The sequence below is a fragment of the Acinonyx jubatus genome, chromosome B4 (assembly GCF_027475565.1).
Source record: "Acinonyx jubatus isolate Ajub_Pintada_27869175 chromosome B4, VMU_Ajub_asm_v1.0, whole genome shotgun sequence".
Taxonomy (NCBI): Eukaryota; Metazoa; Chordata; class Mammalia; order Carnivora; family Felidae; genus Acinonyx; species Acinonyx jubatus.
In genome coordinates, this window is record NC_069387.1 from 66,407,096 (window position 1) to 66,637,018 (window position 229,923).

The 229,923-nt window shown below is 36.9% G+C and overlaps 1 protein-coding gene and 1 non-coding gene across 5 annotated transcripts; both read left to right on the plus strand.

Moving 5' to 3' along the window:
• Positions 1 to 12,018: 12,018 nt before the first annotated feature.
• LOC113597975 (U6 spliceosomal RNA) lies at positions 12,019 to 12,125 on the plus strand. The gene has a single exon (XR_003418668.1). It is a non-coding gene; the product is annotated as a U6 spliceosomal RNA (small nuclear RNA).
• Positions 12,126 to 87,668: 75,543 nt separating this feature from the next.
• LRRK2 (leucine rich repeat kinase 2) lies at positions 87,669 to 224,967 on the plus strand. 4 transcript variants are annotated; one of them, XM_027035906.2, is made up of 51 exons: positions 87,670 to 88,441; positions 88,697 to 88,782; positions 93,613 to 93,722; positions 95,975 to 96,063; positions 99,053 to 99,187; positions 101,736 to 101,870; positions 105,015 to 105,146; positions 106,901 to 107,020; positions 107,721 to 107,860; positions 107,954 to 108,033; positions 109,366 to 109,472; positions 113,697 to 113,826; positions 115,996 to 116,120; positions 122,136 to 122,248; positions 128,321 to 128,465; positions 129,032 to 129,171; positions 133,599 to 133,727; positions 133,799 to 133,969; positions 139,298 to 139,556; positions 143,012 to 143,200; positions 150,273 to 150,391; positions 150,863 to 150,932; positions 151,440 to 151,657; positions 154,182 to 154,432; positions 154,724 to 154,872; positions 157,816 to 157,909; positions 160,479 to 160,665; positions 161,985 to 162,166; positions 164,959 to 165,188; positions 165,562 to 165,689; positions 167,409 to 167,627; positions 170,980 to 171,181; positions 172,218 to 172,306; positions 177,287 to 177,474; positions 178,312 to 178,466; positions 179,576 to 179,722; positions 179,865 to 180,056; positions 181,519 to 181,665; positions 185,309 to 185,409; positions 188,194 to 188,384; positions 193,844 to 194,004; positions 204,351 to 204,521; positions 205,756 to 205,856; positions 211,078 to 211,272; positions 212,325 to 212,518; positions 214,045 to 214,117; positions 214,904 to 215,088; positions 218,634 to 218,786; positions 220,479 to 220,687; positions 222,773 to 222,844; positions 223,436 to 224,967. In XM_027035906.2, the coding sequence occupies exons 1-51, from the start codon at positions 88,288 to 88,290 to the stop codon at positions 223,555 to 223,557; spliced, it is 7,584 nt and encodes a 2,527-aa protein (XP_026891707.2). In that variant the 5' UTR covers positions 87,670 to 88,287; the 3' UTR covers positions 223,558 to 224,967. The 4 variants fall into 4 exon arrangements, with proteins under 4 accessions (XP_053082103.1, XP_026891707.2, XP_053082102.1 ...); XM_053226126.1 differs by lacking the exon at positions 88,697 to 88,782 and having other exon boundaries at positions 88,304 to 88,441; XM_053226127.1 differs by lacking the exons at positions 211,078 to 211,272; positions 212,325 to 212,518; positions 214,045 to 214,117; ... (3 more) ...; positions 222,773 to 222,844; positions 223,436 to 224,967 and adding an exon at positions 206,429 to 208,841.
• Positions 224,968 to 229,923: the final 4,956 nt, after the last annotated feature.

Consider the following 229,923-nt stretch of genomic DNA (forward strand, 5'->3'; position numbering starts at 1 on the left):
GCCTTATTCAATGTGGGGAGACACACAACAGTATGAATAGGGGGCAGGGATTATTGGAGACTGTCTTGGAAGCTGGCTGCCACATACAAAAAACAAATTATAGGTAGATTTGAGAATTCTATACTATTTTTATAAGACAATCTATGAGGGAGGAGCCAAGACGGCAGAACAGCAGGGAAGTTTGTTCCTGTGTCTCACGTCCTTGAAACATAGCCAGACCAACACTAAACCATCCTGCACACCTAGAAAACTGATTGGAGGATCAACACAACAATCTGTACAACCTGAACCACAGAATTCAGCAGGTACGCGGCACGGAGAGGTGAACTTGGGCAGCAAGAAGCCGTGGGAAGGGAGGTGCTTTTGCAGGCGGAGAGAGGACAGAGACGGGGTAGGTGGGAGAATATGGAAAAAGCACCCCTATCCAAAAGCAGCTGGAAAGAAAGTGGAAAATTGGAAACAGCCACAGGAACTAAACTAAAAAGGGAGAAAGGAGAAAGGAGAAAGGAGAGGGTTTAAACTCCATTAAGACTGTAAACAAGGGGAGCGCAAAGGCTGCAACTCCACAGCTCAATACCTGGCGGTGCTCCGGTGGGAAGGGCGAATCCCCAGGAGCAGAGTGGGGTCCGGGAGGTTCTCGGGCAACACAGGGAAAAGCGGTTCCTCTGCTGGAAGGACATTTGGTAGAGACTTGTGAAGCCACCTGGTCCCAGCAGACCCCAGAAAACGGCCACATTCGCTGGTGCTGGAACAAGGTCGTTAAAGGTGAAGCATGGTGCCAGATGTGTGTTGTGATTTTCCATAATCCCTGAAATGCAGCTGCTGCACTATCTCACAAAATTCTTCTGGGGCAGGCTGGCACCTGGCTGCAGTCTCAGGGCACCGGCAGCAGCAGGGTCCAGCAAGAGTTCTTGGGTGCAGCCAACATTCGGCCTTTGCTCATTTGGCCATCACTCAGTGAGAGCATCCTGCAGAGTGGTGGAACAGGTCAAAGCTGCCGTCCTTCAGAAGTAAGGGGCCGGGGAAAACAGCCACATCTGACACAAAACTCGGGAAAGAGGTAGTGCCTGGGGCCTGGTCACAGAGAGTGAAAAAGTGGGAAGTGGAAGAAAGCTGAAGACAGAGCACTGGTGCACGACTACTGATTGGGGAGAACAGAGTTCCGATACTAGAGACTGGGGAGCTGGGTGAGGCCATCTTCACTGCTCCCACACATGCACATACGCACCTATGAGCCCCACAACAATTCACCCCAGTAGGCTAGCAGCGCCATCTAGTGGAGAATGGAGCGGTTAAACTGACCCCCGCCCAACTGGGTCAACTTCTCTCTTCAAGAACACAAGTCCCACTGCCAGCTTAGTTTATGGACTATAAAGTGCCACATAGACTGACTTCTAGGGGAAAACGAAATAATTTCAGCCCTGCTTCAATCTGTTAGCAGGTCCATCTATTCAATTTTCTTTCTTTTTTTTCTCTTTTTCATTTCTTTTCTAGTTCTTGAATACAGAAAGAGAAAAATTCATTTTTATTTTCAATTTTTACTAAAAATATTTTTCTTTAAATTTTTTACTATATTTTTTATTTTCATGTAAAATTTTTCAAATTCTATTTTACTTTCATCATTTTATCTACTTCAGTGTATTCACTTTTTCAAATTTTCAAACGATTTCCTTTTTTCTTTTCCTTTTTTCTCTTGTTTCTTTTCTTTTTCTTGAATGCAGAAACTTAATTTTCACTTTAAATTTCTATTAGAAATATTTGTTTTTAATTTTTTTACTATACTTTTTGCTTTTATGTAAAATTTTTCAAATTCTATTTTACTTCCATTACTTTATTTTAGTCTACTTCAGAGTATTCACTTTTGCAAATTTTCAATTTCCTTTTTATCTCTTTTTTATATTTTTCATTACTTTTCTTTTTCTTGAATACAGAAAGAGAAAAAAGCTATTTTTATTTTTAATTTTTATGGAAAATATTTTTCTTTAATTTTTGTTCTACTGTATCTTTACTTTTGTGTAAATCTTTTCAAATTCTATTTTACTCCCATCACCTCATTTTAGTCTACTTCAGTGTACTCATTTTTCAAATTCTCAAACTATTTCTTTTTTTTTCTTTTTACTCCTCCCTTTGATTCTCTAATCTGTCAAACCACTTTCAACACCTAGACCAAAACTCACCAAGGATCTACCTTCATTTTTTCAATTTGTGTGTGTGTGTGTGTGTGTGTGTGTACTTAATTTTTTTATTTTAATTTTTTTATTTTAATTTTTTTAATTTTAATTTTTTACCTCATTAATTCCTTTTCTCCCTTCAAAATGACAAAATGAAGGAATTCACCCCAAAAGAAAGAGCACGAAGAAACAACAGCCAGGGACTTAACCAACACACATACAAGCAAGATGTCTGAAACAGAATTTAGAATCAGGATAATAAGAGCACCAGCTGGAGTCAAAAATAGATTAGAATCCCTTTCTGCAGAGATAAAATAAGTGAAAAATAGCCAGAATGAAATTAAAAATGTTATAACTGAGCTGCAATCCTGGATGGATGAAGTGGTGGCAAGGATAGACGAGGCAGAACAGAGAAAAAGAGATACAGAGGACAAACTTATGGAGATTAATGAAGCAGAAAAAAAGAGGGAGACTAAGGCAAAAGAGCATGATTTAAGAATTAGAGAAATCAGTGACTCATTAAAAAGGAACATGAGAAGCATAGGGGTCCCAGAAGAGGAAGAGAGAAAAAGGGGTAGAAGGTTTATGTGAGCATATCATAGCGGAAAACATTCCTAACCTGGGGAAAGACACAGACATCAAAATCCAGGAAGCACAGAGGACTCCCATTAGATTCAACAAAAACCAACCATCAGCAAGGCATATTATAGTCAAATTCACCAAATACTCAGGCAAGGAGAGAATCATGAAAGCAGCAAGGGAAAAAAAGCCCCTAATGTACAAGGGAAGACAGATCAGGTTTGCAGCAGACTATCCACAGAAACTTGGCAGGCCAGAAAGAAGTGACAGGATATATTTAATGTGCTGAATCAGAAAACCATACAGCCAAGAATTCTTTATCCAGCAAGGCTGTCATTCAAAATAGAAGGAGAGATTAAAAGTTTCCCAGACAAACAAAAATTAAAGGAGTTTGTGACCACTAAACCAGCCCTGCAATTTTAAGAGGCACTCTCTGAGGTGAGAAAAGACAAAAAAAAAAAAAGACCAAAAGCAACAAAGGACCAGAGAACACCACCAGAAACACCAACTCTACAAGAATCAAAATAGCAATAAATTCTTATCTTTCAGTACTTACTCTAAACGTAAATGGACTCAATGCTCAACAAAAAACATAGGGTAACAGAATGGATAAGAAAACAAGATCCATCTTTTTGCTGTTTACAAGAGACCCACTTTAGACCTAAAGTCACCTTCAGATTGAAAGTAAGGGGATGGAGAACCATTTATCATGCTAATGGTCAACGAAAGAAAGCCAGGGTAGCCATACTTATATCAGACAATCTAGACTTTAAAATAGAGATGGTATCAAGACATGCAGAAGGGCATTATATCATAATCAAGTGGTCTATCCCCCAAGAAGACCTAACAACTGTAAACATTTATGCGCCAAATGTGGAACACCCAAATATATAAAGCAATTAATAACAAACATAAAGAAACTCATTGATAATAATACCATAATAGTAGGAGACTTCAACACCCCACTCACAGCAATCAACAGATCATTTAATCAAAAAATCAACAAGGAAACAATGGCTTTGAATGACACACTGGACCAGATGGACTTAACAGATATATTCAGAACATTTCATCCTAAAACAGCAGAATATACATTCTTCTCCAGTGTACATGGAACGTTCTCCAGAATAGACCATATACTGGGACACAAATCAGCCCTAAGTAAGTACAAAAAGATTGAGAGCATACCGTGTATATTTTCAGACCACAACGCTATGAAACTCGAAATCAACCACAAGAAAAATTTGGAAAGGTAACAAATACTTGGAAACTGAAGAACATCCTACTAAAGAATGAATGGGCTAACCAAGCAGTTAAAGAGGAAATTAAAAAGTATATGGAAGTCAATGAAAATGATAACACCACAACCCAAAACTTCTGGGATGTAGCAAAGGCAGTCATAAGAGGAAAGTATATAGCAATCCAGGCCTTCCTAAAGAAGGAAGCAAGATCACAGATACACAGCCTAACCTTTAGTCTTAAGGAGCTGGAAAAAGAACAGCAAATAAAACACAAAACCAGCAGAAGACAGGAAATAACAAAGATTAGAGCAGAAATTAATGCTATTGAAACCAAAAAAAGACATTAGAACGGATCAATGAAACCAGAAGCTGGTTCTCTGAAAGAATTAACAAAATGAATAAACCAGTAGCCAGTTTGATCAAAAAGAAAAAGGAAAGGACCCAAATAAATAAAAGCAAGAATGAAAGAGGAGAGATCACAACCAACAGAGCAGAAATAAAAACAATAATAAGAAAATATTATGAGCAATTATATGCTAATAAATTGGGCAATCTGGAAGAAATGGACAAATTCCTAGAAACGTATACACTACCGAAACTGAAACAGGAGGAAATAGAAGATTTGAACAGACCCATAACCGGTAGGAAATCAAATTAGTAATTAAAAATCTTCCAAAAAACAAGATCCAGGGCCAGATGGCTTTCCAGAGTAATTCTACCAAACATTTAAGGAAGAGTTAACACCTATTGCGTTGAAACTGTTCCAAAAAATAGAAATGAAAGGAAAACTTCCAAACTCTTTCTATGAAGCCAGCATTACCTTGATTCCAAAACCAGACAGAGACCCCACTAAAACTATAGACCAATTTCCCTGATGAACATAGATGCAAAAATCCTCAACAAGATATTAGCCAACTGGATCCAACAATACATTAAACAAATTATTCACCATGTAACCCAGTGGGATTCATACATGGGATGCAGGGCTGGTTCAATATCCACAAAACAATCACATCAATAAAAGAAAGGACAAGAACCATATCATCCTCTCAATAGATGCAGAGAAAGCATTTGACAAAATATAGCATCCTTTCTTGATAAAAACCCTCAAGAAAGTAGGGATAGAAGGAGCATACCTCGAGATCATAAAAGCCATATATGAAAGACCCAATGCTAATATCATCCTCAATGGGGGAAAACGGAGAGCTATCCCCCTAAGGTCAGGAACGAGACAGGGATAGCCACTCTCGCCACTGTTATTCAACACAGTATTGGAAGTCTTAGCTTCTGCAATCAGACAACACAAAGAAATAAAAGGCATCCAAATCAGCGAGGAGAGGTCAAACTTTCACTCTTCGCAGATGACATGATTCTCTATGTGGAAAACCCAAAAGATTCCATGAAAAAACTGCTAGAACTTATTCATGAATTCAGCAAAGTTGCAGGATATAAAATCAGTGCAGAGAAATCAGTTGCATTCCTACACACCAACGATGAAGCGACAGAAGGAGAAATCAAGGAATCAATCCCATTTACAATTGCAGCAAACACAATAAAATACCTAGGAATAAATCTAACCAAAGGGGTGAAAAATCTATACACTGAAAACTATAGAAAGCTTATGAAAGAAATTGAAAAGGACACAAAAAAATGGAAAAAGATTCCATGCTCCTGGATAGGAAGAACAAATATTGTTAAAATGTCAATGATGCCCAAAGCAATCTACATATTCAATGAAATCCCTATCAAAATAACACCAGCATTCTTCACAGAGCTAGAACAAATAATCCTAAAATTTGTATGGAACTGGAAAAGACCCCAAATAGCCAAAGCAATCTTGAAAAAGAAAACCAAAGCAGGAAGCATCACAATCCCAGACTTGAAGCTACACTACAAAGCTATAATCATCATGACAGTGTGGTACTGGCACAAGAACAGACTCTCAGATCAAGGCAACATAACAGAGAACCCAGAAATGGACCCAGAAACATATGGCCAACTAATCTGATTAAAGCAGGGAAGAATATCCAATGGAATAAAGGCAGTCTCTTCAGCAAGTGGTGATGGGAAAACTAGACAGTGACATGCAGAAAAATGAACCTGGACCACTTTCTTACACCATACACAAAAATAAACTCAAAATGGATGAAAGACCTAAATGTAAGACAGGAAGCCATCAACATCCTCGAGAAGAAAGCAGACAAAAACCTCTTTGATCTTGGCCATAGCAACTTCTTACTCAACACATCTCTGGAGGCAAGGAAAACAAAAGCAAAAATGAACTACTGGGAACTCATCAAAATAAAAACTTCTGCACAGCGAAGGGAACAATCAGCAAAATTAAAAGGCAACTGACAGAATGGGATAAGATATTTGCAAATGACATTATCAGATAAAGGGTTAGTATCCAAAATCTATAAAGAACTTATCCAACTCAACACCCAAAAAACAAATAATCCAGTGAAGAAATGGGCAAAAGACATGAATAGACACTTCTCCCAAGAAGACATCTGGATGGCCAACCGACACATGAAAAAATGCTCAACGTCACTCATCATCAGGGAAATATAAATCAAAACCACAATGAGATATCACCTTACACCTGTCAGAATGGCTAACATTAACAACTGAGGCAACAACAGATGTTGGCGAGGATGCAGAGAAAGAGGAACTCTTTTGCATTGTTGGTGGGAATGCAAGCTGGTGCAGCCACTCTGGAAAACTCCATTTTATGGAGGTTCCTCAAAAAATTAAAAACAGAACTACCCTATGACTCAGCAATTGCACTAGTAGGCATTTATCCAAGGGATACAGGTGTGCTGTTTCAAAGGGGCACATGCACCCCAATGTTTATAACAGCACTATCAACAATAGGCCAAGTATGGAAAGAGCCCAAATGTCCATCGATGGATGAATGGGTAAAGAAGGATGTTGTATATATATATAGAATGGAGTATTACTTGGCAATGAAAAATAATGAAATCTTGCCATTTGCAACTACGTGGATGGAACTGGAGGGTGTTATGCTAAGTGAAATTAGTCAGTCAGAGAAAGACAAAAATCATATCAATTCACTCATATGAGGACTTTAAGAGACAAAACAGATGAATATAAGGGAAGGGAAGCAAAAATAATATAAAAACAGGGAGGGGAAAAAAACAAAAGAGACTCATAAATATGGACACCAAACTGAGGGTTACTGGAGGGATTATGGGAGAAGGGATGGGCTAAATGGGTAAGGGGCACTAAGGAATCTACTCCTGAAATCATTGTTGCACTATATGCTAACTAATTTGGATATAAATTTTAAAAAATAAAAAATAAAATTAAAAAAACTAAGACAATCTATGAAAATATATTTATGATCTCAAAGCAAAAATTTCTCAAACAAGAAAAAAAATACTTAAATAACAGAAGACAGGATTGATTAATTCAGTTACATTAAAAATAAGATTTCTAGGATCACGTGGATGGCTCAGTTGGTGAAGCATCCAACTCTTGATTTGGCTCAGGTCATGATCTCACAGTTCGTGAGATTGAACCTCACATCAAGATCTGTGCTGGCAGCATGGAGCCTGCTTGGGATTCTCTGTCTCTCTTCTCTCTCTGCCCCTCGCCCACTTGCACGCACTCCCTGTCTCTTAAAATAAATAAATAAACTTTAAAAAATACTTCTATTTATCAAAAGACAGCATATAGAAAGTGAAAACAACGACAAATAGAATATATCATAACAAATGTAATTAAAACATTAATATGTAGAATATATAAAGAACAGTAAACCAATACTAAGAAGATAAACAACCCAGGGGTGCCTGATTGGCTCAGTCCGTTAAGCATCTGACTCTTGATTTCAGCTCCGGTCATGATCTCATGGTTTGTGAGTTTGAATCCTGTGCTGACAGTGCGGATCCTGCTTGGGATTGTCTCTCCCTTTCTCTCTCTGCCCCCCCCCCCCAAGAATAACTAAATAAATTTAGGAAAAAAAGGTAAACAATCCAAAATAAAAATGAACAAAAATATTGAGCAAGCTCCTCACTGAAGAAAGAATGCTTTACGAACATAAAAATATGGTCAACTTCATCAATAAGAAAGATTGTGCAAATTATAGCCAAAGTGCGATGCAATCCATTTGATCGCACATCCATTTGATTTGCAAAAACTAAAAAATCTGACAAAATCAACTCACTATGATGTGGAGCTATGAAAACCCTTACACATGGCTAGCAGATGTTTAAAGGGCATGGCCGATTTGGATAACAATTTGACCTTATGTAGTATAACTGAGGATATGCATACTCAATGACTCAGCAATTCTTCTGCGGAAAATAGTATATATCCACCAAACAACATGTGCAGGTAGCTTTGTAGAATCACTGTGATAGCAAAAAACTGGAAACAACTCAAATGGCCAACAGTAGAGTGGATAAATAAATTATAGGATATTTATACTACTATACAGCTGTGGGAGGTTGTGTGTCAAGCTGAAGGTAGTTTAACAAAAAGAGAGACACTATATCATATTAAAATGCCCATCAGTAAGGAGGGGAAGGTTGATAGTAAAAAGAGACAAGTCGAACCTTCCATTTCTTCATTCATGATGAGGGAGGTAAGAATGGGTGTGTATTTATTTCGAAGATATTTATTGTGTACCTACTCTCTGCCAGGCCCTGTTGTTGATACAAGGGATGCAGGTAGATTTGAAAATCGGGTGATAGGAATTTGATGGATGTCTAGGTAAAGACTTCCATTTCTTTCTGAGGTGAGTGGTAAAGTCATCTCATCAGAGTCGGGGAAAAGCCTGGGGCTTGATGTGTGAGGAGAATGAAGAGTTCCAACTATGTGGTTAACAGGAAAGCAAGATAACAAAGGGAGCAGTCAGGTTAGGCAATGTTGAGAATCCAGTTAAGGTTATTGAATTTAAAGGCAGAATTTCTAGTTGTTTCATTTTCTGCAGTAATACTCGATGACAATACATTGTTCTAGGGTTTTTTACTGGCAGGTTGTGACAAAGATATACCAGGGTAGAAGAACTTACGACACTGGTAAGAGGTTACTGAAAATGACAGAGTATGGGTGCCAGTGAGTTTGGTTGTTAAGTAAAATTCTGAAGCAGAGTTTGCCATTTAAATGTATCCAGGAATCAAGTAATACTATTACACATGTATCTGATGAGGAATACTGGGATTTAAAACCACAAGTACCCCGAAGTTAACGCTCAGCTGGAAAGAAACTCATCAATGAGAGACAGGTGGTGGAAAGGGTCCTGCAGATAGATTCTGCCCCCTTCCATTCTCTGGCTGTTTGCAGATGCAAAAAGTCCATGTGACACTTAAGTTGTGTTTCCTTATAAAACTACAGCCAGGTCAGTAATGCACCGCCTCATCTTTTCCTTTCTTCATCTCCCCGCTTCATTTTCCTTTTTACCTTCTTCTTGTTCCCCTGGAATTTGACTTCTTGATAAAAAAGCATCGAAGTGTTCTTTATTGTTGCTCTGTTTTTAAGAGTACTCAGGGAAAGACAAAATGAAATTTTTTTTCTTCTGAATTTGGAGGTCTTTTTAGCAATTCAGGAAGGGGAAGGGGAGGGCAGGGAAGAGATGAGACAGAAATGAGAAGATGAGAAAGGAGCCAAACAGATAGTATGAGGCTGGGTTCTATTTGCAGTGAGGTAGCAGTGAAAAATCCCCGACAGTGGATGGGATGCCTGAAGGATTTTTTAATAACTAGGATGCCTATTATTAGATGTAAGATGCTGATCTTCCTTCAATGTGAAGTCTCCCCAACCCTCTCTTCCCCCCAAATTTAGTAAATTATATCACACACGGATATGTTTTATTAGTTTTCTTATTTTGTGGCACTATAACAAAAGACTGAGTTTCATATCTGGGTTAACACAACCTGTATCAAGCAATGTTGCCAGATGGAAAGGTTAGCCATCAGCTAAGCTAATTCAAAGGGCAAAAAGTTGGAAGCCAGAAGGACCAAGAAAATGCTAGACCTCGGTAATTTTTAGAAAACTGAAGAAAAGTTTTATACTGACATAGGCATGGAATGGGATGATGGAAGAAATCTGATTCAGACAGTAGGGGGACTGGGGATCCCACACATCACCTGGGCTGCATATAAAACTCGTACTTTGTCAAGCAGTGTTCCTTGTCAGAGGCTACTACTGCAATGATACTGATTTTTATTTTTTCAGATAAGCAAAAAACAAATGAATAAATGCAGAAGTCTTTTTTAGGAAAGAGGATACATTTATTTCTTTAATCAAGAAGGATTTACGAGGCTATATATTGATGTTAGAATTGAATTACTCTTGATGCCACTTCCAGATACGAGCTTTTGTTACTGTGACTGTCAATAGCTGGGAACTACCATTTGAGAGACAATTGATTCAGTTCCGTGCAGCTGTATTAAGCATGCCATAAGCTGTTTACAAAAATCTTTGTTTTCAAAAGTTTGTAGTTGGAGGTGTCTGTGCTAATCTATTATAGGTAGTGTGACTATTCTAAATAGGGCAAAAAAGTTACCATGTCTACTAAAAAGACTATACTGTAAATGTTGGAAGTTATTTCTTCTCGTTCTGGTACATATTTATACTTCCTAATTTATTAAACAAGTGATCCTTTTCTAGAATACAATCACATGCATTTGATATGTATAGAAAAAATGACAAAAATCTTGCTAAGATCTTTCGTAAGTCATGCATGTCAGTTAGTTCACACATACCTGACATTTCCTAAATCAAAGTGACAGTTGAAGCTGCCTGTATTTTTAGCATAATTCAAAATAACTCATATAAAAATGAATTATGAGCAAGGCAGTAGGACTACAGATATTGCTCTCACAAATAATTTGTGTGAAAGAAGTATATCTCATTTTTTTATCTTTGGATTGAGAAAATATTTCTTAGTGACACTGCAGTAACCTAAGGTCATAGACCCCTGCAAACCAAATGTCAGTTTAAGTTGCTATATTCATCTAGAAATGTATGTGATTTAGCAATGTGATTTACTTCTATCAGTAGGTAAAAAAAAAAACACAACATCTTTTCATTTTTCACTCAGAGTGTAATGGTAGCACTTCACTTTAAAAAACACCTTTTGTAAAGTGCTATCTGGTAAGATAGGAGCCCTATAATTTCCTTTAATGTTATTTAGCAAGGAAACAGTTTGGTGAGGTGGGAAGGGACATAGGACCTGGAATAAGATGCTCTTGGTTTTGAATACCATGCACTAACCTGATATGTGAGCTTATATTTCCATATGTGAGTTTCCTCATTTTTTAAATGCAAACACTAAGAGTAGCTACTGCAAAGTATTATTGTAGCAAGTCAATGTTATATTGATTAGCATTTTGGCTGGAACATAGAAGAACATATCTATTATTATTATCATTATTATCAACTGTCAAAGAATATTAAATATAGTGATCAAAAGTCATTATACTCCTAATATGATTTTTTCTTTTTTTTTTTTAACGTTTATTTAATTTTGAGACAGAGAGACAGAGCATGAACAGGGGAGGGGAAGAGAGAGGGAGACAGACACAGAATCTGAAACAGGCTCCAGGCTCTGAGCTGTCAGCACAGAGCCCAACGCGGGGCTCGAACTCACGGACCATGAGATCATGACCTGAGCCGAAGTCGGACGCTTAACCGACCAAGCCACCCAGCTGCCCCCTAATATGATTTTTTCAAACTGCGTATTCTCCCACCTTACAATCCCTGAATTCTTCCAATCCTTACCCTGTATCTTCTCCTCCTTTCCCAAAAATCTTTGGGCTGTATTATTAATATATTAAATCACATCCTGAAAATCAATTTTTTATGATATGAATATCTGAGGGCCCATACACAAGTCCCTTGTTTTTCTAAAACGTATGCCTTTATCCAGTATGTATACATGAAGCTTTGTTTAATCCTGAAACTTGCTGGCCCTGATGATAAAAAGAATGCCATTAAATTCTTTGTATATTAACCCTTGAAACTTAATATACTTTTCAACACCTAAATATGACACAACAGTGCTTGCTTTGGCAGCACATATACTAAGATTGGGGAGATACAGAGAAGATTAGCATGTCCCCTGTGCAAGGATGACACTTGGGTTCGTGAAGCGTTCCATATTTTTGATATTAGCCAACTGGATCCAACAATACATTAAACAAATTATTCACCATGTAACCCAGTGGGATTCATACATGGGATGCAGGGCTGGTTCAATATCCACAAAACAATCACATCAATAAAAGAAAGGACAAGAACCATATCATCCTCTCAATAGATGCAGAGAAAGCATTTGACAAAATATAGCATCCTTTCTTGATAAAAACCCTCAAGAAAGTAGGGATAGAAGGAGCATACCTCGAGATCATAAAAGCCATATATGAAAGACCCAATGCTAATATCATCCTCAATGGGGGAAAACGGAGAGCTATCCCCCTAAGGTCAGGAACGAGACAGGGATAGCCACTCTCGCCACTGTTATTCAACACAGTATTGGAAGTCTTAGCTTCTGCAATCAGACAACACAAAGAAATAAAAGGCATCCAAATCAGCGAGGAGAGGTCAAACTTTCACTCTTCGCAGATGACATGATTCTCTATGTGGAAAACCCAAAAGATTCCATGAAAAAACTGCTAGAACTTATTCATGAATTCAGCAAAGTTGCAGGATATAAAATCAATGCAGAGAAATCAGTTGCATTCCTATACACCAGCAATGAAGCAACAGAAAGAGAAACCAAGGAATTGATTCCATTTACATTTGCACCAAAACCCATAAAATACCTAGGAATAAATCTAACCAAAGAGGTGGAAAATCTATACACTGAAAACTACAGAAAGCTTATGAAAGAAATTGAAGAAGGCACAAAAAAGTGGAAATATGTTCCATGCTCCTGGATAGGAAGAACAAATATTGTTAAAATGTCAATAATGCCCAAAGCAATCTACATATTCAATGAAATCCCTATCAAAATAACACCAGCAATCTTCATAGAGCTAGAACAAACAATCCTAAAATTTTACAGAACCAGAAAAGACCCCGAATAGCCAAAGCAATCTTTAAAAAGAAAACCAAAGCAGGAGGCACCACAATCCCAGACTTCAAGCTGTATTACAAAAATGTAATCATTAAGACAGTATAGTACTGGCACAAAAACAGGCACTCAGATCAATGGAACAGAATAGAGAACTCCGAAATGGACCCACAAACGTATGGCCAACTAATCCTTGACAAAGCAGGAAAGAATATCGAGTACAATAAAGATAGTCTCTTCAGCACGTGGTGCTGGGAAAACTGGACAGCGACATGCAGAAGAATGAACTTGGACAACTTCCTTACACCATACACAAAAATAAACACAAAATGGATGAAAGACCTAAATGAAAGACGGGAAGCCATTGAAATCCTCGAGGAGAAAGCAGGCAAAAACATCTTTGATCTTGGCTGCAGCAACTTCTTACTCAACACATCTCTGGAGGCACAGGGAAACAAAAGCAAAAATGAACTACTGGGACCTCATCAAAATAAAATCTTCTGCACATTGAAAGAAGCAATCAGCAACCAAAAGGCAACCGATGGAATGGGAGAAGATATTTGCAAATGACATTATCAGATAAAGGGTTAGTATCCAAAATCTATAAAGAACTTATCCAACTCAACACCCAAAAAACAAATAATCCAGTGAAGAAATGGGCAAAAGACATGAATAGACACTTCTCCCAAGAAGACATCCGGATGGCCAACCGACACGTGAAAAAATGCTTGACGTCACTCATCATCAGACAAATACAAATCAAAACCACAATGAGATACCACCTTACACCTGTCAGAATGGCTAACATTAACAACTGAGGCAACAACAGATGTTGGCAAGGATGTGGAGAAAGAGATTCTCTTTTGCCTTGTTGGTGGGAATGCAAACTGATGCAGCCACTCTGGAAAACAGTTATGGAGGTTCCTCAAAAAATTAAAAACAGAAATACCTTACGACCCAGCAATTGCACTAGTAGGCATTTATCCAAGGGATACAGGTGTGCTGTTTTGATGGGGCACACGCACCCCAATGTTTATAACAGCACTATCAACAATAGGCCAAGTATGGAAAGAGCCCAAATGTCCATAGATGGATGAATGGATAAAGAAGATGTGGTATATATATACAATGGAGTATTTCTCGGCAATCAAAAGAATGAAATCTTGCCATTTGCAACTACGTGGATGGAACTAGAGGGTATCATGCTAAGTGAAATTAGTCAGTAAGAGAAGGAAAAATATCATATGACTTCACTCATATGAGGACTTTAAGATACAAAACAGATGGATATAAGGGAAGGGAAACAAAAATAATATAAAAACAGGGAGGGGGACAAAACATAAGACACTCTCAAATATAGAGAACAAACATAAGGTTACTAGAGGGATTATGGGAGGGGGCATGGGCTAAGTGGATAAGGGGCATTAAGGAATTTACTCCTAAAATCATTGTTGCACTATATGCTAACTAATTTGGATGTAAATTTAAAAATAAATCAATTATTAAAAAAAAAGACTGTGTTCAACCTCACATAACAGACTGCAGTAGCTGGCATAATATGAACTCACTTTCCCCAAGTAACAAGTCTGGAGGTAGTCAGTCTAAAGCTGGTGCAGGTGTCTGAGAACTCATGAGACCAACTCTTATCTTGTGGCTCTGCCATCTTTACTGTACAGCTTTTATCCTCTTGACCATAAGGTGGCTGCTCCATCTCCAGACGTCACGTGCATGTCTCAGATGAGAGGGAGAGAGTAGAATGAAGAACAAAGATGTGTTTTGTTGGGAAAACAACAGCTTTCCTGTGTGCTCCACCCAGGGAGCTTCCTCTTGTATATTATAAATATAAATTACATAGAGCAACTCCAGCTTAAAGACAGTCTGGAGAGGAGAATTTTTAAATTGGATATAGGGCTACCTCTAAAATTTGGGGAACAGAGAAGAGATGAATAGATATTAGGTAGGCAACCAGCACTGTCTGTACCTGGGTCAAAAAACTTTTACTCAACTTACACAGAATGATATGGCAACATGATTACGCCACCAAAGTACACTGGCAGTGGCTGAATAAGGGAATTTTATTGAGTAATATAAAACAAGTTACAAAAATTCAGTTAATAAGAGGAAATAAAATTCAAGAATAAAAAAAATTGTCACAGAAGGCTAGAACAAATCCTTTGGTACTGGATTGGTGTCAGAGACTTCAGTATGAATTCCTATCTATCTACCACCTACCTGCCTATCCATCCTTCCATCCATCCATCCATCCACCCAGGATCTATATACAGCTGGAGAGATACAGAGATAATTATAGATATATGTGTATGCATAGGTTAATATACATACATGTTTCCTAGCTGCATCTGCTAAGAGGGCCGAGAAGCAGTGACACCAATAGCAATGAGTGCACCAAGTGTGGAAATCTTGGTTTCTAAATACAATTTGCCAATAGCGATAGGAGCTCCTTGGAAAAATGGTGGATTTTAGGTCTAGTGCAAGGTAAATATTAGAGGAACCTGGAGCATTTTGCAATGTTAAAATGTAAGGAAGTGTTTAAGAAAACAAAAGAATGGGGGCATAGCAAAAAGTCACAGGAACGAATCTTGAAAGAGATCCCAATGGCGAAAGATGGAATGAGTTAGGCAGCAAAATAAAGTAGTATTGGATTATAATCCAAAGTATAAAACATACACAGGTCCATACTGATATAAAGAAACCATTGAATAAACAAATAGATGGGGGTGGAGGGAAGAGATACGTCTTCCTTATGGAAAATTCCAAATAATGTGTGCAGATACTCCCCCCTCCAGCAGGTGGAGCAAAATTCTCCACCACCAGCCCCCCCTCCACCTTTAGTGTGGGCTGGACATAGTGATCCCCTTCCAAAAAACAGTGAAAAGAAAAAATGGATAAAACAGCAACTTTACAGTGGAAAACTTGGCAAGCACTATTGTAACCTCGTGACTGAGGTCACCTTAGCAGTGGTATCATGTCTCTGATATGACGTGATGTGAAGGCTACTGTCATCTTTTTAGTATTCCACACAAAAACCTCCAGTCTAGTCATAAGAAAAATATCAGACAAAACCAGATTTGGAGACAATCTACAAAATGCATATTCCTCAAAACTGTCAAGGTCATGAGAAACAGGGAAAGTTTGAGAAACTGTCACAGACCGGAGGACTAAGGAGACATGACGACTAAATGCAATGTGATGTCCTGGATGGGAATCTGGAATAGAGAAAAAACATTAACAGGAAAAGAGAATAAAATTTGGAGTTCAGTTAATACTGACGTACCAATAGTAGTTTCTAAATATTGACACAGTTAACATGGTCGTGTCAGATGGTAGCATGAGGGAAAATTGCGTGAAGAGTATATGGGGATTCTCTATACCATCTTGGAATTTTCTGTTAATCTAAAATTATCCCCAAATAAGACGTTTTTAAAAATACCAACATAGTTACAATCGGATATGATACTAGCCCGTTAAAGAGAGATTATAATGACATCATGAACTTTTAATTAATGATCTCCAAAGAATCTCAGGATGCAGAACTACAAATAGCTTAAGCTACTTACAGTTATTTCATTAATACTAGATTAGGTCAGGTTCTAGATCCTAAGGAAAAATAAGCCCAAGGGTAGAAAGGGTGTCTAATGAGACTTCTGGAGAACTCTAACCTTTACAAGGTCAAGTGAAAGCTGCCAGCAGGTGCAATTAATCATTCTGCTGTCTTCTTCAACTTAAGATATTTGTAGTTAAGAACCTGTACTTACAAAATAATTTTGTATCAAATCCTATAAGTTATTTCCCCCTCAAAATCATAGAATTACCTTAAGAAATCTCAACTCAAAATTTCTTCCACTTAAGAATATGCATTTTTAGAGCAGCAGCATTGGCAATCAGCTAAGATTAGTGTACAGAATCAGTACATCAGGATTTTAATCTTGCTTTCCCACTCATTCTTTCAATGACCTTGAGAAATTTTATTTAACATGTTCCTCGGCCACCAAATGAGATTGATGAAATTCTCTAGGTTAAAAAAAGAAACAATTATGCAATCATCAAAAAAGCAAAAAATATCTATTGTGGAAGGGCATTATACCGTTTTGTGATGGTGAAAGAGAGATTTATTTTCTCCAGTTTCTTATTTATTAACAACAAAATTAGATGCCAATAACAGCAAAATCGTTCCTGCTGAGTAACAGAACCAAATACAGTAATGAATGAAATAAAGTTAATCTTCAAAAACATACCCCTCCAAAAAAACTCACTCCAAATATTTTTTTCTGCTGAAGAGGCTTCTTCCAGAAACCCAATATGAATTTAAATACCCTATGTTACAATTACCATGTAAATTGAGCTTCAACTTTTAGAACTTTTAAGAAATTTAATTGTCTTTTGACTGTCAACAAAAACAGTGAAAGAAAGAATCTCGGGGCGCCTGGGTGGCTGAGTCGGCTAAGCATCCAACTTCAGCTCAGGTCACGATCTCACAGTTTGTGGGTTCAAGCCCCGCGTCGGGCTCTGTGCGGACAGCTCAGAGCCTGGAGCCTGTTTCAGATTCTGTGGCTCCCTCTCTCTCTGACCCTCCCCCGTTCATGCTCTATCTCTCTCTGTCTCAAAAATAAATAAACATTAAAAAAAAAAAAATAAAAATAAAAAAAAGAAAGAATCTCTCCAAAATATATCAACATCCTTATTTTGGTCTCTGATTTTGAATTAACTTTGGGGAGGTGTTTGAGTTCTTCTGCCCTCAAGGAATGTAAGTGTGGGGGTTACGTGCAAGAACTGGAATGTATAATTCAAGAGACTTCAGAGGGACAACAGGGCTTATTCATTATGGATTTTGCCACCTTACAGAGGTCCACAAGGGGGCACTCTTTTGCTGAGATTTTTCTACACATTTTAAGGTTAAACCAGATTTTATAAGGAAATTTGGTAACTCACACACACACATATTTTGTTTTCCATGGCTATTTCAATTTTATCATTGTAATTAATCTTTTTCTTTGCTATCTTTCTCCCGTTATGGTTCTCAAGAAAATAAAGTGTACAATTCTGTAGCATTAAGTATATTCATATTGTACAACCATCATAACCATCCATCTCCAGAACTTTTTCATCTTCCCAGACTGAAACTTTGTACCCATTAAACAGCTTCATTTCCCCTTCTCGACAGCCTCTGGAATCCATCAGACATTGTGTCTCCATGACTTTGATTACTCTAGATACCTCACTTAGGTAGAATTAAACAGTATTTGTCTCTTTATGACTCATTTATTTCCCTTTGCATAATTCTTCAAAGTTCATTCATGTTGTTCTAGATGATTCTTAAGATGATCCTTCTCTAACCTTACTAAGGACCAAAGCTTTAGGAAACAAATGAAAGTAAATAAGGTTCATAGGAGCGCCTGGGTGGTACAGTCCGTTGAGCATCCGACTTCAGCTCAGGTCATGATCTCGCGGTTTGTGAGTTTGAGCCCGGCGTCCGGCTCTGTGCTGACAGCTTGGAGCCTGGAGCCTGCTTTGGATTCTGTGTCTCCTTCTCTCTCTGCCCTTCCCCCACTTGTGCTCTGTCTCTCTTCTATCAAAAATAAATAAATGTAAAAAAAATCTTTTTTAATAAGAAAATAAGGCTTATATTATTGGCACTTCTATATTTGTACCAGATCTTTTTTGACCTATTATCCATTTTTTTTTTCTCCATTTGTCCACATCCCTCAACTTCCTAACTCATCATTATTTGGTGAGTCAAATTCAAACCAGCTGCTTTACTAAGTTCATCACAGAAATTCATGCCTTACTACAGGTTTCAATTCTCATTTAAATGATTTATCATTCCACATTTGCAGTTGAACATAGTGGCAACTTTTTTTTTTTTTTTTTTACTGGCAAATTTTATATAAAGTGACAGCACCAAAAAGCAAACATAATTGCCTATAAAATTGCTTCCTGATTCAGTTCGAGTGAAGACAGCTGGGGGAGGAGGGCGGTGGCCTTGCCCAATTGATTAAGTTTTGCTTATCATCAATAAGCACAGCCAGGCCTAGAAGGAATACTCAAAATGATTTTTCTCTCTCACCTAATACTATATCCTTCTAAATAAAGAAACAAAAAAAATGTCAGTCTCCTCACACACCAAGAGAAGAAAGTATCAACTGGGAAAATTTTAACCAGCTTAATGAACTCTAACACTATAGGATCTTCATTATTATCATTTTCCTTTTCCGCATTCATGTTTCCAAATACAAAACACGCACACAAATAATCAAACAAAAAGACCTACAATGTCTTTCAGTGTCCACTGTACCATTAAGAAAATGAAACAAATATTTTTGGAGTAGCAGCCTATAATATTGTAATGAAGCTGGCCGGAGAATACCATAGCAACCTCCTTAAGGGAATCAGAGAAATTACTCCTGGAATAGGAAACATCTGAAAGTTCCATGTGGGTGCCCCAGTTGCTTGATCCCGCCATGTTGGAGGAGGTCATCAGAGGACATGGCTGCCGATTGACTTCTGAGCTGAACTCCAGCAATCAGAGGCTATGTATTAACCCTTCCCCTGTCTTGAAGTATATGTCTTGCCCATTCTTATCAAGTTCGGAGAAACTTGAAAAACACAGCTGTGAGAGAGCCAAGTGTTGTTGAGACCCGCTGTACTGTATGCACGTGACTGAGCCCAGGTAAGGCCTCTGTGTAAACTTTCACGGTTTTGGTGGAAGGATGCAGGGATCTGCTTGGTGAAGAAGACCAGCGTTATTTGCAAATTTCCTTGCTTATTAAAACTGCCACTTACCCATCTGGAGTTGCCTGCCTCTTTCTTCGGTCCCTTTCTCCCCTGTGTATGGGGCTTGTTTCAGATTTTCCCTGGGGGAACTTCCATAGTTGCAAGACAATAAGCCACTTCCAATGGCTTCTGTTTTTATGTATGTAGTAAAAGGACACTAGGAAATCATTTGAGAAAACATACCTGGTACCAGGGAGGTAAGCTAAATGACAGCTTGTGATTTCTTGAAACTGTATGCTCATATTTACTGATTTTTGAAGTTAAAGAAGGAATAGGCATGGCCAGGCCTAAGAGTAATACTCAAAATGATTTTTTTTAAAGAATCTACTTAAAGGAGTAACCTCTGTAAGTACCCTCACCTCACCCCTGTGTCTTTTGTTTGTTTTGTTTGTTGTTTGTTTGTTTGTTTGTTATTTGGGGGGAGGGGGGAAAACCCTGCCTTGTTCCTTTTTGAAAATCCTGATCTCTGATGAAATAGTTCCTGAAATCTTTTCATATTCCCAACCCCTGATTATTCTGGCTAAGATTAATAGGCTAACCAAAAATAAACTCTCCCAAATGTTATCTAGTTCATTGTTGATCTCCTAGAGAAAAAAAATATAATTAGTGATAATTAATCATGGAGGCTTTTCTTGAAAAGAATGTTTAAACCATGGCTCAAGGCTCAAATTAGGCAGAGTTCCTCATACTTTGTAAATGTTTGTTTGTTTTTTCCCTCTTCTATAAAAGAGCTAGAATCTGGTTTAAAGGCTCAAATAAGAGTTTTAGATGGAAATAAAAACCTTTATTTTTTAAGCTCTATATTATATGTGGTTACATTTCTGGGCCAGTTGCATTTGCTGAAATCTTTGGATAGTCATTCCAAAGATAAGGAAGAGAGAATTTTTAAAAGACTGAATAGTTGGTGATCTAGACCAACTATTTAACTTTAGCTTTAAATTTTGGAAATTGATTTGACTTCACAGTTCCTTGTAGGATGTCCTCTTCTTTTGAAGATATCAGTAGATAACTGATAGGTTTACATTTCCTGGGCCACTGAATAATAATAATAATTGCTAGCATGTACTTAATTTATGTACAATTACATAACAATTACATGTTGCAATTACATGACTATTATGTGAATTGTCACACGTACTCTTCAAAATGACCCTGTAAGATAGCATCAAGGAAACTGAAGTTGCTAAAGGTTACCTTGGTAGCTTATATATAATTGAAGAATTAAAATACAAGCCAAGAGAGTCTCAATCAATACCAGTACTCTGCTCATTACATACATCATGATGCCCCCCTGGGAGTATCTTTAATTTAACCAGAGAGATTTTTGCTCATACTGTTTTTGCAATGAAATAACTGCTTTATGACTTAGGCGAAGCACTTGACCTGAATTCTGATCTGTACAATGAGGGTCTTGGGTTAAATGATTTCTCAAGTCTCTTTTCCTTTCTTCTGGCAGGAGAGAGTCCTCCTGCTGACTGAGGTCATTTTTTTCTTTCAATGGCTGGAAGAGTGGCTTTGGCTCACCTGGAACTCACAGTTTAGCAGAGCCAGTAGACTAGGAAATCTGTTTCACTCCACCAGCCAAGAAAGAGCAGGTGGCTGGAGATTTCTCATGTTCTGGGGGAAGCTATTTGTCAGTGATCACCTAGATAACTTTGGATCGCAGCAACAACAGCTCTTGCTTGGCATGGGGTAGGTTTGGATGCTAATCGCTGCCTCATCTGTGAGCACTTCAGTTCTTGTTTCACACACAAGCCTGGTGAATATAAAAACAGAGGGAAATAACTTAAAAAAAACTGAATCAGCAACCTGGAATTTTACTTTCTCTCTTTCTGGTTAAAGACTACTAACCAAAAATGCTCCACTAGTTGTCTGGAGATAGAAGACAGAAGTGGAATGAGATGCTTGATAATGTGGTTACTGTGCAACCACTTTCTAATTATGTAGGTCCTTACCATAGTAGGGATATGACAGGGATGATAAAGTGGGCTCACACAGCGAGCGCATGGAAGATATATGCCATGTGACAGAGCCACAGTCTGAGATCTACAGTTGGAGAATATTTGTGTAAGAGCGAAATGACACAAATTACAAAGGTCTCCACTGAAAACAAGAATATGCGTCTTATATTACACAGTTCGATGGGCATACTCTTACCAGAAATGGCCTTAGCTTCAAGGAAGAGAGACACACATGTTGGGTCTTTGAAACAAGATTTGCTTTAACCAAATTTCAGGGAAAATGGAAAAAAATAAAAAGGAAACAAAGGTATAGTATGCTTTATGCTTATTTAATAAGCTTTGTCAAGTTTAATCTTTTTTTTTAGGTTTATTTATTTATTCTTTAAAAAAAATTTTTTTTTAACGTTTACTTATTTTTGAGACGGAGAGAGACAGAGCATGAACAGGGGAGGGGCAGAAAGAGAGGGAGACACAGAATCTGAAAGAGGCTCCAGGCTCTGAGCGGTCAGCACAGAGCCCGACGCGGGGCTCAAACTCACTGACTGCGAGATCATGACCTGAGCCGAAGTCGGACGCTTAACCGACCGAGCCACCCAGGAACCCCTATTTATTTATTCTTGACAGAGAGAGAGAGAAATTTCAGGGGAGGGGCAAAGGGGGGGAGAGATAATCCTAAGTAGGCTCCACGCTGTCAGCTCAGAGTCAGACTCTTAACCGACTGAACTAGCCAGGTGCCCCTCCCCAGCAATTTTGTAAGGTAGATGGTACTAATCTCATTGTGTGAGAAAATGGAGACTTAAGAAATTTCCAGTAACTTGCTCAAGATTTATAATTGGGAGTATATCTGGGATATGAGCACACAACTTGTGGTTCAAATCTAATGTTTTCCCCACTACATTGTGCTTGATAGGCAATCATGTTGAACTTGCAGATTGGAGATATGTGGGAAAATCTCTGTAACTTTTGATTCAGAATATGCAGTTAGATTTAGGAAGTGCCCATAGAAAGTAAAACCAAAGTACATTTAGGGAAAAACAGTAAAAAAAAAAAATCTATTTCCAAAATAGTACGTTTTTTTTTCCTTCTAACTAAAAAAAACCCACAGGTTCTATCATCACTTGGGCATAAAAATACATCTGCTTTAGCACCCATTTTCCCTCATTTTTACTTTAAAAATCTGTTGCTCAGTAGATATAATTGTCATGACATTTATAGTAGAATTGAGAATCCTATCTATTCTTAGTTTTACAGAAGTGAATTTTGATTTGAAAAATAATTTTAAGAAAACATAAAACCATCTCCAATATCATTTATTTATTCTCTTTTGAATGTTTGAAATTTTGTTAAGATAGAAAATCAGAAATGGGACAAGAAAATTATTTTCTCAAACAAGAGAAGTCAAGTTACAGCAATGCTGTCCCTGGTTGCCTTGAAAATTTTCCCGAAGATAAGTAGTAATTAATGTTCCTTGAATACAATCAATGTCTATTTACCTTCTAAAACCATTTAGATCTTTATAGTTAAATATGAAATAAGATATTGGACATAAAGTGCCCAGTGATAACATCAGTAGTGATTTATATTTTCTTTTTTAAAAAATGTTTTAAGTTTATTTATTTAGAGAGACAGTGAAAGCAGAGGAGGGGCAGAGAGAGAGAGAGAGAGAGAGAGAGAGAGAGAATCTCAGGCAAGAGGATCCATGCTGTCAGCTCAGAGCCCGATGTGGAGCTCCAACTCACGAACTGTGAGATCATGACCTGAGCCAAAACCAAGAGTTGGACGCTTAACCCACTGAGCCACCCAGGTGCCTCAATGATTTATATTTTCTAGACATTTTTTTCTAGACCTATTTTATCATCACTATAGAGAATTTAGACAATACCAGCAAGAAAGGATATAAATATTACCTGCAATCACATATTAGGAAGCAGGCCTTTATCCTTACAGTTTTTTCAATGAATATATTCACATATTTTATAGGAGCAGAATTATATGCTGTTTTGCAACTTTCCTTTTCTACTTTACAACATATTGTCAACATTTTTAATATTATTGGTTATATTTCTGCTATGTAACTTTACCTGTAGCATAGTTTCTGCTCTATGAGCATACCACCATTTTAAAACAGTTTATTATTGGACATTGGAGATTGTTTGCATTTTCCTCTATTACAAATGAATTTATGATAAATATAAATCTGTCTCATCTTCTTCCTTTTTTACCCCTTTGGTTATGTTAGTTGTATTTTTTTTTTTTTTTGGTTTTGTTTTGTTCTGTTTTGTTTTTCTTCAGTTTGGGGAAGAGGTACCAAAACGTTTCACTGAATTTTGCACATAAAATGGTAGTGCCTTTCTCTGAACTCTCAGTTCCCTCTGGACCTCAGCAACATTTCTTTCTATTGTACTTTTAATTATTCTGTTGTTGCATTTGTACTGATCTTTCTTTTAGACACATGAACATCGATGTGTTTCCTCAGTCATGTCTAGAACCTTCCGAACTTGTCAACAGCCACTGTGGTGTAGACCAGTGTGTTCAGACCAGCTGTGGTGGAGCTTGTTGGAGGTGTACAATCTCAGATCCCAGACCCACTTGATCAGAACCTCAGGTGACCCCCCATGTACACTGAAATGTGAGAAACACACTCTACACTGATTACATTTTCTTCAGTATACATCCTGCTGTTTCCAACCTTTAGTGCAGGTTTTAATTTAGTTATTGTATTTTGGGCTTCCTTCTAAATAGAAACATTCTAATCTCAGCATGTTAGTCTGCTCAAGCTTCCATAGTTAAAACGCCACAGACTGGTGGCTTAAACAACAGAAATTTGTTGTCTCACATTCTAGAGGCTAGAAGTCCAAGGTCAAGGACCCAGCATGGTCGGTTTCTGGTGAGTTCTCTATCTTTTGTCTGGTAGCCTTCTCACTGTCCTCACATGGCCTTTCTTCTGTACACAAACAGAGAGTGGGAGCTAGTTCTTCCATGTTTCTTCTTAGAAGGACATTAATTCTATTGGATTAGAGCCCCATGCTTATGACCTCAGTTAATATTAATTACTTTCTTAGAGGCCCTATCTCCAAAAGAGCCACACTGGATTTTTGACTCCAACATATGATTTTGGGGAGGTTACATTCATTCCATGATTCGGCATTTTTCCTTTCCATCTTAATGTGTTCATCCTTCCCTTTCTTCTCTTTCTATTACTTTTTCATCTCATAGTGTTGCTTTTTGGTTTCTCTATTATTTTTCTCTGATTCTCTTTTCATAGAAGCCATGAGTCCGTTATTGATAATACCAGCTTATTGAAATATTCTCTAGAATCTTATATTTTTAGAATTTTTTTCTCTAAACATTTTAGTTGTCACACATTCATTTTTTATTGACATATAATTGGCATATAACATTATGTTTTAGGTGTACAAGATAATGATTAGATATTAGATTAGATATGTATTATGTAATGATTAGATATGTATTGCAAAATACTCACCACAGTATGTCTAGTTAACAGTCATCACCATCCATATGTAGAAATTTGTTTTTCTTTCGATAAGGACTTTAAGATGTCTCTTAGCAACTTTCAAATACAAAATATAGTATTGTTAATCATAGTCACCATGCTGTATATTACGTATCCACAACTTATTTATTTTATAACTGGAAAGTTGTATCTTTTGACCAACTTCACCCATTTCCTCCACCCCTCACTTCTGCCTCTCGTAACCACCAGTCTGTTCTCTGTATCTATGAGAGTGGGTTTTTGTTTTTGTTTTTGTTTTAGATTCTACAAACAAGTGAGAGCATATGGCATTTGTCTTTCTTTGTCTGACTTATTTCTCGTAACATAATACCCTCAAGGTTTATGCATGTTGTTGAAATCACAGGATTTCCTTATCACTCTTTGTTCTACAGCAAAATTCATTCCCTTTTCTCCCAGAGGTCCTGTATTTTCTGTGTGTGTTTTGCTAATTCCTACAGAAAGAGATTCAGTCCTAAGTCAGTGTTTGTCAAAAGACCAGAGAATAAATGGTTAAGGTCCCACTCTTGGTAAACTTTCCAAATCTTTAGCTGAAATGCAGACGGATATACTTAGATATTAATTTCCAGTTTCTTGCTGGCTTTCAATAAATATTTCTATTGGTTTCTGAGGCAGTTTTCAAACCTAAACTCACCGTTTAGTTGATACTTTTCATTAATGGGGTATTTGAAGAATTTTTATACCATTATTTCCCCCTACCCGCCCCCCCCCCCCCACTATGTCTTTAAATCAAGGAGCTACCACAAGTCCCCCCTACCTGCTGGGAGATTCTGCTTTAGGGTACATATTGGAAACAAACAGGGAAGGAGATGGGGTTGACTCTTCTCTGTGGTGTCACAGAGCAGCAGTATGAAATAGAGTTTGGCTTCTGATCTTACACACTGAGGGGCAGATGTTAAGCACTTTCTAGATTCTGTTTTTTTTTTTTTTTTTAATTCCCACTCTCTGTCTCTCTTATTATTAAATAAAATAAAGCCTATCTATGAGGCAAAACTTGAATCATTTTCTACGAATCCTTTGGTACTAGATTTACCATTGGCAGATTTTGCTCCACAATTCCAGCATGTGGTGGTCCACATGATTAGATTGTAATATTGTGATTTTCATCTGCTTTTCTGTGTTGTCATTGGAGATTTAAGGGAAATGGAATCAGGCTCCTTTCAAGTTATTAATTAATTTATATTTCTAACCAGTCATTCCAGTGCTTTTACTTTACTTTGTGTTTCATCCAGGGAAAGGTCAGGGCTTTCTTAACAAAATTGAAAAATGTTGGTCCTGAGAGACAAAGAGATCAAGATCTTCATGAGAAACCCAACTTCCAGAGAAGATGGCAGAATAGGAAGAACCTAAGCTCACCTTGGACCATGAACACAGGTAGATAACACCCACATCAGCGTAACTAACCCAGAAAATCATGTGGAGTCTTGGCAGAACAGACTCTTCACAGTTCATCGTAGAGAAGAGGCCACATCGAAAATGGACAGAAGGGCAGAGATGTAGTCAACAATCAAACTAACCTGTGAGACCAACCACAAAAGGGAGGGATGCCATAAGTATGCGGAAGAGAGAGGAACAGACTCCACACCAGGCACCCAGACACAGGGGACCTGCAATGGGAAGATAAGTCCCCATATCTTTTGGTTTTGAAAACCAGAGGGACTTAACTTTGCAAGTTTTTGCAATTAGTAGGGCTTACCACAAGAAAGTTTAAACATCAATAAGCTCAGCTTTGGGAGAGCTGGAGGACAATAGGAAACAGTCTCTGCCCTTAAAAAGACTGGACAACAGGGATGCCTGGGTGGCTCAGTCATTTAAGCATCTGACTTGGTTTTGGCTCAAGTCATGATCTCACAGTTCATGATTTCAAGTCCTGCATCAGGCTCTGCACTGACAGCATGGAGCCTGCTTGGGATTCTCTCTCTCTTTCTCTCTCTGCCCCTCCCCTACTCACTCTCTCTGTCTCTCAACATAATTAAATAAACTTAAAAAAAAAAAAAAGACAGCACAACAAACAGCCCTGCCGAGTTAGAGCATAGAAACAGCATTTTGAAAGTGCTTGGGGTACACAAGAAGGGTATTTATTTACTAACCTCTTAATGTATGCTGGAGGGGCAGAGATCCTTAGGAGATTTCTCCAAGAACAAAAGAGCTGGTGGGTACCATTTCTCTCCCACACTTCCTAGCCTGGATATTAGAACACCTACAGGAACCAAGAATACTTGCAATCTAGCTTGCTAACACTGTATGTCCACCCTTGTGTTCTCCTGTGGATTGCGCTGTCCAATTTGCTTCACTAGTAGAAGTCCCTCCAATGTGGCTCCAGGTTCCATCCTGTAAGCAGACAAGTGCATACTTTGCTAACACTATGTGTCCTGCCCCCAACCCCCTGTTTCCCAGCAGATAGCCCCATTAAACCTGCCCAACTTAGCATTCAAAGCAGACCCAACAGTGGTCAGCACCACTCCAAAGATACTCTTCAGGACAAGGGAAGATAGCCACACAGACAAGTCCCATTGCAGTCCTAGAAGTTGGGCAGGGAGATGGGGCAGACATCTGATCTCACTGCTGACTTCACCTACCAACAAAAATATTACAAGGGGCAGGACAAAGAGGGATTCCCATAGTTCAGGGTCACTGCAACCCAAACAGATGAACTGGGGACAGACATCTTGTTGGGCTACAGGCCCTGACCACTTAAAAAAGCCTCTCAGGTGACAATACAGGGAGAGTTGCCTGCAGTTTGGAGCTGCCACAGTTCAGGCAAAAATCTGGTCTAACCCAACTCAAGCCCAGGACAGCCCAAACTGGCCTCTTAACAGCACAGGGACTGAAACCTGGCCACAACAAGCAAGGGGTACCATTGCAGATGACTGGACTGAAGGGAAATGTGGCACAACCACAAGAGTAGGGAGAGCAAAACACATAAGAGACACCCCTGAGGTGACAGTTTCTGGGAACAGGTGACATTGCACTACAGGGCACTACAAGACCCTCTTCATAAGTCCACTACTTTCAAGATTAGGAGATGTAACTGACTTTCCTAATGCATAAAAACAGACACAGAGATTTACATAAAGTAAGGAGACACAGGAATATGTCCCAAATGAAGGAGCAGGAAAAACCATAGCAAAAGATCTAAGTGAAATGGAGATGAGCAATATGCCTGAGAGAGAATCCAAAGTAATCATCGTAAAGTCATTCATGGGACTTGTGAGATCCTTCACTTAGTGAGAACTTCAACAAACAAATATAAAAAGGAATAAATGAGAGATGAAGTACTCAATACCTGAAAGTAAAAGCATAGTCAAGTGAATCAATAGCAGATTAGAGGAGACAGAAAAACAAATCAACAACTGGAACACAGAGTAATACAAAGCAACCAAGATGAATGGCAAAAAGAACACAGAATAATGAGCCTTGGGAATAGTTTAAGCGTACTCAGTAAATACTATCAAGTGTAATAACATTCACATGATAGGTACCCCAGAAGGAGAAGAAAGAGAGAAGGGGCAGAAAAATTTGATGAAATAATAGCTGAAAGTTTCCCAAATCTGAGAAAGGAAACAGAAATCCAGATACAGATATATACAGCAACCCCAGTACAGTCAACCCAAGGGGTACCACACCAAGACACATAATCATTAAAATAGCAAAAAGTAGTAACAAAGACAAAATTTTAAAGCAGCAAAAGAAAAGAAGATAGTTACCTACAACGGAAACCTCAGAAAGCCATCAGCAGAAACTTTGCAGGCCAGAAGGGAGTGGCGATGATATTTTCAAAGTGGTAAAAGAAAAACAAAAAACCCTGCAATTAAGTTTCTCAGGCAAACAAAAGTTAAAGAAATTCATTATCACTAAACCATCCTTACAAGGTATGTTAAAGGGAATTCTTTCAACAGACAGGAAAGGGCATAATCAGGAGTAAGAAAATTAGGAAAATTAACATGTAAATGGAAACATAATGAAAGTAGTAGGTTAATTGTTTATTTTACTTTTTAAAAATTTATTTATTTATTTATTTATTTATTTAGAGCATAAGCAGGGAAGGGGCAGAGAGAGAAGGGCAGAGAGAGAATCCTAAGCAGGCTCCACACGGTCAGCACACAGCCTGATGTGGGGCTCAAACCCACAAACCATGAGATCATGACCTGGGCTGAAACCAAGATTCAGACGCTTAACCAACTAAGCCACCCAGACACCCAGTAGGTTAATCATTTATAAAAACTGTATGGAAGTTAAGGAATTGAGGTAAATGATGACCATACCCACAAGAAGAGCAAAACAAAACTGTTGAGAGTGGTTGCCTTTGTGAAATGAACTAAGCCTGTACAAGACTGATCTTCGTTTTCTACCTTTTGAAACTTTGACTTAAAAAAAATAACTTTGAAAAGACATTATTTCTGTATTTTAAAAAAATTAGCTTTAAAGGAATCTGGAGAGTAGGGGAAGGTGTGGAGTATAGAAGAAGTCATTCACAAATAACTTCAAATCTACCTTTTTGTGTACAATTTTAGGATATAGTTAATTGTAAACTTGCTTAAATTTGTAAGAATTTAAATTATTTTATGCTACAGAGACAATAACGAATAAATTTCACCCCCTTTGACTTAAAAACTTACCAACTAATCTCACTTTTTCTTCTACTTTTCATCACTATTATCAGCATGTTACAGCATCCTTTTTCTAAAAAAAGAAAGGGGGAGGGAAGGAGAAGGGAGAGAGAAAAAGAAGACCAAAGGTCAAATAGAAGTTTGAAAGAAGCAGATGTGAAAGTTAGTCATGTAGAATAGAGACAAGATAAGCCATAAACAGCATGTGTTGCTATTAAAAACAAAGCTTATATTTAAAATAGTTTTGCTATCAATATGATATTTCACATCGATAACTGAGCCACTCAGGAGTCCCTTCCCTTCAATCTTAAAAGTCTATCCCCATCACCTCTCTTTCCTTCTTTTTTGTTACTTTTTAAAAAATCAGTTCAAGTCCAGGGATTCATTCAAGTAAAATAATCAACATATAAGAGCTATAAAATAATTGAAATAAATAGAAATCCTTTTCCTTTATTTCTTTGTTTATACCCATGCTCCTTCAATATGTGACAGATTTTTTTTTTAGATAACTTCCTTCCTCAATAAAATGAGATGATTCTTTTTTAAAAGCATGATTTTATAAGTACATTGAAGCATTTGCCTAAATTGTCTTGTATTACAAATCTGGCCTTTTACCTTTCTATTTTTAGAGTAAACATATTTGTTTCTTAAAGACATCTTAGATCTTAACATTCTGGCCATTTTATCCCAAAGTTTACTTATTTATTCATAAGTACATTACAAGTCTAGAAAAAATGATTAACTTCTCCCCAATTTTTGTCTTTATGTGAAAACTCCCAACACCACAAGGAGAAACTAGCTAAGAATATGGCCTTGTAATCACTTCATCAGAAGCTAATTTGTATATAAGCTGTATTAAAAAAGAAAATTATTATATAAATTGTTTATGATTTGTCCTAGAGTAAATTTATTTTACTGGTAATACATATTTATTTTTAAGAGACAATTTTGTATTCTTTAATGAGTGAGAAGACTGATATTTTAATTTTATATTTTGGCACTAATACTTTCTTTTTTTTTTTTAATATATGAAATTTATTGTCAAATTGGTTTCCATACAACACCCAGTGCTCATCCCAAAAGGTGCCCTCCTCAATACCCATCACTCACCCTCTCCTCCCTCCCACCCCCCATCAACCCTCAGTTTGTTCTCAGTTTTTAACAGTCTCTTATGCTTTGGCTCTCTCCCACTCTAACCTCTTTTTTTTTTTTTCCTTCCCCTCCCCCACGGGTTCCTGTTAAGTTTCTCAGGATCCACATATGAGTGAAACCATATGGTATCTGTCTTTCTCAGTATGGCTTATTTCACTTAGCATCACACTCTCCAGTTCCATCCACGTTGCTACAAAAGGCCATATTTCATTTTTTCTCATTGCCATGTAGTATTCCATTGTGTATATAAACCACAATTTCTTTATCCATTCATCAGTTGATGGACATTTAGGCTCTCTCCATAATTTGGCTATTGTTGAGAGTGCTGCTATGAACATTGGGGTACAAGTGCCCCTATGCATCAGTACTCCTGTATCCCTTGGATAAATTCCTAGCAGTGCTATTGCTGGGTCATAGGGTAGGTCTATTTTTAATTTTCTGAGGAACCTCCACACTGCTTTCCAGAGTGGCTGCACCAATTTGCATTCCCACCAACAGTGCAAGAGGGTTCCCGTTTCTCCACATCCTCTCCAGCATCTATAGTCTCCTGATTTGTTCATTTTGGCCACTCTGACTGGCGTGAGGTGATACCTGAGTGTGGTTTTGATTTGTATTTCCCTGATGAGCAGCGACGCTGAACATCTTTTCATGTGCCTGTTGGCCATCCAGATGTCTTCTTTAGAGAAGTGTCTATTCATGTTTTCTGCCCATTTCTTCACTGGGTTATTTGTTTTTGGGGTGTGGAGTTTGGTGAGCTCTTTATAGATTTTGGATACTAGCCCTTTATCCGATATGTCATTTGCAAATATCTTTTCCCATTCCGTTGGTTGCCTTTTAGTTTTGTTGGTTGTTTCCTTTGCTGTGCAGAAGCTTTTTATCTTCATAAGGTCCCAGTAATTCACTTTTGCTTTTAATTCCCTTGTCTTTGGGGATGTGTCGAGTAAGAGATTGCTACGGCTGAGGTCAGAGAGGTCTTTTCCTGCTTTCTTCTCTAAGGTTTTGATGGTTTCCTGTCTCACATTCAGGTCCTTTATCCATTTTGAGTTTATTTTTGTGAATGGTGTGAGAAAGTGGTCTAGTTTCAACCTTCTGCATGTTGCTGTCCAGTTCTCCCAGCACCATTTGTTAAAGAGACTGTCTTTTTTCCATTGGATGTTCTTTCCTGCTTTGTCAAAGATGAGTTGGCCATACGTTTGTGGGTCTAGTTCTGGGGTTTCTATTCTATTCCATTGGTCTATGTGTCTGTTTTTGTGCTAATACCATGCTGTCTTGATGATGACAGCTTTGTAGTAGAGGCTAAAGTCTGGGATTGTGATGCCTCCTGCTTTGGTCTTCTTCTTCAAAATTACTTTGGCTATTCGGGGCCTTTAGTGGTTCCATATGAATTTTAGGATTGCTTGTTCTAGCTTCGAAAGAATGCTGGTGAAATTTTGATTGGGATTGCATTGAATGTATAGATAGCTTTGGTAGTATTGACATTTTGACAATATTTATTCTTCCAATCCATGAGCAGGGAATGTCTTTCCATTTCTTTAAATCTTCTTCAATTACCTTCATAAGCTTTCTATAGTTTTCAGCATACAGATCCTTTACATCTTTGGTTAGATTTATTCCTAGGTATTTTATGCTTCTTGGTGCAATTGTGAATGGGATCCGTTTCTTTATTTGTCTTTCTGTTGCTTCATTGTTAGTGTATAAGAATGCAACTGATTTCTGTACATTGATTTTGTATCCTGCAACTTTGCTGAATTCATGTATCAGTTCTAGCAGACTTTTGGTGGAGTCTATCGGATTTTCCATGTATAATATCATGTCATCTGCAAAAAGCGAAAGCTTGACTTCATCTTTGCCAATTTTGATGCCTTTGATTTCCTTTTGTTGTCTGATTGCTGATGCTAGAACTTCCAACACTATGTTAAACAACAGCGGTGAGAGTGGGCATCCCTGTCGTGTTCCTGATCTCAGGGAAAAAGCTCTCAGTTTTTCCCCGTTGAGGATGATGTTAGCTGTGGGCTTTTCATAAATGGCTTTTATGATCTTTAAGTATGTTCCTTCTATCCCGACTTTCTCAAGGGTTTTTATTAAGAAAGGGTGCTGGATTTTGTCAAAGGCCTTTTCTGCATCGATTGACAGGATCCTATGGTTCTTCTCTTTTTTTTTGTTAATGTGATGTATCACGTTGATTGATTTGCGAATGTTGAACCAGCCCTGCATCCCAGGAATGAATCCCACTTGATCATGATGAATAATTCTTTTTATATGCCGTTGAATTCGATTTGCTAGTATCTTATTGAGAATTTTTGCATCCATATTCATCAGGGATATTGGCCTGTAGTTCTCTTTTTTTACTGGGTCTCTGTCTGGTTTAGGAATCAAAGTAATACTGGCTTCATAGAATGAGTCTGGAAGTTTTCCTTCCCTTTCTATTTCTTGGAATAGCTTGAGAAGGATAGGTATTATCTCTGCTTTAAATGTCTGGTAGAACTCCCCTGGGAAGCCATCTGGTCCTGGACTCTTATTTGTTGGGAGATTTTTGATAACCGATTCAATTCCTTCGCTGGTTATGGGTCTGTTCAAGCTTTCTATTTCCTCCTGATTGAGTTTTGGAAGAGTGTGGGTGTTCAGGAATTTGTCCCTTTCTTCCAGGTTGTCCAATTTGTTGGCATATAATTTTTCATAGTATTCCCTGATAATTGTTTGTATCTCTGAGGGATTGGTTGTAATAATTCCATTTTCATTCATGATTTTATCTATTTGGGTCATCTCCCTTTTCTTTTTGAGAAGCCTGGCTAGAGGTTTGTCAATTTTGTTTATTTTTTCAAAAAACCAACTCTTGGTTTCGTTGATCTGCTCTACAGTTTTTTTAGATTCTATATTATTTATTTCTGCTCTGATCTTTATTATTTCTCTTCTTCTGCTGGGTTTAGGCTGCCTTTGCTGTTCTGCTTCTATTTCCTTTAGGTGTGCTGTTAGATTTTGTATTTGGGCTTTTTCTTGTTTCTTGAGATAGGCCTGGATTGCAATGTATTGTCCTCTCAGGACTGCCTTCGCTGCATCCCAAAGCGTTTGGATTGTTGTATTTTCATTTTGGTTTGTTTCCATATATTTTTTAATTTCTTCTCTAATTGCCTGGTTGACCCACTCATTCTTTAGTAGGGTGTTCTTTAACCTCCATGCTTTTGGAGGTTTTCCAGACTTTTTTCTGTGGTTGATTTCAAGCTTCATAGCATTGTGGTCTGAAAATATGCATGGTATAATTTCAATTCTTGTAAACTTATGAAGGGCTGTTTTGTGACCCACTATATGATCTATCTTGGAGAATGTTCCATGTGCACTCGAGAAGAAAGTATATTCTGTTGCTTTGGGATGCAGAGTTCTAAATATATCTGTCAAGTCCAAATGATCCAATGTCTCATTCAGGGCCCTTGTTTCTTTATTGACTGTGTGTCTAGATGATCTATCCATTTCTGTAAGTGGGGTGTTAAAGTCCCCTGCAATTACCACATTCTTATCAATAAGGTTGCTTATGTTTATGAGTAATTGTTTTATATATTTGGGGGCTCCGGTATTCGGCGCATAGAGATTTATAATTGTTAGCTCTTCCTGATGGATAGACCCTGTAACTATTATATAATGTCCTTCTTCATCTCTTGTTACAGCCTTTAATTTAAAGTCTAGTTTGTCTGATATAAGTATGGCTACTCCAGCTTTCTTTTGGCTTCCAGTAGCATGATAAATAGTTCTCCATCCCCTCACTCTCAATCTAAAGGTGTCCTCAGGTCTAAAATGAGTCTCTTGTAGACAGCAAATAGATGGGTCTTGTTTTTTTATCCATTCTGATACCCTATGTCTTTTGGTTGGCGCATTTAATCCATTTACATTCAGTGTTATTATAGAAAGATACGGGTTTAGAGTCATTGTGATGTCTGTATGTTTTATGCTTGTAGTGATGTCTCTGGTACTTTGTCTCACAGGGTCCCCCTTAGGATCTCTTGTAGGGCTGGTTTAGTGGTGACAAATTCCTTCAGTTTTTGTTTGTTTGGGAAGACCTTTATCTCTCCTTCTATTCTAAATGACAGACTTGCTGGATAAAGGATTCTTGGCTGCATATTTTTTCTGTCTAGCACACTGAAAATATCGTGCCAATTCTTTCTGGCCTGCCAAGTTTCAAAAGAGAGATCAGTCACGAGTCTTATAGGTCTCCCTTTATATGTGAGGGCACGTTTACCCCTTGCTGCTTTCAGAATTTTCTCTTTATCCTTGTATTTTGCCAGTTTCACTATGATATGTCGTGCAGAAGATCGATTCAAGTTATGTCTGAAGGGAGTTCTCTGTGCCTCTTGGATTTCAATGCCTTTTTCCTTCCCCAGTTCAGGGAAGTTCTCAGCTATTATTTCTTCAAGTACCCCTTCAGCACCTTTCCCTCTCTCTTCCTCCTCTGGGATACCAATTATGCGTATATTATGTCTTTTTAGTGTATCACTTAGTTCTCTAATTTTCCCCTCATACTCCTGGATTTTTTTATCTCTCTTTTTCTCAGCTTCTTCTTTTTCCATAACTTTATCTTCTAGTTCACCTATTCTCTGCCTCTTCAATCCAAGCCGTGGTGGTTTCCATTTTGTTTTGCATTTCGTTTAAAGCATTTTTCAGCTCCTCGTGACTGTTCCTTAGTCCCTTGATCTCTGTAGCAAGAGATTCTCTGCTGTCCTCTATACTGTTTTCAAGCCCAGCGATTAATTTTATGACTATTATTCTAAGTTCACTTTCTGTTATATTATTTAAATCCTTTTTGATCAGCTCATTAGCTGTTGTTATTTCCTGGAGATTCTTCTGAGGGGAATTCTTCCGCTTGGTCATTTTGGATAGTCCCTGGCGTGGTGAGGACCTGCAGGGCACTTCCCCTGTGCTGTGGTGTATAACTGGAGTTGGTGGGCGGGGCCGCAGTCCGACCTGATGTCTTCCCCCAGCCCACCGCTGGGGCCACAGTCAGACTGGTGTGTGCCTTCTCTTCCCCTCTCCTAGGGGCGGGATTCACTGTGGGGTGGCGTGGCCTGTCTGGGTTACTTGCACACTGCCAGGCTCGTGATGCTGGGGATCTGGCGTATTAGCTGGGGTGGGTAGGCAAGGTGCACGGGGGCAGGAGGGGCAGGCTTAGCTCGCTTCTCCTTAGGTGATCCACTTCAGGAGGGGCCCTGTGGCAGCGGAGGGAGTCAGATCCGCTGCCGGAGGTTTGGCTCTGCAGAAGCACAGAGTTGGGTGTTTGCGTGGAGCGAGCAAGTTCCCTGGCAGGAACTGGTTCCCTTTGGGGTTTTGGCTGGGGGATGGGCGGGGGAGATGGCGCCGGCGAGCGCCTTTGTTCCCCACCAAACTGAGCTCTGTTGTCCCGGGGCTCAGCAACTCTCCCTCCCTTTGTCCTCCAGCCTTCTCGCTTTCTGAGCAGAGCTGTTCACTTATGACCTCCCGGACGCTAAGTCGCGCTTGCTGTCGGAACACACTCTGTCCGGCCCCTCCGCTTTTGCCAGCCAGACTAGGGGGCTCTGCTTGGCCGGCGAGCCGCCCCTCCGCCCTGGCTCCCTCCCGCCAGTCCGTGGAGCGCGCACCGCCTCGCCGCCCTTCCTACCCTCTTCCGTGGGCCTCTCGTCTGCGCTTGGCTCCGGAGACTCCGTTCTGCTAATCCTCTGGCGGTTTTCTGGGTTATTTAGGCAGGTGTAGGTGGAATCTAAGTGATCAGCAGGACGCGCGGTGAGCCCAGCGTCCTCCTACGCCGCCATCTTCCTACACTCCTCGCACTAATACTTTCTGATTTGCTTTTGTCAACATAAAATTCAATTTAGCTTGAATTTCATCAGTGATAAAGGGGAGATTGATATAAGGTACGATTTTCAATTAGGAAGTAATATTGGGAGCAGGAGTTTAATTTTCAAAATTGGAGCCAAAGATACTATTCTAGTTTATTACCAATCTCTGGTGAGTATTTTAAAAATAGTGGTTAAGCATATTTTGAAATATGAAATGGTAAAGAAAATAAATTTTTGGCTTAGGGCATGCCATGTCTGTGGAGTTAAATAATTAATATCTCATTCCTACCAATTTCAGAGATCACTAGCTCTCATTGCTGAACTTTCCAGTTCACTGGCCAAGGGAAACACAGCAGAAAGGCTTTTGTAGATTTTTATCAAACAGTAGAAGCAGAAATGCAGGAGAGAAACAGAAAAGTGCTCACTTTCCAATATTTATCCTCTCTTATTCCATTGGGATAAAGCCTCTTTCTTCCATTTGAGGGAGAGTTGGAAGGGAAGAAACACTTCCAAACTTTCTCCAACTTATTTCTTATTCCTTCCTGCGTTGGTTTTTAGAGCTACTGTAACCGAGTGGTTTAAAACAACAGGAGGTTTTTCTCTCACAGTGCTGGAGACCAGAATTCTGAATCCAGGTATTGGTAGGACCATGCTCCCTTCTGACAGCTCTAGGGAAGAATGCTTCCTTGCCTCTTCCTAGCTTCTGGTGGCTGCTGGCACACCTTGGTTTGCAGCTGCTCTAACTCTCCTCTATGCCTCCATCTTTACATGGTGTTCTTCCCTCTGGTGTTTGTCTCTGGGACAAAATTTCCCTCTTCTTACAAGGATACTAGTCATTGGATTAGGGCCTACCCTAATGCATCATGACTTCACCTTTATTTAATTATGTCTGCAAAGACACTGTTGCCAAATAAGATCACATTCAAGGGAACGGCGTGGGGGAGGGTTAGGACTGGAAGGTATCTTTTTGGGGAGACACAATTCAACCATGACGCTCCCTCAATGAGGAGATGGTGATTCCAATTACTTAGAATTTGAGCTTCATTGGTGCACATTTAATATCGGGCAGATTCTTTTTGTCTCAACGTTAAGACTTGAAGATATACCATGCTCATTTATGTTCTTCATCCAGGTGTAAGTGACTTCTGTGCATTTGGCTGAGCGGCTGAGCAGTATTTATATCTGGGAGCCCTACCTATCACAGTGATAGAGGATCACTGTTCTTTGACTCAGTTACAACTTTTCCTGCACCTGGGTGAGCAATTCAGGTTGAGTGTGTACCCTGTAGAATCAGCTGCCTTCAACTCGGAGGGAAGAGAATAGGAAACTTTACCTTACCTTCAAACCTGAATGGCATTCTCTAATACAGTTTACTTGAAGCACCAAATTTAGAGCGATTAAAGCATGCTTGTCTAGTTTGGTCATGGTGTACTTCATTCCCCATTAGGTTCTGATCCTGTATATATGTTCCAGTACTCAATATGTATAACTTACTGAAGCTGGTTTCTATCTTATTTCTGTAGCATCTCTATGCTAAAAACTCTAATATAACAGGCTGGCCTATTTCATGGTATATTTGGTCAGCCTTACCTATGTGGGTTTTAATACTTCTAAAAGGGGGCACCTGGGTGGCTCAGTTGGTTGAGTATCCAACTCTTGATTTTGGTTCAGGTCATGATCTCATGGTTCATCAGATTGAGCCCTGTGTCAGGTCTGCATTGACAGTGTGGAGCCTACTTGGGATTCTCTCTTTCTCTCTTTACCCCTCCCCCACTCACATGTGCATGTGCACGGTCTCTCAAAATAAATAAACATTAAAAATAACTTCTAGCGGTGCTGGGTGGCTCAGTCAGTTGAGCATCTGACTTCGGCTCAGGTCATGATCTCATGGTCTGTGAGTTTGAGCCCCACGTCAGGCTCTGTGCTGACAGCTCAGAGCCTGGAACCTGCTTTGGATTCTGTGTCTTCCTCTCTATCTGCTCCTCCCCCCGTTCATTCTCTGTCTCTCTGTCAAAAAAAAATAAACATTAAAAAAATATTTTAAAAAAAACCCTTCAAGATGGCAGAATAGCATGGAAGTTTTTTCTTGTCTCATGTCCATGAAATATAGCCAGACCAACACTAAACCGTCCTGCACACCTAGGAAACTGATCTGAGGATTAACACAACAATCTGCACAACCTGAATCACAGAGTTCAGCAGATACGTGGTGTGGAGAGGTGAACTGAGGGAGAGAGAAGCCATGGAGGGCAAGGAGCTGCTTTTGCATGCAGAGAGAGGATGGATACAGTGGGGAGAATATGGGAAAAGCACCCCCCCACCAAAAGCAGCTGGAGAGAAAGTGGAAAAGTATAAACAGCCACAGGGACTGAACTAAAAAGGGAGAAAGGAGAAATGAGAGAGTTTAAATTCCATTAAGACTCTATAAACAGGGGAGTGCAGAGTCCGAAACTCTGCAGCTCCATACCTGGTGGTGCTCTGGTGAGAAGGGCGAAACCCCAGGAGCAGAGTGAAGCCTGGAGGCCTTTGGGCCACACAGGGAGAGCCGGTTCCCCTGCTGGGAGGGCACCTGGTAGAGGCTGTGTGAGTCCCCCAAAGGCAAAGGCTGCAGTGGACCTGGGAGAACAACTGCATTCACTGGTGCTGGAACAAGGTCCCTGGGGGTGAAGCCTGGTGCCAGATGCGTTGTGATTTGCCATAATCCCTGAAACGCTGCTGTTACATGATCACGTGAACTTTTTCTGGGGTGGGCTAGCACCCAGCCACAGTCTCAGTAGCATGGTCCTGTGAACATTCCTGGGTGCAGTCAGCACCAAGCCATTGCTCAGTGAGACCCTCCCAGAGGGACAGAACGGGTCAAATTTGCAGTCCCTCAGAAATAAGAGGTTGGGAAAAAGAGCCACATCTGAGATAAAACTCAGAAGGGAAGTTCTGCCTGGGGCTTGGTCACAGCGTAAAAGCAGGGGATGGATGGAAGCCAAAGACAAAGGACAGGTACACGATTGCTGATCAGAGGAGTTCTGACACTAGAGACTGGGTAGCTGGGTGATGCCATTTTCACTGCTCCCGCACATGTGCACGCACACACCTACAAGTGCCACAACAATCCACCCCAGTAAGCTAAGTAGCACCACCTAGTGGAGAACAGAGTTATTACACTAAGCCCCGCCCAATTGGGCCAACCTCACTCTTCAGGAATACAAGTCTCTCTTCCTGCTTAGTTTATAGATTATACAGTGCTTCATAGTTTTACTTCTAGGGAAAACAAATTAATTACAGTCATATTTCAGTCTGTTTGCTGGCCCATCTATCCAATTTTCTTTCTTTTTTCTATTTTCTTTTTCATTTCTTTCTTTTTTTTTGAATAAAGATTAAAAATTCACTTTTATTTTCAATTTTTATTAAAAATATTTTCCTTTAATTTTTTCTACTATATTTTATATGTTTGTGTAAATTTTTTCAATTCTATTTTACTTCCATCATTTCATTTTATTCTACTTCAGTGTATTCATTTTTTCAAATTTTCAAACGATTTCCTTTTTTTCTTTCCCCTTTTTTCTCTAATCTATCAAGCCCCTTTCAACACACACACCAAAACACACCTAGGATCTAGGATCATTTATTCGATTTGTGTATGTGTGTGTTTCATTTTTTAATTTTAATATTGTTTTTAATTTTAATTTTTTTACCTCATTAATTCCTTTTCTCCCTTCAAAATGATGAAACTAAGGAACTTACCCCAAAAGAAAGAGCAGGAAGAAATGACAGCCAGGGACTTAACCAAGATGTCTGAACCAGAATTTAGAATTCACGATAATAAGAATACTAGCTGGAGTTGAAAATAGATTAGAATCCTTTTCTGCAGAGATAAAAGAAGTAAAGCTAGTCAGGATGAAATTTAAAAAATGGTATAACTGTACTGCAATCTCCAATGGATGCCACCGTGGCAAGGTTGGATGAGGCAGAACAGAGAAAAAAGATACAGAGGACAAACTTATGGAGATTAATGAAGCAGAAAAAAATAGGGAGATTAAGGCAAAAGAGCATGACTTAGAATTAGAGAAATCTGTGACTCATAAAAAAGGAACAACATCAGAAGCAGAGGGGTCCCAGAAGAGGAAGAGAGAAAAATAGGGGTAGAAGGGTTATGTGAGCAAATCATAGTGGAAAATTTTCGTAACTTGGAGAAACACACAGACATCCAAATCCAGGAAGCACAGAGGACTCCCATTAGATTCAACAAAAACCGACCATCAACAAGGCGTATCATAGTCAAACTCACAAAATAGTCGGGAAAGGAAAGAATCATGATGGCAGAAAGGGGGAAAAAAAGTCCCTAACGTACAAGGGAAGACAGATCATGTTCGTAGTAGACCTATCCACAGAAACTTGGCAGGCCTGAAAGGAGTGGCAGGATATATTCAATGGGCTGAATCAAAAAAACATGCAGCCAAGAATTCTTTATCCAGCAAGGCTGTCATTCAAAATAGAAGGAGAGATAAAAAGTTTCCCAGAAAAGCAAAAATTAAAGGAATTTGTGAGCACTAAACCAGCCCTGCAAGAAATTTTAAGAGGGACTCTCTGAGGTGAGAAAAGATGAAAAAATAAATAAATAAATAAATAAATACCCAAAGCAACAGAGACTAGAAAGGACCAGAGAACACTAACAGAAATTCCAACTCTACAAGCAACATAATGACAATAAATTCACATCTTTCAGTACTCACTCTAAAGGTCAATGAATAGCCAAAGCTATTGTGAATAGAGTGGATGGATATGAATAGAGTGAATTAGTCAACCATGGTAAGATCTTGAGGAAGACCACTGCAGACTGAGAGAACACGTGCAAATGGCTGCAAGTGGAAACATAGATGCCTTATATGAAGGGTGGAGTGACCTGAGAGGCATGAAACAAGGAGAAACGGTTAAAAATGAGACCAGAGAAGTCTGGACTCCAGGGTCTGGAGTACATAAGGCCTCTTACAACCTTACAGATTTTGTACTCCATTCTAATTGTGATGAAAAGATCATGGAAGAGTTTGAATGAAGAGGCGACATTCTGTGATTGGGGTTTTGAAGGCTTACCCTGGCACAGTCTGGAGAAGAGAATGTAGGGGGGTAAGTGCAGAGACAGGAAACCAAGTAGGTGACCACTGCAATAGTCTACATAGAAAGATGATGGTGAGAAGTCAGATTCAGAAGATACTCTTTTCTTTTCTTTTCTTTTCTTTTCTTTTCTTTTCTTTTCTTTTCTTTTCTTTTCCTTTCTTTTATTATTTTTAGAAAGAGAGAGAATGAGTGAGGAGAGGGAAAGAGAATCTCAAGCAGGCTCTATGCTCAGGCTCTCTGCTAAGATCATGACCTGAGCTGAAATCAAGAATTGGACCCTGAACTGATTGAGTCACCCAGGTGCCCCCAGAAGACATATATTTTTAATTTTTTTTATTTACTTTTGAGAGAGAGAGATAGCAAGCAGGGAAGAAGCAGAGAGAGAGGGAGACAGAGGATCCCAAGCAGGCTCAAAATCACAAACTGTGAGATCGTGACCTGAACTGAAACCAAGAGTTGGATGCTTAACCGACTGAGTCACCCAGGCGTCACCCCCAGAAGATATTTTAAACATAAAGTAACAACAGACTTGCTAGTGATCAGATGTGGTATGGGAGATGGAGACCAGTCTCTGTTGACTCCAAGTACTGAGCCTACTACTAAGTAAAAATCTTAGCTAATTGTACTGGGTTGAATAGTGTCCCCATGGTCCCCACCTTCATGCCTACCAGGAACATCAGAATGTGACCTTACTCAGAAAGAGGGTCTTTACAGATGCAATCAAGTTACAATGTGGTCATGGTGGATTAGGATGAGCCCTAGTCCAATGACTTCTGGAAGAGGGACTTCGGACACAGAGATGCACACGCAGGGGAAGAATGCCACATGGAGATGGAGGTAGGGATTGGAGAGATGGAATGGTAAGTCAAGGAACAGCAAGGGTTGCTGCCACCAGCAGAAGCCAGGAAGAGGCAAGGAAAGATTCTTGCCTACAGCCTCCAGAGAATTCATGGCCCTGACAACACCTTCATTTCAGATTTCCAGCCTCCAGAACTGAGAGAGAATAAATTTCTGTTGTTTTAAGCCATACAGGTCGTGGTAATTTGTGAAGGCAGCCCTAGAAAACCAATATACCAATTAAGGTGAATATTGATAGTTTGCTTTAATTTGCTTTCTTTGAGCGCTAAGAACATATTCCCTTAAGTCTGCTGAGCAGCAGTTCCTCTCTCTTTTCTTTTTGTACTTTTAGCCTTCTTATCGATTGGTGTCTTTGTGTTTTCTTATTGATTTGTATGAGTTTTTTTTTTTTTTAATAAGAACTGTTTTAACTCAAGATTACATTTCCTACAAGGAAGTAAGGTACAATTGGTATAGTAGTCTCTTGGAAACTTTCAGACATTCTCTTCTTTATTTAAGCATGGATTTTCAAAAGAGAAGACATGGATATTTTGAAAAGAAGTTTTAAAGAAAATTTCTCCAAAACCAGAATTGCTCATTTTAGCTGCATGTTTTTATAATATCGGATGTGTGATTTCAAAGGCATTGCCTTCAGTAAAACTAAAAAAAAAAAAAAAAAAAAAATTACTGTGGAGTATGTATTCTTTCACTGTACCTGCATACTAATCTGACCTTTTCATAGAAAAAGCCAGGCTTTTTTGGGGTTTCCATCCTATATATACACAGGAGTCAGAGGAGAAGAGGGGACTTCAAAATTATTGCCTTAGTATAAGAACTGAATTTAAACTGATAGAATTTTTGGAATGAATTCTCAAGTTAATAAACTAAATACAAATTTTTAAATGTATAGAACATAGTATGGATGTTGAAGCTATGTAATTTCATTCAAAAGTTGGTATATTGTTTTAAGTGTAAAGATTATGTTTATAGTTTTCTGACTACCTGTGTTAAGCTAGAACTGATTCCAACTACTTATTCATTCATTGAATTAAACTGTAAAACAATTTTTTTCTTTAAAAAAATTTTTTTAACACTTATTTATTTTTGAGAGACAGAGCTTGAGCAGGGGGGAAGAGAGAGTGACACAGAATCTGAAGCAGGCTCCAGGCTCTGAGCTGTCAGCACAGAGCCTAGCATGGGGCTCGAACTCACAAACCATGAGGTCATGACCTTAGCTAAAATCAGATGCTTAACCAACTGAGCCACCTAGGTGCCCCTAAAACAAATTTTTTTTTGAGAGAGAGGGAGAGAGTGCACACGCATGTGAGCAGGAGGAAGGGCACAGGGAGAGGAAGAAAGAGAATCTTAAGCAGACTCCATGACCAGCACAGAGCCTGACTTGGGGCTGGATCTCATGACCCCAAGATCATGACCTGAGCTGAAATCAAGAGTCAGAGGCTTAACCGACGTACCCACCCAGGTGCCCCTGAGTTTAACTTTTAAAAACATTTTCAGGGGCGCCTTGGGTGGCGCAGTCGGTTAAGCGTCCGACTTCAGCCAGGTCACGAGCTCGCGGTCCGTGAGTTCGAGCCCCGCGTCGGGCTCTGGGCTGATGGCTCAGAGCCTGGAGCCTGTTTCCGATTCTGTGTCTCCCTCTCTCTCTGCCCCTCCCCCGTTCATGCTCTGTCTCTCTCTGTCCCAAACAATAAAATAAATAAACGTTGAAAAAAAAATTAAAAAAAAAAACATTTTCATAAGTATCTTTGAGTCATTTCTGCATGTATATGCTGTCTTCCTAAATTCAGTAAATGAAACCCAAAGTCACAGGTCATACTTGCCTATTTCTTTTGTATATGAAAAACTCAGTTTACAGATGGCTTATAAATGGCTTAGAATTTAGAGTGGTGCAAATGTTTCTTCGTAAAATGAAACCATTGAAAACAATATTACCCCAAACTTAAAGGTAATTCAAAAATATTACTAAGGGTGTTTCCACTATCATACTAAAGTACTGTCTAATCAGTAGGCATGCTTAAAGGCATTGAGAGATTGCAACTTTTGTTTGACTTAGTCAATAGCTTGGTGTTAGTTGAGCCCAGACTATACAAAGGTAGATGTTTGACAAAGATTGTTAAATTGAAAATTATTTTTCTGCTAGAGAAGCAAACAATGTATTTCTAGGAGGAAAGAAAGCCCCAACTTTCTAGTTTATTGCCAGGAAGGAAATTAATCATTGTCTTAGTCTGTTTGCACTGCTGTAACAAAATATCACAGACTCGGTGGTTTATAAATGACAGAATTTATTTCTCACAGTTTAGAAGCCAAAAGTCAGAGATCAAGGTGCCAGCATAGTTGGATGAGGACTCCCCCTTCCAGGTCACATGTCAGAAGGGACCAAGGATTTTTCTGGAGCCTCTTTCACAAAACAGTAATCCTCTACATAAGAAATCTACCTCTTGATTTAAGCACCTCCCAAAGATTAGGATTTCAACATATGAATTTGGGAGGCACAAAAACATTCAGATCATAGCAATCACTATTTTAAAGCTAACTTAGCAACCCTTTTTCAGTGTTCTTTCTTCCACTTTCTGTGTATACTGGTCTCTCCTTTTCTCTTTGGAACTAGCTTCATCGTTCTCCTTGTTCCCTAATTAAGCAGTTAAATGTCTTTGACATATGCTCTGTTCATGAACCTTGTTTTTAACTCTTTGAAATTCATACTTTTACCTAATGAGAACTTAGAAATAATATACATTGTGGTTAAGCCCTAACCACATCCTACATAATTAGCCTCTGAGGGTACCTGGTATAATATACAATTAACTTTTAGAAAATCAGACTGTTATAATGAAAGCAATTTTAAAATAATGTCAAGGAATTTTATTTTAATTGACTTTTTGATGACAAGTAGGTTTGGTTAGAGGATGAGAAGAAAGCAGGTAGCAAAGGGGAGGCATTTATAGTTATTTATTCTGATAGGATGTTTGACACGTGCTCAGTAGTTTTAGACCTTTCATTCTATTGGTTCTTTATTATCCATACGGATCTCAGAGCTACTGATGTTTGTTTCTTGATGTGGGTGAATTCCAGCACCACTCTTAACATTTTTCAGTTACAATGTCCTTGGTTACAAATATTATCTCTATATTAAGAGGCAGCTACTCTTATTAACATGCCTGCCTTACAAATAGGACACCAAGGTATGAAAAGTTAAATAACTCACTTACAGCCAGCAAACTAGTAGTTGAGAAGCAGAGATTTGAACTCAAGCAGGTTGAAGTCAGAATTCACCTAATCTCACTCAAGCAGAACTCTCAATTCTGCTTTTGCAAGTAGAACTTACTCAACCTTGGCTGCCAGGAGGGAAAATTGAGGTCCAGGAAGGTTTGAGCAATTTGCCCAAGGTTAACTAGATAATTGATAGTGATTGGGATTATTTTATTAGTCCATAATAAAAAAGAGAAGGAAAAGAGAAAGGCTAAGATATAGAGAGGGAGTAAGACGTGATAATTGAGCGAAAGCTTCAAAAGAGGAATTTGAGAGGGCTTTGTTAACAAAGGTGAGTTCACCTATTGAAAAGTTGCCTCAGGTAGAATTGTCTCAACTGTGCATAAATAAAGGCAGAGAAGATTGACTAGAGCTGAGGGGGAAAACTGAAGGGAAAGAATAAGATTGTGAAAGTCCCTTTCTGTAAGAGTTCTCTGTGGTGGGTGGATATTGCATGACAATATTAACCCGGCACAACCGAGTTATTGTCCAGAGAAGGTGTAGAACAAAGACTACAGAAAACCCAGCAGTGTGGTATAAAGTTTGAAAAATTGGTCTTCACATCTTTGGGTGTGTCTACACAGTCATTTGTATCTTTCCACAGCTGTATTGGTATATTAAAGCTCATGTTCTACCAGGCTCATGTGCACCATATCTACACCCCAGGGACTTGAAGGTTCTACGTAACTATTTTATACAAATGCTGACAATTAAAATAACTTGATAGAGTGTTTATAGCCATTCAGAAAAAAAAAGCACATGTTTTCATGAATACGGTTACTGATGGTAAAACTCTAACTTTGTAATAAACTAGTTACCAGTGCAAATTGGTACCTAGAAAAGTGCAGAGATTTCCAACTCAAGAAAAAGACTGGTTTTCACAGTCACAATTTGTTTACATCTACTTGTCCTGGTTGGTGCATTAAAATATATTAGCTTGTTGAATGTCCTCATTCTCAGGAAAAGCATGCTAGAGAATTTAGGAATGAATTGTCATGATATTTTTCATTTTTTTCTCAAAATGTAAAAAAAAATACTTGCGTCTTTGTGTATTTGTGTGTAACAGAATGAGAGAGAGCGCGAATGTGGCAATACGTTGGATGTCCAATTGTTGGCTCTAGGTGCTAGTCTTCAACTTTAATGTAAGCTTCGATGTTTTGATACAAACCAAAGAATTAAAAAATAACATACTGAGTAGAAAATACTTCAGGTCCTGTTGAATCACTACCGTTGTACACTTGAAACTAACGTAACATTGTGTGTCAACTATTTTGAAACAAAAAAAAAAAAAGAAAAAAAAGAAAATACTTCAGATTCTGGCTAATGCTGCCTATCTAGAATGTAGTCCTGAACATTATTATTTTTAAATTAATAATTATTCCATAATTTGTCTTATTTTTAAACATTTTCTCATTTTGGAATATTCTTTATAGTTTTGATAATAATTTTTAAAAGTACTTATTTTGAGAGAGAGAGAGCAAGCAGGGGAGGGACACAGAGAAAAGAAGAGAGAGAGAGAATCCCAAGCAGGTTCTGGCTGTCGGCATAGAGCCTAACACGGGGCTCAATCTCATGAACTGCAAGATCATGATCTGAGTCAAAATCAAGAGTTAGACACGTAACCAACTGATCCACCCAAGCACCCTGATAATAGTAATTTTTAATTTAACATTTATAGGTTAGGAATTTTACCTTTATTATCACTAATTCTCACAACAATCCTGGAAGGTAAATGCTATTGTCTCCATTTTTCAGATAAAATAAAGAGGCTCAAACACATTAAGTTTTTTGCCCTAGGTCACATGCAACTATAAATGTTGGGGCTTTGATTTGTGCTAGTGTGTCAGATTCCAAACTCTGTGCTTTTTACATTATATCACTTGCTTCTCATGCAAAGAGATTCATTTTAGGTGGGTAAGCAGTGATACTTTTGGAAGAGAGCCCTTTCTACTGTGAAATTATATAAAACTTCTGAACAAGAGAGTCTCCATTTGAAGTTTCATTTTCTTTTCTAACTAATGAACTCTTGAATTGGGCGAAAAGACCTTTTGAACTGGGTCAGAAATGCTAATTGTTTTTCAAGCAGTTGCTTGTAAAATCAACAGGACCACTGGCATCCAGACCATAAAACTGTCAGTGAGAACCTGTTGAAGACAGAGTAGTTAACTAATGCGTATACCAATAAACCATAATACCAATAAGTTTGTCGATCAAAGTGTAAAAACAAAGGTGGCTCATCATGTTAGTAACCAGTTGGCAATTTTTTTTCCTTTTCCTCCTTTTCTAAGTCGAGCATTTGCTCCCCCTCTTCCTTTCTCTCATAAAAATCCCTTGTTTTCCTTGTACAGGCAAGAAACTTCCTGATTGCTGCCAGAATCTGTGCTCCCCAATTTGCAATTTTGAGACCTCTGCAATAAAGGCCTTTGTTTCTTTTTCAGTTCACCTCCTTTTCTCAGTTGACAATGCCAATTAAAACCGATTAAAACCAACACTCTGGCAAAATAAGCAGAATAAACTAGTTCTGCTGCTTTCACCTAAAAGCAAAGTTTTCAAAGTCTGAATGCCTCTCTAAAAATCTAATGCAGGTTCATTACTTTATTTAATTGACTAATCATAAGTAAGAGGTACACTATCAATTGTATGCTTGATAGTACTATTTCAAAACTTATTGGCATTTAGTTGTTCCTTCAAGTTCCTGCAATTCTCTTCTTTAAAACATTGTATTCTTATCATTAAGTGGCACTTTTTCCCATGAGGCAAAACATCAGTCATTCACTCAACAAATATTTTCTGAGCACTTCTTATGCTCTTAGCATACCATGTATGCATTTTACTGAAAATTCTGTTGCAATCTAAACCATACTTTGCTTCTGTTACAGATAGTAATATTTCACACTTTTTCCTAATGATTTTAAAGTTTTCTGGCATTAGCAAAACTCTTATAGGACAGTTATTTGCTGGACTATTTTTTAATATCACCATCTAATTATAAACTATAAACTAAGCAAGTAAAAATGTTCATGTCTACAATTCAAAAAAATTCACACTTGAAGTTCTTGATAAAGCCCCCAGAATATTTTAAAATAAGGGATCTTCTTTTTAACACTTAAAAAAATTTTTTTAATGTTTATTTATTTTTGAAAGGCAGAGAAAGAGAGCATGAGCAGGGGAGGGGCAGAGAGAGATTGTGTCTCCCAATCCGAAGCAGGCTCCAGGCTCTAAGCTATCAGCACACAGCCCGACATGGGGCTCAAACTCATGAACTGCGAGATGATGACCTGAGCTGAAGTCAGACACTTAACCGACTGAGCCACCCAGGCACCCCTAAAATTTTTTTAATGTCTATTTATTTTGAGAGAGAGAGAGAGAGTGAGTGGGGGAAGACCAGAGAGAGAGAGAGAGAGGGAGAGAGAGAATTCCAAGCAAGCGCCACATTTAGCATGGAGCCCAATGTGGGGCTCCATTTCATGACCATAAGATCATGATCTGAGCTGAAATCAAGATTTGGATGCTAACCCATTGAGCCACCCAGGCACCCCTAAAAAGGGATCTTCTTGACTTTGGGAAGATTTCAAAATGAGAGGATAAATCAGATGAGCCCTTGAAATCACTTCTAACCTGTGTGCTTAGGTGACTAATGATTAGTGTAGAGATCATTGCCTACTTTTTGGGTTCTTAAAGAAAAAAGGGTATTTCCTTGAAATCTTGTAGTAAAGCTTGGGTGAATGACCATTTTTAAAGAACTTGTCTGTAATGGATAATTTCCCCAAGTTCTGCTTAATGAAATGAAAGGCTGCCAAGATTCTTTTTAACAATAGTCCCAGGGATTGTCGAGCTTATTTCTCTGCAGATTTTCATTTCTTTAATCACACAGACTCAATGACTGAATATACTTCAACTTGTGTTTGCATATCCTATGTATTTTTTCCCTTTAGGGCTTGAATTATAAACTCTGCTTTAGAAGTAATGAGAGCCATTGTCTCTCCTTCCTTCTGTAGGGGTAGAAAAGTTTTCTTTTATTCCCTTTTAGGTTCTTCTGGATGATATATAATTAAATTGATTTAAGACAGATTAACAGGAGAAATAAATATTTTAAATAACATATGTATCTTCTATATACAGGGAGATACCCAGGAAAACTGAGTAACCCCTTAAAATGGTCAAAGCCATCACCTTAAATACCATCTTCAGCTAAAGACAAAGAAGATATTAGGATTGGGAAGCCAGTTATGGGAAGTTACCAAGAAAACACAGTAAACAAAAGTAAGGTTGTTATATAGATTTAAGTTGTTGCTTCTCCATTGACAAATTTGAGATTGAGTCATTCCCCTTTTCCTGGTACAACTCTTACAAATGGAGATTTCCTTTATAAATATAAGTGTCTCAGACAAAAAAAGTAACTTCTACTCAGATTTCTGAGCTTCAGTGTCTGCAGTTTCTTAAAATTAATTGGCTCGCACTCAATTACAAACCCAAGGCATTTCTAGACTGACCAGTTAACAGCACAGGGACGAAACCCCACCCAATACACCAATAACAGGCAAAGTGGGCCATTGAAGCTGACTGGACTGAAGGCATAAGCAGTTCATTTACAACAGTAGAACGCATGGAATCCACATAGCAGACACCCCTGAAGTGTCTGGTGAACAGAGAACATTGTACTATAGGGCACCATAGGGCCTCTCATAAGGCTGCTACTTTGAAGATCAAGAGAGATAGCTGACTTTCTTAATACATAGAAACAAACACAGAATGTTAGATAAAATGAGGAAACAGAGGAATATGTCCCAAATGAAAGAACAGGACAAAACCACAACAAAAGAGCTAGATAAAATGGAGATAAGCAATATGCCTGATAAATAATTCAAAGTAATGATCATAAAGATACTTACTGGATGTGAGAAAAAGGTGGAAGATTTCAGTGACACCTTCAACAAAGAGATAGAGCAAATCAGAGATGATGAACTCAATAACTGAAAGTAAAAATACACTGGAGGCAATTAGTAGCAGATTAAAGGAAGCAGAAGAATGGATCAGTCACCTGTAAAACAGAGTAAGGGAAAGCAACCAAGCTTAATGGCAAACAGAAAAAAATAATAAAAAAGGAAGTTGGGTTAAGGGAACTCAGCAACATCATCAAGCATAATATTTGCATTATAAGAATACCAAAAAAAGAAGAGAAAAAGGGCAAAAAATTTATTGAATAAATAATAGCTGAAAATGTCCCTAATCTGGGGAAGAAAACAGAAATCCAGATGCAGGATACACAGAGTATCCCCAACAAAATCAACCCAAGGAGGTTCACATCAAGACACTTAATCATTAAAATGGCAAAAAGTAGTGCTAAATACAGAGTTTTTAAAGCAACAAGAGAAAAGAAAATAGTTACTTACAAGGGAAACCCCAGAAGGCCATCAGCTGATTTTTCAACAGAAACTTTGCAAGCCAGAAGGGAGTGGGATGATATATTTAAAGTGCTGAAAGGAAAAAGCCTGCAACCAAGAACACTCTATCCAGCAAGGCTATCATTCAGAATAGAAGGAGAGATAAAGAATTTCCTAAACAAACAAGAGTTAGAGAAGTTCATCACCACCAAACCATCCTTACAAGAAACATTAATCAGGAGCAAGAAAATTAGGAAAGGACAATATTTTACAGGTAAATTGCAAACATGATAGATGTAGTTAGTTAATCAATTAGAACAAAAGCAATAAAATCAATTATACGTATAAAAAGCAGTCAAGGAATTCACAAAATAAAATGATGTAAAATATGACATCATATACACAAAGTGTGGAAGGGAGGAGTAAAAATTGTGTCCTTTTAGAATGAGTTCAAACTGACTAACCATCAAGTTAATATAGACTGCTTTGTGTATAAACCTAATGGCAAACACAAATCAAAAACTTGTAGTAGATACACAAAACATAAAGAGAAAGGAATCCAAGCATACCACTAAAGAAAAGCACCAAATTGTGAGACAAGAGCAAGAGAAGAAAGGAACAGCAGAGGACTACAAGAACAACCACAAAATAAGTAACAAAATGGCAATAAAGTACATACCTGTCAATAATTACTGTAAATGTAAATGGAATAAATGTTCCAATCAAAAGACATACAATGACTGAATGGATAAAAAAAAAAAAAAGAAAGAAAAGCAACGCCATCTACATGCTGTCTACAGGAGACTGACTTCAGACCTAAACACACATGAAGATTTAAAGTAAAATGACAGACAAACATTTACCATACAAATGGAGGCATAAAGAAAGCTGGTGTAGTAATATTTCTATCAGACAAAACTAGACTTAAAAACAAGGACTGTAAATCAAAATACGTATAGCATTTTTTCACATAAGTAGAAGTCTAGAAATAAACCCACACTTTTATCGTCAATTAATTTACCACAAAGGAGGCAAAAATATGCACTGGGTAAAAGAAGTCTCTTCAACAAATGATGCTGTGAAAACTTGACAGCTACTTTGACAGCTAGATGCTGGACTGGACCACCTTCTTACACCATACACAAAAATAAACTTGAAATGTGTTAAAGACCTAAATTTAAGACCTGAAACCAGAAAATCCCTAGAGGAAAACATTGGTGGTAATTTTTTTGACATCAGTCATAGAAACATTTTTCTAGATATGTCTCCTCTGGCTATGGGAACAAAAGCAAAATTGAACTATTGAACTGTACCAAAATTAAAAGCTTTTGCACAGTGAAGGAAACCATCAACAAAAGAGATGACCTAGTGATTGAGAGAGTATTTTTGCAAATGATATATTCAATAAGGTGTTAATATTCAAAATATAAGAAGAACTTATACAACCCAACACCAAAAAAATAATAATAATAAAATTAAAAAGGGGAAAGTGGGGGTGCCTGGGTGGCTCGGTCAGTTGAGCGTCCGACTTCGGCTCAGGTCATGATCTTGCAGTCTGTGAGTTTGAGCCCCATGTCGGGCTCTTTGCTGACAGTTCTGAGCCTGGAGCCTGCTTCAGATTCTGTGTCTTCCTCTCTCTCTGCCCCTCCCCTGCTCATGCTCTGTCTCTCTCTGTCTCAAAAATAAATAAAAACATTAAAAAATTAAAAAAAATAGGGGGGAAGTGGATCTGAATAGACATTTTTCCAAAGAAGACATACAGACAGCCAATAGACACATGAAAAGGTACTCAACATCACAAATCCATCAGATAAATGTAAATTAAAACCACAATGAGATATCACCTCATACCTGTCAGAATGACTAGAATTAAAAACAGAATAAATAACATATGTTGCTGAGGATATGGAGAAAAAGGAACCCTTGTGGCTCTGTTGGTAAGAATGCAAATTGTTGCAGCCATTGTGGAAAACAGTATGGAGGTTCCTCAAAAAATGAAAAATGGAATTACCATATGATCTAATAATCCCACTACTAAGCATTCAACTAAAGAAAACAAGAACACTAATTTAAAAAGACATATGCACCCCTACATTTATGGCAGTATTATTTACAATGGCCAAGATATGGAAGCAACCTGTATCCATCTATAGATGAATTGGTAAATAAGGTGATATATCTATACCTATATCTATATCATGTATATGTATATCTATATCTGTCTCTACATCTGTATCATCTATCTATATATATCTGTATTCTCAAATACAGAGAACAAACTGACCATTGCCATATCTATATATATCTGTATTCTCAAATACAGAGAACAAACTGACCATTGCCATAGGGGAGGTAGGTGAGGGGGAGGGTGAAATAGATAAAAGGGGATTGGTAGTACACTTGCCTGTGGCACCTAGGTGGATCAGTTCATTGAGTGTCTGGCTCTTGATTTCGGCTCATGATTTCACGGTTCCTGGGATCCAGCTCCACCTCAGGCTGTGCACTGATAACACGGTGGAGCCTGCTTAGGATTCCCTCCCTCTCTCTCTCTGCCCCTCCCCTGCTCACACTCTCTCTCTCAAAATAAATAAAACAAACTTATAAAAAAGAGTACACTTATCTTGATGAGCCCTGAGAAATATATAGAATTATTGAATCACTATATTGTATACATGAAACTAATATAAAACTGCAGGTTATTTATACTTAAACATTTTTTGAAATGTTAAAATAAAGTCAGCCTAAAGGAATCCTTACGTCAAGGAGACATATTTTGGGATGGCCAATTCCGTTACCCTACAGTACCATTCCAAACAATCCAGGATCGTCTCAGAGAGTAACATTCTTAGGGGGTGAACCTATGAAGGGAAATTTAAAGGCAAGCATTTGCTGTGGGAAAAGGCAGAATGGTGACAGCTTTTGCTTCCAAGGCTACAATGGCTTTGTCAACAATAAGAAGAGTGTAAGAGACCCAGCTACAATGGAGAAATAGGATATTTTTCTTGAGGCCTGCCCTTGCCCACCTTTCCATGCCCTTTCTTCATGCTGTTGGAAGAGAAACTACAGACAGGCTTCAAAGTTGCTACAGATTCATCTTTCTTCTAGTTGCAGTTTTGAATAATAGACCAATCAGTGTGGCTAAGGAAAGACTCTGGGAGTAGCTTTTTAAAGATCAGTTGTTTTCTTGTGATATTTTTCTGTCTCAAATTTTACTCTTGGAGTTATGCCATTCTGCTTCCCACATCTACTTTTGGGCTGCAAGAAGGGCCAGCCCAGGGTCATAGGTCCCAGTGAAGACTGTAAGCTCTTCAGAAAACTTTTAGGGCTCTTTCCTGGGTTTAGGTAAATAAAGCCCTTAGTTTAGCTTTTGACCAAAAAGTAAAAGTTCCCTGAAAGGGATCACCTGCAGTCTTGGGTGGTCTTATTTTAAAAGGTAACTATTTAGTAGTCTCTTCAGAGTGGAAAGACAATTCAGACAGAGGACTAATAGTACTCAGATAAAGAAGGATAAAGGAAAACAATAGGAGTTACATCAGTCTTACAGTCTTTCATTTTGGGTACATCTGGTATCTTTAATTTTTCACCAGCTTTTTTTTAAGTTTATGTATTTATTTTGAGAGAGACAGAGACAGTGTGAGTGGGGGAGGGGCAAAGAGAGAGAGGGAAAGAGAGAAAATCCCAAGCAGGCTCCATTCTCCCAGCACAGAGCCTGATGAATGGCTTGAACTCACCGAACTGTGAGATCATGACCTGAGCCAAAACCAAGAGTCAGACCCTTAACCAACTGAGCCACCCAAGTGCCCCTCACTAGCTTTTTACAATGAATCCTTCAATAAGCTAGTGTAGAATCTTGAAGCCTTTGGGATGCTTCTGCATGCCAGTTAAAATAGACATCCTCTTCTCCTTGTTTAAGAATGCTTGCTTTCAAGTGCACTTCTTTAGCCCATTGACTAAATTCTTTGGCACTTGAGGATCCTATTTTTTTTAGTTAAGTCTCAGGTCTCTCAGAACCAAATTAATACCCCAAAGGGATGTGAGTTGGGATTTTGTGGCGTTTTACAGTGTACCTCATTACGTGGAAATTTTCTTGAGGCTGGCCTGTGATTTAGTGTCAATCTAACCTGTTGTGAGACCAACTTATCCTTGGATGGGAATTGTAGGTTTACATGACCAGTGCTCTAACAGCTTCAAAGTGCTTGACCTGCCCCTATCAGTTTTGCAGTTGGGCTACCAGGATTCCCATTAACAATAGGTCTATTATTCCTTTACTTGATGTGCACATTTGCAGAATCCAACAATAACCAAGGAAATGGTACTGTGGATACCAGCAGTAACCAAAGAAATGACACTGTGGACTTGGCAAGGTCTGGGGACTGGAGTTCCAAGTCTGCTAGCTCAAGCTGACCTGCTAAGCCCTGGACTGATAAGGATTGGTGCTCTATTAGAGACTCCCATCAGTGTAGATTGACCTCTTAAATTTGGACTGGAAACCCGATAAAAGCAGAGAGTTCAGATGAAAAACAAATAAGGAGTTCAGATCCAAGAGGAACTTATGTATGGCTCTCTGATATTGTGAGAAAGAGAAATCACAAAGGGTTAAGTGGGTACAGATGCCTAGGTTTCTTATGGTCTCTGAAACTTCAGATCCCACTGCTGCCACCAAAACAGTTAAAAAATAAAATTCAACTGTAAGTTTTAAAGGTCTTATTGGCTTTATTAAGTGATTCATGAATCAGGCAGCATCCAGTCTAGTGGATAGAAAAGAGCTCTGAGAAGCTATACAAGGTTAAGAGATTTTATAGGCAGAAGGAAGGAGGACTAAGGAAGTAGTACTAGGCAAAAAGGCAGATTGATTACTGAAAAGTTATTTTCCTGATAGGGGATGGCAAGAATTTGTTGGGCAGATTACCTAACTAATGCTAATTAGGTGATTCCTGATTGATGAATTTAAGATTCCATTTCTGGGAGAATCAAAACTGTAATTAAGTCTCAGTTTCATGACATGGGCTTTAGCATAAGTGACTCCATTTTGAGCCTGTTGTCTTGTTTTTAACAGGATTTAGTGGTGGGCCTCTGGGTTGTGTAACTTTAGAAAGTCCAAGAGAGTGGCCCTGGCTCTCATTATCTCCCACATCATAGTGTTTCTGAGGTAGGCATTTGACTCCTTGGTTTATGACCTTCCCTCTTCAACAGTGCTCAAAAGAAATCCATGGAGGAGATAAGGCATACAGTTATTGCTCTTTTCACCTTAGAATAAATTACTTCATCTGTTGTCTGATTCAGGACTGCAAAAAGAGAATGAATTGAACAGGCCTCAAAGAGATTCCATAGTAAGCATCATTTACCAGCCAGAGTGCTCTATGAGGCCTCCAAATAGAGTCAGAAGAGGTGGTTGAATACAGAAATAAGGCCCAGTCTCAGCTCAGCTATTATCAGTGTGTTCTCAGGAAAGTCACCTCACTTGGATGAAAAATTCACCAAATTCAATTCCCTGAATTTTAATAAGGAGATTGGATTAGAATGACTTCTAAGTTCCTGTATGGTCCTGATGTTCTATCAAGTCTGTCCTCTCCCATTCTAACACTTAGTGATTGGGAAAGAAGTCTACATGTATCCTATATAAACCTGTCAGCATATTGTGAACTTTGATTTTGTCTTTTTTCTTCTCTTTAGACTAACCAGTCATATGTATTTTCACATACAGAAGCTGCTTCACCTCTTATAGTATGCTAGTTATGTGTTATTCTCTTACCTTGACCAAATTTGTTATCTTTAGAGTTTCTTGACCCCAAACTTCTTTTCACTGCCTAAGAGACAAGATGCATAGTAAAGAAACTAAAGGCAAGCTTCCTGTTTCACAGTTTGCTTCCTTCCTAAAAATGACTGGCAGTATATTGATTCTTGTGAGCAAATAGCACCTTACACTGATATTTTCAAGGCTTAATGATGTTCCTGTCTTTACTAAGGGATGAGTCATAGTCATTGTCCTATTAATAGACTAGGGTTTATTTTTACCACAATAGGTTATGTTGCTTTTGTCTCTATTGAATCTTATCTGATCCTTTAATGCCTGGCTATATTGCACAATCCACAGATACTGTCTTTGCTACCTCTTAGGCACTGCCATATTCTCAAGTAGAAAATAAGAAGAATAGAACCCTTTCCTGAAACTAAATGGTGTCTTTTCCTCTTTCTTCCTACTTCATGCTCAGGAACATAAACTTCAGCAGAGTCTCTACAGGGCCTGAGTCATAAACAGGATTCTATCCCCCACTATGAGCTCTAGGGCTTAAACACTGATGTATGTGAGATTAGTGAATGGTGCCTGCATTTCTGGCACTGGACTGGGGATTTTATATCAATGGCTTTGACATTGCTACATAAAAGTCATGAATCATAGATGACTCCTGTCCTTATCCTGAATGTTCTCCTGTCACAGAGGTAAAATTTATCCACAATAGAGAGTGGGAGGGGTATCTATAGCCAATGTGATTTCCACTTTGTGAGGCCAGTCATGATGCCTCCTTGATGTGTTTCCTATGGTTACTGAAGCACTGTCATCACACTCTTTGTCACTGTTTCCTCTATTCCTCTTTCAACATCTTTTTGTAAGGTCAGCAGGAAAATAAGGTTTAAGTCTGTACCCTGCATTATACCCTTAAGTATATACTTTTTTAAAAATATGAGGCAAGAATACAGAGATGGGTGTGAAGAAATAAATTCTCAAATAAATTCACAAAATTTTAGAAAAATAATTCAGCAGAGCACCTACATTGATCATGAGGCCTTCATCAATATTAGTAAATATTTAGTAAGTACTTAATATGTTCTAAACTATTTTCTATTTGCACATGCCAACATAACAACTCCTCTTTTGGGGGCTTACAAATGAACCAAAAGAGCAAATGTTAAATAAGTAAATATAATTACATATAAGAAGGAAGTAAGTAAACTTTAAGAATTGAAGATATAGAGAAATTGACTTTGAATTTTTTTTAATGTTTATTTTTTTTTGAGAGAGAGAGACAGAGAGAGACAGAGCTGGGGAGGAACAGAGAGAGAGGGAGACACAGAATCCGAAACAGGCTCCAGGCTCTGAGCTGTCAGCACAGGGCCCAACGCGGGGCTCGAACTCACAAACGGTGAGATCATGACCCGAGCTGAAGCCGGACGCTCAACCGACAGCCACCCAGCACCCCGAGAAATTGACTTTGAAGAAAGCAATAACAATAGAAAACTCATATTACCAATCATTTTATATATATATTGATTATTATATCATTCATATTTACTATATTATATTATACATATCAATACACACACACACACACACACAGAGAGAGAGAGAGAGAGAGAGAGAGAGAGAGAGAGAGAAAGAGAGACTTTTAATCTTCATAATAACCCCACATCATTTTGCTAGGGTTGTCATAGCAAAATACCACAGCCCGAGTAGTTTAAATAACAGAAATTTAGTTTCTCTTTTAATTTAATTACCTCTTTAAAGATCCTATCTCTAGATACAGTCACATTCTGTGGAACTGAGGGTCAGGGCCTTAACACATGAACTTGGCAGGGGAAAACGGTCCAGCCTATAATAAATCCTATGAGGTTAGTACAGTGATTATCTCCATGGATGAGATTTAGAGAGGTAAAGTAACTTGCCTAGGATTTGAACTCCAAGATCTATGCATTTAATCCCCATGGTCATGTTTAAGAAAGCAATTGGCTGAGGAATTTAGGAGATAAGTTACTGGAAATCAGCAAAACTGAGAGGCATCGTACACCCAAAAGCATATATGGTGGATTCAGATGGTTTGAATTCAAATCCCTACTTTCAGACCTGTAAATTTTTTAAGATCTTAATAAGACCATTAACCACATTGAGATTTTTTTTGTCCCTCTCGCTCCCCAAAATTCCAATGCAGTTTGAAATTTTGTTATATTCTATTTTGCTTTTTAAAAATCCTTGTGATAATCTGTTAAGCTGATTTCTTGACACACTAATGGGTTGTGGGTCACAACTGAAAAACACTGCATTATGTAGCTTTTGTGGTCACCTGTGAATTCTGCCCAGTAGTGATGTGAAGCTCATAGTTTTGGTGTTCTGCAGTCTTTAATTACCTAAAGCACTTATAAGAAGAAACTTTTATTCTCTTGATGCAAAGAAACACATAAACTATGATGTTTTAGTTTTAATTTTGCTCTGTGGAATATTGCTCACCTGTCCTCTCCTCCAGTGTCTTGACTAATAGAGTGGGCAAATAGGAATTCAGAGCAAAATGATTGGATGTCAGCTTTTTCATGACATTCTTCCAACATGGGTGAATGCTGCTGGGCTCCTTACCCTCCCATTGTGGTTTGAATTTAACCTTCTTGGCATAGGATGAAAACTGGGACAATTGCAGGCGTCTCAGATATCCACTGGCCCAAATTTCTTTACTGGCCAAGTTAATGTATTAGAGGTGATTGCTGTAAGTTATCTTAATTCTTGAAGCTAATTCTTTCTTTCACTCTTTGCTCTTGGCTCTTGTGCACCTGTGCACATGTATGTGCACACATACATATGGGCACAAACACACACACACACACACACACACACACACACCCTTGCAAGGCTTTAAGGATTTATCCATTTCCTGTTATGAAGTAGTAAGTGCCACTTGCCATACCCTACATGAGAAGCCTGTAAACAATGGGAGGTAGGGGACCCAGCAGCATTCACCCATGTTGGGAGAAGTGTTATGAAAAAGCTGACATCCAATCATTTTTCTCTTAGTTCCTGTGTGCCTACTCTATCAGTCGACACACTGGAGGAGAGAACAGGTAAGCAGCACTCAGCAGAGCAAAGTAAAATTATTTTGCTATTATTTTAAAAGTTTGTATGCTAAGAGCAAGGAGGGGGTGAAGATGAAAATTTTGGCAATGCAAGAAAGAAAAGGGACAGTTATACATTTGTCATTGTCCTCCAGCTAAGACCACCAGGAACACACCTGTGATAAAACTTTGGATTTATTACTTTTGGCAACAAAGGAAAATGCAAACCTTGAGCAACTAAGGGGATTTTAGTAAGAGGCTTGTAGAAAATACTTACAGAGTTTTTGCTTGAATTAGGTAATTTGGGTAGGGTCTAAGGAAAGGGGTTTTGCTTTGGGTTGAATACTACTAGGAAGTGGGGGGTAATACTATGATTAGATATCTAAATAGATCTTATCTAGAAGAAAAGGCTAAATATAGGTTGAAGATGTAATTTATAAAGAAGTAGAAATCGTTCCTATGAGCCAGCGTCTTCCTATGTTCAGGCTGCTGTCACAGAATACCACAGATTGGGTGGCTTAAACAACAGAAACTTATTCCTCAGAGTTCTGGTGGGTGAGAAGTCCAAGATTCAGTGTCTGGTGAAAGCCTGCTTCCTGGTTCTTAGATGGCATCCTCTTGATGGGTCCTTATATGGTGGGCAAAAGGAACTGTCTAGGGTTGCTTTTATAAGGACTCCGATGTCATTCATGAGAGCTCTACCCTCATGACCTAATCACCTTCCAAAAGTCCGTCTTCTAATATGTTACATTTGGGATTAGGTTTCAACATTTGAATCGAAACAGTCTACAGCAGCCAGGAAAGGGAACATTGGGTCATTTTTTGTGAATTGGACAAAGTTGTTCATATTTTTGTATGTGTTCAAACCTGATTACAGAGGGGTCTAGTTTTTGCCTTGATCTATCATAGTCACAGAGTGGCCTTGTCTGATGTTGATGTTCTATAACATTTTAGGCTCAACAGAACAGCAAAGCCTAGCTGTGAGAGCCAAGTCAGCTTTTGGCATCATGGAGACCTACCTGAGTTTTACTTGTGGATTTGACCTCTCTGTGGTATGGATGGGGTCCGTATTCTATGTGGTTCTTTAACACTCACAAAAATCTTAAAGGTTGACACATTGCAGAATGTTTTAGAGTATTTAAACTTTAAAACTTCAAGACATAGTTGATAGATTACAATTAAAAATGTTATAAAATCATAATATACTAGTTGAATTGTGTCCACCAAAAAAATTAATTTTAATCTCTCAATGTACACTTTCTACTTTAAGGAAATTTCCAAGAAATTTTCATCTCTAATTTTATCCAGAATGTTTACATTCAGAAACCTTTTAGAGAAAATGTTCATCTAAAATTAAAATGGTTTGCCTTAGAAAAAAAATCTAATAAAACAGGCCCTGATTGATATTGTAGTTTACATATTGACATCATAATTGTCTTTTACTTTATTTATTTATTTATTTTTAAATTTTAATGTTTATTTATTTTTGAGAGAGACAGAGAGATAGCGCATGAGCAGGGGGGAGGGGCAGAGAGAGAGGGAGACACAGAATTTGAAACTGACTCCAGGCTCCGAGCTGTCAGCATAGAGCCGGATGCGGGACTCAAACTTGCAAACCGTGAGATATGACCTGAGCTGAAGTCGGACGCGTACTGACTGAGCCACCCAGGTGCCCCAATTGTCTTTTACTTTAATACTGAGTTAATATGCACAGACATAATAATGTGTAAGATTTTGTTGTTGTTGTTTTTAAAGTTTTATTTATTTTGTGGGGCACCTGGGTGGCTCAGTCAGTTAAGTGTCTGACTCTTGATTTTGGCTCATGTCACGATCTCATGGTTTGTAAGTTTGAGCTCCACGTTGGGCTCTGAGCTGGCTGGCAGTTCATAGCCTGCTTGGGATTCTCCTTTTCTTCCTCTCTCTCTGCCCCTATCCTGCTCATTTTCTCTCTCTGTCTCTCAAAATAAATAAAACTTTATTCTTTTTAAAATTTATTTATTTTGGGATAGATAAGAGAGTGCAAGTGGGAGAGGTGGGAGAGAGAGAAAGAGAGAGAGAGAGAGAGAGAGAGAGAGAGAATCCCAAACAGGCTCCACACTGGCAGTGCAGGGTTCAAACCCACAGACTGTGAGATCATGACCTGGGCCGAAGTTGGACCCTTCGCTGACTGAGCCACCCAGGCACTCCGATGAGTAATATGTTTAAGATCTTCTTTATACATTACAATTTTTGCCAGACTTAGAAATAACCACTTGATACAGTGGCTTAAGCCTTCTTACATCTTTCATAATACATCTTTAATACTGCTAAATTGCAAACAGCATTTATTTTCAATAATCTTTTTCAGTTATATTCTACATGTGTTTTGAGCACTTACTATAGGAAGAACATCATGCTAAATGCTGATGCCGAATTTCATGCTTCATATTTAAAACTGATTCAAAGTGCCTTCAGTTTTGGACTCCTTGTTTAGTTACGGAGATATAGGGAGAAATACACAGACATTATTTGAAAATATTTCTTTGACAACAAAGCAGTGAATCTTAAACTGTTGTCAAACAGCAATCAGGAGTCAGAATGATAAATATAGCTTCTTCCCCCTTAGATGCTGATGAGTTTGTAACAGCCTATTTAAAAAGTGCTGTGATGCTCATATTTTACATTTCTTTTCTTCCAAAGATCTTAAAATAAGTCAAACACTAAAGAGATTTTACTTCTGGAAGAGCCTCCTGATGGTGAGATGTGGATGCACTGGAAAGAATAAGTCATCTGTTGTGGCATTGGCAGCCTCTGGTGGAAGTTCCAGCTAACAAAACTCAAGGGGTTCCTCAGCTCTGCTAACTGCCAATATGACTGTCAGCAAATGCTGACTGCAGTTAGTTTTACATTCTCAAAGTAATTTCAAGCACAATACATAGTAGGTTCAAAAGCAACATGGTTGGAAATGAAATTTTAAAATAATTAATAATAATTAATATTAATTAATTAATTATTACATAGCTGGCTCAGTCAGAAGAGTATGTGGCTCTTGATCTCGAAGTTGAGAGTTCAAGCCCCACCTTGGATGTAGAGATTTCTTAAATAAACAAAACTTTAACATAATTACTATATGTCATTAAAATAAGATAAATGTCATTTATTAAGTCAATCTTATATACATTACTTAATCAATTCCAGCACTTACTACCCAAAGTTTAGTGTAAAAGAATTTTTAAAAACTTGAATAAGCTGCCAGATATTGATAAATAAATAAATAAATAAACAAAGTGTAGCAAATAGTAAAGCTGGGGTTACAAAGCAGATGTTTGACTCCAGAGCTTCCAATGTTAATCATTATAGTAATAAAGCTTAATATTGATGAGTGCCTACTACATGCCAGGCACTGTTCTAATGCTTCCTATATGTATTATCATTACATCCTCACAACAACCCTGAAAGATGGATACTGTTTCATTGGCACCTAGGGGTTTAGCATGACTGCCCCCAGAGCCACGGAACTAGCAACCAGCTCATTATTATACCTCACTCTTTGGTTGAATAACAAAGTTAGCTTAAAGGACTTTTATTTAGTCCTGCCCCACAGCTGATGCCTGAAGTCTTCCTCTAACTGCCTTTCTGAGAGAATGTCTAGCTGATATTTCCAGGGGTGAGTAAATTACAGCTTCCCAAGGCAACCTATTCCATCTCTGGAATATTTGTCTTCCTTGAGTTTATCTCCACTGGTCAGAGTTTTACCTCTTAGGACAATATAAAGTCTCTTCCCTCTTCTAACTTACAACTGAATATGAAGTTGGACTTCTGTTTTTTCACATGACTTACTGATGTTTGGAATCGCATGATGAATTTAAGTGTCTTTAGCATATTTATATTAACTAAGATTTGTAAGCTTCTCTCTGCCTTGTGTGATTTATTGATCCCTTACTTTAGGTTATATTTGTACTCTTTTTAAGAAATTTAAAATGTCCCTTTATCTCAAAAATATATGCTAACTAACTTGGATGTAAACTAAAAAAATAAATTAAAAAAAGTAAAAAAAAATTTCATTATTAAAACTCTCAAAATGTACAGTAAGACTAAATGTATCAGTAACTTAAAATTAATAATTATCAAAGTTTTGCCACATATGCTTTGTCCATCCATTTTTCCTTCTTTTACTATTAAGTCTTTTAAAGCAAATAATACACATTTTGTCATTCCAGCCCTACATATAAAAATATAGATATTACTGTACATAATCACAATATGTTCTTTCCATTTTGAAAATGTGAAGCTGATTTTGGAAAAGATCGCTTCTAAGCTGCTTAAACTTCACACTTTGGGAGAAAGTTCAGCTTAAATACTTCTAAAAGTTGTATCATGGTTTGAAGAATTTTTAAAAAGTTTTTAATATTTTTTTCATTTCTAACTGAATCAACAGCTTAGAAATCTTACTATTAAGTATTCATTGAATTACTCCCCCCCCCTTTTCTACGTTGGAATTGCAAGAAAAACATAGGATTTTCAGAGCTGTATACCGTTTGTGAACAGCTTCCTTTTTCTTCTGAATGACTAATATGAGAGAAAAAAGCTTTAACTAGCTTGTGGCTCCCCACCGGAAGTGTGGGTAATAAAGTTAATTGTGTAAAATATTACACGCATTTTCAAAAAAGAGAACAAACAGAAAAGAAACACAATAAGCTTGTAGCTTTTAATGTTCTAACTTCCAAGTCCTATATTTTCTTCCAGAGTTTTGTTTGGGGCATTCTCTTAAATTTTACAAATCTGTTTTAACCTTTTTTTCCTAATGTGTCACACCCTTTAATTGTAGAAATAATGAGATGTCTATGCTACAAACAAGTTTTAATAAATGACAACAACAATAAACAGAAGAGATAAAATAATTCACAAATGCCAATATCCAAAAATTACCAGATGTCAATGCTATATAATAGATAATAGGTAGATTTAATAATACTGTTTCTACACCTCAACATCATATTATGTACTGTGTCACTTATACTATTTCAACTTATACTTGCAATATGATATTTGTCTAACCATTTAAAACTTTTTTGGATATTGGTTTTTTCCCTCTTATTTGCTATCAGACATACTGTTTTTTAAATCTTTATTGAGATATAACTCAATACTATACTATACAGTATAGCCATTTAAAGTGTGCAATACAGGGCGCCTGGGTGGCTCAGTCGGTCAAGCCTCGCCTCTTCTTTTTGGGTTAGGTAATGATTGCGTGGTTTTGTGAGTTCGAGCCCTCAACAGACTGGGCTGACGGTACTGCAGAGCCTGATTGGGATTCTCAATCTCTCTCTCTCTCTCTCTCTCTCTCTCTGCCTCCGCCAGCTCACCTTGTCTCTCTCTCTCCCAAAATACATAAATAAACTTAAAAAAAATTGTGCAATTCAGTGGTTTTTAGAATATTTATGAGTGTGGGCAGCCATCACCACAGTCAATTTGAGAACATTTTCATCATAAAAGAAAGTTCACCATCTCATTCCCCAACCCTAAACAATCACCAATGCTCCACTTGGTCTTCTGTGACTGGCTTCTTTCAATTGGTATAATGCTTTCAAGGATCATCTAAGGTGTAGCATGTATTAGAACTTTATTCCACTGGATGTACTACTTTGCGTTTATCCGCTTGTCAGTTGGTGGTATACATAATGTTTGAAAATAAATCATCTTACACTCAGATCTTGGCATTACTATTATTATTGTTATTTTTAATATTGGAATTTTAAAAGCAAAATTACTTGAATCAAGGGTATGTGTTCTTTCAGGGCTTTTAACACAAACTGTCAAGTATGTCAAGTTTTTAGAACAAAATTGATATCTCAACTGCTGGTTCAATTTGCATTTATTTGATTACTTGGGAGGCTGAGCAATTGTTATGTTCTCTGATTCATATTCTGTGAATTTTAGTGTATTTTGCCTAATTTTATTTTGTGACCGCCAATTTTTTGTTGTTGTTGTCAGAGTTCTTTATAAAGTGAATATCTTGCCTTTGCACATGTGTATTTATATGTAAATCTGCTCATTCTTCATTTCTCAATTTAATGGCCACTTCTCCCAGCTAGCCTCCCTACACTCTTCTGTTCAGGTTAAGTATTCCCTACTCCTTTCTGCCTTGCATCCTTATATTGGAATTGTTCAGTTGAGCTTTTGCCTGTTTAGCTGTGAATGGGCGAGTGGAGGGTCCCCAGATTGGGCTGTACATGTATTTTGCCCTGGGGGCACCAACAAGGAAAGCCAGTGAAGCCTGAAATCCAGCCCTTCTTAATTCCACAATTTGCCAACAGGGCATCTCTTACTCCAGTTTCCACTGGGGTACCCTGAGGTAGCAGCAGTCGCAGGGACAAAATCTATGTTGTTTGCCATTGCATTTTCAATTTCTACTCGTTGTTGGCCAAAGCTGAATACATGCTTCTTGTAGGAGAGAAAGGAGGAAAGAAAAGAAGAAAGGAAATCAACATTTTACCCACCACATATTTTACAAATATATTCCCTCTGTCCTTTGCCAAATAAAATTCTAGTGTATTTTTGTGTACAGGATTTTAAAAACTTTTAAATTCAATTAAATGTAATATTCCTTTTTATGGTAGAATTAAAAAACATGTACAATTAGAAAGCAGTTCTGTATTTTTAGTTTTTACATTTAGTCCGATAATCCATCTGGAATTTATTGTGATGTACATTGCGAGAAATAAACTTGATACCCTCCTTCAGTAATTTGAATTTCTTTAGAGCTATTTAATAATTCGTTTCTTCCCTATCGATTCATGGTTTCCCTGATCACTGCTAAACTCTCATCTACACTAAGCTCTCTTTTAGATCAATTGTTTCATTGTCTAACAATATTTGCAATGCTTGTCTACTCTTCTATTATTTTTGCCTTATAATATACTTTCAGGTCTAATAGGGCAAATCTCCCAAAATTTCCACTTTTCAAAATTTTCTTAGTTTTTCTCACAAAGTTGCCTGCTTACTGAACTTTTAGAAACATGTTTAATTCCACTAAAGGAATAAAACCAATGACATTTTGACTGAGATTATGTTAAATTTGTAAATTAGTTTGGGATGAATTAATATCTTCACAGATCTTTATTATTTAATTTTTTTATCCAGAAACAGAAAATATTCATTTACTTCCATCTCATCATATATTTTAGTAATTTTAAGGGTCTTTTCTGTGTGTGTGTGTATGTGTGTGTATATACGTATTTAGGTATTTAATAGACCCTGTACACATTTGTTAGAGAAATCCCTAGGGTTTTTTGTTTTGTTTTTAATTTTTTCTATTTATTGTTTTGTTGTTATTTATGTAAACTCTTTTTTTCTATTATGTATACAAACTCTTTACTGCTGTTATATTGCAAACTATTTTTTAACATAATGCTTTAATTCTATCACTTTAATAAATTCTTACCAACTCTAAAAGATTTGTAATTATTCACTTAGGTTTTCCAGACTTGTGAATGTATTACTTGCAAATAATGAAAGTCTTGTAAATAGTTAATTTTTTTGTAATTTCTGTTTATCCTACGCTGTATCCAAAATTTCCAAAAGAATGCTAAATGATGCTAGCTGTTTTCCTCATTAGACATTGAAGTATGCCTCTGATAACAAATAATAAGGGATTCTGAATTCCTTGAGAGAAGAACTCATGCTTTTTCTTTTAAGCTTCAGCACCCATCACAACACCTAGAATAAGAGAGGTGCACTATAAAAAATTTTCATCAACAAGTTTGTTTAAATAAATAGGTATGTCTCTTCGGGTAAATACCTAGCAATGCGATTGCTTGATTACAAGGTAGTTTTATTTTTAACTTTCTGAGGAAACTCCACATTGTTTTTCAGAATGGTTGCACCAGTTTGCATTCCCACCAACAGTGCCAAAGGATTCCCCTTTCTCCCCATCTTTGCCAACACCTGTTGTTTCTTGCATCGTTGATTTGAGCCGTTCTGACAAATGTGAGATGATATCTCACTGCAGTTTTGATTTGCATTTCCCTGATGATGTTTGATGTTGAGCATCTTTTCATGGGTCTGTTGGCTATCTGTATGTTTCTTTGGAAAAATGTCTATTTATGTCTTCTGCCTATTTTTTATTTGGATTATTCATTTTTTTTTGCATGTTGAGTTGTATCGGTTCTTTATATATTTTGGATAACTAACCCTTTATCAGATATGTCATTTGCAAATATCTTCTCCTATTCCATAGGTTGCCTTTTAGTTTTGTTTAGTTTTGTTGTTTCCTTCACTGTACAGAAGCATTTTGTTTTGATATAACAGCCCAAGTTTCCATCACTGATGAATGGATAAAGAAGAAGTGGTATATTTATATATAATGGAATATTACTTAGCCATAAAAATCAATGAAATCTTGCTATTTGCAATGGCATGATGGAGATAGAGAATATTATGCTAAATGAGATAAATCAGAGAAAGACAAATACCATATGATTTCACTCGTATGTGGAATTTAAGAAACAAAACAAGTGAGCAAAGGGAAAAAAGAGAGAGAGAGGCAAATCAAGAAACATACTCTTAACTATCGACAACAAACTGATGGTTACCAGAGGGAAGGCGGGTGGGGGGATGGGTTAAATAGGTGATGGGGATTAAGGAGCGCACTTGTTGTGATGAGCCCCAGGTGATGTATAGAAGTGTTGAACCTCTACATTGTATGCCTGAAACTAAGATGACACTGGATGTTAACTAACTGGAATTTAAATAAAAACTTGAGAGAGTTAAAAAAAAATAGGAATGTCTATAAGGTTTCCCCATTGATTATGATCCACATTAAGGGTATATCTTTCTATTCCCAAATTTACGAGTTTGTTTTTTAAGTGATATTTTTGAAAAAGCTTCCTAATTACAAGAGTAGGAATTGCCAGAACTGATTAGAGAATTATTCACTAAAATATAGATAATCTGCATGTTCTTTTTTAGGATAAACTTTACAGTAGGAGTTTATGCCAATAAAAAGAAATCTACTAAGTACCTATTAATACAAGTATGCTTTGTTCATGATGCATTCAGTCTTCAGTAATGTAATCTATACTAATATAGATTGAAAGATTATATGTCTTTGCCCAATGACATAGGAATATAATTAGTTTTTCAGGTTTAAATAAATAAATAGTGACCACAACGATTTTAAGCATATTTTGAAATGTTTTAATTTATTTTTGAGAGAGAGAGAGTGCTCATGGGAGAGGAGCAGAGAGAGAGGGAGACAGAGGGTCCAAAGCAGGATCTGCGCTGACAGCAGAAGTCATGATGTGGGGCTCAAACTCATGAACCATGAGATCATGATCTGAGCAGAAGTCAGATGCTTAACCGACTGAGCCACTCAGGCACCCCATCATTCTAAGCATAGTTTAGATATTATTCTGGGTGTTTTACCAATGTTATTTTTTTGTTATTGTTATTAATTTCATCAAAGGACTGTGATGAACACATTTTGAGATTTTAAACTACTTTTTTTTAAAATTTTTTTAATTAATTTATTTTTTTTAACGTTTTTATTTATTTTTGAGACAGAGAGAGACAGAGCATGAACGGGGGAGGGGCAGAGAGAGAGGGAGACACAGAATCGGAAGCAGGCTCCAGGCTCTGAGCCATCAGCCCAGAGCCCGACGCGGGGCTTGAACTCACGGACCGCGAGATCGTGACCCGAGCTGAAGTCGGACGCTTAACTGACGGAGCCACCCAGGCGCCCCTTAAACTACTTTTTAAATGTCACCTGTAGATCCATTTTTGTAAAGCTGTCTTCAAAAGACTCATACTCTTCCAGGTAAATGATAATCTGCAAACCCATGTATTTTAGACAGATGCAGTAGAGATGGGCATTGTGACTAATAATTGTTTTGTGATCTTTTTGTGCATCCCTAGTGTCAATAAATTTCTTGGGTTGGATTTACTCTAGAGCTCTATATTTTAACTCAGCTTTAGAGAAAGCTCCTTTTTAATAAAACTCTAATGATACTCCAACATAATTATTTCTTTCTGTATAGCATTCAACTCTAACGTAGTCTTTTTTTGCTTACATTTCTATAAACCCCTGGCTTCCAGTTGTTTCGCCCAGAGGTTTCTAAACCTATACTTTGTTGGAATGAGAGATTCCCCCCCCCCTTTTCCCCCATTGTTTATTAATTGTAAGAGATCACAATGACCACTTTCCTCAAACTCTGGCTTTAGAAGGACCTCCCATTAGGAGAGCCACAGTGAAGTCATGAACAACTGTGGTTGGAAGCTGCGCTTCTTTATCACCCAGCAGTGAGCATCAAGTGTTCGGTCTCGTCTCTTATCCTGGAAGATGGCCAGAGTGTGTGATGGCTCCCACCTCACCGACACAATTGAAATCAGAGTTGCTAGGCTATGTCAGTGACACCAACAAAACCGTAAACTCACTGCTTTCAAGGATTGAAATACATGAAGCGTCCATGGCCACGCAGGCCCCTCACACAGGCTGCCTAGTCCCCTCACAGAAGACCAGACCATGTGTTAGTGCATATTAGGCACAGTTACACAGTATAGGCCTTTGTCATGAGGACCTAATGGATGGCATGGCTGGATACTACAGAGCAGGGAACATAAGGTATTTATATAAACTCTAGCAGTCCACATCAAGAATCCCATACGGAATTCATCCATGCTGGTAAAGTTCAAATATAACAAAGTATTAGATAAGTTTTCAAGCTAAATGGACACAAAAGCCTATCACCTTACACATTAATTTCACTCTCTCGCTGGCTAGGATACTATTGTGTAGGTTGACTTCTTTTTTCAATTTGCCTCTTGACACTCAGAAGTACAAAAAAAAGTTTGAGATACCTTTTTGCATCCATTGTCTGCTCTCAAATGTTTGTAACTTTCTTTAAACTTTGAGCTGCAACTCTGTGACGCACGGTGAATACAAACTCAGCTGAATAATGACGGCTTGTTCATCCAACTGCCTTGAACAGGTCGAGCATTCATTGGAATCTTTCCAGTCCTTGGAAAATGGAAATTTTTAGTGATGGGTAAGGCGACACTCTTAAGCATTTTACCCAGTGACTTGAAAGTTAATGTTTAAGCTATCTTCAACTTTTCAAGTGCTGGTGGCATAGTTGAAAGAAGATTTACACAAATATGACCATGTAACATTTTTACCATAGGAGGGTGTATGTTAGCTATCCTGCCCTTGAGCAAACTGCTCACCAGTGCTAAGCCCATGGGGCCTGAGCCTCTGTAGTTCTGGGTGGGTCGTCAGGCCTCTGCCTAGTTGCGTAAATCAGTTAATCCGGTTAGTTTTTAAATTCAAGCTGTTTTTCAGAACTGAAATATTAAAAGGTGAGGGCACAAACCTAAATTGAAAGTAGAAGCAGTTTTTCCCTTCCTTATTTCATACAGAAGCGGACCCGAGCTGCTGCAATCTTGGGGATGTTCGCTGTTGCAACAAAGGAAGCAAAACAGAGATAAAGGAATCCTGTGCAAGGAGGGGCTGTTTTCAGGTCATAGCTAGATTGCAAACTGCCCTTTTCTCGTTAAAAACATTTGTTACTCATAAAACTTCCTTCACTGTTTATTTACTGCATAGCACAGCTCTGAGCGAAACGGAGACACAAACCAGGAAATTTGCAAATCAGAAAGGCGCTTCTGGTTGCTTCCATAGCTGTGGCCACTTATGTGTGCAAAATGCAGTGGAAGAGAGAAAACCTCTTTCAGAAACCTGAAGAAAATTTGTCCTAGATATGACAAGTTTGAGCAATCACTTGAAAGCCCAAGTCCCTTCACATTGCTTTCAAAGCCATTGGTAATTTGGACCAATCACTTGGTGGCTTCTCTGGGCTCCATTCTTACTACCCCCACCTGGAACTCCAGATTATCTCCCCTTTTCCAGTACTCAGCGCACTCTCTCCTGCGCACGCCCCATTCCAAAAGGAACATTCTCTTGTCTGCTCCCTGACTCAAGTAGCCTCCTATATCTCCCCTAATTAGCTTACCTTACCCTGTCATTATTCTTAGCGCACTGTGTTGAATTCCATTTACTGGTTTACCTGCTGCTGGGCTGCAAGCTCTGGCCTCTCTGTCCCGTTCGCCATCGTATCCCAAATGCCTGGCACTTAGAAGTGCTTCAATCAGTGTTTGTTCAATGAGTGAATTCATTGCAGAGGTATTAAAGAATTTTTACATTTAAAATTTTACAAATAATAGCAGGATCAGATTTCAGGTTGGGCAAACATTATGACTGTCTTTATTATCTTTAAATCAACTGAATCCTAACTCCAAACTGTAGTTCTACCAGATAGCAGAAAAGTCAGTCTCTGTCACTTAGGGCCTGGATCCAGCCCTGTGGTTGCACAGGATCAGGAGGTTTATATGTGATCAAGGAAATGGCAGAAAGGGCTCTGGGAGTCCTTCTGGGGCTGCCCAGTCCTAGCCTACAGATGTCCTGCTGGTCCCTGCTCTTGGGTTCCACAGGGATTCAGGAGTCTGAGCTGCTTTTAGGAGTCCCCACAACAGAGCCCAGCTTTCCTAGTCACTCCCAAAAGGAATCTGCTTTGAAGCCTGATCATGCCTCCTCTGTCCCCACTCTCCCACCCCTCAATTTTGACATTTCTTTTAAATCTTGGGAAAATTGCACATACCCCACTCTCTTTCCCCTTTCCCCTTTCCCCTCAGATAATACCTCACTTCCTTGGCATTTAGCTTAATCTCTTAAAAGAGGACAGCCTTAGAATAATGAAAGCTGGGAAGGACTCTTCTCTCTGAGCTCATAAATCTTGTGCAAGAAACACAAAGAGCATAAACAGTTAGAAATGGGAAGTGGAAGGAAAAATACTGAGAGCAAAATTCCAACATAATTTCCAACAATGATGACGATTACAAAATCCTGCTACCTCTTGACCCACCTAGGTGATGATTTGGGCCAGGGGACCCAGGATGTAAATAACAATAGATACAGGATTACTCAATAATGCAGATGGGCAAAGACGATAGGAACTATTTCCCTCAGGTACAAGCTAAGGTGGGCACCAATTTCTAGAAAGGAATATCTGGAAATTAAAACCCGAAGCACACTTTATTCTATTTAAAGTTTTTTTTCTCTCTTTTCTCTTATATATAAAAGAATTATAAATATATATAAATATAAATATGGTATATCAATATAAATATATTAATAAATATATATTATATAATATATTAATAATATATAATATAATATTATATACATGGTAATATAATAATATTATATATTGTATATAATATAATAATGTTATTATAATATATATTATAGTATAATATATAATATACTATAATATATCAATAAATATATATAATAAATATATAAATAAATTAATATAAATATATAAGTATATAAATATGGTATATTATGAATAATATATAAATATATAATATAAAATAAATTATATATTATATACAATAAAATAAATGCAAACGGTTCTACATATGTTATTATATTGTAGACACATATGAATATATACATACATATGCATGTGTTTAAAAGCTTATATATAATAAACAAGTACATTTATAATAGACTTAAGGATGGTTATTCTAAGAAGAAAAAGGTATGTCCCGCTATTCAAAGTTAGTGGTACAAAATTTAGAGGGTGAGGTTTTTCTGAGAATAGCACAGTATCTGTGGCCTGGCCTTTAGACTGAAGCAGAAAACAAGAGGATTGCAGAAATCAGGTAAATAAAAACTAAAATCACAGTATCATGAATATCATTTGTGGGGTATTCACTGCATACAGAGGGTGTCGGTAGCTTTAGTATCAGGAGAATTTGGCCACAGTAAGAGGACATACCTGCTGTTTCGGAGGGACTAGAGATGGCCTCCTGGGCTCAGGCAGCAGCAGCCACGGTGCCCTCAGTCATGTAGTGAGAATTAATCATCTACCTTTTGCCATGTCAGAAACAGGGGTTCCCATTCACTTAATATTTATGGATTGTCTTCATGAATTAAGAAATTTGACTAAGCTCTGAGGATGCAAGAGTGAGAAAAAACTCACTGAGTATCATGGACTTTATAGTTGAATCAATGAAGAACAGAGAAAAATACAGGTAAATCCTACTTGGTAGCCAAAAAAAATACATTGGGGGGTACATGAGATAAATATCTTGGGGACCCAAGGCATATATGGGAGAATATGGGTGACCGCTCCAGAAAACTGCTATTTGCCTGCTGTGAGTCTCTGTGGATCCCTAGTCTGGTGTGGCCAACAAAATGTGAGTTACATTTTATGATACGTAAATTAACTGTGTAGGAATCCAAATTTCAATCTCATTTTTTACAATAAATCTCATTTTGTTGTCTCTAAGTCATGAGTTAAAGTCAAAGAGACTCTTATCTAAGGTTTTGATATGCTCTCAGCCAAAGCAAATCTTGATTGCAATTATGATCTAGACCCCAGACCTGCCACATCATTGGGTACTTCCTTTCTGTCTCTATACAGTGATGGCCTTATATGGCCTGGTCCTTCATGGTGAGAACTGTTTCCAAGTTACACAGTTATGTGTTTGAGTACCAGCTTCCGGTATCGTACTTAGACAATGTATAACTTCTCAAACACTACTTCTTTAAAAATAGGAATAACAGCTGCCTCCGAGGGTTGTTGAGCTTAAACACGTCATACATATAAAATGTCTTGAGTAAAGTAGTATTCATAGGTGCTCAATAAATTTTGTTTCCCTTTATTTCCAACTGCCCATCCCCCTTTATTTTCTATGTAGCCATCTAAACTGTAGCAAGAAATCCTTTCTGCCCTACATAATCATTGGAAACATTGAAGAAAATGGCTTTAAGCTTTACCAAGGATGTTTCCATAATGTCCTTGAGCCAGAAGTATGAAGAAATATCATACTAGGAAAGCACTGTCACTCTCTCGCATAGTTCTACATTTTCAAGGTGTGGTTTCTCTTTCCACTTCGGCTGTAGCAAGTGCTTTGGGCATTAAGATGTTAGCCTTTTAAAAAATTTTTACCCCTCTTTAGGGTCATTGTAGACTGTGTGTGTGTGTGTGTGTGTGTGTGTGTGTGTGTAGAATGCATAGCAATAAGAAAAAAACCTGACTTGGTTTTGATAGCTAGTAGAAATACTGTTTCTCTTTCTTCTTGTCTATTTCTTACTGGCACCAGAGCTCTACTATAGAATATGGTGGTATGTGTGTTTTAGTATTATATCCCTTGTTACTTGCTTTTTTAGTAGTCCTTTTTTAGCCTTGTGGCTAGAGATCTTGTTATAATATCCCTAAAGAATGTAATACATTTTGATGATAAAATCCCACTCTGGAGGCTTATATTAATTTATTATTATTATTGTTACTATTTTTATTGAGATTTATGTTTCAGTTGCAACACTGTATTTAAATGTCTTCTATCATTCTCTTCTATTCTTCACATCAGAAAAATAAAGGCCATAATTCATCGATGCCTTATCCAACTTTTTTTTAATGTTTATTTATTTTTGAGAGACAAAGACAGAGCATGAGCGGGGGAGGGGCAGAGAGAGAGGGAGACACAGAATCCAAAGCAGGCTCCAGGCTCTGAGCTGTCAGCACAGACCCTGTTGCAGTGTTTGAACCCACAAATCGAAAGATCATGACATGAGCCGAAGTCAGATGCTTAACTGACTGAGCCACCCAGGTGCCCCTATCCAACTTACTTTTTAAGCAACATAATTTCCTTTTTACAAGATTCTTTAGTACCTTAATGTTATTTTCTATGGTAAATATGGCACAAGACTTTTCCATTAATCTCTGTCAATTGTTCAGCAATTGGATTGAATCACAGAACTTTGTCAGTAAGAATGATGCAGTTGGATATCCTTTCTAGTCTGTCCTATTCTATTATTCCTTCTGCAAACTTTTGATCTTGGCAATATTTGGAGCAGATGCTGCAGGGAATGGAGCTAATCTTACTTGCTCCTACCATCTTCCCAGTAGGTAGTGGGTGATCAATGATACTTACTGAATGAGAAAATAAAGTGATGAACTGATGTGGCTTAAAATTTTTTTTTTAAACGTTTATTTTTGAGAAAGAGACAGTAGGGGAGAGGCAGAGAGAGAGTGAGACACAGAATCTGAAACAGGGTCAAGTCTCTGAGCTGTTAGTACAGGGCCCGACTTGGGGCTCGAACTCACAAACTGTGAGACCATGGCCTGAGGTCAGACGTTTAACCAACTGAGCCACCCAGGTGCCCCTATAATGTGCCTTTTAGAGAAGATGGCTGCCTTGACTGTGATGACATCAGCCATTTTATTCTGTTTTCTACCAAATTTTTCCCTTTGCGATTCTTCGCTTTTGGAATGGACCTAAACTGTTTTCTGTATCTTGTTGTGATACTTCCAGTTCTATTTACCCTAGTTTGGCTCTAGTTTGGGGTTTTCCCATCATTGAGCAGTATATGAAATTCAAGACAGAGGAAAGTCAAGATAGGAATAGTCTGGTTGGCCATCCTCCCAGACACCTTCCTCAGAGCGCATGGCAAACCTGATATTGTCCCATGTGATCCTGGACCTGATGGCACTGATACTTGCCCTCTCTAGTCAACACATTCTCATTGAACTTGTTCAAGGACATTCACATCAATCAAACTCATCATTCCTTCCAAGGAGTATAAAACAAAAACTGATTTAGAGTAAGAAATACAACGGCTATGTGTGCCAGAATACACATATCATCCTGCATGGGGCATTTTCTTCCCTGCAATAATAACAACCACCATAACAATAACAAATTTTAATTAATTAATTAATTGGTTAATTAATTAATTAATTTATAGAGTGAGAGCAGAGGAGAGAGGCCTGGGGAGAGAGAGAGAATCTTAAGCGGGCTCGATCCTGCTTGAGGGATCATGATCCAGGGATCTTAACCTGAGCTGAAATCAAGGGTGTAATTAATGCTCAAGTGATTGAGCCACCCAGGCACCTGAATAACAAAATTTTTTCAGAGAACTCTAGGAAGTCAGTGTAACCCTAGCTGCTTGATGAGCATGAAATCAGAAAAATGAGTAGGTGATTTAAATGTTTAGAAGCAATAGGCTACCTCCATAAGGTGTTTTCCCATTCAACACAAATTCAAACTTTCTTTCTTCTAATCACCAGCTCTAATCCCTCCCTGATCCTTCATACTCACAAGTGATCTCATTCATCTCCTACTTTTGCAGTGGGAACTCTTATTTCCTATTACTCCACCTACAAACTTACCTGTCTCCACAGGTACCCCTTCCTCCTTCCTTTAGATTACTCTAAAACCTTCCTAAGGTCAATTCTAACCCTGTTATTTATACTCCAAGTTGCATGCCCATAGGGCCTCCACTTGGAGTTCGTTCAATAGATTATTCCCTCAGCCCTTTGCTCTAACTTTCTATATCATAAGAAAATACAAAGTACCTTACTCTTTAAAAAAATGTTTTTAAAATTTTTATTTATTTTGAGAGAAGGAGAGAGAACAAGCAGGGGAGGGGCAGAGACAGAGGGGGACAGAGGATCTGAAGCAGGCTCTATGCTGACAGCAGAGAGCCCAGTGAGGGGCTTGAACTCATGAGCCATGAGATCATGGCTTGAGCCGAATTCGGATGCTTAACCGACTGAGCCACCCAGGTGTCCCTGAAGTACCCTACTCTTGAGGCCACCCCAAAACCACCTCCAGAATATATGCTTTCTTGGCCAGAGTTGAATTTTGAGTTGAACTCACTGACTCTTGACCCCTGTGGTCTGGCTTCAGCCCACACCACTCTTCTGGCATCGCTCTCAGAAGGCAACCACTGATCTCCCTGCCACAAATGCAGACACATGGTGGCACACATGTCCCTCGAGCTCTTGTCTCCCTGGTCTCTCACTCCTCACTCTTCAGGCATGTTCCTCCTAACTCTTTGGCTACTCCTTATCATCTTTTTTGGACTCCTCCTTTCTTGTCTTAAGTGTTCCTTTGCTACTATATAGCTTTTTATTTTTATTTTTTCCTGGAAGATTTCATTTTTTTCTCTGAGCCATTTATTATTTTTAAGTTGGAAGGAAACCTATCTATAGCCCACTTTTTCCTCTTAGCTTCTGACCCATAGGTATAACCACTTACCATTTGTATGTTGCTACAGACACACAACAACTATGATTCTAAAACCGAACTTGTTCCCTGCCTCCTTTCCCCTCCGCACTAGGCCTTGCTCCATTTCTGGTGGTTGTTGGCTTGATAAACAGCACTGCCCTCACTTAAAAAAAAATAATGTTTACTTATTTTTGAGAGAGAGTAAGAGCACGAGCAGGGGAGGGACAGAAAGAGGGAGACACAGGATCCCAAGCAGCCTCCAGGCGCTGAGCTGTCTGCACAGAGCCCAACCTGGGGCTTGAACTCAGGAACCGTGAGATCATGACCTGAGCTGAAGTCGTATGCTACCGGCTGAGTCACCCAGGTGCCCCAACACTGTTCTCACTTAATTGGTAAAGTTTCATATTTCCTCCTTTGTACCTTTACGTCAAATTAATAACCAAATTCAATCTATTCTGTGATGAAAACTTCTTTCAAATCCATTAACCCCATCCATCCATCCTTCATCAAATCCATCCTTACTGCCATGGCCTTATTCAGGCTACCATAATCTCTCTCCTGGATTCCTTCACAAGTCTCCAAACACAATCTTCCTCCTTCCAGTTTGATCCTTCAATCTCTTTTCCACCCTAAAACATTACCCTGCCATAGGGATCACTCGAAAACACAAATCTTTGTACATCACTATTTTAAGCAAAACTCTGCAGTACCCACTCTGTTGTTCTTAGGTTAAGTCCGAAGTCGCTGACTTACAAGGCCCTCCATGATGTGGTTTTGGCTCACCTTCCCAGATTTATCTCCCATCTTCCTTGCGATCATACTGTGATTAAACTACTAGACCTGCCTTGAGGACTGGAAAGCTTTATTCTGCCAGCTACAGGGACTATTGTTAGCAGACAGCCCTCAGCTGTAGTCCCTTCTCAGAATTATCTTAGCCGAAGAGAATTCTCTTACACAAGGTCGGCACTCTCCACTACAAAAATTGCCTCTATCCAATGGCTGGTCCGCATAGAGTAATAAAGACTTGGTTTCATTATCACAACTCAGAAAAACCCTGAGGGCCATCTCAGTTCCAGAGCTTTTGGGGGGTTTGTTTGGCCTTCTCTCATCTTACTTTTCTATCCAAAAAGTTTCTCTTTTTAATATATTCTTATAGTAACTTATACAATCCCTCATTACAGTACTTGCTACTCAGCACTGTAACGTCCCTAGACTGTAAACTCTATGTTTAGTTTTAACTAAACAGTTATGTTATATGCCTAGCACATAACAGATACTCACTAAACAACGGGTGAAGTAATTTATTTATTCATAGGTTCCTTCCTTTTTTCCTTTCTGCCTTCCTGCCTTCATCTTGGTGATAGCATAACTTCATCAGAGGGTTTAAAAGCTAATGGTCAAGACATGCTATCCAACAGGGCAGTCTGCTTTTGCTTCACTGTTCTGTCAGAGTTTATCCGAACAATGACTTCTCCTGGATGAGCACTAAAGTTTACCTATTTTGTTCTTCACCTATATTTCCCTAGTTGACCTCCAATACCAATCGGATAAATACATTTGTTCTTTAGATATGTTAATATATTTCATTAGGTAAATATAGTGTTGCTAATCTGGGTGAAGGCATTTCTCTGAAATGATTTCCGTGTATTATTTTGGTCTTTTCTGCTTTTGTTGATTCTGTGCCTCATTTTTCCCCAAGTTCTTAAGGGGGTTGGGAGCTCCCCTCTCTGGTTCCTGTGTTCTGGCTGCCAGTAACAACATACCCCTGGGGTGTAAGGGACTGTGTCAATATTTTTCTCTCTTGGTTCTTTTTCTAGCTCACAATAAAACATATAAATTTTCCAACTGTTGGTGGCAACTTAGGTTTTTTTGTTGTTGTTGTTTTAAGCAGGAGTTTTACTTGTAAATGGAAAGAAATGCTAATTTAGGGGGAAAGGTTAACATTCCAATATAGAGATAAGCAGAGGCAAGAATTAGAGTCGTCTTACAGACATATGCAATGTGAAAAACACCTCAGTAATATCCAAATAATACCTGAAGACTAACACCACTTGTAAAACACTCATGCATTCCCATCTCTGTAATTGAGCTTTAGATTTCACCACTGTGCAGAACTGTTCTCCGGTGTTACCCAATTCAAAGGGTACTTTTAAGTCTTTCCTGCTCTTGACCTTACTGGTAAACACTTCCCCTTCCACATACTTTCCTCCATTCTCCCCTATTTTTCCTTTCACTCCCTCACTGTATACCTCCTGGGCCATTTGTTTCTCTTTCACTCCTCACATTCCAGGGTTCCCTCTCTTCCTCTGTTTACATGCATGGTGATTTCGTCAAGCCTCAAACATTTGCTAGGCAGTCTTGGTCCTTTCCTTTCTTCCGTTAGAATAATTACTGTGTTGTATTGCTTCACAATTGTCTGAAAATTGGTCTCACTAGACTATGAGCTACTATAGAGTACAGATTGTGTCTTTTGGGTCCCTAAGACACAATGCAGAGCTCAAACTGGGTAGGTATACAATATAGCAGTCCTCTCTTATCTGCGGGGGATATGTTCCAAGACTCACTGAATGGCTAAAACCGCAAATATTACTGAGCCCTCTATTCAGGCATACCTTGTTTTATTGTGCTTCACAGATTCTACATTTTTTCCCCTTTATTAAGGTTTTTGGCCACCATGCAAAGACAAGTCTATCAGCACCATTTCCCCAACAGCATTTGTTCATTTCGTGTCTCTATGTCACATTTGCGTAATTCTCCAACATTTCAAACTTTTTCATTATTATTATATTTGTTATGGTGATCTGTGATTATGACTTGATGAAAGCTCAGATGATGGTAAACCTACTTTAGCAATAGAGTATTTTTTAATTAAGTATGTACATTTTTTTAGACATTATGCTATTGCACACTTAATAGACTGTGGTATATGATAAATGTAAGTTTTATATGCACTGGGAAACAAAAATATTAATTTGACTCACTTTATTGAAATATTGACTTTATTGTGATGGTCTGGAACTGAACCTGCAATACCTCTGAGGTAACATACCTATATAAAGTTTAATTCATAAATTAAGTACAGTAAGAAATTAGCATACTAACTATAAGAGTACAATTATAACAGCATACTATAATAAAAGTTATGTGAATGTGGTCTCTCTCAAAATATCTTATTGTACTGTATTCAACTGTCTTCTTGTGCTAATGTGGAAGATAAAATGCCCCTGGGCTAGATGAAGTATAGTGAAAGACTCAGGCAGGCATTGTGATGCACCCTTAGGCTGCTTTTGACCTACCCACGGAGGATCCTCTACTTCCTGTCTGCAGTTGACCATAGGTAACTGAAATTGCGGAAAGTGAAACTGCAGATTAAAGGGGCCTACTGTAGTTGTTGACTTACTGACTGAATATCCAGGAATATTCTTCTGTTTATGGTCCAAATTTGTCTTCTTACTAATCTCAAAAAACTACTACAAACTAATTCGACAATAAAAAATTTTAAATAGTGTAGAAAGATGTATGCTCCTTACAACAGATTTAAATAAAATCATCCACTTAGGGAGCACCTGAGTGGCCCAGTTGGTTAACTGTCTGATTCTTGATCTCAGCTCAGGTCTGGATCTCAGGGTTGTGAGTTCTAAGCCCCACGGTGGGCTCAGTGCTGATCATGCAGTCTACTTAACAACAACAACAAAAAAATCATCCACTTAGGATAGTCATCTAAATTTTCCAGAAACTAGTATTAGTGGTGAAAGATAAGATTAATATATATCTCTTCATTTGGAACCCAAGTATGTATGTGTCTTTATATTATAACTATCTTTGTTAGGGATATGAAACTATGTTCTTTTTTTGTTTGTTTTAATGTTTGTTTTTGAGAGAGAGAGAGAGAGAGAGAGAGAGAGAGAGAGAGGTGGGGGGAAGGGTGGAGAGAGAAGGAGACACAGAATCCCAAGCAGCAGGCTCCAGGCTCTGAGCTGTCAGCACAGAGCCCAATGCATGGCTTGAACCTATGAACCATGAAGTCATTACCTGAGCTGAAGTCTGACACTCAACCGACTGAGCCACCCAGGTGCCCCATGAAACTATTTTCTAAAGATACCATTTATTTATCAGGTGGTAAAAACAATGTTTCTCCTAAAATGAAATTTTTAGTAGCTTTTTTTTCTTATAAAAGAATGTAATAATAAATATTAATCATTTCATTATTTTTATTCTTAACATTATTTTACCGGCAGAGGTTAAGTACCGTGATCAAGAATTTATTTTATTTAATCCCCCAAATATTTTAAATTACTTATAAGGTGCCCAGCATCATATGGACAATGATCTATTGTGGGTGAAATAGATATTGGGTTAATTTTTTATGCTTTTGTTTCTGTTTTTCTATGGCACTCTTAATATATATATGCACTTCTAAAAGTTTTAAACAAGGATATGATAACAGCATATAAATTTGGAAGGCTGCTTTCCTGAGCAAACCAAGCATGAAGACTACAGATATTCTGCTGTTATAATCTCAGAGTATCAGATTTGACTTTAATGAGAGATTATTTCAACTGATAGGAAAATATCATATCGTAAGCACAGCTGTAATTTTTATCTGTAGTTCAGAAACCAGAAAAGAAAGTTGCTTTCTGAATAAATAAGGCACAGATGATAAAGGGTAAGTGCAGGTTCAGTGATTAGATAGCCTGTCTCTGGCTTAATGAAACTCACCTAAAAAAAAAAAAAAAGAAAAAAACAAAGTGATGGAAAAAGTCTGGACACAGAGTCTAAGAACTCAATGTGATGCAGTTCAGCTCTGCCTTCTAGTGATGACTCTGGGAAGATCATTTTACTCCTCTGGTCTGCCATTGCCATTCATTCACTTATTCCACCAAGTACCAGAAACTCATGGAAGGGTTGTTCTGTTCCAGAGACTCTTTTGTCAGGGTGTGGGTATAGAATGAAATCCAAGATGTTCTGTGGAATATACGACATCCATGAAATATTTCTGAGAATTAGACTACATTACTTGGGTTATCATCTGTGGGCTATGTAGACTTTTGAATTATAGCACATATCCAATGAGTCCACTGGACTTCAGTAAGTCATATTCTCCAAATAAGTTTTCTACTTTTAAGGTAAAAAATTGTATTTTATAAATCACTTTGCCTTATTTCTTGTTGTAATACACATTTACTGTGGAGAACTTGAAAAACACACAAAAAGTATAAATACCATAAAAATCACTTGTAATTCTATCATCTAAGAAGAACCACTGTTACACATGAGTTTATCTTATCTACTTTCAGCAGTTTCATTAGGCAGGTACATTTTTATTATTTGTTAGCAAAATTTGGATCAAAATTCTATAAATTTATGTCATACTTTTATGTTATGAATAATTTATTCTGTCCTCATGTACAAGCTCACAAATTTCAAAGACTTATTAATTTGGTGAGTAAAAAGAATTAACCTGTTGCTTTATTGATTACTTTGAGCACCAGGGAAGTTGCACATACATCTGATTGTTTTTATTATGAAATAAGTTAGAAATATAGAGTATAGATAATAATATAATGAACATTCATGTACCCAATAATAAGCTTAAGAGAAAAAGGTTACAGACATAATTGTAGCTTCCAATTCTTCTTGGATGTGTTTCTACTTTCCTTTCCCCAGAGATAACCACTAGCTAGAATTTATTATTCCCATGTATAATTTTTGTACTGTTACTACATATGTATATATCCCTAAAGTAGATGCAACTTTGCATGTTTTATAACATTAGAGTATTGATATCATAGTAGAATATGTATCCTACTGTAACTTTTATAAAAGCCTAGTATTATACTTTCTGCTATTTAGTCATGTTGATACATGGAGCTCTAGTTCAATAATTTACACAGGTTTATATAAGTCCATTATATAAATATATGCAATATAAGTGTTGATGGGACATTCAAGTGGTTTTCATTTTCATTATAAGCAAAAATGTTGCACTGAACATTTTTTTAGTCTTTTTAAAAATTTTTTTTAATGTTTATTTATTTCTGAGAGAGAAAGAAAGAGAGACAGAGAGAGAGAAAGAGAGTGTAAGAAGGGGACGGGCAGAGAGAGAGTGAGACACAGAATCTGAAGCTGGCTCCAGGTTCAGAGCTGTCAACACAGAGCCTAATGTGGGGCTTGAACTCACGGACAGCAAGATCATGCCCTTAGCTGAAGTCAGATGCTCAGCTGACTGAGCCACCCAGGCACCGTTGCACTGAACATTTTTATACAACTTCCCTTGCGCATATGTGAGTGTCCCCATGGGATATCTGTGGAGAGAAAGTGCTGGGTCATAGGATGCACACATCTTCAGCTTTACTAGATACTGTCATATTGGTTTCCAAAGTGATTGTCCTGATTTACACCTCTACCAGTTCTGTGTAAGTATTCTGGTTGCTTCATATCCCACCCAATCATTGGTACTTTTTTTCCTCTGGAAAATTAACAAAAGGCAATGGAGGTCCTGACTCAATGTTTAATTGAGCAATTCTCTCACTTTGTCCTTCTTCAAAAGTGTATTGGATATTCTAGGCCCTTCATTCTTGTTTAAATCTATAACATTTTTTTTTGCTGAGATTTTCATTAGACTTGCATTGTTTTTATTACCTTGTGGAGAACTACCATCCTTTTGATATTTAATCTTCTCATTAATTGACATGGTCCATCTATTTATTTATCCCTTATTAATGCCTTTTAACCTAGATTAGTAATTTCTTCATAAGGATTTATTTATTATTATTTTTTTATGTTTATTTATTCTTGAGAGAGGAGAACACACGCACTAGTGCGGAGGGGCAGAGAGTGAGAGAAAGGGAGACACAGAATCCGAAGCAGGCTCCAGGCTCTGAGCTGCTAGCACAGAGCCCGACGCGGGGCTGGAACCCAGGAGCTGTGAGATCAAGACCCAAGCCGAAGTCAGACGCTCAACGGACTGAGCCAGCCAGGCGCCCCCCTCATAAGTGATTTAAAAAATGTTACATCTATTCTCAAGTTCTCTTACTTTCTCACTATTGTTATTGTACACACATACACAGAGGATTACACTGTATCATTGTATGTTACTAATGTTGAGGAATACAATTTTTTGTATAGTTATGAACATAGTTTTTTTATTGTCCATTCATAGTGAATGTCCTGTTCAGATCTTTAACCCATTTTTTTCCTGGGATATCTGTGGAGTGCCTTTCCTCCTCCCACTGCCACCCCCTCCCCCAGTGATTTGTAAGAACTTTTAAAAGATTAAGTCTAATTGTTTTTTTTTATATGTATTGTCCCCTTTTTTAAGTTTATCCTTTGCTTTTTACTCCTATTTTTTTTCCTTGACAGTAGAAAATTTAAGTTCTTAAGGAGTCACATATACTAATCTTCTGTGCTTTTTTTCTTAGCTTTTATGTTTCCCCATAAAATTTTGATTAAATAACTATTATCTATATTTTCTCTTTAAAATAATTTTCATTTAACATTTTTATCCACGTGGAATTTGTTTTAGTGTTTGCTGTAATTAGCCATGTATTTCATTTTTTTCTTCCTAGGAAGTTAGCCAAGTATTCCAGCACCATTTTATTCTCCACTGAACACCACCCCTATCAAAAATTTTTGCCTGTAGCCTTCCTTTTCAGTCCTATTAACTATCTGCAGAGTTAATGTGTCTTGGGATTTTAGTTAATCAATTTAACATTTTTGAAAGCTAAGCAGATACTTTACCTGACCACTGCAGTAGTTTGACAGAATGCTTGCAGCAGAGAATTTATGTTTCTGTATTACCTCTCCGACAATCTGGGTAACACACAATATTCAATAGTCAAGAGGTGGATGAAAGAATTGCGGACAAGAGGAGACACTTTTTTATTTAGATTTATTTTTCTTCGGAAGGGAGGTAGTTTTTGATTTTTTGCAAGAAAATATCCAGCAGACTGGGGAGGAGAAACAGAATCAGAGGAAAGGGGAGGAAGGCATGGAAGGGAGAATTTTTAGGAATGTTTGGAGATATTGATCGGTTAGTCAGAAGTTGAAACAAGTTCAGAAACCAATTAGAAAAGGATGTAATGCAGGTAAGATAAAGATAACAATGTTGAGAGTTTTTTGTTTTGTTTTCATTGTGGAAAATTTATACGGAGTAAATAGTGCCATAGACCACATGAACCCATCACTTATGTTCAACCACTATCAATTCAAAAGTTAGTATTATTTCGTCTCTACGTCCATCTATATACATCACCCCTTTCTTCACTCCTGGATTACTCTGAAGCAAATCCTAGAGGTTCTCTGATTTGAACTGAAATTTTAGCATGTGTCTGTGAAAGATAAAAACGTTTTCATGACAACATAGCATATTCACAATATTGAGATAGAATTAGAATTTGCAAATTAACTAACATCTTAGGAAACCTAGCTCATTTTGATTAAAGGGGTGGAGTGTAAAGAACCTTCAGCTTGGCATTAAGAGAACTACCTGCGTCAAGGCTCTCAGCTTCCTATCCGTGAGTGCCACTCTTACAATAGTCTTATCTTATCAACTGTGAATCTCAATGTCCTCATTAGTACAAGAAGGGTAAGTAGTCCTCTTAATCCGTTTCAGAACTGTCATCAGGATAAGGCAACTAAAGCAAAAGCAAGCCATCTAAAGCTGCAGAGCTAACTTCTGTGTATGACCCCCAGGACAGATCATATGAAGGCAGTAGTTCATCTTTGTCTAGGCTTGTCGACACCAGCTCTTGCTTTCTTGCTTAGGTTTCTCCTCCTGAAAAACACTTTACTTTGGTACTTTTTATTTTTTCTTTTTCTACTGTAGGGTTACAGACACTACTAAGTTTTTTTCAGTACCAACGGAACAATGTATAGGGTTGTATGTTTCACCCTTTCTGGTTTTCTGTTTTTATTTTCATTTCCCCAGTGTTTCTCTTTAGTTTTAATAGTGCTGAGGACTGATCACTTTGGAGTGCCCTGATTACGAAGACCCTACAGAGTGCGAACTGAAATTTTCCTGAAAAGTTAAGTTTAGTGGACTTAAACCAACAGAGCTTAGATAACTGTGTGTGTGTGTGATTATTTCCTTCCCTACAAAAAGCCACAGCAACCATAGAAAAAAGTCTTCAGTTGGGCTCATTTTGATTGCAAAAATCTCTCTCCATCCCTGGGAGGGGGGGAGGTAGAGAATTACTCATCTCCCTATAGGGGGAACATGTTTTCCTAAAAGGGGCCAACTGGGCGGTGTCCTCCTTTCCCAACGCCCAGATTTCTATTCTTAGATCTGAGATAGGCGGAGGCTTTCATTTTCCTTTTTCCTAGTTTCCAGACCCTCCGAGGGGCAGAAGGAGCTCAGGCGGTCGGGGCGGGGCGGGTCGCCCGCCGGGCTGCAGACCGCGCGCCTCCTCCCGCCGCGGCTGCGGGGCTCCGGGCCTGGGAGCCCGCCGAGCGCGCTGAGTCAGTTTCTTCCTCCGCGACTCCTGGCTGCGCCGCCACGGCGAGCGGGATCCGGCCCCGGGAGGCGGCGCCCTCCGGGGGTCGGGGGTCGGGGGTCGGGTCTCGGCCCGCGCGGGGGCCAGGGCCGCGGTCCCCCGGCGGGGCCCCGCTCAGGCGGCGACCCGCACGCCCGCCGCGGTTCTGCCGGGCGCCGTACCCCGGCCGAGCCTCGCGCAGGCCCCTGAGCTCGTGTTTGGGGCCTGGGTGGGGGAGGAGGAAGCCAAGGAGGAGGGCTGCAGAGAGGGAGGGCAGAGCTGGGCGGGGAGCCGCCGCCTTCCTCATAAACAGGCGGGCGCGGGTGCGGATGGGGCCGGCGGGGAGCGCTGGCTGCGGGCCGTGAACTGCGCTCGTCCCCGAGAGCCGCCGCGGCGCCCCTGCGCCTTGCCCGGGCCGCCGGCCTTCGTGCGGGAGGGACGGTCGGCTTGGAGCAGGGTGCATCATGGCCAGTGGTAGCTGTCAGGGGTGCGAGGAGGAGGACGAGGAAACTCTGAAGAAGTTGATAGTCAGGCTGAACAATGTCCAGGAAGGAAAACAGATAGAGACCCTGGTCCAAATTATGGAGGATTTGCTGGTGTTCACGTACGCGGACCACGGTAATCATCTGCAAGCAAACTGTTTGCTTCCCCCCATCCCCCACCCCCGCGCTGCCTCTTTTGCAAACTTTCTGTCTCGCACTTTGGAGCTGCACAGACCTGGACTCTTGAGAAGCCACAAACGCTCTCTACTCCTTAGGGCAAGAAAGGAGATGAGAATACCAGGACGGTCTTGCGCCCGCTTTTGTTTCCGACCCAAAAGGGGGTGCGTGAATCCTCACTTTGCTTCTTTTCCCTTACCCCCTTCTTTTCCAGCCTCCAAGTTATTTCAAGGCAAAAATGTCCACGTGCCTGTGTTGATCGTCTTGGACTTGTATATGAGAGTCGCTAGTGTGCAGCAGGTAAAGGAATTGTTTTCATGTTGCCCATTCCCCCTTCTCTTTGGAAATAGATGTTTTTCTGTCAATATTATGTGCCCAGAAGTGCTGGGTTATTTCTGACATTTGGCTTGACAGACCACTGACTGTGACTTTAAGAAGGAAGGGTTGTCAAATCATTATCAAATGTTAATGGTGCGAAAGGGCCCACTGAATGCCCCCTAATGGTTTTGTAGAGATGAATTTATACCACAGACCTACGGAACATGGTTGGTGGTGGGCAGGAAATACTAATGGGTTGAGATTTAGTTCTGTTATTGGCTGGATGAGTTCATCAGCATTTAATCAAATTATTCCAAGAATCTTTACCAATGTACAGCATGTCTTAGAGATGACACAAGAGTGAATAGTTTGGGAAAGGAGAATAAGTAACAGTGAGAAAGTTTAGTAATAGTTAAATTAATAAAAAGACGTAACTGGCAAATTTGCTAAATACCTCAAATAGGTTTAAAAAAGGGGGTCCTGAGGTGATAATTAAGGATGATTTACAGTCAAAACAAATTATTGCCTAATGTATTAACTTCCTTTGTAGATTTTGAGATTTAGAGAACTGAAAGCAGCTTTGTCATTTGCATGCTGCTGGGTGCTAGAGGGAAAGAGATTTGAACTTTGAATTCTGTGAAGGTGTAGTCAGAAAGCCAGTGTTTTTTAATACTGGAGAGGTTAAACAGAAGTAAGAAATTATCTGGAGATCTCCAAATCTGTGTCTATCTACCTTCATCTTTTATGTTCATCTCTGTATCCAGCTATGTCTGGTTTGGATGAACCATACACCTACCTTCCTTTATCTTTATTTATTTTTTAAAATATTTTTTAATGTTTATTATTTTGAAAGAGAGAAAGCGAGAAAGAGCGTGAGGGGTAAAAAGAGAGGGAGACACAGAATCGGAAGCGGGTCCAGGCTCTGAGCTGTCACTGAGCCTGATGCGACGCCTGAACCCACAGACCCCAGGATCATGACCTGAGCTCAAGTCGACTGCTTAACCCAGACGCCCCATTCTGTGAGGATATTTCTACCTGGGATAAATGGTTATTTTAATTTTTCTTCAACTGAAATATTTCCCATGTGACTATTGATTTTCAGTTGTTAGCAGACAAAATCATGAAAAGATGGAGGCATGATAAAGACAATGTTCCATTTAGCACCCAGTGTCTGAATTTTGCCCATGAAATATGAGTCACATTGCTCTCCACCCACATCGTCCCTTCTTACTTGCCTCTGCTTTGGTGTTCAAAAGTGCCTTGTCTGGCAGCCTGTCTTCCTTGGATTCCATGCTCCATAGAGAGAGTCCCCTTGTTGGGTGAAACTCAGAATCCTCAGGGCCCTGGGAGGGCTTGGTCTGCAGGGTGCAGAGGAGACAGTGCTAAACTTGAGAATCCAGGGGAAGCTGGAACATACGCACCATTTCATTCTTTGTTTTAGAAGCTGCCCAAGCCTGGACATGTTTGTCTGGAGTAGTTATGAATGTCACTTGATATCCTTGTCCAGTGGATACCAGAGACAAAGGATGCAAGGAAATAAGGAATTGTCTTTTGATTTGGTATTTAATGGAATGAAATTATTAGTTTTAGCGCCATACGTGTATCAGTATGCAAAATGCGTTATGTATTTGACATCATGTGATTCTCACTGGAATCTCCATGTCCTTTCAGAAATCTCACTGGCCACTTTTACCTCAGAGTTAAGTAGCTCAGTTAGGATCACAAAGCTAATGACAGAGCCAGGACTCAAGTGTTCATATATCTTCAGATTCACTTTCCACCTTGTAGTCCACTAGCTGCTGAATTCACAAGCTTTTTGTGCAAGTAAGAAACACAGTGGTTTGCTGCAAATACCGTGGCCAAACCAGGTACTATTACATTATCAATTTTAATTATCATGGGTCTTATGAAAGAGATGTCGAAACAGGTCTTTCTACTGATATTTAAACATTTTTTTATGTTTATTTATTTTTGAGAGAGAGAGAGAGAGCAAGCAGGGGAGGGGCAGAGAGAGGGACACACACACACACAGAATCTGAAGCAGGCTGAGTTGTCAGCACAGAGCCCGACGCAAGGCTTGAACTCACAGACCCTGAGATCATGACTGCTCACCTGCGTGAGATTGGACGCTTAACTGACTGAGCCACCTAGGCGCCCCTCTCTACTGATATTTTAATACCCCACTTAAAAGGAAGTGGGTTTTTTTTTGTTTTAAATTTCTTCATATTTGTGGCATAATTAGTACAGATATTCTTTAATGCTTTCTACGTTGAATTAGTTGGAAGTGCGGAATTGAAACTTACTGAATGATGAATTTAAGAAGATAAGGTGAATTCAAAAGTAAATATTAAAGTTTGTTTCCAGGGGCACCTGGGTGACTCAGTTGATTAAGTGTCTGACTTTGGTTCAGGTCATGATCTCATAGCTCGAGAGTTCAAGCCCTGCATCGGGCTCTGTGCTGACAGCTTGGAGCCTGGAGCCTGCTTCAGATTCTGTGTCTCCCCCTCTCTCTCTGCCCCTCCTCCACATAGGCTCTGTCTGTCTCTCAAACACAAGTGAATATTAAAAAAATTAAAAAAAAAAGTTTGTTTCCAGAGTTCATTTAGCATGATATTCCAGATTCCAAATTTGCATTTTCAAGGTCTTTTTTATATTTTATTAATGCCCCTTCATAAATGACAGTCTTTAGGGAATTAGTAGTTAGGCTAGCTGTCTTTTCCTTTTTCTGACAGGCATCTCATCATTTCTCTGTGCTCCTTAATGTTACGTTACTTGTATTTATCCACAGTTTCAACGTTTGAAGTAAGGGAGCAAAATAAATGAGAGTGACTAAAATTGCCTTTAACCCCTAGACTCTTTGCCATTGTGCATTAATTAGATGCTGGAATTTACGGAATAATTACAATAAGTGAAACTACCAATTTAATTGTATTATAACTGCATGGGATAGGAACCTTCTCTCTGGAAGATAAGCTTTTAATTGAGTAGGTTAATGGGTCACCTGTTACCTCTGCTCTGCTGCCAGTGATTCTCTTTAATCCTAGAGGTTCAGTTGCCTCAGTCTTTTTTTGCAAAGCAATTACTGATGCTCCTTATTCACCAGCCAAAACAAAACAGGTTTTCTCCTTGAGCCAGTCATGCAGGTACAGAAGTGAGTAGTGCATTCTATGTGATTTGTGATTTATTTTCCACTGGAAGCCGTTCCGAATGTTATTTTCTTAAATACTTGGGAAAAATTCTTAGTGTGTTTTACGCAAGCACAAAAATAGCCAGTTTCTATGACAGCTGGATTGTCAGTGTCTCTTCAGCTTACATGGAGGAGGATGTCCTACTTAAATATAGGTAAAAATAGCTGTCAGAAATTGCTGCCTTTTCAAGCAATTTGACATTATGTAAAAGGATGTAATGGCAGAGTAAAGCAATCCATGCTTAATTCAGAAAACATTAAGAAATAATGTTGTAAAGAGATCTTGTGGAATCATTTTTATTTTAGGAAATATACCTTGTTTATTCCTGTAAACAACAAACTTGTGCCATTATCCCTCATTGGATGCGCAGAAATTCTCATGCTGTTATTGAGCTCTGCATCACTTGGGTTCGTTTATGCATCCGGTTTCGTCTAGCAAGAGCCCTCCCGCACCCCTATCTTTACCATTCAGCACCTTACTCTCCCTACAGCTTATCAGTTTCAGAGGCTTCCATTTCCCTTTTTGAATGCCCAGGTTTCTAATTCCTTTGAAATCTGGCTCAAGTCCTACCTTTCCTATTTTGTATTGTTCTCTGGGTAATTCTGACCAACAGTGAATCCCACTGTCAGGATTCATAGAATATCGGCATTTATCACACGTCATACTTAGACGCTTTTTCATAAATCTCTAGAGGCTACATATTTATGCATTTTCTATTTGGGTTTTCCTTTTTTGACTATATCAAATCTAGTTCTGTAGTATAGGAGAAAGAATGGAGGATTCCTTAAATTTAGAAAGGACTACAGAGCGGAATGAGTTAAATTTAATCTCTTGTTTGAAATTCAAATACCGCATTTTAAAAAAAGTTGTATTTAAAAAAATTGTATTTTTCCAGAAGTAAAGAGCAGCTTATTCAAGTTGGTATCATGTGAACGTACTGAAAGAAGATATATTTAAAATACATCAGTAAGATCATATTTCACTTGGAAATGTGAAAAAGTCTAGGGGCATTTCTGATGCCGACATCTCATCAACTCATATTTAGATGTTCTAAAGAAACCTAGAGGGATCCATTGATAAATTCTACCTCCTGTCTTTCTTACAGCACCTTTCTCTTCTTCCTATAACAGACATTAGCTTGGCGTCAGACAGTTCTACTTCTCTGCTAATTATTCTAGCTACCCTACCTGTGCGGGCAGTCTTTCCTAATAACTTACTTTGCTATCAAATCTCCAGCTTCCTCAAATCCTCCATTTCAACGACTTCATTTTTTTCCTACCACCAACTGTCAGGTAGATGTGACTTGAAAATCTTGTACTTCCATAATCTTGGTATGTCCTCTGAAACTACTTTTTGTGTTTCATTTCTTTTTATTTAGATAATAGACAGTCTATTTCCTTCATCATTCAGAAACGCTACTATTTTTTTGTATGCACTTTTGGTATGATATTTGGAGAAAAATGTATTTTAATTATATGGCTTGCTTCCCTCAGTAAGCATTTTAGGATATCATTTTGTTTTAAAATAATTATTTAAAAATACTGTAGTCACCTATTCCACTTAGAATGAATCTGTTCCATTAGCATGTTTAAAAGATGTGAATATTTGATTTTCTTGTTTTCAGGTGGGTTGGTCACTTCTATGCAAATTGATAGAAATCTGTCCAAATACAATGCAAAGCTTAATGGGACCGCAGGATATTGGACGTGATTGGGAAGTACTTGGGATCCACCAGTAAGTATGACAGATGTGTAAAAACAAAGTTTGTTATTTACCTGTACATATGACAACACCACCTTTTATATATCATGTATTTGTAATCCAAGCCAATCTGGTAAAATCCTTTAAAATGCGGGTATTTTTTCTGAACCAATGGCTTACATTTATAGAGAGCTTTTGACTCAGGAGTATGTTCTCTAATTGAATTAGAAAGCCAGTATTTGAGGTAGAATTTAGATGCTATTACTATTTTAATAATGTAATGATACAGTTATGCAGTTGATTAAGTTTTAGATTTTTGATGACTACTTATGAATTCAAACCGAGAAGTATTTTAATTTTTAATTGTAGAACTGATATAAGCCACTAGTTGTTAAAAAAATGAAGGGTACTGAAAAGTTCTGTAAATAGTAATTTTAAAGTTTATGCTTTACTGTCTTTAAAAAGTACCTTCCTCTATATTCATACATCTATATTTATGAGCTTAAACCACAGCTTTCAAAATGAAGAAAAAAGAGGAAATTACCTTTTAGCACATCTGCAGCTGAATCTTGATAGCTGTTTTACCAGCTATGTTGGTTATGGCAATTTGCAACACAATGACTTCATGGATGAGACCACTTCTTTAGCCATAATTAGTTAAGAAAAAATTTTCTGAAGAAAAAAGTGTTTCCAGGAAAATCCCTTTTGGATAGCTTTTTTCCTTGACATTTAAAAATTGTCTTCTGGCATTAACCTTAGGTGTTCCGGGTAACTAATGTGACTTTTCTTTACCACAGAGAAGTGAATACCGATTGCTTTCAATGACATAATAGCTTGTAAAAAACGTTTTTTTTAATGCAAAACAAATGTAACATCTTTGTATTGTTTGTTAGTATCAACCATTGCTGCAAATCTAAACAGATCAGAGCTGTTTGTTCATAGGTGACCCTATCTGTGCTTGTTTTTCCATCTTTGAAGTTTTATGTGTTGTTGTTCTTCAGTTTCCAGGATCTAAAGAGTGTTTTGAAAAGGACATATTCACATTTACTGTATGCTAATCATCTCCAAACCAATTTCTGAGATTCTATGAGTCAGTTCTAAAGTATATGGCATTTAATGTGGAATTATATAAAATTTAACTGTAATTAGTAACTGAAATGTTACATGTCCCTTGGTTTGGTTGAGAATTTCCAAAATCCCCAAAGATTAGCAATCTATAACTTAGGGAGTTTTAGAAAACTTATCTAGTCATATTCCAGTACAAACCGACTGTTCAAATTAAATTACATGAACATTCCTATAGGGAGTCTCATTGACTCATTCATTCATTTATTCAGTTACCCTCCATTCATCATTTATTCACTCCTACTTTAGGCCTGAAGTAGTGTGAACAAGGTAGACACACTGCTTTCTGTAGTGGAGCGTATTAGATCATTCCCAGCAAACTTTATTGTAAAACATAATCTCCCCATATTCAAGGACTTTTCTCCACCACAGGCTTATAGTACCAAAGAAGAAATCTGGTGTAGAGATGAAGTCAGGCGTGGGGGTGTGGTGCAGGGGCTTGCAGGGCAATGCGGGTTGGAAGAGAATTGACAGGGAATAGAGGGACAGAGTGTCTCAATTTCTCACCTTGCCAACTGGTGAATGTCACCAGGCTCTGTCTTCTTCTAATGATGTAAAGCTAAATACTAGTAGGTAGAGATAGACTAAAAATTGTATATTTTAGAAATGATTAGCTCAGGGAGAAATTTAATGAATTTGAACTAATTGAATATTGTTGATTAATACTGAGTTCACTATGATAAAATATTATTAATTCCTCTTTCAAAATTAGTAAAAATGAATGATTTAATTATTCATGTGGATTGTTAATTATCTGTACAAACTAACATCTTTATTACACCTCTGTATATTTTAATATATCAACATGCATAACATGTAATTCACAAGTTTATATCACACATAAAAATGAGCTTCATCTCTTGATGTATATAATTCTTTGTGATACTTTGGATATGGAGTTGAGTAAAAGTAATTAATAATTGAATTTGAATATTCGTAGGAAAAAGGTATAACTTCTTTATTGAGACTCATAATATTGCCCTCTTATTGTTATAAGTCTGGCTCAGTTTTAATGGAAGTAAAACTACACAAGATTCAATGTAGGGAATGAAATACAATGAGATGAATGAAAATATAGGTGAGTGAAACACAATATCTGAAAAAGCAAACATCTAGATATGATAATTCGCTCTTATCTTCATTTCTGTTTTTAATTACAGACTGATTCTTAAAATGCTAACAGTTCATAATGCCAGTGTAAACCTGTTAACAGTTGGACTAAAGGCCTTAGATCTCCTCCTAACTTCAGGTAATATATACACATGTATGTTTTTAATGGTGACTCAAATTAAAGAAGTATTTTAAACGATTTGCCAAATGTCTTTTTAAAGAATAAGAATATAACCTAAATATCTGACTTCCAAAATTCTTTCTGTTTCTGTTTTCTCATCTTATCTCTTTTGCATATACTTTTTCCCTCAAAAATCCCACCCAATATCTTTGGCTTTAAGCATCACCTTATGTGTTTTTCCCAAACCTAATTTCTGTCCCCAGCTTTGCTCCCCAACCTGGCCCTACACGTCACATTCCCGTTAGCTTGTTGGCTAAACATGACCTTGTCATTATTACCTTTCTTCATTATATTTCTTATATGTTTTCTGTATATTCTAGGGTATGACATAATAGTAATGTTTTAAAACTACATAACATTACTTCTTGAATGCATGTTAGATGCCGGGCTTCACATGTAAAATACTTCACATGCTTTTACAAACGTAATCCTCAGAATGTCTCTTGAGATAGGTATTGATCTCAGTTTTCTAGTGAGGGACATTTAAACACAAAGAGGTTGCCTCAGCCAATAACTAGTAGAAACGGTCTGAGTCCACATATCAGGTTCTTTCCTTGAGGACACTTCTGCTTGGAGGATTATGTACCTGAAAACAAAGAATCTTGGTTCAGTGCAATAGTTGTGATCATTGCTGTGATGGACACTTGGTATTATATAAGGTTCTGACAAGAAAGGTTGCTCACAGGGGAGCTAATCATGATGATAGGGGAGGGGTTTTCCCCCTCAAAGTGGTGGAGGGTGCTTTAGGTCGAGAGAGTAGCATGCAAATACCCAGGAAGATACCTATCATGCTAAGCATGATAAGGGTTGAACCTGTTGGGTGGAAAGATTTTAAATGCCCTCACTGGCCCTGTTAAGTAATGAGGACAAGATGGGAGAAAGAGGAAGAAGGAGGGTGAAGTTCAGAGTATGAGAGGAGAGGGGTCGGAGAGGCCAGAAGGTCCTCAACACAGCCTTTTATTACAATATACAGTGGGATGTGCCAGCTAGTCTTAACCATGATTTATTTTAAACCCATCCTTGGGAGCCTTTTTTTCTTTTTTGTTTGTTTTCCTTTTGCAATGGACAGGAAACTGAGAGTTTATGAATTTGAAAAATCTCCAACATTGGAATATATTGAAGTCAGCAATGTGCAGACAATTAGAAAATTTTACATGGGTCTTGAAAAGACTGGTTACGTTAGTATTTTCCATATGACATGTAGAATTTTGCACTGTAAGACCATTTTTAATGTGTTTTAAAGTTCATTTCAGGTACTTATCCGAGGTTAACTTATGGATTGTTTTTATTGTTTGGCTTATTAGTTAATTGATTTAGTAGCTGTTGGGCACTTACAGTTGTGCTTGCTATCAGAGAATTCTAAGGCAGATGAGGCAACCTTCTTACAGTGTAGAAGTTCACAGTCCAGCACCAGAGTCTAATATAACTTTTTGCAATGAAGGAAATGTTGCACCTTTCAGTATCATGGCAAGTAGCCATACGTGCTATCGAACACTTGAAACGTAGGAAACTAAATTTTAATTTAATCTATTTTTAATTAATTTAAATTTTAGTTTAAAAAGCCACATGTGCTTAGTGGCTACTGAATTGGACAGGACAGGCAAAGACATGAAAAGTAGTATAAGAAATCATTTCAATTTAATGAGGAAAGTCTTACAACAGGGAAAGGACAGAAACCACTGCAGGAACATTAGAGAAGAGAGTAGCCAAACCCATTCAAAGGACTTAGGAGTATGGACATAAATTGCCTAAGGAATCCAACTCTGCTTCTTATTAGTTGTTGGACCTTGAACAGAGTCACTTTGGGTCTCTTAACCTTTCTGTGCTTTAGTCTTCTTATCTCTAACATGGGGATCGCACCTACCTTATGGAGTTGTGGTGGGTTTACATGTGTAGTTAGAGTGATCTGCTTTAACCCGTGGATGACATGTGATGTGCCAGACGTGTGTTTACTACTACTAACGCTCCTATTCTGGTACTTGTTTATTAACAGGATGGGTGCTGTGTGTGGTTATCTCTTGAATTATGGCAGGAATATGTTTGGTGTGGGAAGGGGCAAGGGCATTCAGTGCAGCAGGTGCAAATGCAAAGAGATATCCAAGAAAGTGTTTAGTGGTAAGCAGAAGACTTTAGCATGTGTGGGGTTGAGGCAATGCATAGAATGAGTGGGGCTGATGAGGTTCATGAAGTGAGTTTGTAAAGGGTCTTGTTTGTCCGGCTGAACAGTATGAAAAGACCTTAGAAGATTTCAGCATGGGATTTATAGGATCACATTTGTGTTTTAGAAATACAGTGCAGGGCATAAGCCAGTTAGGGAGGGATTTCAGCCTAGCAAAGCATTAAACAATTGGGTTTGCATTTCAAATGAGAGATGATGAGGTCCTGGATACAATAGGAAGGGGGGGGGGGCTACTTCAAAGGGAATTTTTAAGATAGTTAGAAGATAGACTTGAAGGACTTGGTAATGAATTGATTGGTAGGTAGACCAATTTTGGTAGACCAATTACCTACTTTGCTTAGGTAGACTGTAAGAAGAGAGAGGGAGGATGGAAGAAGGAAGATGAGTTGGTAGTTTCTCTCTTGGGTAACTTGGGTGATCGTATCACCGAAGATGATACGGAGCAGGAGCAGGCTAGATATGGGGGTGCCCATGGAATAGTCAAATGATGTTGTCTAAAAGGCAGATAGAAATGTGTTTCAGGAGTTGAGGGAAAGAAGTCTTGCCTATAGGTATTGACTAGGAATCATAGAATTATAGTAAAGTGTACTGAGAATTTATTATACTTAGAAAGATCATAGAGTTTGATAGGTCTAACATCTGGGGGAATTAAGTGGTTTATCAAAAAGAAGAGTCCACAGACTATAGTCATCGTGTAAAAACCAACACATTAAATGTTAAAGCAGCTATTTATCTGGGACATGTTTTTTTTTTTTTTTTCCCAAATAGGTAAAATCACTTTGCTGATATTGGATGAAGAGACTGATATTTTCTTGTTAATTTTTGATGCCATGCGCACATTTTCAGCCAATGACGAAGTCCAAAAACTTGGATGCAAAGCTTTACGTGTGCTGTTTGAAAGAGGTACTTAAAAATGTCAAAATCTCTATTTTTATATTTATAGAAGAAGCAAGGGTTTATTATGGGAAAAGTAAAATGCAATTACGATAATAAGAAGGTATGTAAAATTTTATTCTTTATTAACAAGTGGGAACTGTCAGTCTAGGATACATAATGGGGTTAATTAAGAAATATTGCTTGTTTTGTGGAATGAATTTTATTCATGGGTTATAAATTATGCCATTGTAGTAGACTGTCTTCCATTGCTTAACAAGGCATAAGATTCTCTTTGCAAACCGGATGCGTAGGAGTTAAGAAAGAAAAAATAAAACTGTGAAGCCAAAGCATAGATTAAATTCGGATTTATGGTGTTGAGTCATCACCAGGGGTTTTAGAAATTGCTAGAGGCTCAGTATAAAGAACCAAGAGGTTTACAAAGTACCTTTTAGGAAAAAGACAAATAGGTATTTTATGGCATGACACTAAGATTGATAACAGAGATTATTGTGTAATTTTGGACTTGGTTGGGACCAGTAGTCCTTCCATCGGCTTGGTGAGGAAATGGATTGGAGAGGTGACATGAGCAACGTGCCCACGGGCACACAGCTAGTCAGCACCACTGCAGTTCAATTTACCACCAATTTTCCGAGCATGTTCTGCATCATTAGGAGAACCAACAGTGCTGGAGGTTTAGGATAAGAATAACTTATGTGGGTTCTGTGTCTCTGTCAGTTTGCCATTTTAGTTTCTGGCAGCTCCAGGAATGGAGCTATTTAATTCCCTGTCTCGTTCCAGAAGGACTTTAAACAGCTTATAGTTATTTATAATAAAGGAGAGAAAAATGGATGAGGAAATGTATGAAGGGGAAACAATATAAAGCCTGGTTAAATTTACTAGTTACTTCAGGTCCTATATACTTGCAGAAATCTGGCTCTCTGCTTCTTATGAGGCAAAGAGTTAAACATCGTCCGTTACAAAGTTACTTGAGATAAAAATAAACCCATTTATCAGGAGAAGTGATCAGTGTCATGGGAGACCTGAGGAAATACTTCCTTGGCTTTCCCTGGATGAGATGATAAAGTACACACATTTTATAAGGAGTACAAAGTGCATTTCAATGAAAGAGATTCTATTAATAGTCAGAACAGCATGGTCCTGGAACCCAGCTCTCTGAAGATCAGGCTTGGTGGAGAAGACAGTTTACTGTGAGTGGGGAATCGAGGAACATCTTTTGGGATATCTTCTATAAATGTTGTATCTTGGAACTAAGCTTTTGAAGAGAACCAGGCAGAATGAGTCTTGCAAGGCCTGTAATCTTCTGTGTTGCAGTTTAAGGGCATGGTCTCATTCATGGAAGAAGGGCTAACATCATTCTCTCCCCAGCATTGTGGGACCCATCCAGGACATATGGAGAAGGACCAGGGAATGTTAAAAGGAAGCCCTTATTCAAAAGAAATATCATCAGTGCTGACAGTGTTATGATTATAAATATGGAGTAGAAAAATTTCTGAATTTCCCAGGAAATCAAGTTCTCTGGATGTATTGGCACCTGTGAAGTGAATTTTCAAAATTTGAGAGTAGACTGTGGAAACTGTACCATAAAATGAGAAAGTTCCATAATACTCATTTATTAGAACCTAACCAATATCATATCATTTTACATGTACCGTTGGTATCAAGTTGAAAAATAAAAAAAGTAAGGTTGATCCTGAAGAGTGCTGAGTTTTCCAACATTTTTGTCAGCACAATTCTCAGGCTAGATAAACCAGACTTTTATACATGTTTTTGAGCTACCCACCCAATAAAATGACTCCAAATGGAACTCATTGGCTTGATCAAACTATTTTCATTATGAAAATTAATGATAATTCTGATGAAATCAAGGCCATTTAGATAGAGTATTTTGAAGTCTACGTAGTTGTCATTTGCCAAAGTTCACCCCTCTTGGACTGATGGATTTAGCTGAGCTGCCTTTCAACAGTGTACCATTAACCACTCCTTTGAAGTATTGTGATATGTTCGCTTCCAGTAGGCCATTTAAAAAAAATTTTTTTTATTGTTTAAGTTTATTTATTTATTTTGGGAAAGAGAGAGAGCAGGGGAAGGGCAGAGACAGAGGAAGAGAGAGAATCCCAAGCAGTCTCCGTGTTGTCAGCATAGAGCCCGATGCGAGACTCAAACTCACGAAACCTGAGCTGAAACCAAGAGTTGGATGCTTAACCAACTGAGTCACCCAGGTGCCCCTCCAGTAGGCCATCTTTATTAGTCCTTGGTCAGTTTTCTCTATAATCTCCCAAATGGAATTGTAAATAATTTTGTTTTTTATAGAATTGTTTGGTCACTAACACTTCTGCATTTTAAAATACGGAGTAACTAATACAGGTCAAAAAGAAATTATTTTAATCTCAGTAGCTTTTTTTTCCCATTATGAAATTCTTAGGAAGGATTTTGCTGAAATATGTATTTTAAAATTATGTCTGTTGTATTTACTGTATCTCATGATTGACATGAATATTATGTTTTTGAGTAAGTAAACTTTAAGCTTTTCAGTATTTTGTCTTTATTTTTCTAGTTTCAGAGGAGCAGCTGACTGAATTTGTTGAGAATAAAGATTATATGATCTTGCTAAATGCATTAAAAAATTTTAAAGATGAAGAGGAAATTGTGCTTCATGTAGTGCACTGTTTACACTCCCTAGCAATTCCTTGTAAGTACCCCATGTGCATGATTTCTTTTTTCTATATGAAAAATTACAGTTTACCTCCTTTCTGAGTCCATTTTTTTATGTTTATTTTTTTGACAGAGACAGAGAGAGAGAGAGACAGAGCAAGCTAGGGAGGGGGAGAGAGAAAAGGAGAGAGAGAGAGAATCCCAAGTAGGCTCTGCACTGTCAGCACAGAGCCCGATGTGGGGCTTGATCTCAAGAACTGTGAGATCCTGAGCTGAGCCGAAATCAGGAGTTGGATGTTTCATTGACTGAGCCACCCATCACCCCCTTTCTAAGTCCATTAAATTTTTTTTTTTGATTTTGTAGAAACTTGTAGATACAAAACCCATTTCTTTATTCATTTGGTTAATTTTTATTTATTGATACTCTTCTGCAGCTGGTTCCTGTGCTGGGAAACAGTAGCAGAAAATATAGACATATTTCTTGCCTTCTCAGAACCCATGGTGTACCATGCCAGATATGGATAAGTATGTAGGTGATTACAATGTATTGTAAGGCAAGTGTTGGCACAAGTGGCTGACGTTATGAGAGAAAAAGAAGGGAGGCAGGATCTCTTGGTAGAGACTTTGAGGAGCTCTTTGAGGAGAGCTTTGTGTGTAGGGATGTCTGCGGTGAAGTGGAAGGTGTAGGCAGAGTGTCCCAAGCAGTGAGCATCCTGTGTCAAGATCCTGGAGGAAGAGAGAGCAAGAGGGTAGAAGTAGCTTAGGAACCTTTGCACTTAAGAGTACGTGTGTGTGCATATGTGTGTACATGTGCATCCCCAGCGCTGAGCAGAGGGTGTCTGCTTGTGTGTCATTTAATGGAAGCAGGGGCAGGGCTTGAGAAGAGTCAGTGGATGAGGCTGGAGACACAAGCAGATCTTGAAGGGCTTGAAAAGCCACAGGAAGGAGTTTGAACTTTATAGTGATGCTTGTTGAGCATTTTCTTGATGCTTTGAAATCTAGGCACTTTTATCACAAAATAAGTACAAATAAGAAGAAATTAATTTGCTGTGTATGCTACTAGTGATTGTCAATTGGCTGGAATAATGCTTCAGATTCTGTTACTTTTGTTTTGTAAGTGCACGTGAGCATTTTGTCACTATTCATGTATCGCCTGTGCCGGTTCATACAGGAGGTACACGTGCATTTATCTAGTGATGCTTTCATCTTCACACATGTGAAGTTGTGAGGATTAAATGGTGAAATGAGTTCAAAAATACGGAATAGTACCTGGTATGTAATAAGTGTGAAAACGTTTGATAGTATTTATTACATAATTTGTATTTCATACATGTGCACTGTAATGTGTTATGTATAATACACATACATGGTTTCAGACATGGATATCTGCTGATATCTGCTGAGTTTTCAGTAAAAACCCAATCCCTTTATGAAGTAATGCTCTTTCTTCATGATTGTTATAAAATCCATCATTTTCTTTTCCGTGGGAAATTAAACATTTGAAAGTAGATGGAGTTGCATTACAGTTGAGGATGGACATACTTTAAAATTTCTGAGCCATCCACTGTCAACAAACTGAATATGTTTCTCATTTTACTTGTTTGTAAAACAAGTAAAATTTATTTGTTTTGGGCTGGCTGCTTTGAAATTCATTGTTTTCCACCCACATCTGACGTAACTACAGTGAAAAATGTGTCGATTCATCATACAAAGGTCAAAGGAGGCATCTAAAAATAAGAAAAATGAAATGTTTTAAACACTGAATCTTCTTTTTGTATTTTTTTCTGTTTAAATCCAAGTTAGTTAATATACAGTGTAGTAATGGTTTCAGGAGAATTTAGTGAATCATCACTTACATATCATACCCAGTGCTCATCACAGCAAGTGCCCTCTTAATGCCCATCACCCATTTAGCCCATCCGCTCACAAACGTCCCCTCTAGCAGCCCTCAGTTTGTTCTCTGAATTTGAGAGTCTCTTATGGTTTTCCTCCCTCTCGGTTTTTATTTTATTTTTCCTTCCCTTTCCCTGTGTTCATCTATTTTGTTTCTTAAATTCCACCTATAAGTGAAATCATATGATATTTGTCTTTCTTTGACTTATTTCGCTTGGCATAATACACTGTAGCTCCATCCATGTTGTTGCAAATTGCAAGATTTCATTATTTTTGATGCTGAGTAATATTCCATTATATGTATACATACCACATCTTCTTTATCCATTCATCAGTCTGTAAACACTGATTCTAACTGAAAGATGTTTGCCTTTGGGTCTTAGAGCAAATCATGTCTCATATTCTGAGTAAAGCAAATAATTATTTTCAGAAGCCATTTCTTTTCATTACAACATGTTTTCAATGCTCTTTAAAATACAATTAAACACTAAAAACATATTTTTTGAAAAACGGTTGGTTTGGTTATACCAAAAAAGGCAGAAAAATGTTCTGTAAACACCTTTTCTGTTTGTTTTAATAATAGTCAACATTATTAAATATAGTTCACACACTCACTCTTTCTGTTGGCTACCTACCTTTCCCAGTAGATTCTTTCCTTCCTTTCTGGTTCACCCGTGTTTGTCTCTTAGTTACACATCCCCTGAGTCCCCCATTCTTTTCTCCATCTATCTCAGAGCCTTCAGGAAGCTTGATTTCGTTTCCTGGTACACTGGCTGCTCTGCTGCCTTTCTGAAATAGACAGGAAATAAGTCATAGCTGACTTTGGCTGTTCTATTATGTGACATGATTTTGATTTTCTTTCTGTTGGTTTGAGGGAGAGGAACAATGTAAAAGCCATTATCCAAAGGAGTAGTGCCTCATTAGGGAAAGGCCCCACATTCATTTATTTGAAAACTTTTGGCCAAGACATTACGTTTTTAGACTTACATAAAAACACTCTCAATTATCCCTGTATTTTAAGTTTTTAAGCCTAGAAACAGGAGTAAATCAATTTTCCCTTAATGCTAGAGAAGAGTCCTAAATCCTTTTATATTAGCAATGAACATGGTATTTTTTACAGCTATTGAGAGAACACTGACAGAACAGTATTGACAGAACATGGTACTTAAATTTGGAAACAGAGCCATTATCCTGCCATAGATTTGCAAAATGTATAGGGTGTTTTTGTATGTATATTTCAAGTGGGAAATTACTACCTTGTGGGTAATTATTATTTCTTTAAATTTAGGCAGTAATGTTGAAGTCCTCATGAGTGGCAACGTGAGGTGTTACAATATTGTGGTAGAAGCCATGAAAGCATTCCCTGACAATGAAAAAATTCAAGAAGTGAGTTGCTGCTTGCTCCATAGGCTTACCTTAGGTGAGTTCGAATTCTTGGTTAATTTGTTGTCACGGTTTATATGATGTAAGTGTATATACCATACATACGGAGGTTGTATGTTGGATAAGTAGCATATTGACATATACTGGATGGAAGTATTGTAAAGTAGCAAATTATCCTGCCATGCTTAGAATTTTACTTTATATTTTGAGAGAGCGAGAGAGAGCACATGCGTGTGTGCTATATTTAAAGTATAACTATGTATATAGCTGATCCATACAAAAGAATAAGCATAACATGTAGAAAATGTGAACCACAATGCAGAGGAATGCCCCACCCACCTGAAGTATTCGTACATTACCAATGCTGGTGAAGGTCCCCTGGGCTGCTTCTCCCTGCTTTCCCTATAGAGTTAACACTATTCAGTATTAAAAAGCCGTCAACTTGATCTTCAGATAAGGATACCTTTCTTTCGTTCTCATTCATCTGTTAAGATTATTTGTTCCATTTAATGACTAGAGAATTTATTGCCCCTGTTACTGTTTCAAAAGAAGCTTAACTTTCTCTTCATAATTAAAAAACCCAAAGTCAACGAATAAATATTTAGCATTTTGTCAAATTATGTAACCTTATTATGGGTTTAATGCACATAAAGGCCTTATATAATTTACTATGTATTTTCATGTAAACTGTCTGAAAGTAAGATAAGGCCAGTCTCCCTGGTATTTGCCCAGAGTCATAGAGTTGGTGGATGGTAGAGCGGTTGTTGGCAGTGGTGTGGCAGGGAAGACAAGGTGAAGGGACAATGCAGGTTTAGAGAAGTTGGTAAAAGTAGAGGAGAATCTTTTGAAATGACTTTCCAAGACTAGATATCACTAAGGGCGGGGGGTATGTCTGCTTAGTGGGTGGATGTGAAAGAGGTAAGAACATAAGAAGGTGTTGAAAGAAGAGTTATACCTGATTAAGCTGCCTTTTGATATTGAAGCCGTTGATTGATATTTAGTGTGGGCTTTAGGCTTTTCAGATATATGATCTTTTCCAATTCTGGCTTTGTGTCCTAGGGATTATTTAATTAGACTTACAGCTAAATAGGAGTTTCTTTCTTATTTCTGGAAGGAAACTGGTGACTGTTGTAGAGTTAGAAATAAGCTTAAATGGAAGGAGGCACGTATTTCTGGAATATCATTTAAAAATTCCTTCCTCATAATGACTTAGATTTTTGGATTGTGTGTTGATTTCAGAAGGATGAGTGTAAAAAGGTGTGAGATTTCTTTCTGGTTTAGTTTAGAAGTGGTGAAGTGTTCTCTTACTCTTTTTTTCTAAAATCATCGCAGACAAAATCAAGTAACGACGTGTGCCAGTGGCTTTTCTGAGCAGTATTCCTTTAAGCGAAAGAAGAGTTCAGCCAAAGCATTTAATGGCGAGGGAGGGAGTTTTTCTCCATCTTTACAAAATTAAGCTATTTTGTACAATGAATATTGTAGTGCCATGCATAACATACCATTGTTTTATGGGATGACAGAAGAAGGCGTCAAAGAACAAAAAAATTAATGTAACCCAAACATATCATTATTTTTGCCTGGTCAGTTCCGTTGTCTAAGATAACTGAATGACTACATGAAATAAATTTTCAAAACTTTATGCAATTATACTAAGCTACTTAAATTACGTATATTTTAATGTCATTAAAAATATTTACTACTCAAATTTGTTGATTTAAATACTGTTATACAATTCAAAGTAATTTAGGTTTCGCAGATGAGAATTCAGCTAAAATCTCACTTACCTTTTAGGTAATTTTTTTAATATTCTTGTATTAAACGATGTACATGAGTTTGTGGTGAAAGCTGTGCGGCGGTATTCAGAGAACGCCACGTTACAAATTGCAGCGCTCAGCTGTTTAGCACTCCTCAGTAAGTAACTTTACTAAACAAGAAATTGTTATGGGGCATTTGATCTTGAATGGGAACCTTATAACAAGACAACATTATCGAGACAGTCATATGTAGGGAAGGAAGCATTAAATGCCTTTTCTGTCCTTATGTAATTTCTTTTCTTTTAAAAAATTTTGTTGAGTTTATTTATTGTAAGGGAGAGAGAGGAGGAGGAGGGACAGAGAGAGGGAGAGAATCCCAAGCAGGCTCCCTGCTGCCAACGCAGAGGCAGATGCGGGGTTTGATCTCATGCACCTTGGCATCATGACCTGAGCCAAAATCAAGAGTTAGATGCTTAACTGACTGAGCCACCCAGGCGCCCCTGTAGTTTGTTTTCTCATAGAAGATACTTTCAAGGGAACTAACAGTTGTGATTAGTACACCTTTCCTCTTCATACATGAGTAATTAACATCCTTGATTTAGCTTTGTTAGCAGGCAGCTAATCTCAGTTCATCTTCCTCTAGTCTGTTAGTTTTGTTTGGTGTCCTCTTCCTCATTTGATCATTTGACTAACTGGAATAGCATTATTATGAGGTGTGTAATGTATTTTTTAAAGTCTTTGTAATGAATCAAGACCACTACTAAGGTATACCTCACTTCGTTCATAATGTTTCAAAATAGGGACTTCAAGTTGGTCATTCAGACTGTAAGTAAGTCATATACTTAAATTTTTTCAAGCTGAGACCATTTTCCTAAATCAAGATTTGGAGGAAAAGAATGAAAATCAGGAGAATGATGATGAGGAAGAAGAAAAATTGTTTTGGTTGGAAGCCTGTTACAAAGCGTTGACGTGGCATAGAAAGAACAAGCACGTGCAGGTCAGACACTTTTGTAAATATTATAGTTACTCAGAATTGTGCTTGTTCAATAATTTATATTTTGACAGGTTTCTTTTTTCTCCCCCGATCCAGGAAGCTGCATGCTGGGCCCTAAACAATCTCCTCATGTACCAAAACAGTCTCCATGAGAAGATCGGAGACGAAGACGGCCAGTCAGTAGCTTTGATTTTACATGATAGAGAATTGCAGTTACATTTTTAATCAATCCATATAAAATACCGTAATTGTAACTTTTATTTTTAGAAATATTTTTGATGTAGGCATATATGTTTCAAGTGTTGCCACAAAATAGTGGTGCATCCATAATATTTTGATCCCTAGTGTGATTGAGAATTATTACCCAGCGATTTGGAATCAAGCATCATTCAGAAATTATGGGTCATCGAGAAAGAACCTTTCAGTTTTCTAGCTGATCATTAAAAATGCTGTATTAATTAATCTCAGGTGACAGAGATTGCAGAGCCATCTGTGACCTTCTCTGTTGCAGTGACTAGCCAGCAGGTTGTCGATATCAGGAGTTCAGTGTGGTCAGAAGCCTCCAAATTGACTCCCTACTTGATGTTGCAGTGTTGATGTGTCTTCTCTTTAGAGGCTTATTTGTAGCTGTCAGCTCTGGAGGAGGCTTTCTATGGGAGTGCCATTCAAGCCTCCTAAGAGCAGCCCTCTCTCTCAAAGATACAAACTGTAAACAGGAGTTTGGTGTGTATCAGAGTTGTTTCATGGCCGCAAGGCTCTGTGCTTTATGGCAGTGCTTATACGTGTGATGTTTGCCCTGGGTATGCTCCTGCTTTAAGAACTTTTGAATGACTTTTCTTGGAAACTTAAGTAGTGATAGTGTACATCTCAAATCCTGAAAACCTGGATGCATATGGGTCCGTTGCCCGTCGGGAGAGAATTAATGACACAAATGCTATTTAATTATATATCTCCATTTTAAAAGGCAACAGTAATACTTTAGAAAACTGTATGTTAAACCAGCATCCTAATCCACTTTGAGCAATCTTTTTAAGATTAAGTTCTTGTTGCAGTTTATAAATTTCAGCTCATAGCACAATGATTTCCTTAATATCCATAGGAAACCTTTAAAATATATTATTAAAAGAATATATATTATGCTCTACACTTTTAAAATTCATGCTGTTTCTTTATGATTTTTATTTTTTTCTTGTTTCCATTCTTTTTCTCACTTTATCTTTTTACTCTTAACACCTCTTTATATATTTGCTGAATCTTTTCCCCCCTTTACTGCTTATCAACTTTGAAGGAACAGAGAAATACTAATTTATTAGTATTTAGTGGATTTGAACTACCTTTTAAATGTAAAAACTGTTTACCTGTAATTCACAAAGTGACTTGTTAAAGTGGAGGTGACATGAAATCCTGTTTAAAGGCCTTGTTTGTTGTTAGAGTAGATAATGATAAGGGAATATTTGAACTAATTATTCAAAAGGTTCCTGTTAATATTGTGATTGAATTTGTGAAAGGTTCCCAGCTCATAGGGAAGTGATGCTCTCCATGCTGATGCATTCTTCATCAAAAGAAGTCTTCCAGGCCTCTGCAAATGCGTTGTCCACTCTGTTAGAACAAAATGGTAAGGAGGAGTACATCATTTTTGAATAAAAGGAAATGCATTTTGTATTGTTTTAAACTTGTAAAGATAATACATTATAAAAAATTCACATAAGTAGATATTTACCTGATATGTAGATGTATTGGTATATAGGTAAAAAGATAAAGAAGAAAATAAACATTTTGATTTTTTTCCTGAATTTCTATGTGTGTAGTCACACATAACATGTATTGTATATATGTACAACATACATATATACAATATGTACAATATATAGTATATTTTCTATGTTTGCAGAAATGGGATAATATTAATACTTTTATAAGCAGGTTGTATATGTTTTCTTTTTTGTGTTGATAAATGTAAAATTTTGTATTATCATTTTTAATAGCAGTGTAGCTTCCCACATACACCTATACTCTATTTTATGAACCATTTTCTCATTGATAGACTTTTACTTTGTGTTGAGTGGGATTTTTTTTTTTTTTGGTACCTATAATAAACACCAAATGGTCACTTTTTTCCATTTTCTTTCATGTACTGTTCCTGTTATTTTTTTTTTTTTAAAGAAAACTTTCTAGATAATGCAATGCATAGAGAGATAGTCACCATGGTAAAATCTGTTAAAATTGTCCTTTACATGTAAGCGTTCTGTTATTAGGGAGAGAAAAATGGCTGTAATACCTTTGGAAAGACTCTGAGGTTTAAAATTGAGGCTCTGGATGTTCAGATTCCAGGCTTCCATGAACAGGAAATCCTGCCAGAAAATCTTGGGAGAAAACTCATCATAAAGGCATTTGGACTTGGCAGCTCTTTCAGAATATTTTTAGAGGGAGCAAAATAGAGAAAAACACTGAAAGCCCGAACCAGAGACCAGTGTTTGCACCACCTGTTAGTAGAGAACCTCCATAGAAGTGAAGGGAATCAACAAACCAGTCCATGCATGTTTCTCAATGCTGTTATTTAAGTCGAATCAAGAGGAAAATAATTTATTCTTCCCTTTCCTTCTTTCTCACTTTACCTCTCAGGTGGCATTTTATTTATTTATTTATTTATTTATTTATTTATTTATTTATTTATTTTTAAATGTTTGTTTTTATTTTTGAGAGAGAGAGAGAGAGCGAGAGAGCGGGAGAGGGTCAGAGAGGGAGACCCAGAATCCAAAATAGGCTCCAGGCTCTGCGCTTGTCAGCACAGAGACTGATGCAGGGCTTGAACCCACAAACTGTGAGATCATGACCTGGGCCTAAGTCAGACGCTTAACAGACTGAGCCACCCAGGTGCCCCTCAGGTGGCACCTTAATAAAAAAACTTGAGCTGGGAAGAGCCCTCACAGACAGATAGGGGTTGCCCTCTGGGATAGTAAGTCAGAGCAGGAGTGTTAGGAAAGGGAATTGCTGCCCTTAAATCTCCCATCTTCTGTGCAGAGACCTGGATTGGGATCTCCCTCCTGAAAATGAGGACCAGAGCCTCACTTGGTTGCTTTTGTGTGGCACATCGAGGAGAGGAGAGTAACCTTGGCCATATACAAATGTTGTGCTGGTGCTGTTGTTCTTTGCCCTGTGGAAATCTTTGATATGCCAACAAAACGACCAGTGTCTGAGGATTAGTTACATGGGGAGTCAGCCTTGATTTTGATCAGAATCAGTGCCCTGCTCTTCCTTGTTCCTTACTTCTTTGTTCTTGGCCACCTGCTAGGTAAACTGTACTCAGATCCCTTGTATTATTCTTGGAGTTCTGCCTTAGGAGAGTATTAAGACCTTGAGCAGCTTGGTCACCAACCTCTGTGGGCAACTTCTCATTGAAAGACACTTGAAAACATGGAGTATGCAGGGTTGGAATGGGTTTTCTTGAACAACAACAGGACTGGCAGGCAGAACTGGTTTCTGCCATGACGTTACCCAGGCCAAAGCTTGAACATCTTGTGTGACATTTCCCTCAATTAATTAATTATCTACTTAATGAATTAAGTTAATATTTATTGAGCTCCTGCTAGACAGTGACCTAGGCATTTGGATTATCATATAAATAGGATACTCCCAGGTTCAGGGAGCTTCAACTCCAGTGGGGAAGACAGATAATAAGATTAAATAACATATGTGTGAGGTAGCTACGAAAGCAGAAAATGAATCCGAGAAGAAGGATGTGTGTGAGGGGTCAGAGGAGTTAAAATGGTGGCGAGGCAGCCAGGGAGGAAGGTGAATATTGGATAAAGAGCTGCAGGAAGTTACATATTATTATTGGCCTTTTAAAGCAGATAATTTATTACTAAAATGGAGCAGAAGAGGTCAGGACTTTATGCAGATATAAGGTAAAGGAGATAAGGTGTCTAAAATGTTCTGTGAACTCTGAAATCACTGCATGATGTAATTTCTATTAGGTCCAGTGTTTGATGAAATTTCTGTTCTCAATTTTTAAGTCAAAGGTTAGGTGAATGTCTAGGACAGTATGGTGCCTGGACCAGTAACATCTCCAGGAAACTTGTTAAAAATGTAAATTCTAGGGCCCTGTTCAGACCTGCTGAATCACAACCTCTGGGGTTAGACCCAGGAATCTGTTTTTCAGCAAGCCTTCTGAGTGATTCCAAGTTTCTCTGCAGTGCGAGCACTTCTGGTGTAGAGGGACTTCCATCTTTTAAAAGTATCCTCTTGGTTAGAAGTTAGCCACTTTAGGAGGGGTTATTGAACCTTCTGACATGACCAAGCAAAATAACCCAACTTATCATATTTTAGTGTGTGTTATTCTGGCTGTCTTTAAAAGGTATGAATTTTTCAGATTTTGGCAGTATTGTAGAATGTGTATATCAATTCCACTTATTTCTGACTTTTCCCGATTTTCTATCATTTCTTCCTTTCCCAATTTGAGGTTGATAACTCATTTTCAAAATACAGATCTTTCTTGACTTATGATGATGGGGTTTTGTCCAATAAACCTGTCATAAGTAGAAAATGTTGAAAGTTGAAAATGCATTTAATACACCTAACCTACTGATCGTTACGGTTTAGCTTTGCTGAACTGAAATGTGCTCAGAAGACTTATGTTGGCCTGTAGTTGGGCAAAATCATCTAACGTGAAGCCTGTTTTATAACAAAGTGTTGAATGTTTCACGTAATTTACTGAATGCTGTACTGAAAGTGAAAAACAGGATGAGAGGTAGAGTGTAAGTGCATCGGTTGTTTACTCTTGTTATTTTGTGGCTTGCGGCCACTCCCCAGCATTAAGAAAGAGTATTGTACTCTGCCTGAGAAAAGATCAAAATTCCAAATTTGAAGTATGGATTCTACTAAACGTGTATCACTTTCACACCATCACAAAGGTCGAAAAATCGTTGGTCGAGCCATCTGAAGTCGGGACCCTCTGTGGTACTTAATCTAAGTTTCATTTCCTGCCACTTTCAGAGTGTTGACCTGCAGTGTGTAATGTTGGAATGATATTTATACAGAGTCTTCAAGACAGTTTATACTTAAATAGACAGTATAAGATAATGTGCATTTAGTGAAGGAAGTTAATTATTACAGAAAAATTATTCTGTAATCATTATTGCTGGGATATAGTTATCTTCCCACATAGAGTATAAAATCAGTTGTAAAGCATATTTATTAAGCTTTGGCATTGTGAAATTATGTAATAATTTTGTCAGTGCTTTCCGTCCCTTTGCACATGATGGTGTACCTATAAATAATGTTTGTACAGTTTGCTGGGATGAATGGAGAAGGTAGCTCAAGGCTGAAGGCAGCCTGACATGGTTCCAGCCCCTGTCCCACCCTACTCCCCCTGCCCCCGCAAGGTTTGAGTGGATGGTCAGTACCTGCATGCACCTATAACTTATTCCCAGCTCACTAGTGTCTAACGTGCCTAGTAAGTCTGTGTAAGTGTGGTTATTTTGTGACACTGTTATAAATATTAGAATGAAATGTAACTTTCATTCTTATTTTGGAGGGCATTATTTTAAAATATTTTCCTGCAAAAACACTCCTTTCACATGGATAGGATTATGTTGGAACCAGTCTTGTCTATGAATAAAACTTTAAAAATCAAAACCTCAACTGAAATTGTGAATAAGTGTGAAAAATTGAAAATGGTGCACATTTGAAAGATAAACATTAATGATCTTTAATTTGCAATGAAATATAAATTCTACATGTACTTTTCTGTGAATTTGGACTATCTTAGCATTTTGTGTCTACTGCAGAATTATGAAAGTGTGCTTTTATTTCTATGAGTAACGTTAAAAACATTTTATAGTTAATTTCAGAAAAATCCTCTTGTCAAAAGGAATATACCTGAATGTATTGGAGTTAATGCAGAAGCATATACATTCTCCTGAGGTTGCAGAAAGCGGCTGTAAAATGCTAAATCATCTTTTTGAAGGAAGGTAATACAGATTCATGAACTTATGCAGAATATATAAGGTTGGGCCAGGAATATATCAATGTTTCAAGCATATTTCTAAGAGTTAAAAGAAAAACATAAGACATTTGCAGATTGAAACATTGTGGAATATACTCTTATATCACCAATACTGTAGACTTATTTTATCTGACTGTGGAAAGGGATGGCAGAGATTGTAGAAACACGTTGAATTGGCTTTTGTACTTTGTGCTTGGTGCTGACCACATTTTGGAAAATAGCAGTTGTACAATCAGTTTTTCAAATTATTGTGTATGAAAGGCATGAGATAAAATCAGAATATGGCTTCTGCTTTTTTCACAACAAATATTTATTGCGATTCTTTCATTTGAATTAACCTGGTCTTCTCTTCCTGCTCTCATTCCTTAGCTGGGAAGTTCAAAGATGTTAAGATTCCATGGCTGGTTAGAGGCACAACAGGACCAGATCTGGGGGTGGACGATAGGGCAGGGTTGGGGGGTAGAGTGGTGAGTGGGGGGCTTAAGAAAAACCTGTTTAAAAGGCTAAAACTGAATTATGTACAGAAGGTGCCTACTGCAGGATACACTCAGTGCCTTTTTGCATTTTATTAGGCCAAAGAATGTGAAGTAACTTTGGCCTAATCTGTGTGAATCTCAAACAAAAAAATAAGCTCTCTAGGAAACTGTAATGTGTAAAAGAAAAAATAATTAGCACAAATGTTGCAGTAGAAAATGATTTTGTGTCCTGGCTTTCCCACTAATTTGAGCCAGCCATTTGATGTCTAAACATCAGGTTCCTCTTTGGTAAAGAGGGATAAATAGTAATAATCTCATCAGTTGTAAGTTTATAACATAAATATTAAATCACTTACTTCTTACAAAGTTAAGATAATGCCTATACATTGTAAGCACTCAATAAATCACAGCTATTATTATTAATACTGTTATTAAATATGAATAAATGAAATGCAAATAGCATGGTAAAATGTATGTAGCACATTGGTAGGCTTTTAAGGAATAAGGTTATGTTGTTTTTAACATCCATCCAGCTAATTTATTTATGTTTATATATATCATATCTTTGAGTCATATTTCTTTTATTTAAATGTTGCTATTGAATATTTAAATGCAAAGTTGATCTCCAATGATGATTTTTATGGTCCTGGAAGTGTGCAAACCTTTATAAATGAGACAAAGCACCATGGAATAATCTACCCTTTAAGATTCTGTAGTTTATGTGCAATTAATGCTTCTGGCTGTTTCCTCATAGGTAAAATATACAGTTTTAGTCCTGGGGATTCAAAGTAACTATGACAGTGGGCATGCCACTAAAAAACCCACTGTCTAGTTGCGGAGACTGATGTGTAAAGAGACAGTTACAATAAATACTGTGTGATAATGCAGTGGCAGGGATGAGTAAGGGCACAGTGGTTAGAGGAGAGTGAATGAAGTGGGATGACCAAACAAGAGAAGCTTACCGTGACCACAGAACCACGCGAAGTGAGGGCTTGGTTGGAATAATGCACAGGTTTCAGTTAACATGGCACTGTGCAAAGCAAGGCCTGCCTGTTTTACAGTTTGTAGTACCTACTGAAATCTAATCCAGTGGCATTTCTTCATATGGAAGAGAAAGAATAGCCAAAATACCTTAGAGAAACTTAAGACTTCAATGCAAATGAAACTAATTAAGAATACCATACAGGGAGTCCAGTGGTGTTAATTTGGAAGAGGCAGGTTGGTATGCTCTAAAGATCCCTGACCTTGGAGCTCAGACAGTTTTTGTGTTCCAGTCCTGGCTCTGTCACATTCTGGTTATAGGACCTTGATACGTCACCTCTGTCAGCCTAAACTCTTCATCTGGAAAATGCAGATAATAACACCCACTTTTTCAGGGTTGTTGCCAGTGACCCATGTGCAGATCAGAAAGGAGATGTGTCTTGTGAAACTAAATAAAAGAATGCCCAGGTTATTAGGAATTCCACTTCTTGAGGTCAGGGTTTAATTAAATAATAATTAAAATAGGTGTGCTCATATTACTGAATGCAAATGCATTTCCATATCGCCTTTTCTGGTAAAATAGAATGGTTCTGTTTTCCTGTACTTGTTTCAACTGGGTGTTTGTACAATGGAATAAGGTTGTACTTTTAATAAGCGTTTCAATCTTTTATTTCCAGTAATGCTTCCATGGATACAATGGTAGTAGTGGCCCCCAAAATAATAACAGTTATGAGATATCATGAGGCATCATTATCAGTGCAGCTGGAGGCACTTCGAGCTATTTTACATTTTATAGTTCCAGGTAAGTCACATAATGGATATGGGAAGAGATGGCAATTTCAATGGATTTTTTTGACTTTTTTTGAAATACCAACTTTCTAGGCAAAAATGAAAGGACCAGCTTTTCTCAACCAAAAGCAAATCTTCCCACTAATCCAAAAGTAAAAAGAGAGGAAAAATGGTGATGTGGAAGGGTCAGATTAATTTATAAGAAAATTGGATAATTTATTTATACAAGCAATCACTATAATATAAAGTATAGAGCTTTGCTTCCAAGGGGAGTGTCAACCTCTGATAATTTTTTCTATTTCTGTTGCCATCCAAGTTTTGTTTTGTTTCTTGTCTGAACTATAAACATAGCTAAGTAATTTTCACACTTTCTCTTTTGCCTCTTTCCGGTCCTTCTTTTACTCTGTGGTTGAATGAATCTTTCTCAAATATAACCGTGTGGCTTTTATTTATTAACCTCAGTAGCTTCTGTTCTCTCCCCTTTACCCCCTGCTTATATCTGTTGTGACCTCACTTGTCCTTCCAAGCCTGTTTATTTTGTATTTATTTATTTTAATTTATTTTATGTTTTATATTTGAGAGAGAGAGAGAGATAGACAGAATGTGAGCAGGGGAGGGGCAGAGAGATGGAGACAGAATCTGAAGCAGGCTCCAGGCTCCAAGCTGTCAGCACAGAACCCGACGCAGGGCTTGAACTCACGAATGGTGAGATCATGACCTGAAACGGTCAGACACTTAACTGACTGAGCCACCCAGGCACCCCCAAAGCCCATTTAAAACAACTGCTCCTCCATTCATTCCGTATATATTTATTAAGAACCTCCTTTGTTCTAAATATTGTGATGGCTGCCCAATGATGAAAAATGAATGAAGAAGGCATTACGGTACTATTATTGGAGCTTAGAGGTAGATGGATATGTAAATAGATAATTACCAGACAGTATGAGCAGAGCTGTTACTGCCATAGTATAAAAGGCTGTGAGAATATTGGTGGAGGCACAAGTAATTTAATCAAAGGAGTAGGTCAAGATTGAGATATTTGAAGTTGAAGGGTGTGTGAAGCTGACCAGGTAGGAAGGTTGGGCAGGACCCTTCAGGCAGAAGGACAGAGTGCATATGGTCTTGGGTGAGTAAGGTGTGAGGAGATCAGTGCCTGTGGATGAATGTGGAAGGACTGGCAGAGGCCTGAGGTTAAGGGCCTGATCACAGCACTGAGCAAGTGTGTGGCTTTTTTGAACAGAAGTCAGTTCAGATTTATTAAAGGTGTTCAAAAACTTTAGTGTCATGAACAAGTCTGCAGTTTATAGTGAAAGCGCTGTGCTGTGGAGGATGATTGGCAGGGAGAAAGCCTCCTCCAGGGAGATTGCGTTGGAGGCCATGATGGTCAGGTGAGACATGGTGGGGGCCCAGCGATGGAAGCAGGGGAGACGGTGGATCTGAGAGACAGTGAGGACATAACGTTTGATAGGACTTTCCGACTGCTGAATATCGGGGACGTAATTACTTTTTGTTGCTCTGTAAAATTCCTATTCTTTTACAGCCCAGGTTTTTTTTTTTTTTTTTTGTATGCACTGTTTTTAAATGAAATCCTCATAAATCTACCACTATCTTTAATCATAATCGTATCCTATGTTTCTAAGAATAAAAGCATACTCGGTACAAGAATATACATTTTTTCAAGGCGGGGGCTTTCTTCAGTCGTCGTCGTTATTGTTGTTCTTTTTAATCCCCTGGCATATTGAACTAAAATAGCTGTTCAATTAGTAGATTTTGAATTGAATCATGATGTGCTATTCATAGTTGTCATGCAACTTTTAAGGTATAATTTAACAGAATTTTGCTTGAAAATATTATTACAATTTTTTTTTGAACTTTGTAGATTGTAAAAAACAAAACAAAACAGAACCATTTTGATCATCCTTAAAGGTGCCAACCTTAATCTTTTAAATTTTAAAGGTAAGCAGAAGACTTTCAGAACCAAATCTGTTAGTTAATAAAATAATATTCTTTTGGTTAAGAAACAAGTTTTGGGGGTGCCTTCAAGGCTGTCAGTTAAGTGTGCAACTTTGGCCTATGTCATGATCTTGCAGTCTGTGAGTTCAAGCCCCACGTCAGGCTCTGTGCTGACAGCTCAGAGCCTGGAGCCTCCTTCAGATTCTGTGTCTCCCTCGCTCTCTGCCCCTCCCCCACTAACACCCCCCCCCCTCTCAAAAATAAATAAATATTTTAAAAAATCATACTGGGGTCACCTGGGTGGCTCAGTTGGTTAACCGTCCGACTTCAGCTCAGGTCATGATCTTACAGTTTGTGAGTTTGCGCCCCGCCTCAGGCTCTGTGCTGACAGCTCAGAGCCTGGACCCTGCTTCCATTCTGTGTCTCCCTCTCTCTCTGCCCTGCCCCACTCACACTCTATCTTTCTCTCTCTCAAAAATAAATAAACATTAAAACATTTCTTGAAGATAATTTTTTTATTGTTTTTAGAATTGACTCTGAAGCCACATTGATAGCAATAATCATTAGATATGTGAACTTATGTATTTAAAAGGTCAATTAAGTGATTTTCTTATAATGATGTTTAGATCTATTAATGGGTACCCTTGGAAATAATTTTATAATTTTAGGGTTGTATTTCATGTGTAGAAATACGTATTTGTTGACACATTTATAAACATATCATTATATAAATACATTTCTTTATTGTTATCTATTTTATTCTATGCTCCCATACCATATTACTATACCATACTACACCGTAATTTGCTATACTGTATCTTAACCATTCTATGTATCAATGAGTTAACTATAGTATCAGTACCCCAGTAGTTTTGAGGTTGAATATGATTCTGGTTTGAGCATGTTAAGTTGAGGTAGGTGCCTATAATATCTCAGTTCATTTATTAACTAGCCCATATTCAGATTGTCTTAATTGTAACAAAGGTGTGTGTTATAGCAAATTTATATAATTCAGTGTCCAGTTTAGGCCCACATATTGCATATGGGCTGTTAGGTTTCTTAAACTTCTTTCAATGTAGTAGTTTTCAATTTTTCCTCTTTTTTTGGAACAATAAGTTACTGAAGTGATTGACCTGGTAGCTTTGTAAGATTTGTTTTTTTAATGTTTACTTATTTTTGAGAGAAAGAGAGGCAGAGCACGAGCAGGGGAGGGCAGAGAAAGAGAGGGAGACACAGAATCCGAAGCAGGCTCCAGGCTCTGAGCTGTCAGCACAGAGCCTGGGGTGGGGCTCAAACTCACACACCACAAGATCATGGATGCTTAACTGACTGAGCCACCCAGAAGTCCCTCCAGTTTCTTCATTTTTTAAGATGAAGTAAACTTCACTTTACTCTACCCAAACTCCTTATAGTTTCTACAAATCTTGGGCACCTGACTTCATTTCTTTTGGTCATTACTTCTTCTTTCCCTTTTATTATTTGCACATACCTCTATTTTGTTAATCACTATAATAGTTTATTTACATATGTGTTCTAAAGCTAAGCATTGGGCTTGAGAAAGGCAGAAACTAGGTCTTCCTGTTCTATTTCAGCTACTAACACAAACCAGGATGAGAGTAGACCTTCAACTGTCTCTTTGAATGAAATAGTAGAAAGCATATGTGCAAAAACAGAGCTTTTAGCAACTTTACCTATTACCCTTCAGAGGTGCAAGACCAGAGTTGATATAATTTCTCTCTTCATTTTATTTTTTTATTAATGTGGGCTGAGCTTAAAATGGAAGTCTAAATTTTTTTTTTTACATTTTTTTAATGTTTATTTATTTCTGAGACACAGAGTGTGAGCGGGGGAGGGACAGAGAAAGAGGGAGACATAGAATCCGAAGCAGGCTCCAGGCTCTGAGCTGTCAGCACAGAGCCCAGCACAGGGCTTGAACCCACAAACCACGAGATCATGACCTGAGCCAAAGTCAGATGCTCATTGGACTGAGCCACCCAGGTGCCTGACTCTGTGGCTTTAATAAAATGATAAGACAGCTATTTTAATAAAATATTGCGTTGGTTATTTTTCTTGACTTGGTGTCAGATCTAGAAGGAATAATGTAAAATTCTTTAAGAAAGGACTTATGCAAATTGGGAATTATATAGAGGAAGGTGATTATGAGTATAAAACCACATCTGAAAGAACATTAAGAGAAACTGAATTTGTTTAATCAGGAAATGGCTTAGGATGCTATGAAAACTGTAAAACACCCCATTCATTTGTAGTTAGTAACAGTATGCTGAAAAACATGAAGAATTAAAATGTGTCAGGCATTGTTCGAAGTGCTTGATGTGTATGAATTTTTAAAATTCTCATAGCAACCCATGAGGCAGATACCTGTTTTTGTGTGTGTGCCATTTTACAGATGATGAAACAAGCATGAGAAGTAGAGATTTTAAGGTCACAACTTGTATAATGGAGTCAGGTATTCAACCTATGCAGCCTGACTCCTGAGAAGGCACTTTTATATATACATTTGTGCAACAAGCATACATTGAATAACAGATCTAAAACACTATGCTTGGAACTCTTGGTGATCTGGAGATGATTAGGTTATGGATCCTGCCCTCAAAATTTTGCAGTATGTACAATTTAAAGGACTGTTACATGGAGAGGAAATTATATCCTTTATGGATAGTAGAAACTCAAGTGATATAACAAAGACCAGAGATGAAATTTATGGTAATGTTCATTTGGTCTTAATGTAAGAAGGATGTTTATTAAGACTTATTACATGTGATAAAGTTTTTATTACTCAACAGGCCTCCTCTTAGTGGTTACATCTGCTTGCGATGTAATTGGCCGTTTCAGAAATTAACGTGGGCTTGGTTACTGAAAATAAGGCAGAGAGAGTTTAAGCGACTTGCCTAAGGTCATACAGCTGTAGTGAATGTCTGAACCTGTCTGAATATATTCTAAAATGAGGACTGAAAGCTCCAGGAGGGTGGAGATCCACCCAGCCTTTGTTATTCATTGTGTTATTCCCAACATGTAGCAACAGCTCTGGCATGTAGTTAGCATTTAAGTTTTTTTTTGTTTTTGTTAGGTAAATGAAAAGCTATATATGCAGCCAGTTAATAGTTTGTGTTAATAAAAATAATTTAAAAAATATTTTTTAATGTTTATTTTTAAGAGAGAGAGAGTGAGCACAGGGGAGGGGTAGAGAGAGAGGGAGACACAGAATTGAAAGCAGGCTCCAGGCTCCAGGCTATCAGCACAGAGCCTGATGTGGAGCTGGAACTCAAGAAACACGAGATCATGACCTGGGCCGAAGTCTGACGCTTAACTGACTGAGCCACCCAGGTGCCCCTTGTTAATACAGATTATTAAAGTGAAAGATTATATAAAGAACTGCTTATTAATAATTATTTCTATAGGCATAGGTTTTGGAAACATCATCCATTCATAATAATTGTAGTATGTAGTATCAATTATGTAACCACTATTTTTTGACTTCTTATTTTTTAACAGTTTTAGGATAGTTTAATTACCATGTAGCTTAATAAGGAATATGTTTCCTGTGAGTAACTTAATACTATTATACAGCCTTAGAGGACTTTTAACAAAAGTACATGCTCTTTACCACCATAACGCTGAAACTGAAATCTTTTTTCTTTTCACTGTTGTTCCAGCTGTTCTTTTATGTCTGCATTTGATATCTGACCTTTTTATGTTGTAGCCCAAATAACTGAGCTTTTCTCAAGCTGTCCATTGTTGCATAAAAATCTTGTATGAATACAGAGTATTCATACAAAAAAAGTATTGTTTGCTCTAGAAAACCTCTCCAGGTAGTAGCTCTTGCTACTTTAAATTCAGTAAACACCCACACATGTTGCATCTATTTTACGTTCAATGATAAACTTTTTATAATTTCGGTAAAGATAAGGGTTATTTCTTTGATAAGGAACTATGCTTTAGAAAATAGTACATGTGTATGTATTGTTAGGTTAATTATGATCACTTCTAGGAAGTGACAATCTGCTCAGCCTAAATCTTTATGAGAAACTTATTATTTATTTGTTTACTTATTTAGGCATGCCAGAAGAGTCCAAGGAAGATACAGAATATCAACATAAGCTACATATGGTTAAAAAACAGTGTTTCAGGAATGATATTCACAAACTGGTCCTAGCAGCGTTGAACAGGGTATGTACAATATAAGTTTTCTGCCTTTATACCATTCCCTGGACTGTGGGATTTGGAGAAATAGAAGGGCTGTTTCAGTTTCAGTTTTCCATCTTCTGTTTACTATAATAGTAGGAAGTTACGTGGGTAGAGACGAAAGATGCCAACAGGGATGCAAGGTGTGAAGAGATGTACCATTCCAGCTGAGGGGAGTGTACTATTGACCACACACGTGGACAGGTTCTTTAGATTGCTGGTAACATAAATCCACTCCAGTCTACTCAATCAGAGAGAGAACTAAAAGCTAGATGTTAAGCTAAGCCTCATGAGTGATGTCAGGAACTGTGGCTGCTGTTGTCTTTCTTTTGGGTCTTTTCTGGTCTGAAAGGTTCAGTCCATGAAGACACAGGGCACAACATTAAAAGCTTCTTCGATTGCCTGGGCTCACTTTCATTGCTCTCCTCAGAGATAACCTCTGAAATGGTTCAGTGTGCATTGTTTCTGCCCATTTTTAGATATTTACATATCTATATGCATTTACATGTATTACATATATTTACATATCTATCTACATTTGCAATAATATAATTACTATAATCAACAATCATACTAAGTATGAAAAAAGCAGGGAATTAAATTTACATTGTGAAATGCAAAAGGAATTGATGGAATTAAGATGGTTTGGAGATTTAATGTAAGATGAATTGGTCTTTATAAAAGATACAAGAGTAAAGATGTAAAGAATGATTAGAGTTAATGTTTTCATGAGAGGAAGAGAGCAGTCAAGGTGATTAATGGAAATGATTCCTTGTGATTTAGTATACTTTGAAAAATGTCATAAATCAGAATAGCCTGTAGAGAGATCTCCTTTAACAATTCAATTTAAGCTGAACTTTATAATGTAATTGTCTATGATATATTTGAGTCATTTGTACTGAAACCTTAGTATGATTTTTGAGTATAGCAATATAATGGCTTGAATTCAATTCCAGAAATATTTGATGAAAACAAGTATGTGGAAGGAACTGTGTTAGGCACTGGGAAGACAAAAATGAACATGATTTGTGCCCTTCTGTCTTGGATCTCACAGTTGGGTGAGGGGAATAACAACAACAGCCATGCGTAAACCACGTGTTCTGCATTGGGACTTACGAACTATACTGGCTTTGTGGACAATAGGCGTGTAGAGGAGGGGGTGGTTAATTTTATTCATGGTATATGTTGGTGAGAAGCAAGAGGTACCAGAACAACTTTACAGGTAACTGTAGCCCATCTTTTCTAAAGTTATTGACTATAAGTATGATATAGTAGAAGGAGTCAGCGATCAGGAAGACCCCACCCTGTCAGTAAATACCGTGATGCCAAGAAAAGCACTCAGCTCCCAGGTCTTCCTTTCTTTTGCTTGCTACTTCCAGAAGCAGTGATTGAGAAGCCTACCACTGCCTCCCCTATGTGTTCCGCCATTTCAACAGCTGAGCAATGACAAGGCATCTCACTAAACAGCGACTGTCATTTGGAGGCAGGGAGTTAAGGTCAGGGGGAAATAGAAGTGACAGTGTTTTAGTTTTAAAAACCTCCCCTGTTTTTAATTCCTAAAAGTTATTCCCCTGATTCCTCACCACTTTTGAGGAAAAAAATACTCTAAAAGAGGAATATAAGTATTTCTTTAGCTCTAAAATTCTGTGATTGCCTGTCTCACTCTGAATAAATGTTATAAAGCATCAGAGATTTTGGGCCCAAATACTGCAGACACCTGAAACGAATCACCTTTAAAAGTAAGTCTATTCTTGGAAAGCAGAATTCCCAATTAGATAGAATTTGAGATTCAACTAAGGTTACAATGCAAAGACTATTAAGAGTATTTATTTACTTATTTGTTTTTATTTTTTTAATGTTTTAATGTTTTTATTTTTTTACTTTTGAGAAAGAGAGAGAGCAAGAGCAGGGGAGGGGCAGAGGGAGGGAGAGGGGGGCAGAGGATCCGAAGCAGGCTTTGCACTGACAGCAGAGAGCCCAGTTTGGGGCTGGAACCCATGAAGCAGGAGATCATGACCTGAGCTGAAGTTGGACACTTAACCGACTAAGCCACCCAGGCGCCCTGGAAAGTATTTATTAAAGTGAATTTATGTTTGGATATATATAAAACTCCAGTAACATTCAGACTGAAGTTCAAATCTGTTGTTCAAATGCTTTATATTTGAACTCTTGAAAAAACAGTTTGGTTGGGTGTAAAATATTGGGGTTTATTTTCTTTAAAAACTTGTAGGCATTTCACTGTCTTTTAGTGCTGAATGTTTTAGGGGAAAAGTCTAAAACCAGCTTGATTTTTTTTTCTCACTTTAAAATGAGTGATATTTTCACCTGGATACCAAAGGATTCTTTTTCTTGAAATCCAGATATTTTATTACATCGTATCTTAATTTTAGTACTGGACTACGGTGTCTTCTTGTTAGCTATATATTCCATATTTTTATTTTTTCTGGGAAGTTTTCTTGAATTGCAGTTGACGTAGCTGGCAGCTAGGAAAGAGACTATTTTTGAACCAGGTGACCTGAGCTGGCTAGCTAGCTCATTGAGGAAACCATTTTAATTATTTATGTATTTTCTGAAAAACTTGGAAAATTGTGGGGCATAGGCAATAAGATGTTTCTGTTTAACATCTGTATGTGTCCTTCCACTGGCATTTCCCAAAATTTCATTCGGATAACGTTGCTAAGTATAAACTAGTAAAGTGATTTTAATTTCCATTTGAACAGCAATACATTATATCACTATTTTCAAGACAGAATATTTGATAACTGAAAGAAAAGTCTACTGTAGGCTTGTAAATATAAATATATACATGTAACATACTTTTATAAGTTTATTTGGTCAGGAGGGGAGAGGCAGAGAGAGGGAGGGAGAGAAAGAGAGAATCCCAAGCAGGCTCTGGGCTGACAGTGTGGGGCTTGGTCTCACGAACTGTGAGATCACGACCTGAGCTGAAATCAAGAGTTGGAAGCCTAACTGACTGAGCCACTCAGGTGCCCCTGTATAAATATTTTCAAATTTATAAATCGGTCAGAAGTCAAATACCACTATTTTAAATTATCCAACAGTTTATCTGCGCTCCATCGTATGTAATAATGTGAAGCTGTCATTCTCTTTGCATGGACCAATCACAGGTTTCCTGATGTAAGGAAGTCGTTAGTCATCATCCAACTGTACCTGAAATAAATAGTTCAAGATTAGAGGAGTTTAAGGTAGCAGAACCAATAGTTGAGTAGAAACTTGTTAGAGGGATGGTATTAAGAACAAATATGTATGCTTTATAAATATCTTTTTGATTTAATTTTTAGCGTAAAAAAATAAGCCTATGATGCATTTTGAGGTTAGGACTGGCTACTTGATTTGTAGGGCCCAGAACAAAATGAAAATGCAGGACTTCTTGCTTAAAAACTAAGAATTTCAAGACGGTGGTAGCAGAGCATTATACCGAGTGTGGGGCCCTTGGAAGCACAGAGAACTATGGTTGCGCAGGTGCATACGCAGGAGGCTGGCCCTGCCTAGGAAGTAGGAATGGTGGTACTATTCATCACACAGAAAGTTCAGACAGTCTACAATCTAACATTTTCCTTTTTCTGCTTTCCTGATAAGTTAATAAACTTTTAGCTTTGAACATCCGAGTTTAAGATACTAGCGTCAAGCGTAGAGTAATGCAGGCTTAGAGCTTAAGAGACTTTAAACTTGTGCTCTGAGTTATCTGCTTAAAGGATTCCGAGTCTCAATTTTTTTCATCAATGACATAGGGCTAATCATGGTGTTTCTACATTATAGGGTTATTGTGAGGATTACATGGGTTAATATATAAGAAGCGCTTAAAAGGATCTCTGGCACATAGTGAGTGCTGCATAGATTTTGGCATTATTGTTGTGGTTGTTGCTATTGTTGTTACGGTGACATGAACCATGTTAGTGTATGAAGTCCCATCCATAAATAGAAGGGTTTTAAGAAAAGAACTTTGGACAAAGTTTGACATTGAAAGAAGAGATTGTAAAGGAGATGGGCAAATGAATGGTTTTAAAGTTAGAGAATAATTAGGGGTGTACCATGTCATGGAAATTAAGGGAGGAAAAAGCAGCAGTTTGGTTGTTAAAGGACTTTTTTCTTTGAATGGTTTTAATTCAGAGTGGTAAGGACAGAAGTCTGATTATATGAAATTAAGGGGTAGGGAGAATGTGGAGACAGTGGGCGTAGATGTTTCTATTAATAAGTTTAGAAATGGAGGAGAAATGGTAGCTTGATGGAATGGAAGACCAATTAAGGGACATTCTGTCTCCTGTTAGAAGTTTTTCATCTATGAGGAGGGTGGTTAGCCCAAGGCCTGAACCGTGGCCATCACTCAGGGTTTGTTGCACAGAAAGTGAGTCATCTCATTTCATCCTCATAACAACCCTCAATTTTTAGGATCAGTTTAAGGTGAGGAGGCAGAGACACATGAGCCATCCCTCCAGCTTCACTTTGAACTACTTTGAATTTCTTTTCATTTCTTGAATAATACCTTCTGAGTAAATACCACTTCTGAGTAAATGTTATTTCATTAATTTTTAATGGAACTATTAAGTGAAAAGAGGCAGAATTTAAACCTAAATTTAACTGGCTCCAAATTGCTACCCAGAGAGTTGGTAAGATGGAAACAATGACAGGAAAGAGTATGAAGCGGGGCAAGGATATGAGTGTGTTGTTGAAATGATAGATGAACTGATGTCCAAGCTGAGCAATTAGGGTGGAAGAGAAAGGCACAGGATGACAAAATGATGCTTCTCCTCATACCCTATAAAGAAAAAAAGATGCTGAATAAGGACAATTGACAGGCATTGGAGGACTAGATTGGAAAGGAATGAAAGTCTGTTCGTTGACAGTATGGAAGTGAGAAAGCTTGGAGGGTAGATGGTTTTGGTTGAAAAAGCTGTAAGAGAGCTTGAGATCTGACTTGAAGCTTTCAGCTCCGTGGTGTATACCCACAGTAGTGCCAATCACACATTTGGAGTAGAGATACCATGAAACCAGTGTCTGTGTAAACAAAAGTGCTGTGAAGGATAGCATTGTAATTTTTGAAAGGAAAGCTATTAGGTGGGCATCAATATCATGGAAAACATTACGGAAAAGCAGAGATGGCCCATCCCATATAAGAGTTAGCTATATGTCACAGGCTTTTAAGAGAGAAGGTGTAACTGTGATTGTCCATGGTTGGAAAGTGTATTGACTGTTTCTTCTTAGTTAATAAGTAGGATAGTTTGGAAAAAGAAGTGGCCTGTATTAGGATACCTGCAAATGATGTCAAATCATCTGGAAGAGTTGAGATTAAAAAGTTGGAAGAGGTAGCGATTAACCTCCTGTGCTTTCTTTCTTCCTCTTCTTCCTGTGCTTTTCTTCTTCCTCTTCTTTTTTTGTTTTTGTTTTTTGTTTTTTGTTTTTTGTTTTTGGCTCCTGAGTTTTTAAGGGAGACACATTTGTATTAAAGTCCTAGACCTGACACATACTAGCTTTGTGATTTGAGCTCTTCATGTTCCCATATCTTTGAAATTTGGTGAATCTATCACATGAGGCTGTTGAGAGGTAATAAATGAGACATGACATATAAAACACTTAAAGAGTAGATTCTCGATTAGTATTTTCTGTAGGTGAGTGTCAGCATTGCATTTTACTGGCTAAATACACAGTATACAGGCGAAGGGCTCCAACATCCCTGATTTGGTCTCATCTCAGCAATGTACAATCTGTGTGACTTTAGGAATATGCAACCCCTCTAACCCCCAGTAAACTCATCTGTTATTGGGAGTGATATTAGTATGGACTTTAGATTCGTGTGAAAAGAAAATGCATGTAAAGTACTTAGCATGCTGTGTGGCACAGAAGAGGTACTCAGTATTAAAATGGTAGCTCTTATCCTTAATCATAATTAAAAAGTAATTAGTAATGTAAGGCAAAATCAAAGGTAATAATCTTTATTTGGACTAGTTTGTATTTTGTCAGTCTGTAGCTGGCTTTAACTGAAGTAAGTATTAATAATTCATTTTAAATAGCAAATATCAATTATCCTTTTGATTTCAGTTCATTGGAAATCCTGGGATTCAGAAATGTGGATTGAAAGTAATTTCTTCTATAGCACATTTTCCTGATGCATTACAAGTATTATCCCTGGAAGGTGCTATTGAATCGGTACTTCACACACTTCAGATGTATCCAGATGACCAAGGTTGGTACCATTTGAAGTCAGGATTTAGGATAGATTTTTAAAATAGTTTTATTTATTTATTTTTGAGAGAGAGAGACAGAGCGACAGACAGAGAGAGAGGGAGACACAGAATCCAAAGCAGGCTCCAGGCTTCAAGCTGTCAGCACAGAGCCCGACGCAGGGCTCGAACCCATGGACCACAAGGTCATGACCTGAGCCGAAGTTGGATGCTTAACCGACTGAGCCACCCAGGCACTCTTATGAGAGATTTTTTTTAATGTTTATTTATTTATTTTGGAATGGCAGGGAGGGGCGAGCGGGTGAGGGGCAGAGAGCATCCCAAGCAGGCTCCCTGCTGTCAGTGCAGAGTCAATGCAGAGCCTTATGCAGGGTTTGATCTTGTGGGTGAGATGATGACCTGAGCCAAAATCAAGAGTTGGATGCTTAACTGACTGAGCCAGACACCCCAGGATTTAGGATAGATTTTGTATAAGCCTTTAGCTATTGGCTGGGTGTCTTCAATTTTTTTCTTTAGTTTTGAGATACAAAACCACTAATTTTATTATTTTTTTCTTTTATTTTTCTAGAAATTCAATGTCTGGGTTTAGGTCTTATAGGATGCTTGATTACAAAGAAGAATTTATGCATAGGAACTGGGCATCTGCTGGCAAAAATTCTGGTTTCCAGTTTACAACGATTTAAGGATATGGCTGAAGTACAGATTAAAGTATGTGCATTATCTTGAAAGGAATTTGGGATCTTGTGAAGATTTCTCTTTCAGAGCAGCTGGTACAATTCCCACTTTGCATTAATGGAGATAGTCTAGTTAATTGAAACCTATTTATCATTTTGTAGTATTTTAATTATAGGTGAAGAAAATTGGATTGAATTGCAGAGATCCTGTGATTCATTATTAAATCTCTAAAATCAGCATATTTATTTGCCATTTGTCTTTTTCATGAAAGGGCAGAGAATGTGCTAGAGAAAGTCCAGCCAGCTGAGCTTTACTTGTTTAGATTTTAGGTAAATAGAAGTTATAATTTTTCAAGGTTTGTCATTCTCAATGTTTTATTATGGGATGCTTACCTCTAGTAGTTTTTCTCCTTGATGTTTTTTTTCTTGCAGTAAAATATTTTAAGTATGTTTCATCAAACAACATTTCACATGTGATATATAATAAGTGTTCCTTATTAAGAATAAAAGATGTTGACTTAGGGGAGATTAAGAAAGAAGTTGGCTCAGATTTTTTTCCTATCACATATTTATTTATTTTTATTGAAATATAATTGACATACAATATGCTATTTTTTTGCTAATGTTTATTTATTTTTGAGAGGGAGAGATCATGACTTGAGCCGAAATCAGGTACTCAACTGACTGAGCCACCCAGGCACCCTGGCATACATTATCCTATTAATTTTGCATAGTGATTTGATATTTTATATATTACAAAATGATCTCCAATTTAAATCTAGTTACCATCTATCATCATATGAAGTTACTACAAAATTATTGACTATATTCACCATGCTATATGCTATATCCCCATGACTTATTTATTTTATTACTGGAAGTGTGTACCTCTTAATCCCCTTGACCTATTTCACCTGCCCCCAACCCCTCCCCACTATGATACCAACAGTTTTTCCCTTTTATCTATGAGTCTGTTTCTGTTTTGCATTTTTTGTTCATTTGTTTTGGTTTTTAGATTCCACATATAAGTGAAATCATATGGTATTTGTCTTTCTCTGTTTGACTTGTTCCACTTAGCATAATACCCTCTAGGTCCATCTATGTTGTTGTAAATGGCAAAATTTCATTCCTTTTATGTTTGAGTAGTGTTCAATTTTGTGTATACATGTGTACCCCATCTTCTTTATCGATACATTTGTCCATCAATGGACACTTAGGTTCCCATACTGGCTATTATAAATAATGCAGAAATGAACATAGGGATGCATATATCTCTTTGAATTGATGTTTTTATTTTCTTCGGGTAAATACCCAAGAGTGGAATTGCTGGGTCATATGATATGGGAATCTTTAATATTTTGAGGAACCTCCCTACTGTTCTCCATAGTGGCCACCCTAATTTACATTCTCGTTAACAGTGTACAAGGGTTCACATTTCTCTGCATATTTAACAACATTTTATTTTTTATCTTTTTGATAATAGCCAATCTGATAGGTGTGAGGTGATATCTCATTATAGTTTTGATTTGTGTTTCCCTGATAATTAGTGGTGTTGAGCAGATCAGCATCAACAGACATTGACCACACGTCTGTCTTCTTTGGAAAGATGTCTATTCAAGTCCTCTGCTCATTTTTTAATTGGGTTGTTTGTCTTTTTGGTTTTAAGTTGTATAAGTTCTTTATGTATTTTGGACATTAACCCCATATTGGATGTATGATTTACGCATATCTTCTCCCATTCATTAGATTATATTTTCATTTTGTTGATGGCTTTCCTAGCTGTGCAGAAGCTGTTTGGTTTGATGCAGTCTCATTTGTTTATTATAGCTGTTGTTGCCCTTCCCTGAAGAGTATGGTCCAAAAAAATATTGCTAAAGCTGATGTCAAAGAGTTTACTGCTTGTGTTTTATGGTTTTAGGTCTTGCATTCAAGTCTTTAATCTATTTTGAATTCATTTTGTATGTGGTATAAGATAGTGATCCAGTTTCATTCTTTTGCATGTAAGCTGGTCCAGTTTTCCCAACACCATTTATTGAAGAGACTGTCTTTTCCCCATTGTGTGTTATTGGTTAATTAATTGATCATATATACATGGGTTTATTTCTGGGCTCTCTGTTGTATATTATTGACCTATGTGTCTGCTTTCATGCCAGTACCATACTGTTTTGATTACTATAGCTTTGTAGTATAGTTTGAAGTCAGGGAGTGTGATACCTTCAACTTAATTTTTCTATCTCAAGACTGCTTTGGCTATTCAAGGTCTTCTGTGGTTCTATACAAATTTTAGAGTTCTTTGTTCTAGTTCTGTGAAAAATGCCATTGGCATTTTCATGGGGAATGCATTAAAGCTGTAGATTGCTTAGGCCAGTATGGATATTTTGACAATATCGATTATTCCATTCTATGAGTATGGGGTATCTTTCCATTTATTTGTTTTTACTTCAATTTCTTTCATCAGCGTTTTATAGTTTTCAGTGCAAAGGTCTTTCATCTTTTTGGTTAAATTTATTTTTAAGTGTCTTATTCTTTTTGATATAAATATAAATAGGATTCATTTCTTAATTACTCTTTCTGATAACTCATAATTAGTGTCTAGACATATAATCAATTTGTGTATTTTAATTTGTGTCCTACAACTTTACCGAATTCATTTATTAGTTCTAATGGTTTTCTGGTGGTGTCTTTAGGGTTTTCTATGTATAATGTCAAATGATCTGCAAGTAATGACAGCTTAAATTCTTCCTTTCTAACTTGGATGCCTTTTATTTCTTTTTCTTGTCTAATTGTGGTGACTAGGATTTTTAATACTATGTTGAATAAAAGTGGTGAAAGTGGGCATCCTTGTCCTGATCTTAGAGGAAAAGCTTTCAGCTTTTCACCATTGAGTATGATGTTAGCTGTGGGTTTGTCATATATAGCTTTTATTATGTTGAGGTAGGTTCCTTCCATATCCACTTTGCTTTGAGTTAAAAAAAATTTTTTTTAATGTTAGCAAAACAAGTAGTCTCTTTAAGAGTTTCTGCTTTGGTTGTGTTTTTTTGTTTGTTCATTTGTTTTTTGTTTTGGTAATGGAATTTGCAGCTTTCATAAACCACACTCAACAAATGTTTTCATAAATGGCAGAATTCACCAGGAATAAAAAAAAAAATCCAGGCTATAACCTTGTCTCAGACATTACTAGTAAATGAGATACTGTATGTAAAGTTTTTAATTATAAAGTGCTGAACATGCAGCATTCTTAGATTAAAAACAACAATGTGCTATATAAATCTGATTTTTATAATGTACCTCAGGCAAGGATGACTAAAGCCAAGCCAGAACTGATTAAAAGTAATCCTAGAAAAAGGAGATAAATCTGTACAGCTATAGAGCTCTCAGTTTACTCAGTATTAATACATAAAGGTGTAAATGTTAGGATCTCTGTAGTAGAGGTTTTCAGCTATTGACCAGTCTGCTAAATTTGGCCTGTCAACGTGTTTTATTTGGTCAGTTCAGTGTTTATAAGTTTTTATTTTGAATTATGTGCCTTCTGCACATTTGTATTACTTGCTTTTCTGGTGCATTCGTTTGAATTTGCAGGGACCTCTAGTCTAGTGGTGGGTGGACCACATGTCCCTCAGACCTGCAAAAATTAAGACTACTTCTCTTATCAAATGTTAGTATTTGTCGAAATTCAGCATCTTAAAACCACAAAATAGTAACTATTAGACAATTTCATTGATATATTATATTGAAAGATAATAAAAATTTTTTAGGTTAAATTGATCTTTGATGAGTTTACCCAAGCTAAATAATAGTAAATTCCAAAGCTCATTCTTTCCTGAAACTCTCTCATGTGTGGAGAGCCCAGACAACTCTTAGGAATATGCTTGAGGTGGTTCTGAAAAGTAATGATGTGACTGACTAGTTCTTTATAAATAATTTGGTACAGAGGTGTAAACCTCAGACTGCCTTTAGAGCTTTTCTCAACTATATTCAACATGAATGAAATCTAGGAGCTCATATTCATCTTTTGCAGCTGAAATTTCACAAGAAGGCACCAAAATGTTAGTGAAATGCTAGGCTATCTAGAGAACCTAATCTGTAGTCTTGTAATAAGAAATACACTTTGCTGGCTGATTTGGGTATGTTGCTCTGCTGATTCAGCTCTTCTAATATTAATTAATATCTTGCTTTCATCCTGTGAGTATGGCTTATTTTTAATTCATTAGGGATTTTTTCTGCCTTGCTAGACAATGGCTTGTTAGCTTGCATTCTATTCTCTGTGTGCCTGCTCTATTTCTTAGTAATGAGAGAGCAAGGTTTGCTTATGGGAATGTTCCAAGATTTATAGCTTTTAAGTACAAACCCAATAAATATTATCTAGTTAGTTATCACATACAAATTATCTGTTTCATACTATTTATTTTTTATTCTTTTGGCCCAGAATTGCTTATGTTATTATTTTGGTCCCACTTTCAGGGATTTCAGACAATCTTAACAATACTGGAATTGTCAGTGTCTTTTTCCAACCTGCTGGTGCATCATTCCTTTGATTCGGTGATATTCCATCAGATGTCTTCCAGTATCATGGAACAAAAGGATCAACAGGTACAGTGTTTCTCACCTGTATGCTGTTAATGGATTTAGCTCACTCTAATCCTCGTTTCCATTCTTTTTAGTTTCTAAACCTTTGTTGCAAGTGCTTTGCAAAATTAGCTATGGACGATGAGTTAAAAAGCGTGATGTTAGAGAAAGCATGTGATCAGAATAACAGTATCATGGTTGAATGCTTGCTTCTGTTGGGAGCAGATGCCAATCGAACAAAGGAGGCAACTTCTTTAATTTGTCAGGTAAATATTCAAGGCCTAACTTTGGTCTTTCTCTGTTATTTAACTCTACCATTGTACAGCTCTTGCTTACATCCTGTTATTCTTTACTGCAGAATTCACCAGTTTATTTCACAATTGCTTGTGATTTGTAGTAGGAATTTAGATTCACAGAATTTCAGAGGTAATAGGGTCCTTTAGGCATATCCGGTATAATCCTTCATTTTTTTTTTTTTTTAATTTTTTACTTTATTTTTTTAACGTTTATTTATTTTTGAGACAGAGAGAGACAGAGCATGAACGGGGGAGGGTCAGAGAGAGGGAGACACAGAATCTGAAACAGGCTCCAGGCTCTGAGCTGTCAGCCCAGAGCCTGATGCGGGGCTCGAACTCACGGACCGCGAGATCATGACCTGAGCCGAAGTCGGCCGCTTAACTGACTGAGCCACCCAGGCACCCCAATAGAATCCTTCATTTTACTTGTTTACCTACCTTGTTATATTGTTAATAACTTTCCAAATGTGTCTCCTACAATGCGTCTCTGTCCAAATTCTTTTCCAGGCACACTCCACACAACATACGGTTCGGTTTGGTAATCTTTCAACCGTTTTCTCTCTGTTTCCAGTTTCTATGATAGCAAATTCTCTCCTCAGTTGTACTGCATGTGGCCATGCAGGCGGTTACTACACCCCCTTGGGGACACTGTTCATGTTGGCATCCCCTGCCATTGACCACCTCCTTGGTTGTATAGCACTGTGGTCCTGCCTTCCTTCCCTCCCTTCACTCATGCACTGGGCAAGCACGTCTATCTAAATGTTCTACTTTACCTTCAAAATCCAACCCAAATGCCCTTTCCTCAATAAAGCCCTCCCTGCACCCCTGACCTCCATACAAAATAAAAGATTTATTTCTGTTGAGTCCATGACAATATATGTGATATACACAATATATCTTTTATATTTTGTTAGTTGTATGAAAGTGGAAATGTACAGTGTTCATCTTTATGTCATTTAGAATAACTAACTCATTGCTTTACATACAGTGTGAATTTACTAGGTATTTATTAAAGTGCATTACATGTTACTTCAGGGTTGTCATTGCATAAATTTCAGTTTATAATAGCATTTGGGTAGCACCATGTATATTTTCTAGAAATTAATAATATTTCTAACAAAGCAATTATGCAGTGATTTAATGTACATTATTAAATAACCAACAGAGTACTGTATTTTCCAGTAATTTACTTTAAAAGCCTTACTTTATTTAATTTCCCACTTGCCTATGGATTCAATTCAATTTCTCAACTGTAAATTAAGTTAGTACTAATTAGTACTCTACATAAAAAGAAACTGAACCTGTAACTTATTTTCATGCACAATTAATGTGTACATTAAGACCAAATAAATAATCGAATTACTTACATTTAGTCAAATTTCATTTAAGAAATCCACCTTAAAAATAATTGCTTCTCTATTATTAAAAGTAATTAAATTATTTCCCTCAATAATATAATACATTTTTATTGTGTATCTTTGTGTGATCTGCCCATCTTTGCACTAATATTACTGGAATATGCCAAGGAACTGAAAATAAATTTCCCCTTCAAATTATTTTTAGGGAAATAGTGTATCCAAATCACCCGAGTGTAATAATTTTAAATCTCTGACAGGAAATGCTTCCTGCTCTTCTCTCAATTTACCTAAATCTTTGTATAGGAGCTTTTTATTTTATTCTTCTTCTTGCATTCTTTTGGATTTAAGCACTTATTTATATATTTTTAAGCAAAATCAGATCTTTGCATCCATGGGTATGTTAAATTTAAAGAATTTATCATACTTGTCAGAGATTATTTGCCTCTAAAAAATATTGATTAAATTTTGTGGATAGATTGAACATACATTATTTTAGATACTAGTGTAAAATGAGGTAATCACTATTTATGTACCAATGCTGTCTAATTAAGGACTATTCGGAGCAAAGATGGAGTTAATCTTGTTAGGCTTTCTGAGGAGAATTTAATGATGTAATATACATGATTCATATAGAAGAATATGGAAGACTGATACTAGGCCTGAAAATACATGGATAGAGATCCAAAGATGAAAACCATCAGATCATGGTAGGAAGAACAACTGTGATGAAGTCTGAATAAAAGTAATAACAAACTGTTGTGGTATTCATTACCACCTGGGCACTGCTCTGAGTCCTTTACACAATTTAACCCTTGCAACAACCTTAGAAGTGGGTTCTAGTATTATTCCCATTTTACAGGGAAGGAATTGAGGCACAGAGAGGTTAGGTAACTTGCCTAAGGACACTCTCCTGGTAAGTAGTGGAAAGTCGGCTTCCCAAATGCATGCTTTAATCTCGTCTATACCATAGATTCTTGGTAGTGGTGGTGATAGGGAGGGGAGTAGGGAGAGTTGCTCACTGATTCTCAAAGGCTAGTCTAAAATATTTGGTTTTGATCATGGGCTGCATTATTGATAAATTTGAAGATGAGAGAGAAGATTGCAAAAGATAGTAAATTATACAGTTTTTAAAAGTTTATTTATCTTGGGAGAGAGACAGAGCATGAGCAGGGAAACAGAGGATCCCACGCAAGCTCCAAGCTGTCAGCACAGAGCCTGACATGGGGCTTAAACTCATGAACCACGAGATCATGACCTGAGCTGAAACCAAGAGTTGGACACTCAACCAACTTGTCTTTTGTCTGATACACTTTCTTATACATCTCTGGCTTCATCCCCATGTACCTAAAGTCAGCTGGGATCTTTTGGGCCCTCAAGGAAAATACTCTTTAAAAGTGTATTGAGCAATTTCTAGGTGGAGGGCACAGTGCTAGATAAGTAGTAAAGAATATACAAGGGTTTTTCTGTTTCTGGATGGATTCTTTCCAAGTGTGTATTGGGAAAGGAGAGAGGATAAAATGTAAATCATTTTAATATGAGGTAGGCAGTAAGTGCCAATTTAGACATAAAAAATTTGCTAGGCCACAGAGAGGGCATTTGTGATTGAGTTTTTTGGCCCCTCTGTCCCTCCATCTTCCTTCCTCCCACTCCTTTTAAATTTCCTGGGGCGCCTGGGTGGCTCAGTCAGTTAAGTGTCCGACTTCAGCTCAGGTCACGATCTCGTGGTCCGTGAGTTCGAGCCCTGCATTGGGCTCTGGGCTGATGGCTCAGAGCCGGGAGCCTGCTTCCAATTCTGTGTCTCCCTCTCTCTCTGCCCCTCCCCCGTTCATGCTCTGTCTCTCTCTGTCTCAAAAATAAACATTAAAAAAAAATAATAAAAAAAAATAAATTTCCTGTGGGCTTTTAAATAGGATATTAGTGATTTGTTAGTTAAATGAAAGATATTTCCTAGGCATTGTACTAGGCTATGGAGGTACAAATTGAATTGCAATAGCATCCAAGCCTTTCATTCTAGTTTTAAAACTGATAGGCGTTTTTGGTTTAGTGTGCTATGTGCTATGTTTAAGCAAATGGGACAGGAGTCTGGAGGAGGAAGAGTGTGTGTGGCTTGGGAGCTTAGTAGCAAGGACTTACCGTACAAGAGATTATGAAGCTGTACCTTCAAGAATGAACATCTTTTGGGGTACCTGAGTGGCTCAGTGAGTTGAGCGTCCACATCTTGGTTTTGGCTCAGGTAATGATCCCTGGGTCATGGGATTGAGCCCTGCATTGGGCTCTGCACTGAGCCTGGAGCCTGCTTGAGATTCTTTCTCTTCCCACTCACGCTGTCTCTCTCTCTTTCTCTCTCTCTCTCTCTCTCTCTCAAAAAAAAAAAAAAAAAGGAATGAACATCTTTTTGCTGGATGCAGAGTAGAATTAGATATTTAGGGCAGTAGAAATAGTATAAATGAAGGTAATGAAGTTTTAGAAAAACCTCATGTTGTGTTTGGGGGAATGTCTTAGAGCAGAGGGGTTTAGAAGATTTCTGGGCAGTGACCTGCTCATATCTAAAGTAGAAAGGTATGATAGTGGCTCTGGGGAGAAAGGGTTGAAGGTAGGTAACCTGGAGACTAGTGGGCATTGAGTTGGTGCCATGAAACCACAGAATGATCCCCTCAAATCTCTTGAACATACATTAATTCTGGAGAATTCAGGAATTTCCCCCAGTCTCCTTCCCCTCACCTGGTAGCTTAGATCTTAGGGTCTTGTCTTGAAAAGAGAAAAGAAAGGAGAAAAGAAAAAAAGAGAAAAGAAAAAAGAAAAGAAAAAAAATTAATCCTTAATTGTGGGCAGTGAAAGGAGCACAGGCTTGACTTGAAATCCAAGTCTCTTGTTGATTACCTCTAATAGGTTCGGAAAAATCACATACTTTTTCTAAATTTTCATCTGTAAAATGGGGATAATAATTTTTATGACATAGGCTTTTTTTTAATGTTTATTTTGAGAGAGAGACAGAGCAGAGAGAGAGGGAGACACAGAATCTGAAGCAGGATCCAGGCTGAGCTGTGAGCACAGAGTCCAAAATGGGGCTCAAACCCATGAACCATGAGATCATGACCTGAGCCGAAGTCAGATGCTAAACTGACTGAGCCACCCGGCGCCCCTGACAAAGGGTTTTTAATAAGGATTAGAAATCAAGTGTATACAGAATTTAGCACAGTTCCTGACATACAATATTTCTATTGTTTATTACTTTGATCTTCTTGTTAGCAGACCATCATTCCTTCACCTTTTAGAAGCTGCTTCTGTGTAGGCCAGTATGCTGTAGGTTGCTAAGCCTTCCCTCTGCTTACTGTGGTCACTGTAGTTTTTGTAGCACCCAGCATGCGAACCTACCTTGAGCACATGCTCTGAAAACAGTATTCAGGGGAAGGTAGAAAACAGATAAGAAATTTCTTTGTGGAAATTCAGGGTCTTGTGCTGGAAAGCCAGAAGCCTTTGTATGTGGCATTTACAAGTTTTATGATGTTCATATTCTCTTTTAGATATTCTATATCATGAATGAAGGCAGGGCAGTAGCCTTTACTGTGTATGGTACTAGTTTCCCAGATGTCTTACAAGGAGCAGACGGAATCCCAGAAGGTGTAAGCAATGTGTATCATTGGTGAAGCCTCAGCTTTCTTAATTCAGGTGTTAAGAGCTTTTTCTCCATATGATGGTGCCTTTTTCATAGTACCTGACTCATGTGGCAGATTATTTGGCTTCTGCTACTCTGATATTTGTGGTGCTAACCTTATTGTATTTTCCTAATCTATTTCAAGGATGAGTTTTGCCTTATTTTATTTTATTTCTATCTAAATGAGGGTGTAGAGAAAAATCACACCAAATTCAATTTACATGTCTACCAAAAGGAAGACATACAGGCTTTTAATATGGTCACCTTCTTTTTTTCCTTTAATAGGTATGTGAGAAAGCAAGCAGTCCCAAATTAGTGGAACTGTTACTGAATGGTGGTTCCCGTGAACAGGATGTCCGGAAAGCTCTGACAATAAGCATTGGAAAAGGTGACAGCCAGATCATCAGCTTACTCTTACGGAGACTCGCCCTGGATCTGGCCAATAATAGCATTTGCCTTGGAGGATTTTGTATAGGAAAAATCGAACCTTCATGGCTTGGTCCTTTGTTTCCAGATAGGACATCTAATTTAAGAAAAGAAACAAGTGAGTATTAGCAGGACGATTTTGTCCAAGTCTGGTTTTTATTAGTATTAAAAAAAATTTTTTTTTAACGTTTATTTATTTTTGAGACAGAAAGAGAGAGCATGAACGGGGGAGGGTCAGAGAGAGAGGGAGACACAGAATCTGAAACAGGCTCCAGTCTCTGAGCTGTCAGCACAGAGCCCGATGTGGGACTCGAACTCACAGACAGTGAGATGACCTGAGCCGAAGTCGGACGCTCAACCGACTGAGCCACCCAGGTGCCCCTATTAGTATTTTTTTTTAAGTCACTAATATTTTCATTAGGTTTATTTCAGTTTGGTACAACTTAAGCCAAAAATATTGTGAAGGTTTGGGTATCTTTTTGTTGTTGTTGTTGATATCTTCTTTTTTTTTTGGTTATGAAATGCTTGAAAGTGATATTGTATTTAATTCTTTGTTTCCTAGCAAATGTTTTATAAAGATAGAGTGGGACAGTGGGATGTTTCTGAGCAGTTGCTTTTTAAAGAAACGTATATTTTTTTATTATAAAACTAATCCATGCTCATTTTAAGAATAGGAAAACACGTAAAAACTATAAGAAAGAAAATGACTATTTTGTTCCTTATCAATGTAGATTTTCTTACCAGATTTTTTATATGCTTACATATACATATGCATTAAAATGTATATGCAGAAACTTATACACATATATACTTCGAAAAAAAAAATTTTTACATTTATTTATTTTTGAGAGACAGAGAGAGACAGAGTACAAGTGAGGGAGGGGCAGAGAGAGAAGGAGACACAGAATCCGAAGCAGGCTGCAGGCTCTGAGCTGTCAGCACAGAGCTTGACGCGGGGCTCAAACTCATCAACCATGAGATCATGACCTGGGCTGAAGTCGGACGTTTAACTGACTGAGCCACCCAGGTGCCCCACTCATAAATACTTTGCATCTTCGTATTAACATATTTAGTTTTCAGTTTTTCAATATTTCAGCTGAAAAGGTATTTTCTTGAAATTTTTGAGTTAATATATGTTTTGTACATATTAAATATATTAATGACAAGTTAGCATCATCCTCTGTTAAGATTTCTGTCATTTCAGATGTCAGTCACTCACACTGTGTTCTTAAAGTTTGAGCTCCCTATTTCCCTCTGTTAACTTAACTTCCATGCCTGCTTCCTTCCCTACAGTGATCTTCACCTTAAGTACTCTCTTGTTAACAGCATGTTAGCTTTCCTGTCATTTTTCTGGTGCATTTACCTGGCAATATCCTATTCCTGTTCAGTCCAGTGGTCTGCTTTTTCCCTTCCCTTCACCAAGGTTGCTGAAAATGCTGCTGGAAGAAAGTATCCATCCATGCTTATTAGTGCCTCTACAAATTCCAGGTTTCTAACATTCTGGTGGGCCCTAGAAGATCCAGTCAGGCTAATTTCCCTAAGTTTCTCTCCTTTTTTTTTTTTTTTTTTTTTTTTTAAGTAGGCTTCGTGTCCAGTGTAGAGCCCAACACGAGGCTTGAACTCATGACCTTGACATCAAGACCTGAGCTGATACCAAGGGTCAGATGCTTAACTGACTGAGCCACCCAGGCTCTCCTTCCCTTGGTTTCTAAAATGTGTCATAAAATGTGTCTAAATATGTCATGTGTCTTCCAGTGTTAATCTAGCTACCTGCCTGCCTTACCTTCTGTCCACTTGTCTGTCTCTTCAGTTCTATTTTTTTTTTTTTTTGCTTCAGCCCCAAATCACTTTTTAGAAGAAAACATTCCTGCCCATATGAAATCTGTGGAAGATCATCCTCCATATTCCTGTAGCACCTTGTTTCTTACCTGTAGTAGCATTTATTACATTATATAATTGTATTTTTTCCTTTTATGATCTACCTTTTGGTAGATTATATGCATCATGAAGTCAATGTCATTTTTTTTCCAGTGTTGTAACTTTAGCATCTAACTAGTACTTTGCACATAGTAGGGCTAATTAAATATTCATAATATTGGCAAAAATAAGAAATTGGTAATTGTGTGGATAAACATAAGTGGAAATAGGCATTTCACACATTATTGATATGAATTCAAATTATCCTCTTTTGAGGACAATCTGGCAATATCCATTAATATTTTAAATGCACATCCATGCTTTTTTGACCAGCTACATACTGATAGGAATCCATGATGCAGGGGTGCAAGGGTGCACAATAAAATATTGTTTATAATACCCAGAGATTAGGGGAAAAATTCTAAGTATCCTTCAAAAGGAAGTATTTGAATCAATCATGGGACATTCATGCAGTGGAATGCTTTGCAATCATTGGAGAAAAAACCATCTAACAAATCCAAATGGTCAGATAGAGAGTGCATTATTAAGTAAAAAAATAATAAAAATAAAAAAGCACAGAGCAGTGTTTTTAGTATACTGATGTTGGTGAGATATGGTAGTCATAAATGTTTGAATATGAAAAGACTCTGTCACAAGAAAAACCCCAGAAATGTATTACTTGGTTTCCCTCTGGGGACTTTGGAAACTAATGAAATATGATTAGATCCCATGTTCTATCACTTCAGTCTCCTGCCAGCAACCTGTTTACTTAGATCTCTGATTTCTGATGGACACTGGAGAGGGAAGAAGGGAGATTTCCTATCCACTGTATTCTCTTTGTTCTACATGAAGTTTTTTACCTTTGATAAGTCTCACCTAATTAAAAAAATACAGTCATGTCATTTGATTGATTGAAGGGTATGACCATAATTATATTAGTGGTTCATCTGAGTAAAGAACATTTTGAATTCATAGCTTCAAAACATTTTTCAGGTACTACTTGACTGAGTCTCATACATGTCAGTCATGTGAGCTATGGAAGTAATATTTGAAGAGATTTTCCAGGCTGTACATAACACAATAAGAGTTCTGCCAACTAATTTCTTCATAACGAAGCATAATATAAGATGTAATAAAATAGGATGTTAACTTTTGAATTTCACCAAATTTCCCAGTAGAATGAATCACTTAGCAAATAGTTTATAAAAAAGTAACTATATCATTTATTGAGCATCTTCTGTGTTCTAAGCATTGTGCTAAGTAAACATTTTATTTGCACCATTTCCTTTAATCTTTTCCATAATCCTACATTGTCATCTCCATTTCCCAAGTGAGGAAATTAACACTCAGAGAGCTTATGTAACTTGCAAGTGCTGTTACTGTTATTTGAGCACAGGTCTGTGTGGCTTCAAAGCCCAGGCTCTTTCCCGGGTCAAGTTCGTGTCATAAATATTCAGTTTTGTCACTTCCACCAAAGCTTTGAGTAAATTTTTATGATTTCTAAAAAATTTAAATTCACTGCCTACTTTTTATGCAATATCATGGTTACAAAGTGACTTTGGAAAGAAGAATAAAAATTTCTCTGGAAAGAACTTTGGTATGATTTGTGTTTATGTTTGTTGATTTGTAACTTGCTGGTGTATCTTTTTATTGTAGATATAGGATCCACCCTAGCAAGAATGGTGCTCAGATATCAGATGAAAAGTGTTGTGGAAGAAGGAGCAGCCTCAGGCAGCGGTGGGAATTTTCCTGAAGAAGTTCTTGATAAATTTGATGAATGGACCTTCATTCCGGACTCTTGTGTAGACAGTGTGTTTGGTCAAAGTGACGACCTGGATAGTGAAGGTATGTATTCCAAAGAAATATTCCCTTTATGTTTTAAAACATTTACGCGCTGGTGTTGAACGATAGAAACTGAGACAAAAATCTGATTTAATTCGTTTGTAAAACTTGAGTAAACATGTGTTCATCATTGGAAATAGTTAATGCTCACTAATTCCAGTTAAGGCAATGACTCAAGAAAATGTATCTGCACTTCCAAAGTATTAGAATATTAACCATGATCAGTTAATTGTGACTAATGTAGTGAAAACACTGAATCAGGCTAGAATGGGATTCCATGTTTCATCATTGACAAGGTCCTTTTGTGGGTTTGTATGCTCCTCACCCTTATTGAAGATAGTGTTGCAAATCTTCTAGCATTAGAAAAAATGTATGTAAAATGTCTGGGAGAGTGCTTGCCAAATAGGAAATGCTTCATTAAAAAATTTTTACCTTTAGAGGAAATAAAGTAATTTTAATATTTTAATAATTCTCCTGAAATAACTTAAAATAATTGACATGGCAATATATTTAATGACAGTAACTAGGGTGGACATATTTAACATTATGCAATTTGGTAAAAATGGGGTGTAGTGCTTTTTTATTAACAGTATGATTGAAAACTTTGGGTGACCCATAAAGGTATTTGAGAGAGCAAACAGTAAGAGTTCTCCCCAAATCTCAGAATCTCTGGCCGACGTATTTTCTTTTTTGGCCCAAGTATTTTTTAAAACCAACTTTATTTATATATAATTAATATGAAATAAAATGCACCCATTTTAAGTGTGTGTTTTCGTGGGTTTTGAAAAATTTGTACATCCATGCAATCATCACCACTATTAAATTATGCAACATTTCTATCATCTATAAAAGTTCCTTTTATGCCTTTTCACAAATCCCCCAATCCTTGGTCCCTGCAACTACTGATCTTTTTGTCGCTATAGATTAAATTAGTATTTTCTTAAGTTTTATATGAATAGGATGATACAGTATGTTCTCTTTTATGTCTGGTTGTTTTCCAAAGTAGTTACACCATGTACACTTCCTTCAGCAATATGAACTCTCTAGTTGCTGTACATCTTTGTCACACTATACTGCTTGATATCATCAGGCACTTTAATTTTAGCCGTTCTAGTGAAGGTGTAGTCCTAACTCATTTGGGCTTAATTTTCATTCTCTGATGACTATAGATATTGAGAATATTTTCATGTTTTTATTGACAATTCACATTTGTTTTTGCAAAGTATCTTTTCAGAACTTTTGCTGACTTTTAGTTGGGTTGTTGTCTTACTATTGTATTATAAGAGTTCTTTATGTCATAAAGAGTTCTTCATATTTAGGTAGAATTCCTTTGACAATATATAAATTGCAAATATTTTCTCCCTGTCATAGTTTGTCTTTCATTTTATTAATGTTATTTTTTAAAAAGCATAGATTTTAAATTTAGATAAAGTACAGGTTTTGAGTCTTTTCTTTTATGGTTTGTGTTTTTTATTCCTTTTAAGAAATATTTCCTATCCCAAATTTGTGACTATTTTTCCCGTGTTTCCTCATAGAAGTGTTAAAACCTCAGCTTTTACATTTAGTCTATAATCCATTTTAAGTAATTTTCATGTATGTCACTGAAGGATTGACAGTACTTTTTTTTACATATGGATATCCAGTTTTTAAACATCATTTTGTGAAAACACTATATTTCTTCATTGAATTAATGGCATTTTTGTCCAACTTAATTGACCATGTAAGCGTAGTTCTATTTCTGCATTCTTTATCCTGTGGGATTAATTTATGTCTTCATCCTTATGCTGATGCCATACTGCCTTGATTACTTTAGCTTAATGGTAGGTCTTGAAATCAGATAGTGTAAATCCTCTGGTGTTTTTTGTTTGTTTTTTCCAAAATTGCTCTCACTATTCTAGGTTTGTTGCATATCCATATACATTTTGAGTCAACAAATTAATTTTGTGCTGGAGTTTTTATTAGAATTAAATACATACATTTAATGTAGAATTCCCCTATTAATTATATACTATTAATATTACATAATATAGAATTAACATATGAATAATTTCTTCAGATAAATCTATAATAAATCTAGGAGAATTGATATCTTAATATGAGTCTTTTGACATATAAATGTATATATTTTCATTTATTATTTTAAGTTTCTCTAGCCAATTTTTTTATTGTATATTTTCTGATGGTATTGTAAATAGTATTGTATTTGAATTCCAATTTCCAATAGTTCACTGATGGCATAGAGAAATACAGTTGATTTCTTTGTATATTAACATTGTATCTTGTGGACTTACTTGTTTAACGTGTGTCTCTAACAGCTTGTTGTTGACTCCACAGTTTTCTATGTTCACACTAAGGCCAATTGCTAATAAAGACAGATCTCTTCCTTTCTAATCTATATGTCTTTTTTGTTTTTCTTGTCTTATTGCATTGACTAGAACTTCTAGTACTATGTTGAATAGAAGTGTTCAGAGTAGGCATTGTTTCTGGTTTCCAAATTTAAGGGGAAAGCATTCAGTCTCTCATCATTAAGTATGATATTATCTGTAGTTTTTTTCATAGATAGCCTTCATCAAGTAGAGGAAGTTCCTTTCAACTAATTGTTTTCTGAGCCTTTTTATTACTAATGGGTTTTGGAAAATGCTTTTTTGCATCTGTTGAAATGGGCATATTTCCCCCCTTTATTCTATTAATATGGCTAGTTATGTTGGTTGACTTTCTCATGTTAAACTAAACTTGCATTTGTGGGATAAATCTCACCTGGTATGATACATTATCCTTTTTTATATATTGTTGGATTTGATTGTCTAAAATGTTGTTAAAGCATCTTGCATTTGTGAGGAGTATTGGTCTGTAGTTTTATGTTTTCTTATAATTATGAGAGTAATGCTAGCCTCTTTTAAATGAGTTGGGAAGTGTTTCCAACTCCACCATTGTCTTTAAAATTTTGTATAAGAGAGGTAGTATTTCCTTCTTAAATGTTTGATAGGCTTCACCAGTAAAGCTATGTAGGTTTGGAAATTTATTTGGGGGGGGGCTATTTTTATCATAAATTTAATAAGTTTAATAGCTTTATGGTTATTTTGATTTTCTATTACTTCTTGCTTCAGTTTTTGTAATTTTAAACTTTCAAGTAATTTGTCCATTTTACATAAGTTGCCAAACTTGTATTTAATGTCATTCATAATAATTCTCCTACTGTCCTGTTAACCTTTGTAAGAGATACCTGATCTTTAATTCTTTTTTTCAAGAACATTTATACATCTTTTTTATTAGATTAGCTTTAAAAGGAATTTGAGAGCTCTTTCATAATGAAACACTGCTTTTCAAATTGCATGACTTTATTGTCTATCTGTATATGAGTCCTGAAATTCTTTACATGGTGTTGATAAAGGTCTGGGTTTTACAACTGGTTACTGTGTTGAGTTAGAAGCTTCCTCTTCAATCAGGATTAAACATATATAGGCCACAAGTAGTTTTAAATTTGTTTTAAAAGAGTTCTGCTTGGTGACAAGCTAATGGTCCCACTTAAATGAGCAGATTTTAAATGGATATTTAAAAAAAATGGCTATTCTGGATTTCTTGATCCATTCACAGTGATCTCCAAGAAATTAAATAAAAAATTCCAAAAAATACACAATATAGATCTGCCTAGAAAGCACAATGTACATGGGGCACCTGGGTGGCTCAGTCGGTTAAGTGGCCGACTTCGGCTCAGGTCATGATCTCGCGGTCTGTGAGTTCGAGCCCCGCGTCGGGCTTTGTGCTGACAGCTCGGAGCCTGGAGCCTGTTTCAGATTCTGTGTCTCCCTCTCTCTCTCTGACCCACCCCCATTCATGCTCTGTCTCTCTCTGTCTCAAAAATAAATAAACGTTAAAAAAAAAAAGCACACTGTACAGATAGTATAATGTGACACTTTGTACAACTCAGAGTTAGATATTTGAATGACACAGGGGCTCCCAGATAAAAAGGCTGTTGCAGTACACCTTTGCAATCACACAGACCAGCCCCCGCCCCCAATCAACAGAACACAATTTCTACTAGACCTCAAAATGCTTTAAATCTTGACATTGGTAATTTGTGTCTTTCCCTTTGTATGTTCATTGGCTCAAGTTTATTAATTTGATTGATGTTTTCAAAGAATCCGCATTTTGTTTCATTGATTCTTCTCTGTCATTTGTCCATTTTCTTTTTTACTGATTTTTGCTTTAATCTTTGTTTCCTTTATTTTACTTATTTTCATTTGATTTGGCTCTTCTTTTTAAAGATTCTTAATGTGGATGCTTAGAACACTGATTTTTAGACATTTTTGTTATTTTCTAGTATAAACATTTAAGACCAATACAAATTCTTTTGGGGACCACGTTAGCTGCATCCCACAATTTTTGTATGTTCTGTTTATATTCAGTGTTGAAAATTTTCTGATTTCCTTTGTGATTTTTTTGGAGTCATGGATTATTTAGGAGAGTGTTGTTTGTTTTCCATATATTTGGAAACTTTTCCAATATCCCCTTGTTATTGATATCATATATAACTTTGTTGTGGTCAGAGAATCTAATGATTTATAGTGTTTTTAATTTATTGAGACTTGATTTTTGGACTACTGTCTGGTCTGTGTTGGTGAATGTTCTATGTGTCACTTAAAAGAATGTGTATTCCGCTATTGTGGGGTCAATTAGGTCAAATTGGTAGTATTTTTTAGGTCTTCTATATCTTTACTAATTTTTCTCTCTATTGTATTTGATGAATATATGTTGAAATTGTAACCATGGATTTGTTAATTCATCTTTTAATTCCATCTGTTTATGCTTTCTGTGTTATGGAGCTTTGTTATTGAATGCACAAAAATTAAGGATTGTAATTTTTTGGTGACTTAAACCTTCCATATGATCCATCTAGTATTCTTTTTTTCCTCTTGAAGAACTCCTGTTTACATTTCTTATAGTGCAAATCTGCTGGAAACCCCTGTGCCAATTACTGAAGCTCTTTTTTCAAGACTCTGCCCAGAACTCCCAGCTTAGTTAGTCTCCATGAGCATTGATATCCACCTCTTCATCTCAGGAAAACCATTGGGCTTTGTTTAAATTCCTTCTCCCTGTGCCTGTGGCCCTTAATGGTCTTCAGGCAGAAAGCCAGGGTGAGCGTAAGGCTTATATAATTTGTTTCCCTTCTTTCAGGCACTACACCATCCTGAACCTTTTGTTGGTTGCCTAGTGTTTGAAATCAGTTGTTCAAAATATTTCTTCCAAGTTTCTAGTTGTCTGTGGGGAGAGTTGTCAGGTTAGCTGTCTGTTACTCCATCATGCCTGAAATAAGAATTCTCATTATGTATTTTTAAATAAAGAAATGTTAGAATTGCTGACATAAAAATAATTATAAAATGCCTTTGTTGCTTCTATAAACAATATGCTCATAGAACTTTCACAAACATAAAGTGGGATAATTATGAAAATGTAATTATTATAAGATACAAAAATGTAATTAACTTTGAAGTCTATTTTATTAAGTTCCTTAAGCATGAAATAATTAAAATTATAGGGTAAATTAAATTTTAATAGTGAACCAAGTAGGAAGTATCTGTTTCAACTTTAAGATTTATGTAAATATTACAAAATTGATTTTTGGATATGTAGATTTTATAATTTGTTTTGAAACTTAAAATTCATTCTTTATGCTTATAAGATAGAGTGCTAGGATTTATGATCTCATAATTTTTCAGTAATGTATTTTTGTCCTTAAAAATATATTTATTGATCCTTATTTTGTTGAAAATGAGTAATTTCTTTTTTTTTTTTTTTGAGAGAGAGAGTGCTAGCAAGGGAGGAGAAGAGGAAAGAGAGAGAGAGAGAGAGAGAGAGAGAGAGAGAGAGAGAGAGAATCTCAAGCAGTCTCCACGTTCAGTGTGGAGACCACTGCGGGCCTGAATTTACAACCATGAGATCACGACCTGAGCAGAAATCAAGAGTCACTCAGCCAACTGAGCAATCCAGGAGTCCTGAAAATCCATAATTTTAAAAGTAGTTCTTCTCAGGGTGCCTGGGTGGCTCAGTTGGTTGGGCGCCTGACTCTTGATTTCGGCTCAGGTCATGATCTCACAGTTTCATGAGTTTGAGCCTCATGTTAGACTTTGTGCTGACAGCGCAGAGCTTGTTTGGGATTCTTCCTCTCTTTCTGCCCTTCTCCCGCTTGCGATCTTTCTGTCTCTCTCAAAATAAATAAATACACGTTACATTAAAAACATCTTTTTAATGTGTATTTATTTTTGAAAGAGAGAGAGAGAGAGCGTGAGTGGGGGAGGGACAGAGAGAGAGGGAGACACAGACTCTGAGGCAGGCTCCAGGCTCTGAGCTATCAGCACAGAGCCAGATGTGGGGCTCAAACCCACAGTGAGATCATGACCTGAGCTGAAGTCAGACACTTAACCGACTGAGTCACCCAGGTGTCCTTAAATAAAATTTTTTAAAAGAGAAGTGTGCTCCTCTCCTCTATCTCAGCAGAATATTGACAACTAAACTCATTATTTTACTTTAACGTCATTCAATAAATGAAACCATATAATATGCAATTTAAATAGAGATGTTGTCAAGATTGCTGAATATTAAATAATTTAGTGTTATCCCAATATTTAAATAAAATTTGAAAATTTGCTAAAAGCAATTCAAAGAAACCAAGAAGAATAACATTGATCAGATTTTTGTGTAAACTTTCTTTGCTTCCTGTACATACATGTATTTATTATAGCATGTAACTATTTTTTTAGTTGGCTTTTCCTACTGTACCATGAACTCAGATGAGGCATGGATTGTTTTTCCTGCTTATCTTTATTCTGCACTTATTCAGTATCTGGTCTAAGATAGCCATTCAGTAAATATTTATGGATGAAGAGAAATGTAGCTGAATTTTGAAAATGAAAAGCCGACATAGTTTATTATTTCCATTGTAAAACTGTTACAGTGGGAATTGGGAAATTTCCATCAATGAATATATGTGTTATCTTTTATGATTGTACTATGATACTAGCATCTTATGATTGAGTCAGCATTTCTTATTTGCCTTTATTTTATCATTTAAAAATAGGAAGTGAAGGCTCATTTCTTGTGAAAAGAAAATCCAATTCAATTAGTGTGGGAGAATTTTACCGAGATCGTGCCTTACAGCGTTGCTCACCAAATTTGCAGAGACATTCCAACTCATTGGTAAGTTATGATTAATTGTGATTATGTTGTGTGTTTTGTTATTGGTATTCTCTTGATAACTGAAATTATGTGTCAAAGCTAGGAGCTACTGGTACAGCAATTCCCTAATATTTGAAAACTTTATATACAGAATATATATATATATATATATGTATATATGTATATATATGTGTATATATATGTGTATATACATATACGTATAAACCATTTTAAATGTACATTTCTTGAGCTTTTGGGACCATATGTGTACTAAGTACACTTCAAAATGATTTATCTTTTTTTTTTTTTTCTTTCAGAGCTCCATATCTATGGAGCCCAGGCTAGGTCTCTCTGTCTTATGGTGTGGCTTGGTCCTCTGAGTACTTTTGCTGGAAGTCTTACAGTGATCCTTAAGGAAACCAGATAGGAAACTGTTCTCTTCGCTGCAAGAAATGATAGTGATTTTATTATAAATGTCTATTTGTTTAATAGGGACCCATTTTCGATCATGAAGATTTACTGAGGCGAAAAAGAAAAATATTGTCTTCAGATGACTCACTCAGTAAGTATTTGACAATAATCGTAAATAAATAGATATTTTGAGGAGAATACAGTACTTTGTTAAATTTCCTCTGTTCAATTTTTTTGGGTGTTAATTTCATCGTACATAACCTTCAAATTCTGTGTACCTAATGATATCACACACTGTAGAAAAATGAAATACAGTTATAGATTTAAAACTTTACCTTTTACAATGCTATGTAGGACTGACTCTTTTATCCTTTCTACTACTTTCCTGAAATGCAAATAGTACTGTCACCAATGCAACTCTTCATCTCTTTCTGCAGGTCTATTGTTTTTTTTTTTTACACTACTAATACCATTTGATTAAATATGTATTATTTATTGTCCACCTCTGCCACTGGAATGTAAGCTCTGTAGTTTGTTTTCTACTGAATCTCCAGTGCCTGGAAGGGATCCTGACAGTAGTAGGTGATCAGTAAATATTTACCAAGTGAACTTAAATTACTTGCTTATGTTTCCATTGTTTGTTTGTTTTTGACAAAAGGGTCATCAAAACTTCAATCCCATATGAGGCATTCAGACAGCATTTCTTCCCTGGCTTCTGAGAGAGAGTATATTACATCATTAGACCTTTCAGCAAATGAACTAAGAGACATTGATGCCCTAAGCCAGAAATGCTGTATAAGTGGTCATTTGGAGCATCTTGAAAAGCTGGAGCTTCACCAGAATGGACTCACGAACTTTCCACAACAATTGTGTGAAGTAAATTTAATTTATCCTTATTACTCTCAGGATATTTGAAGAGCTTTTGCAGTTTGATCTAATTTGCATGGTTAAATCTTTACAAAGAAGGATCTGCTTCTGCTTCATTGGATAGTAATTCCCCCTTTCTTGTAGTTGTCACATTAGTATCAGTCTATGTTCAAGAACATCTTTGAGGATGGGGACCTGATGAAAAGGAATGCTAGGTTCTGTCCTGATGATACATGTGTACATGGTAGGATGTATCAAGGCTATACCTTCAGTTACTTACTTCTAGAAGACAACTTAAACTGTTTAAAGTAGGTAGACTGTTACACCTGGTTTAGTGGCACTGGCTCTGGCTTAGCTACCAGCTGTTTAACAATAAGTGTTACTTTGGCTGCTCTAAGCTTTCATTTCCTTACCTGCAGAAATACAGAGGCTCAGCTAAACTATCCGTAAGGCATTTATTGAGTTTTAAAATTATATGAGACTTAAAAGTTGATTCTTTTTGCTCAGAGTTCCTATTTTCAAAAATTAAAGTATTAAATGATCTGCCAATAGAATAGTCCTCTGAATATTTGTTCATCATTTTTATGTACTGTAGACAAGAGCCAAAGATACACTGATGAATTAAAATAATCTTAATAAAATATTTAAATTATTAAACTGAATTCTTAGACTGAACTGCAAAGTTTGATGAAAAAACTGTATTTTTCTTCCCTTTTCTCACCTATAAAGCTTACGATAATTTTGAGACTTTTTAAAGCAACATTAACGTTGCATTTTTTAAGTATATTTAAGTGGTGTCTTTCCTTTACAGTGTGTGTATTTGGAGAAAGGGAGGACAGTCTTCTTGCAACCCATGTCTGAAATGTGTTCACTCTCTCCTTCTCCCCCTCTTCGCCAGTCTAAATCCACCAAGTCACAAGGGTCCTTACCCTTTTCTTTTCCTCTCCTCTTCATCCCTCCAGACCAGGTTGGCTATACACCCGATTTACATTTCCGTGGCATCCATGTTTTTCCCCCAGTGCTCATTCACTTATAAATTTTGATCTAAGGTATATTCTCTTCACTAAATTGTCAACTTCCTGAGAACAGGAACTGTTTCAGGCTTGTTCATGTCTGTTCTCAGTGCCTCATAATGTCTTCCATACAGTAGAGCCTTAATAGATGATTATTGAATTAATTCATGAAGGAATTAATGACTGACACTTGGTACACCTTCAGTAAGTATTAGTTACAGAGTAAGTAAAATATGACTAGAATATAGCTTAGCTAAAAAAAAAAGAGGATTTGAAAAGAGCATGACAGGTTGAAAAACATCAGAGTATTTAAAGACCAGACCAGCTCAGAATCTCTTAAGGAAATTTTAAATTGGCACCAATAGATGGCAGTTTTTAAAATCACCGCTTGAGGGGCGCCTGGGTGGCGCAGTCAGTTAAGCGTCCGACTTCAGCTCAGGTCACGATCTCGCCGTCCGTGAGTTCGAGCCCCGCGTCGGGCTCTGGGCTGATGGCTCAGAGCCTGGAGCCTGCTTCCGATTCTGTGTCTCCCTCTCTCTCTGCCCCTCCCCCGTTCATGCTCTGTCTCTCTCTGTCTCAAAAATAAATAAACGTTAAAAAAAAAATTTTTAAAAATAAATAAAATAAAAAAAATAAAATCACCGCTTATAGGTGTCTATGCCAAAAAATTTCCTGGTTATAATTTGGGAATGAATAATGTAAAAATACATTTTTTTGAATAATCTGGTAGGATCTGAAACAGTGATAGATATTTTGAAACAACTTTTGGGGCAAAGATCCATTAATATAAGCTTTATAATCATGTCAAACTCTAGATTTCTGTGAGGATAAATATATTGGTATATAACGAAGAGCAGAGAGAAGAGATTATTTTTTATATTGTAGCCCTTTGACGACAATCCATACCAAAGATTTAAAACATTGACATATAAATGGAAAGTTTCTTATTGTCATGGTAAAATTAGAAAGTGCTTAAAAATGGAAAATAGAGATTTGAAACAAAAAGTTTTATAAAAAAGAGGAAGTCCTAAAATGAAACCTGTATACAATGACTACTTTTTTGGTTAAGTCATATTTATATTAAAATGTATAACAGTTTCTAAAAGCTTAGAAAATGTATTCCCAGGATTATGTATTTAAAAATGTATTCCCAGGATTATGTCATACTGTTTATTCATTAATTAATTCAAATATTTGTTGAGGCTTATTCTGCTTCCATTTCACTCTGCGGGAATAATTTGCAAAAACAAAACAAAACTGAAATAAGCTCTTAACCCTGTTTTTCTGAATTGCTTTTGACAGTTACCTGTTATGTTTTCCTGGTTTTTACCCATTTAATAGCAGGGATGGTTGGATTAGTCATTATACTGAGGCTCTCTTATGGATTGTGTTTTCAGGTTTTTGGAAAATTTTTAATGGTTCTAGTTACCAGCGGTATGGAAGGCAGAAATATTAGCTAATTTGAAGTTTTTCAGATGGTTTTCAGATGGTTAGAGAATTTTAAAATATTGTCTTTCCAGACCCTGAAGTGTTTGACACATTTGGACTTGCACAGTAATAAATTTACATCATTTCCCTCTTACTTGTTGAAAATGAATTGTATTGCCAACCTTGATATCTCTCGAAACGACATCAACCCCTCAGTAGTTTTGGATCCTGCAGTGAAGTGCCCAACCTTGAAGCAGTTTAACTTGTCATATAATCAGCTGTCTTCTTTTCCTGAGAACCTTGGTGATGTGGTAGAGAAATTGGAACAGCTCATTTTAGAAGGGTAAGAAAGGGGCTCATTAAATACAAAAGGGTTGCCTTACATTGAAGTTTCATAAGAATGACAAAATATGCTGACATTATTTCTATAGTAATGGGTTTTAAACCATAATATGAGAAGAGACTGAGGGAATTAATATTATAATTTCTATCAGTTGACTTAAATTTTTACAACTAATTTAAAACTTAATCAGTCTGCTTTGATGCTATTCTTTGAAGGCAAATTGTTTTGATTTTTTTCTTCAAAGCATATGAATTTATGCAATTTAATCCTCATTTTGTTTCTTATAATTAGAAATAAAATATCAGGAATATGTTCCCACTTAAGCCTGAAGGAACTGAAAATTTTAAACCTTAGTAAAAACCACATTACATCCCTATCAGAAGATTTCCTTGAGGCGTGTCCTAAAGTGGAGAGTTTCAGTGCCAGAATGAATTATCTTGGTAAGTATCCTGTGGGAATCTCCTTTTAACCAGTATTAGAGGATGAGTCATACATGGACATTTCAGGTGGGGATATAAAGGTGGCATTTCAATTTAAATGTAATGGGGGAATTTCAGATATAAAGTTAACAGGTCAGTGATTAAAAAAAATGAGTTTTCAAGCCATGAAAACGTGGAAGAAACTTAAACGCATATTGCTGCATGAAAGAAGCCAATCTGAAGAGGCTACATGCTATATGATTCCAACTATATGACATTTTGGATAAGACAGAACTGTGGGGACAGTAAAATAACCAGTGATGGTCAGGAGTTTGGAGGGAGGGAGAGAGGAATGAGGAGGTGAGTGGGATTTTTAGGACAGTGAAACTATTCTGTGTGACGCTGTAAAGTGGGTACGTGTCATCATACATTTGTCCTAGAGGACATACAACATGAAGAGTGAACTTCATTGTAAATGATGACTTTTAGTTAATAATAATGTATTAATATTGGCTTACCAATTATAACAAATACACCAAGCTATGCAAGTTATTAGTCATAAGAAGAAAAATGTGTGTGTGTGGGGAGGGGGAGTGATGGTGAAGAGAGAAGGGCTTTAAGGGAACTCTTCGTACTTTCTGCTCAATTCTTCTGTACACCTGAAGCTACCCTAAAAACTAGTTTATTTTTAAATTCTAAAACATAAAAATTTTTAATACTGAAAAAATTTTCAATTTAAAAAATTACAGCAGATTGCTGTTGTCATAGACTAAAATGACATTTCCTTGGACTCCCAGATAGTCCTTTATACTGTGGTTCATTTTAGTCTGGAAAACTAAAAATGCATATGGCTGCATGAACTGGTTGAAGCCAGAATACTGAGTGCCCAACTGAGGTTTACTCAATTTTTTGGATTATAAATATAGTTACTGTTAATATTTCTTTTAGAAATAAAATTAATCAGTTAACAGTTTTCAAATTAGTGAGGTTAATGTGTATTCATTGAGCACTTGCTCTGATACTAGAAGATATTCTAGTAATACAGAATATGATCATCACTTTTATTAAAAGTTGGGGAATACTCCATTTTCTCTTAGCATGTGAGATAGCAGGGAATTATGTTTATCTGAACATAAGTTCAGTAGTCTATCTGAACATTCTAGTATTAAGGGACAAAATACTTTTATGGAAATATATGGGGACTCCCCATATTTTATCTTCCTCAAGAAGATAAAAGGAGGCCACGTGCACCTTCCCATCCATGTAAACTGACTGACTCTGTAAAATACTTTTTAATGCTGCTTAAAAGCAGAATACAATTTGACATATCCTAAAATATTTTATTTTGTTGGAACTTTCAGAAGCTAGTAATGATAAAAGCTATGTAAATTTGTATAATATTTTCTTCCTTTCTCCCTTCTTCTAGGCCTTTTGAATATTGCCCATTTTCCTACTATGGACCTGAAAATGGGGGATAGAGTGGTTCCCTCTCTAATGAGCAAAGAAAACCCAGTCTCTGTCCTTAGGGAATAAGTAGTTAGGTTCAGAAGACAGGCATTCAGTAACTAAGCTAAGTGTTGTGAGGAAAAGTTGAGGATGCTACTGGGGTACCTCGGTGGGGAGTGGAGGCTCATATCCAGACTGTGGAGACAGGGAAAGGTTTCTGTGTCTCTGACACTTAAGTTGGATCTGGAAAGAAGAGCATCCCAAGAAACCTGAGGCTTGATTCATACGTCATCTCAGCTGAATCTCATAAAAATCCTATAGGGTAGGATAGGTATGATCTCTGATCGACTGAGATTTTTGTGTGACATAGAGGTATAGAATGAATTAACTAGTTGTAGTGGAAACTTGAATATAACCAAGTTCAAAAATCTGTTTGCTTTGCACTACAACAACTGTGTAGTTTTAGGGTCTTTCATTTGGAAAGAAGCCCTAGGAAGGTGATATCTGAGCAGAACCACTAACCATTACAAATAATCTCAAGTGAAATATAGTTTCAGTCCTTTGACTTTATGAGTGTCTTTTCCATACAGCATCTGAACCTCTTAATTCTTAAGAGGAGAATCATTTATTTTGCCACAAATACTTTTCAGATATAGGTAAAAAATAATAGCATGTTCCTTTTCAGCCTCTCAGGAAAACAGCTTCGAGCAGTGTTTTGGAACACGTTGACTCTTGAAGATTTTACTAGAGAAAATATAACCTATTGAAAATGCTAAGAAGTAATTTCTCAAGCCACTTGCATAGAACCATAGAGCTTTAGATATCTGAAGAATCTCAGAATTCATCTAGTGTAGCTGCACTATTTTACAGATAAAAAATAGGCTGAATGATTTGCTCATTTTCCAAAATTGTGTCCACAGAGTTTTATTTATTATACTTCATACTGTATTTCCTTTTTGGAAGTTCATAAAATATATGAGAATATTGAGGACGCTGAGATATTTCACCTTATTTTACTTAAATGTTTCCTCAATCTCTTAAGATCATATGATCAAAGAATACTTTTATTAAGTAACATCCACTGTTGTTGCATAGAACACTCTTTATTAGGTGGTACTGTAAGGAATTTTTATCTTTACGTTGTATTGTGTATTAGTTTTCAAAGTGTTTTGTTATATTTACTTAAGAGTAATATGAATTAATTTATAATTTATGTACACATAATATCACATAATTTGGAATGAATATTCTAATAATTTTTACTCTGTACAGATGTTGGGCAGAGATTTGTGTTCAGATAATTGTTTAGATTTCAGATGAAAATATTCTTATAAGGATGGTGTATTATTTTAATGTTCAGTGTTAGGAGTAAGGATATTACCTTATTTTAAAAGTCAGCATGAAAATGGAAATTGAATTAAGTGACAGGTCCTTGGTAGCTGTTCTTACTGTCAAATCTAATGGAAATCTAGTTAAAATGATTAAAATGTCCTTTATCTCACTTTTATTTTCTTTTAGCTGCTGTGCCTTTTTTGCCTTCTTCTCTGACAAGCCTAAAATTGTCCCAAAACAGATTTACATGTGTTCCTGAAACAATTTTAAATCTTCCACAGTAAGTTTGCTATTTTAATTTTAAAACCACATGAGCTGGAACAAAGCCCTCAGAAACATGGTTTTGATTTAGGCATATCAATTGATTTATAATTCATAATTGATTTCTAAAGCTATTCAGTTTAATGTTCTTAAATCTATGAATGTTTGTTTTTTACTAGGCAAAACACCCAAGTTGCTATTTGTGTTTTCTTTAACTTTTATATCAGGGTGCTATTGTTTTGAAACAATTTAATGTTAATTAATGTTTGCACCATTACAAACAATTGAGGTTATAGTGGCTATCGCTTTAACTTTAAAATTTTGCTTGCTCTCAGAGGTTGATATGCTACTAAGATATTATTAACTTTGAAATTATACTTATGTTTGAGTAAAAACTGGAGAGAGTGGTTCCCTCACTAATGAGCAAAGCAAACCCAGTCTCTGTCCTCAGGGAATAAGTAATTAGGTTGAGAAGACAGGCATTCAATAACTAAGCTACATGCTGTGAGGAAAAGTTGAGGGTTATACAAGGGTACCTCGGGGAGGATCTCATCCAGACTGTGGAGGCAAGGAAATGTTTGGCGAAGACATTTTTGGTGAGGATTAGGACAATTTATATAGCTCTAGGTATTTGGGGATGTTTCTAGTTAGTTTCATTAAAAAAATGAAAGCTTTCTATGTTATCTTAAATACCATTATAACTGTGTTGTATATATTATAAACCAAATCCATAAGTGTATATGTGCAAATATATAGGCAAATAATGTATAGGCAAATAATATATAGGCAAATAATGTATAGGCAAATAATGCTTAGTTATAATCTAGCCATAGAAGATGTCAAACAGACATATAATAATTAATTTCAATCTGGCTTTAGAATGTGTTAGACACTGTTTTAAGTGCTCAATGGTGGATGCTGCCTTTAATTGTCCTAATAAAACTGGAAATAGGTGCTGTTATTATCTCCACTTTATAATGAAAATATTATTTTATTAAAGAGATGAAGTAACTTGCCTAAAGTCACTATTCTTAAACTCTGGTGGCTCAACCTTCTAGTCTTAACTCATGTATACAGGCACCTCTAGAATACAGGTGGTCTTATATTTTAAACATAATATGTTCCTGGGGTGCCTGGGTGGCTCAATCAGTTGAGCGTCTGACTTTGGCTCTGGTCATGATCTCATGGTTTGTGAGTTCAAGCCCCGCGTTAAGCTCTGTGCTGACAGCTCAGAACCTGGAGCCTGTTTCAGATCTGTGTCTCCCTCTCTCTCTGCCCCTCCGCCACTCGTGCTCTGTCTCTCCCTCTCTCTCTCAAAAATAAATAAACATTAATAAATAAAAATAAAAAAACATAATATGTTCCTGAAAATGTGTTTGAAAGTCAAATATTTATGAAAGTTAATTAGTAGATATATTACCATAAAGGTTTCTTCCCAAATAACTAAAAATATTATTTGGTCCTTAATTACTCTATACTTTTAGACAACATCTCCAGATATACATTTCTAGCACTTTGTATATATTTCTTTAAAACAATTTTCTGTGAAACAACAGAATATGCATTTGGCCAGCTTAAGTTCCCATTGAGGCTAAAAAGGATTGCTTTTGAACAGTCTGGTGATTCTTGGCTTTATCTAAGTTGTATGGTTTGTTAGATATTCACATCTTTTCTCTAAAACAGTCCAATTAATTTTCTTATTTTCACACATCTTTATGAGACAGTTAGGGCAGAATCCAGGATAATTGTAAAATGAGAGCAAAAACGTGTAGACCTGAACCTTGGTGTAGAAGGTTGTACGACTACGTGAGCTTAGGTAGAACCAATTCATCATGGTTCAGATATGCTGCATGAAAGGGGTCAGTATATAACTGCAAAAGTCCAGGCAACCTTTACATGGTCAAATATATCACCATCACTGACTGTGTATTCTTCCTACACATGTACGCTTATATGTGACATGTGTTTTTCTGTCGTTTCCTGCAAACTTTGGGGAGTGTATTCCTGCATGAAAGCAACCAATTTGCATTGGGCCTACCACATGCAAGACATCATGTTCAGTGTTGAGATATTTATCATACTGAGACAAGCTGTTAAAAGGTTATGCCCCTGCATGTTATTAATTAGCTCCAGGACATAACCTCTGAAGAATCCTCCCAGTAACGAGGGAAATTGAAAAGAGAAGCGGGGAGCTACATATTTGTAACCCTTGTATAGAAGGCATATTTATAAATCTTGTATAGAAATGACCATTTTTGCCTTTGTTAATTATGATTTCTCATGCATCATAAACATTGGTAAACACTTGCTCTTTCATTCTAAGATTGACATTTTCATGGTTCTGAAGTAAGGAAATTATGCTTCAGTTTTGTTTTTAATGGTCCTTATTCATTTAAATGTTGTTCCTAGTGAGACATACTTTTTTCTAGCCCATATATGTCTCTATGAACACACAAGAACACATGCATACTTAAATATAAATAATGTTAGTTTTAAAGTTGTTTCTCTGGTGAAAATTGCTTGTGATATTATCTCACGTGTTGTGGAAGCACTCATTTGGCTTTTATGTTGACATTGTATTGTTCTAGCTTACGGTCCTTAGATATGAGCAGCAATGATATTCAATATCTACCGAGTCCTGCACACTGGAAATCTTTGAACTTAAGGGAACTCTTGTTCAGTTTTAATCAGATCAGCGTCTTGGACTTGAGCGAAAAAGCACATGTGTGGTCAAGAGTAGAGAAACTGCATCTTGCTCATAATAAACTGAAAGAGGTAAGAGGTCATCCTATTTGTTTAAAATGATTGCCGATTTAATAATGTGCTTTTGTGATTTGAAAACGTCACGGATTGGCCATTTTGAAATCTGTTTGATATTTCTTATCTTTGAATAACATCCAATCCTACCGTGAAGTAAATGGGCATATTAGCGTAGGTTAACTTTCTTAAAAATCACTTTGTGTTCTAGTTTTGAAGAATTATATGGATATATATATTTAATTATGAATATGTGTAATGCTCTAAGTGTTTTATTTTTCGCTAAATCTCTGATCTCATCACAGACTCACAGATACTCTATATTTCCCAAGTTGTTGCTGAGCCATACGCAGTATGTGTTTTTCAGCTGACTTTCCTATTTTCTTAAACTTGTGCATGCCTCCATCATGCTTCCCTTTACCCCAGTGGGTCAGCCTTCTTTGCTTCACTCCATTGCCTCTGTTGTAAATCTAAAACTGATTTTTCCATTCATCCGAGAAAAAAAATATATTTTTGCCAACTTCAAGTTTTTTTGTATATGAAAGCCAAAAAGAATTAAGTTCAGAAAAACTGTGGGGGCACCTGGGTGGCTCAGTAAAGTGTTCGACGTCAGTCCAGGTCATTATCTCACTGTTCATGAGTTCAAGCCCTGCATCGGGCTCTGTGCTGAAAGCTCAGAGCCTGGAGCTTGCTTCAGATTCTGTGTCTCCCTCTCTCTCTGCCCCTCTCCTGCTCACACTCTGTCTCTCTCTCAAAAATAAACATTAAAAAAAAATTTAAAAAAAGAAACTGTGAATATTTTTTGCTACTTGTTTTTTTTTTTTTATTTTGTCAGCAAATCAATGTTTTCTGTTGTAAAAGTAATGCACACTGCTTAACAATTTGGAAGAGGAAAAAATAAAAAACCCCCTACCAGGATACTACCTAAAGTGTAAACATTAAGTTATATTTTTAGAACATTATGTTGTATGTAAGTTTATAACTAGATCTTTATAGTTTTACTGAAGAACATAGTGTAAAGGAACAGACTGAAGTCACAGATGACTGGATTTAGATAAATATAAAAAACTTCTTTACTTTCAGTGTTGTGAGGAGGAGATGTTTACCAAGGGAGAATGGGTCTTTAAACATTATAAATAAGTGATATATATTGTTTTGGGTAAGTCGCATATATTTGTATTGACAACTATGACCGATTCTGCTGAGAGATTATTCAAGTTGCAGATAGGCTCTCTGAGCCTTTCTCATTTCCTAGTAAGCACCTTGTTTCTTGGCAACACACATTTCTTCCTTCCTACCAACAGGATTTGCCCTTTTTTTTTTTTTATCTCATTAAGATTCCTCCTGAGATTGGCTGTCTTGAAAACCTGACCTCCTTTGATGTCAGTTACAATCTGGAACTGAGATCCTTTCCTAATGAAATGGGGAAATTAAGCAAAATATGGGATCTTCCTTTGGATGAACTACGTCTTAATTTTGATTTTAAACATATAGGATGTAAAGCCAAAGACATCATAAGGTTAGATAATTTTATTTCCATTTTTAAAATTAAGTTTGCTTCAGATGTTTTTTAGTCTGTGACTTCGATGGATATAATAGTTATGATTTAGGAAATAATACATAGTACTGTTTCATGGTAATATGCTATGTGTCATTTGCCTTTTATTTAATAAATGGGTTCATTTGGTGCCACTGAAGAGCTTTTCATTTTCTCCTAGCCAAGCTGATGTGGAGAGAATGGCTTTCCCTTCTTATCCATGCTTTTCATTAGAAATGGACTCTAAAAGGAAATTATGGCTATTTGGTCTCTTGTTACAAATATATGTTCTAAAGAAATAGTGCAAAGTATAATGACTTCTCAAGCTGCATTTCATATAGTGAATAGTTACCATGTGTCTGTTCTATCTTAAAGCATTATAGATACTTAAATGATATAAAATTACTAACTTCGATTTTGCCTGTGAGGGTGAATAACCTACTAACCCTGGTCATTTTTGAAACCACCAAAGCTCTCCAGACATCACTGCTTGTGGTCTTCACACATTATGAACTTCAAATATCTTTGGTAATGGACTGTATCTTACTCTCTGTCACTACTTCAGTGTGTCAGTCTTACTATTACCTACTTGTAAAGTTATTTAATCCCATTTCCACCAAATTACTCCTATCTATATTTATCTTGCAGGCTTCAGCTCATTTGTCACCTCTCTGTATCCATGACTTGACTATAATATCCAGCAGGGCAGGGACCATGGCTGCATTCACTCATAGTGTGATTCTTGTCACCTAACGCAAAGCCTGGCATATAATTGATCATTGTTGAATTACCAGTGAACTACATATTTACTTAATTCTCTTATGCTTAAATTTTCTTAAATTACATTTAACTTTTTATCTTTTTATGAGGAAAGCTTTGGTTTTCTGTTCCCCTAGACTTGATTTAATTTGCAAAGAAAGGCTTTGTCACTAGCTAAACTAAACATGACTACCTTTTATTCTACCTGATTGTTTCCCATGATTTTCTCTCCTGAAACTGGATAGATGTTCAAATTAAAATTGGTTCAATTCTTGGTAAACATTTAGCAGAACTACTTTTTAGTGTATTATGCTGTATGATGAAGCCACTATATCTACTTGTAAATGTGTTTAACATTTTGAGTAGGGGAGACTGGAGTACTTTAGAAATTGTAGGCATCATTTCCTTTTTTGAAGGATGACTTTTTCAAAGTGTGCTGACTTCTTACTAGACATTTGGGCCATCGATATTCTTATTGATAATAAAAACAGAGGGGCGCTTGGGTGGCTCAGTCGGTTGAACGTCCGACTTCGGCTCAGGTCATGATCTCGCAGTCGGTGAGTTCGAGCCCTGCATCGGGCTCTGTGCTGACAGCTCAGAACCTGGAGCCTGTTTCAGATTCTGTGTCTCCCTCTCTCTCTGCCCCTCCCCCGCTCATGCTCTGTCTCTTTCTGTCAAAAATATATAAACACTAAAAAAATTAAAAAACAAAAACAAAACAGCGTAAGTTGTATGTGAGAAAATGATTTCAATAATAACAGGCACAATATCTGATCTGTCAGGTTGTATTTTCTCAAGCATCGAATTAAATCATGAAAAGTAATGATGCCTTTTGTTCAGATCCTTGAGAATGTTGGTCAGAATCCTATTAGATTCTGGATCTAATGGATCAGTCAATATTCCTTAAAATTGACATATTACTTATTTTGCTCCTTTAATTTTAGTTTTTAATGTTTATTCATTTTTGAGAGACAGAGAGAGAGTACGAGCAGGGGAGGGGCAGAGAGAGAGGGAGACACAGCATCCGAAGCAGGCTCCAGGCTTTGAGCTGTCAGCACAGAGCCCGACATGGCGCTTGAACTCATGGACCATGAGATCATGACCTGAGACTAGGTCGGACACTCAACCGACTGAGCCACCCAGGTGTCTCAGTTTTGCTCCTTTAAATTTAAACTGTGGCAACATTTCAACATAGTTAAAAATATGACTTTCTATATCCAACATATTTTTAAGAACATTTAAAATCTAGTATTAATTTAAAGGTGGTTTGCTTAGCTACCTACACCACTTCGAATTAGTTTCAATTATTTTTTTCATTAAGATTGTTAGAAAAAGCAACATATTATCTGCTGATAGTATAATAGTTTACATGTATTAATTTATAACATAACCAATATGTTCTCAGTTTCCATTTGTACTATATATATGTATGTATGATATATATGAATGTATACATTATATATACAATATATAGTATATATACATACACACACACACACACACACACACAGGCACATATAATATATCCAGTGAGACCTCACTATCAAAGTTTAGTATAACAGTACGCATATATACTCTATCTTCATTCTCTGTCATAGGGGCTTTGTAAAATTTTATACCTTGTAATTTTTAGGGTTTTATCTGTGTTATTTAAAGAAATTCATATATATATATATGTATACACATATATATGTGCATATATATATATATACACAATGCTAATTACTTCATAATTATTAGCATTCTAATTAGTGCTGCAAACATATTTTGATTATTTCTGGTGATAGTATAACAGGTCATTTTTTTGATAATGCTACCAGTCATTATCAACTACATTAACATCACTCACAAAATATATGCACTAACAGTGTGTTGAAAGACATGTGCCCTTATTAGGTCCACTATATTTTATAACAGTCTGGTATTTTAAAAATTTCAACACCTAAGAATTCACCTATATCTTAAGTAACAGTGTTAAGCAGCTTATTATTTTACTTTTGTCTTTCAAATACCAGGTTTCTTCAGCAGCGGTTAAAAAAGGCTGTGCCCTATAACCGAATGAAGCTTATGATTGTGGGAAATACTGGGAGTGGTAAAACCACCTTATTGCAGCAACTAACGAAAAGCAAGAAATCAGATCCTGGGGTGCAAAGCGCCACAGTTGGTATAGATGTGAAGGACTGGCCTATCCAAATAAGAGGCAAAGGGAAGAAAGACCTCATTCTAAATGTGTGGGATTTTGCAGGTATTTCTTTCACTAGAATGTTTTATTCACATTTATCTTTTACTTAGGACAGGGATTTAAAAGCCGAGATTTTGTTCCAGTACTGCAACGAGACCTGGTGGATTCTACAGAATTATTCCAAAGCCATTTACTTCTAATTTTACCCTTGCCACCAGGGTGAATTCCATGGAGGGAAATGTTAGGAACCAATAGGAGCCAGCTAAAGCTTAAATACTTGGTTTGGTAGCTGACATATATGCTGAAGCTTGTCAATCCCTAGTAAAAACCCAGTATAGTCTTCTAAACATGGTCTGTTGGCTGTTTTCCTCTCTCTCTCTTTGTATGATAAATAGTGATATTATCACCTAAAACAATGGCTCCAATCTTTATTTAGGTCGTGAGGAATTCTACAGCACTCATCCTCACTTCATGACCCAGCGGGCCCTCTACCTGGCTGTCTATGACCTCAGCAAAGGGCAGGCTGAAGTCGATGCCATGAAGCCTTGGCTCTTCAATATAAAGGTCGTCTGTTCTAATCGTTTGAAAATAGAAAGTAACATTTATTTTAATCGTTTGAAAATAGAAAATAACATTTATTTTTGTATGTGTAAGGTAATTTATTTTGGACAAACAGTTGCTTCAAACAGTCTCCTCAGTTTTTAAAAATGAAGTTGGAAGCACTGAAATTTGGGGGCACCTGGCTGTCTCTGTTGGTTAAGCATCTGACTCTTGATTTCAGCTCAATGCTTGGGATTCTCTCTCTGCCCCTCCTCTGCTCATACTCTCTTTCTCTGTCTCCTCTCTCTCAAAATAAGTAAATAAACATTAAAAAAATTTAAAACTAGGAAGCACTAAAATTTTGAGTTGGGGACTTTTTAGTGTAATTAGGCTGTGACATGAAAATAGTGTGTTCCATATTGATGAATGTTAAAGATACTTAAAACCCTTTTAAGCTATAAAATTTGAAAATATATACATTATATATATATACACACACACACACGCGCGCATATAATGGATATATATGTATATATACACACACACACATATAATGGATATATATATATAATGTTTTTGATCATTTTATTTCCTTTTTAAAAAATTTTTAATGTTTATTTTTGAGAGAGAGAGAGAGAGACAGAGAGAGAGAAAGTGAGGGAGGGGCAGAAAGAGAGGGAGACACAGCATCCAAAGCAGGCTCCAGGCTCTGAGTGGTCAGCACAGAGCCCAATGCGCGGCTCAAACTCACAAGCCGTGAGATCATGACGTGACCCAAAGCTGGATGCTTAACCAACTGAGCCACCCAGGCACCCCAATCACTTTATTTCTTAAATGAAGGACAAACCTCCCTAATTTAAAATAAACTACACTAAACAAAAGCAATCCATGAATCATTAGCTATGCCCTCATTGGCGATTTAGTAGGAAGTCCTTCAGATCTTACACTTTTAAATGGCACCCTATTAATATGCTCTTATATTTGGAATCTCTTTTTGTAATTTTTCCATTTTGTCCCTTGCTGTCTTGCTGTTAGCTATTCCTTGATGTAGTACTGGTTCTTAGTATTGAAATAAAGTAGGAGTGATGCTCTTTGAATGAAGCTTCAGTGGGCTCTTCTGTGAGTCAAGTCCTTAAAAAGGTTTGTGTGAGGACATTTTAGCAGATATTTTGGCTGCATACAAGCTCATTTTGTAATTTTGGTAATTTTTTTTAACTTCCTTGTATTGGTCAGAATTAGCCCAAGTGAATAGTGGCAGTGATACTTTAGTGCCTTTTTTTCTTGTTCATGTAGACTACAAATTGGATGAGTTTAAAATGAATTCAGGAGATTGACTTTACAGATAAGGAGGAGAAAATATAAACCATATTATGTCACTTTGATACGGTCTTGCGTTTATTAAATGCTTATTTGGTTTAGAAGTCCAAAGTACACTTAGAGAATAACCCATTTTAAGGCATAAAAGAAAAGAAAAACAGACCACTAGTCTTATACAAGCCACCTGAAAAAATGATAAAAATTGGAATAAGAAGGGGCATAAAAATGACTTCAAAATTTTGTTAAGCTTACATTTTTTTCCCCTAGGTTTAAGGAAGGAAAGACAGTTGACATTTTCTTCTTCTTGACGTGTTTGAGTTTTTCATTTCCTTTCAACTGAATTTCATAAAAACTGAATGTGAATAGAACTGTAAGCAGTCTTGATTTTAAAACAAACACAAGAGTATTTTGTATCATTTCCTGTAGGCCCGTGCTTCTTCTTCCCCTGTGATTCTTGTTGGCACACATTTGGATGTTTCCGATGAAAAGCAGCGCAAAGCCTGCATAAGTAAAATCACCAAGGAACTGCTGAACAAGCGAGGGTTTCCTGCAATAAGAGATTACCACTTTGTGAATGCCACAGAGGAATCCGATGCTTTGGCAAAGCTTCGGAAAACCATCATAAATGAGAGTCTTAATTTCAAGGTAACGTGGTTAATGCCTATTGTGGGCTGGTGGGTAAACATAATTTATTAACTCTCATGCTACACAACTGCTTAGAAATGTCAGAAGTCTTGAGAAAAGAACAACTATCTTAAAATTGTGGTTTTTTTCATAGTTGTTAGCATTATTAAAGCGCTTTCAGTTTTAAAATTACTTATGCCATATCTCATTTCAAATGCATAGAAATGAGAATAAACATCATTAGAGGATCCTGAAGGACAAACACTAAGAATATCTGGGAGACTGAGAGAATGTTTCTGAAAGAATCTAAGAACGTTTCTGATGCCCTTTTTCTCACTTTTTGTCGTGGTGATTCAAAGAATACACATGAATATTGGGATCTTGGGATCATCTTCCCTCTGTTGTTCTTTGTTGTTTCACTTGCTCTTTTCTTTCAGAGTTCCTGTTCTAGGTGCATTTTGATCTATGTGCTGTTCCTTTTGTCTCTTGTCACTGTGACGATACCCATTCCACCCTTTTATCTCCCCCTCAGTGTTGTGAGATGGCTCTTTGATGTGGTTGCCGAGGTCATGAATTTGATTTTCAACAATGCCTAAACAATTTTTAGTACATATCAACTGGGTTTTCCATTTTAGAAATTATGTTTTGATTTCCAAAGTTCTCGTAAGCCAGATGTAATTCATAGGGTTCATAAAGCACAAATAAGTTGGTTATCCAGGAGAAACGTTATTTTTAATACTTGCAGGAAAAAGAAATCTTTCCTGAGTTCTGCAGATACTGTGGTATAAAATGCACTGAAAATTCCTCAAATAGTTCAATGTGACAAACACAATGGTGAATTTCATTGTTAGTCCCTGGTGGTTTCGTTCATTAGCACTAATGATCAAGGCCATGGCTTATAACTAAGGTCCTGTGTAGCCTGGGCATTCCCAGCATAATTAATAGTGTCCTACTACATTCTCAAAAGCATTCCAATTTGGATGATAAATTACACAGTCACCATTGTTATAATGTGTTGGCCAGTTAGCTTAGTTCTCTTCCATTTGCACAGATTATGCTCCTATCTAAAACCTAATGAGCCATTTATAAATGTGTTGGTCTTTGTGATGCCCAGGGGGAGAATTTGCATGTTTGTGTCTTTCAACACATTTGTCACCATCACTAAAAGGTTTTACCAATGGTGGGTCAGTAGTGGCATCTTATGTAAGAAGAATGATACATTATTTATTTGCAAATTTTCCTACTCTCTAATTGGACATAGGATTAGAAAGTATTGTGACTTGTAAGAAACAAATACACAAAATTCAGACATCCAATTAAATATTCTTTTTATGCAGGTGGTTTCCTTCTGAGACTGTACCTATACATACAGAACTTTGTTTTTACTTATTATGTTTTAATAGTTCCTATTTTCATCATTTATGTTGGACCACATATCATATTTTTAAAAAGATTTCTTCAAGAATGAGTTTGTTTTGAAAAAGCCTGAATTTAGTTGCAACAAATAGATAAAGTATGGATAGTTTAGTTGAAGTATGGATAAACTGGTTAGTTCAGCTGGCTGGACTAGTACTGCTTTAGTGTAAAGCAATTTATCACTGTCCATCAACAAGATCTGTTTTCCTCCTGAGCTTATGACTGATCACTGAGGCTGATACAAGGAGGTAAAAGAAATGCTTTGAGAAATGGCCATATATTGCTATGGATGTATATTGTTGATGGCTGCACCATTCTGGCATTTTGGTTTGAAAATCCATTTGATTGCTTTGTAGAATTCTGGCTTTTTCAGGATCATCCAGAATCAGTGAGCCTGCCAGAACTAGAATATTCTTTCCTCCTTGAGATGCTTCAACTTGTATTCAAATAGCAGCTTTGAATTTACTGGAGATCACTTTTTGCCCTCTCACTTGTTTTTCATTTTCTCCTTCTCTCTTGGCTCTTCTCTAATCTTTCCCTGTCTTGCCCTTATTAACACGTGCCTTTGCAGACTCTAAAATAAATTTTTTTTTATTGGCTGTTGGGGACCTCATAATCAAGCTAAAAGGAGAAGTAGGACAAAACAGAGTTCATTGCCAACATTGCCTCTTTCAAACTTGTCCAGCCCATTAGCAGTGGGATCTTTTGCTGGCCCTGTAACTCAGCCATAAAAAGTTCATCCCTTTGCTGTGTAATTTGCTTTCTGTGAGAACCCCTGTTTACTTCCATATGTAGGTTTTCTTTCTTGAGTTAGAACACAAACTTCAATATGAATTTCTATTTTATCTTAATTTACGAATGGTGAGGAAGGTGAATATGAAAAGTGAAGATTAGTGAAATTGTATTTAATTTACTAGGAGGGCATTGGATACAGGAAAACAATGTTCTGAATGACTGGAGGTGAATATGTAAGTAATAGTATGACTGTTTAAATAAAGCCCCTTAAAGTTCTAGTTAGGAGTAGAAAAAGAGCAAGTTAAATTTGCATGTGTGTGTGATAAAACCCAATTTCTGTTTATAATAAGTTTAAGAAATTAAGTAGAAATTCTCAGGTAAAAAGAATATAGAAGAATATATACATGGGTTGAGAAATGGGGAGAGTTTGCCACCTGGTGGTTTTCAGAGGCATTTTAGTTACTGTTGTTTCAGTGGCATTTCTATTTAAAATTAGATTTTCCTGGAAAAAAGAAAAAATTGGAAAAGATGTTTTATCATAGAAACTATCATCTTAAAGCTATTCTTTAAAAGTTGTTACTGTGTATATGTAAGTAAGTAGACAATGATTATATTGTAAATGTAACAGACCAAAAATCATCCTCTCATGTGAAAATTGTTGGCGTGTAGACGGTTTATTATTTTCCCAAATTTAAAATTCCATGAAAAAGTATTTCTTGGGTGAGGAGATTTCGTGTCTCCTCCTGGGGAGACATGGAATATACACATATCAGGTACATTTTGCAAATAACAAGCACAAAATTTAATGTTTTACTTTGGGGCATGGATATTTTCATCTAATAAATAAGGCCCCAAAGCTCTTGTAATACTTCCTGACTTATTATGGTAGCGTATCTATTGCATATATGTTTAATGTCTTAGAAAATAAAAAATCCTTTCTTTATGATTAGTGATTTATCCTGGAGTATATCATGGATTTTTTTTGGGTAGTTAGATAAATATTTCCATACTATTTTGTTTGACAGTTATTTCTAAATTGGCTTCTGTGTTTATATTTTTCTTATTTTAGTATCTTTTTTTTATCCTTCACAGCTTAAATAGTTTTACATCACACTTGAATAATATATCACTTTCTGAACAACTATAAGCACTGAATTTACCAACCACCTTCAGGCAGATGAATAAAATGGATTTTTACAGCTTGTCATTTGTAATTACACAGATCCGAGATCAGCCTGTCGTTGGGCAGCTGATTCCAGACTGCTATGTAGAACTTGAGAAAATCATTTTATTGGAACGTAAAAATGTGCCAATTGAATTTCCTGTAATCGACCGGAAACGATTATTACAACTCGTAAAAGAAAATCAGCTACAGTTGGATGAAAATGAGCTTCCTCATGCGGTTCACTTCCTAAATGAATCAGGTTAGTATGTTTGTTACGTATTTTTTCAAAACTCCACTGTAGTCATTGTAAAAATGTATCTGAACCTTGTATAGAATTTGCATTCAAAATTTAACAGAATTCTTTGACCACTGACTTTTTCCTTTTGAAAGGTCATCATGTGCAATGACATTGAATCATATGTCATGCCATAGGAAAAAAACATTTAGGAAACCATCTAAGGGCAGTGGTGGGAAAAGTATCTGAGGAATTAAAACATGTGGGTTCTAGAAACTGACTTAACTATTGAGGAGCTTTGGGACCCCAAGCACAAGCCATATCCTTTCATGGTATCAATTGAATTTACTGTGTGTGGAAGTTATTTATATACTCTAGAGGGTAAGTATTATTGGGATGGTCTAACTGGGCACTTAGAGAATCAGTGGTTACCTGAGACAATAAACCTATTGAATGGCAGACCTTGCCTTTTGCATCACTCATTGTCAGCATGGTCTCACAGATAAAGATGCTTATAGTGGCTTCTGTGCTATTTGTGTACTTGATCAGTATAACCCTGCTAAAAACGTGTGAGTTAATTTGTAGTACTAGGGTAAGTGACTACAGCTGCTTTTAATCCCTAGATTCTGTTGTATGAAAAATGACCTTCACATGGATTATAATCTGTTCCTTTCCCTCCATTATTCTTAAACTAGTAGCTTTCTGCAATATCCTATGTTTCTTACCTATATTTGAAAATAAGATGGCTTGTAGAATATGTTTAGAAAGCCAAAACGTTTTGTGAATTTTTGATTATTGGTAAATATATGAAAGACAGTGCATGCAATTATCTCAAATATGCTTATATATGATCATTTTATGTAGTTCCAAAAATACTTTCTAATACTTGGACTTTAGGGATTGGAAACTGGGATGCTCGGGTTCTAGCCTCAGCTCTTCCGCCAACAGTGCTGAGGTTTCCTCATCTGTAAAATGAGGAGGTTGGACTAGATTCTCTCCAAAGTCCCTTGATATTTGTATCTTCTAGATTCCATGTTTCACTGTTTGATTTTTACTACAGGGGTCCTTCTTCATTTTCAAGACCCAGCGCTGCAGTTAAGTGACTTATATTTTGTGGAACCCAAGTGGCTTTGTAAAGTCATGGCACAGGTTGGTATTTTGTATTTTTGTGGCATAAGGGCAATGACTGAAGAGAGGAACAAGTGACACCCAGAGAACTGAGCATTATAGAGTTTGTATTCAGTTAAAGTAGAAAATCCTATAAATGTAGACTACTGTAGAGCAGTTCATGTAGAAGACTGCATAAAGAAGAGCTTCATGGAAGAAGGGAAAATGTCTGAGAGTTCACTTTAATGTCTTTGTTTCCAACTTGCGAACAGATGTTGTACCACTCTGTTCCACAGTGCTTTTCTAGATTCTTATGACACTTTACTTTGGTTATTGATATAGTCAGTTGAATGGAAGCTTTGTGAATGGGGCAAATATACATAAGAAAATTGAGTCTATGGATGTAAAACCTTTAACTGGACAACATGGAGAGGAGTTTTGACTCTTGAGTGGATTATAAGCTGTAAACGTTTATTGTTTTGAAAACTTTGGATGGTGGTGGTTATGGCTGTTTTTTCTCCATTTATATTTCATATGGAAAGATTTTTTCTTCTGCCAGTGATAATTACCAATGAGATTATCTTAATTAGTTAGCATAACCCATCTCTACAGTTTTGCCACAGAAAGCCATTCAATCAGAACGCACTAGCTCAGAGTTTCTCAGTGTCGGCAATATTGACATTTTGGGCCAGATAATTATTTGTTGTGCATTATAGGATGATAGCAGCATCTTTAGTCTCTACCCTCTAGGTGCCAGTAGTACTGACCCAATATGACAAGCATAAATGTGTCCAGAGATCGCCAAACGTCGGTGGGGGTGCAGAATCACCCTGGTTGAGAACAGCTGCATCTAGCTTAATCATGAACTGAAGAGAGCTTGGGGAGGCCGTCTCCAGCACATGTATTCACTGGCAACTATTTTGAGTGTGGGCATAATTTAGAGTTTTGCATGTGACTCCCTGAGACCCTAAAATGATTCTGTCTGTTTACATTAGAATCATCTCTTCTAATTAAACCATAATAGTCATTAAATTCCCTCAGATAATTTTGAATGATAGTTCCTAAATTTTATCTAAAGAAAAAAAAGGCAGGTAGTTTGAAGAGGGAACTCATTTTGGCCTAAATCCTATATCTTGGACCTTGAGAGCATATTGAAATGTATTGCAATTGGCAATTGTAATGTGACAGTAATACCTATTTTGGTAGATATTTTATAAGTAGATTTTCATCCCTCTGAACATATGCCCTGGAAAGTGTGTTTCCACTCATCTGCTAAATGAGAATGGAGCTGGTAACGTTGACTGGTCCGGAGCACAAGCTCTGTAGTCAGCATGACCCGTGTTCAAATCTCTTCTATATCCATCCCAACACTGTGACATTTCTTAATATTTTAAGTCTTTGTTTCTTCACTTGTAAAATAAGGATAATAACAATATTATCTTCTACATTGCTTCCCTAATTCAGTGTAAGTGAGAAGTAACTGTTAGCTAATCTTATGTTTGACCTATTTAGTAATTTAAGGATATTATTTTAGGTAATAAAAAAATTTTTCAAAATTGTAAAGATGTATCCATGTAGTTTTAGAATGTGTGTCAGGTATGGGGCTAAAGAAAACATATGTGTAGGTGGGTGCCAAGGGAGTTTTTTTAATTTTTTTTATTTTTTAAATGTTTATTTATTCTTGAGAGAGAGAGAGAGAGAGACAGCATGAGTGGGGGAGGGGCAGAGAAAGAGGGAGACACAGAATCTGAAGCAGGCTTCAGGCTTTGAGCTGTCAGCACAGAGCCTGACATGGGGCTGGAACTCACGACCCATGAGATCATGACCTGAGCCGAAGTTGGATGCTTAACCTACTGGGCCACCCAGGAGCCCCAGATATAGCAAAGGGAGTTTTAAATATACCCTGAAGATTTTATTGTCCTGTGTGCCACACTATATCAGAAAATGACTAAACTCTATATAGTCAAGGAAAGGCTAAAGTTGCCCCCCAAAATGATGTGTTTCCCTGTGAATTGGGAATATTTAAAGTTGTACAGATGTGGGTAGTATTAGGGTGTGTGTATCTTCTTCAGTAGAATAAAGAAGTGATTTGTTTCAGAATCACCATCTTCTAACAAAAGCAGCCTTCCACTATTACCACAATAAAATCCCTGAAGATTCATGGAGTGATTAAGTTGAAACTCTTATCAGCATAGTTTTACTATAAACATGATAATTTAAGTGAAAATTAAGTCAATAGTTTGAACAGTCCAAAGTTATATTGAGAGATAAATCTAAAGAGTCAGTATGATATTAACTTGAATTTTTTAATAATTTTATAAGTACTATATTTTTATTTATGCTGATATATTAAAATATAATGTCATTTTCACGAACACTTGAAGAGAATGAAAGCTATAGATAATCAAATGAAAACAAGAATGACTTATCTGATACCCATCAACAAAAATAAATAGGGGTATTCACCTCCGTGAATCATCAAAGGAAGGGCAGAAATAATTTCATGGTGCAAAAGCTCTAATGAGCCTCCTACCCTCTCTGTGACCCAGACTATTAGGTCACTAAACTTATTAAAGACATTTCCATCACTGCACAGAGAAGTTTACAAAACTCATTTAAATGTATGATAAAAGAAATATGAAATACACTTATTGAGTTAATCAGGTGGAACATTAAAAAGCTTGCATGGCAATTTAATCTTGATAAAAACTTGGGTGAGGAATCTGGAAAATTCTCTTTTTTGCATAAGCGCGTAAGTTAGCATTATAAGTTACTAGGCTGAAGGAATATTAGGTCTTTGAAAGGTGATAAAATTAAGGCAGTGTTTTAGTTTTTTATTGCTATGAAACAAGATACCCCAAAACTTGAGTAAACAAGTAAACTTCAGGTAAAACATCAACACTTTATTGTTTCTCACTTTTCTGTGGATTGACTGTGCTCAGCTGGGTGGTTCTGCTCCACATGGCATTGGCAAGGGTCATTCACTTGGCTTCCTTCATTGAGCGAGGCTGGAAAGTCTAAAAATGCCACACTCACATTTTTGGTATGTTGGTCTTCCTCTGTGTGGCCCCTCATATGACCAGTACTCACAAAGTTTAGGCCCAGAACTGGTAAAATATCAGTTCTGCTACTAGTGACCAGAGTAACCACAAAGCCCGTTCAGATCCAAGAGGAGAATGGATGGATTTAATTTCTCAAAGGATTGAACACCATGCATGTAGAAGATGAGAAGATATTGATGTGTCTATGTTTGTAAACTATCTACTACAAATAGTGGCAGCACACCATAGATCTCCTAAAAAATCAAGCACAAACTGCCTATTTTAAAATCAATGTGTCTAAATAAAATAAATTAGAATAGTATACAATAATGGCTAACATACAAGGGGTTAGTTATGTGCTAATTTAAACATTTTCTCTTGTAATTCTCAGAACAGCTATTTTAATGGTACTATATTAGTCCCCATTTTGAAGATGAAGAAATTGATGGACAGAGAGGTTAAATAATTTACCCAAAGTTACATATTCAGGAAGAAGTATTAGGATTTCAAACCAAGTAGTTTGACTCCAGTGTCTAAAAAACTAACCCCAGGATAAAATGCTCCAAACTTCATTTTACCCGAATTTACTCATCCAACAATATTGACTTGACAACTACAATGTTCCTGATACTGTTCTGCAGGGAACAAGTTTCCTGCATTCATGAAGCTGACATTCAAGTTGAAGGAAACAACCAACAACTAAACTCTTACAGTGTCAGATGGTAGAGTGCTGTAAAGCAAATATAAAATATGGTTAGGGATAGAGAGTGAGTTGTGAGACAAGGAAACTTTAAGAATGCCAGAACAGGGGCGCATGGGTGGCTCAGTCAGTTAAGTGCCAACTGCAACGTATTCTTTAATGACCCATTATATATTGTCATTAGACACCATTATGTTCAGTCAGTCATGCATTCATTGATTCAATAAACATTATATGTACCAAACAGAGAAATAGAGATGAGTGAGACAAGTCCCTGGGCCTAAGGATTTTGCAATCTAGTGTTTCACTCAACTGCATGATAATGTTCATAATGTTTGCTCCTATTTAAGTAGCCCTTGAACGTTACAGATCTACCAAAGAAATTAAGCACAAACCTCTTTTAATTTTAGTTTGGCTAAACGAAATGTGATTTCATTTCATTCATCAAGGAATATGTGGATAGTAATGGCTGACATATGAGGGCATACTATATGCTAAAAATTGTCATATGCACTTTGCATGCCTTACGTATGTTACCTTATTTCAGTGTTATGGCAATCTAAGAAGCAGTCCCTGTTATTATCTCACTTAAATTGTGGCTTAAGGAAGTTATATACCTTTCTCAAGGTAACAGAGATGGTAGTAGAGCCTGGATATAACCTGGGTTCTTCTGAATTTCTACTTTTAACTCATGATGATAATCAAAGCTCAAAGTATGATCTCTACACTAGAGTCATCTGAGTTTTTTGTTAAACAGATTCTGAAGCTTTATCCCAGACCTATTTCCAACTGAGTGGAGTCCAGCAAAATTCTGTAGTTGCTTTGTTTGAGGACCACAAAACTGTACTATACTGCCTCTCTTCCCATTGATAGAAACCATTTCCTATTATATAAACATAAAGTAACATTTCTGTGGCAAACCTGTAGTGAGAACAGTCTGGAAGATAATTTCCCTATGAATGTATCATTGATGAGACTATAATAAGGATGAGGGGTGTTGGATTGATCTGTTAATTGGATCTAGGAAAGCTTAAGATACATTGATTTCAGAGGATATCTATAACTTCTGATCTGAATTCACTCCCTTAATTTAATAAATTTTCTGTGGAGGAGTGGTTGTCCCGCTGGGCTTCTAGTAAAGAAATGAGGTCCCATGTTGTACTTGACAATGTTAAAATTGTTCTGATCATTTTCACTGAGCAAAGAGATACAAAATGCTTTAAATTGAGAACTTTTCAGAAAATAAATTGGAGTGATTATTTACAAGTTTAAATCTTTCAGATTTTGACAGTGAAAGTGGAAGGCTATCCAAAACATCCTAAGGGAATCATTTCACGCAGAGATGTGGAAAAATTTCTTTCAAAGAAAAAGAGGTTTCCAAAGAACTACATGTCACAGTACTTTAAACTCCTAGAAAAATTCCAGATTGCCCTGCCAATAGGAGAAGAATATTTGCTGGTTCCAAGCAGGTAAACCTAAGCTTAAAATTTCAATTACCTTGTGGAAACTCACCATCTGTTATATATTTTATTTGTCAAAATAACTTTTGTTTATGATAAATGTACTAATTTTATTTTGGGTGTACACATTCTACTGAAGTATAACATTTACTTTTAATGAAAACACTGCATTTGACATTTTAAAGATACAGTGAAACTTGTTTTATGTATATAATTGGTTTACCACTGCTTAAATTACTTAAAGGTAAATAGTGATTATTCTGTGTGTGTTCATGTGTGTTCTTACATGGCATTGAGAGATTTATATTAGGTTCTGGGAAGATACTGAGTTTTCACCAGAAGAATTTATGGCAATGAATTTTCAGTGGGAGCGGCAACACAGTGGAGGCCTTGGTTCTAACCTTTATTATAGAAGGTTGCTTTATATGTTATTAGTAGGAAATGTTGTAAGGTATGTGATATTGAAAAGTGTAAATTGCATTGATTGCTACATGATATCCAATTCCAAAAATACATATATACTTTTTTTTCTAGGACTTGCATTTTTTAAGTTTTATATAATCGCTTCAAACTTGTCTCTGCATGACTAATTGTAATAATTTATTTATTAGTTTAAAGAGGATTACTGAAAAAAATTCATGCATCTGAGCATGCATTTGAATTGATTAAATAGCCATTGAATTTTTTGAGGAAGAAAGGACATGTAGCAAAAGAACATTATAAAAAAGTGCAATAAGCTAGAATATTTATTCTTCAACTCATTGATTCTCAAGTTGTAAAGCACTTTGGTTAACATGGTTGGGTGTATTATGAAGCTGTATAATGCTGATGTCCTTTTCTCTTTAGTTTGTCTGACCACAGGCCTGTGATAGAGCTCCCTCATTGTGAGAACTCTGAAATTATCATTCGACTATATGAAATGCCTTATTTTCCAATGGGATTTTGGTCAAGGTTAATCAATCGATTACTTGAAATTTCACCTTACATGCTTTCAGGAAGAGGTATGTATTTAATGAAGACTTAATATTTGAGAAATTAGGGGGAAAGCATATTAAAATTAATATGTCATTTTCAGAGTTTATTTATTTGTAAGGCCACTGAAAATCAGAAAAGAAGCTCAAAAGACTTCAGAGTAGCCAAGATAAAGACAGATAGGCTCATATAAGTTCAGGTGGTTTGTCAAAAAGGAAATTTTTCAGGTCCTCACTCAAAGCCTATTTGTTTTTATTTTAGACACATTTATAACAAGTATGAATGTCTTGCTTTCCAAGTCCAAGTAGACCATAAGCAGCAATTTTAGAAAGTGAGATTACTAGGAGTCATGGCGTATAAACACACACACACACACACACACACACACACACACACACACATACATACATACAGATGAACAAAATAAAACTAGAAATGACTGTCACTGCAAAGCCAGGGAGTTTTATTTAACAAGGTAACAGGTTGTGGCCATTCAGACCATTCAGTGTAGAAACAATAATAGTTCTCTTCTGCTGCACCATCCCTGAGGGATTTACAAAAAAAAAAAAAAAAAAAAGGAATAAAAATGAGTGTTTATAATGCTAGTGCTTCCTTCTAGAAGAAAGAGAGATCTTAGTGCTCCACAGGGAAAAATGCCATTTTGGGGGGTTAAAAATCAGCTTTATGGAGGTACTACTATATTCTGAAATAAGCCTTATCTTGCTTGCAACTGATCAGTATATAAGTAGTTACATTGCATTAAAATGAAACATTCAGGAAGTTTTTATTGTAGCCTGGCCAACAACCTCCTTTTAAAAGTTGTACGAATTTACTTATGATTCTTTATCTTCTATTAATATACCTATTACACTACTTAACATCATGAACCTGAAATCCCTCTTAGGTTACCTACTGGGCATTTTGTTTATTTCATTGCAAAATTAAGGATAAAATACTTAATTTCATGTATAATAGATACAGATGAGGACTTGTGTCATTAATGATTCCAATACTTTGTTTCAAACAAATATAGCTCTATTAGTCAAATGTGGTATGTGCAGTGATTTTTCTGCCCTTTTAATTTATGGAATAGTTAATGATTAATAGATTCATTTGGGTCCATTTAAACTTCTTTCAGAACGAGCACTTCGCCCAAACAGAATGTATTGGCGACAAGGCATCTACTTGAATTGGTCTCCTGAAGCTTATTGTCTGGTAGGATCTGAAGTTTTAGACCATCATCCAGAGAGTTTCTTAAAAATTACAGTTCCTTCGTGTAGAAAAGGTAAGGAAATTAATTCAACTTTGAATTGTACCACTAAAGAAATCTAACCTTTTCTTTTTATACTTACAGATCCTCTTTTCTAGCTTTGCAACATGACGAGGTTTGGGTAGGGTGTTAATGAGATCTTTTTTGGATTATGTAGGCTGTATTCTTTTGGGCCAAGTTGTGGACCACATCGATTCTCTTATGGAAGAATGGTTTCCTGGATTACTGGAAATTGATATCTGTGGTGAAGGAGAAACTCTGTTGAAGAAATGGGCATTATATAGTTTTAATGATGGTGAAGAACATCAAAAAATCTTGCTTGATGACTTGATGAAGAAAGCAGAAGAAGGTAGTGTTGATACAATTTCACATGTTTTTAAGTGATCCTTATAGTATTTGTGGAATTTTGTAATGAATGTAAAAATAATTCTTACCTCTAAGGTATGAGTTAGAGGATACTGCATTCAATTACGGAGATAGTGGAGAAAGGTGGATTGTATTTGTTACCAAAAAGACCTTTGTGTTCTAGATTCAGAAGATTTTTGGTTTGAGAGTTTGAATACTGGCTCATTGAGCAAAATAATCTCATCTGTGAAATGGGAATACTAAAACCTACCTTATAGAATTGTTAATGAGGATTAAAATAGATGATGCATGCTTCCATAATTTGGCTATTGTAAATAATGCTGCAGTAAACATGAGGGTGCATATATCTTTTCAAAACAGTGTTTTTATTTTCTTTGGGTAAATATCTATAGAATCACATGGTAATTCTATTTTTAACTTTTTGAGGACCTCCATACTGTTGTCCTCAGTGGCTGCACTAATTGGTATTCCTACCAACATCACTTGAGGGTTCCTTTAATTTCACATCCCTGCCAACACTTGGTATTTCTTGTTTTTGATTGTAGTCATTCTGACAGGTGTAAGGTGATAACTCATTGTGGTTTTGATTTGCATTTCCCTGATGATTAGTGATGTTGAGCAACCCAAGTGTCCATCTATAGATGTTTTTGTAAAGAAGATGTGGTGTGTATACACACACACACACACACACACACACACACACGAATATTACTCAGCCATAAAAAGAATGAAATCTTGCCATTTGCAACAACATGGATGAATCTAGAGAGTATAATGCTCAGTGAAATAAGTCAGACAGAGAGAGACAAATACCATATGATTTCACTCATATGTGGAACTTAAAAAATAGAACAAATGAACAAACAAAGAAAAAAAAAGGAGACACAAAAACCCCAGATGCTTACATACAGAGAACAAACCGGTGGTTCCCAGAAGGCAGGTGGGTTGCAGGATGGGTGAAATAGGTAAAGGGAATTAAGAGTACACTTACCATGATGAGCACTGAGAAATGTCAAGAATTTTTGAATCATTATATTATATGCCTGAGACTAATATAACACTTTATATTAATTATACTTGCATAAAAAATAAAATAGATGATACATAGAAATAACTTACAACTTGTTAACCATATAATAAGTGCCCCCATGAAGGTGGTTAAGAGAATAGATTATTTCCTAATCTATGTCAGATAGTCTAAGGCAGTTCTGAACGCTAGTTTCTAATGAGTGAACCTAGGAATGAGTTTTTAACATTCCAGGTAGGTAGGTATTAATTAAACCTTTAAAACTTTCTCAAATTTTCTAGAGAAAAATAGGATTGGTAAGATAACCTAGAGAGTGATTAGAAATCGTAGGAAATGTGATTATTTTTGTAATCAAAAGCGCACATTTACGTTCATCCTTCAAAGTCTGCTTGTAATAAATGTTTTATGTACTTCTCAGGAGACCTTCTAGTCAATCCGGAGCAACCAAGGCTCACCATTCCTATATCTCAAATTGCTCCTGACTTAATTTTGGCTGACCTGCCTAGAAATATTATGTTGAATAATGATGAATTGGAATTTGAACAAGCTCCAGAATTCCTCTTAGGTAACTGTTTTTGTTGGTTTGAGAATAAAAACTAGGATATAATTTTTCCTTATAATCTAGGATATATTCAAATATAATTATATTATCATAGTTTTTAGTGTCTTCATATATTTGTTATAATGGAATGATATAATGTTATCGTTATAATGATATAATGTTATTATATCATTGGAATGATATATTTTAAAGTAACGTGTCACATAAAGAATTTGATTTGCACACATTCTAATAGACTAGGTTCGAGATAAGAATGGGGCTACAATAAAAGCACACATTTGTGAAATATATCCTTGTATTTTCTTTAAGTGCCAGAAATGGGGGAGGGAGATAAGGAGATTTTCAGTTGTGGAATGCAGTCATTTTTCAGTCTCAGACAGAATAAGTAAAGGAACAACACCTCTAGGTACTCATAGTAGCAGTTTTGTACCTTAGGATGACAGGCATGAATTCTCATAAAAATATTCATAAAACAATTTGGGATTAAAAATTCAGAAGCATTAATTTGGTGACATACTCAAGTTCTAAGCCTTCTTGAGAGTCATTGGGAACTGTGAAGAGCACTGATTTAATGTAAACTATTTGAGGACAATTCTGGCTTTACTTTGTAGAATATTGGTTGTTGTCTGTGTGTATACACTTCATTTTAATAAAATTTCCACAGAGAATGCCTGAAATATGTCAATACATTAAAACTATTAACAGAGAATGTCTAAAATTTGGGACTTGGCATGTAAAGGTAAATAAACTGCTTGGTACCTTTATTCTTTACATAGAGAATTTTAGAATGAATATTTTGGAACTCTGGAAATGAATATATTAGTAGTAGTGGGTTAACACCAAATGCTGAATAGTCAATGCTAAATCCTAGATCTTAACCAACACCAGACTTGACCTGTGATTCAAAGGGTGCAGGTAAATACCACACATACATATTCTTTCTCTGAAGGAGTCTCAAGCCATCAGACAAAGCTCCCCAAAATATCTTTTATTAGTGCATTAAGATGAGTTTCATATATAGGACCCTTTACACAGCATATGTAGAAATGCTCACAAAGTTCGTTTTGAAGCACCTGTGGGATTTTTTTTTCAGTTTTATTGATACAATTGACATACAGCACTGTAGAAGTTTAAGGTATACAGCAAATGATTTGACTCCACATATATCATGAAATGACTACCACAATGAATTTAGTTAGAATTGGTCATCCCATTTAGATGCAAAATAAAAGAAAAAGAAACAAATATATATTTTTTTATTTGTGTTGAGGTCTCATAGATTAACTAACTCTCTTACCAACTTTCAACATGTTGTCATGCTGGACATTCCATTCCCTGTATTTTTTTATCTTATAACTGGAAGTTTGTACCTTTTGACCACCTTCAAAAGCACCTGTGTTCTGTATTTCATTAATTACACAGCAAGTAAAGTGCTTATATAAGTACTCCTCATTCTCTAGTCTCATGCCCCATAGACCCATAAATTTCATGTTCATTCACAATCTGGATCAGGGTTTCTCAAACTCTGCACTGTTGCCATTTTAGACTGAATAATTCTTTGTTGTGGGGGCAGTCCTGTGCATTGTAGAATATTTAGTAGCATCTTTGGCCTCTACCTACTAGATGTTAATGGTATCTCCTCACCTCCCCCTCCCCAGGTGTGACAATCAAAAATATCTCTAGACATTGAAAAACGTAGGGGGTAGGGGTAGGGGAGCAACATCACCCTAGTTGAGAATCACTGATGTAAATAAATGAGATATATCCTTCCAAAAACATTTTATGGGGCACCTGAGTGACTCAGTTAAGCGTCCCACTTTGGCTCAAGTCGTGATCTCACAGTTCGTGAGGTTGAGCCCCGCTTTGGGCTCTGTGCTGACAGCATGGAGCCTCTGCCTCGATCCTCTGTGTCCCTCTCTCGTTGCCCTTCCCTCGCTTGCTCTTGTGCTCTCTCTCAAAAATAAACATTGAAAATATTAAAAAAATAAAAACATTTTATAATCAGAGACTCCCCATTCATTATTTGTAGTATGCTAGGGTAATATGATAGAGGTCATTCATTTCCATTTTCCTTGTAGGATGGGAGTGAATTTCAAGCCTTCAGTTGACATTTTCTTTCTGACATAGCAGTTCCTATATGACACTTCTTAATAGATTTGTGTATATTAATAGACTTGTTTTATGAATATATTTTTAATGTGCATTGTTTCTGAACATATAATATATACTTACGTATACTTATCATAGAGATTAAAATACGCAATTAATACAAATAACAAATATTTTAAAAATGTAAAATATCTAAGCTTCCCATAGATGCATAATTTCACCACTTAGACATAAGAGGTCTCAACATGGTTCTATTTCTTTGGAGGTTTTTCTGAGTTCATTCACTTATGTAGGTCAAGTGCTTATATTTCAAAACACTGTATGAGAACCACAAATATTGTACAAAGGCTATACTGTATGTCAGTGAAGAGTAATAGCCCATGGAGCTGATCATGGTTGATTTCTCAGGCCTTGCTATCTCAGTATGTATTGTACTTTATAGACTTGATAAACACTACAGAGTTGAGATGATGGAGCAATGGAGCTCTTTAAGTAACTGCATAACAAGGGCATGGAAGCCTGATGATACCAAGCATGATGAGGAGATTTTGGCTCTTTCAGTTTTCCAGGACAGTTGTTCTCAACCCTGGCTGGTTGGTCATTACTATCACCTAGGGAATTAAAAGAAAATCCTAATGACCAGTAACTCCTGTGATAAATTAGGTCAGAATCTTTGAGGGTGGACTCAGACATTGGTATTTTTAGAAGCTCCTCAGGTATCTCCTGCAGCCCAGACCCAGAGAACTACTGGGGTGGAGCCTAGGGAATGAGCAGTAGGGCAGGAAGAGAGCCTCAGGGGAAATTCGGAGCTACAGGTTGGATATGTGCCTGATTTGGGATGTTATTAGGCAGACAGCATAGAATAATTTGTTTTTGAACAAAAAATTGTCACAAAGTGTAATTATAGGGAGATTGATTTTGCAGGTGAGGTAGACTGAGTTGGAGGTAATGAACCCAGAATGCCTCCATGGTCTAGGCAGAAAGAACCAAGGGAGTGGAAATGGAAAGGAGGCACGGGACAAAGAGCTAAGATGATTTTTCGGTTTTGAGTCCATAATGACCACAAAAAAAAATTTTTTTTAAATAAGATATGTGAAATGGAATAAAAACTAGTTTGGAGACAAGATAATGAATGTGGCTTGTGATGGAGCAGGGTTGAGATTTGGAAGGGCATGCCAGTGGTCTCCAATGCAAAGTTGTAAATATAGGATAGAGCTCAGAAATGGCTTGTGGCTGTAAATTAAGATGTGGAAACACTCAACGTATCGGAATTGATGGAGTTAGGGAGTCGGTGACATAATTGAGTGGGGAGTGTGTAGATGGAAGACGAGAAGGTTGAAACACAATCTTCAGGTGCATTGTAGTTCACACAGTAGCAGAAGGAAGAGGAAGCATCAAAGGAGACTTGATTCAATGAAACACATGGGTCAGATTTCTCTTCATGTATAAAACATATATAATCACAACCAAAATAATTTATCTAGCTTTTCTGCTTGGACAGATTAACAGAAGTGCTTTGTACTTTTCTTTTCAAAAGGTGATGGCAGTTTTGGATCTGTTTATCGAGCAGCCTATGAAGGAGAAGAAGTGGCTGTGAAGATTTTCAATAAACATACATCACTTAGATTGTTAAGACAAGTAAGAAATCCAATATTAGTACATTAAATCGGACATGTTAACCTCCTGGAACTCTGGTTTTGCATGTGTTTATGAAGATGCAAAATGATCACATTTGCACCCAAAGTCTACCTGAGTTTAGTTATGAAATCCCACTTTTATCCCTCTTTATGGAGTAAAAAAAAAAAGAGATTGTTTTGTTTCTCCTGTTGAAAAACAAAGAAAAGACAGTATTCTGAGAATTTTTGTCCCAGGCTTCACAGTTACCTCCCCCAAGTACAGAAGAAAAGAAGGTACCTCTTTTGAGGTCCTGTGTTTCAAAGGAACCAAATCCGATACGCATTTAAAAATCTCTCTTGGCTTCACTTATATCACATGTTCTTTTCTCCCTAAGCACTTATGTCCAGGATAGTGCTTTGCACCGGTGGACTTAGGCCTGTGTTACTCAATCAGTCTCTATGGTAACGTGAATGCTATTACTTAGAATATTCCCACCTTTTCCCGAGGCTGGGGTTAGAGTCAGTTCTTCCTAAGTTCATGGGCTACTGGTGTGAGGATTGAATGCCTCAGCAAAAATCAAAGTACCCTTAGGAGGAAAGAAAAGTGAGTGGATATTGGATGCAAAGCAAACAGTGGTCATTCCAGTACCCTGTCTGGTTTTGAGTACCAATGAGGATTTACTCTGTTTTCTGAGTCCTTCCTGACAGTAGGAATGAGAGAGAGAGAGGGTAAGAAGAGTGGTAAAATCCAATTCAAATTCTGTAATCTTATGCCAGAACTCAACTATGTTTTTGAATCTATTCATTCTTACTTAAAGAAAATAATTTGTGCCTAAATCTAAAACTAAATGACATGTGCAAACTAAAAAAAACAAAACAAAACAAAACCAGTTACAATACATTAATTATGGATTATGAAAATAATTCCATGTCTGTGTAAAATATCCTGGAGTAATTTTATTAGTAATACTAAAAGCTACACTGTGGCTTTACAAATAAGTTAATAAACATTTTATATATAGAAGCAAGTCTATGAACCAAATCTGGGCACAGTCTCTTTCAATCTGTAGGCAATTGGTTGTATAAATTGATTTTTCAGCCTTGGCCATTAGTCTTCAATGTATGTTCCAAATTTCATTCAGTGTGCTCAGGGAACCCTGTTGGAAATCAAAACATTAAGAATGTATACAGGACTGAGTAGTGTGTAGGCAGCTAGGGGAACCAAGGAAATGATAGAAGAAATAGTAAGAGTAGAGCGTACATAATATGCTTCTTTAAAAAAAAAAAGAAAGAAAGAAAAGGAAAGCACTGCAGTGTTCAGGGCCACATTCTGAGGGTCATTCTACCAGTGGTCATGAACTGGGGCTGATCTATTACAGTCTCCTGCTCCTTTCTCTTTGAAATCAGTGAGCTGCTTTTCTAGGATGGAAAATTTGGATTCAGCTTCTGTCTGTGCCTATGAAAGAAAATGGACCTAACTTGACTGGTTCTCATCAGTTTTAACCAACTGGGATAATCAGACAGAGGCAAAAAAAAAAAAAAAAAAAAAAAAAAAAGGTTTTTATCCACTGAGGAAATATGATTGCAGTCTGAAGCTTTTGTTCTTGGAAAATCCCCGCTCAGGGTATTCAGCCTTTCTTCTTCAGCTTGCAGAATTCTCCACACTGCACTTTCCTGACAAATGCAGTTGGCACTGATACTCCCCATCTTTGAAGCTGGTTTTTAAGAAGCAGAGGTTCTGCAGACAGAAATCACAGTTTATAACATGAATCAATTTAATATCACATGAACTATAAATTTCAACTAAATTAGGGCTTCAGAGTAAAGTGAAATATGCAGAATAAAGTATATATGGAATTCACAAACCACATATAAAGGAGATTGTAAAGTCTCACAGGATGTGGTCTAGGGAGAGGATTACATCAGAATGGAGACCTCTCTATTCAAGCTAAAATGGTATCTTTGACTTTTTGGAGAGAGATTCTTGCAGCTGGGGATTGCTTTAGCGAGGGTGTTTCAAGGCAGGTTACTCTCAGAAAGTAAGAGTATTTGAGCTAAGATCAGAATGATGAGAAGCCTTCAGAAAGGTGAAGGGGTTTCAGAGCATAGAGATCAGCAGGGGCAAAGGCCCAGTGGCTGGAATGAAGGAGCTGGGCATGTGCGGTGAATTGAATGAACACCAGTGTGGCAGAAGGGTGCCGCATGAAGAGGAGAAGACACAGAAGGAGATGGGTTTTGAGTGATGGGCCGGGACCAGATCAGGTCAGGCCATGGAGGCTGTGTGAGTACACAGGGTTTTAATTCAAAAGTAACTGAAAGTTATTAGAGAAGTTTCAAGAGGAGGGATACCATGTATTCCCATGGGCTTAGACACCCTCAGTAAGCTTTTCTAGTCATTAAACCAGAAATGATAGGCAGGTGGTACCTCACATGCCCATTGCAGTTGATTAGTAGCAGCTGCTCAGAATCGTGGCCTGAGAAGGACTCTGTGGCTAACTAGGATTCATTAGATAAGATTGACGTGACCTGATCGTGTGACCACAGCAGGGGTACTGACCCTGCATTAAATGTTCTGAAAAACGCAAAGCAATAAGGAAAGATAGAACTTAACATTTTCATTCAGAATACGTTTTTAAAACCAGTCGTTTATTCCTGAATATGTGGAAGATACAAAAAAGATTAAAGAAGAAATGGAACATTTGCTATAATCCAGTTACCCAGAGAAAACCACACTCAAAGTGTTGAGACACTTAAGGAAGGAGGTACTGGGGCTACAGTACTCTTAAATGGTTTTTTCCCTTTGTAGGAGCTGGTGGTCCTTTGCCACCTCCACCACCCCAGCTTAATATCTTTGCTGGCGGCTGGGATTCGTCCTCGCATGTTGGTGATGGAGTTAGCCTCCAAGGGTTCACTGGACCGCTTGCTTCAGCAGGACAAAGCCAGTCTCACCAGAACCCTACAGCACAGGATTGCACTCCATGTGGCTGATGGCTTGAGGTAATTAATTAGGTCATATGGTTTTCTACTCTGCGTGTGACAAGAGTGAGCCTCAACTTCCTCCCAGGGCTTGGAGAATAGCACTTTCTAGTAATATCATGTCCCAGTAACATTTCACAAACAACTTGAGGGAAAAACTACCATTTCCCTGAACAGATTTTGTAATTCCATAAAATAAGAGTAGGAGGACCATGCAGAACGTCATAGTTAGTTGAGTAGAATTTGGGGGGCACCTGGGTGGCTCAGTCGGTGAAGCGTCCAATTCTTGATTTTGGCTCAGGTCATATCTCATGGTTCGTGGGTTCGGGCCCCGCATCGGACTCTACGCTGACAGTGCAGAGCCTGCTTGGAATTCTTTCTCTGCCCCTCCTCAACTTGCACTTTCTTTTTCTCTCAAAATAAATAAAATTAAATTAAAAAAAAAAAGAATTTGGGCCCAGGAAACCTGTTCCAGAGCTCATTTTCTTAAAACTGTAGTGACCTCCTTGCCCTATAAAAATACAGGTTAAATTTGAAAGTGCCAAGGAAAGTGTCAGGTATCATGGACAATTCTAATAAGGAAAGATTGGTCCATATTTCTGAAGGGGACTGAAGTGATTTTCTGTGTCCAAGGCATACCCAATCCTGCAGCCAGCTGGTACCATGACAGAGTGCCGGGAAGGCAGCACCAAAGAGCGGAAGGGCCATGGTCTTGGGAGACATAGGGACTAGGAGAAGTCATTGCTCCACACACATACCTGTGATTTTATACCTCCGAAACTCATCTGTCAGAGTCTGTAAACTGTGACTAATACAGTGCGTGACATTTCAAGGACTTTGTGATAATTGGAGACATCCCAGATTAAAGTCTGGATTTCCTTCTCCACCACTGTCCCCGTCTCCAGTCACACACTTATTTCACCTTGGAGTCGTCCTTCCTTCCTTCCACTCTCTCACATCCCACACCTAATCCTTCAGCAAATACTTTCAGCAGTGCCATCAAAACCTATCTTCATGAAGCTACTCCTCACAGCCTCTCTGCCGACCCGCAGTGTCTGAGCCGCTGTCATGGCTCCTTGTCTAACCAGCCCACTTGCTCTCACCTTTGCCCCGTATTCCTCTTCACATGGCAGTGGCCAGGGGGCTTTTCTATGTGGAAGTTGGCTCAAGTCTTTGTCCTGTTTTCAACCCTCTCCTATCTCACTCTTCAGTCACTGTGCTCAGCCACTTGCTTCTCTGAAGTTTCTCGGATGTGCCCGGGGCTTTATACCAGCTCTTCTCTGGACCAGGAGAGCCCGCCCCCCAGATATCCTCTTGGCTCACTTCTCATTTCTTTCAGGTCTCCTCTCAGAGGGGATGTCCCTGTCCACCTTATGTCTCTCTGGCACCTGTAGCACTGATCACTGCCTGCTGTTCTTTATATTTTCATTTAAAGAGTTTGTTCATTATCTGTCTCTGCTGCTGGGAATCTAAGGGCCGTGATAGGACTTGCCATCTTGTTCACCTTCATATCCCTGGCATCTGGAATGGTGAACCCCCAGTAAATATGTGTGGGCAGTAGAGAGAGATGGAGATAGGAGAGAGGGAAGAATACAGTACCTGGCACATATAACCACACAGTGAATGCAAATTTCTTTCCTTTCCTTCCCTTCTGAAATACGGTGACTATTCCTCTCAGGCAGTGTCCAGAAATGTGAATGGAATAGATGGCAAGGAACACAAAGAAACACTGCTCACAAACAAATAAGACCAAACCAGGAAGATACAACTTAATAGTGTATAGAGACTATAAAAGACACATAAAATAAATAGGTTTTCCTTTTTGGAAAGACTCTGGAAACTGCCGAAAATCATACAGATTATTAATGAAACAGTATTGCGGAGGTTTGGATTTGGGTTGGTATATCTGCTTTTGAACACCAGGGGGAACCATGTGTTAAATTAATCCAGATAACAGGCAACAACGTCTGGTGTATTTCAGAGCGGGATCAGTCACTTTCCTAAGTCCAGATCTTAGTTTTCCCCTAATTCTTGCACATAATTCCCAGAATGCTTATTTATAAAATGAATTTCTATCTTTCATTCACCACCATGTGAAAGACCTCACCTCTAAGGTAGCTTATTCTGGTTCTCTGAGACCTACTTTAACAACTCCTGCAGTTTCTGATGAAGTAAATGAAATCTCAGCATATTTTGCTTTAATTCACCTGATTTCTTCTCAGCCTAATGCCAAGACAGCTTTCTGGATCTTGTGCCTCAAGAAGCTAGTAGATTTCGGTAGCTTTCAGTCTTCTACCAGCACTAAGTATATTTTTAAAAACTGAGCATTAATGTTTGTTTCCTCAAGTTTCAGCATAGAACTGTAAATACAGAGGTAGAAAGAGACAATAATGTCACACTCCTCTGGAGTCCCTTAAATGATGGAGCTGTTTAGAAAGATATACAAAACTTTTTTCACATTACATATTCTATCTCTTACAGTATTGCCTACACTCTTAGCTTTCATTCCTAATTCAGTCTTCTCCCTAGAGCTATTTATCGTAATTCTCAGTTACCTATGAAGATATGGTCACTTGTATTTTCCATAAGTTTCTTTGTTTCATTATTTACAAAATTGAGTTTATTCTCTCTGCTACTTCCTCCCGCCATGAATCTGTTCCTTCCCTTGTGTCTTCCACTTGCTGACGGCAATCCCTGTAGTCACATCTAGGCTACCCCTCTCGTCCCAAAAGTAAGTATCCATTTGGCCACCAGGTCTTTGACTATTTCATATTATCTTTTTCATTTATTTCACATTATCATTTCATTTATCTTTATGCCACTACTGCTGCCTCGGTCCAGTACCTCCAGGGAATTATCAGAATATTTATGCTAAAATAAAAATCTAATTATGCTTGAAATTCCCTGGGAGTTCCAAGTTCTTTGTGAAATACATGCAAACTACTTGGCAGAGCCTCAGAACTCTGTGTGTATGCCTCTTGCCTTTCCACTGCCCTCACTCTACATTCTGATCATTCTGAGGGTCTTGACTTTTCCTGGACATCCATGTCTTTCTTTCATTTGTCATTCCTCTTTTCACACACTTGTCTGCCTAGAGAATTCATTTTCCTGTAGAATTTGCTCACATACGGTCTCCACGATGAAGCTCTGAATAGATGGTCTCTCTGGCACAAGTTTCTTGGGTTGGCTGTATGCAGGGCTCTGTGTTAGGTGCTGGAGAGGAAAAGGCAGACCTTATGTGTATTATCTTATCAAGGTTGAAAACTTGCAGTGTAGTGGGAGAGTCTGCTTTGCTATCTTTAGCTCTCTTTTTCTCTCTCTGGCTTTTCTAGCATTTGGTACCCACTGCAGTTCTGCAATCTTGTTTGATAACCTGTCTCTCCTTCTAGATTGCGACTGCTCAGGAGTAGAGATATAAGGATATAAGAGATATATAAGATATAAGGATATTATTATATCCCCTAGTGACTGGCCCTCATAGACACCCAATACAGATTTGTTATGTGAATGAATGCATCTCATTTTTTAGACTAATTCTATTTAGGATGAGATAAAGTTTACTTTCAATTATAAAGAAAGGAGTTTCTTAGCAACCCGGATGATAATCACAATTAAAGAATGACTAACTGAGTTTGGACCAGTTTATTTTAATAAAATATTTGACAATGTTCATTGTCACATAATGCATAAATTACAGCTGAATTATTTTCAGTAAGGCAAGATCTGCACTTGTTAATATATCAAAAGCTATTTTGCTAGTGTATTAGAAGCTATTAAAACTGTACTTTTTAAGATTAAATTCTATAATTGAACATTTTAACTAACCCAGTTAATCTTTCCCTCCCACAGACATTATTTCAAATTAAGTTTAAGTATTTTTTTAACCTTTGAGAAGTATTCTGAGAGAGTCTATGTTCTATAAATATTCTGAAAGAGGCATGCATTAGGAAGGATTTGGATGCTATTCAATTATGCATGACTTGGCTTTAACTTTTTTCTTCTTAATCTCCCAGCTTTTCTCTTCAACAGGGCAAGGGTAGCTAATGGCCTTTCAGTAAGCCCTTAGTAAATTTTCTCTCGAGTCCATTACTTATTGTTAAGGTCAACTTCATTAGTACGTTTATCTTATTTTTCAGCCAAAAATATGTAGAGCGAAATGAGTAGGCCTAACGTCAAATGTCCTGACTACATCCTGGAAGAGAAAGAAACTTGTGCAGTAGCTGATGCAATTAAATGATACATACACTTCAGGCCATCATGCAATGGAAAGTTTAGAGTATCGCTGCCACTCTGCTCATAATCCCTCTAGCAGTGATTCGTATTAGGTAATGGAGTAAATATTTATTGATACAGTGTGAACCCAAACCAAAAGCTGCCAACAAAGAAAGGAGTTAAATTTACCTCTGTTAAGTTCTGTAAAAAATTGTCCTTTCAAGGTAGGTCATAATTTGCCTGGGAGATCACGTGGAGACCTATAGCAAATTTGACATCATGGAGCAGGGAAGACTGAGCTGGGGGTGCGGGGGAATCTGAACTTTGTGAATATGTAAGGAAAGGTGGTGATGGAATTACTTTACTTGTTGGAGCACAGGATAGCTCTCTTGCTGTGTTGCCAGAATAGACATGACCTGGTTCAGATTAAAACTTCATTGTTTTTTAATCTTTACCTGCAGTGTCCAACTCTAGCACTTATATTTGATTGGATCAGTCTCTGAAGGAGATGACTTTAACATCATCCGATATCACCAAGACATTGTTTTACTCGTTCCAACTCTGGGTCCAAAATGTTCTTTGTTAGCCTTAATTCATAATAGAATTGGGTTGAAAGTAAATTGCATCTTTGAACAGAATATGATATGGATAGCTAGAAAAGTTTCTTATGTTGATTTGTTATTATTGAAAACGGTGAAAATATTTTCCCCCAAATTAGGAAACATTTAGTCAGAGAAAAATAAATATCAAAAGAGAAATGGAATAGAGAGAATTTTAGAAGCTAAGATAAACTTCTATATGGTTTTAACAAAATCAGAACTAGTAAGTAAATGGGAGTTACAGCAAAATACTATCAACTCACATTTAACATATTTACATTTTAAACTAATTAAAATAGTCATATGACCTTTGAGAGAATTCAGAATTCCTTTTCAGTAATTATTAAGCATATGAAAGAAAACTCACCAAAAACTGGTACTTTGCTTGAACTGGTTGTACCTTAAAGTTTAAATCACTCACGTATCAGGATTGACCTGTTTTTTTGTTGGTTTGTTGTTTGGTTTTAAAAGCACAAGCTCATTTTGTAATATTTGGCTTGCATGTTTTCGTTCCCTTCTATGATATCTCTTCACTTTGAGGGGTCAAACTTAGCACAGAATTTTTGATGCTTTGGATAATAGAGGTACGTACATATTTAATGAAATCATGACAAAAATTGTAATAATATAATCACATTTTAATGACTCTGCCTGTGTGTTTTCTGGCAGATACCTCCACTCAGCCATGATCATATACCGTGACTTGAAGCCCCACAATGTGCTGCTCTTCACCCTGTACCCCAATGCTGCCATCATCGCAAAGATTGCTGACTATGGGATTGCTCAGTACTGCTGTAGAATGGGGATAAAGACATCAGAGGGCACACCAGGTACGTGACAAGGTTTGCTTGGTAATTCCTTCCTCAGGATGGATAACCAGGGACTAGTTGTAAGTTCAGGAGAATCAAGAGAACGCCATGTCTTATCATGTAGTGAACAGATATTTCTTGTGTGAATAATTGTGGCCAGTACATAGTGATTTTAATTATTGTATTCTATAGGGAAGAAATGATCTACTGATATAATTTGCCATGGGGGAAAGTAGATAATGTTTGATGTCAAATTATATTTTTAAAAGTTGGATTTTTAAAACATTTTGATACTCCAGAGGTGGTGAAAAGGAACAGCAAAATTTCAATCTAGGTACTGTTCACATTTACCTTTAGGAGACAAACTAAATTCAGATTCCCAAACCATTTCTTGTAACTCTGAAATCCAAAGAACTTGGAAAACCCAAAGAATTTTTTTATAACTGATTTAGTACAAAATCTGACCCCAACTACTTTGATGCTTAATACAGTCTTTATTTCTCACACATATTCTGAGTGTGAGTGTGTGTATGTTTCATGGCAGAAAAGAGCACATTTGAATACAGGGTGCTGGCCCCAATCTTAATGAGTTTATGGAATTATATGCATTATTATTAACTTTCTTAAATATGAAAAAGTATGAGTTTCTGAATACTTCTGGCTCTAAGAGTTTCAGATAGGGACTTAGGGCCTAGAGTTTTCAGTTGTACTGTTTTTGATACAGGCATACTTTCTTCTTCTTTCTTTCTTTCTTTATTGGTAGATTGGTACAGGAGTTTAAGCCTTTAAATCCTGCACTTCAGTTTTCTTTCTTCAAAATTTGTTAGTTGTTAATACTTCAATACCTAAAAACAGCTTCTGTCTTTGGCCCTCTATAGCAAGATGAGTCATGGTAACTATGTAAAGTGAAACGTACCCATTCTGGATGCCATTATACCTATTATCTCCAAAAATCAAAGACATCATTTTCTTGCCTTAGATTTGAATGTTGCTTTTTAGGATCATCCACAGCCCCTGTTTTTCGTGCCTGTTCTAATAATCCTATTACTTCTGTTACCTGACTTTCTACCAGTGAAAATCCACTTTCTGTGTTCTTGTGTTTGCATGGGCTTAATGTTTAGATGTGTTCTTTCACATTACTTTCTACTCCATGGAATCCTGTTCCTTTCTCAACTCCCATTCTCTTTCTTCTAGTCTCGGATTCATCAAAGTCTCAGGTTCTGTTTAGTAAGAAATAGTCATAGGACAGGTGCTCTGTACAGACATCTTGTGTTTTGGCTTTTAGTTTGAGTGGGAATAGAAGATTGAGGGGTTGACTTATGTTTGGGGGAACAGCTCCATTTTCAGAGAATTTTGTACTGTTTATTATTTGTAAATAAAGTTACAGGTGACTTTACATCATCTTGATGATTGTAGGTAGCTCAGTTAAAACAGATGCCTAAAATGGAAGATAATAGGGGATGTCTGAAAGTAGGCAAAAATACTAGTTTGTTCTTTAACCATCCCCTTCCCTCCTACCCCCCCACTTACGTACTTAGATGAGCAGATGGCCCCAGCTTCCGATACCTGGTTTTATTTTTGCTTCAAATATCTATCCTCCCTTTTGTTTTTCATACCTATGTATTGAAAGTAGAGTGTGCCCTCCTATAAACCTTTCAAAGTACATATGGCTGCATGTGTCACTGGGTTTAATAATAATAAAATAATATTATCTCTTGAGCACCTGCTGTGTACCAGGCTCAGTGCCAAGTACGTTAGACACATGATATCTTAGCCTCATGCCAAGGCTGAAGTTAGCTTTTATCTTCTCATCTGTTAAATGAGGAAGCTGAGGCTCAGAGCAAGATTCTGTACTTGTAGGAAGTCACGCAGTAAGTGGTCAAGATAAGAACTCAATCTAAGTGAGAAATGAATCCAGAGCTATTTGGCTTTAAATCCTAAATCTCTCTCCTCGATTACATGCAACTCTAACACGTACTTAAAGAGGCTTAAATACTTCATCTTAGTTACTAAAAAATCAAAATAAAGCAAAATGATGGGGCCATCAGGAACAGCAGACATTGTCAAGTATAGTTTTGGAAGAAGAATCGTGGGGGATGGAATTCCATAGGCCTTACATATTCCCGCCTTGAAAATGTGGGCACAGGATGAGGGGTCTTCTCTTAGGAGATCTGTTCATTACTCTTGTGTGACATGAAAGTGGGCCAAGACATTCACCTGGGACCTGCAGTTTGTTCCCCCTCCAACTCCTAATCCGGTAATGGTGTTCATGGAGTAGAAATCCTATTGTTGAAACCTTGTTCATCTTCTCGGACAGTTGTTCTATATGGTCCCTGGTGACTATGACCTGGAACTCAAACCTGCCACCTCCCTCAGTGGGCTGGGCTCAGTTCAACTCTTCAGACTCATGGCTTCCTGGTTTTGGTCAAAATTTGCCTAAAGTTCAATATCCAACTACTTTTTCACAACAAACCAGATACTTGTTACTGATCCTTTTAATCTGCTATATCAATGTGTCACAACATACACATGGAGAAAGATCATGACAGAAAAACCTAAAGCCTGATCCCTTCTATTCTGTCCTCTTTTCCCCCGGGCTGCTTAATACGTTGTAAGCATTTTTTTCTTGCGATATCCCAGACCTCTTTAACATTACTGAATTCATTATTGTTAGAGAACTTCCGATGGTCTCAGCCCAAAACTTGACCTCAAATTTTAAATAACAGTAACCGTCACCACTGCTAACCACCATCACCAGACTTTTCCTTCCCCAAAGCAATTATGTTTGAGCAGAAAATCATCCCCTTTCATATGATTTCAGTTATCTCCTGTCTTTTCTTTTTAATGGTTTTTTCCTCTTAATGTTGTAACTTTTAACTTGGAAGCTTCTAGAGAAACAAAAGACCACATATTTGTTAAATGTGTGTGTCTGTGTGTGTGTGTGTGTGTTTATACTACCCTTACAGTGGTGCATTCACTCTGTTGTACGCATGTGAGTGTGGGTTCATTACTGTTGTTTCAGAGAAGATGGGAATGGGAGCAGACCTTTTGTGGTATGAACAGTATGCTGCCTTGTGCTTAGACTTTTGTGTGGGTTGATTATCTCATTTAATCTTTTTGACTGTCTGACATAGGTCCTATTACTATTCCTGGTTTACAGATAAGGAAACTGAAGCCTAGGGACCATTAGAAATGTCTACAGGGTCATACAAGAAGCAAATGCATGCCACCCAGGCGCACAGCCCATGCCAGGTAGTGCCAGAGTTGGAATGCAAGTTAGAAACAATTCAGTTATTGGCAAGGACTGACACAGTGTCTGTTTACATTGTGAAAGGTAAATATGGGATGGATACTTTCAACTGTAAATAACTTGGAGAGCATCAACTTTAACTCAGTTAAATAGATGTATTTATATCATATCCTGTCTTGAGTGCCAGTTAATTCTGGGTCCTGTGACAGTTGCATTGTTGACTGAGGTGGATGGCTGAATGATGGCTTCAACCGTGCCAGCATCCATGGAAATACAGTAGTCTTTGGGCAAATAAAAATGTTATTCTCTGGCTATACACTATTATCTGAGAGAGATTATGAAACATGCTCTACTCATACTTCTCTGAAAGTAAAAAAAGGAAAGAAAACATGTTTCTCTGCATGATGTGATATATAGTCAGACCTAACTTATAAATTTCTTAGATGTTTGATCTATGGATCTTTACCTTATTTCCTCATTGCATTTGTTAAAATGCAGGCTTATCTGAAAAAATGTCTAAAAATTGTCTAAAAATGGTGTTTAGACAATGAATTACATTTTCCCAATTATTTTGATACTGTAATTGTTATGATAATTCCCCAGGGAAAATTTTCTTTATTCTTTACTCATTTATTCAGGCATCTGGCAATAATTTATTGAATGTTTTCCAAATACCAAACTGGTGCAACTGCTTCATAGCTGTGTGGTGCTGATCAAGGTTTACTTTTGGGGGCTCAGTTTTCACTTAAGAAAATTGTGATGAGAAAAAATAATGCCTACCTTATAGGGTTGTATTAAGGGTGAAATGAAATAATCCACACAAATAGCATACAACAGGGCTTGGCATATTGTAGTTGCTCTATGTCAGCAATTGCTCTAGTAGTGAATTTGGGGGAATGTGCGTGAATAAATGTGAATTTTACCCTCCAGAAGGCACACATTTTGCCATGACAAATAGGATTACACAAACCAGTACTCATATTTTGTCAGTTTCAGTAGGCAATCAATGTATAGTGATAAGAGCACAAAGGAACAAGTAATTAACTGAGCTGTAAGTTGTCAGGACTTCCTTCATAGAGGGGGGGATTCTGGAATTATATCTTAAGGATAAGCAGGAAGTTTGAGAAAATAAAACAAAAAAATAATAAAAAAGCAGGAGTAGGCGTTCCAGGCAAAAGGTACTAAGGTATAATATGACTTGTTTTATTCAGATAACTGCACAAGAAATTCTTATGATCTAAGTAATAAATGGAGTATGGGGGGTTATTTAGTTAAGTGTTTTTCAATTGTGGCTGTGTACTGATGACATGTAGAGCTTAAAGAATGTATCTCCTGGGGTTGTATCATTTACAATTCTATTTTAGTAAGCATGGAGTGGAACTCTCAATCTGGCCACAGCCTAGAAGCTCCTAGAGAATTTTCAAATATATGGATCTCAGGACCTCATTGCCAGGGATTCTGATTTAAGTTCTGTGAAGTCTGGGATGGAGCCCAGATATTGATATTATAAATATCTCTAGGTAATTCCAATGTGCCTTCAAGTTCAAGAGCCACTGGTCTAGAATGAGGGTCAAGAACATCTTCAGTGTTTCGAGCACGCAGATATTTCTGATACACAGCCCAGTATGACACTTTTCTAGCTCATGAAGGGCCTTTTAAATCATGCCAAATAATAGCATCTTTCAGTTTGGGGAAGTCATTGAAAAATATTCTTATTTGTTAGCGAAAGGTTTGCATCTCGGCATCATGCCAGCATGAATCGATGATAAAATGGGCAACTGAAATTTTGGTACTGTCTCACAGTGGGGGGAAATGTTATTTATAGAAAAACTTTTAACAAGATGGTAAGTATTTGCTCCAGATTTTGAAAGTATGCGCCTATGATAGAAACAAAAATTTAAGAGAGTAAATAAATATGAATGGAGTTTGGACTTATATCCAAATTTTTAAAAAGTAACGTCAGCCACCTTCAATTAATCTTTCTCTATGGTGCACATTCTAGGCACCATAGTGGATTCTGGAGATGCACAGATAGATATGACTTTGTGAACTATTTGGCTGTCTGGAATCTGTTAAACACTGGCTGTAAAGTCAGACTGAGTTGGAATTCTTGCTCTACCCCTTACTAGCTGAGACCAGAGAAATTACCTTTTTTCCTTGGTGAAACAATAGTAACTAATAACAATATCTATTTTAGGGGATTGCTGTGAAAATTAAATTCATATAAAGAAATTCATAAAAAGTGTTTGGTACAATGCCTGGCACATTCTACCTGCCTTTGCTTTCCCCGACTTTCTGCTCTTTCTTCTCAACTTAGAGGGCACCAGGCTCTGATTTTGTTTCCCTTCCCTGTGCTGTGGGCTGGAAACTCTCTGCAGGGCCATCAGAGGACTCATCTTGTTTGTTCGCTGTCCCTCAGGGATCACTCTCCTGTGCTCCTAGTGTCTAGTGTTTCATATATTTTGTCTGGTTATTTCATTGTTTTATGCACAATGGTAAATCCAGCCCCTCTTGTTCCATCTTATCTAGAGGTAAAAGTGACACATGCTTAAATAAAAGACTTATTTGGACAGCCTGACTTAACAAATGCACATTTAGGATGTCAGTTAGTACTTGATATTTCTAGTCTTTGAGGGCCATTGATGCTAAACAGGGTATTCCTTCAATGTGGTGATATGGTCCATGAGCATCAGAGGTCATTCATAATATTAGACCATAGACCATGTGGCAGTATGGTCCCTTTGTGAAGATGCAGGAGATGTTCCTATTTCTAACCTTTCTCAATGGCAGGTGATAGTAGAAGTGTTCATTTTCTTCCCAAATTAAATTCAGTGGTGAATAAATTGCATAGCTTGAAAGTTCATTCTTCCTGTTACTACTGTGGTGACAAGCATAGTTAAATGTAAAGTGAAAACTTTGGAAGTACTTGCAGCTGCTGTTCCAGGGGACGCCTCGGTGATAAGGTACATGTAGAATACATGGCTTAGACTGATAATCAAACATCATGTTGGCAGCTTAGGTCCTAACGCTCTCAGTCCCCCTCCTCCCAGTCATTTTGGTTTTGAGGTGAAGGACTCCATGATGAGGCATCTCAGGCCAAGTCATTTTATTTTTTTTTAAACTTTATTTATTTACTCTGACAGAGAGCATGGGAGGGGCAGAGGGAGAGAGGGAGAGAGAGAGAGAGAGAATCCTAAACAGGTTCCACATTGTCAGTCTAGAGCCCTTTGCGGGGCTCAAACTCACAAGCCACAAGATCACGACCTGAGCAGAAACCAAGAGTCTGACACTTAACTGACTGAGACATCTAGGTGCCCCAGGCCAAGTCACTTTAAAGTAATATTTGATTTACAAAACATAAGGGCACGAGGTGAAAGCAGAAAATGCTATTAAGGAGGTCAAAATACGTGTTTCTAATAAATTAGCAGACATAATTCTTACCACTCTCATAAGATAGAGATATATCTGTATCTAGATTCGATTGTGCTTAAGTTTTTAATAGCTGTATTGTAAATTCTGCTTTAGTTTTATTTTTCTAATTAATATTTCATGGACATCTTTCTGTGTCAAACATCAGTTTTAGCAGTCATGTCGCATTTCATTGCTAGTATGCACAGTATTTACTTACTTAACCACATCTTGATGTATATTTAAATTTTTTTCTGACTTTTTGATACATTGACAGTGCTTTAATTGGCAGAATTGTAAATTTAAATTGTCCATTTATAAGAAATAATTTTTTAAAGTTTATTTATTTTGAGACAGAGAGATTACATGCAAGCTGGGGAGGGTCAGAGAGAGAGAGAGGAAGAGAGAATCCCAAGCAGGCTCTGTACCATCAGCATGGAGCCCAACATGGGGCTCTATCCCACAAACTGAGAGAGAGATCATGACCCGAGCCAAAATCAAGGGTTGGCCGTTTAACCAACTGAGCCACCCAGGTGCCCCTGTCCATTTATGAAACTAATTTTTTAAAATTAAATTCCTAGGCATGGTATTGCTGGTGTGCATATTTTGAATTTTGAAACATTAATTGCCTCCTAGAAAAGTTAGTAAATTAAAATTCCCTTCATACTCAAATTAGAGTTCTCATTTCCCATTTGGGGTTTGTTACTTCTTTTAATCTTCATAAAATTCATAATCAAAAATGAAAATGTTTTATGTTTTTGTTATGTTTAATGTTTTTATTTTTAAAGTATTTATTTGCTTATTTTTCATTTGAGGCTAAGCAATCTTTATTATATAGGACCTATTTTTCCTTTCACATTCTGTATGAGTTTGTGTCTTTATTCATTCGTCGATTGTCCTTACCATTCATCAATCTGCTTTTAGTCATGTGTACTCTTTGCCTCTCTTATATTGCAGGTATTTTCAAGTGTAGGGTTTTTCCTTCAACCTTGTTTATGGCATATGCCAATGTAGGGTTTGAATCTTTGAGGTACAGAGCTTCTGTTTCTTTTACCTTTTGGATTCTGATTTTCCTGATATGTTTCATCGGTGCTACACCAAGAACAGGGATGATGGGGGTGGTCTGACCCACTGTAGGCAGTTGTTTATTACTTTTAAATTCTCTAGAGATACTGTGAATTCATCAGGTGAATTTCAAGCAGCATTTAGAAGTGCCTTATATTGTAATTGAGGTATCTCCTGAATATATAAATAAGGATTATGTTCTCCCAGTGGGAATTGTGTCAATGAAGATATTTATTTTGAAAGAAAGAAGATAAGAAGGTTAAAATCATTTCCGTGTTGAAGTCAATATTTCTTTCCATATCCTCGCAATTATCTTTCTTAGCATCCCCTGACTCACTAAGAAAAAAAATTCTAACCCTCTGTGCAGCTCTAACATCTGTGGATTGATGCCTAGAGGGCTAAAAACTGTTCCAACAGGATGTGCCTTGGATGAGAATTTAGATTAAGTGACCCTTGAGTTTTTCTACTCTAAGGTCCCATGATTCCAAATCCTAATGTTTCTAACAGCAAATTTACCAAGAGACAAAATATAGTGAATGTTTTAATAGTCTTTGAATGGTACCTTGCTATAATAGATACCCCAAAAATGTGTTGAATGAATAATAAATAATTGGATGAGATTTATTTTAACCTCTAAAATCCCTTTCACATTCTAGAAAGGTAAGCATAAATATTCTTAATGAACTAGCTAATGTGTGAGCAGCTCATTTAAGTACTCTTGAATTTACCATTCATTTTCTTCGTGGCCTTAGGAAAACACATAACATTTTTATGTTATTTGTAAAATGGAAAGTCCTCATCTGCCCACCACAGGTGATTTTTGTGCATAGCTAATGAAATACTTAGGAAATTATCTGTAAGGTGCTATAGGAATATGAATTGGGTATTCATATTTTACATTATGCTTACATGATGTCACAGGTATAGTTTATTAGGGATCTTTTAAAGAACTGTCTTAATTACTTACACAAATCTTGAGTTTAGGGTATGAGTATGAAATTATAGCTATGTAGGAAAATGTCCTTATTCTAAGAAAATACATATTATATCTATCAATTGGTCGATTGACAGATTGATCGATATATATATTATATATATGGGAAAATGGTGAGTGTATGTGTGTAGAAAAAGAGAGCATGAACAAGCATGGCAACATGTTACCTGGAGAATGTTAACGATTAGTGCAATAGGGATTATCAAACTCAAAGATGACATCCCATCTTTCTGATTCTTCATGTCCTTCCTGCCTGGTGAAGGACTGCTGGGCCTCTCATCTTTTGATGGTGAACTCTCTGTCCAACAGAACTCTTTCCAAATTCAGTCATTTAGTTCTTGAAGGCTGTGAATTCATTATTTCCCTGGCTACATATTTAAACTACAGTAACAATCCTGTATGTTCATTATAGAAAATTTAGAAGTATAAAAAATTAAAAAAGGGTAAATAAAAGCTACCCATAATTTTAGCACATGGATAATAATCATTATTACATTCAGATATATTTGCAAACTGTTTATTTTGAAAATGTTTAAGTCTACAGAAAAGCTGAAAGTATAGTACAATATACACCTATATGCCCTTGACATGGATTGATTATTAACTGTATGCCACACTGTTCTTTCTCTCACTTTATTTGTATATGAATTTGAGACATGAAATTAAATTGCAGACATCATGCTGCCATGCCTAAAAATACTGACATATATTTCCTTAGAATAAGGATGTTTGTTTCCATAATCACAATACCATTGTCATATCTAAGAAAATGAACTCAGCTGATTTTTTTCACATATTTGATAAATTTCTGTCCTTTAGGATTTATATCCTACGTGTCATCTTAAAAATGATTTTTAAGTTAACGCATAGTGCACATTATTTAACCAATTTCCTTAAATAGTTGGATTTCATTCATTGTTGATATTTTTACTATTATGAATCATGTTAAAATTACTCTTTTTTTTTGAAGAATTTAAAAGCAATTTATTTCTATTGTGAAATGAGAGGTTTTATTTACCTTTAAAAGAGTTTCAGTAATGAACCAGCACCTGAGAGAGAGGGCTTTTATTTGTTTTTTAGTCATGGTTTAATTTTTATTTTTCCATTGGGTAGGAAGAGCTAAATCACAAGCCCTGGAAATAATGAGGGCATTGGACTTTAGTCAGGTTAAAGTGACTTGGAGTGAAGTCTAGAAATCTTGCCCCTCCTGACCCCTCCTTTGTCCCGCCTGACCCCTCCTTTGTTTGCAACACTTTCCTGGGAATAGTTATTTTTAGGAATGAGAAAAATGATATAGGTTTTTTCCCCTTATTAGGCTTACTTTAATTATGAAACATGATTTAATAATCATTATTGGATGTTTATCCTTATTATTTTTCAAGATCAACCTTGAGGTAAAATGTAGCACAGGGCTGTTAACTGGCTACATGTCTCCTTATAAGAGGACATAGCCTGGTATAGAGCTCATCTCCTTCACTCTTCATCAGCATATATGCCTAAGAATATTCCTTCTTGGGTGTATGGGCTCTAGTGTTGGGCATATATATATATTTTTAATATGAAGTTTATTGTCAGATTGGTTTCCATACAACACCCAGTGCTCATCCCAACAGGATGGGCATATTTATTAATATATCTGCTTCCTTTCAGGGTTTCGTGCACCTGAAGTTGCAAGAGGAAATGTTATTTATAACCAGCAGGCTGATGTTTATTCATTTGGTTTACTACTCTATGACATCTTGACAACTGGAGGTAGAATAGCAGAGGGTTTGAAGTTTCCAAATGAGTTTGATGAACTGGCAATACAAGGGAAATTACCTGGTAAGTGTTATTTTATGTGCAATAAAGATTATTATTTTTAATATCAGCAGCTTTCTTTCCAAGTTATTTAATTGTGGTTGTAGACTTAATTCATTTCACAACTGATGATTTTTTGTTTAGCGCATGAATATTCTTAATTCCTGTGACACAATAAAAATCACATGAGAAAGATAGCAGTTTCAGGCTTTTTAAAAATACCCCAAATTCATATTAATGTATTTGGTATTAAATTTAGAAGAATATTCAGAAAAGGAAATTGCTGTTGGAGCTCCATGCTTAGTGATTTCTGTTCTTATAAAGAGTTACTATGTGCTCATTAGCCTGGAGTGTTTTCATGTTCTTGGAGGGAGATAATTTATATGCAGCAATGGAAGGTTGAATTATTTATAATAATAATTTTTAGTAGTAAATATTAATAAGAATTAGTAAATGATTGTTTAGTGAGATCAGATCTCATTTTGAATGGTTGTCTCATGTTTTTAAGAAATTCTAGGATGTTGTCATTCATTCCTTAACTATTACTTCAGTTCCCCTTACAAAATACTCTTTTAAATGTATGTAGCTGTTTTTCATATTTTCCGCTTTTTTCTTTCACTTAAGGAATATTTTTGAGTGTATGCTATGTTCCAGGTACAGAGAATATAGCTTTAACTACCTCCTTTTGGGGGACCTTTAAAGATGCCCACTAAAAGAAAATTTATTATTATTCGGATAAACTTTCAACACAATCTAGATCATCACCCTTATTTTACCAGTTATCTTTCCAGTGACAATTCCCAGGTCTGTGGTTTATACCAACCAGAAGAACGGCATACCTCTTATAAAAAAGAAATGTGCACAAACTGACTGTAGGTATGTGAGGATTAAATGCTTGCCAAATTTAAGTATTAAAATTAAAAGTAATTCCACAGAAGTCTAATTATTATATGCACAAAATTTTTTTCACAGTATTTGTGAAATGCAGGTGTGGAATGAAAATCTGTTATTCAATTGGTATTTGTGTCTTTTTATATAATAAAAAATCAGGAAGTCTTTTTTGATGTCTCTAGTATAGATAAGGCTAGAAAAATTATCTTTAAGTTTGTGATATAAGTAGATCCATAATAAATATAGAATTATGGAGATCAGAGTATTTCTTTGCATGGTCTGGGCCTCTCATACACAATGAAAGGAAATGAAATAGTTGTTCTGATTTGTTTAATGTTCTAGCATGATATGTTTTTGAATGTTCTAGATCCAGTTAAAGAATATGGTTGTGCCCCATGGCCTATGGTGGAGAAGTTAATTAAAAAGTGTTTGAAAGAAAATCCTCAAGAAAGGCCTACTTCTGCCCAGGTATGATTATAGTCAAAATTTATCAATATTTTATACAGAACATCAATATATGTATACACATATATAATCTTCACATATATATTCAGATATATAAGTAAACATACACATACAGTTTAAAACAGTCATAATGCAAAACTCCTATATTCCCCACCACCCATGGCACAAAATAAAGAGCATTGCTAACACCCTGGAAGCCCCCATATGCTTCTTCCTGATTGTATCACTCTCCTTTCCCTAGAGATGTAGTCACTTTCTAACTTTGGAGATAATCCCTGCTTTTCTTTTCCTTATGTTTGCTATCCAGTTTAGTTTCCTGTATTTATCTTCTAGTTAAAATGGAATTGTAATCATGTCATGTACCAATATATTTTCAGTTGCTCTTCTAACCTTATTTTGTAAGCTTCATGGAGGTTGTTAAACATAGCCATTGATTATTTACACTGCTGTTCCATTCCACTGTTTGAATGATCAACAGTATATGTACCCATGGTCATATCTATGGGTATTGGTATTGTTTCCAGGTTTTTGTTATTATGAACAGTACTGCTATGACTATGGTTGTACTTTTCTAGTGCAGAATGTATGAGAGTTGCTTTGTGGTATATACCTGAGTTGAATTGCAGAATCATAGAATATATGAATATCCGTATTATTTTCTGAAGAAGCCGTACCAGCTTAACACTTCTATTACCTGGATGTGAGTGTAGCCATTTCTCTATATATTCTCCCTAAATTTTAGTGCTATCTGGGTTCTTAATTTTTTCAAATATACTGTCTTATGTATTGATTTACATTTTCCTAAATACTACTAAGGATGACCATGTCTTTATATGTTCATTGGTTATATATGTATTTACCCTTCTGGGAAATACCTGTTCATTATTTTGCCGATTTTTCTATGGGATTATTTGCATAGAAATAAAATAAGTAAAAGAAAAAAAAAAAGAAATACTAATCCCTCGTTGGTTATATATACTGCAAATTTCTTTTCTGAATTTGTAGTTTGTCTTTTTATTTCCTGTAGGGTGCCTCTTGATGAATAGAATTTCTTAATTTTAATACAGATAAATTTAACAACCCTTTTAATGGTTATTACCATTATGAGGTCCTGTTTTAAGACGTCCTCATCTCTCCCAGAGTCACACAAATATTTATCTATGGCTTCTTCGAAGTGGTTAAAAGTTTTGCTTTTGGGGGCGTCTGGGTGATTCAGTCAGTTAAGCATCCCAACTCTTGATTTTGGCTCAGGTCATGATCCTAGTGTTGTGGGACTGAGCCCTATGTCAGGCTCTGTGCTGAATGTGGTGCCTGCTTAGGATTCTCTGTCTCTCCCTCTGCTCCTCTCCCCTGCTCATGTGCTCTTTTTCTGAAAAGAAAAAAAAAACTGTTTTGCTTTTGGCATTTAAGTTCTTAACCCATTAGGAATTGAAATTTTTATCTGGATCCAGTTTTTTCCATATGGATAACTAAATTTTCCAGCTTTATTTATTAAACAGTTTCTTCCTTTTTTTTCTGTGGATCGTTTCCCCCTAGTTTTACTCTTTAATATGTCAGATACTCACACATCCACACAGATGTTCTCTTCCATTGGTCAACTTATGTGTTCTTCCTCTAATACCATCCTCTGTTAATTCCTGTCACTTTATAAATCTCGTTTCTCTACTTATTTTTCTTCTCTAGGAATGCTTTAGCTTTCTTGGGATTTAGTTTTTCTATATAAATTTTAAAATCACTTTGTCAACTTTTATGAAAAAACCTATTATGACTTGGATTGGCCTTGCATTGAATCTGCAGACAATTTGGGGAGGATTTTATCTTCATTACATTAAGTTTTTCTATTGAATGTGGGTTATCTTTCTATTTATGTTTTCTTGTCTTTCAATAAAGTTTTATGATTTTGCATACAGGTCTTTCACATTTTTTTCTTAATTTTCTTGCTGCAAATTGCTTTAAACTCAGTTCCTGGTTTGAGATTTTTTTTTTTTTTTGAACTACCTAGGCGATGGGAATCTGGTCTACAAATGTTCATGAGAACAAGCTTTTGAATAACAATTTCTCAGGGTTCTTTTCCTTCCTCCCCCTTTGTCAAAGGCAAGTTTTCTCATACCAGTGAAAGTGGAAGCATGGGGTGGCTTTATTTCTGGTTCTCATTTACTCTGAATATGTAGTCCTTTGGGGTTCCAGATTTATGGGAACAGGCTTTTATTGGACTCCACTTTGGGAATGCTCTAGATTTAAACTTCTTTCTTGCGGACTGATAAGATATCAGAAACCACACATCAGTTTTGCTTTCAATAGACAAATGTCTTTAAGGAAATATCTGGCTTTAAGTTTCAGTTGACCTCTCTGTCTTTCATTGGATTCTTTCACTAATATTTTGTCCTGATAAGTCCTATGATGTTGTCAGATCTTTAATATTTTTAAGAGATTAAAAAATAATTTCCTTAGCATTTTAAGTTACTTTTAGATGGGTGGTTTGTCCAAATAACCTTTCCCACCATATTATCAGAAGTAAATTTTTTACTGTGTCTTAATGTTTATTTACTTTTGAGAGAGAGAGAGATAGAGCATGAGTGGGGAGGGACAGGGAGAGAGGGAGACACAGAATGCGAAGCAGGCTCCAGGCTCTGAGCTGTCAGCACAGAGACCAATGCGGGGCTCAAACTCACAGACCGCAAGATCATGACCTGAGCTGAAGTCGGATGCTTAACCGACTGAGCCATCCAGGCGCCCCCTTATTGTGTTTTAAACTGAAAAAGATTTTAATAGATCAAAATAAGAGCTCTCTTTATGTTATGGACTCTTGATTTTGTATCATAATTTATTGAAAATTTTTTGTTCAACTTTAATTTTTTTAACGTTTATTTATTTTTGAGACAGAGAGAGACAGAGCATGAACCGGGGGAGGGCCAGAGGGAGAGGGAGACACAGAATCCAAAGCAGGCTCCAGGCTCTGAGCTGTCAGCACAGAGCCCGATGCAGGGCTCGAACTCACAGAGCACGAGATCATAACCTGAGCCGAAGTCGGACGCTTAACCGACTGAGCCACCCAGGTGCCCCGAAAATTTTTTGTTCAGCTTTAAAATGTCTACTCAGAAATAGCTGAATACATATGCTGATTTTATCGAGAATTATGTAATTATCTTGGCTACTTTCCCTACCTTCCCCTTCCTAATTTTATTGAGACATAATCGACATAAACACTGTGTTAGTTTTAGATTTACAACATGATGATTTGATACATGTATGTATTCTGAAATTATTACCACAGTCAGTTTAGTTAACGTTCGTTACCTCAAAGTTATAATTTTTTTCTTATGTTAATAACTCTTAAGATCTACTCTCTTAGCAACTTTCAGATATTCTGTGTGATATTGTTAACATTAGTCACCATGCTATACATTACATCCCTGTCTTATAACCGGAGATTTGTACCTTTTGACCCGCTTCGCCCATTTTACCTACTCCCATGCCCTGTCTTTCACAACCACCAGTCCATTTTCTGTATCTGGAAGCTTTGTTTTGTTTATTTTATTTTATTCTTTTTTAGGTCCCACTTATATAAGTGATACAGTACAGTATCTGTCTTTTCTGTCTGATGTATTTTGCTTAACATTATACCCTCAAGGTCCATCCATGCTATTGCAAATGGCAAAATTTCCTTCTTATTTAATGGCTGAATAATATTCCATTGTGTGTATAGGTACATACATACATATATACATATACGTATATATCTTATTTTCTTTATCCATTCATCCGTTGATGGACACTTAGGTTGTTTCCATGTTTTGGCTATTGTGAATCATGCTGCCGTGAACATGGGGGTGCAGATATCCTTTAAACATAGATGCTTTCATTTGCTTTAAATTTATACCCAGAAATAAAAGTTGAATGGTTTTTCTATTTATAATGTTTTGAGAAATTGCATACTGTTTTCCATAGCGGTTGCAGCAATTTACATTCCCACCAACAGTGTACAGGGAATCCTTTTTCTCCACATCCTTGCTAGCCCTTCTTTTTTCTTGTCTTTTTGATAGTAGCCATTCTGACAGGTGTGAAGTGATATCTCGTGGTGGTTTTGTTTTGCATTTCTGATGATTAGTGATGTTGAGCACTTTTTCATGTACGAGCTGGCCATTTGTATGTCTACTTGTCTTTAAATTTTGGTTATAACTGGTATTCATCACATAGACTTCTTGTATTTTTAATTTGTTTTTCACAGTAAAATTTCCATAGCTTAATTATTATTTTATTCTTTACTCCTTTGTTAAGTTCATTCATTTATTTTGAGAGAGAGAGTGTGACTGGCTGACAAGCAGAGAGAGAGAGGGAGAGAAAGAATCCCATGCAGTTTCCACACTATCAGCACAGAGCCTGAGGTGGACCTTGACCCCCAAACTGTGAGATCAGACCTGAGCCAAAACCAAGAGTCAGACACTTAACCAGTTGAGCCATCCAGGCGCCCCTACTCTATTCTCCTTTTATTTTCAACAATACTTCACCTTGTTTTTTTTTTTTTTTTTGTAGTATATGATAGTATTTGACTTTGACCTACCCACTTAATCTTTAAATACAGTATATATTAGACAAGATGGGTAAACTCCTTACCTTTGTCAGATGAGACACTGAGAGAATAAGGAGCTTTCTCTGCATCTCCTGAGTGGAAGGCAAGTGGCTGTATCGTGGCTGTAATGCCACTCTCCTGAGTCCTGGTTCTGTTTTCTTACAGTTCTCTTCCCCACCCCCACCCTGTCTCTCTTGTTCTGTAGTGCTTCAAGGAAAAGCATGAAAACAGAATCTAGAATTGATTTGTGAATTTCATTACCAAAGATCAAAATTTCTTTTCCCTGCAACTGGCAGAAAGTCTATTCTGTTGGTGGCCTGTGTTTATCTGTAACATGATGTGGCTCTGCAGTATAGAGTTGAGTGTTGAATAGCTCCAGTCTATACTACATTTCTGTTCAGTTGGCACTTTTGGGATTTTCTCTTTTTTCAAGTTACAAAACATACATACAAAAGAGTATATTTTGTGCTTAGTCTAAAACTAGTATTATTTTAATGTAATTTTATCTGTAGTTTGGATTATTAATCTCGTTGCTTGGATTAGATCACAGTTTGTTATAACATGCAGTTCTACGTTGTGCACACTAATATGATCTTTCAAGAGGACATGTGTTAACTTGATGCATATTGTTTTGTTGTTTATAAACTTTCTCAGGTCTTTGACATTTTGAATTCAGCTGAGTTAATCTGTCTGATGAGACATATATCGATACCTAAAAACTTTATAGTTGAATGCATGGTTGCTACAAATCATAACAGCAAGAGTGCAAGCATCTGGCTGGGCTGTGGGCACACTGACAAAGGACAGCTCTCATTTCTTGACTTAAATATGGAAAAACACACTTCTGAGGTAAATCAAAATACTCTTTAAATTACAAATACTTTAGAAAATTTATTTTGCAGGTTATGCTAAAGAATGTATCAGTTAAAAAGTTACTTAGAAAGAAGTGAAATGAAAGCAATGTAGGAGTGTTGTTAGGTTAGTTTTCTGATGGAACGAGAGTATTCACATAACATTAAATAGTCTTTGTTTTGTTTTAAAATCATAGTATATGTTTGTCTCAGGTCAGGATCCCTAGAAACAGAGTTTAAGACAAAAGAGTCTTGTACAAGTGATGTAAGGAGAGAGTAACTTTTAAGGAAGTGAAGGAAGCCAATAGAACAGGGGAAGAAATTCCACAACAATGTAGTTTTTGAAGAAGTCTGCTGTCAGTCTTCAGCCATGAGAGACTGGGGTGTGGATAGCAACACAGATTGGTCTCTCAGGGCCACCAGTCTTTCATTCCCACATGGCAGTCAGGCATTGGCTGCGGTCTGCCCAAGGGTGGGTGTGGCCACGCCTGCCTGCCATTTCTGACCAAGCCAGCTCCCAGCAGTGGAGGGCAGTTATGTGGTGGAGGGTGCAACTCTGAGCTGTTAGTAATCAGCACTCACAGCAGCTGGGGGTCGGTGCTCATGACTGAAAGAGAAAATCCGGGTACTGCTCTACAAGATGGGTCAACAAATTGTATTAGCAGAGATAAGATAAATTTCTAGACTTAAAAAATAAGCTAATATTGTGGCTGTTGGTGTGAAATACATGTTATGCCTAATCATTATTCTTAAGGTTGAACAATCCTCTCACATTATTTTGGTGGAGTGAGAAATATGGATACTGAAAAATATTTTTCAATTTTAATTTTAGTTTTAGATGCATTTTAGATAGGCAAAGTTGTTTGCCAGTTAACTTGTTTATTATTGGCAGTTAAATAAAATCGGCATTGTTTTTAAAATTAAGAGCAAGAGAGTAAAAAGAGTTCAGTGTATGGATAACGATGTTTTTATTCTATTCAAATTCTAGTCACTTAAGCCAGAATCAAGTTCATTAGAGTGTTTTGTTTTTTTTTTTCCTTTTTTTAACAGGAAGTTACTGACAGCAGAATACTGTGCCTAGCTTTGGTGCATCTTCCTGCTGAAAAGGAAAGCTGGATTGTGTGTGGGACACAGTCTGGCATGCTCCTGGTCATCAGTACCGAAGATGGGAAAAAGAGACATACCCTTAAAAAGATGACTGATTCTGTAACTTGCTTATATTGCAATTCCGTTCCCAAGCAAAGGTATGGTAGCGAATTTGACCATTGAAGAAAGTTCCATACCTTTTAGATGACTGATTGTGTGGAAAACTTTGATTGCTTCAGCAAAGACTGCTCATTTATAACATATTTCTGTCAATATGCATATATTAAAGGGCATTGTGGGAGGCCACAAAGATATTCTTATAGATCAAGCTGAGGCAGTATGAGACAGGTCAGTCCTTTTCTTCAGGCCAACCAGCCCTACTGCTGGTATTACCGCAGCTCTGATCGATTTCATTACCACCCTTCACATCAGGTTACTTTTCTTTGTAAGTCCTCTTCAGAGATAATTTTCCATTTATTCTTTTTTTTGAATATCAGTAGCCTATTCCATATTGGTTTAAAACATGTCAGTTAACTATCAAATTGGGAAAATACCTAATAAATGAATTCATAAGTTATTAATAGGTGAAAACGACTCAACCATTCTTGGTTACAGGGATCTCATTTCAAATGAATTTATCTAACTGGCAGAATTTCAGATGTGAGTAACAGGCTGATTGTTATAATACTTGGGGCAGGATGATTTCCAGGAGCCATTAAGATTATACCCCATGTATTTCTCCTGTTTAAGTCAATACTGGAAAATAAATAAGTACATTAGAAAACCGTGGAACTCAAGTTTTTGGCAGCTGAAATATAAACTCCACTGGCAGTTTTGGAGTTGAAATTATTTGGGTATTGTCAGAGAAAAAATTCATTCATCAGATGGTGTTAAATAAGCAAGGAAGACTTTATTTAAGATTATTCCAATAGGGGGCAGAGATTGAACTCAACTTTACTGATACAAAAGGTGGGAGAGTTTTTAATATTGATGGAGCTAGTGGAAATGTACTGCAGGTCGTTGTCGGAGGCTCCGTGTGATTGATTGATCTGTCTTTGCTAATTGTTGCTCATTGAAGTTAGGCTTCTACCCTCCCATGGAGACTGTGAGGTGGGGCCCTGCTTTTCTTTTTTTGTTTTAATTTTTTTAGTGTTTATTTATTTTTGAGAGAGGGTCAGAGAGAGAGCGCACGTGCATGCGCGTGTGCATGGGGGAGGGGCAGAGAGAGAGGGAGACACAGAATCCGAAGCAGGCTCCAGGCTCTGAGCTGTCAGCATAGAGCCCAATGTGGAGCTCGAACTCATGAACTCAGATCATGACTTGAGCTGAAGTCAGACACTTAACCGACTGAGCCACCCAGGTGCCCTGGGGTCCAGCCTTTCTTGATGATTACATTTCAAAAGGAAGGCTCCCAGTTCCTTGAGAAAGACATATCTAGGTTGTAAAACTGACAGGCTGGGAGAGGAGTTACATCTCAAATGTGCAGAGAAAGAATTTACAGTTGTAAATTTTCTAAAGTAAATGCTGTAAAAAAATAAGCAAATTATAAAAAAGGGAGGTCAGGCGCCCATAGAGTCGTGAAGAAATCTGTCTAAAGTTTAGTCAACCTAGGGGGAACGTTATGGCCATCTTGGTCAATATAAGCATTCTTTTTACAACAATTTTGACATTTTTTTTCTTTTAGCAAGCAAAAAAACTTTCTTCTGGTGGGAACTGCTGATGGCAATTTAGCAATTTTTGAAGATAAAACTGTTAAGGTAAATGTTGAATCCATTCTACATCAAAAAAAATGTTAAGTTCTATGTTTTATGTATGCTTATCCCCACTCCCCTTCTAAGTGATTATAAACTCCAGAAGAGCAAAGATCACAAATACTCTTTTCACCTTTTTTTCCCATCAAATCTTGCATACAATAGAACCTCTATAAATGTATGTGGACTGGCTGTACATTTTATATAAATGAACTAAGGATAAAATGGTAAATGAGATCTGATTTATAATGTTAGGGATGAAAATAATTCTATTTTTATATAAATGAAGTGATAATTCCTTATAAATATATTGTGGAAAAAAACAGAACTTAAGTTTTAAATCTGGTTTGCCAAGTTTTTCTTTAGCCTGGAGGAAATCAATTAACTTTCTGTTCTTCAGATTCTCATTTATCAATAAAGCATTTATTCCTCCTTCCATCCATTCATCTTGTGGTTCCATCTATTTATCCAACATCCTACCCTTTATACTCCTTGTTATCAAAAAATATTACTAATGAGGGACAGACAAGTAGAGTATAACCCCTGGGTTATTTGCTGTACATTTTTTGCATGGAAAAGTAAAGAGATTGGTTATAAGGGTAATGTTTTTGCATACCACTTGAATTTGAATACTGTTTTCATAAATCCTTTGAAAAATGTATCCTGAATTTTTATCTTAAGATCTCTAGCCATTTAAAATGGGATAGTAGATTTTAGAAAGCACAGCAAATTTTACAGTGTTTCATTCTGCAGCTACTCAGTTTATTGAATGTGTTTCTCTTCTTGGCAAAGTGTAAAGGAGCCGCTCCTTTGAAGATACTAAATATAGGAAATGTCAGTACTCCACTGATGTGTTTGAGTGAATCCATGAATTCAACTGAAAAAAACATTATGTGGGGAGGATGTGGCACAAAACTTTTCTCATTTTCTGATGATTTCACCATTCAGAAGCTCATTGAGACAAAGACAAATCAGCTGTAAGTTATTTCTATCTATACAATTAATTTGCTACTTTATTCATATTTATTCTTTTTTTTTTTTGAGAGAGAGAGAGAGAGAAAGAGAGAGTGGGGAGGGGCAGGGAGAGAGAGAATCTTAAGCAGGCTTCACACCCAGCGTGGAGCCCTACTTGGGGCTCAATCTCATGACCCTGCGATCATGACCTGTGCTGAAATCAAAAGTCAGATGCTTAACCAACTGAGCCACCCAGGTGCCCCCATGTTTATTATTTATAATCATATTAATAATGTTGTTGCAACCCAAGAAAAAATCTTTTAAAATGCATAATTAATTTTTCTATTAAAAATGTCACCCAGCCTAGTCACGTTTGGGATAAAATATGAAAAGCCATGATGATCTTAGTAGTATTTGTCAATCTCAATTTTTAACAATTTCATTATCCCTGTATCAAATTAAACATAACTTTGAAAGGTAATAAAGTCAGTATTTTACTTCATCTGTGGGTTTTACATATGTGCTTTAGATAACTTGCATTAAGTATTGATTGTAGGAAACATGCACCTCAGGAATAAAGTCATCTAGATCGGTAATTATACACATAACCTTTCTATAGCAAAGTTAGTGATACCACTTTCAAGCAAAAATAAAACAGAAACCTTGTCCCCATTTGTTCTTTCAATTTTTAGAGTTGTGTTTTAACCAAATCATTGCAGTTGGCTCTCATAAGAGCTGCATTCCTCAGTGAGAAGCAGGGTAGGTTGGTGGATAACAGCATAAATTGTAGTTCAGATATTGGCTTTGCTGTGTGTTGGTTATGTGAACTTGGGCAAGAACTACTCAAACATGCAGTCTTCTCTAATCCGAGGATTGTAATATATCGTACCTCAAAGGGATGTTTGGAAGACTAAACAAGAAAATTAATATAAGGAGCTAACATAATGCCCAGCACTTGGTAAGCTCTCAATAAATATTACTCGTGATTAGTATTAGCTTTGAGTCACAAATCCTCATCTCAGGGAATATCCTGGCTTCTCAATATCCATCTAATCACCTAAAACCTAAATTTGAGAGTAATCCTTGACTCCTTCATCTTTTAGTCCCTTTGTCCATTTAACTCTTCTAATTGACACTCAAATTCTTTCATTTCTCACTTTCCTTCTACTGCTCCCACAGGCCAGGCTACCATCCATCATCAGTAACCATACTAACAACAGCCATCTTTTAACCAGTTCTCAACCTCTGATTGTGTTCCTTCAGTCTGTTCTCAACATTGCAGACAGAGGAGCTCTTCTAAAACACAACTCAGTCTGGTGTCAGTCTCTTGCTTAAAACCCTCAGTCACATCCCATTGTCCTTTGTTTGAAGTTCAGATTTCTTAAGGTAGTCTACCAGGCCCTGTAGGATTTAGTCCTTGCTTCCCTCTCTGGATTAGTATTTTGCTGCCTCCTTGCTGCCTGTGCTTTAGACAAGCTGAAATCATCTCCGTTCTCAAAGACAGCCTGCTCCCTTTCACCCCCAACCTGTGACTGTGATTTTTTTTCCTGGCCGACTAATATGTTCCCTGCTCGTTTTAATGCAAATGTCACTTCTTCTGAGTGGGTTGTCTTTGATTCCTCCTGTGCAGATTAGATGCCTTGGATTCGTTCTTCCAGTTCAGCTATTATTTCCCTTCACAACATCTGCCATACATTTTTATAAAAAAATTTTCAAAAATGCTCTCTTAATACTGAACTTAACTGGTTCTCAGCATTGGCCCCACTTAGAAACCATGAGGTAGCTGAAAATACTATTATGCCTGGGACTCACCTCCAGACCAATTAAATCAGATGAATTAATCATGGGTGGGGCCCAGATTTCAGTATTTTTCTTTTCAGGCTCTCATGTGATTCTGAGGTCTTTGGGGTTCAGATACACTGCTATGTATTGTAAATTCTCATGGATGAGGACTTTTGTTTTTCTCTCTCATTCACAGATTTGTTTCCTAATGTGTGGTAAATGGATAAATCCATTTTCATTCTGTAATTTCCACTTTTTTTAAAAAACACGTTTTTATTCATTTATTTTTTTAATTAATTTTAATTTTTTGAGAGAGAGAGAGAGGGAGAATGCACACAAGCTGTGGAGGGGCAGAGGGAGAAAATCTTAAGCAGGTTACATGCTCAGTCCAATCCCACAATGGTGAGATCATGACCTGAGCTAAAACCAAGCATCGGATGCCCAAACAACTGAGCCACCCAGGCATCCCTGTAATTTCCACTTTTAATCAACCTAAAAAAAAACCAAAACTGAAAATATTTAAAAAGAAAGGACCCCAACTTTTTTTTATTTCATAGAGCATGTTATGAGATCATGGGAATCAACTCCCTAAAATTCCACATAAGATTTGGAGTATAAATGCTGTACTAGAGAGAACACCCATAAACATGGCACTTGCAAAGCTGTTCATCACCTGAAAGAGACGAGGATCTGGTTTCATAGACACTTGGAAGTATTTGCTCTCTTCTCAAAAAGTGTCTCCTGTTGCCTTCGTCTCTCCCTGGCTAAGCAGATACCGCATTGCTAATTAGATGCTGCTTCATCCTCATTACCCTCCTCATTGTCATCAGTTCGCGCTGACAGAGGCATGGTGGGTAGTGAGAGATCATGTGGTCTCTGGAGTCACAGGCCTCCAGAGACTTGTCGGGTCCTGCTTCTGTGACATGCTGGTTATGTGGCCTCGAGCAAGTTATTTAGCCTTTGTTAACTTTCTCTCATTGCAGACATGGAGGTTTGTAGTATTTTGTAAGATTGTTATTGAGGATCAAATGAGAGAACGCACAGAAGCATTTCATAAATTCTAAAATGTTATGTAATATTTGTACTAGTTTAACTGTCTTCTGTTATATACAGCAAAAAAACTCAGAAAGAAATTGTCTAGAATGTAGTGGCTCTCTGGCAGCACATATTTTTGCCTCCCTTGCCAGAACAAGAAAGAGGAAGAAAAAAAAATCTTCCTGCCCTACAATAAACTAAAGGCTTTTAAACGGTGTGACATTTCCATGTCATTTATCTGGTCGAATTGCAACTTTAACCATTTTTACTTTTTCTTGGTTGTTCATTCCTTCTATTAGTTCATTCTGCATCCATCCATCCTCTGTCTACTTAACAAACTGCCTACTTTGTTAGCTAGGCATTTTTTTCTAGATAGGTTCTTATCTATCTACACTTGTATCTGCTAGATAGATAGGTACTTATCCATGGTGACTCTTTACTGGATTGTGGGTATATTGAAAAGACATGGTCCTTGTCCTTAAGAAACCACATTTGCAGTCTAGTGTCAGGGACACACTAACTAACGAATACGATTTGATACTTAATGAGGTCTGTAGTGTTACAGGTATACCAGTGCGGGAAAGGGAATGACTGGTATATTTTGATAGGTCAGGGAAGTATTCCAGAGGAGCTGACATTTAAGTTAAATAAACATCAAATGCTAAGTAGAAGTTTGCCATGAAGGTAGGGCCTATGCTAGCCAGTCTGTTTGCAAGAAATGAAGAATAGTGACATTCTTTTGTCCCTCTAGGTTTTCTTATGCAGCTTTCAGTGATTCCAACATCATAGCAGTGGTGGTGGACACGGCTCTCTACGTTGCTAAGAAAAATAGCCCATTTGTGGAAGTATGGGATAAGAAGACTGAAAAACTCTGTGAACTTATAGACTGTGTGCACTTTTTAAAGTAAATTGTTTTCTTTAAATTGTATTTTACTATGGAAAGAACTCAGTGTGAAATTAACCCTCTTAACAAATTTTTAGGTGTACAACATATTATTGTTCACTATAGGTACAATGTCATTGGTTCTTATTTTGTGCTTATTAGAGCCGTTTTTATACTTCAGACTTAGAGAGGCAGTATGGCTAATTTTACTTTGTTTCTACCTCTAACTAGAACACTAAACAACTCAGAAACAAAATTGCTAATTCTTTTCAGCACCATCTCTTGGTATCTAGCAAGTAGTTTCATTTTGGAAAACTAAAAAAAAAAATAGGAACATGATATATATGGTTTCTTCAAGATATTACAAAGAATATTCACCAATGAAAAAATAGTACGTTATTGAAAGTGATCATACTGGATTTCTTGCTGACTGTACATTTAGTAGTGTTACAATATCAAAGTTTACTACTTGTAATTAGACTACAGGTCCAAGGATACTTTGTTCTAAAGAGAAAGTCACAAAACAATTTAAAAAATGGGGGAAACCTACTGGACTGACCAATGCACGAACTGCTTAAGGATGAAGGATCAAGACACCAGACTGACAACCAGTTCTTAGTCTAATCCAGCACATCTCAGACTTTAAATCACGCACATCTTTTGTGTGCTGCTGGTGGGAAAGGGGACCACTCAACCTTATTTGGGGACGGGTAGAGAGAGAGGGAGACACAGAATCTGAAGCAGGCTCCAGGCTCTGAGCTGTCAGCATGGAGCCTGAACTCACCAACCACAAGATCATGACCTGAGCTGAAGTCGGACGCTTACTGACTGAGCCACCCAGGCGCCCCTGTTTTATCTTGTTTTTATGTATAGATTTTTTATTCTCTGGAGAACATTTAGATTACACACTGTATCTATAAAATGAAACTTCAAGGTTGACTTTCCCAGAATGTTTTCATTTTTCTCTGGATGGTAAGGAGATTGACATTCTGAAGTGTTGACAGTTCTGCCTGGTAAAGGTTCCCTTACTTCCTGAAGTCCTAAAAGTATTAGAACTGTTTTATTTCCGGACACCTCATTTTCGTCATGAATTATTCATTGGCTCAGAGAAACATTTAGTGGTTTGTATTGATATCTTTACATGTAAATGATTAAAATTTAATTTTCCTTTGTAACTTTTAGACTTCATGGAAAGAAACTTTTTCTATTTATATTGGGCAAATTTATTCTTTTCTTTTACACTGGGTTATATAGGCTTATTATTTATAAAAATTATATCCATTTTTAAAGTTTATGTATTTATTTTGAGAGAGAGAGAGAGAGAGAGAGAGAGAGAGAGAGAGAGGGAGAGAGGGGGGGGGCAGAGAGAGAATCCCAAACAGGCTCCACTCTGTCAGCGTGGAGCCTGATGCAAACCTGAGCCAAAATCAAGAGACAGATGTTTAGCCAACTGAGCCACTTTATTTTATCCATTTTATTTACTTTAGAATTTCTTGAAGGGGCTGTGTTATCTTTGATAATTTATGTTTCAAGGAGAGAAGCCACTTTGATGTTCTGTATTTAGCAACACTCGTTTTGTAGAATTTTAATGATATATAATGTATACTATTATGTATTCATAATTTAAAATGCTATATATAGTGTGCATGTGTAGACATCTGCTTTATCTCTTAATTGTTGATAAAATTATTAATGCATACTTTATGGTTTTAGGGAGGAAATGGTAAAAGTAAACACAGAATCAAAACACAAAATATCTTATTCTGGGAGAGTGAAAACTCTCTGCCTCCAGAAGAACACTGCCCTCTGGATAGGAACTGGAGGAGGCCATGTTTTACTCCTTGATCTTTCAACTCGTCGAATTATACGTATAGTTCACAATTTTTGTGATTCTGTCAGAGTCATGATGACAGCACAGTTAGGTAAGTTTCTTTCCTTTCAATCTTTTGTGATATTGTCTAAGACTTTAAAAATATGCTTTTATTTTTAATTTTAGTCTCACTCTCTAATGCCATTGGACATGTCTCAGAAGGTCACATCATGAAACATAGAACTGGGATGCATTTTAATAGGGTCATTAAAAAATGGAGGGAATGGATGCTTTCAGTCCCATTAGAGAAGATTATTGTAGCCGAGCACCGATTCTCGGTTCTACTTTCTCTGTATCTAAGGCAAAAGAGGAAATAGATAATTTTGAGTATTTTTAACTTAAAAATATTTTTGTAATGTTTCTTTATTTATTTTGAGAGAGAGAGAAAGAGAGTGAGTGGTGGGGGAGGGGCAGAGAGAGAGAGCAAGAGAGAGAGAGAGAAATTCCCAGTGGGATGCTCACACTCACAAACTGTGAGATCATGCATGACCTGAGCCACATCAAGAGTCATAGGCTTAACTGTCTGAGCCACCCAGGCACCCTGAGTATTTTTAACTTTTTAACAAAAGGTATTAAAGCAAATGCTTATTTTAACCAATTTAAATTTCCTACCCTTCTTAAATTTGGTTTTTCATTCTATCAACAAATTTATATGCTTGTAACAATATATGCTGAACTCTACAATCTGCAGGTATTGACAATCATGATGTTTTATGCACACTTTTATGTCTTTTCTTGCTCCTACTTTTCTATTTAAGTATGAAGAAATCATAACAGCACATGAAATATATTTTCTACATAAATACATTCCATTTTTTCTTTTAACTAATTATTAGGCTTAGAGAATAGTATTAACATATATACAAAGTTGATCACCAAAATAACATGGGATTAGGTTCTGCAAAACGAGAGTTTATATAACTTTAGTAAGTAAGGCCTAGTGTGTTTGACAGGTGAAGCAAATGGTCAGTTCCTTTTACAGGAATATATTAAGGAGGGACAAGTGTTACTCCTTACTCTCACCCATTTTTTATGACTGGATGTTGAAATTGCACAGGAGTTACACTAGATGCTGTGAGTGATTGGTGACTCTCAGCATACCAGCGTTGTATCTCACAACAATAGTGGGTTGTCTCTCTACTTTTATTCTACCAAGGTTGTTAAGTCCTTTAATTTGTCTGTACTTTTGTACCCAAATCATTGTTCATTACTGAAATTATGTGGAATTTCAGTGGTTTAATTGATTTTTAAAGTAAAGATAAATTTAAACATAATCCACAGGTGCGGCAGGTACAATGTGGCTTCACCTCACCTTTGTAGCCTCTGCCATTTATCACATTGCTCTCAGTGCTTTCTGATCTGGAGAATGTTCAGTCCCTCTGGGATACCATGCTTCACACTGCCTCAATGTTTTTCATGTGCTGCTCATTCTTTGCTTATTTAATTTCTGTAGTTAATTAAGCCAAGAAGGTACACTAACTCTTTTTTCAAAATGGTAGCTCATATGTCAAAACCTTTCAGAAGTGAACACTGCTTAGGTCAAACTTCCCTCTTTGGAGTTCTCATAACATCTCCCTTGCATAGCATCCATCCTGGTCACGATTTTTTTTTTTTCATTAGTGTCAATCTCCTCACTAGAATATAAACTCCATGTAGGTTGAGTCTGCATGTTTTTTGTTTACTTCTTTACTCCCCAGGGCCTTGCCTCCTGTGTAGAAGACGTATGACAAATATTTGTTGAGTAAATTAGTGAGTGACTTGAGAAGAAAGTATGGTTCTGTGGCAGAGTATCAGTATATCATCCATCCAACTTTGTATCCAAATGATTCACATTTGACTAATGCCAAAGCAGTTTCACACACATCTCATTTAATATTATAACTCTGGGTGTATAAATATTAGACCCATTTTTCAAAAGTTAAATTATTTTCTCAGATTAACACAATTAATAAAAATTATAGCAAGGAATGGGCCACAAATTTTCCAACATTAAATAATTGCTGATCTTGGAGCATTTTATTCAGTATAATTGAAGTGTCTCCTAAAAAGCAGAATTATACGGTAATTTCTAATGACTTTTTAAAGTTCATCTTATTACATTGTTTTAACAGAAGACTCATATATTTTTTTTTTAAAGGAAGCCTTAAAAATGTCATGCTGGTTTTGGGGTATATCCGGAAAAGTACTGAAGGCACACAACACCAAAAAGGTAGTGTTTAATAAGATACTGTATTCCAAACACAGTACAATGACACTGATGATTATAACATGTTATGTGTTTTATACATTTATGATAAATATAACATATACTATAATACTTCAAGCATTTTAAATTGGTAGCTTCTTTATAGTGTAAATAATTTAAACATAAGTCCTCAAAATTAAGTTTTAGTAGTTGAGTAGTATTTTTTCAGATGAAGTAGAAATATCAACCACTGTAAAATGAGAAGTAGCCCAAATTTAAACTAAACGTGGTTATTTTTCCTTACAGTTTACCTATATCCATATGAGCTCTGATTTTGAACAGTGTTTGAAAAAACTATTTCTTTCAGAAAGTGAAACATCAGGTTATTAAAAGTTCACACTCTTTTTGAAATGTAGTTGTTTCTGTAATACACTTTAAACATTTTCCAAATGTAGTTTCTTATGAATGGCAGTGATTTAGTAAATTTTTATAGCTGTATTTATGTATATGTTTGTATAAGACAACTAAATATAAATGAACAAAATTGAAATAAAATAAAATAAAGAGGCCTTATGGCAGATCTTTGAACCATTATTTCATTTTTTTCCTTTGTAGAGATACAGTCTTGTTTGTCTGTTTGGGATATCAACCTTCCACATGAAGTGCAAAATTTAGAAAAACATATTGAAGTAAGAAACGAATTAGCTGAAAAAATGAGAAGAATATCTGTTGAATAAGAGGGATGTTGGAGATCTTTGCCTTTGGATGCGAAAATTATTCTCCTGTAAATATTTCTTTAAAAATGTTTACATATGAAAAGGACACTTCCACTTTTTGAAAAAGCTCATGTGTATATGAAGGAATGTTTATATATTTTATTTTATTTTAAATATAAATATGTGTAAAAATAATTTCACTGGAAATGTTTTAAAGAATTATTTAAAATATGACATTGTATTTCCCACATCCTAATTAATTTTGTGGGTTAAGTAATGAAAGGAAAGCTAAAAAGTACATAATTGCAGGACTCATACCAAAATTTACAAAGTGATTAATTTTTTGTTTTTATCCATAACGAAAGTAAACTTTATTTAAAATTCTGCATTTAAACGGGACTGCTGTTTTATTACTTTCTAGGTATTTTGCAAAGTAGAATAGTAATATTAGGACTGGTTCACATGTAATACATTCCTTCTTAAATTCCTTTTAAATGCACGTCTCATACATGCTTGTAAACTGAATTTTCACCAATAAATCCCTTCATTGGAATGTGCATCCTTTTTGTTGCTGATGCAAACAATGCGTTTCATGCATCTTCCCTCCATTTAAAAGAAAATGTCACGGAAAGTGCTGATGAGGAAATATAACATATTGTTCTCATTCCCAGTAAAGACACGGCCACTTTCTCTTTTCCTGTTGTGCAGTTCAATCTTTGAATGTGGATACCCTGAAATTTGTATACTTGGTGTGAATACAGTGTTCAGTTTTCAAGTGATATTTTTTATGTTTTAATTCGGATTTTCAGTGGTAAGCCAGACCGCTGGTTACTTGTTTCTAACCTGCGCCCTAACATTTCTACCCACCTTCTTCCTAAATTTGTGATTCTGCAAATCCTGCATCACTCAGGAAGAAACCCTATTTCCAGAATTATAGAATTCCACAACTCCCACTGTGACTGTGGGGGCAGGTTTATAACACTCTTTATTTTGATGAAGAAGAAAGGAGTTTCAGGTTATGACAGGTAAAAATACCTGCTAACCTTGTCTTCTAAATTATACCTAAATTGTTTGAATATCTTCCCACAGTAGGAGTGTCAGGGCCAAGTGTCTAGGTAACAATTTGAGTGACATTTATGTCTTAAGGAAAAACTTTTTTGGTAAATCCATTGGCCCTCGCCAATAGTCATAAATTCAAACAATTCTCTATGACAGGATAACTTGTCCATTTAATATTCTCAGAACTCACCAGTGTTGTATTATAGGATGATTTTAAAAATAATGGACGAGTTTGTTCCTGTGATATTTCTCATTGTTACTTTGTATTTATTGTAATTTTTTTACCAAGAAAATTATGAAGAAATACGTAAATGAACATTATATTTAAATGGAATAATAAATATTCTTAAAGCATGTTTAAGAATTTTAAAACTTTGTGATAATGTTTTATTTTTCACATATAGCTCTGTATCTGTCTAATACGAAATTTTTTATTAGCCTGTGTATGGGACATCTAAAAAATGCTAACTAAAGTTTTCTCTTGGGGATTTATTCAGTTGCCTGTAGTACACATAGTTTTTAGGATCCCAGAATAAAACCTGATAGGCCTGATATATTCCATTTTCAAATTCTCATAAAAATTTTCTTAAAATAGAATTGTTCCCTCTTGAGTACTGAAACAAAAAATGACTTTAGAACAGTTTATTTAAAAAATTGGCAGACTCATTTTAAGTTTTCCCTGATTAGAACCCCCAAATGAGCTACTTATCATTATAAAAACATAAGCGTTTGTCTTTTTTTAATTGGATCATCTTTTTTAGGACATTCTGTCAATCTCTACATTTTATGTATGTATGTATGTATGTATGTTTGTATGTATGTATTTATTTGTTTTTCATTTACATCCAAGTTAGTTAGCATATACTGCAATAATGATTTCAGGAGTAGATTCCAGTGATTCATCCCCTGCTTATAACACCCAGCGCTCATCCCAACAAGTGTCTTCCTTAATGCCCCTTACCCATGTAGCCCATGCCCCCACAACCCCTCCAGCAAACCTCAGTTTGTTCTCTGTATTTAAGAGTCTCTTATGTTTTGTCCCCCTCCCTGTTTTTGTTTTATTTTTGCTTCCCTTCCCTTTTTTTTTTAATATAATTTATTGTCAGATTGGTTTCCACACAACACCCAGTGCTCATCCCAACAGGTGCCCTCCTCCATGCCCATCACCCACTTTACCCTCTCCCCCACCCGCCATCAACCCTCAGTTTATTCTCAGTTTTTAAGAGTCTCTTATGGGTTGCCTCCTTCCCTCTCTGTAACTTTTTCCCCCCTTCCCCTCCCTGATGGTCTTCTGTTAGGTTTCTCAGGATCCACGTATGAGTGAAAACAAATGGTGTCTTCCTTTCTCTGCCTGACTTATTTCACTTAGCATAGTACCTTCCAGTTCCATCCACGTTGCTGCAAATGGCCAGATTTCATTCTTTCTCGTTGCCAAGTAGTATTCCATTGTATATATAAACCACATCTTCTTTATCCATTCACCAGTTGATGGAACTTAGGCTCTTTCCATAATTTGGCTATTGTAGAAAGTGCTGCTATAAGCATTGGGGTACATGTGCCCCTATGCATCAGCACTCTTGTACCCCTTGGGTAAATTCCTAGCAGTGGTATTTCTGGGTCATAGAGTAGTTCTATTTTTAATTTTTTGAGGAACCTCCAGACTTTTCCAGAGCAGCTGCACCAGTTTGCATTCCCACTAACAGTGCAAGAGGGTTCCCATTTCTCCACATCCTTGCCAGCATCTGTAGTCTCATGCCTTGTTCCTTTTAGCCACTCTGAACAAGTGAGGTGGTATCTCAGTATGGTTTTGATTTGTATTTCCCTGATGAGTGACGTTGAGCATCTTTTCATGTGTTGGTTGGCCATCTGGATGTCTTCTTTAGAAAACTGTCTATTCATGTCTTCTGCTCACTTCCTCACTGGATTATTTGTTTTTTGGGTGTGAAGTTTTGTGAGTTCTTTATACATTTGGATACTAGCCCTTTATCCAATAATGTCATTTGCAAATATCTTTTCACATTCTGTCAGTTGCCTTTTAGTTTTGTTGATTCCTTTGCAGTGCAGATTTGCTTCACTTCCCTTATATTCATCTGTTTTGTATCTTAATGTCCTCATATGAGTGGAGTCATATGATATTTGTCTTTCTCTGACTAATTTCACCTACCATAAAACCCTCTAGTTCCATCCACGTTGTTGCAGATGGCAAGATTTCATTCTTTTTGAATGACGAGTAATACTCCATTGTATTACCTATCTTCTTTATCCATTCATCTGTCAATGGACATTTGGGCTCTTTCCATACTTTGGCTATTGTTGATAGTGTTGATATAAACATTGGGGTGTATGTGCCCCTTCGAAACAGCACACCTGTATCCCTTGGATAAATACCTTGTAGTGCAATTGATGGGTTGTAGGGTAGTTCTATTTTTAATTTTTGGGGAACCTCCATACTGTTTTCCAGAGTGGCTGCACCAGTTTGCATTCCCACCAACAATGCCAAGAAGATCCTCTTTCTCCACATCCTCGCCAACATCTGTTGTTGACTGAGTTATTAATGTTAGCCATTCTGAACAAGTGTGAGGTGGTATCTCATTGTGGTTTTGATTTATATTTCCCTGGTGATGAGTTAGGTTGAGCATTTTTTAATGTGTCATTTGGCCATCTGGATGTCTTCTTTGGAGAAGTGTCTATTCATGTCTTTTGCCCATTTCTTCACTGGACTATTTGTTTTTTGGGGTGTTGAGTTGGATAAGTTCTTTATAGATTTTGGATACTAACCCTTTATCTGATATGTCATTTGCAAATATCTTCTCGCATTCTGTCAGGTGCCTTTTAGTTTTGCTGATTGTTTCCTTCGCTGGGCAAAAAGCTTTTTATTTTGATGAGGTCCCAATTGTTCATTTTTGCTTTTGCTTCCCTTGCCTCCAGAGACGTGTTGAGTAAGAAGTAGCTGTGGCCAAGGTCAAAGAGGTTTTAACCTGCTTTCTCCTCAAGGATTTTGATGGCTTCCTGTCTTACGTTTAGTAGGTCTTTCATCCATTTTGAGTTTATTTTTGTGTATGGTGAAGAAAGTGGTCCAGGTTCATTCTTCTGCATGTCGCTGTCCAGTTTTCCCAGCACCATATGCTGAAGAGACTGTCTTTATTCCATTGGATATTCTTTCCTGCTTTGTCAAAGATTAGTTGGCCATATGTTTGTGGGTCCATTTCTGGGTTCTCTATTCTGTTCCATTGATCTGATTGTCGGTTTTTGTGCCAGTACCATATTGTCTTGATGATAACTTTGTAGTACAGCTTGAAGTCTGGGATTGTGAGGTCTCCTGCTTTGGTTTTCTTTTTCAAGATTGCTTTGACTATTCAGGGTTTTTCTGGTTCCATACAAATTTTAGGATTGTTTGTTCTAGCTCTGTGAAGAATGCTGGTGTTATTTTGATAGGGCTTGTATTGAATACGTAGATTGCTTTGGGTCATATCGACATTTTAACAATATTTGTTCTTCCTATCCAGGAGCATGGAGTATATTTCCATTTTTTTGTGTCTTCTTCAATTTCTTTCATAAGCTTTCTATAGTTTTCAGTGTATAGATTTTTCACCCTTTTGGTTAGATTTATTCCTAGGTATTTTATTGTTTTTGGTGCAATTGTAAATGGGATTGATTCCTTGATTTCTCTTTCTGTTGCTTCATTGTTGGTGTATAGGGATGCAACCAATTTCTGTGCATTGATTTTATATCCTGCCACTTTGCTGAGTTCATGAATCAGTTCTAGCAGTTTTTTGGTGGAATCTTTTGGGTTTTTCATGTAGAGTATCATGTCATCTACAAAGAGTGAAAGTTTGACCTCCTCCTGGCTGATTTGGATGCCTTTTATTTCTTTGTGTTGTCTGATTACAGAGGCTGAGACCTCCAATACTATGTGGAATAACAGTGGCATGAGTAGACATCCCTGTGTTTTTCCTGACCTTAAGGGGAAACCTCTCAGTTTTTCCCCATTGAGGATGATATTAGCATTGGGTCTTTCATATATGGCTTTTATGATCTCAAGATATGATCCTTCTATCCCTACTTTCTTGAGGGTTTTTAGCAAGAAAGGATGCTGTATTTTGTGAAATTCTTTCTCTGCATCTATTGAAAGGATCACATGGTCCTTGTCCTTTCTTTTATTGATGTGATGAATCATGTTAATTATTTTGTGGATATTGAACCAGCCCTGCAACCCAGGTAAATCCCACGTGGTTGTGGTGAATAATTTTTTTTAATGTATTGTTGGATCCGGTTGGCTAGTATCTTGTTGAGGATTTTTGCATCCAAGTTCATCAGGGAAATGGGTCTATAGTACTCCTTTTTAGTGGGATCTCTGGTTTTGGAATCAAGGTAATGCTGGCTTCATAGAAAGAGTTTGGAAATTTTCCTTCCGTTTCTATTTTTTGGAACAACTTTGAGAATAGTTGTTAACTCTTCCTTAAATATTTGGTAGAATTCCCCTGGAAAGCCATCTGGCCCTGGACTCTTGTTTTTTGGGAGATTTTTGATAACTAGTTCAATTTCTTTACTGGTTGTGGGTCTGTTCAAATTTTCTATTTCTTCCTGTATCAGTTTTGGTAGTTTATATGTTTCTAGGAATTTGTCCATTTCTTCCAGATTACTATTAGTGTATAATTGCTCATAACATTCTCTTATTGTTATTGTTTCTCTGTGTTGGTTGTGATCTCTCCTCTTTCTATCTTGATTTTATTTATTTGGGTCCTTTCCTTTTTCTTTTTGATCACACTGGTTAGTGGTTTATCAATTTTGTTAATTCTTTCAAAGAACCAGCTTTTGGTTTCATTGATTTGTTCTACTGTTTGTTTGTTTGTTTGTTTCAATAACATGGATTTCTGCTCTAATCTTTATTATTTCCTGTCTTCTGTTGGCCCTGGGTTTTATTTGCTGTTCTCTTTCCAGCTCTTTAAGGTGTAGTGTTAGGTTGTATATCTGAGACCTTTCTTCCTTTTTAGGAAGGCCTGGATTGCTATATACTTTCTTCTTATGACCACCTTGCCTGCCTCCCAGAGGTTTTGAGCTGTGGTGTTATCATTTTCATTGGCTTCCATGAACTTTTTAATTTCCTCTATAACTTCTTGGTTAGCCCATTCATTCCTTAGTAGGATGGTCTTTAGTCTCCAAGTATTTGTTACCTTTCCAAATTTTTTCTTGTGGTTGATTTTGAGTTTCATAGTGTTGTGGTCTGAAAATATGCACTGTATGATCTCTATCTTTTTGTACTAGTTGAGGGCTGATTTGTGTCCCAGTATGTGATCTATTCTGGAGAATGTTCCATGTGTGCACTCG

Coding starts and splice junctions, on each gene's coding strand:
- LRRK2 (XM_027035906.2), top strand. CDS start 88,288: ATGGCCAGTGGTAGCTGTCAGGGGTGCGAGGAGGAGGACGAGGAAACT. Junction 154,873..157,815: donor TGCCAGAATGAATTATCTTG/GTAAGTATCCTG, acceptor ATTTTCTTTTAG/CTGCTGTGCCTTTTTTGCCT. Junction 165,690..167,408: donor CTTGGCTCTTCAATATAAAG/GTCGTCTGTTCT, acceptor CATTTCCTGTAG/GCCCGTGCTTCTTCTTCCCC.